Below are 277,267 nucleotides of genomic sequence, written 5' to 3'. Positions count from 1 at the left end.
AAATGTGTATAGTATAGTTTTGTGGAATTAATACAAAGAAGATTTTGACTTAGAAACTTCCCTTACAAATTTACATCATGATAAACGAATTGTTGAAAGCTCCAGTCAACGCCATGTTTTCTTTACAGAAACTATCAGAACACCAACTTGAACTTCATGCAGGATATCGAAAGGTATTTATATTGTATATTACCATTTATTTTGTTCTTGATCTGATAGCTATTTTTAAGTTTTGTTTTGCAGATCGTCATCATTTGAAAACTCCATTGCAGATGTGGTGAAAATCTTTTCCGGTAATCTACAGCTTTGGCAGCCATATTGAACAAAAACATAATAGCAATCTGGCGCTGCTATTAATTGTATTTTAAAAATAGCAGATAAACCTTACAATGTAACAATGTATGAATCTGCAACCTAATCTTTTTGCGGAAAAAAGTAAAGAATTCATATGTGAATTATATTGTGTTTATTTTAAGTCTTTTAATCGATGAAAAATAAAATTAAAACAAAACAGTAAACCTTACAACAATCAATAAATTGTTTGTTTTAAACAATGGATCAATTTAAAACAAACTAAATATTGGCAACTTCAAACTAATATTTCTAATTTAAAACCATTTTCTTGTTTGTTTCAAATAAATTTTGGTTGAATCTAGCTGAAAAGTTGAGGAAAAAACAACCAAGATTTTTGTTTGTTTCAACCACCGTATGAGGTTGCATCAAACCAAGATTTTGTTTGTGTAAAACTCAAACCAAACTTTAGTTTGAAAATAACTAAAATTTGGTTGTGTTTACCATTTATTTTTCTCCGTGCACTAGTTAAAGCTCAATAACCGAAGTAAAGTCAGTAGGATATCAGATGTGTTGCAACGAATCATGATCATTGAATCCAAACCAGTGCTGCACAAATGATGAATTTGAAAGTTTTTTTTCTTTTTTTTTTTCGTGAGGTGCTGGTAATGGTATGTCCAATCTATTGAAATATCGCGAGTGAATTCTACCATATGGGTTGATTGGTTACACCGATGGTTGCAGCAAATTTGGGGAGATTTTTCCATTTCATATTTGTTTTATGTCTATGATTTCATATATAACTGGGTTGGGAGGGACCGCCAGGGCACCCGAATGAAGCGATTTGGACAAGGAGATTGGGACTGCCTCCTCCTTGTTATTAACATTTCGCGGATTGAGGGCGGGCTCTTCGACCCCATCTATTGGGTTTATTCTGTTAATCGAGGGCTTGATTTTATTGTTGATCGTGAAAACTTTCTTCTGGAAGGAGATTCTTTTCCCCTGTCGCGGGTTTCGTGCAAGTGTCTCTGCTTGCGGGTCCGCATATCCATTTTGGCCCTTCACACAGGAGACTGATTGTTCTCGAACAACTATACAATCTTGATCAAATCGCTTCTCAGATTATTCCAGTGATATAGGCAGCTGCCTTGCTACAATAGATGGTAGAACTTAATCATCATCATCATCATCATTAACCGAAGTAAAGTCAGTAATTTTTTCTAATTTGAATAAAGTGGATTTTCAAACTTCTATATTTAGAAATTTAAACATTATTTTCACCAAACAAAAATAAAAACAAGCTCGATGGAATTATTTTTCCAAGATTCAGTAGAGTTTTTAGAATATTCTTTACACAAAACTATTGATTTTGCGGAAAATTAGGTGGATCACTGATGATCCATTGGGAATAAAACGACATTCTCGTCAATTCCATTCTAACCTATCTTTTTGAAAACAAAACTATCATCATGTCTCGGAAAATGGTTTTAACAAAGACAAATTAAAGACCACCATGTCCCTTGCAGTTACCCAAAATTTTATGGCTCATAAGGTAATCTAGAATGCCGTTCAAAGTGTACTGCGATCCGTCAAACTTGGGTACCTTTTGCACTACCGAGGGACCAAATGCAGTACTAGAAGTGGTACCCAATCTGAGCCCGAGTGAGACGCACCTGGTTTTAAGTTGGAAAGAAATTTATAAGACACTGAGAACGATCAACAAACCAACATACTCAGCAGCAGCTATGAGCACGGTATGACGGAGAGGCTTATTGAATACCGTTCTGTGCAAAGATCAATGATCATTCAGTTCATTTAAATGCAGTGTGATGTTTGCTTGTGTATCAAAAAATACAAAAACTTCTTCCCAGCTTTTTATTTTCCTTCAGTATTGACGAGAGGTGTGCAGAACACACTATTCAAATAAAATGTATGAGTAAAAACAATGAAATGGAAAAATATTGATGTCTCTTTCTTACCCTAGTTGCAGTCATCTTCCCAATGGATCACAAATACAAAATTATTTTTTTCAGTTCTGTTCATATTTTCGAGGAAAACTTTACATCTTTTGTTCTGGTGATATATCCAGATATCACATGTTCTATTTTTAAACTACGAAAAACCTCGTGGTTAACAATAAAGAGTTATACAAAATGCACCTAATTTGTAATCCTTTTACTCTGATTTTGCTCGATGATCATCACATACATCCCTGAATGGCGAAACAGTTGTTTGTACACAAACCACCCACTAATAAATCACATTCATCCTACCCACATCTAACGGCATCGAACATCTGATTTCGACAGGCCAATGAACACCTTGTTTTGTGTGAAATGGTGTTCATTATTATCGGCGCATGTGCACAAGTCCGGTGCTAGTTTGCTGGCAAGAGAAATAGGGACAGCTATGATTTCAACAGCACATGGTTTCCTTTCATCACTTGAGAGTGAACAAGACGCGACAACGTAAACAAAAGCTGCCCTCACCCTGCTTTCGTCAGGCCACCATTAATGATCACGGAGCCGGCCGAACGGGTTTGCTTTCTGCGAGTTGCTAGCTGGGTGAACCCCCTAAGTTAAGTCTCTTTCGAGATTTTTTTTATTTCCCGTTCTTCTTCCGTATGTTCATTGGGACTGGTTTTGGTATTTTTCTTCCATCTTGATCAAAGGTATAATATTTGTAAAATTTGGAATGTTTGTGTTTTGTTATGATTGAAGGCAGGAAAAAGAACAATTTTCACTGATTTATATTGGAAATTTATTACTGGTTATTGGTGGCGATTATAAATGATTTCATATTACGTGCCTGCCCCATTTAAAAGTCTTATCTTTTATTTACGAATTGTGAAGTTTGCTCACAATCATGATGTACACAATTGATTATTGATTTTTGCACATTTGATATACTATAGATAAAAATGTAGCTCCTGTACATACCTTACAGATTGAAATGTAAAAAATAACCAAAGGTTATCCAATGTGAAATCTTCAGTTAATCGATAATTTTGTTTTTGACGATGCAGAAGTACGAACTTCTGCAAACCTTTGTTTGATAAGGGCCCACAATCAAAACTAAATCGGTCATCCACTGCGCTTCAAATACAACTTGAATCGTATTTCACTGCACTTGTTAACAACTTATTTCGATTTTTACTTCACTATTCTTCAATTTTGATGTAATTATTGGTCATTTATTCGCCAAAATTTGCACCTTCCCCGAGAACCGAACCGAATCTACCGATCTGACGTTTTCTTTTGAAGTGAAAAAGGTGAATGCGTAGCAACCAAAATACAAAAAACCTGACTTAATCCACCGATGGTGAGACTGAACCCTTCTTACATTTCCATACAGGTATGAGATAATTATTATTCATCATTCATTTGGAACCTTTTACCAGTACAGTGGGGATTCGCTCATTGGGGTTCCGCTACATGGAATGATTCGATGGTTGGATGTTCGCTGGTTGGAAAATATTCCAACTAAAAGCACTCAAATGTCAACAGAAAATGTCAAACTGACTTTGACGTCTGAGTATCGTCGCTTTGAAGTCTCCATGTATAGAACAAATGCGTATGTATATGTGCGTTTTGTGGCGATTTGCTGTCCAGATGCGTTCGTGTGGAGCATTTTCACCAGCTGTCAGTCTTTCCTACTAACGGGTCGGATTCGCTAGATGGAAGGCAGTCGTGTTCCAACCAGCGAATCCCCGGTGTATAACTAAACTTTAGGATGTTGTGACTATGTTCTATCTGCCCTAATAGTTTAATGGTTTGCGAAAAAGTCCAGAAAACTGCACGTCAAAAGGCGGATATCGAACTTTATTAGTTTTCATACGCTTATTATCATAGTTTAAGAGGGTATATAAACCCATGTTGCCATCCTGTAAAATAATATCGAAAAATGAAAAATTGATGTCCTAAAATGATTTTGCCAGCGATTTTTTAAAGATTTATGTGCAGGTTTAAATTAAAAAACCTGACTTAATCCACCGATGGTGAGACTGAACCCTTCTTACATTTCCATACAGGTATGAGATAATTATTATTCATCATTCATTTGGAACCTTGTACCAGTACAGTGGGGATTCGCTCGTTGGGGTTCCGCTACATGGAATGATTCGATGGTTGGATGTTCGCTGGTTGGAAAATATTCCAACTAAAAGCACTCAAATGTCAACAGAAAATGTCAAACTGACTTTGACGTCTGAGTATCGTCGCTTTGAAGTCTCCATATATAGAACAAATGCGTATGTATATGTGCGTTTTGTGGCGATTTGCTGTCCAGATGCGTTCGTGTGGAGCATTTTCACCAGCTGTCAGTCTTTCCTACTAACGGGTCGGATTCGCTAGATGGAAGGCAGTCGTGTTCCAACCAGCGAATCCCCGGTGTATAACTAAACTTTAGGATGTTGTGACTATGTTCTATCTGCCCTAATAGTTTAATGGTTTGCGAAAAAGTCCAGGAAACTGCACGTCAAAAGGCGGATATCGAACTTTATTAGTTTTCATACGCTTATTATCATAGTTTAAGAGGGTCTATAAACCCATGTTGCCATCCTGTAAAATAATATCGAAAAATGAAAAATTGATGTCCTAAAATGATTTTGCCAGCGATTTTTTTTAAGATTTATGTGCAGGTTTAAATTAAAAAAAGGGGAATTTTAGAGATTTTTAAAAATAATGATTTTTATCTCTGTAATTTATAATTCGATTGCAATATGGTTGTGAATGATATTCGAGCTTTCAATCGACGAAAAAAGAGCTTAAATTGGATTTAAAATAGCTGAGAAATTGATCAAAATGTAAAAAAATGAATATTTCAGAGAAATTTTTTTTCCAGTACTTTAAAAAATTCTTCCAATGATATCTCTGAAACTAGTAATCCGATTTCAATGAAAATTTGAAGGCTTATGATTGAATGTCAGAGCTTTCATTAGCCGATAAAAGAACTTAAATTGGTTTAAAAATGGCTGAGATATCGATCAAAATGCAGACAGTTGAGAATATTAGAATATGCTTTTTCTAGTACTTCACGATACTGTTTGAATCATAACTCTGTAACGAAATGTCCGATCGCAATGAAATTCAATAGCGTTCTATGGGAATGTTGTAGCTTTCTTTTAGAGCTAAAAGTGTTTAAATCGGTTGACAAACGGCTGAGATAATTGAGTGACATTTTTTGTAACACACACACACACATACACACACATACACACACACATACACACACACACGGGTTGCAAAATGGTGAGTCGACAACCAGGAAGGAGCGTCCAACATAGCTCTGGTCCTCACAAGCCCCTACCTCACGCTTCCACGGGTCTAACGATGACAAAGACCGCCAGCTAAGGGTTGCGTACTTAGCTGGTAGTGCAACCTGGGCACTGTTGTCCTTCTGACATCAGCTAGAGTGAGGAGGTGCCAGGTGGGAGCTTGGGATTTTTACCCTTTCCAAGCGAAACTCATACATACAGCCGTATGGAATACCACCTTTGGTACTTCCTTCGGGAGGTGGCCGAGCGTCTGGTCCATCTGACCAGGGGCTCAAGCATGGTCTACCTAGGATGTGGCGGGGGTTCATCAGTGGGCTCTGGTGAATCTCTACAAAAAACCACAGATCTGCAAGTAGCCCTGAACAAGCGACCTGGTACCGCTTTCAAAGTATCTTAGCCCTTTGGAGTGCCAACCGGCACATCAGGATGGATGCCAGTAAAATCCTGATTATGGTATACTGGTCACGGCGCAGAACAACGGACAGGACACGGATTACGGATTACACACCACATTGCGACACAGAGCTGACAGTCGTGTTATTCTATTCCCCGAGTAAGGATGGGTGATACCAACTTGAAACGGCGAGTAGGCTAATGGTGCGATTGCCCCCGTCCCGGTAAAACCTTGGCAGGCCTCTGGATACGTTCGGATCCCGTCCATCTTAAGTGATGAGTACTAGGCTCGGATGACTAAACCCCGATCTACGCCGATCCGGCTCTGAACACGATTCTCATAAGGGATCGTGTCAACCCTTGCATGGCCTCCCTGCTTGCAAAGATAACCATGGGATCATGAAAGGCGACTACGTACGGCGGGAAATGATAGCGGCCCAAAGGGGGGACCCTGAAGAATGGAAGAGAGTATAATTGAGATCGAAGAAGGCGCGGCGAACCCTTTCGCTAAAGGTGGCTTAGTACGGTCACCACCATCGCAGCTAGGGCAACAGCAGCGCAATCAGGAGGAGCAGCAGGTACAGCGACAGCTTCAACAGCAGCAGCAGCAGCAGCCTCGAGAGCAGCAGCAACAGCTTCAGCAGCAGCAACAGGCTCAGGTCAGTGCATGGTCGAAGGTGCCAAAGCTACCGAGAGTTGTAGCAGCCAAGAAACTGGTGGACGAATTGCACGAGTTCGTCGATAAAAGAAGTAATGTGCACAAAGACATCAAGACTTTGGTGTTGAAGATCCAAGGAACCCTTGGACTAGCTGTCAAGGAATGGGCGGCCGTTGCACAGAAAGTGGAATCGACTGAGAAGGAGTTGTCGGCGGCTAAGACTGCCTTAGAAATAAGGCAAGTGCCGATTCAACAAACGGCGATGCCAATTACTTTTGCGAGGGAAACCAACGCAAAGAAGGACAAATCCCAGAGGACGGAGAGCGTGCCCTTCACACCGAAGAGGCCAAGAGCATCACCAGGAGATGCAAGACCGGGTGGTTCCAAGAAACACAAGGACACCCGCGTCAACGAGTCAGGCCCAGCGAACGCAGCAACCACCAAGGAAGGCAACGATACCCCATGGAAAATCGTCAAGGCAAAAAATCGGAAGACGAAAACCAAGAGCAGGTCCGAAAAACAAAGCCTCTTCAAGGGCCGGAAGAGAGGTGAGGCGCTTATAGTCAAGGCAAGCGATGACTCGTACGAGAAGGTTCTCCGTGCAATGCGGACAAACCCGGAGCTCGAACAGCTGGGTGCAGACGTGCGGAAAGTCAGGCGCACCCGCACCGGAGATATGATCCTGGAGCTAAAACGAGACCCGATGGCCAGCAGCTCTTCCTACAAAGAGCTCGCCGAGAAAGCCATGGGTAATACGGTAGAAGTGAGAGCCGTGTGTCCGGAGGCAGTCCTTGAATGCAAGAACTTGGACGCAATCTCTACGGACGACGATGTAAGGGTTGCCATGAAAGAGCAGTGCATGCTAGGAGAAGTGCAGATGCAGATCCGCATAAGGAAGGGGCCATCCGGAATGCTAATAGCATCAATTAGGCTTCCGATTGAAGCGGCCGTCAAGGCACTTAAAACGGAGAAGATTAAAGTAGGCTGGTCGGTATGTCCACTGAGCGTCTCTCAGAAACCGGAAGCATGCTATAGATGCCACGAGTACGGCCATCTGGCTAGATTCTGCAAGGGGCCGGACAGAGGTAATTTATGCAGAAGGTGCGGAGAAGAAGGCCACAAGGCGCAAGCCTGCCGGAAGCCTCCAAAGTGCATGATCTGCGCTAACGGAGATAATAACAACCACGTTACAGGAGGCCTGCGATGCCCGGCCTTCATGAAGGCGACTGCTACCAAACCACAGTGGAGGTAATTCAAATTAACCTCAACCACTGTGACACAGCACAACACTTGCTGAGGCAATCTGTGGCGGAGTACAAGTGCGATGTGGCTATCATCTCGGAGCCATACCGTGTCCCGGCCGGCGATGGGAACTGGATAGCAGACAACGCAAAATCAGTGGCGATATGGACGGTGGGAAGATATCCTTTCCAGGAAGTGGTACATCGTGCAGATGAAGGCTTCGTTATAGCCAAAATTAACGGAGTCTTCTTCTGTAGCTGCTACGCACCCCCGCGATGGTCTATTGACCAGTTCAACGAGATGCTCGACAAGCTGACTGAAGAGCTCACAGACCGCAGACCAGTCGTCATAGCCGGCGATTTCAACGCGTGGGCCATAGAATGGGGTAGTCGCTTCACCAACTCAAGAGGGAGCAGTCTACTGGAGGCCTTGGCAAGGCTAAACGTCGATGTTGCCAACGATGGTACCACCAGCACATACCGTCGGGATGGTCGAGAGTCAATTATTGACGTAACTTTCTGTAGCCCTGGGCTGTCAGGAAGTTTGAACTGGCGAGTGAGTGAGGAGTATACGCACAGTGACCACCAAGCGCTTCGGTACAATATTGGTAGCGGACGGCAGTTGGAAGCACGTGCGATCCCTTCGAAAGAGCGGAGGTGGAAAACGTCGCAGTTTGACAAGGAGGTGTTTGTGGAGGCGTTGAGATTGGAGCGCAATGCTCAACACGCTACTGCGAATGAGTTGACAGCGGCATTAGCACGAGCGTGCGATGCAACCATGCAGAGGGAAGGTAAACCGCGACATGGTCGCCGCCCAGCTTACTGGTGGAACTCGACGATTGCCGACCTGCGTACAAGCTGCTTTCGGGCTAGGAGAATGATGCAGAGAGCCCGCAACGACGCTGAAAGAGCAGATCGAAGACCAGCGTACAAGGCGGCGAAAACCGCTCTCAACAAGGAAATTCGGCTCAGCAAGAAAGCCTGTCTGGAGGAGCTCTGTCGCAACGCCAATTCAAACCCGTGGGGTGACGCCTACAGAGTTGCAATGGCGAAGTTGAAGGGCCCAGCTGTACCACCCGATAGGTGTCCGGAGAAGATGAAGACCATCATTGAAGCGCTATTCCCCCGGCACGAACCGACGAGCTGGCCGTCCACACCTTACGGAGCTCAGGATAACGACGAAGAAGAAGCCCAGGTAACGAACGATGAGCTGATCGCGGTGGCGAAAGCCTTAAAAACCAGGAAGGCTCCGGGACCAGACGGTATCCCCAACGTAGCTCTGCAAGCAGCAATCCAAGAAAACCCAGATATGTTCAGGATCGTACTGCAAAAATGTATCGAGGAGGGTAACTTCCCCGACATTTGGAAGCGACAAAAGCTGGTGCTGCTGCCTAAACCAGGCAAGCCTCCTGGAGATCCTTCAGCATATAGACCGATATGTCTGCTGGACACAGTTGGCAAAGTGCTGGAGCGAGTAATCCTAAACAGGCTTACGAAATACACGGAGGGAGAAAACGGCCTGTGTGACATGCAGTTCGGCTTTCGGAAAGGTAGATCCACCGTTGATGCCATCCGAACGGTCGTGGAAGCTATGGATACGGCGCGGAAGCAAAAGAGGAGAGGAAACCGGTACTGCGGTGTGGTCACTCTAGACGTAAAAAATGCCTTCAACAGTGCCAGTTGGGCTGCGATCGCCGAATCGCTGCACAGATTGGAGGTCCCCGAGTATCTTTGTAAGATTTTGAGGAGCTACTTTCAAAATCGTACACTGATCTACGAAACAGACGCTGGGAAAAGGTGCACGACAGTCACAGCGGGCGTCCCACAGGGTTCTATTCTTGGCCCGACTCTCTGGAACGCTATGTATGATGGAGTGTTGAAGCTGAGCTTCCCCCGGGGTGTGAAGATCGTCGGCTTCGCGGATGACGTGGTGCTCGTAGTCATCGGCGAATCACTAGAGGAAGTAGAGATACTTGCTACCGAAGCAGTAGACGCCGTGGAAGAATGGATGCGAGGGAAGAAGCTTGTGTTAGCCCATCACAAAACCGAAGTTGTGATGATAAGCAACCGAAAGGCAGTGCAGAAGGCGAGAATCTCGGTTGGACAGTGTACCATCGACTCAAAGCGGGAAGTCAGACACCTGGGAGTGATGATCGATGATCGGCTGAGCTTCAACAGCCATGTCGATTATGCATGTGAGAGGGCCGTGAAGGTGATATCAGCTCTATCCCGGATCATGCCCAACAACTCAGCGATCAGCAGCAGCAAGAAGCGACTACTGGCGAGCGTGTCGACGTCGGTACTCAGATACGCTGGCCCCGTGTGGGTGACAGCACTGCAGACGAAGAGGAACCGCTCCCGGCTGAACAGTACGTTCAGACTGATGGCCATGCGTGTGGCGAGCGCGTATCGTACGATATCATCGGAGGCAGTCTGTGTGATTGCAGGATTGATCCCTATAAGCCTTCAACTCGAAGAGGACAGCGAGTGCTACAGGGACCGACGCACGCGGGGAATTCGGAAAAGAGCCCGGGATGAAACCATGAGGAAATGGCAACAGCAATGGGATAGCGCTGAGAACGGTAGATGGACCCACCGTCTAATTCCGTGCCTGTCGACGTGGGTAAACAGAAAACACGGAGAAGTGAATTTCCACTTGACGCAGTTTTTGTCTGGCCATGGCTGTTTCAAGAAATACCTTAATAGGTTTGGACACGCAAGATCGCCGTTATGCACCGGGTGCGGCGATGTTGACGAAACCCCTGAGCACGTGGTCTTCGAATGTCCGCGCTTCGAGCATGAGCGAGCCGAGATGACATCCGTCGTCGGCAATGACGTTAATGTGCACAATATCGTCCAACGAATGTGTGCCGACGAAGAGAAATGGGACGCGGTAAACAGAACTATCGTTCAGATGATGTCTCTTTTACAACGAAGATGGCGAGAGGAGCAGCGGCACTCTACACAGCGGACAGCACATGGCTCTGAATCGTTGGGGCAGCCGGAATCGTCGGACCGACCTTGGCGCTTGACAAGTCAGCCTGTTGAAGAGAGCATATGAAGGAGACCAACGGGCGCGACCGGAGTAGGCTAGATCCTCCGCCGGGGACTAGACCGAGTAGAGCGGGCGTAGCGTAATATCGGTAATAAGTCGTCAAGGCGCCTGCAAACCGGAAGTCATCCTCCAACCGGAATTGCAGGACCGACCTCGGCACTTACCGACCAACATCGCGTCGGAGTAGGCTATGTCCTTCCGCCGGGGACTAGCCGAGTAGATCGCGAAACAGCTCCGGCAAATGGTCGTCGGGGCGCCTGTGAACCGGAAGTTTCCCACCACCGGAATCGCAGGACCGACCTCGGCATCAGCCCGGTCAGCTTCGGAGTAGGTTAAGTTCACCGTCGGGGACTAACTGAGTAGAACGCGTAGTTGCACCGGCAAATGGTCGTCGGGGCGCCTGTGAACCGGAAGTTTCCCTCCACCGGAATCGCAGAACCGACCTCGGCATCAGCCCGGAAAGCATCGGTTCGGGAGATCTTCCGCCGTCGGGGAAATCTTCGTCGGAGTAGGATAGATCCACCGTCGGGGACTATTCTGAGTAGTCCGTAGCGAGTCACCGGCTTAAGTCGTCGGGGCACCAGTGAACCGGAAGCCATCCTCCAACCGGAATCGCTGGATCGACCTCGGCACTTCACCGGTCAGCAGCAGTGATGCGGGAACAAACGCGTAACGTTATCGGTTTCGGGAGACATTCCTACGTCGGGAACTCTCCGCTGGAGTAGGCTAGCTCCACCGTCGGGGACTATGCCGAGTAGCGATCGTGACAACCACCAGTTTTGGGTCGTCGGGGCGCCAGTGAACCGGAAGCTACCCTCCAACCGGAATCGCTGGACCGACCTCGGCATCCAACTGGTCCAACCTGGAGAACTCGAGAATCAGCGGATTAACAGCAGGCGCAACAGTTGCGCAGGGCTCTGGCGAGATGTCAGCCCCAAACACGTCGCAGCAGAGCAACGAAGCGTAGCAATGACAGAAGCGGTAGTAGAAACATGGCCCTAGCGCGATGCCAGCAGTACGAAGAGAGCAAGGGAAGTACAGGAGCGTAAGAAGCAAGGAGCAATGCAGTGCTTAGCACAATAGCCTCCCCCATGAAGTAATGCCAAGAGGCAGTTCCGGGGGGAATGGCTCGTGGGCGAAGGTGGACTTTAGTCGGTATAAAGGAGTCCGACACTCTGGCGCACGATGGACGAATTCGATATGACTAGCCTCCATATCGAACGTGAAACGCTGGGTTAGTTCGTAAATGTAATTTACCACCTTCTAAAACTAAAAAAAAAAAAAAAAAAAAAAAAAAAAAAAAAAAAAAAAAAAAAAAAAAAAAAAAAACACACATACACACACACATACGCACACACATACACACACACATACACACACATACACACACACATACACACACACGGACATGTGCTCAGTTCGTCGAGCTCTATCGATTGGTATATGAGACTTGGCCCTCCGGGCCTCGGATCAAAAGTCGGTTTTTCAAGCGATCTTTATACCCTTCTTATGGTTGTAAGAAGGGTAAAAAGGGGAATTTTAGAGATTTTTAAAAATAATGATTTTTATCTCTGTAATTTATAATTCGATTGCAATATGGTTGTGAATGATATTCGAGCTTTCAATCGACGAAAAAAGAGCTTAAATTGGATTTAAAATAGCTGAGAAATTGATCAAAATGTAAAAAAATGAATATTTCAGAGAAATTTTTTTTCCAGTACTTTAAAAAATTCTTCCAATGATATCTCTGAAACTAGTAATCCGATTTTAATGAAAATTTGAAGGCTTATGATTGAATGTCAGAGCTTTCATTAGCCGATAAAAGAACTTAAATTGGTTTAAAAATGGCTGAGATATCGATCAAAATGCAGACAGTTGAAAATATTAGAATATGCTTTTTCTAGTACTTCACGATACTGTTTGAATCATAACTCTGTAACGAAATGTCCGATCGCAATGAAATTCAATAGCGTTCTATGGGAATGTTGTAGCTTTCTTTTAGAGCTAAAAGTGTTTAAATCGGTTGACAAACGGCTGAGATAATTGAGTGACATTTTTTGTAACACACACACACACATACACACACACATACACACACACATACGCACAGGGTTGCAAAATGGTGAGTCGACAACCAGGAAGGAGCGTCCAACATAGCTCTGGTCCTCACAAGCCCCTACCTCACGCTTCCACGGGTCTAACGATGACAAAGACCGCCAGCTAAGGGTTGCGTACTTAGCTGGTAGTGCAACCTGGGCACTGTTGTCCTTCTGACATCAGCTAGAGTGAGGAGGTGCCAGGTGGGAGCTTGGGATTTTTACCCTTCCCAAGCGAAACTTGTACATACAGCCGTATGGAATACCACCTTTAGTACTTCCTTCGGGAGGTAGCCGAGCGTCTGGTCCATCTGACCAGGGGCTCAAGCACGGTCTACCTAGGATGTGGCGGGGGTTCATCAGTGGGCTCTGGTGAATCTCTACAAAAAACCACATATCTGCAAGTAACCCTGAACAAGCGACCTGGTACCGCTTTCAAAGTACCTTAGCCCAACCCTTGGAGTGCCAACCGGCACATTAGGATCGATGCCAGTAAGATCCTAATTACGGCATACTGGCTGCAAGGACAAGGACAAGGTCAAGGACTGTATCAACACGACGCTATAGAGCTGACAATCGCTCTATTCCACTTCCTTAGTAAGAATGGGTGACACTATTCTGAAACGGCAGGTGGGCTAATGGAACGGTTGCCCCCGTCCCGTTAAAACCGTGGCAGGCCTCCTTGTACGTTCAAAGCTCGCCACCTTAGCTGGTGGAAGTAGGCTCAGATGGATATTCCTGACTAGCGTCGATCTGGCTCTGAACCCGGTACCCCATGAAGGACCGTGTCAGCCCTCGCGTGGACCTCACTGCAAGCAAAGATACCCACGGGATCACAAGGACGACTACTTACGACGGGTGGAGATAGCGGCTTGGAGGGGGGACCCTTAAGCATGGAAGTGAATAACATCAACGTAGGTGAAGCAGCGAATCCGTTCGCAAAAAGTGGCTTGCCGAGGTCGCCACCGAAGCAAGGCCAACAGCAGGAGCTGGAACACCAGCAGGGCGAAGATGAGCTGCACGAGCAGCAAACACGTGAACAGGAGCGGCGGGATAAGTCGCAGGAGCAGCGTGAGAGACAGCAGCAACATCAGCTGCAAAGTGCGTGGAAGTTACCCCCGAGCCAATCGAAGGTGGAAGCGGCGAAAACCGTCGTAGATGAGCTTCGGGAATTCGTCGATAAGAGGCACAACGTTCACAAAGACATTAAGGACCTCGTGGCAAGGATTCAAGGAACCCTCGGATCCGCCGTCAAGGACTGGAGGAAAGTGATGCAGAGGATTGATGCTGTTGAAACCGAGTTAGCGGCGACCAAAAAGGCCCTGGCAGCTGCGGTAGTGCAGCCGGCAAAAACCGGCATAGCCCCTCGGAAAGATAGCAAGGGGAAAGAAAGGTCAGCGGGAATAGGAACTACGCCAAGTTTCACCCCTAAAAGACATAGGTCGTCACCAGGAGACGAAAGACAGGCTGTACCCAAGAAGCCGAAAAATGCAAATCCAAAACCGGTGGACGAAGTGCTCAGTGGGGGACCCGGCGATATCCCATGGCAAGAGGTCCGGAACAAGAAGAAGAGAGGCAAACAGGAGAGTACCAGAAAGCAAAGGCCAATCAGGAAGAAGGCAAAATGCGAAGCTGTTGTCGTCAAAACTAGCGAGGACACTTATGCTGAAGTCTTGCGGGCCATGAGGACGGACCCTCAACTAAAGGAGTTTGGTGCCGACGTTCAGAAGATCAGACGCACCCAGACGGGAGACATGCTCATCGAGCTAAAAAAAGACTCGGTGAACAAAAGCTCGACATACAAAGAGCTAACCGAGAGAGTCATGGGCGAAAAGGTGCAGGTGAAAGCCATGTGCCCTGAAGTGACACTCCAATTGCGGGATCTGGATTGGATCACCACCGAAGAGGAAGTGAGGACCGCCATAAAGGAACAGTGCGATCTGGAAACGGTGCAGATGACAGTACGGCTAAGAAGAGCACCGCTTGGAACACAGGCGGCGTCCATAAAGCTCCCAGTAGACGCAGCCAACAAAGCGCTGGAAGTCGGGAAAATTCGGGTCGGTTGTTCAGTATGTCCACTGAAGATCTCCCAGAGACCGGAGGGATGCTACAGGTGCCTGGAATACGGCCACCTGGCACGAAACTGCGAAGGACCAGACAGAAGTAAGCTCTGTAGATGGTGTGGCGACGAAGGTCACAAGGCGCAGGATTGCAACAATAAGCAAAGGTGCCTGATCTGCAAGGACAAAAGTCGCAACAGACACGCGACGGGAGGCCCTAAGTGTCCGGCCTTCAAGCAAGCAAGAAATTCTAAACCGCAGTGGAGGTAACTCAGCTAAACCTCAACCACTGTGACACAGCGCAACAGCTGCTGTGGAAGTCCGTATCGGAATCGAAGTGCGACGTAGCTATCCTTGCCGAGCCGTATCGAGTACCAGCTGGAAACGGTAACTGGATCGCTGATAAGGCGAAGACAGCGGCAATCTGGACGATGGGGAGGTATCCTATCCAGGAAATAGTGTTCCAGGCGGACGAAGGCTTCGTTATTGCAAAGGTTAACGAGGTGTACGTGTGCAGCTGCTACGCACCCCCCCGCTGGACATTGGACCAGTTCAACGAGATGCTGGACGAGCTAACCGATAAGCTAGCCGACCGGAGACCAGTCGTCATCGCTGGCGACTTCAATGCTTGGGCAGTTGAGTGGGGCAGCCGTCTCACCAACCCAAGAGGGCGTAGTCTACTAGAAGCGCTGGCAAGGCTGGACGTAGACTTGGGTAACGAAGGAACAACCAGCACCTACCGTAGAGATGGCCGGGAATCAATAATCGACATCACTTTCTGTAGTCCTGTGTTGACGGGAAGCCTGAACTGGAGAGTCTGCGATGGGTACACTCATAGCGATCATCAGGAGGTCCGGTATAGAATTGGCGGAAGAACACAATGCTCACAGAGAGCGAGTACACCTCATGAGCAGATGTGGAAAACGAAACGTTTTAACGAAGAGCTTTTCGTGGAAGCCCTCAGAAGAGAAGAGCAGGTTCTGAACTTGAGATCGGAGGAGTTAACGGCTGCGATGGTACGAGCATGCGACATTGCCATGCCACGGAAGGTCGAGCCGAAATACAGACGTCGTCCGGTATACTGGTGGAATGAGACACTTGGCAACCTCCGCAAAAGATGTCTCCAAGCCAGGAGACGGATGCAAAGAGCCAAAACCGATGGTGAGAGGGAAGAGCGAAGAGTAACATTGAGGGCGGCGAAAGCCGATCTGAAAAGAGAAATTTCGCTGAGCAAGAGAAAGTGCTTCAAGGAGTTGTGTCGCGATGCCAATGCAAATCCGTGGGGAGATGCATACAGGGTGGCGATGGCCAAGATCAGTGGTCCAGCCGTACCCGCTGAAACATGCCCAGAGAAGTTGCAGATTATCGTCGACGGGTTGTTCCCACAACACGCGCCAACGGTCTGGCCACCGACACCGTATGGCCAGGAAGGTGAAGAAAGAGCAATCATTACCAATGAGGAGCTCATAGAGGCGGCCAAGAAAATGAAGCCGAAGAAAGCGCCTGGCCCTGATGGTATCCCCGACGTAGCGTTGAAAGCTGCTATCACGGCCAACCCAGATATGTTCCGGACATCACTCCAGATCTGCTTAGATGAGGGACATTTCCCAGCACAGTGGAAAAGGCAAAAACTGGTTCTGCTACCGAAACCGGGTAAGCCCCCCGGTGAACCAGGCTCGTTTCGGCCGATATGTTTGCTTGACACACTCGGAAAGCTGTTGGAGAGGATCATCCTCAATAGACTGATGGCGTTCACTGAGGGAGAGCGTGGACTGTCGGAGTGGCAGTTTGGATTCCGGAAAGGAAGGTCAACGGTAGATGCCATCAAAACAGTGATTGACACTGCCGACAAAGCAAGAACAAAAAAACGAAGAGGTAACCGTTACTCTGCTGTCGTGACGATAGATGTGAGAAACGCCTTTAACAGTGCAAGCTGGGAAGCCATTGCTGTGGCGTTACATAAAATGAAGGTTCCGGATTATCTGTGCAAGATACTAGGAAGCTACTTCGAAAACCGGGTCTTGAGCTACAGCACTAGCGAAGGACAGAAGTCGAGGTCGGTAAATGCGGGAGTTCCACAGGGGTCTATCCTGGGTCCAACGTTGTGGAATGCTATGTACGACGGAGTGCTGACGCTTAGGCTGCCAACAGGCGTCAAAATCGTTGGATTTGCAGACGACATCACGCTTGTGGTCATTGGTGACTCACTGGAAAGTGTGGAGGTTCTCGCTACAGAAGCAGTGGACGCAGTCGAAAACTGGATGTACGAGAAGAAACTGGTGATAGCCCACCAAAAAACGGAGCTGTTGCTTATCAGCAACCGAAAAGTGGTGCAGAAGGCTGAGATTACAGTGGGAGAACACACCATAGCCTCAAAGCGGGAGCTAAAACACCTCGGCGTAATGATCGACGATCGGCTGAACTTCAACTGCCATGTCGATTACGCGTGCGAGAAAGCAGCGAGGGCAGCCACGGCGCTGTCCAGGATCATGCCGAATAACTCGGCGATTTGCAGCAGTAAGCGGAGGCTATTATCTAGCGTGGCTACGTCGATCCTGAGGTACGCTAGCCCGGCGTGGGGAACCGCAATGAAGACGAAGAGAAACCGAGTCAAGCTTAGCAGCACGTATAGGCTGATGGCCATGCGGGTAGCGAGTGCCTACCGAACCATATCTTCGGAGGCAGTATGCGTGATTGCCGGAATGACCCCTATCGGCTACGTTTTGGAAGAGGATAAGGAGTGCTACGAAGCTAGTAGTACCAGAGGAGCCCGGAAGATTGCCCGAGCCGACACGATGGTGAAATGGCAACGCGAGTGGGATACCGCTGAGAAGGGAAGGTGGACTTATCGCCTTATTCCAAATCTGGCGAAATGGGTGAGCAGATCCCATGGAGAAGTCAACTTCCACTTGACGCAGTTCTTGTCAGGTCACGGCTGCTTCAAGAAATATCTGCACAGGTTCGGCCACGCAGAGTCGCCGCTCTGCGCTGAGTGCCCAGTCGTAGAAGAGTCGCCGGAACACGTCATTTTCGAGTGTCCACGTTTTGCTGCGGAACGTAGCGAGATGACAGCGGTCTGCGGTGCTGACGTAACCGTAGACAACGTAGTGGATAGAATGTGTAGCGATGAGGTGATGTGGAACGCGGTGAACATGGCGGTGACGAAAATAATGTCATTGCTTCAGCGGAAGTGGAGGGAGGAACAAGCCGGTGAACCGGAAGTAGAGTGTCCATTTCCCGACCATTTTGCTCGTCCCGGGATTCGGGACAAAAATCTATGCATGTCCCGGGAAATCCCGGGATCCCGGGATTTATAAAATTTTCAATAAAACTAGCATTTCAACAACAACACATTTTTTTCCTTAGCCGAGTGGTTAGAGTCCGCGGCTACAAAGCAAAGCCATGCTGCCATGCGTGTCAGTCTCGCATCGTATAACACAAAAATGAATCGTTATTTGCTCATTTATTTTTTTTTTTTTTTGGAAAAGTAACGGAGTGAAAAGCAAATTATAAAAGTCTCATTGAGATCTAAACATGTTCCAATGTCCTGTAATTTTTTAAATATTTGTATGAAAAATGGGATTAAACATTTCTCAGTCAATTTTATATCAATGCCTACTTTTTACAGATGGTACTGACTTGCAATTTGCGGCAGTTTAGGTGTTCTTTCGAATTTGTTATCTCAGCATAGGATTATAAAAACGGCTAATGTTTAAAAGAAAAGCAATAAAACTTTGCAACTAGACAAATAAAAATATGTGTTTCTTACTGGTAAATTGATCTTTTAATTATTCGTTTATTCTCTTTTACATTATGCTTTTCTGCTATAACAAATAAGATTGATAGTGAGGAAATATGACATTGTTTTTCATTGAAATTTAGTGGTTTTCATCAAATTCTACGTATATTTCGGGAATACCGGGATTCCCGGGATGTCAGAAATAAAATCCCGGGAAACGGGAAATCCCGAAATTTGTCAAATCCCGGGATTTTTTGTCCCGGGATGTCCCGGGATGGACACTCTAACCGGAAGTCAGTCTCCAACCGGAATCGCCGAACCGACCTCGGCACCCAACCGGTAGGTAAGCTTGATCCACCGTCGGGGACAAGACCGAGTAGATCGCGGAAAAGCCCCGGAAATTGTAGGCTTCGTGGCCGTGCGGTTAGCGGCGTCAGTCGTTTAGGCATATTGTGCCATGAAGTGTGGGTTCGATTCCCACTCCAGTCGGTGGAAACTTTTCGTCAAACGAAAAATTCATCATTGGGCTACTGGGTGTTTCGTGTTGTCCGTTGCCTAATGTTTGTGATTGTTCAGTCTGTGCAGCCTTGAGCTGAAGACGGTGTAAATTGTCTTGCCAAATTGGTCGTCAGGGCACCTGTGAACCGGAAGTCATCCACCAACCGGAATCGCAGGATCGACCTTGGCACCTATCCGGGCAGCATCGGTACCGGAAGAACTTCCACCTCCGGGGAAGTCTTCGTCGGGGTAGGGTAAATTCACCGCTGGGGACTATCCGAATAGTGCGCGAGAACCTGGAGTGCTAAATGGCATGCGTCCAGCACCGAGAGAACTTCCTTCGTCAGGGAGTTTCTGGCACCCATGGTATCGTGAGCCGAATGGCTGAATATGGCATGTTTAGATCACAAACTAGGAATACTAACAAATTATTAATGGGAGCCGAAGGGCTCAGCATGGCATGGATTAGGAACTAACAAATTAATGATGGAGCTGAAGGGCTTAATGAAGGGTGCGCGTAGCATGTGTCGCCTCTTCTTCGAAGTAATACCGCAAGGTGGTGCCGGAGAAGAATTCTTTACGGTGACGGTGTACCTAGGAGACTGTTTTTTAGTGGGTAGGCGCCCCATTGCGAATCCCACACAGTGCCAAACCATACACTGTGGCATGAGCATGAACAAATACAGGCCAGTCTTGAGAAGATTTTTTAACTCCTAGAGATGCATGAAAAAAAAAAAAAAAAAAAAAAAAAAAACACACATACGCACACACATACACACACACATACACACACACGGACATGTGCTCAGTTCGTCGAGCTCTATCGATTGGTATATGAGACTTGGCCCTCCGGGCCTCGGATCAAAAGTCGGTTTTTCAAGCGATCTTTATACCCTTCTTATGGTTGTAAGAAGGGTAAAAAGGGGAATTTTAGAGATTTTTAAAAATAATGATTTTTATCTCTGTAATTTATAATTCGATTGCAATATGGTTGTGAATGATATTCGAGCTTTCAATCGACGAAAAAAGAGCTTAAATTGGATTTAAAATAGCTGAGAAATTGATCAAAATGTAAAAAAATGAATATTTCAGAGAAATTTTTTTTCCAGTACTTTAAAAAATTCTTCCAATGATATCTCTGAAACTAGTAATCCGATTTTAATGAAAATTTGAAGGCTTATGATTGAATGTCAGAGCTTTCATTAGCCGATAAAAGAACTTAAATTGGTTTAAAAATGGCTGAGATATCGATCAAAATGCAGACAGTTGAAAATATTAGAATATGCTTTTTCTAGTACTTCACGATACTGTTTGAATCATAACTCTGTAACGAAATGTCCGATCGCAATGAAATTCAATAGCGTTCTATGGGAATGTTGTAGCTTTCTTTTAGAGCTAAAAGTGTTTAAATCGGTTGACAAACGGCTGAGATAATTGAGTGACATTTTTTGTAACACACACACACACATACACACACACATACACACACACATACGCACACACATACACACACACATACACACACACGGACATGTGCTCAGTTCGTCGAGCTCTATCGATTGGTATATGAGACTTGGCCCTCCGGGCCTCGGATCAAAAGTCGGTTTTTCAAGCGATCTTTATACCCTTCTTATGGTTGTAAGAAGGGTAAAAAGGGGAATATTAGAGATTTTTGAAAATAATGATTTTTATCTCTGTAATTTATAATTCGATTGCAATATGGTTGTGAATGATATTCGAGCTTTCAATCGACGAAAAAAGAGCTTAAATTGGATTTAAAATAGCTGAGAAATTGATCAAAATGTAAAAAAATGAATATTTCAGAGAAATTTTTTTTTCCAGTACTTTAAAAAATTCTTCCAATGATATTTCTGAAACTAGTAATCCGATTTCAATGAAAATTTGAAGGCTTATGATTGAATGTCAGAGCTTTCATTAGCCGATAAAAGAACTTAAATTGGTTTAAAAATGGCTGAGATATCGATCAAAATGCAGACAGTTGAAAATATTAGAATATGCTTTTTCTAGTACTTCACGATACTGTTTGAATCATAACTCTGTAACGAAATGTCCGATCGCAATGAAATTCAATAGCGTTCTATGGGAATGTTGTAGCTTTCTTTTAGAGCTAAAAGTGTTTAAATCGGTTGACAAACGGCTGAGATAATTGAGTGACATTTTTTGTAACACACACACACATACACACACACATACACACACATATACGCACACACATACACACACACACATACACACACACATACACACACACGGACATGTGCTCAGTTCGTCGAGCTCTATCGATTGGTATATGAGACTTGGCCCTCCGGGCCTCGGATCAAAAGTCGGTTTTTCAAGCGATCTTTATACCCTTCTTATGGTTGTAAGAAGGGTAAAAAGGGGAATTTTAGAGATTTTTGAAAATAATGATTTTTATCTCTGTAATTTATAATTCTATTGCAATATGGTTGTGAATGATATCCGAGCTTTCAATCGACGAAAGAAGAGCTTAAATTGGATTCAAAATAGGTGAGAAATTGATCAAAATGTAAAAATATGAATATATCAGAGAAATTTTTTTTTCCAGTACTTTAGAAAATTCTTCCAATGATATCTCTGAAACTAGTAATCCGATTTCAATGAAAATTTGAAGGCTTATGATTGAATGTCAGAGCTTTCATTAGCCGATAAAAGAACTTAAATCGGTTCAAAAATGGCTGAGATATCGATCAAAATGCAGACAGTTGAAAATATTAGAATATGCTTTTTCTATTACTTCACGATACTGTTTGAATCATAACTCTGTAACGAAATGTCCGATCGTAATGAAATTCAATAGCGTTCTATGGGAATGTTGTAGCTTTCTTTTAGAGCTAAAAGTGTTCAAATCGGTTGACAAACGGCTGAGATAATTGAGTGACATTTTTTGTAACACACACACACACATACACACACACATACACACACACATAGGGTTGCAAAATGGTGAGTCGACAACCAGGAAGGAGCGTCCAACATAGCTCTGGTCCTCACAAGCCCCTACCTCACGCTTCCACGGGTCTAACGATGACAAAGACCGCCAGCTAAGGGTTGCGTACTTAGCTGGTAGTGCAACCTGGGCACTGTTGTCCTTCTGACATCAGCTAGAGTGAGGAGGTGCCAGGTGGAAGCTTGGGATTTTTACCCTTTCCAAGCGGCTTGGAGGGGGGACCCTTAAGCATGGAAGTTAACAACATCAACGTAGGTGAAACAGCGAATCCGTTCGCAAAAAGTGGCTTGCCGAGGTCGCCACCGAAGCAATGCCAACAGCAGGAGCTGGAACAGCAGCAGCTGGAACACCAGCAGAGCGAAGATGAGCTGCACGAGCAGCGAACACGTGAACAGGAGCGGCGGGATAAGTCGCAAAGTGAGCAGGAGCAGCGTGAGAGACAGCAGCAACATCAGCTGCAAAGTGCGTGGAAGTTACCCCCGAGGCAATCGAAGGTGGAAGCGGCGAAAACCGTCGTAGATGAGCTTCGGGAATTCGTCGATAAGAGGCACAACGTGCACAAAGACATTAAGGACCTCGTGGCAAGGATTCAAGGAACCCTCGGATCCGCCGTCAAGGACTGGAGGAAAGTGATGCAGAGGATTGAAGCTGTTGAAACCGAGTTAGCGGCGACCAAAAAGGCCCTGGCAGCTGCGGTAGTGCAGCCGGAAAAAACCGGCATAGCCCCTCGGAAAGACAGCAAGGGGAAAGAAAGGTCAGCGGGAATAGGAACTACGCCAAGTTTCACCCCCAAAAGACATAGGTCGTCACCAGGAGACGAAAGACAGGCTGTATCCAAGAAGCCGAAAAACGTAAATCCAAAACCGGCGGATGAAGTGCTCAGAGGGGGACCTGGCGATATCCCATGGCAAGAGGTCCGGAACAAGAAGAAGAGAGGCAAACAGGAGAGTGCCAGAAAGCAAAGGCCAATCAGGAAGAAGGCAAAATGCGAAGCTGTTGTCGTCAAAACTAGCGAGGACACTTATGCTGAAGTCTTGCGGGCCATGAGGACGGACCCTCAACTAAAGGAGTTTAGTGCCGACGTTCAGAAGATCAGACGCACCCAGACGGGAGACATGCTCATCGAGCTTAAAAAAGACTCGGTGAACAAAAGCTCGACATACAAAGAGCTAACCGAGAGAGTCATGGGCGAAAAGGTGCAGGTGAAAGCCATGTGCCCTGAAGTGACACTCCAATTGCGGGATCTGGATTGGATCACCACCGAAGAGGAAGTGAGGACCGCCATAAAGGAGCAGTGCGATCTGGAAACGGTGCAGATGACAGTACGGCTAAGAAGAGCACCGCTTGGTACACAGGCGGCGTCCATAAAGCTCCCAGTAGACGCAGCCAACAAAGCGCTGGAAGTCGGGAAAATTCGAGTCGGTTGTTCAGTATGTCCACTGAAGATCTCCCAGAGACCGGAGGGATGCTACAGGTGCCTGGAATACGGCCACCTGGCACGGAACTGCGAAGGACCAGACAGAAGTAAGCTCTGTAGATGGTGTGGCGACGAAGGTCACAAGGCGCAAGATTGCAACAATAAGCAAAGGTGCCTGATCTGCAAGGACAAAAGTCGCAACAGACACGCGACGGGAGGCCCTAAGTGTCCGGCCTTCAAGCAAGCGAGAAATTCTAAACCGCAGTGGAGGTAACTCAGCTAAACCTCAACCACTGTGACACAGCGCAACAGCTGCTGTGGAAGTCCGTATCGGAATCGAAGTGCGACGTAGCTATCCTTGCCGAGCCGTATCGAGTACCAGCTGGAAACGGTAACTGGATCGCTGATAAGGCGAAGACAGCGGCAATCTGGACGATGGGGAGGTATCCTATCCAGGAAATAGTGTTCCAGGCGGACGAAGGCTTCGTTATTGCAAAGCTTAACGATGTGTACGTGTGTAGCTGCTACGCACCCCCCCGCTGGACATTGGACCAGTTCAACGAGATGCTGGACGAGCTAACCGATAAGCTAGCCGACCGGAGACCAGTCGTCATCGCTGGCGACTTCAATGCTTGGGCAGTTGAGTGGGGCAGCCGTCTCACCAACCCAAGAGGGCGTAGTCTACTAGAAGCGCTGGCAAGGCTGGACGTAGACTTGGGTAACGAAGGAACAACCAGCACCTACCGTAGAGATGGCCGGGAATCAATAATCGACATCACTTTCTGTAGTCCTGTGTTGACGGGAGGCCTGAACTGGAGAGTCTGCGATGGGTACACTCATAGCGATCATCAGGAGGTCCGGTATAGAATTGGTGGAAGAACACAATGCTCACAGAGAGCGAGTACACCTCACGAGCAGATGTGGAAAACGCAACGTTTCAACGAAGAGCTTTTCGTGGAAGCCCTCAGAAGAGAAGAGCAGGTTCTGAAATTGAGATCGGAGGAGTTAACGGCTGCGCTGGTACGAGCATGCGACATTACCATGCCACGGAAGGTCGAGCCGAAATACAGACGTCGTCCGGTATACTGGTGGAATGAGAGACTTGGCAACCTCCGCAAAAGATGCCTCCACGCCAGGAGACGGATGCAAAGAGCCAAAACCGATGGTGAGAGGGAAGAGCGTAGAGTAACACTGAGGGCGGCGAAAGCCGATCTGAAAAGAGAAATTTCGCAGAGCAAGAGAACGTGCTTCAAGGAGTTGTGTCGCGATGCCAATGCAAATCCGTGGGGAGATGCATACAGGGTAGCGATGGCCAAGATCAGTGGTCCAGCCGTACCCGCTGAAACATGTCCAGAGAAGTTGCAGATTATCGTCGACCGGTTGTTCCCACAACACGCGCCAACGGTCTGGCCACCGACACCGTATGGCCAGGAAGGTGAAGAAAGAGCAATCATTACCAATGAGGAGCTCATAGAGGCGGCCAAGAAAATGAAGCCGAAGAAAGCGCCTGGCCCTGATGGTATCCCCAACGTAGCGTTGAAAGCAGCTATCACGGCCAACCCAGATATGTTCCGGACATCACTCCAGATCTGCTTAGATGAGGGACATTTTCCAGCACAGTGGAAAAGGCAAAAACTGGTTCTGCTACCGAAACCGGGTAAGCCCCCCGGTGAACCAGGCTCGTTTCGGCCGATATGTTTGCTTGACACACTCGGAAAGCTGTTGGAGAGGATCATCCTCAATAGACTGATGGCGTTCACTGAGGGAGAGCGTGGACTGTCGGAGTGGCAGTATGGATTCCGGAAAGGAAAGTCAACGGTAGATGCCATCAAAACAGTGATTGACACAGCCGACAAAGCAAGGACAAAAAAACGTAGAGGTAACCGTTACTGTGCTGTCGTGACGATAGATGTGAGAAACGCCTTTAACAGTGCAAGCTGGGAAGCCATTGCTGTGGCGTTACATAAAATGAAGGTTCCGGATTATCTGTGCAAGATACTAGGAAGCTACTTTGAAAACCGGGTCTTAAACTACAGCACTAGCGAAGGACAGAAGACGAGGTCGGTAAATGCGGGAGTTCCACAGGGCTCTATCCTGGGTCCAACGTTGTGGAATGCTATGTACGACGGAGTGCTGACGCTTAGGCTGCCAACAGGCGTCAAAATCGTTGGATTTGCAGACGACATCACGCTTGTGGTCATTGGTGACTCACTGGAAAGGGTGGAGGTTCTCGCTACAGAAGCAGTGGACGCAGTCGAAAACTGGATGTACGAGAAGAAACTGGTGATAGCCCACCAAAAAACGGAGCTGTTGCTTATCAGCAATCGAAAAGTGGTGCAGAAGGCTGAGATTACAGTGGGAGAACACACCATAGCCTCAAAGCGGGAGCTAAAACACCTCGGCGTAATGATCGACGATCGGCAGAACTTCAACTGCCATGTCGATTACGCGTGCGAGAAAGCAGCAAGGGCAGTCACGGCGCTGTCCAGGATCATGCCGAATAACTCGGCGATTTGCAGCAGTAAGCGGAGGCTATTGTCTAGCGTGGCTACGTCGATCCTGAGGTACGCTAGCCCGGCGTGGGGAACCGCAATGAAGACGAAGAGGAACCGAGTCAAGCTTAGCAGCACGTATAGGCTGATGGCCATGCGGGTAGCGAGTGCCTACCGAACCATATCTTCGGAGGCAGTATGCGTGATTGCCGGAATGGTCCCTATCGGCTACGTTTTGGAAGAGGATAAGGAGTGCTACGAAGCTAGTAGTACTAGAGGAGCCCGGAAGATTGCCCGAGCCGACACGATGGTGAAATGGCAACGCGAGTGGGATACCGCTGAGAAGGGAAGGTGGACTTATTGCCTTATTCCAAATCTGGCGAAATGGGTGAGCAGATCCCATGGAGAAGTCAACTTCCACTTGACGCAGTTCTTGTCAGGTCACGGCTGCTTCAAGAAATATCTGCACAGGTTCGGCCACGCAGAGTCGCCGCTCTGCGCTGAGTGCCCAGTCGTAGAGGAGTCGCCGGAACACGTCATTTTCGAGTGTCCACGTTTTGCTGCGGAACGTAGCGAGATGACAGCGGTCTGCGGTGCTGACGTAACCGTAGACAACGTAGTGGATAGAATGTGTAGCGATGAGGTGATGTGGAACGCGGTGAACATGGCGGTGACGAAAATAATGTCATTGCTTCAGCGGAAGTGGAGGGAGGAACAAGCCGGTGAACCGGAAGTCAGTCTCCAACCGGAATCGCCGAACCGACCTCGGCACCCAACCGGTAGGTAAGCTTGATCCACCGTCGGGGACAAGACCGAGTAGATCGTGGAAAAGCCCCGGAAATTGTAGGCTTCGTGGCCGTGCGGTTAGCGGCGTCAGTCGTTTAGGCATATTGTGCCATGAAGTGTGGGTTCGATTCCCACTCCAGTCGGTGGAAACTTTTCGTCAAACGAAAAATTCATCATTGGGCTACTGGGTGTTTCGTGTTGTCCGTTGCCTAATGTTTGTGATTGTTCAGTCTGTGCAGCCTTGAGCTGAAGACGGTGTAAATTGTCTTGCCAAATTGGTCGTCAGGGCACCTGTGAACTGGAAGTCATCCACCAACCGGAATCGCAGGATCGACCTTGGCACCTATCCGGGCAGCATCGGTACCGGAAGAACTTCCACCTCCGGGGAAGTCTTCGTCGGGGTAGGGTAGATTCACCGCCGGGGACTATCCGAATAGTGCGCGAGAACCTGGAGTGCTAAATGGCATGCGTCCAGCACCGAGAGAACTTCCTTCGTCAGGGAGTTTCTGGCACCCATGGTATCGTGAGCCGAATGGCTGAATATGGCATGTTTAGATCACAAACTAGGAATACTAACAAATTATTAATGGGAGCCGAAGGGCTCAGCATGGCATGGATTAGGAACTAACAAATTAATGATGGAGCCGAAGGGCTTAATGAAGGGTGCGCGTAGCATGTGTCGCCTCTTCTTCGAAGTAATACCGCAAGGTGGTGCCGGAGAAGAATTCTTTACGGTGACGGTGTACCTAGGAGACTGTTTTTTAGTGGGTAGGCGCCCCATTGCGAATCCCACACAGTGCCAAACCATACACTGTGGCATGAGCATGAACAAATACAGGCCAGTCTTGAGAAGATTTTTTAACTCCTAGAGATGCATGAAAAAAAAAAAAAAAAAAAAAAAAAAAAAAAAGAAAAAAAAAAAAAAACATACACACACATACACACACACATACACACACACATACACACACACATACACACACACATACACACAGGGTTGCAAAATGGTGAGTCGACAACTAGGAAGGAGCGACCAACATAGCTCTGGTCCTCACAAGCCCCTACCTCACGCTTCCACGGGTCTAACGATGACAAAGACCGCCAGCTAAGGGTTGCGTACTTAGCTGGTAGTGCAACCTGGGCACTGTTGTCCTTCTGACATCAGCTAGAGTGAGGGGGTGCCAGGTGGGAGCTTGGGATTCTTACCTTTTCCAAGCGAAACTAGTACATACAGCCGTATGGAATACCACCTTTAGTACTTCCCTTGGGAAGTGGCCGAGCGTCTGGTCCTTCTGACTAGGGGCTCAAGCATGGTCTACCTAGGATGTGGCGGGGGTTCATCAGTGGGCTCTGGTGAATCTCTACAAAAAACCACAGATCTGCAAGTAGCCCTGAACAAGCGACCTGGTACCGCTTTCAAAGTGCCTTAGCCCATCATCTGGAGTGCCAACCGGCACATTAGGATCGACGCCAGTAAGATCTTAATTACGGCATACTGGCGGCATGGACTGAGGAACTGGAACAAGGAACACGACATATCTACGCTACAGAGCTGACAGCCGCACTATTCTACTCCCTTAGTAAGGATGGGTGACACTTCCCTGAAACGGCGGGTGGGCCAATAGTGCGGTTGCCCCCGTCCCGTTAAAACCGTGGCAGGCCTTCAAGTACGTTCGACGTCTGTTCATCAAGCGTGATGAGTACATAGGTTCGGATGTAGCATCCCCGATCTACGCCGATCTGGCACTGTACCCGGCCCCCATAAGGGTCCGTGTCAACCCACGCATGGCCTCACTGCCTACAACGCTCATAGGTATGAGATAACCATGGGATCGCAAAGGCGACTATGTACGACGGATGAAGATAGCGGCTCGGAGGGGGGACCCACTAAAATGGAGAGTATTGATGACACCAAGGCAGTTGGAGAAGACGCGAACGCGTTCGCAAGAAGTGGTAGGGTTGCGAGATCACCAGTTACACCACTGGACACCGTAGCGAGTACTAGCCAAGTACATAGTGAGCCACAAGCAACACAGCAGGAGAGGACGTTGCTAAACCGCGTGTTCACACCCAATTCGAGTAGCAGCACTACCCACAACGAGTCGCGACTGGAGAAGTCGAGTTTGGCAGACATTAGGAGGAAGGTTAACGAGCTCTACGAGTTCGTGAAGGAGAGAAATAATGTGCACTTGAAAATTAAGCACATGGTGACGAGCATTAGGTCCGCCGTATCAGCAGCTGAGCGTGAGCAGAATGCGCTCAGAATGCGAGCGGAAACGGCTGAGAAAGCTCTTAAGGAAGCAGCGGAACGACCTACGACGGATGTTCAGGAGACGCCGAGAAGTCACCAAAATACCCGCTCGGAGAAAAGGTTCAGGGAATCACCTGGAGAACAAGAGGATGCAAAGAAGCACAAAAACGAGAAGAAAGGCGTCAACAACCAGAGAGATGCTGGAAGTGAAGGTGAATGGCGTATCGTCGGAAGTCAGCAGAAGAAGAAGAAAAACCGGAAAGTGAAGGAAGGAAAGAAGCCGGAACAGAAGAAGAAAGAAACACGTCAACCTCCTAGGCTGAGGTACAAGGGTGATGCTCTGGTCGTGGAAGCGAACGACAAAACAACGTACGCTGCGCTCCTCAAAAGAGTGAAGGAAGATCCGGAGCTAAAGGAACTGGGCGAAAACGTTGTCAAAACGCGGCGCACGCAGAAGGGCGACATGATCTTCGTTCTGAAGAAAGACCCCTCTGTCAAGAGCACGGCGTACAAGGAGCTCATCGCCAAATCCTTGGGCGACGAGGCCAACGTAAGAGCTCTTTCGCAGGAGGCAGTGGTCGAGTGCAGAGATCTTGATGAGATCACGACGGAAGAAGACCTGAAGTGGGCACTGGCCGAGCAGTGTAACCTAGAAGGACAGATGTCTATGCGGTTAAGGAAGTCGTATGGAGGCACACAGACGGCGGCAATCCGGTTGCCAGTGGATGCTGCCAACAAACTGGTGGCGCTAGGCACGATCAAAGTTGGTTGGTCGGTGTGCCCGCTGAGATTGGTACCTAGAGTCGCCAAGCAAATGGAGAGATGCTTCAAATGCAGAGGATTCGGCCATCAGTCAAGAAACTGTAAGGGCCCGGACAGGTCCGACCTATGCTGGAATTGCGGCGGAAATGGTCACGTTGCTCGGGACTGTACAAAGCGGACTAGGTGCCTGCTATGCATGCCGGAGGACGGAAACGATCATCCGACGGGAGGCTTCAAATGCCCGGCGTATAAAAAAGCGAAGGCGTGCCAATAAGGATGGAGATCACGCAAGTGAATCTCAATCATTGCGACACTGCACAGCAACTGTTGTGGCAGTTCACGACAGAAACCAAGTGCGATGTAGCAATAATTGCGGAGCCATATCGGGTTCCCCTCGAAAACGGTAATTGGGTGGCTGATAGAGCAGGTATGGTGGCAATACAGGTGATGGGCAGGTTCCCCATTCAAGAAGTAGTCGATAGCTCACACGACGGATTTGTTATTGCCAAAGTCAACGGAGTCTTCGTATGCAGCTGTTATGCGCCTCCGAGATGGACAGACGAAGAGTACAATAGTATGTTGGATTTGCTCACAGATACGCTGGTGGGAAGAACGCCGGTAGTCATAGGAGGAGATTTCAACGCCTGGGCCGTAGAGTGGGGCAGCAGATTGACCAACGCCAGGGGGTACAGCTTACTCGAAGCTCTGGCGAAGCTAGATGTGAGGCTGTGCAACGAAGGGGCTGTCAGTACATTCCGTAAAGACGGTCGGGAGTCCATCATCGATGTTACGTTCTGTAGCCCATTGTTGTTGGATGACATGAATTGGAGGGTGAGTGAGGAATATTCCCACAGTGATCATCAGGCGATTCTCTACAGCATCGGCCGGCGAATCTCCCCAGCGCCGATGAGAATGAGGACATACGAGCGGAAGTGGAAGACAAAGGACTTCGACAAGGAGGTGTTTATTGAGGCGCTTCGAACATACAGCAGGGCGAACCTTGACGCAGAAGAGTTGACAGAAGTGGTAGCAACGGCTTGTGATGCATCGATGCCGAGAAAGTTGGAGCCTAGGAACCGAAGGCGCCCAGCGTACTGGTGGAATGAGACGCTTAGTACCCTCCGTGCTGCATGCTTCCGAGCCAGAAGACGCGTCCAGAGAGCAAGAACCGAAGTAGAGAGAGAGGAACGGAGAATCGCTTTCCGTGAAGCTAGAGCTGCTTTCAAACAAGAGATTAAGCGGAGCAAGTCCAGCTGTTACAAGGAGCTATGTCGAGAAGCCGAAGAAAACCCTTGGGGCAACGCCTACCGTATTGTGATGGCGAAGTTTAAGGGTCCGGTGACACCAGTCGAAACATGTCCAGACAAGTTGAGGATTATCGTGGAAGGTCTGTTTCCGCATCATGACCCAACAGTGTGGCCGCCTACGCCATACGAAGACGAGGAAGAAGAACCCGGAGGTGTGCGAATCTCTAATGAAGAGCTACTAGCAGTGGCGAAGGGTCTGAAGGTGAAGAAAGCTCCTGGTCCTGATGGGATCCCCAATGTAGCACTAAAAACCGCGATATTGGCGTTCCCGGATTTGTTCAGGACGACGCTGCAGAAACTCTTGGATGAAGGCTGTTTCCCAGACAGTTGGAAGGTTCAGAAGCTGGTGTTGGTGCCAAAACCAGGGAAGCCACCAGGGGACCCAGCATCGTATAGACCTATATGTTTGCTGGACACACTTGGTAAGCTCCTGGAAAGGATCATCCTTAACAGGCTGACACAATGCACAGAGAGCGAGAGTGGCTTATCGAAGAGACAATTCGGATTCCGGAAAGGGGTCTCGACGGTGGATGCAATCCGGACAGTTGTACAGAATGCGGAGAAGGCATCCAAACAGAGGAGGAGAGGCAATCGGTTCTGCGCCGTAGTGACGATTGACGTCAAAAATGCTTTCAACAGCGCCAGCTGGGAGGCTATAGCCTTAGCACTGCATAGAATGCGAGTTCCTGGCTACTTGTGCAGTATGCTAAAAAGCTATTTCCAAAACAGAGTCCTGGTATATGAAACGGAGTTGGGTCAAAAGTCGATCAGGATCACGGCAGGAGTGCCACAAGGCTCAATCCTTGGTCCAACGCTTTGGAACGCGATGTACGATGGAGTATTAATGCTGGTGCTACCTAACGGAGTGGAAATTGTTGGATTCGCAGATGATGTCGTTCTAACGGTGACTGGCGAGACGTTGGAAGAGGTCAAAATGCTGACGACGGAAGCGATTGACACGATTGAAGCGTGGATGACTGGAGCAAAACTGCAGCTGGCTCATCATAAGACGGAGCTAGTGCTGGTTAGCAACCTCAAAGCTGTTCAGAGGGTTGAAATCAACATCGGTAGGCAAGATATTTCATCAAAACGTGCTTTGAAGCATCTGGGGGTGATGGTAGATGACCGTCTAAACTTCAACGCTCACGTGGACTACGCCTGCGAAAAGGCGTCGAAGGCGGTCAACACGATAGCGAGGATCATGCCGAACGTCGGAGGACCGAGAAGTAGTAAGAGGCGTCTCCTAGCGAGTGTAGCGGTCTCTATTCTCAGGTATGGAGTCCCAGTCTGGGCCGCAGCGGTAAAGACCAAGCGTAATCGGAGGATGTTGAACAGCACATTCCGTCTCATGGCCATACGAGTAGCGAGCGCCTATAGGACGATTTCATCGAAGGCAGTATGCGTTATCGCTGGCATGATGCCCATCTGCATCACCCTGGCCGAGGACGTGGAGTGTTATGAGCGAAGAGGCACCAGAAATGTGAGAAGGATCGTTAGAACGGACTCGTTGGCTAAGTGGCAGCAAGAGTGGAACAACGCGGAGAAGGGAAGGTGGACTTACCGTCTAATTCCAAATGTGTCACTGTGGGTTAATAGGAAGCATGGAGAAGTGAACTTCCATCTGACGCAGTTTCTGTCCGGACACGGCTGTTTCCGGAAGTATCTGCATCGGTTCGGACATGCTTCTTCACCTTGTTGCCCGGATTGCGAGAATGTGGAGGAAACACCGGAGCACGTAGTCTTCGAATGTCCTAGGTTCGAAGAAGTGAGGAGGGACATGCGAGGAGTCACTGTCGATAACGTTGTCGAAGAGATGTGCCGAGAAGAAAGCATTTGGAACGCTGTCGATAGCACGGTATCGAGAATAATGTCCGAGCTTCAGAGGAAGTGGCGTAGCGACCAACGATCTGCTAGCTAGAGTGAACGCACGAAAGGGAAGAATGGCTGCTCGGTTCCGGGAGATATTCCTTTGCCGGGGAACTCTCCGCCGGAGTAGGCTAGATCCACCGTCGGGGACTAGCTGAGTAGACGCGACGTAGCACCGGTCCCGGGTCGTTGGAGCACCAGTGAACCGGAAGTTAGCCTTCACCGGAATCGCTGGACTGACTCCGGCACCCTACCGGTCGGCCCGTAAAAAAATTGAAGAGCAGCAGTAGCAGCAGCAGAAGAAGAATCGGTCTCGGAAGAACTTCCATCGCCGGGGAATTCTTCGTCGGTGTAGGCTAGGTCCACCGCCGGGGACTAGTTGAGTAGACGTGTCATAGCGCCGGTTTTAGGGTCGTCGGGGCACCAGTGAACCGGAAGCTAGGCTCCACCGGAATCGCTGGACTGACTTCGGCACCCTTCCGGTCGGCTCGAAACGTAGAAAAAGAAGAATCGGTCTCGGGAGAATTTTCACCGCCGGGGAATTCTTCGTCGGTGTAGACTAGGTCCACCGTCGGGGACTAGTCGAGTAGAGTGCGTCGGGACGCTGGTAATGGGTAGTCGAGGCGCCTACGAACCGGAAGTTATGCTCAACCGGAATCGTTGGACCGACCCCGGCATCCTACCAGCTGAACAAAGAAAAGGAGAAGGTCGTCGTAATTGTGTGAGTACGCGCTCTGAATGAGTGCAGAGTAGTGTACAAACTGGAGCCGAAGGGCTCAGAATGTTGCATGTAGGTACTAACAAATTGACGGGTCGCCAATGGGCGAAAATAGGTACTAACAAATTACTAACGGGAGGAGCCGAAGGGCTCAGCATGAGGCACAACGTTGAACGGTTTTAAAACTGCTAACAGGAGCCGAAGGGCTCAGGAGCCAAAGGGCTCAGGAGCCGAAGGGCTCAGGAGCCGAAGGGCTCAGCATGTAGAATAACAAATTGAAGAGGTGCGCTCAGCACGTTAGCCTCCCCTCCGAAGTAATACCGGAAGGTGGTTCCGGAGGGTTATGGTACTAAACCTAGGAGAGTGTTTTTAGTGGGGAAAGCACTTTGTGGATCCCACACCGCGCCAAAAATTACACTGGCATGAGCATGAACATATACAGGCCAGTCTATGAAGATTTTTAAACTCCTAGTTGCATGAAAAAAAAAAAAAAAAAAAAAAAAAAAAAAAAAAAAAAAAAAAAAAAAAAAACACATACACACACACATACACACACATGGGCAGCAGGGACAGGAGTCCAGGGGCTTGACGAACCCCCCCTCTGCGAGTCGGGTGGGAGCTTAGGAAGCATTTCTTAAGCGAAAAAAACTCCATGCATCCGTATGGATTACCACCTTTTGGCACTTCTCTCGAGAAGTGACCGAGCTCCTCCCAGTTAGCTCAAGCAGAGGATGCCTAGGATGTGGTGGGGGTTCAACAGTGGGCTCTGTTGGATCTCTGCAAAAAGCCACATATCCGCAAGCAACTCCGTACAAGCGGCCTGGCACCGCTTTCAAAGTGCCTTAGCCCAACCATTGGAGTGCCAACCGGCACATCAGGATCGATGCCAGTAACATCCTGATTATGGTATACTGGTGAAGGCGTTCAACAACGGACAAGCTACGGATCACGGATTGGATGGCGTTATTGGGCTGACAGTCGGGCCATTCTGCTCCCTGATTAAGGAAGGGTGACACCGACCTGAAACGGCGAGTGGGCTCATGGTTCGATTGCCTCCGTCCCGTTAAAACTTTGGCAGGCCTCCGGATACGTTCGAAATCTGTCCATCAGTTCTGATGAGTACGTAGGTTCGGATGGAACATTCCCGATCTACGCCGATCTGGCACTGTACCCGGCCCCCATAAGGGTCCGTGTCAACCCTCGCATGGCCTCAATGCTTGCAGGTATAGTTGCTTGCAGGTACAGATAACCATGGGATCGTGAAGGCGACTACGTACGGCGGATGGAGATAGCGGCTCGGAGGGGGGACCCTGAAGAATGGAAGTAAGCGTAATTGAAGTTGAGGAAGAAGTGACAAATCCGTTTGTCAAGAGTGGATTGGTGAGGACACCGCCGCCGCAAACCCAGCAGGTGCAAAAGCAGCCCACGAACGAGCAGCAGGCTCAGCAGCAGGGTCAGCAGCAGTATAGCGTGTGGACGAAACCACCACAGCCACCGAGGGTAGAGACAGCGAAAAAGTTGGTGGACGAGCTGCACGAGTATGTGGATAAGAGAAGTAACGTGCACAAAGACATCAAGGCGTTGGTGATTAAGCTCCAAGGCGCTCTTGGTTCAGCTGTAAAGGAGTGGAAAAACGTAGTGCAGAGAGCAGAAGCAGGGGAGAAGGAGTTGTTAGCGGTTAAAACTGCCTTAGAGGCATGTCGCGCAGCGGAAATGCGAAGGGCAGAAGCCGACACAGCTACGAGGAAGGTCAACGCGGCGAAAAGTATCCCCCCAGGGGTGCAGTCCACGCCCTTCTTTACACCGAAGAGGCCAAGGGCATCGCCTGGAGATGTCAGACCAGGTGGTCCCAAGAGACACAAGGATGTCCGTGTCACTGGAGCTAAACCACCACCAGAAGCAACCGACGTGGTAAACAGCCACACTGAATGGCAGGTCGTTGGCAAAAAGAATAGAAAGAAGGAGAAAGCGAGCAAGAAAAAACCGCCCGAAAAACGTAAGGTCGTCAGGACGAGGAATAAGAGCGAGGCTCTCATCGTCAAAGCGAGTGACGACTCGTACGCCGAAGTTCTACGCGCTATGCGGATGAACCCGGATCTTAAGGAGCTAGGGGAAGACGTGCAAAAGGTCAGGCGCACTCGTAATGGAGAGATGCTCTTTGAGCTGAAAAGAGATCCCAAGGCAGGCAGCATCTCGTACAAGGAGCTTACCGAGAAAGCTCTCGGAAACAAGGTGGAAGTAAGAGCCTTGTGCCCGGAAGCGACTCTCCTGTGTAAAGATCTGGACGAGATTACCACGGAGGAGGAAGTAAAATTAGCCCTGAAGGAGCAATGCGAGCTAGGAGAGGTCCAGATGACCATCCGTATCAGGAATGGGCCTGATGGCACGAAGGTAGCATCAATTAAGCTGCCAGTAGATGCAGCTAATAAAGCGTTGAGAGTGGAGAAAGTATGTGTGGGCTGGTCTGTGTGCCCGCTGAGCGTTTCCCAGCAACCGGACGTGTGCTTCAAGTGTCTGGGCTTTGGTCACTTCGCACGGAATTGCCAAGGGCCGGATAGGAGCAAACTATGCAGAAGGTGTGGCGAGGAAGGTCACAAGGCAAAGGATTGCTCGAAGCCTCCGAAATGCCTAATCTGCGCTGCTACGGGGGATAACGAACACCCTACAGGCGGTAGCAGATGCCCAGCCTCCAAACGAGCGAGAGCAACGAAGTCCCAGTGGAGGTAGTGCAAATCAACCTCAACCACTGTGATACGGCACAACATCTTCTGCGGCAATCTGTTGCGGAACATAGATGCGATGTTGCGATAATTTCGGAGCCATACCAAATTCCACCCGGAGATGGAAACTGGATATCAGACGGAACCAAAACTGCAGCGATATGGACAGTGGGAAAATACCCCATTCAAGAAGTGGTGCACTGCGCAGATGAAGGATTCGTTATAGCCAAAATCAACGGTGTCTTCATCTGTAGTTGTTATGCACCTCCACGATGGACGATCGAACAGTTCAACCGGATGTTGGACAAACTGACGGAAGAGCTAACCGACCGAAGACCAGTGGTAGTAGCTGGAGACTTCAATGCTTGGGCGGTCGAATGGGGCAGCCGCCTCACGAACCCAAGGGGGAGCAGCCTTCTGGAGGCCCTAGCTAAGTTGAACGTCGATCTCGCCAATGACGGTACCACCACCACCTACCGTAAGGATGGTCGAGAGTCTATCATCGATGTCACTTTCTGCAGCCCAGGAATGATACGTGATATGAACTGGAGAGTATGCGAGGATTACACCCACAGCGACCACCAAGCGATTCGGTACCGCTTTGGGCGCTGTTTGCAGATGGAATCGAGTGGAGCCCAGATATACGAGCGGAGGTGGAAAACAGAGATTTTTCACAAGGACGTGTTCGTGGAAGCGATGAGGCGTGAGAATAACTTAGTAAACCTAAGCGCAGAGGAGTTGACTGCAGCCCTATCGCGGGCGTGCGATGCAACTATGCCGAGGATGGGGAAACCTAGAAACTGTCGACGACCAGCCTACTGGTGGAATTCGACGATCGGTGACCTACGCGCACATTGCTTCCAAGCTAGGAGGAGGATGCAGAGGGCTAGCAACAACGTCGAAAGAGAAGAAAGAAGATTGCCCTATAGGGCGGCAAGGGCCGCACTCAACAAGGCAATCAAGCTCAGCAAGAAAGCGTGCCTGGAAGAGCTCTACCGCAATGCCAACGAAAACCCGTGGGGGAATGCCTACAAAGTGGCCATGGCAAAGATGAAAGGTCCAGCAATACCACCCGACAGATGTCCGGAGAAAATGAAGGTTATTATCGAAACTCTTTTTCCGACGCACGAGCCTACGGTCTGGCCACCTACACCGTACGATGAACAGGATGTACACGACGAAGAGACCCGTGTAACGAACGAGGAACTGGTCGTGGTATCGAAAGCCTTACCAGTGAAGAAGGCACCGGGTCCGGACGGGATTCCAAACTTGGCCCTTAAAACGGCAATCCAGGAGAATCCAGACATGTTCAGGACTACACTGCAAAAATGTATGGAGGACGGAAACTTTCCCGACATTTGGAAGCGACAAAAGCTGGTGCTGCTACCAAAGCCAGGTAAGCCGCCCGGCGATCCTTCTGCATATAGGCCGATATGCTTGTTGGATACTGTCGGAAAACTGTTGGAGAGAGTGATTCTTAACAGGCTTACGAAGTATACGGAGAACGAGAACGGTCTATCGAACATGCAGTATGGATTCCGGAAAGGTAGATCTACGATAGATGCCATCCGAATGGTAGTGGAAACCATGGAGACGGCACAGAAGCAGCAGAGGAGAGGGAACCGATATTGTGCGGTTGTCACTCTTGACGTTAAAAACGCTTTCAACAGCGCCAGCTGGGTAGCAATTGCCGACTCGTTGCACAGGTTGAGGGTGCCTAAGTATCTATGTCAGATTCTGAAAAGCTATTTTCAGAACCGGACACTGATATATGAAACAGATGCCGGGATCAGAAATCTGTTGGTTACGGCGGGCGTTCCACAGGGATCCATCTTGGGTCCCACCCTTTGGAATGTCATGTACGATGAAGTGCTGAAGCTGAACCTGCCCAGAGGAGCCAAGATTGTCGGTTTTGCGGACGATGTAGTGCTTGTAGTGATCGGCGAATCACGGGAAGAGGTGGAGGTACTGGCAACGGAGGCGATAGATGCCGTGGAAAATTGGATGCGAGAGAAGAAGCTAGCGTTGGCCCATCAAAAGACTGAATTGGTTATGATCAGTAACCGGAAGGCAGTACAAAATGTGAGCATCATGGTCGGTGAGTGCATCATAAACTCGAAGCGAGAAGTGAAACACCTGGGCGTGATGTTGGACGACCGTTTGAATTTCAACAGTCACGTCGACTACGTCTGCAATAAGGCGACAAAGGTGATATCGGCCTTATCCCGAATTATGCCTAACAATTCTGCGATTACCAGTAGCAAGAGGAGGCTACTGGCGAGCGTGTCAACGTCGATCATCCGGTATGCAGCTCCAGCGTGGTCGGCGGCACTGAAGACAGGACGAAATCGTGCCCAGTTGAACCGTACGTTTAGGCTGATGGCAATGCGTGTAGCGAGTGCGTATCGAACGATATCATCGCACGCCGTGCACGTAATAGCCGGAATGATTCCTATCTGCCTTCTACTGGAGGAGGATAGCGAGTGCTACAGGGATCGAGCCACAGGGAGAGGCCGGAACAGAGCGAGAGCCAACACGCTTAGTAAATGGCAGCAGCAATGGAACAACGCAGAGAAGGGCAGGTGGACTTACCGACTGATTCCAAACGTGTCGATATGGACCACTAGAGCGCACGGCGAGATTAATTTTCAACTGACGCAATTCCTGTCTGGTCATGGCTGCTTTAAGCAGTACTTGCACAGGTTCGGCCACGCAAGGTCACCGTTGTGCCCTGAATGCCGAGACATAGAAGAAACACCAGAGCACGTAGTCTTTACTTGCCCACGGTTTGCACAGCAGCGAAGCGAAATGACTGCCATCGTCGGAGATGACGTGAACGTGGAAAATATCGTCCTAAAGATGTGTAGTAATGAAGATAAGTGGAACGCGGTGAACCGATCTGTTGTTCAGATTATGTCAACACTACAGCGGGCATGGCGAGAGGAGCAGCGTCAGATGACGTAGGCAGCCCTGCCGAACGAAGAAGGGCGCCGGACTGTTTTCGACACTCTAAAAGAGCGGACGAAGGGAAAGTGATACTGCTCGGTTCCGGGAGATATTCCTTTGCCGGGGAACTCTCCGCCGGAGTAGGCTAGATCCACCGCCGGGGACTAGCTGAGTAGACGCGACGTAGCACCGGTCCCGGGTCGTAGGAGCACCAGTGAACCGGAAGTTAGCCTCCACCGGAATCGCTGGACTGACTCCGGCACCCTACCGGTCGGCCCGTAAAAAAATTGAAGAACAGCAGTAGCAGCAGCAGAAGAAGAATCGGTATCGGAAGAACTTCCATCGCCGGGGAATTCTTCGTCGGTGTAGGCTAGGTTCACCGCCGGGGACTAGTTGAGTAGACGTGTCATAGCGACGGTTGAGGGTCGTCGGGGCACCAGTGAACCGGAAGCTAGGCTCCACCGGAATCGCTGGACTGACTTCGGCACCCCTCCGGTCGGCTCGTATCGTAGAAGTAGAAGAATCGGTGTCGGGAGAAATTCCACCGCCGGGGAACTCTCCGTCGGTGTAGATTAGGTCCACCGTCGGGGACTGGTCGAGTAGAATACGTCGGAACGCTGGTATTGAATAGTCGGGGCGCCTACGAACCGGAAGTTATGCTCAACCGGAATCGTTGGACCGACCTCGGCATCTTACCAGCTGAACTATGGAAAGGAGATGGTCGCCGTAACCGTACGAGTGCGGGCTTTGTATGAGCTCAGAGTGGTGCACAAACTGGAGCCGAAGGGCTCAGAATGTTGCATGTAGGTACTAACAAATTGACAGGTCGCCAAAGGGCGAAAATAGGTATTAACAAATTACTAACGAGTGGAGCCGAAGGGCTCAGCATGAGGCACGTCGTTTAACGGTTTTAAAACTGCTAACAGGAGTCGAAGGGCTCAGGAGCCAAAGGGCTCAGGAGCCAAAGGGCTCAGGAGCCGAAGGGCTCAGGAGCCGAAGGGCTCAGCATGTAGAATAACAAATTGAAGTGGTGCGCTCAGCACGTTGTCCTCCCCTTCGAAGTAATACCGGAAGGTAGTTCCGGAGGGTGATGGTGATGGTACTAAACCTAGGAGAGTGTTTTTAGTGGGGAAGGCACTAAGTGGATCCCACACCGCGCCAAAAATTACACTGGCATGAGCATGAACATATACAGGCCAGTCTATGAAGATTTTTAAACTCCTAGTTGCATGAAAAAAAAAAAAAAAAAAAAAAAAAAAAAAACACATACACACACACACATACACACACATGGTGTGGCGACGAAGGTCACAAGGCGCAAGATTGCAACAATAAGCAAAGGTGCCTGATCTGCAAGGACAAAAGTCGCAACAGACACGCGACGGGAGGCCCTAAGTGTCCGGCCTTCAAGCAAGCGAGAAATTCTAAACCGCAGTGGAGGTAACTCAGCTAAACCTCAACCACTGTGACACAGCGCAACAGCTGCTGTGGAAGTCCGTATCGGAATCGAAGTGCGACGTAGCTATCCTTGCCGAGCCGTATCGAGTACCAGCTGGAAACGGTAACTGGATCGCTGATAAGGCGAAGACAGCGGCAATCTGGACGATGGGGAGGTATCCTATCCAGGAAATAGTGTTCCAGGCGGACGAAGGCTTCGTTATTGCAAAGCTTAACGATGTGTACGTGTGTAGCTGCTACGCACCCCCCCGCTGGACATTGGACCAGTTCAACGAGATGCTGGACGAGCTAACCGATAAGCTAGCCGACCGGAGACCAGTCGTCATCGCTGGCGACTTCAATGCTTGGGCAGTTGAGTGGGGCAGCCGTCTCACCAACCCAAGAGGGCGTAGTCTACTAGAAGCGCTGGCAAGGCTGGACGTAGACTTGGGTAACGAAGGAACAACCAGCACCTACCGTAGAGATGGCCGGGAATCAATAATCGACATCACTTTCTGTAGTCCTGTGTTGACGGGAGGCCTGAACTGGAGAGTCTGCGATGGGTACACTCATAGCGATCATCAGGAGGTCCGGTATAGAATTGGTGGAAGAACACAATGCTCACAGAGAGCGAGTACACCTCATGAGCAGATGTGGAAAACGAAACGTTTTAACGAAGAGCTTTTCGTGGAAGCCCTCAGAAGAGAAGAGCAGGTTCTGAACTTGAGATCGGAGGAGTTAACGGCTGCGATGGTACGAGCATGCGACATTGCCATGCCACGGAAGGTCGAGCCGAAATACAGACGTCGTCCGGTATACTGGTGGAATGAGACACTTGGCAACCTCCGCAAAAGATGTCTCCAAGCCAGGAGACGGATGCAAAGAGCCAAAACCGATGGTGAGAGGGAAGAGCGAAGAGTAACATTGAGGGCGGCGAAAGCCGATCTGAAAAGAGAAATTTCGCTGAGCAAGAGAACGTGCTTCAAGGAGTTGTGTCGCGATGCCAATGCAAATCCGTGGGGAGATGCATACAGGGTGGCGATGGCCAAGATCAGTGGTCCAGCCGTACCCGCTGAAACATGCCCAGAGAAGTTGCAGATTATCGTCGACGGGTTGTTCCCACAACACGCGCCAACGGTCTGGCCACCGACACCGTATGGCCAGGAAGGTGAAGAAAGAGCAATCATTACCAATGAGGAGCTCATAGAGGCGGCCAAGAAAATGAAGCCGAAGAAAGCGCCTGGCCCAGATGGTATTCCCAACGTAGCGTTGAAAGCAGCTATCACGGCCAACCCAGATATGTTTCGGACATCACTCCAGATCTGCTTAGATGAGGGACATTTCCCAGCACAGTGGAAAAGGCAAAAACTGGTTCTGCTACCGAAACCGGGTAAGCCCCCCGGTGAACCAGGCTCGTTTCGGCCGATATGTTTGCTTGACACACTCGGAAAGCTGTTGGAGAGGATCATCCTCAATAGACTGATGGCGTTCACTGAGGGAGAGCGTGGACTGTCGGAGTGGCAGTATGGATTCCGGAAAGGAAAGTCAACGGTAGATGCCATCAAAACAGTGATTGACACAGCCGACAAAGCAAGGACAAAAAAACGTAGAGGTAACCGTTACTGTGCTGTCGTGACGATAGATGTGAGAAACGCCTTTAACAGTGCAAGCTGGGAAGCCATTGCTGTGGCGTTACATAAAATGAAGGTTCCGGATTATCTGTGCAAGATACTAGGAAGCTACTTTGAAAACCGGGTCTTGAGCTACAGCACTAGCGAAGGACAGAAGACGAGGTCGGTAAATGCGGGAGTTCCACAGGGCTCTATCCTGGGTCCAACGTTGTGGAATGCTATGTACGACGGAGTGCTGACGCTTAGGCTGCCAACAGGCGTCAAAATCGTTGGATTTGCAGACGACATCACGCTTGTGGTCATTGGTGACTCACTGGAAAGGGTGGAGGTTCTCGCTACAGAAGCAGTGGACGCAGTCGAAAACTGGATGTACGAGAAGAAACTGGTGATAGCCCACCAAAAAACTGAGCTGTTGCTTATCAGCAATCGAAAAGTGGTGCAGAAGGCTGAGATTACAGTGGGAGAACACACCATAGCCTCAAAGCGGGAGCTAAAACACCTCGGCGTAATGATCGACGATCGGCTGAACTTCAACTGCCATGTCGATTACGCGTGCGAGAAAGCAGCAAGGGCAGTCACGGCGCTGTCCAGGATCATGCCGAATAACTCGGCGATTTGCAGCAGTAAGCGGAGGCTATTGTCTAGCGTGGCTACGTCGATCCTGAGGTACGCTAGCCCGGCGTGGGGAACCGCAATGAAGACGAAGCGGAACCGAGTCAAGCTTAGCAGCACGTATAGGCTGATGGCCATGCGGGTAGCGAGTGCCTACCGAACCATATCTTCGGAGGCAGTATGCGTGATTGCCGGAATGGTCCCTATCGGCTACGTTTTGGAAGAGGATAAGGAGTGCTACGAAGCTAGTAGTACTAGAGGAGCCCGGAAGATTGCCCGAGCCGACACGATGGTGAAATGGCAACGCGAGTGGGATACCGCTGAGAAGGGAAGGTGGACTTATCGCCTTATTCCAAATCTGGCGAAATGGGTGAGCAGATCCCATGGAGAAGTCAACTTCCACTTGACGCAGTTCTTGTCAGGTCACGGCTGCTTCAAGAAATATCTGCACAGGTTCGGCCACGCAGAGTCGCCGCTCTGCGCTGAGTGCCCAGTCGTAGAGGAGTCGCCGGAACACGTCATTTTCGAGTGTCCACGTTTTGCTGCGGAACGTAGCGAGATGACAGCGGTCTGCGGTGCTGACGTAACCGTAGACAACGTAGTGGATAGAATGTGTAGCGATGAGGTGATGTGGAACGCGGTGAACATGGCGGTGACGAAAATAATGTCATTGCTTCAGCGGAAGTGGAGGGAGGAACAAGCCGGTGAACCGGAAGTCAGTCTCTAACCGGAATCGCCGAACCGACCTCGGCACCCAACCGGTAGGTAAGCTTGATCCACCGTCGGGGACCGGACCGAGTAGATCGTGGAAAAGCACCGGAAGTTGTAGGCTTCGTGGCCGTGCGGTTAGCGGCGTCAGTCGTTTAGGCATATTGTGCCATGAAGTGTGGGTTCGATTCCCACTCCAGTCGGTAGAAACTTTTCGTCAAACGAAAAATTCATCATTGGGCTACTGGGTGTTTCGTGTTGTCCGTTGTCTAATGTTTGTGATTGTTCAGTCTGTGCAGCCTTGAGCTGAAGACGGTGTGAATTGTCTTGCCAAATTGGTCGTCAGGGCACCTGTGAACCGGAATTCATCCACCAACCGGAATCGCAGGATCGACCTTGGCACCTATCCGGGCAGCATCGGTACCGGAAGAACTTCCACCTCCGGGGAACTCTTCGTCGGGGTAGGGTAGATTCACCGCCGGGGACTATCCGAATAGTGCGCGAGAACCTGGAGTGCTAAATGGCACGCGTCCAGCACCGAGAGAACTTCCTTCGCCTGGGAGTTTCTGGCACCCATGGTATCGTGAGCCGAATGGCTGAATATGGCATGTTTAGATCACTAACTAGGAATACTAACAAATTATTAATGGGAGCCGAAGGGCTCAGCTTGGCATGGCATTCGCTGAAAGCGAAACAAATTAATAATGGAACTAACAAATTAATGATGGAGCCGAAGGGCTTAATGAAGGGTGCGCGTAGCATGTGTCGCCTCTTCTTCGAAGTAATACCGCAAGGTGGTGCCGGAGAAGAATTCTTTACGGTGACGGTGTACCTAGGAGACTGTTTTTTAGTGGGTAGGCGCCCCATTGCGAATCCCACACAGTGCCAAACCATACACTGTGGCATGAGCATGAACAAATACAGGCCAGTCTTAAGAAGATTTTTTTAACTCCTAGAGATGCATGAAAAAAAAAAAAAAAAAAAAAAAAAAAAACACATACACACACACGGACATGTGCTCAGTTCGTCGAGCTCTATCGATTGGTATATGAGACTTGGCCCTCCGGGCCTCGGATCAAAAGTCGGTTTTTCAAGCGATCTTTATACCCTTCTTATGGTTGTAAGAAGGGTAAAAAGGGGAATTTTAGAGATTTTTGAAAATAATGATTTTTATCTCTGTAATTTATAACTCTATTGAAATATGGTTGTGAATGATATCCGAGCTTTCAATCGACGAAAGAAGAGCTTAAATTGGATTAAAAATAGGTGAGAAATTGATCAAAATGTAAAAATATGAATATATCAGAGAAATTTTTTTTTCCAGTACTTTAGAAAATTCTTCCTATGATATCTCTGAAACTAGTAATCCGATTTCAATGAAAATTTGAAGGCTTATGATTGAATGTCAGAGCTTTCATTAGCCGATAAAAGAACTTAAATCGGTTCAAAAATGGCTGAGATATCGATCAAAATGCAGACAGTTGAAAATATTAGAATATGCTTTTTCTATTACTTCACGATACTGTTTGAATCATAACTCTGTAACGAAATGTCCGATCGTAATGAAATTCAATAGCGTTCTATGGGAATGTTGTAGCTTTCTTTTAGAGCTAAAAGTGTTTAAATCGGTTGACAAACGGCTGAGATAATTGAGTGACATTTTTTGTAACACACACACACATACACACACACATACACACACACATACACACACACGGACATGTGCTCAGTTCGTCGAGCTCTATCGATTGGTATATGAGACTTGGCCCTCCGGGCCTCGGATCAAAAGTCGGTTTTTCAAGCGATCTTTATACCCTTCTTATGGTTGTAAGAAGGGTAAAAAACTGATCAATCCAAAAAGTGGGACAAGATACCTTTCTATGTAGTACTAGTACTTGAAGTTGTGATGATGTTGATATAGGGAAAAACTTTTCTGACCTCGCTCAAAATGTAGACGAGATCAGTAAGTGTATAGATTTTTTTGCCTATGTCTAACTGTATATCTAACAAATCTAAAGGGGCATTTTAAACCTTAGTTACCCAAGTTTCACATATCCATTGTTGTTCCAATATTTGTTATGTTCTTAAACATCTTAAAATTCTATTTTATGTTGACGATATAAAACTTTGTAGGTATGGATAGCTGTTGAAATATTTAATACATATATTTGATAAATCGTGTAATGTAAGCTTACTTCAATTAAATGTCAAAATGAAATCTCATTTCATACAGCAGAAAAAAAAAACTTACACTACAGAAATTGTTGAAAAATGCGATAAAAATAGAGATTTAGGATGGAAACTTACTTTTACTTACCATTTTAATGCCATGAATTCATAAATCAATCAATACATTTAGCTTAATAAGACGTTTTCCAATTGAATATTTTACTTTGTTCATACATGAGTCGAAATAGAGAAAAATCTAATAGAGCACATATAAATACTCATATTTGTATTAACTTTGCATACCATTTTTAAGTGATTATAAATCTTTCCAATGCATTATTGCACACGAGTAAAGTAAACCTTAATGAATGAATTTCTTCTCCACTGTGTTCATTCCATTTCAACCCCTGATGCTGAAACTGTTGTGCAGTAAGGTAAATGATCCGTTTGTCGACGTCTATGTTGCGAGACGTCCCAGAACAGCTGATCGATCGTTTTATGATAGAATATTTTTATGAGGTACAGTACTGGACAGAATAAAGTACGCATTGGCAGTTTTTCATACAAAATGATCATGTTTGAAAGCCTGAATCTCTGATTCTAGTATTTCGTTGACTTAAAACTTTCACTGCAGCTTGTTAATATCTTGAAAATTGTTTAGTTGAAAGTTATAACATTTCATAAGCAAAGTTTTGAGTTATGACAAAACTCCAATTTTGACAAAAATGACAATGTTTTCAAAAAGCAATGTTTTCTGCGAATTTGATCAGTTTGGTAAGACAAGAATGAAGAACATTTTCCAGCAAAAATGGTAAATTTGTGAAAAAACTCTAAGTATATAACATGGGTACAGCTTTCGCGGGAAGCTCACAAGCCTAATAAGAGCAGAATAGATTTTTCAGTTTTGACATTTGCTCTATTTTTAGTTCAGCCTGGCAAGTCAGAAAATAAGGCTCTCCTTCATCATTGTTGAGGAATTTCTTCAAAGAAATCCTCCACAGCTAATTCCTCTAGCATATTGTTTTAAAACATGATTGTCAGGCATGGATGTTTTGCTGTGGATGTTTTTTTTCAACCAGATATCAATTCAATTGAAAGTCCTCATAGGTTATGAAAAATTATTCTTGAGAACTTATCAGGAGTTCAACCAGAATTTCGTATAATAATACCTTCACAGATTGCTCCATGAATCCCTCAAAATATATCAACATTTATTTATCCACGGAATTCTCCAACGATGTTTCATATTTTTTTAAATGTCGAGGTATTCTTCCAAGATAATATGAATGTATTCGGTTTGTAATGCTTAGCCGAATACAAAAGGATAAATTTAATTAACAATTCAATAAATAAAATTTCTATAAGAATACCTCTTTACGAGTTCCTTCACATTTTTTTATGATTCGTTGCGTTATACTGACAAAATTTATTTAAATATTATTCCAAGCCAATCATCGAGAAACTTTTTGTTCTTCGTCCAGGAATTTCTTCAAATGTCTTTAAAGAGAGATTCCTCTAGAAATTTTCATACTGATTTTCCAAACATTTACACCTCTTTCTTTAGCAATTTCCAGGAATTCTAGCAAATATAATATTTTTTCTTGGTTTTCTTCAGACTTTTTAGCAAATTTCTCAATCGGTTTTGCAATAAGTAGTCCATGTACTTCTCTATGAAGTCTTCTTGCAATATTAAAAATTTCATCAACAGTTTTCAAACAGTTACCCTAGAACTACATTGAGCATTATTTTTTTTTCTATCTTTATTAATGATATTTTTTAGGCTTGGGGTAGTTCATCTCGGGACCAACGGTTGTACTTCCATTCCGAAGGAAGTCACCACTGATATTTTAAGTGTCTATCTCGGGTCCTTGGCGTCCTTGGCGTGAGAGGCGTGTGTTCTGACCACTACAGCAGGTCAGTCACCCCTGTACAAACTATCTCCACTAATCACTTAAGAGATTCCTACCTGAATTTTCTGCCATAGATTCTACCAAGCTAGAGATTTCTTCGATGGTTCCTGATGAAAAGTATTGAAAAATTTTCAAAGATAATATATGAAATATCTATAAACATTGTTTTATTTATTTTTTAATTTTTAAGCAACTCTTAATGCCTAACAAAATAACCCAACTCTTTCTTGTTATATTTAACTTCCTGAATCACTCTAGAAATTTCCGCAAGTTTTTTTAAAGTATCAATACTTCTTTGTTGTGTTTTTTGTCTTATTTTTTTATTCTCTTAAGTTAAATTCCTGCTAGCTGTTTTGTATTCACATGAATGACTTATCGATATTTTAGTCTAAAATCTTCCAAAAAATCTTCTACGGGTTTTCAAAATTAGTTTAATGGCAATTAGAACAAGGATTTCAAATAAATTTTATTTTTTTACTTTTCAGGGATTTGTTTTCATTGAAAAACATGATCCAATAGTTAAAGGTTCTCAAAGAATTTCACCAGAAATTTTGCTACGGGAAAATTAAAGAGTTCCTCCTAGATTTTTTGAGGTAACTAATAAAAGGGCTCTTCATGGAAAGCTTCAAGACAAATGCAGAGAAGTTTTTGCCTCCGCAAAAAAAAAAAATTCTGAAAATGGTTTTAGTAGAAATCTCCTGAGCAACCCATGAAGATCTGTTTTCAATGCTAGTGGAATTTTTTAATAAGTTTCTGTTTCCATAATTCATCTGTTCCAGATGAATTATGGTAAATTTTATCATAGCGGCTATTTGTCATATTTGCTCATTAATGCTTCTGGAAAAAATGATCAGTAATATTTGGTTAAAATCTGGGTGGTATTTTTTAGAAAACTCCAAAAATTTCTGGAATAATTTGTTAGAAATTTGATGAGGTATAGTAAGTGGTATCTCTGGACGGATTTGTGAACGAATACTTGTCTGTATATCACTGGAAATTTTCGCAGTGCAAGTCAAATTTTAATACGGTATAATTTTTTTTCTGAAGAGTCATTGACAGTTATCTTAAACATTCCATAGAGGAACTGTGGATGATATTCCAGGACGGAATGCCAAAAGATTTTTTTCAAGAATCTCTAGAGAAAGGAGCATAAGTCGCATAAGATCTCAAGTTAGTTCGGTAGAAAATTTATACACTCGCATTGTATGCTATTATTCATCACATAATATATGCACGTATATCGCCTCAACTTTTGTACGTAGAAGGTCTTTTCGCAACATATTATAAGTTAAATTTCAATCATATTATAACTTTAATTCGCCTGGCATAAGTGCCATAATACAGCTAGAATATCATATATCAGCCCTATAAGTCCAAAAAGGCGAATAAGCGGACTAGTGGTTACTTTTGAATGCAAAGTCAGCGTCGTTAATGCACAGCTCTAATTCGGGCTCAACTCAGTCCTTTTTCAGTCAAAGTTTCTCGGTTGACCCACCACCTCCACTTATGCCAGTGTCATCGAAAATATTATAAACTTCATTTTCAAATTTTCTATAACGCTTCTCCACATCTCGATATCAAAGGGACCATCGAGATAGGGAGAGATCAAGCCAAAGAACAAATTTTTAATGGGTGCTAGATTAAAAATCACTCCGTTACTAGGAAAATAACAAACAATCATTCCGTGTTCAAAATTTGTTTTTAAGTCAAAAAATAATAATAAATAAATGGTCTAGTAACCTTTGATATTCATCATATCGACATACGGAGAGAAAATTGAGAAAGAAAAATAAACAGGGACATATTGAGGTATGTAGCTATCGAGATAAGGAGGATATCGGGATATGGAGAGAGAAGTTGTATGCAGCATAAAGGGACCTAAAAAAGTATCGACATAGGGATAGATATCGAGATATAGAACATCGATATGCCATCGAGAGTTGACTGTCTAAAAGCATTAAAAAGTCATGAGATAAAGTAGGTGACAATACAAGCTGATCAACTTGCACCAAATGTGTTATATTATCAATATATTATATTATCAGGTCACGCCGAGTTTTTCATTTGTTCCAGGATTTTTCACGAAGATTATTTTAAAAACTCATGTACTCTTAGGAATTACTCCAAAAATTCCTGTTCACGGATACGAGAACGTTTTTTTTCTGTGTAATTATTTCAGTTATTGTTCCGATCATTCACACATACATTTCTTCAGGGATTCTATTCGAATTTTTTCAAGGAATTTCTTCAAAAAGTCTTGTGGGACGTTATTCAGAGATTCGAATATTTTTAGATAACTTAGTAAATAATTAAGAAAATCCAAGAATAAGAAGAATAAAAATTCAAGAGTTCTTTCAGGGATCATTGAAGGAATTATACTCAGATATCCACATATTTCATCGAAGATTGCTCTTGAGTTTTCTTTAAAAATTTCTCGCGATTTTTTTTTCTAATTTTTTTTGACATACTTTTTTTGAGACATCTTTTGATGAATGATAGAAAATATTCTTTCTCCTTAGGATTTTTTTAAAACATTTTGGAGGAATTCCTAAAAGAGTTTTGAATTGCTAAAGATACCCTAAATGGGAATGTTGCTGAAAGCCATAGGAACATCAGTGGAAAAATCAATATATAAATGTGGGGCAAAAGGGTTATCCCCCTACCTCAAAATAAAGAAAAACTTTTTACTGTGTTTTCATTACTTCCGTTATGATTAGTTTTTAGTTTGAAGAGATCGTTCGCGCCGTGCGTCATTTTTTACGCTGCAAAAAGTTAACAAATAAATCGATTTGAAGAGATTTCGGGCTTTATTTTACTTACTCCGACCAAGACTTTTTACATAAATTTCTGGAGAATGGTCTCTAAGGGGGTTATTTCCAGCCCTGATTTCCCCGAGATACCATCTATGAAAATACAAATCGACCTTTAGATAATATTTTTGGGTACGTCGTTGTTTTCTAAAAATCTGAATCCCATTTTAAGGGAATATCTTATTTTTTCTTAAATTCGAAAGAGCAGGAGTTTTCAGCTTTTTTGGATCGCGGAGCACTTTTTGAAATTCAATTGTTTCGCGGAGCACCTGTTTTTCATTACCACTTCGTTTGAAATCCTGTTTTTTTTAGTTGACCCTATGATTTCTATGAAAACATTGAAGTTAGGTTTATATTGGTCAATCTCTAAAAATATCTAATTTTATTCTAACTTTTTTACTCTAGTCTAAAAAGATTTGTTTCAGTTTATTAAGCAAACTATTTTATTACAGACTTAAACTGTGACAATTAGGCATCTAAATGAAATTATATTCAAGATTTCGTCAAAAACTTCAAAGTTCATGACATGAAAATGTCAGATTTTTGTTTTGATTAGGACTGCGACACTGTTTCTTATCCGAACAGCTGAGTAATTTTCTGCAGCAAAATATTTCTTTCTAAAGCCTTCATTAATGTGTTTCAATGGGATAACCACAAGCGCAATGCTCACGAAAATATTCGTAATATTGATAAAACTCGTAAAATGTTCCTAATGTTGTATCATGTCAAAATTTCACCTTAACGCTTGAAAATAGGCAATTTTATTGGGAAATACGGCATTATTTGTAGTAATTTGTTAGTTTTGTCAAATTCAACATGCCTATAAAAAATATGACAACTGAATCGTCTTCAGCGATGCCGGTTTGAGTAAAACAGCATTTTACTCGCTCAAATTATTTGCAGAACTCATATGAAGTATGAATTTTGGAATTTTGAATGTATCAATAATTAAAGAAAACATTGTTTCGAAAAACAGAAAAAATATGCATGAAGAAAACTCATTATTTTTGTAAAATCTTTTAACTTTTCTAAGCTCATTAATATAGAAAAAGAAGCATACATTGAAAAGAGTTGTGTTTGATCTATCGACCTTGACGCTTGCTCCTGCGGGGGCGGGTGATGAGGGCAGGATCAAACATAAGTAGATGAAAAAACCGAATTTAGTACTATACCCAAAGGTATATGGAAGTTCGATAATGTCGACATTTTGGCACTGTATAAATTGTATTTTGTCATCCACCATAAGGTAATATACTTCATAAGATGAAGTTTAATTAAAACTACCTCCAAGTTTTCAGGAGTAAAAATCTAGTGAACAAAACAGTGGTCTTAAGTGTAAATCAAATCGTTTGTTCGCAACCAACAAGTTACTCAACGATAAAATTAACAATAAAATCGATTGTTCTGATCTCGAAATTTGTACTCATGAAAATTTTTACTATGGCTTGGTTTGATATAAATAAAAGTATTTTTCAAATAAAAAGTTGAGATATTTTAAGGCATTGGTACAACTTTTTGAAACGGTCGTGGAGCACTTGCCAAGCCTTCGCGGAGCACCAAGTGCTCGGGAAAAAATTTTTTTTTTTCCAAAAAATTCGGGATTTTGCCACTAGGCGGCGCTAGTGTGCATGAAACCTTTGTTTCGTTAATATCTCAGGAACCTGATCACTTAGAAAGATGGCGTCTTCGGCAAAGTTGTTCGGTAACTCAAGGACTATCATTATTCGAGCTAGTTGATTCAAAATTTTACCACCAGGCGGCGAAAGTGAGCATAAAACCTTTGTTTCGTTAATATCTCAGGAACCTGATCACTTAGAAAGATGGCGTCTTGGGCAGAGTTGTTCAGTAGTTCAAATTCTTTCTTTGTTTAATTCAAGGAGATTTTGTAAAATAATGATAGTCCCTGAGCTTCTAAACAACTTCGCCGAAGGTGCCTCTCTAAAAAGTCAAGATCATGCAGTATCCGCAATACAAAAATTTCATGCTCACTGGATGGCAAAATATCCTATTTCTTGGTTCAAATAATGATAGCCCTTGAGCTACTGAACTACTTTGCCGAAGACACTATATTTCTAAGTGGTCAGGCTGCTGAGATATCGGCAAACAAAAGTTTCATACTTAGTGACAACATTTTCTAAATGGTTAGAATCCTGAAATATCTGGAAAACAAAAGTAAAACTTCCATGCCCTCTAGGGCCACCTAGCGATCAAATTCCGAATTGAATGAGGTGCCATCAGATAGCGCTTCACCTTCAGAACAACTTTACTGAAGACCCCAAGTTTCTATATTGTCTGGATTTTGAGATATACCGATTTCAAATTGTGGTTTACTCGAACCGTATATAGTGCGTTCATTATTGCGCGACTTTCATGTACATTTGTTAATTATACTGCATTATAAAGGGGCCATTCTGTACATAAAAACTGTTCAGTGTTGTTCTTAAGAAGATTCTTGAGAAATAAATTTTGGTTTGGTGTCGAAAGATATCGTTGGTGCAAAATGATAGCATATTAATCACAACTGTTGTACAAAGTACAACAGCGCGGCAGCCCGAAAGTCAAATCTGTTAGGATTTAATGCATCTCTAATAAAACCGTCATAAATATCATCTAAGATAAGAAATAATTGAAATTACCATCACCATGAAACAAACCATCTTCTTCTGCTTCTTGGCATTACGTCTTTACTGGGAAATAGCCTGCTTCTCAGCTTAGGGATGGTACACAACTTAATGCGAAGTTTCTGGTAGCAACAATGTTCTACAAAATTGTGTAAACAGTCAAAATGAATCATTCTCTAGAAGACACTAGGTTTCTAAAGATCAAGGAATAGCAGTTACAATCATTTAAGTGCAAAAATCAGTCATTTTTGGGGTCCGTGTATTTATTCGGGGGATTCATAATACATCATTAGTAGTTGTAAATGTCGATAGTGTCATTAGTATCCATGAGTATCCCTTTTACTTAGAGGAAGTTTCATCAATGGCTCTTATTACCCTGTAGTACTTAGTTATATGATGGGTAGAGGGCTATGTGGCTCCATACTTATTCTTTTTCTTCTTTTTGACACATTCTTCATAATTACGCACAACCAATAGGTTCCAAATACATTTTTGAAGTTGCGAACTAACATTTACCGTCAATATATGCGCTATAATTTTAGAAAATTTTCGTCCGGAGACACCATTCCGAAAAAATCACGTTTGCGCTGGGTGGGTGATGTTCCCTTTTGGATCTAATTTCTCATGTAGAAGTTTATTGAATCTATTTTAATTTTTACCACAAGTTGGCATTTAATTTACTCACAGATTCATGCTAGTATAATACCCTTGAATGATCGTTATTCATGTTAAATAAATTGGCGTGAAAGTATCACAATTGTGTGAATCATTTTTAATGTGATTGTTTTCATATTATTGTCCAGTTGCAACTGGTGGTGGACTGGGCGGTAAGCAAGAAGTTGAAACCACGTGCTTTTACGAACTGTCACTGTACTGTAGCAATTTGCTCCCTAGGTGACACCACGGTAGAATTTACACAGGAATTTTGAATAAATTTGTTCCTGCTTAAACGTCTGTCTGTGGTCCCACCATTACCATATCTAACGATATTTTACTCCCACCAACGGGTCCAACAAAAAATCGAAGTCACGGGTCTTGAGGGTTGGTATACAAATTATGGAACAACCCACTCCCCTTTCTTGACACATTTTTTTATTGGTACTCCGGGGAATCTATAAGGCTGCCAATGGCAGCCTGCCATGCTTTCCAAAACCACCCCCCCTCTTTGGAATATGACATAATTTGTGCATGGCCCCTAAAAGGATCGAAAAGATATCAAAAAGTATGAAAAGTATCACTGAAGAGTACTGTTTTGGTCACACCGTGAAGTACTAGTTGATTGCTTTAGGTAGAGTACCACTAATGCACGGCTGTTAAGCCCCAGTTTTTATCAAAAAAAATGCCAGTCATCAGTATGAAATAAAAACCCAGGGAATGAAACGTTTATCAACGGCAGCTATATTCTTCGTTTAAACTGAACTTACTTTTAATTGTTTTTTGATTATGAAGGAAACAAAATGTATGAAATAATGTAATGATGCTTGCATGACTTAGCCAGAACGTACAAATCACATACAATCTAGGAATAAAGGAAAACCTTACACAGCAGAGAGAACACGTTTCTGCCACTTAAGCACTCTTTCACTGTCAGAACAAATAATAATAACTTAACGATCGCTGCCATCCTGAGGAGCTCCTCAAGACTTCATATTTACACGGTTCCAAATACGGATGGAGGATTTGGTTTTTGCTGGCCTTACCAGCTGACGACTGTTGGTAACGCAAACAGGATTGATGCGTGAAATATCGAGAAAGGAGTAAAAACGGGAAGAGTGAGAGTCTAAATGAAGTGGTTGGGAGTTGCTGTCTATTTCCGGTTGTCGCTCGTCTATTGAGTTTATTTGTTTCGATTTGATCGTTTAGTAAAAGTTACGATACGGCCCTAACTAGTTCGCGCGCGGTACGATTGATGGTTGTTTTCTTCTCCTAAGCGATTTCCATGTGTTGCAGGACGACTTAATATTAACGTTTTGCATCTTTCGTTTTACATCAGTACAGTATGTCTACTAAAAATGCATGGTTTCAATTTTTACAAGTTTCTGTTTTTGTGGCGTCTTATTATCATTTTTAAATTTTTTTTTGTTTAACTATCTACATTGTGAGAGTTTCTACTACAGTTATTCTGTTCCAGCTATTAACAAAAAGTGAGTTTTCAGTGCTCTCGATTGAACGATTCTTGTTTGGACGATTGAGTGCATAAAACATGTGATTTTTACTAATGAAATTGATTTGCCAAACTGTTAAAAATATTTAAGAAATATTTTATTTTCTGTTTTATACAAATTATACAATAACAAATTACTCAAAATTTATCTTGCGACTAAACTAGCCTATGAATTAAAAAAATGTCTTGCGACAGTTCCATCTGTCAAAGAGCTGTTTGTGGAGTTTAAAAATAACAAAAGAAGGTTTAAGTTGCACTGCTCTAGTTCTGTTTCGGATGCTGAACCGGTGGAGGTGGCGTTGGTTTGAAGCACTGCAACAGGAATGCAGTGTAGACGATGAATCCCAGCGCAGTGGCGATGCATCCGTACATTAGAATGTTGAGCTCCGGTTGGCGGAAGCGATTCTTCCGCAGCCACTCCAGAACGTCCTGCTCATTGTACAGGTCACCACGGTAAATGCTAGGGAACCGCTTGCGGAAGTAGACGATGGCTGGCAGTTTGGTGACTCCCCACTTGCGGGCGTATCGTGGATCTCCCATTTTGACCATGGGAATGTCCAAGTTGTCCGTTTCACTATCGATCAGCTCGAGCTTTTCGAGGACGGCGTTGCTCTCGGCGTGGTCTTCTTCGACTGCAGGATTAAGGAGAGCATTAGTGCTGCTACGGTATTCAAGTGGATGCATAGATACTTACAGAAGTAGACGGCCAGAAACTCGTTCTCGTCCAACAGTTTGTTCAACATCTTCCTGTTAACCTCCTCAATTTCGTTCTTGATTTCGAAAACATCCTGGGATGTCAGCCAGTTCATGACGCGCTGATGGTCGTGCATATCTCCGTCGTACAGCATTGGGATTTGTTTCCTAAAAATCAAACAATTTTCAAGGTTCTGTTCCGATTTTTTCTACCGGTTTGTCTTACCTGTAGTAAACCAGGGATGGGATGTTGGTTATTCCGTATTTGTGAGCAGCGTTCAAACTGGCAATCTTGACAAAGTCGATACCGTACAAGTCGACTTCACTGTCGATCATCTCTAGCTCTTCCAGAATGTCTTCACACTCTTGACAGTCCTCGTCATCTATATCCCAAAAACAAAGAATTATTCACGAGTTTCCCAGTAATCAAGAAAATCAACTCACAGTAGAATACGCAAAGCAGCGGAGATTGCTCCATCAATCTATCCAACATGCGTTCGTTAACTTCTTCGATTTCGTCAGCCAGTTCACGGTTATCGTCGTCGATAAGCCATTCCAGTACCGACTGTTCACTTTGAAGATCTCCTTCGTAGAGCAACGGGTTTCCGTTTCTGCAGGAAAAAAGAAATAAAATTAATTCATCCGTCCAAAATCCATCAATTAAAAGTTGTCAAACCCACCTGAAGTAGACCAACGCAGGGAAGGTCTTGATGGAGTAGCGTTTCGCCAGTTGTGGATCCTGAATCTTGACCATGTGGATACCGAACACGTCCAGCTCGTCATCGATGACTTCCAGCCCCTCGAGGATCTGATCGCAAATGTTGCAGTTGATCTTGTCTGAAAGTGGGTTTGGCGAAACGAGTTAGGGATGAATAGTGCGTTATTGAATACATATTGCTGAGATGAAAGCATGTGAAACTGCAGGTATGGCCATAACGATTATGCAACAGTGCCATCAATCGAACAACATTGTGGCTGATGCCGCAGCATGCAGAGATGCAATAAACAGGTGCCATTCTAGCGATGGATGACCGGAAACTTCGACGATGTGCAATGAATGGAAGCAAACGTGCGCTTTGTGTGCAATGCATTTAATTTGGATTTGAAGACTTAAGCATAAGTAGAAATTCATATGCTTAGTGTAATAAACTGTTATAATACTGCTATAAAGATCTCTGAAGGATGTCCTGGAGGAATGGCTAGATAGATTATGGAAAAGCTTATTGGAAACTATCCAAAATGTACATTACATCTTTCCAAACAACGTGACAAAGCAAAGAATATTTTTTGTAGGCCTTACGTCTCCACTGGGACAGAGCCTCTTTCTTAGCTTAATGTTTTTAGAGCACTTAGACAGTTATTAACCCTTAAAATCCCGAGACGAACCATAAATTTAAAAGGCCACAATTCGGATAACTCATTCCTTGTTGAGCTACCGTGCGAGACAGTCGATAGTTCTCGTGTGTCCGGGTTCACCCCCGTTTTTCCAAATCTTTGGTATTTCGACGCCTATTGCAAAGTGTTTTTAGTGCAGTGAAGAGCCTCAGTTCGGCTTGGAAGCGGAACACTTTTGGCGAAGCCATTGTGTTGCCGTTTAATCGAGTTTTGCGCAAAAGTATTGAACGTTTTCGCCATTGCGTGGTTATTTTCCGATCACGTGTATCGTAGAAGACAGCTTGCACCTCGTCCCGTGTGCTACCTGAGTGATCATCGTTTGTGGTGTGCATATAGCGTGCACAGCGGTGCGCTCTCCACGCCGACAGTGGTCACCATCGTGTTGGTTGGTGGCAGGCAGTGAGAGACCAACCACACATACACCGTACCAGCGAACCAGGAACCAGACCGTCCTTTTTTGATCACGTGTATCATCGAAGGCAGCTCGCACCCCGTCCCGTGTGCTACCTGTGTGCAGTGCAGAGTTCATCAGTGCGATCATCGTCTGTGGTGTGCGTATAGCGTGGACAGCGGAGATCAACCACACATCTACGCGTCCCAGCGAATGGTCGTACGTTACTTGCTACCTCTCCCCAAGCGTAGACGCCCATCGGTTACAGCATCGACGACGCCAGCGTGGATAGAGTAAAAGATAAGTACCTCTCGTTGTTCTTCTCCTCTTCACGTCTTTTTTGATTAGTTTTTACTGCGTGTGAAAGTTTTCCCTCTTCCCTTTCCCCATTGTATGTGTTTTTTTTTTTTTCAGTTTGATTCAATTTCCATTTCTTCGAATAGTGTTAGTTTGAGTTATTCGTGCGCCCTTTGCGGTGTTAAGCTACCGCAATGGGTGTAGATGATGATGGCGGGGGAACGTCGTATCCCCTCACTGAGTCTTCGAATGTGTTGAACCAACAAAACACAAACACCTCTATGCCCAATCCATGTGTGTCCCCTCAATCTGATGTGTCTCAAATGGTCACCAATATTCTACCATCTCCGACGTCCCCTCGCCTCAAGGCCTACCCGCCCGACTCTGGTGGGCCTTTTGTTGTTTTCTTTCGATCCAAAGGCAAACGGTTGAACACTATTCAGATCAGTAAGGATCTGACTAAGCGATTCTCTTCCGTTGTCGCCATTGACACAGTGGGTTCTGGTAAGCTGCGCGTCACCGTCAGTGACCGTAAACAGGCCAATGAGATTGTGGCCTGTGAGCTCTTTACTCGGGAGTATCAAACTTATCTGCCAAGCCATCGGGTTGAGATTGCGGGAGTGGTCACCGAAGGCAGTATGACCTGCGAAGAATTGATGCAGGGTTGTGGTCGCTTCAAAAACCCTTCTCTCCCATCTGTCCCCATACTGGAATGCAAGCAATTGCATTCCGTATCCCTGGTTGGAGAAAAGAAGATCTATTCACATTCTGAATCCTTCTGTGTGACCTTTTCCGGATCTGCTTTGCCGAATTTTCTTGTAATCGGCAAACTTCGTTTACCTGTGCGGCTGTACGTACCGAAGGTAATGAATTGCACAAATTGCAAGCAGCTGGGCCATACTGCCCAGTATTGCTGCAACAAACCTCGATGTGCTTCTTGCGGGGAGAGACATGTGGATGGTGCATGTAGTATACCGCCAAAATGCGTTTATTGCAACGAAAGTCCACCACATGCCCTCGAAAACTGCCCGACGTACGTACGCCGGCAGCAACATCAGCGACGATCATTAGAGCAGCGCTCTCGGCGTAGTTTTGCCGAGATGTTGAAAAAGGCTGCTCCGTCTGCTGAATCCCAAAATATCTACTCTTCTCTGTCTCTTGATGATCAGGGCTCCGACTCTGAGGTTGGTGAAGGAATTTCCTTCGTTTTCAAGGGTTCATCGAGGAAGCGTGTGAGACTCCAGAGACCCACAAAAAAGCCTCGGAATCTGTCTAGCAGTGATGACCCACCAGCCATGAAAAATACTAAGCCTGTCGCGAAAGTCTCAAAGCTTTCACCTCCTGGATTCAAACTCCAAGAGGAAAGAGACTTTCCGCCACTACCGGGAAAATCTAAAATCCCAAATATTCCAAAATTTCAAACTGCTCAGCCAAAAGAAAGTTCGCATTCGGAGCCCCTAGGGCAACCTCAGGGCGTTCCAATGTTTACGCTTTCTGGCATTGTAGATATCATCCTTAATTTCTTCAATGCTTCTGACCCAGTGAAGAACATTGTCAAAGGATTGCTTCCATGTGTGACTCCTCTTTTGAAGCAACTGGCTTCTAGAATGCCCCTCCTTGCAACGATCATATCTTTTGATGGATAATTTATCCACAGAGGTCGAAGATATGATTTCTGTTCTACACTGGAACTGTCGTAGTATTATGCCTAAATTAGATAGTTTTAAATTTTTAGTTAGTAATTTACAGTGCGATGTTTTTGCGTTATCAGAAACATGGCTAACACCTGATGTGACCCTTCCTTTCCATGATTTTAATATTATTCGCCTGGATCGATCCGACTCATATGGAGGAGTGCTTTTGGGGATCAAAAAGCATCACTCGTTCTACAGAGTCGATCTGCCGCCGATGTCAGGCATTGAAGTCGTTGCATGTCAGGTGACTATCCGAGGCAAAAGCCTCAGTGTCGCCTCCATATATCTTCCTCCGAGATCGGCGATTTCTCGCAGAGATCTCTCTCACATCTGCTCTGTTATGCCTGAACCACGGTTGTTCATTGGGGATTTCAACTCCCACGGAACAGGCTGGGGGGAACTGTATGACGACCACCGATCAACGTTGATATATGACCTCTGCGACGACTTCAATATGACAATTCTCAACACTGGGGAAGTTACACGAGTGGCACCTCCAGCTCAAGATGGAAGTCCTAGGGATAGCCGTTTAGACCTCTCAATATGTTCAAGCTCGTTATCGCTGGATTGTTCATGGAGGGTAATCCAGGATCCCCATGGTAGCGATCACTTGCCGATTGTAGTTTCAATTTCCAATGGAACACAACAGTCTTCATCCATCGATCTCGCCTACGACCTCACAAAGCACATAGACTGGGGAAAGTACGCGGAAACGATCATTGATGGAGAACAAGCGATAGAAGTACTTCCTCCGTTGGAAGAGTATCGCTTTTTATCCGAGTTGATTCTCAACAGCGCTCTTCAAGCCCAACGCCGTCCTGTGCCTGGTCCGTCGGTTCGCAAGAAGCCTCCCAATCCGTGGTGGGATGAAGAGTGTAAGGCACTCTATCGCGAGAAATCCGCCGCGTTTAAAGACTTCCGGAAACGTGGTTCAATTGACAACTATGAGCGCTATTCTTCCCTTGAACGCAAGTTTAAAAGCTTGGTCAAAGCGAAGAAAAGCGGTTATTGGCGTCATTTTGTGGAAGGATTATCACGTGAGACCTCGTTGAGAACGCTTTGGACCGTCGGAAGAAGAATGCGTAATACATCGTCGGTTAATGAAGATCGAGAGAGCTCTCCTCGGTGGATTATCGATTTCGCTAAGAAAGTTTGTCCGGATTCCGTTCCTGTTGATCGCGTGCGACGAGATATTCCGGTGGATAGGGACGCCATGGATAGACCTTTTTCGATGGTTGAATTCTCACTTGCTCTCCTTTCATGTAACAATTCCGCTCCAGGAATGGATCGAATCAAGTTCAATTTGCTTAAGGGCCTACCTGACGTCGCAAAGAGGCGCCTATTGAACTTGTTTAATCACTTTCTGGAGTGTAACATTGTTCCGGATGACTGGAGGCAGGTGAGAGTAATAGCCATCCAAAAACCCGGGAAACCCGCGTCGAACTATAATTCGTACCGCCCAATTGCGATGCTGTCGTGTATTCGCAAGTTGTTAGAGAAGATGATTCTCTTTCGGCTGGATAAATGGGTTGAATCGAATGGCATGCTGTCAGATACACAGTTTGGTTTTCGCAGAGCCAAAGGAACGAACGACTGTCTTGCGCTGCTTTCTTCAGAAATTCAACTTGCCTTTGCCCAAAAGGAACAGATGGGTTCAGTGTTTTTGGATATTAAGGGTGCTTTTGACTCAGTTTGTGTTGATGTCCTTTCAGACAAACTCCACGCAAGTGGCCTTTCATCAGTTTTGAACAATTTTTTGTACAATTTGTTGTCCGAGAAGCATATGAGTTTTACTCATGGCAACTTGTCAGTTTCACGAATTAGCTACATGGGTCTCCCCCAGGGATCATGTCTGAGTCCCCTTCTTTATAATTTTTATGTGAGAGACATTGATGACTGTCTCATGGAAAATTGCTCGTTAAGACAGCTTGCAGACGACTGTGTTGTTTCTGTCACAGGACCAACAGCAGCCGAACTACAAGGACCCTTACAAGATACTCTGGACAATTTGTCTACTTGGGCCTTAAAGCTGGGTATCGAATTCTCTGCGGAGAAAACTGAGATGGTTGTCTTTTCAAAGAAACACAAACCTGCCAAGTTTCCGCTTACACTCATGGGTAAGACAATCACTCATAGCTTGTCTTCTAAATATCTCGGGGTCTGGTTCGACGCCAAATGCACCTGGGGGAAACACATTGTGTATCTGACACAGAAATGCCAAAAACGAATCAACTTCATGCGAACTATAACCGGAACATGGTGGGGAGCCCATCCGGAAGATCTGATCAAGCTGTACCAAACAACCATCTTGTCGGTCTTAGAGTACGGTAGCTTTTGCTTTCAATCCGCGGCGAAAACACATATGCTGAAGATACAGCGGATTCAGTACCGCTGTCTTCGCATCGCGCTAGGTTGCATGAACTCGACTCACACAATGAGTTTAGAGGTACTTGCAGGAGTACAGCCCCTGACAGATCGTTTCGCGGAGTTAACACTCAGGTTCCTCATCCGTTGTGAGGTTCTCAATCCATTGGTTATTGAAAACTACGAAAAGCTACTTGAACATAACCCTCAAACTCGTTTCATGAGTGTGTACTACTGGTACATGACGCTGGAGGTTAGCCCATCTTCGGTTAACACCAATCGTGATAACTTCCTAGAACTCGACTGTTCCTCTGTAGTATTTGATTTGTCCATGAAGCAAGATATCCATGGTATACCAGATCACTTTCGTTCAAAGTTTATCCCTCCCATGTTTGCAAGTAAATTCGGGCATGTCAGCGAGAGCCGACAGTTCTTCACTGATGGGTCAAAAATGGATGATATCACTGGTTTCGGTGTTTACAACGTTTCTCATAGCGCCTCCTTCATGCTTCAAAAACCATGTTCTGTATATGTTGCTGAACTAGCAGCTATACATTACACCTTAGAGTACATCAGTTCTCTCCCACCCGAGCACTTCTTCATTTTTTCCGACAGTTTAAGTTCTCTGGAGGCTGTTCGGTCAATGAAGCCGGTGAAGCACTCAGCGTACTTCCTGAATAGAATACGCCAGGCATTGAGTGCTTTGTCAATTCGCTCTTACACTATTACCCTAGCTTGGGTCCCTTCGCATTGCTCCATTCCTGGCAATGAGAAAGCGGACTCTCTGGCTAAGGTAGGCGCTAAAGAAGGCGATGTTTACGAGCGTCAAATCGCCTTCGAAGAATTTTTTGCATTGGCCCGTCGGGAGACCTTGATCAGCTGGCAACAGAAATGGAGAGACGGAGAAATGGGTAGATGGCTGCATTCCATATTTCCACAGGTGTCGAAAAAGCCATGGTTTAAGGGGTTGGACATGAGCCGTGATTTCATTCGTGTCATGTGTCGGCTTATGTCCAATCACTATTCGTTAAGCGCGCATACCCACCGTATTGGGCTCTCAGAAAGCAATCTCTGTGTTTGCGGCGTGGCTTACCAGGATATCGAACATGTTGTGTGGGGATGCGTTGAGCATCGTGGCGTCAGATCTGAGCTGACTGAAACTCTCCGGATCCGAGGAAAACAGCAGAAACCTGTCAGGGAAGTGTTGGCGGGCCTTGATTTAGAATATATGAATTTAATCCATTTGTTTTTGAAGCGTATCAATATCCGGGTTTGATTGTGTTCGTTCCCTGTCTTTCTTTTTCCCATTCAAATTGTCCTCTTCTCGTCGTGTCTCCCACAAACCGTTTCTGTTTAGTTTCATTACAGATCTGGACATCCTGTCCCTTCAAGCTTCATCAGCTTAGTAGTCTAAGTAGCTTAAGTAATTCCAAAAAATCCTTTCCTTCCCTATTTCAAATGTATCCACTAACCTTAAAACTTCCGCAAACTAACATAGTTTTTAAAATAAGTTCAAATTTCAAAATGTAAATAATGTAAAAAAAGAAAAGATTTCGGCTCTGTTATGCCCTACGGCGCCTGAGCCTGCCAAATAAAAAAAAAAAAAAAAAAAAAAAAAAATTCGGATAACAGTAGATCAATTAATTTAACATAAATTTTGAAGTAAATGTGATTAGTTGGTCTCGCATTCATTGGGTGATACATCCCCCTGACTTCTCCCCCTTTTCTAGGAAAAACGTGGACACGAGAGTTCCAAAATTGGCCTCAAACGGATATCTCTACATCCAAATGAGCTAGAAGGTTGGTATCTTCGGCAATCCTGTTCAGCACGGCTATTTAATGATAAGGAACCTGATTGAGATTTTTTTCCGCTAGGTGGTGCTAGTAAAAAATTTTCTTCAATCTTCTGTATCTCGACATCCTGGAAAAAATGAAGGTTCGTGTCTAACGGTGGAACCTAATTGAGAAATAATTTGATAGACGGCGCTACAGTCATCTCTCCATAACTTAATATTCATAATCTTTATACAGTCGCCTCTCCACATCTCGATATCGAAAGAACCATCGAGATAGGGAGAGATCGAGACAAAGAACATTATTTTAATGAACACTAGATTTAAAATCACTCCGTTACTAGGAAAATAATGAACAAACAAACTTCATTTCGAGTTTCCAAATTGTTCTGAACCATTTGAATCTGGTCTAGTAACCTTTAATAATGTTCATATCAACATATAGAGAGAAAATTGGGAATGAAAAATCAACAGGAACATATCGAGATATGGAGATATGGAGAGCGAAGTCGTATGCAGAATGAAGGGACCAAAGCAAACATCGACATAGAGGGCCGTATGAATAAAATGTAGTAAAATTGAGTTTACTACATTCTCGGTAGTAAACGCTATATGTGGAACACGAGTGGACCATGTTTGTGTCTTTTTCCTTTCTACACCTTTCGAACATACTACAAACAACGCATTGCTATGAATAAAGGTAGCATTTACTACAAAGCTACTGGTAGTTAGCTTCAGAGGTTGCTACACATGCTTTGAGTTTGCGGAATTGAATGGAATAATTTACTTTTGAGTAAAAATCATGGGAAAACGATATGAGTTTTGATATATCGGAAGGTATTTTGAGTTTTGCAAAGGAATTCTGAGGTTACGAAAACTTTCGCTCCGCCAATTCTGAGATTCCGGTAAGATTACCGGCAGTAGCAATTTGTAATATCCGTGTGAATTCTGGCATTACGATAATTATGTCATTTTCTAGGAATTTTAGGATGTCGGTAGGAATTCAGATATTGATAAAGTAATTCTGAATTTTACGTGTAATATCTGACATCTCAGATTTCCTTTTGAATTCCGGAATTTCTGTAGGAACTTTGAGATTCCGATAGGGATGTCGGATTTTTTATGATAATTCTGAAAATTTAAATACCATTCTAGGAATATTGCGGAAATATTAGGAATCTGGTAAAAACTCGAGAATTGGGGTGGGAATGGGATTCCGAATATTAATCTCTTGGAATTCTGTGGGTATCTTTGAGACGGTATTTCTATAAGAATCTATGAGATTGCGGTGGGATTCCTGCGAATTATTGTGTGAATATTTGTAATTCCGAAAATCAATCTTTGTAATTATTGTAAAAACCTTTAAGATTCCGTTGATCTCCAGTTCCGTTGGAATTTCAAAGTAAAGCTTTAATATAAACGTTTTGAATGTCGGTAAATATTTTATAGATTTCAATGGGATTTTTTGTGGAATCGTTAAGAATTTTAATAATTTCAAAGGGAACCCTGGTGCTTTAGGGGAGATCCTCATTGAATTCTAACGACTACCAATGGAATCACTACAATTCTCATAAAAATCTCTACATTCTAAGTTCTAGACATTCCAAGGATACTATCAGAAACCCCACCAAAATAACAAGAATATCACAGAAACACTTAGAAGAAAACACTGTTAAGAAAACACACGGGGAGCATCAAAATTCTACCGCAATTTTACCAGAATCTCAGTACTGGTGCTAGAAAATATGTGGTTCCTAATTTGATAGCTGTAATCTCAAGATCTCTTCATAAATGTTAAGCTAGTATTTAAAAAATCATCGGCGTTGGCGAAGGCCGAAAACCACCCAGAAAATTCTTTGATGTACCATCATCATAAAATCATAGACATAGAGAGAACACCAGACTAATCGCAAAATTACACTACAAATCTTGTTAAATAACAGCACCTTCATGATTTGTTCAAATTGTCGCGTAATCGATTAGATTCCATGCATTTTCTTCATATGCATGATTGTATTAATTTTATGCGTCACTCTGAATAGATTATTCTTTACGTGCAGAATCACTCTGCACTCTGAATGAAAATTTCTTAACGTGCAGCTTCAGTCACTGCTCATGTTCGAAAGTAGTAAGTACTACATGTTCGAAAAGTTTTTTATTCATTCCAAAAGTGTAGTAAACTTTGTGGATTTTGTTTTTGAGTAGATGCTACATGTAGTAAAGTTCAAAGTTTTTTATTCATATCACCCAGAGAGTTGAGTTCAAATAATTTTCATTCTTTTACCGAGATCCGCACAGCCGAGCGGTCAGAAAATGAATTTTACTTATATGTCAGAAAGAAAAAATCATTTATTTTCAAACAGCACCTTTGAGTGCCGCTGACATCAAGCTTCCCTTTTACTGAGATGCCAGCACACGACCTTTGACCAAGATTAGCACAGCTGAGATCGGCATTCTGAATTGAGTGTGTATATGATTATAGCGTATAACTGTACCTTTTCATGGTTAGAATACATAGACTTTCTTCGTCTTCTGTCTGGAATAAGTATAGACTATTCGGAAATTTTGCCAGATTTTGTTATTATTGTTATTCATTTACGTGTTAACCAACGTCGCCTTGCTATTAGGTTTTCATTGAATAACTTTTTTCACATGGGGATTTTTTTTTATTTCGTACGGGTTTGGGCCGAAAGGTCTCAGATTTTCATGAAACTTTTTCCACAGGCAGGGCTTATCAATATATGAATAAAAAAAAATTGAGAAAAATTCAGGGTCGCCTATTTTTCCGAAAAACTCAGTTGGAAATTTTTGCTTTCCCCTGACACTACTTACTTTGAAAAATCATAACTCAAGAACGAAGCATCATAGAAACAAAGTTTTTTTTATGAAAATGAAAGCAAATTTTCTCAGGAATAAAAAAAATCTTCTTCTTCTTCTTTCTGGCGTTACGTCCCCACTGGGACAGAGCCTGCTTTTCAGCTTAGTGTTCTTATGAGCACTTCCACAGTTATTAACTGAGAGCTTACTATGCCGATGACCATTTTTGCATGCGTATATCGTGTGGCAGGTACGAAGATACTCTATGCCCTGGGAAGTCGAGAAAATTTCCAACCCGAAAAGATCCTCGACCGGTGGGATTCGAACCCACGACTCTCAGCTTGGTCTTGCTGAATAGCTGCGCGTTTACCGCTACGGCTATTTGGGCCCCAATATAATAAAAAAAATATGAACTGGAAAAAGTTTTCCACCGTTGAGAAAATTCGTAAAGAAAAACCGGAAAACTATGCTCCAACTCGTGGAAAATTTTCAAAAAACTATTTTTGAGAAGATAATTTTATAAGCTTTAATCGCTGAAATTTTTAAATTGGTATTTTGTTTTCTGTTTCTACGATGCTTCGTTCTTGAGTTATGATTTTTCAAAGTAATTAGTGTCAGAGGAAAACAAAAAAATTCCAACAGAGTTTTCCGGGAAAATAAGCGACCCTGAATTTTTCTCATTTTTTTTTCATTCATATATTCATGCGTACAATATCGCGGTACCGGTATACCGGTCCCGTTTCTTATATTATTAACCATAAACGATACGTTTGTTGCTTTTCGACGAATTCCTTCAAAATAACAAAACCTTACTTTCTGTGATATCCGCTCATAGAAATATAGAAGTATCTACAATTATCCTATCTGGCCGTACAACCTATCCCATGCAATTCAATTTAATCGATTAAATATGCCACAAAGAATTAGTCAGCATTCGCCTGTTGAAGAATGCATGAATCTTTAAAAAGAGCCAGATATAAGTCCCAAATGTCTGTCTAAGATAACGAACTAGAAGGTGGGCTTTGATACTTCAGCAAATGATTTTCCTACCCCCTACTCTTTAGATTCCTCTTACTATGACCGATCCAATATCAACACATGTATATTCAATTTTAAATGAGTTTACATACAGTTATTTCGTTTGTTCCAGCAAATATATCTTTTTTTCTCTTTTTCTACCATATCAATTTCGGTTTATAGTGAATATATTTTTAAGTGTTGATTTTTTAATGAATACTTTTTATGAAACACTTTCAGAACGTTTAATTTTGCACATTTTTGCTGAAAGTACCAACTTAATTTAAATCTCAATTATTTTTAAAGTTATGGACGATTTTCGTTTAAAAACATATTAATTTCAAAATTTTGTCAATCTTTTCAAACAAAAACTGTCCTCACAGTTTTTCCGCCATAAATAGAGAAAAATATTATTTTCCTAACGGCGAAAAAATATTGAGAATCCATTTGCGCCTTTCAGAGATATCGACATTTGAAAACAACATTTTTTTGGAAGAAAATCTCTGAGCTCTGTAACCATGAGAGATAGAACAGTAGTTTCTTCGGCAAATAAGTAGTTTTTTCTTTGCGCAATAAAAAGTTCTAAAAGTGCTCGGAATAAAGTTTTTGCGAGAAATTATCGTAAAAATTATCGGCGTACAAAATTCTGTCACGCATCCTGTTTAACAGACTGAGACCGCTCGAGGAGTCTTTCGTCGGCGAATACCAAGCTGGTTTTCGTGAGGGCCGTTCGACAACGGACCAGATGTTTAGCTTGCGAATGATCCTAGACAAATTCCGGGAGTATGACTTGCAGACTCACCATCTGTTTATTGATTTCAAGGCGGCGTACGACTCAGTGAAAAGAAATGAGCTTTGGCAGATAATGTCTGAAAATGGTTTTCCGGCGAAACTAATTAGGCTGATACGTGCTACGCTGGATGGTTCGAAATCAAGTGTTCGGATCGCAGACGAGGTGTCAACCTCGTTCGTGACATTAGACGGATTGAAGCAGGGAGACGCACTTTCGAATTTACTGTTCAACTTTGCACTTGAGGGTGCTATTAGGCGATCTGGCGTGCAAAGAAATGGCACTATTATCACAAGGTCGCACATGCTCCTTGGTTTTGCGGATGATATAGACCTGATTGGAATCGATCGCAGGTCAGTGGAAGAGGCCTTCGTGCCTCTGAAGAGGGAGACAGCGAGGATAGGCCTGACCATCAATTCTACCAAGACGAAGTACATGGTTGCAGGTAGAGATAGAGTCAGGCATGGTGGTGTAAGTGCTGAGGTAGTGTGTTATGGGGATGTGTTTGAAGTTGTTGAAGAATTTGTTTACCTTGGAACACTTGTGACATGTGACAACGACGTTTCCCGCGAAGTGAAAAGACGTGTTGCGGTTGTGAATAGGGCCTTTTACGGACTACGTAACCAGCTTAGGTCTCGCAGCTTGCAAACCGAAACAAAATTCGCCCTGTATAAAACATTGATTCTTCCGGTGGCTCTCTACGGGCACGAAGCGTGGACGTTGAAAGAGTCAGACCGGAAAGCTCTCGGTGTTTTCGAGCGTAAAGTGCTGCGGACAATACTCGGTGGGAAACTCGAAAATGGTGTGTGGCGCAGACGCATGAATCACGAGTTGTATCAAGTGTACAAAGATGCGAATATTATCAATCGTGTGAAATACGGCAGACTTCAGTGGGCTGGTCACTTAGTGCGAATGTCGGAAGAAAGAATTGCGAAAATAATATTCAGCAGGGAACCAGGTAGAGGTCGGCGGCTTCGGGGAAGACCACGAATACGCTGGCTGTACGCAGTGGAAGAGGACCTGGCGACCCTAAACGTTCGGGGCTACTGGAGAAGTTTCGCCCAAGACCGACGAAGATGGAGCTCTACAATACGCCCGGCAATTGCGTGATGCTACGCTATAGCCATCAAGGTATCAAGGTAGGTATCGTATAAAAAGTTACCAAGAACAAACTGATTTTCAGTACCTCCCTAACTTTATAGTTCAATAAAATCATAACTCGCGAATAATAAGAGATATAAATTTGGGTTCTTGGGCAAAGTTGCTCCAAATCAGTTGTTCTAAAACATTGTTGAACATTGTATAGGCTTAAATGCGTCAGTAAAAAAAGTTTATATGCTGATCTCGTAGAATATGTGGGCCACCTTAATTTCACATCACTGAAAAAAAATGTCTGGAAAATATGGAGAAACTTTGCCGAAGACACCATGTATCTAAAATTGACGGCTTATTCGCAATCATTTTTGTCTTCCTAGATTTGGCTTTGGGACCAATGTGCAGTGTGATTTCTGGGATTTCAGAATTGATCCTGGAATTCCAGTGCAGCTCCTAGCATTCCAGTGCAGATCCAGGGATTCCAGTGTAGATTCTGGTATTTCATTGTGGATCGTGTACTTCTAGTGTGGATCCTGAGATTGTAGTGTGGATCGTAGAATTTCAGTATGGATCCTGGGATTGTTGTGTGGATCACAGAATTTCAGTGTCGATCCTAGGATTTCAGTGTAGACTTTGAGATTCCAGTGTGGATCCTACGTCTCCAATCTGGATCTCGTTATTTCAGTGTCTATCCTTTGACTCCAATTTGAATCCTAGGATTGTAATATAAATCGTAGCATTTTAGTGTGGATCCTGGTATTTTGGTGCGGATATTGGGATTGTAGCACAGAACAGATAGAAAAGATGACAGCAAAAACAGCTGCCAAAATAAACGCGAACACTAGCGCACCTGGTGGCGGCGGGCAAGCTTTTTACACTGTCAATTTTCCTTAAATTGTACAGAATTAGACAAGAAAACTCGTCTAAATCTTTTTTGAGATTTCTACTCCAAGGTTGTTGCGAAACAAAGGTAATCTTCAGAGTGAGTGGAATATTTTCATTTAACTTAAAGGTAACGAAAAATGGTTTTGCACTTCCTCCCTGTTCTAGTAATCATATTATTTTTTATTTCCTCTACCGTTTTGATTCATATTACGGACACTTAAGGCCTCAGTGAAGTATAACCCAGCTTGGACCATACAAAATAAATCATTCTGTATGATTTTTTAGCGTTATCGAGCGTCGGAAGCCCTTAACTTGCGGATGGTGGGTAATGAATACGCGTCCGCCACTTGAATAATTTTAAATAAATCAAAACGTGTGGCCTTTTCATGATTCTTATTCCGGACGCTCCCTCACTTTTGCCTCATATTCCGGACGCTTTGATTCGAATTACGGACAGCTCATGATAATCATTAATGGAATAGTCAAATCATCAATTGAAATCGTTCAACCACTTAAGAGACGTCTAAGGTAGTTGTGCATTATAAATTTGCAATGATATTTATGGAAAAAACCTAATAAAACGAGCCTCGAAAATGAGAACTTTTGGACGGCGAAAATTGAAACATTTCGTGTGAAATGTTTCCCATACAAACGAGAGTGTCCGGAATTTGAAGCTGTCCGTAATATGAATCAAAACGGTATGTTGAACCCACGCGTTTTGTGTTCAAAGTTATTCGAAATCATCTATCCTTTATTTCTAGTGACTTCAACGACCGGAGTGTAACTAATGATAGCTAATGACCGGAAATTGCATGTACAGTACTGGGCAGAATTAAGTACGCATTTGCCGTTTTTCGCTGGCTGCAGTGAAACCTCGTAATTTATTCTGTGCAGTACTGTATGTAAGATAATAATAACATGCAAATATCGTACAATTTTCCAGACATGGAATTTATTTTTCTTAAACACAAATATTATTTTTTTTTTTTAATTAAGTAGTTGATGAATTTTGATGGACTCAACTTATGTAGTAATTTAAAAGGGGCAGCCCTTACTCTACAGATTTATGAATCAATAAATAAATAAATAATTTGCCATTTACGATCCTAAAAAAAAAGTGTAAAGAGTGATTCATTTCCTAAATCATTACGGATTTTCTTTTTTTGTGATAAAGAGACGAAGAACAGGATAAACAAGAGTAAAGAAAAATTTCTTAAAACTTACATTTTTAGTATTACAGTAGAATATCCACATCTCGATATATCTCCCTATGTCGATGATTTTTTCGGTCCCTTCATTCTGCATACATTTTCACTCTCCATATCTCGATATTTCCCTATGTTTATGAGATTTTCATTCCCGATTTTCTATCCGTATGTGAATATACCAATAATCGTAGGTTAATAAACTTCAATTATATGTCATGTAATCCAGCAGGATTCTGTGTACTTACATGTCATATAGCACATTTTTACATGATTTGAGACTTAAATTTACATGACGATATGTTTACAACGCATAAATGAAGTTTACATGACGTGTAAGCCTCATTATTTTTAACTGTGTAGTATTCATTAAAAAATTGTTCCACATCTCGATCTCTCCCTATCTCGATGGTCCCTTCGATATCAAATGTGGAGATTAGGCTGTAAAAATAAATGGTTGGTGGCCTAAGTAATCTCTCGAGGTGTTTGTAATTCAAAAGTTTTATAGATGCTTTTTCTGAGATTTAGAGAGAAATTTTCAACAAAAAGCTTCTGTATTAATCTTCTTTTTCTTTCTGGCGTTACGTCCCCACTGGGACAGAGCCTGCTTCTCAGCTTAGTGTTCTTATGAGCACTTCCACAGTTATTAACTGAGAGCTTACTATGCCAATGACCATTTTTGCATGTGTATATCGTGTGGCAAGTACGAAGATACTCTATGCCCTGGGAAGTCGAGAAAATTTCCAATCCGAAAAGATCCTCGACCAGTGGGATTCGAACCCACGACCCTCAGCTTGGTCATGCTGAATAGCTGCGCTACGCCTACGGCTATATGGGCCCCTTCTGTATTAATCTTTTAATTTATTATTCGTTTTTTTTTTTAACATAAACAGCTATTATACGAATAATATAGTGCATGGTAGATTTATATTAGTAATATATTCACATGCAGGGCGTATAAAAGTGCTGTTTGATTACTTGTGATATTACTCTCTTCGAAAGTTATTTTGCTTCGGACATATTTTGACGTTACATCGGCCTGCTGATTTTTTGAACTCGGTTCATGCTAACCCATAATGATTTCAATTACTTTAGGTGAACAATTATAGTATAAGCGTATAAGGTTGAAAAATTATGATACCATACAAACAATAATTATTCTATAAATAATGAAAAAAAAAAATCAAGGGGAGCTTTTTGAAGTTTGCGACTATAACAATCACAGATCATATTTCAGTAAAAACCTTAATTAATATATTCATTTGTCTCATTTATGTCATCTTCAAAGCTGAAAATTTCGATTTGGCATTTTTCAATTCATTAAGCAATTTAAATTTGATTGAACAATAATTCAGAATTTTTTAAGCTTATTTATTTTAGAAGTCTGGGATAACGTCGGATCAGTTTGGTGTCCACACCGCTCTTATTCGTCGTCTCACGCTCAATAAGTGCGGTTAGAACACTTAATCAATCTGATTTCATCCAGAACTTTTATTCATCATCCCGTACTTCGATCCACACTATTTAAGAAATGCGTGGAGATAAATGACCAAATATTAGTATAAATTTCATTGGATAATCAAACAAAAACAACTTAGAAATTCACTCAGTTTCTTTTCTGATTTTGTAGATCGTGATTCTGGTTTAATATCGGAATTCGGTAATCGTTTCTCCTCCCTGGTTATGAACCAAACGTCAGCCATTTACTCTGGATAGCGAATCTGATGCGCCATATCAGGCGCTAATTTTTAGGATTTGAAGAAAAATCATTTTCATGCATTCCAAACAAGTGGTGCCGTAGCAAAGTAGAATTGTATTGATTTATTTCATCGAAATAAACTAACATAACACCACGACAAATTGATCAACCTTGCACTCGTCTAAAAGTTTGCACATCAGACTGACAGCTGTTTTTTTTCTGTTTTTCTCACATCATAGCAAACCTTTGGTGGAAGATAATAAACAAAACATGACATTGGAATCGAACATTGAATAATTTTAATCGCATTCTTCACGAGAATGTTAGTACGATCGTGTTGCAACAGCGTTTGCGTACACGAGTTTGTGTTTGAAAAAATCAAACTCTTTAAGCGGAAACAGTGTTTGCGACACACCGTACATGTACGAAAACTTTTTCTCGACATCTATTCCTCTATATTTTTCATGCAATTTTGAAAACAATTCCATTCACCGTGCAGCAAGAGGGCGGGGGAACTTGGTAGTTGTTGGTTCAAGTCGAAAACTTCAGTCACATATAAAGGATGTTATCAGTTACCACACCATTTCAATTCACATCTACAAAGAAAATTTAAACCCAAAAGGATGTCAAAAGCCAAAAAACCAGCGGAAAATCGTTCATGTTTGCAATTCAGAGCTTAACGGATTTTTATTGACATATGTTTTGGTTTAATTAGGGAAGATGAACCGGTATTCGCCATAGTACCAGTATTCGCAACCCCGAATTATATACCGTTTTACGAAACATATGGGCAAAAATCGTTAAATTTTAGTCAAATTGCTTTAAAATTATACAGAAACATTCTTAGAAATCTCAAAATTTTATCCGAAAATGATAGAAAAGAAAATCCTCTAAATGTTTGCTCTTTTGTACCTTATTTCGCCATGGTGTTCCCGAATTCACCACCTTCAATAAGAAATCAACGTATCTGGTTCTGTTCGGGAAGAACCACTGCGACCAGTTTTCTTTGATCTTTTGTGGTATACCCGTGTTCTTTGTTTAGTGCATGTCGTTCTACTCCATTACTATTGAGAAATAATGAAGTAGTCGTTTTTTATACACATATTATTCTTTACCATTTTGCATAGAGCCTCTTTAGAAAAAGATAACGCTATTTATACCTTTTGGAGAAAACAGTTTGTCACCATTAAACTCTCAAAAGCGCGCCCCTTAATCAGGTTCGGCCACTAAGCTGGTTGAATGATACTGATTTTGACCATGCAACGGTACTCTAGCGTATCAAATTATTGATTCTACTTATAAGGTTCAAAGTCGTTTTTTGAAACTGTGAACAGGTTTCATCGCATGAAACATTTAGATTCCTTGAAACAAAAAGTTTATTTTAAAAGTTAAGAGGTCTGCTACTCCACTGATTCGGAATCGTTTCCCTCCTAGATATCGAAAGAAAAACTCTTGAACTCGGAAAGAAATTGTCTCATGAGTTGAAACCAACCTCAGATGCTGATTGAGCCATTTTTTCACTTCGACCTCCTCATCATCAAGGACAAATAGGTGGGTCTTAGTGGCTTGTTACTCTTTTATACTCTTCCGACCGTAACTTATAAGTATTCACAAGAACAGATACAGCAAGAGTACAATTTGGTACCCCGTAACGCACCTCGAAAAGATGATCTACCCGCGTTACGGATGAAATCAACGTATAGGTAGTGGATTCAGAAACCGAAATTAAAAACATGGCATAATACTGCTGTAATTGGTTCAGTATTCGCCACCTCAATTTTCAATACAAAAACAAAGTTCTCAACGCAGTAGAACGAAAATCAAAGGTCTTTTGATTTATTTAAACACATATTTTTCCTTAGGGTGGTGAATACTGGTTCACCTACCCTACATACTTGACTGGAAGGCTTACTGTGCTGGCGAATCAACGGCGTTGACATAACGTCAAACAACTTATACGAGTGAAGGAGATCTTTTTAGACGAGACTAACGTCAATATCCTGTACTGTAAATTCCAATGAGGCAAACAACGTTTTATTCGCCTACTCTTTGACACATTTTCTCGTATTCTAGTTGAAAATTATTTATTGTTCTAGGATAGCTATCTGTTCTGTGATTGTAATGTAGATCGTAGGATTTCAGTGTGGCTTCTGCGGCTGTTATGTGAATCGCAGAATTTCAGTAAAAAACTTGCGATTCCAATGTGGATTCTAGGATTCTAGTGTGGATCCTGGAAGTCCAGTGTAGATCCTGTAACTCCAGTGTGAATTCTGGTATTTAAGTATGGAGGATTACAGTGTGTATCCTGGGATTGTAGTATGGGTCGTAGAATTTCAATGAAGTTTCTGGGATTGTCATGTGGATCCCAGAAAATTAGCGTGAATTCTGCTATTTCAGTGTGGATCCTTTTATTCCAGTGTGAATCTTGAAATTGTTGTGTAGATTGTAGGATTTCAGAGAAGATCCGGGGACTGTGATGTGGATCATATAGGGTGTCAGTGTGGATCTTGGTATTCTAGTGTGGATATCGGAATTCCATTGGCGATCCTGGTATTCCAGTGTAGATCTTGGGATCCCCGTGTAGATCCTGGGGTTTCTGTGTGGATCTCGAGATGGCAACGTGGATTCTAAGATTCTAGCATTGATTCTGGTATTTCAGTGTGGATCCTTTGGTAACAGTGTAAACATAAGGATTAAAGTGTTAATCTTGGGATTTCAGTGTGGATCTTACGATTTCAAGTTAGATTCTGCTATTTTAGTAAGGGTGCTTTGATTACAGTGTAAATCTTGGGATTAAAACATGGGTCTTTAGATATCAGTATGGATTCTGGGATTCCAGTCTTGATCCTAGGATTCCAATGTGGGGCCTGGATTTCCAGTGTAAATCCAGAGATTCCTATGTAGATCCAAGGATTGTAGCGTGGATCGTAGGATTTCGATGTCCTGAGATTCCTGTGTATACACAGGGAAGGGGTGGTAAAATAAACACCTTAAGGATATCATCTTGTTTCTTAAAGAAAAACAACGAATTTGTGTAATTCTATCGCACAACATTAAAAATAGGGATGTTATCTATAGTAGCGACACGAATTCAGACTGGAATAGCTATTTTTTTATATATTTTTATCGCTAGCAAAAAACTATGCAAACGTTCATTTTATCTGCACTATGTGGGTAAAATGAAAAGCTGTTGGTGGTAAACATCGAGCAAAAAACGTGAGTAAAACAAATATTAAAAAAAAATCATTGCATTCCCGAAAATATATCCATCAATCATTGCAACCCATTCAAAAAGAACTCTAAATGTATCAGATTTGACATCATATCATAATGATATTCACCTCACTGAAAAACTTCAAGACTTCCGAGCTGAAAGTTACGACAGTTCTAATTTTCAAACGTAGGTTTCTAAAGTTTTAGTTTTCGTTGATATTTTCACTTCAATTGACCTCCGTATCAACCCGAACACTCCGATTTATGCTCTAAATCGTCCGTGCGTTTTAAAAGTTCAATAAAAATTGTTTTTCTCGATAAAAGGCACGGTGTTCATTTTGCCACCACGTCACCTATGGATCCTGGAATTGTAATGGGAATATCAGGATACTAGTTGATTTCGGCAGGGATTCTAGGTTTCCAGTGTGGCCCTTTAGATTTCCGTGTATATCCTGGTGGTCCAGTGTTTCGTGGTACACCCGATTCTGTTTTTGCACGGGGGATGCGTACCGTGCAAAAAAAGTTTTCAGTTCAAAATTTCAAAAACCGTGCAAAAAAAGTAACACTATTTCTCGACGTTTCATGCAAAAATAAGGTTTTGGTGGAAAAAAATGTATGGAAACTTTTTTTGCACGGCCGTGTAAAAAAATCCGTGCAAAAACAGAATCGGGTGTATTCCATTGCGAATCCTGGAATTTCAGTATCCTGGTATTCCAGTGTGGATGCTGGGATTCCAGTTTAGAACCGTTGATTCCAGTGTGGGTACTGATATTCGAGTGCGGATCTTAGGATTTCAGTATGGATCCTGGGAATCCAGTGTGGATTCTGGGATTCAAGTGTAGATGCTGGGTTTCCAGTGTGAATATTGGGGTTCCAGTTTGGATCCTGGTGTTTGGTGTTATGGGTTCTGGTATTCCAATGCGAATTTCAACACTATAGCGTAGACCATGGGATTTCAGTGTGAATCCTGGGAATCAACTGTGGATCTTGGAACTTCAATGTAAATCCCGGAACTCTAGTGTGTATCCTGCAACTTCAGCGTGGATTCTGAGACTCCAGAGTGGATCATGGAATTCTAATGTGGATGCTGGAATTCCTATATGGATCTTGGAATTTCAGTGTGGGTCCTGATATTACAGTGTGGATTTCAGTTTATTGTGAATCCTGGGTTTTCAGTGTGGATATTGGGATTCCAGTGAAGATCATGAGATTGCAATGTTGATTCTGGGATTTCAGTGCAGATACTGGGGTTCTAGTGTGGATCCTGAGATTCCAGTGTGGATTCTGCGATTCCAGTGTGGATCTTTGGTTTCCAGTATGGGTCTTGAGGTTTCAATGTGGATCCTGGAATTTAAGTAAGGATGGATTGTGGGAATCCAGTATTGAGTCTGGGATTTCAGTATGGAGTCTAGAATTCCAGTATGAATGTTGAGTGGATCGGAGTACACGGTGGTTTGCGAATACCCTTTAATGGGTGAAAATTTACCCATTTCCGCTAGAAGTGCCTCTCCACATTTAATGAGTAAACACGGTTTACTCATTAAAGAGTAAATCCAGTTTATGTCATAGGATGGGTAAATTTTTACCCTTTATGCAAAACGCTCCCGCATTGGAAAATGGGTGAAAAATTACCCATTTTGAGAATGATGAGAGGACAATTATAGATTTGAAGATTAGTCACGTTTTCATTAAGTAAAACAATTAAGAAATCATAGTTGTGGTTTATTTTATTATACGGAACACACGGGAAATATATCTAAGCACTTTTTATTGATGTCTTATTGATGTAACATTGAGCCGGAATGAACGGCGATGCCAAACCGGTGCAACCCTCCAAGTAATCTCAAATTCCCTAAAAAATATTAACAATTTCAGTTACTTGAATAAATTTTCGAAACGAGCATCACTCACCGCCTTTATGGAATACCACGGTACTCAATGAAACAGATAATATGAGAAATTTACTAAGAATCAAGAAGCACGATACTTTTTTTCCGAAATTTGATGCACACTTTTTATAACTATTTTTCACCCATTTATGAGATCGATAGTGGTTTTAACAAATGGGTATTTTTTTACTCTTTTCGAGTTTTCAAATTCACCCATGTTTTGACAGATCGGTATGCTATTCGATAATGGGTATTTTTTCACCCATTAAAGGGTAATCGCAAACCACCGTGTATGTCACTGTGGATGTTGGGATTCCAGTGTAAATTCTGGTATTCCAGTTCCGTGAATTCTGGGATTGTAACGTGGGTCGTCGAATTCCGGTATAGTAGCTGAAAATTCAGTGTGGATCTTGAGATTCTAGTATGGACCTTGACATTTGAATATGGATCCTAGGATTTCTGTTAGAATTCATAGAATCCGATGTAGATTTCTATGTAGGATTCCTGTATGGGTAATGGATTTCCGGTGTGGATCCTAAGATTTCAGTGTGGATATTGGGACATCAGTGGAGATTTAGAGTTTTCAGTGTGATTCCTTGAATTACAGTATGGATCTTGGATTTCTAGTTTGAATTTTTTAAATCCGGTGTGCATCAAGCACGATGTAGGTAGTGCAACCTGGGTTAGATAGCCCACTGAAGATTTTTCACCAACCTTATTTATTATAGGCAAAAGTAGAGCAAACGGATTGATTTTACGGCTACAGATCCGGAAACGAATTAAGGACAACGATTGGAAAGTTGGATCTTGGGACGCAAGGACTTTGGATGATCTCGCGCGTATTGGGTTCCTGGCTCATGAACCGTGGAATGTCGGCTATCCAGGAAATACGCTGGCCCAAAACCGGAGAACGTGAATTCCGAGCGGTGGATCCCATCGCCAACACTTCATTCAAGTACCACATCTACTACAGCGGCGGCGACAGAGCAGAACGTGGAGTTGGCTTCATAGTGGTTGTGAAGAATATGTAGCGCGTTATTCGGTGGAAATCGGTGAGAGACCGAATATGTGTGTTGAGAATGAAGAGCATGTTCTTCAACTACAGTCTGATTAGCAAATATGCGCCAACGAACGATTAGCCCAATAACATGGAGGATGAGTTCTGTGAGATCAATGATAATGACCAGCTGCATGTAACCTTTGCTTCTGCTAGAGGGGCGGCAATAAGCAGTACCTACTTCGCTCGCAAGAATATCCGCAAACACACCTGGCGACACTCGACCACGTGCTGGTTGATGGATGACATTTCCCAGATGTCATGAATGTCAGGACCTTTCGAAATCCTAATATCGACTCGGGTCATTATCTCGTTGTAGCCAAAAATTCGGGCGCGATTATTTAGCGTCACGAGTTGGGGAACTAACATAACGCTGCGCTTGAATATCCAACGCTTGTCGACTGATGGAGTAGCTGCGCATTACCGTCAGCAGCTAGACGAGCTGTTGGGAAGAATCAATGTTTCTGGAAATGTCAATAGTCTGTAGGACCGTATCCACGAAGCTGCGACCACAACGGATCGAGAAGTGATTGGTACTGGTCAATGATGAAGACAAAAGGTCTGGTTCGATGGACAGTGCCAGCTAGGGACAGATGTGAAGAATGTCGCTAGAAGTCGTATGCTTGTCACCGGCACCCGGCCGAACATAGAGCGGCGCAGGGTGGTACAGAACCGAAGAAAAGGGAATCCACCGCAGAAAGAAAAACCAGCACGAATGAAGTGTAGTAGTTTAACCGGAACGATATGCAGAGATTTTATGCAACGGTCAATGGATCGTAGCATAGTACCGTACCAGTTGCCGCAATACCAAGCTGGTTCTTGCGAGGGCCGCTCGATAACGGACCATATGTTTATCTTGCGAATGATCTTAGATTAATTCCAGCAGTATAATTTCCAGACTCACCATCTGTTTATTGATTTCAAGACAGCGTATGACTCAGTGAAAATAAATGAGTTGTGGCAGATAATGTATGAACATGGTTTTCCGGCGAAACTAATTAGACTGATACGTGCAACATTGGATGGTTCGAAATCAAGTGTTCGGATTGCAGACGAGGTGTCAGCCTCGTTTGTGACGTTAGACGGATTGAAGCAGTGAGACGCACTTTCGAAGGTGCTATTAGGAGATCTGTTGTGCAGAAAAACGGCACTATCATCACAAGGTCGCACATGCTCCTTTGCTTTGCAAAGGATATCGACCTTATTGGAATCGATCGCAGGTCAGAGGAGGAGGCCTTCGTGCCTTTGAAGAAGGAGACACCGAGGATAGGCCCGACCATTACATAGTATTCCATGATTGCAAGTAGAGATAGAGGTAGGCGGTGTTGGTGTTGAGGTAGTGTTTGACATGGATTTGTTTGATAGTCAGTTTTCAAAGGCGGTGGAATCTTGTCCCATAGCCAAGGCTTTTTCGTATCAGTCACGTAAAAGTACAGTAATCAAAACAAGTTCAATGATAGTATTGGTGCTTTGAAAATATGATGTCATGCATTCATGCAAAGTTCAGTGAAACAATAGAAGCAGTAAATATGAACAAAACTATCACCATGTTGGTTAAATTGTGTTACACAGAAGACAAAGAAGATCAGAGGGAGCTAGAGAAAGAACTGCCGAAGACTTTCATTCAGGTGGTTAAAATTAAAGGAAAAAATGGCTCTATATGTGGCTAGAAATGTAACTATTCATGGAGGTTTTCGTTTTCTTGGGTCATCCACATTCAGGTTCAGGCATATTCGGTTTTGGATTTTGGCAAGCAGCAAGACAACGGATACAGAGCATAAAGTAAAAAAAATCGTAACATAAATAAATTGGTTATCCACTTTCGGTTGTTACACAGATGGAACAAGACATTTGTTACGGTTACTTCTAGAGATTCGGGGCAAACCGTAGGATGACGGAAGTTTGGTAGCCCATTTCATAGCTTGCAAGCACATTGATCAATGGAACTCAGGCATGTCAGACAAAAGTAGAGAGGCACATTTAAAAGTTTGGCTTAGCAGACATGTAACATTCAGCTTTCAAAGGTGGGTTGGAGTTTGAATTGGCATTTGAGACTTGGTTGACTCTGAAGATACCTGATGCGCCCGCCCGAGTCATTTCCTTTCGCTTTCGCATGTTTTCAGCTGAACAAAAACTTCGGCAGTAAGAGGGTGGTTGGTATTTGTCTTGTTGTTTGAACCGGTTGAACCAAAACGAGCGGTACACGGATATACAGAATTTCAGTTGTTTGATTTATACATTATTTTTGGTGGTGGTTTTGTGTGTTGTTGGGGAAGGGATTTTTGGAAAATAGAGAGATAAGAAATTAACGCGTGATACAAAGTGGAAATACATAAGGAGCGGTGCTGGTGTGCTGTAAAAATTTATACGTATATGGGGCATGCACTCGAGGCTACTTCGCCAAGGAACTTACAGAAGTAGACGGCCAGATATTGAGTTTCCTCAACCATATCCTCCAGCATTACTCGGGTAATGAGTTCGATGCGATCTTCAGTTTTCTGAGTGATAAGCCATTGAAGAACTTCTTCTTCCTCATCAAGAGATCCTGTAAAAAGGAAGAAGTGATTTTAATTAACCTTCAAAACTGTCTTGCATCACTTGACGTACCTTCGAATACGTTGGGGATATTGTCCTCGAAGTAGACCAGAACAGGATAATCGGTAATTCCGTAATGCTCCGCAATCGTCAAGTCATCGGTCTTGACAAACATGATTCCGTGGCGGTCGCAATCGTCATCGATGTTTTCCAGCGACTCAAGAACACTCGAACACTGTTCGCAGTTGTCAGCATCTACAAGGGGTGGAAACGATTACATAAGCTAGAGAATGTAATAAACCAGAAAATAAGGTCACACCGTTTCAAAAAACCATAACAAAAGGGTTAGAATATCAAATCATATTAAGTAAATGCGCAAATGAGTTGTTTGACGGGGTTCGACAGGTTGACATCGATGATGAGAGGTGGATGGGATAAGACAAGCCAGAGTTTTGGTACACAGGTCGAGGAATGTCAAACGGATCCTTTCAATACCCTCAGATGACGCTCCATTCGTTGAGTCTGCTTCCTCGGCTTCCTCTAGCACTTCGGCCGATGTTTCCGTGCGGAGCAATCCTCGTCGTTCTTTGGTACGTTCTTTTGCCTTGCGGAGCTTGCGAGCGAGCTTAGAATTGCAGATATCGCAAGTCGTCTTGTTCCCTACAGTACGTGTTAGTTATTGTAGTGCGGCAGATGTAAGTTTTGTGCAATTGCAAAAAAATATTGTTGTGTTTGGGTGCATTGTATAGTGCATCGGTTTAGTTACTTAAGAATCAACCGAAACAGTTTGCAGTTCGTTTGAAAAAGTCGTATCATAAATCGATACACGAGTCTACTTACAGAAGTACACAGCTAACGCGCTGGAGTCTTCGATGAGGGCCAGTAGCTTGGATCCATCCAGGTCTTCGATGACGTCACCACCGGGGTTCTTCTGCGTCATCAACCAGTTGAGGATTTCGTCTTCGTTGTTCAGATCACCGGCGTAGATCACCGGGTCCTTAGAGCTCAGCTTGAAGAATACAATGCCCGGCAGAGCGTAGACGCCCAACTCCTTGGCCATCTGTTTGTCGTCAATTTTTACGAAGTTGATTCCAGCACCATCGGCTTCGTCGTCGATGTGTTCGATTTCGGCTAGCACACGAGGGCACTGCTTGCAGTCTTCGCTGTCTAAAAGGGGGATGAATGACATTGTTAATTTCCAATGAGTATTACGAATTACGAATGCATTAATTGTGATTAATATTCTATGTTATATGTTTGCGTAAGTTGAAACATTTCAGATTCCGAAGATGTCCGTCACAGAAGACAACTTGTGCCTTTACTAACAATTTTCGAGTCATTTATATGAATTCTTACTGGCAAAAAAGTATGTGAAGTGATTTCTTTAATTTTTTAAGGAATTCCTGAAGATAGAAAGAAAAGCTAAGGGAAATTCTGTGAATCTGCCTAAAACATAAATCTAGAATAATTTGTTGATACATTTCTTTCAGAAATTTTGCAGTACTTGTAGTAATACTTGTTTTCTTGTTGATTCCGAGTGAAATATCTGAAGGTATTTTTGAGCTGTCTCAAGGAGACCAATCTCAAGGATAGATGCTTGTTGTAACTCTCTGTGAAATAGCTGAACATGAGTTTCTCTTGAATTCCGAATATGACTCATATTTCGAACATTAACGATTTCAATGGTTAGGAACAATACACTGAAACCTAACTTTAGTACATTGGAATCAGATAGGGGGTGGATCCTATTCTTGGAATTTTTGATTCACTTTGGCAGTTTTTTAACCTAATGAAAGCTTACTTCCGATTATATTACTTGTATGAAGCTACAATACCTGTTCGAAGATTGGAATCGCTTCATCGGTTATTGCAACATAAATTCCCGATGTTGAACATTTCCGAAAGTCCAGAATCAACGGAGATCATAAGTGGTGGTTAAAATTTGTATAGGGTAGGTGTACCAGTATTCACCACCCGAACTAAAAAATATTTTTATAAATCAGTCGAAAGATTTCTGAAACATATAAGAATTGGTCACAAAATTTGTATTGAAAATTGGAGTGACGAATGCTAGATAACCTGCACCAGTTTTCGCAATGTTTAAAATTTTAGAAAATTTAGGAACTCCATCAGTGGCGTAGTTAGAGTTTTCGTGGCCCGGTGCGGAGGTAGCTTCGAGGCATCATAAAGTAGATTTGTGTAAAGCAGGACTTATTAAAAAGAAATCTATGATTATCGAGCTTTCAATTCTTTCAATAAAACGTTTGGCAGTTCTTGAAAGACTCGTCGGAACAGTTTCTCAAAAAATATTTAGTAAAGCCCATTCAGCTCATCAAAGCTCTAGATTTTTCAAGCCCTACAAAGCAGGATATATGAAACTAATTATAGTATCTATTGATTGAACAACATTAGTTTAAATGAAAACAACTTACAAAACTATTTTTGTGAATGACCATAAAATGTGAAAGCTTGGCCACGGACCGCCGGGACCCTCGGCTTACTTTAAATGAGGCCCTGAATGATAAAAAATTAGCAATAATCAAGGGGCCCCTGTACATCGCTGATCTAGGTCTTCTCCAGAAACATATTCTTGCCAAGTTCATTTTTATTCAGGGGCCTTACAAATTGTCAATGAAACTTTTGTTACTATGGAAAATTCTTACCGCAATTTTGGGGCCCTAGGATCTTCTTCTTTCTGGCGTTACGTCTCCACTGGGACAGAGCCTGCCTCTTAGCTTAGTGTTCTTATGAGCACTTCCACAGTTATTAACTGAGAGCTTACTATGGCAATGACCATTTTTGCATGTGTATATCGTGTGGCAGGTACGATGATACTCTATGCCCTAGGAAGTCGAGAAAATTTCCAACCCGAAAAGATCCTCGACCGGTGGGATTCAAACCCACGACCCTAAGCTTGGTCTTGCTGAATAGCTACGCGTTTACCGTTACGGCTATGTGGGCCTCAGGGCCCAGTGCGGATCGCATCCATCGCACTCCTCTAGCTACGCTACTGAACTCCATTGCAAAATGCGGTATGAAATTTTTTTCTGCAAATTTTGATTTTTTTTTTTAGAATGTCGCAATTTTATTTTGAAGTGATACCTATAATGAACAATAAACGATTAATGTCTACTAGTGTGAAAAAGCATATCAGTTGGTGTGGCAAATGCTGAGATTCTACCCCAGGATTGATGTTCATTTTTATATTTTGGGTAGATGCGTCTATCCAAAGTTATTAAGCAAAAGGCACTTCCTAGTTTTTTGAAAAACGCATTTTTTCCCTAATTCGGCAATAAAACAAAGTTTTCCGACAACACTCAAAAAAAAAACACACACACACAGGAAATGTAATTCCTGAGCTTATCTTTCAGTAAATCAAAATTGAAGGCTATGACATGTAGTTTTTTCGGCATGAATGAAATGGTTGAAATTAGGTGAAAAATTATTTCAACCTAGAAAACAACACAAAACACTTGTTTCCCGATTTTGTTTGTTTCTAAATAAAAACTCAAAGCTATGAAATGTAGTTTTGGCATGAATTGTAGTCAAATATTTACTTTTGTTCTCAAACATGCCCACTTAACTTCTACAAGTAAATCAGTGTCGAAAAAACTACATATCCTAGATTTGCATTGCAAACGGATCCAATAAAATGGGCGTTTCATAAGATGAATTTTGAGTGTAATCAAAAATTTCTATTTCTGCTCTAACATATTCACTTGAATTGTACAATCAATTTTACGTTGAAATAACTATATGACATAGCTTCGAATTGTGATGTACAGGCAAACAGGCTCAATAGAGTTTTTCATAGTCATTTGTTAAACATAAATTTTGAGTGTAATCAAAATATCTCTTTCTTCGCAAGCATGTTTACATAACTGCTCGAAGCAAAATAATGCCGATAAAACTACATGTCCTTATAAGTATAGTAAACGGAAATTTATTTATTCCTCAAACATGTTCCTTTGGCTTTGATTATAAATTTTGTCATCGCATTGAATTTAGAGTAACAGATAAACAAGTCCAGGAAATACGTTAGTTTTTAGGCAAAATAAATTTTGAATGTATCAAAAAAATATTTTTGTACATAAACATAATAACTTTACTTCTACAAGCAAATCAATATCGAGAAAAAAACATGTCCTAGCCTTTAATTGTAATTTACTTGTAAACGTATCCATGTTTTTTATTCAAAAAGACACGGACACCGTCTTTAGTCATTTAGCTGCACAGACTGTAACTTAACACAAGACAACGGACAAGCATGCTCCAGTGGCATATAGCCGAGAAACATTCCTGACGAAAAGTTTCAATGGCTGCAGCTGGAATCGAACCCACACCTCATAACACGATGCGATCAACTGCCTGACGACACTAACCGCACGGCCACGAAGCCCCACTATTTCTATAGTTGTTTTGGTAAAACAAATTTTTAGTGTAGTCAACAATTTATACAACCTTCCAAACATGTTGTCTTAAGTCAGAAAATAGGCTCTTCGTAGTATTTTTGGCAATTGAAATTTTCTATTTCTGTTTTTACTCAAATATGTACAATAGGGCGGTTCAAAATTTAAAAATGTTTGAGAATCCAATCTCTCATATGTTTCTTACCATCCTTACCACAAACATAGTGTTCTGTGAAATTTTCAGCTTTATAGGTGGTTATTTAAAGGTGGCCCAAAGACAATGAAGGTTTATATGGAAATTACTATGGAGAAATTTTGGGAAATGTTCCAAATACGCTAGTACTGTAATGTAAGTACAAACTTTTTATCTCATAGTATAAACTCATTCTTCAAACCATAATAAAAAAATTGCTGAAGAGAGAAATCCAATTCGACGGATAGCAGAAGAGATATTCATGCGTTTGTTTGCTATTATTTAGCTTAATATGGGGATATACAGCCGTGAATCACAAGTCAGTCCCATCTGTAAAAAGTAGGCATTGAGAAAATGGGCTGTGAAGTTCTCAAACTCGTTTTCCATACGAATATTCAAAAAATTCCACAGGATTGTAATATGTTCCAATCTGAATGAAACTTTCACAACTTGCTTTTCACTACGGTATATTTCTGAGAAAAATACCTATAAAGATGATAAAAACAAGTTACATTTTTGTGTTTCACGGTGCGAAAGACTGTAGTGGGACTGATATGCGGTTACTTTTCATTATGGGACAATTTGACTTGCAATTTTTTCTTATTTTTTTGAACAAATCACATTATTCCATTAGTGCAGTTGAAAGAGCAAGAGATGTTGAAAACTGAACTCAACTCAATTTTGACGAATATGCAGATGGGTCTGACCTGCGATTCACGGCAGTATAGCCCTGCAAACATGTACAAAAATCCCAAACAAAATTAGCTCAATAGAGATTTGTTTCTTCAGTACCATTTTCCTTTAAGGTTTGAAGAATGAGTTTTCAATATGGGATGATAAGTTTCTACTTACATTACTGTACTAGCGTGTTTGGAACATATCTCAAAATTTCTTCATAGTAATTTCCATATAAACCTACATTGTCTTTGGGCCACCTTTAAATCACCACCTAGGAATCTGAAAATTTCACATAACACTATTTTATGGTAAGGATGGTAAGGAAGATATCAGAGATTGGATTTTCAATCATGTGCCAATATGCTGGAATTTGTATGGAAAACTAGTTTGAACCTGGGAGGGAGGCACCGATACTACACACGAAATATAGAACAACGTTTGTTTGAACTGCAAGATAACTCCAGCTTCCCAACAACAATCAAGGCAGGCTTGGGGAAAATCGCTAGTTTTCGTTTGTTGTGTACTTTCGATCTTTCCTGACAAACATGGAAAAAGGGCCACAGTTTTCTATGCACTAAATATCCATTTTCATTGGAAAAAGTAAAACGATGCGTTTTTCAATGCTTTATATTCAATCAGATTGAAAGGTGCTCACGTGACATTACTTGCATTGTGTGCATGAATTGATTTTAATTCGATTTTTGTCACTTTTGATGAAATGCGAAAATGTGTTTTAATCAGTTACGCGCTTTTTCCATGTTAGTCCAATGTTTGAGATCTGGGCTCACAGTGACAGTTCGTGACAGCGGAATCTCGGCTCACTATGACGTACAGAAATTTTGTATTGGTTTCTCCCTCCCAGGTTTGAACACTTCACAGCCTATTTTCTCAATGCCTACTTTCTCAGATGGGACTGAAATGCGATTCACAAGGGAGTGTTAGAAAAAAAATCTATTTCTGATTAAATATATTACTTGACTTTTACAAGTAAATTCATGCCGAAAAAACATCACACCATAGTCATCAATTTTTAATTACAGACAAAAAGGTTCAATAAATTCGTTTTCTGTGTGTTTCTGGGTAAAATAAATTTTGAGTGTAATTGGAAATTTAGTTTTTTTCAACATGCTCACAATCTTTCACAATGCTCTCACAATCAATATTACGTAGAATAAATTATGCTTCATCTCTTTGAATTTGGAGTTACCGTACACGGCTTCAAAATATATGGTGTTTCTTAGTATTTTAAGTCATAACAATTTTGATTGTAGTCAAAAATTTATACTTCTGCTCGCACATATCCAATTGACTTCTACAAGTAAATTTATGTCGAAGAAATTACATTTGCCTTTAATTTTGGTTTACAGACGAAAAAGCCCAGGAAATTCGTTTTCTGTGTGTTTTCTGGGTAAAATAAATTTTTGAATGAAATTGGAATTTTATTTGTTTACTCAAACGTTTTTATTTGATTTTCATAATCAATTTAATGTCGAAAAAACTATATATCATCGCATTGAATTATAAGTTACAGGAAAAATGTTTTTTTTCATAGTAATAGAAATTTTGAGTGTAAGCAGAAGTTCAAATTTCTTCTCAAACATGTTTCTTGACTTCCACAAGTATATTCAGACCGAAAAAACTATATGTCATAGCCTTGAGTTTTTATTTATAGTTGAACAAACGCGGGATATATATTTTTTTGGATTGTTCAAGGTAAATACAATTTTGAGTGTAGTCAAGAATTTCTTTTTATACTCTACAATATTCACTTGACATCTAGAAATAAATTCATGCCGAAAAGCTACATGTCAATTTTTATTAGTTTTGCATTCTGACAATCAATGATATGATTCTTAGCTACCGCATGCACTGCCACACTAGAATCGTTGAGAATGAACGAGTAAACGATTCTAGTGTGGCAATGCATACGGTAGCTGAGAATCATATCATTGATTGGCAGAATGCAAAACTAATAAGAAATGTTAGAAAATCATCACATCTGAAAGCATGGGAATCAATGTATATCGCCACTGCTGATTCTCTCCTGATGAATGAAGATGAAGGTCCAATAGTTGCCTCTCTCTTCTGTTTGACGGAATCATGAACACACTGAAGTTTTTCATCCTGTTTACGACAAGTACTGTGTAAAGTACGAATAAGTATGAGTGAATCATCGTAGTTATTTGGACATCGTCCCGTAGTTGGGCTAGATCGAGCCCAAAACCGGTCGAGTAAAAGGGTAAATTTGAACCCTTTTTTAATCGTTTGTAAGAACAATAGGGGTATTCACTTAAAGTTGCGTATAACGTAATCTGCGTATTCACTGAAATGAAACATTTCATGTGAAATATTCGCTTAGGACACAGAGAAATGTCACTAGAGTTTTTTTTTTCTCGTGGATGCATTCCAATTTGTTTTTTTGTTGTTGTTCTTTTTATTATAATGCTAGAGCAAATGTATTGCAAATAAATTGCTTGTGTTAAATTTATGCTATGCTGTACCTAAGATTCTACAGAGAAAAGGATTAGATTCAACGGGATAGGAGCTGGTAAATCCTTAGCCAAATTGAAAATGGAGTTCGAGTAATGTGTGATTGCTGTTGCTCATTGCTAATAACCGTAGCACGGTTACCGGTTGGTGAATGATTGCTGATTGATCTTATTCCCATTAATGATTCCTTAACGTGTTTGTTTTGTAAAATAAGAAATCTGAATGTACATAAACGATGGATGACTGTGTCCCTTTTGTTGAGAACCATTTTTACTTCGCACGCTAGTGGAGCGGCGAGGACTTCCAAAAAACCATATATACAGTTCTTCTTAACGAATTTGCCCAGAAACCTCACTAATGCTGCCTCGAATTGAAAAAACCTCTAATATATGTTTTGATTCACACCCCCAATGTCCGGTTCTCCGAAGTAATACCGTGATGGTGGGTCCGGGGAGAAAAGAGCACGAGGGCAAGGGTAGTATCTATGCATTCTGTACACCACTTGAGCAATTCACCGAAAATTGCTGGCATACAGTGCATGGGCTGATTTGAGTGGGTCGTTGATGGTGAGGTATCCCTACACCTTCTCAAGGGTCTGGTTACAGTGTTCCCCCTAGTAAAAAAAACATCAGTGTACAGTATCTGAGAATAACGCAGATACTGGACACTGATTCTTTATAAAGGAAAATCTGCAACTTCGGCTTCCACTAAGTCTTTCCGAATCAATTACCAGCATTTCATCAAGGGACTCAAGCTTGTGTCTTTCTGGGAATCTTGGATTACCCTCCAGCATCTTCCCACTGTAATGATAATAAGAAGTTACGTACTTTAATTGTAAACAATTGAATTTCTAAATTTCATAGTCTTTATAAGGTAAAAATTTCGGGAGACAAATTCATAATTGTTTTGTTGATATTTGTTATCATCTCCAAGGCGTTCTTGGATGTTATTTTCCAACTATTTGAAATGTTCCATTCGCGGCTTATGCGATGTCATGAAATATTTAAGATTACTAACTTTACACGATTTACCGGGGGAATTACGCAGTTAAGTGAATACCCCTAATATGTGTTATGTCCGGTCTCGTGTCGCGTTCTGTGAGTGTACAATTATTTTAATTTGGATAAATCATTAAAATCTGATATTCAAAACTATAATTTAATAGTTTTGCACTGTTTAGTATGTACCGGATGTGGCCAACCGGACTAAATGCCCTGAACACCTGGATTTGTTGGATACTAACCGTTTCAATTCTCTAAAAGTAGAGATCAAACATAATAGTTTACTAAAATGCGTTCTCATAAGCTTGACATAGATGTTAAGATGAGAATTGGCCACTATATCATAAATTTGAGGCGTCTCTGGATCCGAAAACGGTCATTTGTAGGATTAGTTAAATGTAGGACACATGGTTATTCAATTTAGTCGTTTCTCAAAAGGTTTACGCTGATACGTTTTTCTTAAAACTATTTTATATAGTGGTCACATTATAGCCGATTACGGAAATTACCTGTGCCTTGTAATTTGCCTACCTTCAGGGGCACAGAACCCTTGTCATCCGACCTGACCCACGCACCGGAATAACTCCGACTACAGGAACATTCCCGAGATCCTTTGATCACTTTTAGGAACTAGAAATGTGTACGAGTATACTGACAAAAAATAATTGAAATCCGTTAAGTATTCGCTAAGCTGTGATAGTTTTAGTTTTTTTTCTTTCACTTGGGCCTACACGGGTTAAAAAAGCAACGCGTCTTCCTTGTATTATTTCCCTGTTATTCATTTCGTGTACTAAAATCATGGTAAATATTTAAAAAAAATACTTGTCTTAGGCAAACATTATTTCAATTTCGAGGTCTAAAAATTTAGTACATTAAAGTTTTAAAATGTCAAAGAAAGTTAAAATAAATTTGTTTTTTTTTTTTAAAGTGTGACATATGACCGTTATGCCTAATGTTTATTATGCTAAGTCACCTTTATGCCAAATTGATTACAGCCAAATATAGGTGCTACGGCGAATAAATCTACCCTATTTTATTTTTTTTTGGGAATTGTTGCAATATTTAGAACCGGTCTTGCAATTTTTGATGAAGAGATTCCATACTTTAGACTGGTAGTGTGTCATCTATATGCTAATTTGATCTACAAGCGTAACAAAGGATCTATTACAGGATTACAAAGAAAAATTATATCCATATAGCTTAACCCCTCTACTAGCAGTATCATTTTTTACATCATAAAAATATACACATCGCGATAATTTGTTTGTTTTTCAATATTTTTGCACTAATCTGTTTTCTTTTTTAAAATCTGTGTTGAGTTTAATCATTGATCTTCTGGGTCTGGATATATTCTGAAATTCCTTGGGAACCAACGCGTATACGTATACGATTATGACTGCAGTCATAATCCACTTCAATATCTTAGGCTACAGATTTTCCTTGTGATTATTCCCTTTCCGAAACAATACTTTGATGACAGTCTGTTGTGAAAAAATGAAGTGATTTGGAGCAATTGTTTTTGAGATATGCGCGTTTATGTTTATAGTACCACTCTCTCCGTAGGAGGATCTTGAAAACTTAAAAAAAAAAAACAATATTATTGTAATTTCAAGATTTCATGGAAACAACCCAACTGATTTGTATGATTTTTTCAAAGGTATTCCACTAAACAGATCGAAGATTTATTCTCATTGCGGAAAAGGTAATATCCAGGAGTATTTCGATCAAATCTCAATGCGTCCGCTCCGCTCGCATTCAATTTTCAATTGGTTCAAGTTTAAAAAAAAAGTTTATATCAATACAACTTTACACCACACAAAAAAAAACAAGCGACAGAAGAACCGTGATTTAGATATGAACTCGGAAAACTCGGTACATTTAAGGTATGTATGGCCAATGCAAATTATTAAAACACAATCAAATTTGTCGTCGAGTGCTTCCGGATACATATAGTTTGATTCTTTTTTGTAAGTGGTTGAATTCAGGCAAAATTTTGCCTGTCTCAATCATTTTATCTATCCCTATAAAACAGTCTTAGAAAACTACCCAAGCAACCAAAACATCGGATTTTACTTAAGCCGTGAATTAAAAAGTTCACTTCTAGTAGATCTTGAGTTCCAATCAAATTTTATCGCTGATTAATTGAACACAACGGTTACTAACAGAAGTTGATTCTAGAAAAAGTAGCTCATATATTTATTAACTAGAAGAAAGTTCGAGTCGAACTTTTCCCCTACTTCATGGTAAATATCATTCTTTTTGAGCAACTTAAATAAACTTTTTGTGAACTAAAAGTCGGTTAATTGTTTAAAAAGGGATCTGATTCAGCCAAAACATGCCCATTTATCTGAACTTTTGGTTGCTTGGGTAGTGTGAACCCGAGTAACACACATGTTATAATTAAGGAATATCAACTACTATATGACCAGATCTAGTCATATAATAGTTATTCTGCCTCAATTATAACATGAAACAGATAATGTTCCACATGTGATGTTAAACTCAAGAAACAAAATTATATGAAAAAGATTGTACACAGACTAATAAAACTTAAAAATCTAGCACTTTTTTTGAAATTGGTGGTGAGAAATACATAGTGGGACATATATACGTAGTTATGGGTAGAAAAAAAAGAATAGCCGATAACTAACAGAAGGACAAATCTCTTGTTGGAAATTGTAATACTGAAGAGATGTAATACAGACAAATAATGCAGGGGCTTATTTTCGAGGTTTCTCATCTGAAGTCACTGTCAACTTTGAATTTCTCTCAAGACAATTTTGTCAGTCGATTTTTTTGTACCGCTATCGCTCAAACTTTAACTCAAACGGTACAACTCGAAAGAACAGTCTATAACTCAAAGAAGAGAAAATCATTGATTATAACTTTTACACTGCCATTATACAACCTCGAATGAACAGCCGATGATTAAAGAATAAAAAATCACTAATAAGAATAGTAGTAGTTATTGAGCCGAAAACTTTTAGGCTCAAATTCGCGAGCTTCGTAGAAGAACTTCTTGAAGTGCATCACTAATTTTCGAGGAAGTGTCGTATTCGGAGAACTGGTTTTCAGGAGTAATGGTTTTCAGGGTAATGTGTCATTCGGGGTAACGTTGCATTCGGGGTCATGGTTCTCGGGGTACTGGTTTTCGGAGAGATGGTTTTCGGGGTAATGGTATTCGGGGAAGTGTTATAGGACCAAATTCAACAGTGAGGTAAATTGACTTGGTATGCTTTTCATAGAGTCTTCGAACAAAGTATATTTTAAAAAAATGTTTTCTAATAATATAGGTTAAAATAGACTATTTGCACTGATAACAGACGTTGAAGTCCGATTGTAAAACTGTGTAAGACAATTAATGGCCATTTCGAATGCCAACACAAGTAGCAACATCGTGGTGGCGCTGTCATTGCTAAGTTTCCATGACGATGTCAGTGGTGAATATAAAATATTTCAAGATACTGATATTCACCACTGATTGACGCAATTCGCTGTGTGGCAGCGCTAGTGATTGCAAGGAGTTTCATTTTGAATATTTACACAGGTTTTCAAAAAAAAAAAAAAATGTTCCAGCATAAACAACTGTTATCTGTGCTGTTTGGCTTCAAAAGCTCAAAAATGACAAAAAGTAACATGGGAAAATTATGCGTATAATGGTAGCGTGGCAATGACGTCAAAGTGTTGGCGTCCCGCAAAGTGAAAAGACGTGTCGTGGCTGTGAAATCGACCTTTTACACACTACATAGTAACCCACGTGGGCCCTGTACCTCGCAAACGGAAACAAAATTCGTCATATATTGCTGTGTGCGTTTGAAATGCAAATATCAACTGCGGGAACACCAAACGCGATAAGATTTTCCACAAGAAATGCGATGTGATAGAAAGATTTTTCTTGCTAGGGTAGCGGTGATTAATACAATCGTTGCTAGGTGTTCTTTGATTGTTTTGTGTTTGCATTTGCAGGACGTTTAGTAGAGATTTGCATCTCAAATGCAAACAGCAATATCATCATTTAGTTGCATGCAGTAGAGTAGGAACTCGAGACCCTAAATGTTCGGAACATCTCGTGAAGTATCTCAAAATAACGACGGAGATTGAGATTTACAATTCGGCCGGTAAAGGCGTGAAACTAGAGCACTCAGGAATGTTTCGAATGATGCCAAGCTCAATCTTGAGATATGTTATTTGTCGAATCACTCACTCTCGAGTCACGGTCATGTCGTCAAAAAATTTTGGTCATAGAAAAATTCGAATACTAATCAGAAGTTTGCATTTGACACACTTCTGATTATTCTAGAGATGACGGTTTATAAAGTAAGAATTTTTGCATTGGTTCTACTCACAGAAAAACACCGCCAAGTAGTCGGACGCCTGCCGGATCTTGTGGAACATCTTGCGGTTGACCTTCTCGATGTGGTCCGTCATCTCCATGTTGTGCGGGTTGGTCAGCCAGTCGAGTAGTTCCTCCTCGTCGTCGATGTCGCCATCGTAGTTGATGGCCTTACCCTTGCGGAAGTACGTCACCCCGGGTGGATTACGGAAACCGTACTTCTTGGCCATTAGCTTGTCGGAGCACTTGACGAGCAGGATACCGTACTCGGCGGCTTCGTCATCGATCAACTCGATATGTCGCAGCACCTTGGGGCTGTTTTCGTCATCTTCCAAGTCTGTTAAAGGAAGTTGTTGAAAGGATAAGTTTGCGAGTAATGCATGGAGGGGGAGCATGGTGAACACTTACAGAAGACCACAGCCAGGAAGTCTTTGGTGTCGATCAGCTCAAAGAGCTCGTCGCGATCAACTTCTTCGATGCTTTCGTCGGTGGTTTGATCAGTGATCCAGTCCATCACGTCGTATTCGTTCATGAGGTCACCTGTAGGAGTATTTCAGAAGCATAATTCGGTAGTTCTTTATTTGTTGAAGCGAGCAAATTGGATAATTTATGTGTGCGATACTCACATCTTGCAGTGGGCTAATTCGATACTCTCATAGTTCCTAGCGGTATGATGTTGGTGAAAACAGAAATTTACAAAGGACAGAAGAGTGAACCAACTGACAGCCAATGTTCGGATTAGGAATGCGAAGATAATGAAAATAGCAACAGAAACCGGGTTTCGTTTGAAATGAATCAAAACTTTATTAGAGTTTAGAGTTTCAAAAATAATAGAAAAAAGAGTAAGGCGATAACAGTAGAAATAGAACTGTTTAAATTAATTCCGTCTCCTTCTTGAATGTTGAACTCAAAAGTTCGTTCCGTTTGTTTAGTTTGTTCTTTCTCTCTCTCTTGCTCAACGAAACTTATTCTCTAGTAATCATTGTTCAGAACGGCTCGCTTCCGAGTAAGAAATATTTCAAGTCTGTTTTTACTTGTTGTAGCGGATTTTTGAAAGTTTGATTGATTGATGTCTACTCAGCGGTTTTGCCAGTTGTATGACAGAAAATTTTCGATTTTGACTTCAAGAACTGCTTTTGAATACTATTGTTCATGTTACGGATATTTTTCTTGTCTCCTTCTCTTACTGTTTGATTTAAGAGTTTTATATGCCTTATTTCGTTGTGAGTTTTGTGAATGAGTTTCTATTGTTGTGTGTCGTTTCAATTCCTTCATTTTGCATATTTTCCCGATCCCTTGCGCTTAGTATGAATGTTTAAAACAGTGGGAAAATGTTCAAAAAATATTTTTTCTGTTCTCAAACGTTCTGGTAGTTGGGAGAAATACGAAATTAAGGAATGAATCGGTTCAATTCGGTTTTTCTAGCAAACTCAGTAGGCTAAAGTTTGGCCTACTGTGTTTGCAGTTTCGCAATGGTACAAATTTATGAAACATGTTCGGAGAACTTAGCTACCATGTGACGGACGATGAAGCTTACGTATTAAACTTAGCACGTTCTTCCGGGTGATTATAAATCTAATCAACAAGATGGCTAACGAATCATTATAATAAATACTAACTTTTTACTCCCGAAAATCGGACAAATGTCTCTATTTACACACAAGCGTCATTCTACGAGCGCTAACGGCCACTTCAATATGAGTAAAATTATCATTCTATTACGCATTTGCGGCGGCAGTTAGCGCTTGAAGAGGCGTCAAGACCATGGGCAGTGTGAGTATTTTAAAAGAAGTCTAGCCCGATCACAACTACTCTTACATGATGCCAACATGTATGTGTGTGCGAGTTGGCATTGCATTCAAAAGAGATCCGTGTTCATTTTTTACATAGCGTCAAAGTTCGAAGAGGTCTTGCCAGCTACTGCTTTAATAGATAAGGCTATCGTGTGCGTGTGTGCGTAGGGCGCGTGCATCGTAGTGTTAGTGCAAGCGATAAATAGATTCTAAAAGTTGCAGTTATAAATATTGCTCAACAAAAAATTGCTTAACTTGCCAGTCATTTAGATTCCTATCCGTTATAAGTTAGTGTAAAGATCTACTTGCGTTGTGCTACTCGTTTACAAAAAATAGAAAACGACTCAAAAAAAAGATAAGTTAGTGCATTTTGTTTCTCTTCTAGCTTTACTTAGTGTACTTTGTTTTCGTTCCTTTTTTCTATATAAATATACTCTTTGTAAATAACAAACTTGCAGTCTATTCAAGAGATTGAACAAAAAACAGTAGTAAACTATCGAAAAATAGTTATTATCTCTGCCGAAAATGTGCGAGGTTTGAATATGCATCGATTGCGATTCACATTGCGTCTTTTTGTGCGTGCGTGTGTGCGTGTGAGCTAGTAGAATATATGTGCAGGTAGCTTACTGATCTATTTTTTGTTCGTGGCGTGTGTGCGTGAGTGATTTGGTTTATTGCTTCATCTATTGACTTTCGTTGCGAAATGGTTGCTGTTTTCTTACAAATTAGTTAATGCTAAAGCTATGTAGTGAAATATCTCGACCTTCTTCTTTGACAGTTTTTTTTTCGTTCCTCTCTATGATTTGTTCTATTTTTTCTACTCTAACTAGAATCATTCTCATTTGCGCTCAGTTTAAGAAATATTTCTCTGTCTCTCTCTCTGTTTGTGATTGTTGGGATGTCATTTTTGTCAACGCCTGCCTACCAACACTTTCTCTCTCTCTCTCTTTACTTAGGCGCATCTGAGGAAGGGAAAATAAAGAGAATGATGCTTTTAGAACGTTGATGAGGGGTAGCGATTTCGCTGGGACGATTGTTGTTGGTCTGCGCACACACAGGGTTTGAGAGTAGCGTTCGGAGAAAGGTCTTGTTTTGTCCAAACATTTGATTTTGCGTTTGAAAGATCTTTTCAAGCCGAAAAGGTTTGGTTTTGAGGTTTTTTGGCTCTCAAAGACGTGTTTGCATTGCACGTCATACACTTGACAGCCCTGGTTGGTATGTTGGTTTTGGTCATGCTTAACTAGGTTCACACACACATACGAGTCATGGTTCTTGAGGTGGGGATCCTTTGGGAAAGGTACTCTGTGCGTGTGCGTGTGTTCTAGAAATGGCGATATTAATGGACACGAGAAATGGGGTCTTGATGCTTTCAGTTTACCACCAGCCTAGTTTGCCGAACAGTCCTTCGTTGTCGTCGTCATCATCGTCATCCTTTTTACCTTTTCCCTTGGAGGCTTTGGGCTTTCCTTTCACCTTGACGTCGATCTTGCTCTTGTCTTGGGCGGCTTTTTTCTCCTTGCCGGCAGCGGCTGTTGCGTCGGCCACGTCCGACAGCTTCTTCTGCTTGAAGGCGAACTGGCTCTCGGCTTCCTCGCTGTCGCGGCGGCTGATCTTCTGGGCGGCCATCTGCGTTACGCGGGTGTTCTTCTCGACCTTGGATGGGCAGCATCGGAAGGAATTATCATCCTTGGAGCTCTTTTTGGTTTTCTTGGTAACACGACCGGCGTGACCCAATCCAACGTAGAAACATTCGTCATCTGTGTGTATACAAAAAACATTTTGTCAGATTTAGTTTTAGGAACGGTTTTGTTTTGGATAGTACGAAAATTGGCAACAAGTTAGGGTAGTGAAAAAAAAGATAAATACATTCAAAACTTTGCAATTTGCGGTTCTTAGATGGACACATAGTAGAGACTTCTATCGTTTCGTTGTTTTGTTATGCAAGGTTAGTACAACTTCTTCTTCATTAATGTGTCATTCTCGCTTTAGTTTGCTCCTTTGTTTTATACAACTATTAGAAGTGAAACTCCATTATGCAAACGGTATAATTAGTTGGAGTCAGCTTTAGAGCTTTCGTGACGAATATATTAGAGAAAATTGTTGATTTCTTCATTCATTAACTGTTCCGCGATTGCCGGTATCTAGAGGTTAAGCGTTGAGAGCTCTGCAAACAACATATCACGGGCAAATAGTTTCTTACAAGCAGCTAATTTATGAATTAACTGACAAAATGTTTTTTGTAAACCAAACCGAATATATAGTGGTGCATTCTTCAGTATTCTATTGTTACGCTTTTTGTTGGTACAGTGCTGTGCAAAAATGATTATTGGGCGTTCGATCAAGAGAGAGAAAGAGAGTCGTCGAGAAAGCAAATTTCAAAGAGATTGAGAGAGAGACAAGAAACGGCATGACTGGTAAATAGCGAGAGAGATATCAGTTCATTTAAAGCGTTTACACGACAAAGGTTTTTTTCTCAGCTCTATTTACTTCTACAATATATTTTGTGCTGCATTGACACCGTGTGGGACCGTTTTCCGGATTTATTCTCCTTTCTTGCCAAATGTTCTCTACAGTTCGTCCCACTGGCGGCCACAATGCATTGCAAAATATTTCCTGATGTCACAAATACAAGGTTTTCCTAAAAATACAACTGGATTAGATTCTAATTGGATTTCCATTTGGATGATGAAGTTTACTGCGATCGCCATACTGTTCATTGCCTTTGAATTTGAGTTTTGTTCCAACTTTGATCATTATCTGTTCAGTTTAATCAAAACATTGTGTCAGCTTGAATCATAAATCGTAAATTCAACCTCGGAGAGATCCGTTGCGTAACAGTTTTCGAATAAGACAGTTTTAAAACTACACGTATGTCTAGGTAAAACGTGGCCGTTTTTATACAGCGGGATCAGGCATAGTGGAGTATAGCAATCAGTGGCGAAGGGTTTACAGGGGAAGGTGCTCATGCAACACTTACGAAAACACAGATGTAATCACAGATGTACGAGAACTAGCGGGAATGTTGGTACTGCTTGGGGGTTCTTGTTTTTATGAGCAAAAATCAAAAATTTGATTTTCTATGAATTGATGGATGATCGTTTCGAAGTGGAATCTTATGGCGACCGTAAACACACACTTTTACCGAAAGGAAATTACAGACTATGTGGAATGAACGTTTATTCACAGGAAGAAACTCATTTTATTTTTTATGGCTACGATAGGTACTTGTGTAATGCAGCTTTTGCTTTAAATCACAATGAATTCATATCCTTATAGAATATTTATCTTACTTTTCAATTAGTTGCAACGGTCGCCATATTATGCTAAGTGTCTATCTGATTTTTTGTAACTCTACGCAACTGTGGTAGACACACTTTGACTATTTGGGCTCGATTGATTTTGGTTAGCTGATTTTTTTTTGGTTTAAATTTTTTCATTTTATTTTAATGTGCTCCAATATTAGTGCAATTTTCGGCTATCAATTTCGAATTCGATAAAATCAGAAGATTCAATTGTTTATGGCTCCTGTGACTTCTTCTTATTCCTCCAAGGAATTTTTCAATAAATTTATAAAGAATATTTCTCGCGAAATTTTCTAGATATTTCTCAGAATGCTTTGCAACTTCTCAGTAGTTTTTGAAAAGTACTTTGAATGAGTTTTTTCAATGGTATTTTTATTGAAACACAATTGTAATTTTTGCGAGAAGAACTGACCGTACCCCAAGCGAACGGTATTTTTGAAGTGCATTTTTCTAAACATTTCATCGTGAGTTGAATTAGAAAGTGGTCCTTCAACATTATTTTGATCAAATTGACCAGACTTTCCCGAGCAGGGTTTGAATTGGGTCCTAAATTTTTTAATGAATTCTTATTTTTATTTAATAACACGAAAGAGCATGTTCTTGCAACTACTTTAGCAATTTTTCCAGCTCAAATAACGATCCAAATCCAGAAAAAAATCCTAGCTACGCTAATGCATCCAAACAAGCTCCAATCCTGCAGACGAAATAAAGACCTCCAATCCAAAGACGAAATAAAGACCTCCATTTTCCTTGCACACAATTTTATGGCACATAAGGTGGTAGGTGAAAAGTGTACTGCATTCTGCCAAACTTGGGTACCTTTTGCGGTAACAAGAGACCAGATGCAGTACTAGAAGTGGTACCCATTCTGAAACCGACTACTACGTCTCCATTCGTCTCTGGTATCAATATGAGCCTCTGTACGTGTCATAAATTCTTTTGTTCTTTTAATTTTACTGTCCACCGCACACTGGGGCAGATCGGTGTTTTCGACGGCCAAAACTACTGGTACTCTGGATCCTAGAGGTTTGGGTCTTCGACAAAGTATTTTTGGATAACTTGCACTACATTTAGACTCCTTCGCAGAGCTGTTAAATGTCATGAATTTCACGTGACTTTGACATTTGAATATTGCTAGTATCATCGATCCCCGTGAAAAAAGTCATCGGAAAACATTTTTCCGGTGACGTTTTCCAGACTACTATCGGTTGGCATTATGTGCTGATGTGATATTTCGCATAGGAGGGTGCTATGAGCATTCTATTTTTTTTTTCCAAAATTTTGACATTTAACAGCACTGCTCCTTCGGATTGATCCTGATCTAAATCAGTATTGTCTATTGACAGGAGCATCCTAGCAAAAAAACTTGTTTTTTGTTCATTGAGGCGTTTTTGACATTTCATCTGAAGACATCCACCCTCTATCACTGACGTGGATGGCGTTGTATGAAACTTTAGTAAAAGTTGATAATTTTTTTGTACAAAAAATAGTTAAAAATATTTTGTCATCAAGTTTTCAAAGTTTAACTATCACAAAGTAAATTCACATCATTTACTAGCAATATTTTCAGATTTAATGATACAGTACTGGTCAGAATAAAGTACGCATTGGGCGTTTTTCCATACAAAATGGCCAAGTTTGGAGATCTGAATCTCAGCTTTTAGTGGTCCGATTGATCTGAAATTTTCACCACAGCCTAGATATAACATAGATTTCACTCAATTAAAATATCACTGCATTTGAAATACAATCTTATAAATTATTGGAAATCTCTCAATTTGCAAAAAATTGCAAAATTTAATTTTGAAAATATTTTGAAAACAATCAGTTTTACCGAAAAATGATGTTCTGCAAACTAGTGTGTCTCATCAAATTGTACATTTTTGCAGAAGGATGTATTGCTCTAAATGTTTTCATTTAAATTATTTTTACTTTAAAATTTTGTCATTTTTATCGAAATTTGAGATTTGTGATAACTTAAAAGTTCGTTAATGAAAAACTATGAATTTCTAGCCTAGCAAATTTGAGGTTACTTTCAAGCTGCGGTAAAAATTTCAGGTCAATCGGACAACTAGAAACCGAGATATAAGACTCCAAACCAAAGAGACAGTGTTTGCAAATCCTGTCTACGACTAGTTCAGAACATTGGTTTCATTGTCGCGAAGATAGAAAATGCGTGGGGCTTTTTTGCTAAAACAATTTTAGGATCGAAAAAAAAAATTCAAAAGGAAAGTTTATCATTAATTCTGTTGTCAGATCTAGAGTAAAATCAGATTAAAAAAAAACTATAACGTTCTTAAAATTCAGACGTTTTTTATTTATTTGTATTGTATAACACGATTTTTATTGAACACAACACTATTCTCTTAATAAAAATCGAAGAGTATAGATACACATATGGAACATATTATCGTGAATTTCGCATAAATGTTTATTAAAACACAAGTTTAGTGAAAACATCTCGATAACACTTCAACATTCAAAATGTTTTTTTTGTACATTTTTATTGTATTCATGTTTAAAATCTAATCGAATACAAGCATTTTAAAATGTTTTCATCAAAACTTTAAATCGTCACAATAAAAAAGCCCCATGCGGCCCCAATTTTCTTTCTTCGCGACAATGAAACTAGTGTTCTTGAGTGGTCGTAGACAAAAAATTAGCTGCCACCATCTGCCGCTTCATGAGCTATCCAGGATTTTGTCAAACACTGTTTTTGAACTGTTTTTACTAAAAGTATAATTAAATCTGAAAATTTTGCTAGTAAATGTGTATGTATAGTAGATGTGAATTTTCTTCGTTTTTGTTAAACTTCGAAAACTTGATGATAAAATATTATTCAACAATTTTTTTGTATAAAAAAATGGTCAAAACTGTTTTTCAGTCTGTCTTTTGCTAAAGTTTAATACATCCACGTCAGTGATAGAGGGCGAATATCTTCAGAAGAAACGTCAATAATGCCTCAATGATCAACTTTGCAGAAGAAAGCCCCTGTCATAAGATATAACTGATATAGATCAGTTATAACTTATATAGATCACAGCCGAAAGAGTTAAAATGTAGTACAAATTATTTCAAAATACTTTGTCGAAGACACCAAACCTCTAGGATGCATATCTAGAGTACTAGAAGTTTTGGCCGTCGAAAACAGCGAACTGCCCCAGTGTGCGCCGTGTGTTGATGATGTATCGCTCTTTTTCATGGGTAACTTGAAAATGAGGTACACAAAAGTGAGTTTAATCCACTCAATTCGAGGGGTTTGTGCGTTAACCTAATTTTGCGTTCATGGGGTTGGGTAACGGTCGTATTTTGAACCCCCTAAGGAAGTGATTTTACTATTTTGTCCTAATTAGTTAATTGCACAGCGGACCCAGTCAAAAAACATGCCAAAAACTTCCTCTCTAGGATTAAAATGCCCATATGGTCATGTAGGATCCAAAAACCGTTGAAAATAATTGAGTTGTGAAGCACTGTTTTTGATTATTTTGGACACATCAATACATTTTGGACCCTCGAAGTTTATATTCTGGCCCTGGCATTTTTTATCGTTTGGCGACCATATCCACGACGCTTGTTGTATAATATGCTTCCCATAGTCTATCCAATCAATTGAAAATGGAAAACCGAAGAAATTCTACTCTTTTAGTTCAGAAATTTGAAAAAAAAATGTTATTGCTTCAATTTCTGAGTGGAAAATGTTGTAACGGTTGCATGGATGAACCGATTGAATTAATTTAATTTCAGATAAAATAAACACATCTTCTATGTACAAACGGTTGCTGCAAGTGCGGATAGTCCTATCTTTCCAAATGGCATGCGAACTGAGTTGGTCTTTCCATTTAAAGTGGGAAATTTGCAGGAAAATGGCCCAGGGGGTCCAACATATATTGGTTACCCTAGGTTGTAACTCAACTTCCAGTACTATGCCACTCACACAAATTTGCGGTAACGCATTAAGGTTCGGTATTTGGGTTGTTTTGCTCTTCGCTCTCTGACAACAACAGAAGGAGTGAATTAAATAGGGAGCGAAAAATAACTTAAAAATAATCTAAAAAATACTCAAATATGTTTTTTGTTTTCTCCGTGTAGGGAATGGATCATTGAAGGTAGTTTTTGTCAGTGCTCACCGCACCAAAACAAAGGCGCCACTGTACATGGGATTTATACTGCTTCACGACTAAAAATGGGCGAACAAATGTGCGAAGTTCGATTTTTGACCAACTTCGCCGTGTCGCGAGTCACTTCGCAATAGTGTGCATCTATGCCCTACGCCGTGTGCATTATGCGCACTATTGAGAATCGAGTTGCGACACGTCGAAGTTGGTCAAAAATCAAACTTCGCACGTTGGTTAACCCATTTTTCAACGCGAAGCAGTATAACATTGTGACAGTATTGCTGTTCTGTCAAACACACAAGGCTACGGTGGCGCTATCTATGTTTTCCATAGCGGCCGTTTTGGTTATTTTAATGATCCATTGTTTATCATGTCAGTAGAATAAAAGACCAATGGTGAATAAGCGAGAAAAACGGGCAGTGGCGTAGCTAGGGTTTTCGGGGCCCGATGCGGAGTCAAATTCTGGGGCCTTTCAACATAGGAGTATGTGCCAATTGGCTAGGTAATTAATCGAAACAATAATTCCATCAACATTAATATTTGGGATTGGAAATACTGGATCTTGTGTTCATCTAATGTTGAGGTAGTTTTTATTTTTTTTAGTACCCAATCAAACCGTCAATTAATGAACAGTAATATACCGATACAACAACTTCAGGGCTGAAAATAAGGAACTGAAGAGAACCCATGCCTGAAAAATGATACTGAACAGGGAACACATTACGATAAGGATTCCAGTAATCCGACCAGACAACTCTCAAAGCGTCTACCTAAAAGTTTCTGTGAGATCTTATGGTTTTCTTCAGAAATTTCATAAGAATGTAATTCAGATAGTTGCTTGAAGTTTGCTATCAATTTGAAGATTTCTCTTCAGGAGTACGTTGAACGATTCCTTTACAGACCTCACAGGGCATTCTACCAAAATTTCAATTCCAGAAATCTTGAAAAACTGAACCAGCACTTTTTCCAATGATGTCCAAAGATTGTTCTCCAATGATTCCATTAGAAAATTTCCCAAAAAAAATCTCAAGGAATTTGCAAGAAGAATGCAAGATTTATTTTCAGATTATATTAGAGGGAATTTCTATAAAAAAGAAAACTAGATATATTTCTAAACGAAATTGTAAAGGTATCAATGGTAAAATGCACAATACAATCCTTCAAGAGAGAAGTCTTTTGAAGATCTTCGGATCTCTTCTGGACTCTTGAGAGAATTTTTGAGTCTTCAGAGAAACTAATAAAGAAATAATTGAAAAATTACGCAACAAAAAATTGCTAGAGGAAACCCCTGGGAAATCTTGAAGTGGAACTGTTTGAGGAGCTACAAGAATAATTGTTGCAGCATTTTGTGGTTTTTAACGCTGAATATTTTTTTGAATAGATCCAAGAATTCAATAAATCTTTTAAAGGAATCCTTACTTATTGAGAAATTTGTGAGAAATCTTTGGTTGATATTTTTATGAAATTCTTGAAAAAATTCTCTACAGATTTTGTGGGATAATCTCTGGAAGAATTTATGGAGCAATTCATAGGATTATAAGTGCGGTAATTCTTGGAAGCTTGGTGCTGAAAACGACTGGAAGTATTTCGGAATGAATGCCATGAGATATTTTCGAGAAATTCTTGTATTACACGAATTACACCAATAGTAGAATAGAACATTGTTTTCCTGAAAAAAATGTCAAAATGTAATACCTGGAGAATCTCTGAGAGAATTTTCGATGTTGAACCGCTGAAGGAGTTTCAGAGGCAAATTTTGAACGAATTCTTTTTAGCTTATCTTAAGAAACCATTTGAAAAATGTCAAGACAAATTATTGGGAGAATTGCTGGAGAAAACTCTATAAAAATCTTGGGGGATCCCTGGAGAACTCCTTGCACGTATCCATAAAGAAAGCTCGGAATGACTCTCTAGAACACTGTTTCTCAACCTTGGCAATGGCGAAAAAACGGCTCGCTGTGAGGTGTTCGTTTCAACGTCCGCGGACCCCCTGTTGAGAAACGTGGCTCTAGAAGAATTCCTGAAGATTAAAATCTATGAACCAAGATTCATTGCAATGCGGAAAAAATGAAAAAGAAACTTTAAGTAGATTAGATGTTTTGCGTTAAATTCACTTTTGTTCGCGTTATCGAAGTATGCTTTAGTACTTTTCAAGAATGTATGAAATATTATGTACAAATATTCATTCCAGCTTGGTTCAAAATATAACTCATAATTAAATGTTTCCGAACCAGTTCCTGGCTTTCTCAAGCTCAAGCTATAGAGGGACACATGACATTCGATGATTAACAGAACAATATATTTTTGAAACCAATTAATAATGTTCTTCTTAAACGTACCTACTGTTCTATAGCGTTAAAATTAACGCTTCCTTCATAAATATAGACGAATTCCATGTCAAATTGGTCAGTCACAGAACTCAACCATCTTCGATTTGCAGATAATTGTGCACATATTTTTGTTATGGTAGAATAAGTGGCCTTTAAAATTTTACATGCAATATATTCGAAAAATTCTAACTGTAACTGTTGATTTTAGATAAAAATATTGTATGAAGAAGTTCTAGCAAATCATTTGGACTTCAAGAATAAAATATACACTGAAGAACTATTTTTTTTCATAAACAAAATAAAAAAAAAACATATATTAAAAAAAATCTAAACACAGCTTTGAAAACAGTGGACCAAAATTCATTTAATCCGGTCAATCGACTCATTCCGGATGGAATTCGTATATACAAGATGAAATAGGGGCCCCTACTCTTTACCAATTCAGGGCCCTCCAAAACCTGATTTTCTTAACCCCAAAACATTTCAGTTCGTCAAAAACTCAATTTCTAATGCTATGATAATTTCTCACCATGATTTCCGGGCCCCTAAGAACCCTTGGCCCGGTGCGGACCGTACCTACCGCACCCCCTTAGCTACGCTACATTGCGCTTGCGAAACATTGCCGATCACGGACCGATACAGATGGGATGATTTTCTGCGCTTGCTTTGATCATGCTTCGAAATCAATTGAGAGCGAATTCTGTGATGCCTGTTCCCGAACAGATATTGAAATTTAATATTAGCATACTAGACTATGCTTTTAATAAGATGATTAGGGGCCTTCCTTAGCCTAATATTAAAATATTCGATATATTCTGAACACAGATTTGAAATCAGCGGACTAAAATTATTCGAATCCAGTTAAAGAAAACAGTCAGAGTGCATGCTTAAAGTTGGAATTTCCGTTCGACTAGTAAAATCAAACAATAAGCTTGCTCTTCTGATATAATACAAGGACAATTGTATCCTTCTCCAGTCAATGTGTGAATAATGAGCTCAAAAAGCATTCCATTTCGAAACGATCATCAGTATCAGTGTTTTGTATTATGCGCGGAATATTGTAGATTTTTGATAGTCGAAATGGAGATTGAGGAAACGAAGATTGAGATACATTTAGGTACATATTTACATAATCTACTAAAACAAATTGCCAGGACCAGAAGCTTCTAGCTATAACTTTTTTTTGAGAATTTTACTCTTCTAGCTTCTATTTCGACGAAAAATTTAAAAAATTGAGAGCTTGTAATTTTTGTCCGAAATTTACTATGAAAAAATAACAAGATCCATAGTCAGGACAAAAGTTTGTTGGATCGTGTCGTAAAAATCTGGCCTGGAGCTAGTTTAAAAGTAAAAAGTAGTAGATAACGAAGGAAGTGTAAAATGAAGAAAAAAGAGCGAGAGAGGAAGAGTGTGCGAAATAGATGCAGATGAACGACTCCCTGACTGTCAGGGCTAGACTATTCACTCTAAATTACATTTGCTCGAGATTTAGTGAAGATACTTCTATAGAGGTTCATATATGTACACGGAAAGGTTCAGTTCAGTGGTGTTGCAGAGTAAGGATAGGTTTTGCGAGTAAAGTACCTTCATCTTCGGACTTCCTGAGGTCCGCTTTGGGTTTGGCCTGGTCGGCTTTCTGGATCTCGGGTTTTTTCAAGGGCTTGAACGACGGTGGTTGGGGCTTTTGGGCTTTGCTTTCTTTGGTCTTTTTGGGCGGTTCAGGCTTAGCAGTTTTAGATGGTTTGGTGGTAGTGGTGGTGGTGGTGGTTTTGATGGGTTGTAGCTTGGGAATTGGTTTGAGTTTGCTTTGCTTGGGTCTGCTCTTATCGATTCTATCGTCTCGATCGATGTATTCGGGAACTTCTTTTTGCTTTGCTCTCTTTGGTTTCGGTAATTTGTTATCTGCAAAATGTCGGTAATGAAAGTGTGATTTTCGGAGAAGAGCAAAGAACATCTAACAGAAAGGACTTTGGGCTAGGCTACTGCATCGAATATTGTAGAAAATGCAGACAAGTACCGCCGAACAACGAGGACGACCAATCAAGCCGAAGTTTGGGAAAGCATTCGTGCAATGTGGCTTGGTGTTTTGCGAGATCTATTCTAGAACAGTGGTTAGAAAGCCTACAGTCTACTGAAACACGTGCAGACACGTGATCTGAGTTCAATTTGAACGACACCAATTACGTCTACGAGTCGAATGTCGCTCCTCTTCTGGGAGGGACGATTCCTTGATGCAAGTGCGTGCACGTGAGCCTACATTTAGGGGAAGGGACGCTGGACCACTGACGGGTGCGCTCTATGGATAGATCTATTGGGTTGAATGTGAACAGATTACAGTTTGAGAGACTCTACAAAAGGCACTTCCAACTATGGCGTTATAGCTGCTCTAAAGAGAAACAGAAAGTGCGACAGAGAAAGAGCTACAACGTCCTATGAGGTTACCTAATGATATGGGATTGTATTGTAGACTGGTGGTCATGGGGGTTCCTGGCGGTGGTTTAAGGATGGATTTTTCCGGCACCCCTGATCGGGCTCGGGCTTCCGCCTGCAGGCGCGCTAATCGTGCCTCTTCTTCCGGATCAGAGAAAACGACCTTCTTGCGTTCTTTCTTCTGACCGCCACTGTATTTCATTTTGATATCATACTTTCCTGGGGATTTGTATGGAATTGTTTGTCATAGGTTTTGGAGGATTAGCCAGAGACAGCGAGAGATAGTGACAGTTTGGTGTCGGGTTGATGGGAAAAGTGTATGAAAGAATAAGAAAAGAAGCGGTTGAAGCTGAAATCTTTGAAAAATGAGTGGGTTTGTATAAAAAAATCAAATGGAATGTATATGAAATACGAAACTTCGTATCTCATTTCTGGGAACTGAATTTAACAAAAACCAAAGCAGAGGGATTTATAGCCGTATGGTGGGGGAAACGTTTTGAAAACTCGAACGAAATGGTACGCCACTTGATTGGTTTCGAAATCGGGATCTGCAACACGATGGTCTCAAAACGTAACATAATCATGGTTCAGAACGATGCAAAATAATGACAAAATATAGGTCAACTTAGAGAGGATAAAAGGACTAAACCTACTTATACCGAGAGAGCTTACTTTTGTGATCGACTAGCCACTGCAAGATGCGTTTTTCGTTTTTGAGATTACCTAAATTCGTGGAGAAAAAGGAAAGAAAGAATATACCCACAATTGAGAATTAATGGGATAATAGACACAGACATTGAATCCGTGCAAGTTTCATCTCGTGAGATTCACCAAAAAATGCTAAACATACCATCATACATGATCGGGACACCAGTTTCATAATAGACCAAAGCCGGGAACGAGAAGATTCCGATCTCGTGCGCTAGCTTCTCGTCATTGGCCTTAACGAACTGAATGTGGTGCTTATCCGTATCGTCGTCGATGGTTTCCAGTTTTTCCAGGATCTTAGGGCAAGTCTCGCAATCATCATCATCTGAAATCAAGGCAGTTTGTTCGAATAATCCTCCCCACTAACAACTACAGTAATCACTCACAGAACAGCACCGCAAGATGTTCGATCTCGTTGACCAGGACCTGCAGAGTTTTACGATCGACCGATTCAATCACCTCGGGTTTCGACTCGTACTGCTGCAGAACCCACTCGAGAATCTCATCCTCGTTCATTAGATCACCGCTGTAGATGGTACGGAACTTGTGGCGGTAGAACACCAAGGCCGGAAGCTGCTCCAGATCGTACTCCTTGTCGATATCGTCGTCCGAAGTTTTGACAAAATTGATATCCTTCTCCTCGCACTCATCGTCGATGTTCTCCAGCTCGTTGATAATCTTCAGCGACTTCTTGTCCTCGTCGTGATCTGAAACGAAGAGTTAAAAACAATACTTTTCATCTCTACACGAGAATCACTTGTTACTCACAGAAGAACACAACGATATGCTCGTTCTCAGCCAGAATTTTCTCCAGCATTTTGATGTTGACTTCTTCGATCTTTCCGGGAATCTCCAGGGTTTCCTCGTCTGTTAACCAAGCCAGCACCTCATCCTCGTCGTTCAAATCGCCGGTGTAAATCAGTGGATCCTTGTTGCGGAAGAACACCAACGCTGGCACCGTCTTGATGTTGTATTTCTTGGCGGTGGACATGTCCTCGGTGGTGACGAAGATGATACCGGCTTCGTCCAGCTCATCATCAATGTTTTCCAGGTCGTCCAAAATCTTGTCGCACTTCTCACCCTCTTCGCACTCGCCGCTAAAATACACGCAAACGTACTCGTGCTCTTCTATCAGATCCTGGAGAATCTCGTCGGTGACCTCCTCGATGGTTGCGGAGTACTTCTGCAGCTTGAGCCACTCCAACACTTCTTCTTCATTCATCAGGTCACCTTCGTACACCGCTGGGATTTGGTTCTCGAAGTATACCAAGGCTGGCAGGTGGTCCAAGCCGTACTCGCGGGCTTCCTCTGCGTTGTCCAGACGAGCAATGACGATCTCTTCCTTCTCCAGCTCATCGTCGATGTTTTCCAGTTCGTTCAGCACGCGGATGTCTTGCTTGTCGTCTTTGTCGTCTGTCGAGGAGGGGAATACAAGCAGATGGTTAGATAATCTTATGATATGTGTATAAGCGGGAAGTACACAAAAAATGCAATGCTTCAGGCATGTTCAGGATTCAATTCCTGAGAAAATTGAGAGAATCTCTCACGTATCGCTCTCTGTAACTATCATAACATGCTGCACATTATGAGAGACTGTTTATCGTATACTGCTACAACTTTGATCAGAGGGGGGATAGTAGTGCATGATAAAACCCCTCTTAACATGCTCAAGCCTGGGGGACACTATTGCTATTGGAAGTTCGTGGATTGTTTATAGTGCCAGTAAAGAAACGGTAAACAAGTAAGAAAAATGGATTTTATCATCGCTCTCTATTTGGAGCTCTCGCTCGCTGCTTGCATTTATCAGACTTGTTACAACTTGCGATACATTGACGATCGTGGACCGCAACAGATGGGATGTTTTTCTTCGCTTGCTTTCGTGCTTCATTCTCAAATGAGAGCGAATTTTGCAATGCCTGGGCATGTTCGTTGAGCAACTAATCAAAGCAACTTGCCAAGGTTCTTGGATTCAAGTAAGGAAGAAAAGGATGTCGCTAATCTTCTTCTTCTTGACATTACATCCTCACCGAGACAGAGCCTGCTTCTCTGCTTAGTGTTCTTATGAGCACTCCCACAGTTATTAACTGAGTGCTTTCTTTGTCAAATTTGCCATTTTCGCATTCGTATATCGTGTGGCAGGTATACGATGATACTCTATGCCCAGGGAATTCAAGGAAATTACCATTACGAAAAGATCCTGGACTGACCGAGAATCGAACCCAGACACTTTCAGCATGGATTTGTTTGGAAGCCTCGGCTCCTAGACACTCGGCTAAGGAAGACTCCTGCCGCTAATCGTGGCCTGTATTTCTGACTGGATTTAAGAGGAAAATCTTTTTCTTAGCAAGATATAATAAGATAACAAGATTGACGCATCCTCCAACAATCGCGAGCTGTTCTGGGGATTGGAAAGGAGTGATTCATTGAACACCTACTTAAGAAAGATGCTGTGAACTCTACGACCTTTCAGAGGTGTTACAGAATATTTTGGAATGATGTTGGAAGGATCTGAAGCGGAAGCAAAAAGGAAAAAATACTTTCACATTTGCGACCATTTTCCGGCTTTTCGCCAGAAAAAAATCTCGAAAAACCTCTCTTCCCTAGCGTGTATTTGCCTCTTTGTGAGAGAGAGTGAAAAAATACTAAGCAGAGAGGCAACGAAAATTGAGCGAGGAAGATGCGACACAAAACACAACGGATGAAAATTCTATCAAAAAAGAGTGCCATTACAACTCTGCGAGGGCTGTTTTGTTCGAACACGCTAAGCCTGCTCAACGCAGCGCATGTGTTAAAACTATACATCAGAAGGCCGGCTCCAAAGGCACGTTCCCCACCAGTTGGGAGATTTGTGCCATTACTGGCTGAGTGAAAATTCTCTTTAAGTCGCACTCATGCTATGTGTAACCGATGTGTTGGCCATTGGCTGTGCGCGGATCGATGGAAGTGGAACTGTCGGTCATCTTCCGCACGGCAGCAAACAGTTGGCCACTGGTATGAAGAGGGGTTTTTTGAGATTTTTTCTGGCGATAAGCCGGAAAATGGTCGCAAATGTGAAAGTATTTTTTCCCATTTACTTCCGCTTCGGCTATTCCAATGAAAAAATCTCTGAAAAACTTCAAAATTTAAATGTTTTTCATGTTTTCAGAAACAAAACAAAAATGGAAGCAAAATGCCGCATTCCAAGCGTTCCTGCTCTGTGCGTATTTCACTCATTCGGTTTGTTTACCACCGTTTGCACAAAACTGTGTACAGCCCCCTTTGCACAGAATCTGTGCTGCATGAAGAGAGGCTGATTTTGTGTACTCGGCACTCATTTTTGAGCGTAGCAAGTTTAGCGTGAATGAATTATCCAAGAGTTCTTTTAAAGAGTGAATAGGGGAGCGAGAGAAGCAAGAAAAAAAGTATCGGAATAAAAATTCTCGCATTTCGATGCACTCTCGCTTGAATCGTTTAAGGCCCAAGTAAAAATCGAGCAAATGTGTAAACTGAAAAAGCATTTTGCTTCTTTCAAATCAACAAATCGAAGAAAATAGAAACATAGGGGAGATCCCCCAGTACCGGACAGCACCAAACAACGAAAAATATCGAAAAATTGAGAAATCATGGTCCAATCAAGAAGGTGTATTAGAAGAAAAGGAAACTATTATGAATCAAATAAAAAAAAATAATATTTTTTAATTTATGAATTTAGTGGCTTAAGTGTCCGGTACTGGGGGATCTTCCCCTACAGCTCTTTTATTTCTCAAATAAAACAGCTGTGTGTTTTTGTTTTCTTCAATTTAACACTTTGAATGGAGAAAACTGCGTTTTAAATTCTGACATTTGCTTGATTTTTACTTGGGCCTTAAGGGTTCGTGTTGCGAGTTTTTAGTTTAATTTTTACTCTTCAGAAAAACTTCGAAATTGCCTCATTTTTGCATCGCAGAGGACTCATTACGCGTGGTAAAGATGAATAAAGTATGAGTGAAATTATGAAAAAAAAACGCAGATGGGTTTCGAACACACGACTCTTGTACGCTAGATGACTGCTTTACCAACTAATATGTCATACATATCATTCCTGGAGGAACAATGGTGGAAATTTGAAGGAGTTATCGGTGGAGCTCCAAAGGAATGCCCGGAGGAACTCCAAAGAAAAACCATGTGGTACCATGAAGGAATTCTTGGCGGACTTACAAAAAAATCCTGGGGGAACACCGAAGGATTTGCTGGATGAATTGCTGAATTTTTTTTTTGAGAAGCTCTGGAGAACATTTCGGAGAAACTCTGCAGAATTTTCTGGAGCATATTCTGGAGGAACTCCGTAACATTTCTGCCGGATCTATGGAGGAAAGCTGAATAAATTACCGATGGGGCTCCGAAGGAACTCCCGGCAAAAGTTTTGAAAGAATTCCTGGAGGATTCCCTCCAGGAATTTCTCTGGGGGTTTCCTCCACGAATTCCTCTAGCGATTTCGTCCAGAAATTTTTTCGGGGTTATATTCCTTCGGTGTTCCTCTAAAAGACCTCCAGGAAGTCTGGAAGAATTGCCGGGGGAACTCTGAAAATATTCTTGGAAGAATGCTCGAGACAACTCTGAAGAAGTCTCTGTAGAAACTCTTAAAAAACCCGAGGAATTGCTGGAGGAACTCTGAAAGATTTCCTGGAGAATCCTGAACAATCCATCCCCTGGCTGTTTCAGGCAGAAAAATCCGAACTGGTAAACAAACGTGTGTCAAACCAGATTTGGAAATGCCTAAATCTTGGTCCAAATCTGACCACAAATGGACTAGGCAGTTAACCTCTTCCAAAAATAGACCAGAAAACTGATAATAAATAAAATTGGAACATCATTTTCAACACCGGTGTAAGGGCAACTTAACCGGTGGTCCATTTTTTGGTCAAAATTTATACAAAAAATTGACCTGTCAGAATTGAACAGAGCAGTGAAAATAGACCAAAACGCACGCGCATGCACCGGTTGTTGTATTTTTTTTTTCGATCCATTTCGAATGTGATCAACAAAAACAAACAAATAGTTGAACAGCACAATTGATTAAACCTGAATTTTTTTGAAGGAACCATGAAGGAGTACACAGATGAACTGCAAAGGAATTCCCGGATGAATCTCGGTAGAATTCACGGCGGAGCTTCGAAAGAATTTTCGCCAGAACTCCGAAGGTATTCTCGGTGGAGCTCCGGAGACTTTACTGGAAGAACTGTTTAGAAATTTCCGGTGGAGCTCCAGATGAACTTCGGAGGAATTACTAAAGGGACTTCATAAAAAACTGTGGAGGATTTCCGGAGGAAGTCTGGGAGTGTTTCCCGGAGGAAGACTGGGAGTATTTCCCAGAGGAAGTCTGAAAAAAATATTCAGAGGAATTCCTGGAGAAACCCCGGAAGAATTTTCTGGAGGAACAACGAAGAAATTACTGAAGGAATTATAAAGAAAAGAGCTCCCAAGGATATCCCGGAGGAACTATTTAGCAATTTCTGGAGCATATCTAAACAAAATTCTAGAGCAACTTAATAAAGGAAACCCGAAGGAACTTCGGAGGAAGTTATAAAAGAACTTTGCAGCAATTTCATTCGGAGGAACTTTCAAGGAATTGCTGCTGGAACTCCGAAGAAATTTTTGGAAGTAAGGAATTTCTGGATAATTTTAGGGTACTCTGAAGATATTCTAGGAGAAACTCGTGAGAAATTCCCGGAGGATTTCTTGGAGAAACACTGGAGGATTTTCCGGAGCAAATCTAGGGGAATTATCCGAGTAAGAAGGAATTCCTTGTGGAACTTCGGAGGATTTCCAAGGAATTTTAGGAGGAATCCGGGAGAAACTCCGACTAAACTCCTGGAGGAACTATGGCAAAAATCCGAAGGAATTCCTGGTGGAGCTCCAAAGAATTTCCGGAGGAGCTTCCAGTGGGGCTCGAAAAGAATTCCCGGTGGAGCCGTCCAGAAATTCATGGGAAGATTTTATCCAAGAATTCCCCCGGAAATTTCCCCCAAGAACTCCTCTAGGATTTTTTCCAGGAATTTCTCATGGGATTTCTAACAGCAATTCCTCTAGAGATTTCGTTCAGGATTTTATCTGGGGATTTCGCCCAGAAATTTAGGGGTCTATTTTGTAAATCGAGCAGATTCATGCGACTCATCTGTAGTCACTGCCGATCAAAGTAAGCATGCTTATTTCAGATGTCACCCATCGACTCCCTTAGTAATCCAGTCACATAAAGTGACAACTATCGAAAAGTTCGAGTGACAGAGTTGAGTCGAGCGATTATTTTGGTCGATAGTGACTCCAGTCGAGTCATTTTGATCGACTCAACTTAAGGGCCCTATTTTGTAAATCGAGCAGATTCATGTGACTCGTCTATATTCATTGTCGATCAAAGCAAGCATGCATATTTCAGATGTCACCCGTCGACTCCCATAGTAATCCAGTCACATAGAGTGACAACTGTCGAAAAACTCGAGTGACAGAGCTGAGTCGAGCAAATTTTTCGGTCGACAGTGACTCCAGTCGAGTCATTTTGATCGACTCGACTTATAAAATAGACCCCTTATTAAAAAAACCCTCTGAGGAATTTCTTTAGAAATTCTTACGGGGATTTTTTCAGAGATTTTTTTTGGAGATTTCCTCCAGGAATTTCTCTTGGGATTTAAACCAGGAATTTTATCCTAGAGTTCTTTTGGGAATTTCGTCCAGGAATTTTTCCTCCAAAAATTCCTCTGGCGATTTGCTCCAGGTATTTCTCTAGAAGTTTATCCGGAGATTTTTTCCAAGAATTCTTCCGGGGATTTCCCCCAAGAGCTACTCCGGTATTTCCTCCAGAAATTTTAAAGGGAATTTCCAACAGCAATTCCTTCGGAATTTCGTCCAGGAATTCCTCAGTGAATTTCATCCAGAAATTCTTCCGGGAATTTACTCTAGAAACATCTTCAAAGATGTCATAAATAAATCACGGATAAATTAAGAAATTCCTCCGAGAATTTTCTCCATAAATGTTTTAGTGGAATTTCAGAAATTTAAAACCGGAATTTTTCCGGGAAGCTCTTTGGAGATTGCACCAGGAATTTCTCGGAAGATTTCCTCTAGGGAGTCCTCTGGGCATTTCAAGGATCCTCCAAGGATATCCCCCAACATTTACTCCGAGGATTTTCTCTAGGAATTTCTTTCAGGCGGGGATTTGCTGCAGGAATACCTCCGGGAGTTTGGTTCAGGAATTTCTCCGGGTATTCGCTCCAGGAATTCCTTCAGGTATGTATTACCTTTAAAAATTTATCCGTGGATTTAGTCCAGAAATTCCTCCAGGAATTTCCGCCGGAGATTTTTCCAAGAGTTGCTCCGGGGATTTCGTCTAGAAATTCATTAAGAAGTTCCTTCAAGGACTTTCTCCAGAAATTCCTTCAGAGAATTTTTAGAGAATTTATCCGACGATTTCTTCCAGGAATATCTCTGCGGATTTGCACCAGGAATTTTTCCAGAGATTTCCTGCAGGAATTTTTCAGGGGATTTCCGATAGCAATTCCTCCGGGGATTTGGTCCCCGGATTTAAACCAGGAATTTCTCCGGGGATTTTTTGCAGGAATTTCTCCTTGAATTTCTCCGGGGATTTCAAGGATCTCTCCGGAGATATTCCTAGAAACTCCTCCGGGAATTTTCTCCAGAAATTTCTCAGGGGATTGTTAATAGCAGGGGATTGTTAATAGATTTTGTTCAGAAATTCCTCGGAGAATTTTGTCCAGAAATTCTTCCAGGGATTTCCGCAAGAAGCACCTCCGAGGATTTTCTCCCGCAACTCCTCCAGGAATTCTTCTGGAGATTTCTTCAATAAGTTCCTCCAGGGATTTCGTCCAGAAACTCCTCTGGCGATTTTCTCAAGGTATGTCGCCGGAGATTTTCACCAGAAATTTTTCCGGAGAAGTTTTCCAAGAATTATTTCGGGGATTCCCCAGAAGAACTCCTCCGGGATGTTCTCCATGAATTATTCCTTAGTTCCTCCAGCATTTTCTTTTGGAGATTAACTAGGATTTTGTCCAGAATTCCTCAGTCCAGCAATTCTTCAGGATTACCTCCTGGAGCTTTGAAAAAATTTCAGAGGATATGCTGGATAAAATCTAAAAGAATTGCTGAAAGAACTCCGGAGGAATTTCTAGAGCAACTCAGGAGGAGAAAATCTAAAGGAATTCCTGTAGGACTCTAGACAAAATCCTAGATAATCTCCAAAGGAATTCCCGGAGGAACTTCGAATCAATTCCTGGAGTAACTCAGGAGGCGTTGCTGGAGAAACTTTAGATGTGTTTCTGGACAAATTCCGGGGTAATCGCTTGACGAACTCCGGAGAAATTCCTGGAGAAACTAAGAAGAATATTCAAAGCAATTCCCTTCGTTGGGAAGGAACATTCCAGAAATTCACGAGGAATCGCTGTAGAAACTCCAGAGAAATTTATGGAAGAAATCTAGAAGAATTTCCGTTAAAAATCTGGAGGACGTTCAGAGAAATCGCTGGATGAAATCCAGAAGAATGGCCGGAGGAAATCCTGAAGAATTTCTTAGAGGAAATAAAAAATTTAGAAGAATTCTGGATGAAGTATAGATAAATTCCCAGAGAAACTTTTGAGAAATTTCCTGAGGAACTCTGAACAAACTCCCGGAGGGAATTCAGTGAATTTTTCGAAGCAACTTCAGAGGAACACCGGAACATTTCCGAGGAATTACAATGAAACCCCCATGAGTCAATGTTCCATTATTCGATATCGCCACATGGAACCATACAAAAACGAACATTCCATGGTTACTACGATAATCCACTCAAACAACTTTCCAAAGCATTTCTGTTCCATGACTCTATATTTCTACACTGAGGTTAAAATACTTAGGTTTTCCATAATTCATGACTTATGAACCAGCCAAATTATGGTTTCATTGAACCATTTTGAAAATGGGATCATAAGTTTCATAAGGGAGATTATTTAAGAAAAAACATTTTCGTAGCAATCACAAGAAGAATTGCTCCCCTTTTGATGTTGGGTATCGCGTCTCCAGTTGAAAGCCGGAATCATCGACACGCGAAAACTGATTTTTCTCTAAATCTCTGCGTTGAACCTAACGTCGGGCATAGTACCCTGGACAGCGGATCTGCTGTGCTCCGACGCATGGTTTTGGAAAAAATCAGTTGGTCGCGTGTCGAAAATTCTGGTTTTCAATTGTGCGAATAACACAAGTTAACCGAAAGCAGATCATTTGTTATCAAAACGTGTCATTTTTGAGTACGCCTTAAATAAAAGACAAAAAATATAAACGATTGTGATATCAATCAATCAATTATCATAGCGTTTATTATTTGATTGAGTTTAGAAATTTTTTAATGAAATCCTTCTTCGAAATCATAAGTAAATCTTAAAAATTTCAACAATAATCGTTGTGACGCCAAATCATAATTATTCCTTAAGGAACTAAGTTTTTTAGCCTCAGTGTATGGTTCGATGGTCGACTCATGGAGGTTTGACTGTACTTGAGGAACTCTGGAGAACTCCTGGAGAATTTTCGAAAAAAAAATCCTGAACGAACTATGGAATACGTGAAGAGGAGTTCTTGGGAGTTCCCTGTAGAAAGTCTTTGAAAAAATCTCCGGGCGAATTTCTAGAGAAAATCCCCAGAGGAATTCCTGTAACAGAAAATCTCCGGAAAAATTTCTGGAGGTATTCCTGAAAGAAATCCCCTCAGGAATTGCTATGGGAATCCCCTGCGGAATTCATGGAGAAAATCCGCGAAGTAAATATTAGGGAATGCCTCCGGAGAAATCCTTGAGATCCCCGGATGAATTCCTGTAGCAAATCTCCAAAGAAATTCCTGGTGCAAATCTACAAAGAACTTCCTAGACGAAATATCCGGAAAAAATCTCTGAAAAAAATTCTGGAGAAAATTCCTGGAGGAATTTATTAATAAACTTCTGGACGAAACACCCAGATGAAATCCTTTGGAACAAATGAGGGTTCTAACTTAAGCATAGGGGTGTAAGTGACAAAAATCTAGTTTTGAGAAAATCATCTTTGAAGTTTTTCGAGCAATTTTTCTTACCATACAAATTGTATGGGAGCCCACAAAATAAATAAAAATTCTAGGAATTATGTTATTTTCTCTATTGGACGAAACAATCACCCAAAATTACCGTTGAATAGCTTGAAACAGTAGAATACTCTAGTACACTTAACTCAAAACCGACCAAAATGTTACTTACACCCCTTTGCATTTGGGCCCCTCAAATGTCAAATAAATAATTTTAAACAAAAATCGTTGCAATCTTCTTTTGCCACGATTTATGCGTTATATATTTAGGTTGAGTTGGATTAAGTAAATTGAAGACTTTTTTTTCTCTCTTATAATTAGGTGAAATTCATTCACCTGTAAAAATTCTGAATTGCTAAGGCAAATGAAATACAAATATACAAAAAAGTTTATTTTTGTTGTTATTATCGTAGTAGTAATGTTTAAAATGATATCAAAAATGTAATCAAAAAATTACAAAAAAAAAGCTGTTGGGGGGAATGTTACGAACATAATTGTTATGGGATTGTGATTTGATAATTGTTTCGGACCCACAACCCTCTGCTGGGTTTTGCTGAATAGCTGCGCGTTCCAAGTTTAACAATTCCAAATTACAACAACTTGAAGGAAGCTTTTGAAATAAGCTTACACTTAAGGTTATCAAACTTGAATCACGAGAAACTTACAGAAGATGATCGCCACGTGATCGTAGGTGCGCATCAGCTTGTCCTTCATTTCGTCGGTGATTTCCGGAATTTCCGAGTGTCTCTTCTGGTGCACCAACCAGCCCAACAGCTCCTCCTCCCGCATCAGATCTCCTTCGTAGATGTGTGGAATGCCGCGTTCAAACAGGATCTATGTTAAAAAAAAACACATTTATTCTCAATTTCAACACCATCTCTACCAACCATACCATAGTGGGCAGCTCTTCAATGCCCCACTCCTTGGCCTCGTTGTCATCGTCGATCTTGACGAAGGCAATATCGTTCTGGTCGCACTCGTCGTCAATGTTCTCCAGCTCGGCCAGCACCTTCTGGGACGTCTTGGAGTCCTTGTCGTAGAACAGAACGGCAACGTGCGGCATCTTTTCGATGATCATGTCCAACATCTCGTCGGTAACATCCTCGATCTCGTCCGAGTTGGTCTGGCGCTCGAGCCAATCCAAGACTTCCTCCTCATTCTCCAAGTCGCCTTCAAACACCGTTGGGATTCCCTGCTCGAAGTAAACCAGCGTTGGGAAACTGGTCACTCCGTAGTCCTTGGCCTCTTCGGTGTCGTCCATCTTCACGAAGTTGATACCGAGCTGGTCGCACTCGTCGTCGATGGATTCCAGCTCATCCAGGATCTTGTCGGACTGCTTGTCATTGTTGTCGTCTACGCAAAACAAATTCAAATTGTAGCAACGTGAACATACAAATAAAACCGTGAATAACTTACAGAACATAACGGCGACCGATTTGCCTTCCTTGATCAGTTTGTCCAACATCTCGTCCGTGACATCCTCGATTTCGTCCTTCTCCAGCTGCGACAGAAGCCATTGTAGGATTTCCTCCTCGTCGCTCAGGTCGTCGTCGTAGACGTTGGGAATCTCCTTCTCGAAATAGACGATGGCTGGGATCTAGAACGAAACGAGAATTGGTAGCGACTTCCTTATTGCATCGGTTCGGTGAGCTTTATAATTAGCGCCGTGCAGTGTGGCACGCGTTCAGAAGTCTGGTTTGTCACATTCAATTGTTTTAATCTGGCGACGGCGCATCCTTAATTATGAACGGTTTCAGTAAGATCGGAATGTAGCGAAAGCACAAGAAAAACATGAGCCAAGATGCATGTGTGCTCGCTCAGCTGAAGGAAACCATTCGGTACGAAAATAGATTCCTCAAAACGCAACAAGTGCGGAGGTGAAACAAGGTCTAATTTTAGCGGACATTGACGACGATGACGATGGCAATGTTTCGAAAATGAATGTGATGCAAGCCTGAAGAAGAGATGCGTTGTGCAAGAAAATCCTGATAGTGAATTCTGATATTTCTGAAGAAGCGTTACACAAATTGTTCAAGTACTACCTTGCAAGTTAGCCTTTCAGAGATAGCTAGAGAACCAGTTTTAGAAACGTAACAAGTTATTTATAACAATGTCGAAGGTTGTATAGAAAATTTTGGACATCGGAGACCAATGGGAAAAGTTGAGAATTGGAAAAAAACTTTTTTTCCGGTGAAACTTATGATAATGCGGAGAGTGCTGGTATGATTCACATGCAAATCAATGGTTTGGTTACTTATTGGGATTCTGAAGAGGCCACGGTAAACAATAACTAGAGAGATATTTCAAGTGTTTGCACTTTGCGCCTCGAACCGGACAGATAAAAATCGGATCGTCTTGCGAGAGACCGAAGTGCATCGCGATCTGAACCACATAACAAGATTATAACCCATTCCTATCCAAACTGTGCCGTTTTCAAGATACGCGGAAGTTCTTCAGAAGCTCGACGCATCCCGCAACAGCGTCGTGCCGCGAGCCGAGATGCGCAGGAATAAGGATGGGAGCAACTTGGCGGACGAACGTGAGGTGATCGAAAAATTGGAAGCAGCACTTCGACGAACATCAGAATGGCGCTGATAGCGCAGGCAATGGAGGTCAAGACTACGGAGAAAAAGCATTCGTCAGTACTGCGGTATGGAAATCAACCAACACCCACTTTGAGAGAGGTTAAGGAATCCATTCACCAGCTCAAGAACAATAAAGCTGTTGGTAAGGATGGTATCGGAGCTGATTTCATAAGGATGGGCTATGAAAAGCTGGCTATTTGTCCGCACCGGCTGATAGGCACGATCTGGCAAACAGAACAGGTACCGAAGGAGTAGAAAGAAGGGGTAACAATGGCGACAAGTTAGATTGTGAGAACATTCGAGCGATCACCATCCTTAATGCTCCCTACAACGTGCTATCCCAGATCATTTACTGGTATCAGTCTCCGGTAGTAGACGAGTTCATGGAAAGTTAGCAAGCCGGCTTCGTTGACGGTCAATCAACAACGGACCAGATCTTTACTGTACGGCAAATCGTGAGTACCAGGTCCCAACGCATCACTTTTTATCAGCTTCAAGGCGGCATACTATTTTTTTTTACTTTAACGTTTATTTAATAGGCTTCAGCGCCGTCAGGTAGGTATAACGGAGCCGAACTCATTTGGATTTGTTTTACAAATTCGTATTGCTTCTTAACATACTATGTTAGTTTTGGGGAACCGTAAGACTCGCGGTTTGTTCGAGGTTAGGGAATACAATTTTGTGTGGATAAGGATGGGATGCGAGGGTTTGATTGATGATATTCAGCAGCGCTGTAGCGGTATGATGCTGCTTGTCGATCAAAGAGTGGACTTGAACGACCTGTAACGATACAACAAAAACTAGAGGGGGAAATGAGGTGGATAAGGAATGAAAGACAGGAAGGATCAAACGAAAACATCAATTTTCTTCAGACACTTGAAGATGAGGAATATGTAATCGAAGTCCAACCTAGCCAACACATCTTCTTCTTCTTTCTGGCATTAACGTCCCCACTGGGACAGAGCCTGCTTCTCAGCTTAGTGTTCTTATGAGCACTTCCACAGTTATTAACTGAGAGCTTACTGTGCCAATTACCATTTTTGCATGCGTATATCGTGTGGCAGGTACGAAGATACTCTATGCCCTGGGAAGTCGAGAAAATTTCCAACCCGAAAAGATCCTCGACCGGTGGGATTCGACCCCACGACCCTCAGCTTGGTCTTGCTGAATAGCTGCGCGTTTACCGCTACGGCTATCTGGGCCAACACATCTCTAATGTATTTCTTATCTGGGTTTCCTTGGGCCCTGAGCGATTCACATAAATCGGTTCTGGCAACATCGTGTTCGGGACAATACCAGACGACATGGTTTATGCCATGGTAACCTTCGTCACAACCACATAGATTGCTATCTACGAGACCTATTCTAAATATATGCGAGCCTCGGGAGTAGTGATTGGACATCAGGCGACACATTACCTTGACAAAATCTCGACTCATGTCCAACCCCTTGAACCATGGACTATTCGATACCAGTGGGAGAACAGAATGACACCACCTGCCCAAATTCCCTTCATCCCATTTTTGTTGCCAACTAATCGTGACTTGCTGGCGAGCAATTGTAAACAATTCATTGAAGGTGATACGCCATTCTTAAATATCACCTTCCATAGCGCCCACCTTAGCGAGCGAGTCCGCCTTCTCATTGCCCGGAATTGAGCAATGAGAAGGGACCCAAACTAAGGTGATATTATGATTCGATAGAGCACTCAATGTGGATCGTATTTCTCGTAAGAAATACGACGAGTGCTTTACCGGCCTCATTGAATGAATAGCCTCTAAGAGGCTATCCGTGAAAATGAAGTATTGATCAGAGGGAAGAGAGGCAATTCGCTCTAATGCGTAGTGTATTGCCGCTTATTCTGCGACATATACGGAACAAGGACTCTGAAGTTTGAATGCGGCGCTATGAAATTTATTAAATACACCAAAACCAGTGGAATCATTTGTTTTTGATCCGTCGGTGTAAAACGTTCTGTCACTGCAGACTTGGCCGAATATGTTTGAAAAATTAGTGGTATACACTCCGAACGGAGTGGATCTGGGATTCCATGTATTTCTTGCTTCATGGTCAGATCAAAACATACAGTAGAACTGCAGAAGACTGGGAAGCAACTACCGTGGGATGTGTTCGAGGAAGGATTAACCTCCAGAGCCATTTACCAACAGTACAGTGTCATGAATTTTGTTTGAGGATTTCGTTCGATTAGCTTTTCAAAGTTTTCAATTACCAATGGATTTAACACTTTACAGCGGATGAGGAACCGGAGCGACAATTTCGCAAAGCGATCTGATAAAGAAAATACTCCTGCTCATACCTTTAAACTCATTGTATGAGTATTGTATGAGCTCATGTATCCTAGAGCTATCCGAAGACAGCGATACTGAATACGTTGGAGCTTCAAAATGTGAGTTTTCGCGGCAGATAGAAAACAAAAGCTACCGTATTCGAGTACCGAGAGAATTGTTGTACGATATAACTTTATCAGATTGATAAATAAATCAAATGAAATGAAATTAAATGTTCCGGTGAGTGTACGCATAAAGTTTATTCAAGCTCATACGATTCTCAGACAACAAGTTATGCTAGTAGTTATTTGAAATTGGGGAAAGACCACACTCGTGGAGTTTGTCTGAAAGGAAATCTATACATACTGCATCGAAGGCCCCTTTAATATCCAAGAAAACCAAAGCCATTTGTTTTTTTCGAGCATCGGTCAGTTGGATTTCTGTAGAAAGTAACGCAAGACAGTCGCTCATTCCCTTGCCTCTGCGGAAACCAAATTGTGTATCTGATAGAAGAGAAGACCATTCGTTTCAACCAGGGATGGGACGTTTCGCATAAGACGTTTCGCATAAGGACGTTTCGCATAATTTTATGAGTGGACGTTTGGCATAAAGAGTATTATATGCCTTCTTTAAAATGCTACCTGTTCTTATATGGAACTACTTTATGCGAAATGGGTCACCCCCGTTTCAACCCATTTATCAAGCCGAGAGAGAATAATTTCCTCTAATAACTTTCGAATGCATGATAACATCGCGATAGGACTAGGTATACGAATTATAATCCAACGCGGGTTTACTATGTTTTGGGATGGCTATCACCCTCATCTGTGTCCATTCATCCGGAACAATATTGCTCTCCAAGAATTGATTGAATACATTCAACAAGCGCCTCTTAGCGACGTCTGGGAGGTTTTTTAGCATGTTGAATTTAATTCTATCCATTCCTGGGGCAGAGTTGTTACATGAAAGAAGAGCAAGTGAAAATTCTACTATCGTAAATGGTGTATCCATATCGTTCCTATTTGTTTGAACGTCGCGAATGGTTCGTTGCGTTGGTACGGAATCCGGATAGACCTTCTTGGCGAAATCGAAGATCTACCGAGGAGAGCTTTCGCGATCTTTATTAATCGTTGAATCGTTTCGAAAATTTTCCCGGCGGTCCAAAGTGTCCTCATCGTTGTATCCCGTGATAGTACGTTAACTAAATTACGCCAATATCCACGTTTTTTTTTCGCTTGTACGAGATTCTTAAATTTACGCTCGAGGTCGATATATCGCTCGTATTTTACTCGAGAGCCGCGCTTCTGATATTTTTTGAACGCGGCGGATTTATCACGAAAAACCTTGGTCGTCGTCTCACCAAAGAGTAGGAGAACGCCTTCGTACCGTAGACCCTGGTACATGGCGGCGCTGTGCTTGACGAGCACTGTTGATAATTAACCCGGAGAGTAAGTTACATTTTTCCAACGGATGAAGCACATCAACTAACCGTTTGCTGTTAGAGATCATCTCAGCGTATTGCCATGTTGCTGTGCTTGGTGAGATCAAACGCGAGGTTCATCTGACGAACTAGACACGAGTTATTGGTAAGGTACAGTGAGGTAAGTGGATCATTCGTCAATATTAAGCATAAATACTTGAATATGTTGAATGTTTTCGCACCATTGCTTCGTTTTAGGCTATATTCTTACGCCCACACTGATACTATTGCAAAACTGGTACTACACGTACACATTGTATCTCTGTCTAAATCGAATACTATTATTTTTTTCAACACATGGTGAGCATTTCAGTTCTAATTTAATGAATTGCAATGAAAAAATATGATTTTTATAAATAAATACAGATACTGTATAAATATATATATTGTACATGGTACATTTACCCGTACTTTTAAGTAGGGTGGGGTAAGAGAATCAAATATTATTATCATTTATTGGCAGACTGCTTACGAGAATTTTAATAAGTTTTAATATCCGAAAATGTTGTTTCCTTCATTTTTTTCCATTCCCAGCTTAAATTTGGCAAATTGACCAAAAAAAATTTGAATTATTCCCCCTAAAAGTTTTTTAAACCTTTCTGGTATATAAAAAATATTAATTTCAAAATTCACACGAAATTTTTCGTGGTTTATCTAAGCTTTGTTGCAAAAGAGCAAAATATACTAATTTTGCAATTGAAAGCATAGTATCGTACCTTATTTGGTCGAGTGTTTTTCGAAAACATTGTTAGGAATAATCCTACAATAATTCTGTATAACTCTTGGGTATACATGGATGAATTTTATCCAAATTATTCTAGTTACAATGTTTTTTTTTTGTTCGAATTAGTGCGAACTAATGAATACATCATTTTCATTATATTTTGATTAAGTAAATATACTTTTTTAATTTTTAAGTATTAAAACGTAACATTAATAGCACCAATAACAAGAACGAGAGTAATATTATTCTTACTATACATAATTACACCACATTTGTTTGGAGAACAGATTTTTTTTACAGCAATCGAAAGCTTTTGATCCAAACTGTGTAGGAAAAATGTAAAAGTTTTGTAAAAATACGATTTTGATGAGTATTTTTCCTCGCCGTGATGCTAGTGCTACTATAGGAACAGGAATTAGAAATAGTGCTACTATAGGCACATGTATTCCTATAGTGGCACACGCGATAACAAATACAAACATTTGAGTTTTCGTAGTTTTCATATTTTTTCCACAAAACCAAGATAAAAAGCTTTCAGATGATGTAAAAATAATGACGCTAGCGTTATTTTTCGATTTTCTATGATTTTTTGTTCTTAGCTATGCGACTATTGGTACATCGACCCTACCTCATTTGTTATCCACAGAAAAAAAAAATGTGAAGTCTACGAACTATCAAAAAACATACAACAAATGTGCTATGTCGATAAAGAAGAACACGAATCGTAAACTCTATAGAGTATGAATAGAACAGACTGTTCCAGATTATGAAGAGCTACAGATAAGTTTCCCATTAGACGCTGCCACCCACTTGACGCCCACTGCAATTTCTCAGCTATCGCTTAATCGATTCGAGGAATATTATGACTCAGTTACAATTCATCCAATTGAAAACTGCTTTGAAATTTCGGCGGTAAGAAAGTGGGTTGCATCATATTATGGGAAACTTGACTGTATTTCTAAAGCAGAGTTATGATGTACGAGATGGGTGAAGGTAGAAATCTACACAGTTCGAACGAAACGTGTAAATTTCTGAGACATATAATGCACATAATAGGAGCGTAGAATATCATGAATATTTACATGATATGTCATGTACACTTCTATAATATGTCATGTAATCCAGCAGGATCCTGAGTGTCGATTTTTCTTTGCAAAAGCAAGTTTTTTCATACTAAATCCCATACAAACTTTGAACGGCTGGCTCGTAAATATAGTTTCACCGATCGTGATGAAATTTTGCACAGTTGCTATGGGACTTAAATACAATCCAAAAAGCGGACTGTAGCGAGAATCCAACCCAAGCAGCACAGTTTGTTTCAACTCAAGAATAAAATAATCTCTTGAAACTAATCCAAGTTGTCAATGGTTGAAAATATGACTTTCAATTGCACTGAATAGCAACGCAAAAAGCGCAAGAGGTGGAGTCTGTTTGCAACATATTTAAGTTATATCGAAATTGCTTATTTGTGGCAAAATACTTGAGAGAAAAAAAAAGAAAACAAAAATATGAAAGAGAACCAAACTTCCGACCTCGAGATCATCAAACTTCTCCTCTACTCACTAGTCCACCAGCTCTTCGAACAATTGCTTCGCCAATGCACTATAAAAGCGACCACATGGCCCATTAATCAAAGCTTGTTGCTTATAACTTTACTGCACCCTTCGGAATACAAGTTCATTACTGTCGAAATTAGACCACGCCTGCAACAATCTAAACTTTTTGCAATCACTTCCGCGCAACATATGAGAAACACCATTCAAACAAACAAACTGTTGCTAGACCATGTTTTCGTTGTTAGATGATACGTAAGGTGCAACTCAACCATATTGCAACTCGATTCAAACAAACTTCTAGCTGTCATACACGTAGTTTAGTGCAACTTGGTCGCAACTGGGATGAATCTTCTTGAGTTGTGGGTATGGAAACGAAAATTGAATGCAAGTTGCGGATGCTTTAAATGAAAGTAATTTGAAACATAACATTAAAACCGGCATTTTGGGAGAAGTTTCAAAAGTTTGATTGAAAAGTTGCTGGAAACATCTTGACAAACTTGACTAGAAATAGCAATAAATTTGCAAAGGACATTTGCAGCAAATCTTGTCGTTTCAAAAATGTTGAACGTCAAACAAGAAGAGAAATGCATGTTAATTGGAACGGAAATGAAACTTTATGAGCCTTGATATTGATATGCAACCGAACTAGAACCATGGAAGTTACAGATGCTTTTATTGATACGCGATTGAAACCATTTTTGAAAAGCATCTCTTTGGAAGATGTTTCGTGTGCTACTTGGGAAATTTTATCCCACACTAGTAGCCATGCTGCTCAGATTGCTCGAATGGCGAGGAAGGACTGCAACATGCAATATTTGATTGTTTGTAGTTGGGTGAGGCGAAGGACTGATATTTGGTCGGGATTCTGCTAAACCGCACCAAGTACCAAAACCATTATTTTGAGATATTTTACTTTAAAGTTCGCTGACCTGCAAGTAGATCGCGAACGACTCTTTTCAAAATTTTATCGCTCACAAATGACTAACAGGGTCCAATAAGTAAGTCAAGATAGAATATTTCAGAAAATCATCATATATTTGCCATGTAATTAGAATTAATTTCAAATTAAAAGGCACTTAGTTCACTCTGGCTGAACAAAAATAGAAGAAAATGGGTTTCAGTTCGGTATGGCAGAATGTGTTTCATGATTTCCAAACAAATGTTTCGTATCATCTCCATGCATGTTACAAATGTTTATACCCTACGAATGAGAAGGATTTGTAATTTCCCATAGAACTGGTCCACAATGTAATGTTGGGTACCTATTTGAACAATAAATTGGTACAAGGCATCCTAAACGTATTTTATCTGTCTTTATCTTGGTGGATAACCTATTTTAATAGAAATTATGTTAAATCAAGGTCCACACGCGTTCAAAGATTTGAAAGAGACAACAATGATGTAGCTAAAAATGTGATCATCGAAGAAAACCATGAATTTGTTCTGCCAGAGCGCACCAAGTTATTTGCATTATGAGAACCTTGGTTGAACCTAAGACAAGACGTGACAGGTCACAGTACAAAAATGAAACCAATTGCCTGTCAAAAAAGACCACTCCTGATTGGTCGTTTTGGCAAAGGCCTACTTTCACATCGTTGAGTTGGATTTCAACAGGGCACTTTGTTGCTAGCCCGGCCGTGTTGCTAGATCATAAATTAAAGTTTCATAAAAAGATTGAAAATTTTTCATGAAGTCTATTTGTTTCGAATCCATTTATATTCCATGTTAACTTTTCCGCATGTGCTCCTACAATACTAAAATCAATCAAATATACTTAATTGAGAGCAATATAATGGAAATTGTGTCAATTTTCTCTACAAGTATTGCCGGTTTCTAATATAAACTTGAATTATTTAAAATAAAGCATCCTCTATTGCACTATATGAATGAAGCGTGCAAGAAACAACCAAATTATGGGCATTGATATTTGAATTTGTTCACAAGATTTGCTTAAAATGAATACTGGTAGCACTGGCTTTTGTATCGTCAAGGATATCGGCCGAAAAACAACTGGGCAGTCTTAGTTGAGCTGTCACGTCCTGTCCTAGGGTTGAACAAGTTCACGATTCTTTACGTGAAATGGATACCAGGAATTGCACAAAATCCATCATTCACCACGAATGGCATGAAATTCTCATTGCTTATAAAACTGCTTCTGATCTATAGTTCAAAAATAGTCACATAAGCTGAAAGTTGATTGATTTTTATGAAAATCCGTACGGGCAACGTAAAACAAAAATAGTCGGGATTCGAACTTGTGTCTTTCGAGTGCTGATTAGGTGTGCTACCTCTCGGTCATTTCGAACTGTTGAATTGAGAGTTAAAAACTAGAAAAAACTTATGCGTGCTCTGATCAATTAGGCTTGATGGAGAAAACGTCATTTTCGGAACAGCTAAAGCGCACCATGTGCTACCAAGTTATTCAAACAACATCAAATTTAAATGTCTTGTTATTTCATTACGGCTCCTGCATGCATTCATCAAAATATTATATAAAAAGCAAAAGTTAGCGTTTAGCGCATGTTGATACCTTTTCTTCATACAAAAACACGATTTTCATATAAATGGTGCTTAGTGCGGTGTGGCTGAACAAAATCTCAATGAAAATACATCAGCATCACCGAAACAATAGTTTATTTTACATAACCGTACGCTTACATTACATGCTAAAATTCCTTGGTGTTGGTCCTGTCTTGTTTGCAATGTTTAGGAAGAATTTAAAAAAAAATCGTTTTGAATAAGAATACTAAATTACCTCCAATGACAAGCTATAAACCTAAGCTTATAGGTTGGCTACAATTTCAGTTCATGGACAGAATATGTACTGCCAGAGTAAAAATTTGAATTTACACAACGATTGACGATTTAGATCAGGGTTTCTCAACCGGTGGTCCGCGGACCCCCAGGGGGCCGTGACGACTTCTTACACACTTAGAATAATCTGCCGAGTCTCGGCTTTCAGAAACCGAGATCCGCACAGCCGAGCGCTCGGCAGTCAGCTCGGTTAAATAGTTTTAACTGATTAACTCGGTTTCTGGCAGAGGTTTTAGCTACCGAGTTTAACCGAAAATCTCGGCAACACACGAACCGAAATCTCAGCAAAAATGAAGAACAATCATAATTGAGCCACTTTTAGACGCCGAGGATATTTTTAATTTGTTTAGTTTTCATTGGTATTTTTAAGTAATGGTAACTATGGAGCTGCGAATAAATCACACATGGATATGTTTATTAACGTATCTTTAAAATTCGTCTATTTGTGCCTTAATTACTTCCCGGCACAAAAGCACGTAATGCCCGCCAATAAGCACTAAAAATTACTCAAAACACATTGACCGTAGGTACTTACTGGAGATTTTGGACAATCTAAACTCCTCTCGCTTCATCATTTCTAGCACTATGTTTATTGTAAATACTTTTCCTCGATACTTTCGCTACTTTTCCACGTAAACACAAAACCGATGCACTTCCGAATGTGAATGAAAACAAGATGGCAGATGGTCAAACAAAATGCTGAGAATCTCGGTAACTTTAGTAGGCAAACCGAAATATCAGCATTCAAGAGAACTGAATTCGGTGAAAACATTGTTAACGTTGGTGCTCGGCTCACAGTGTTGCCGAGATACGGATAAAAATTAGAATTAACCGAGATTTCAGTTTCGGAGGATGCCGATTCTCGGTTACAATTATTTTTTAGCTGAGTTTTCAGCTAAATGCACAGAAGCCGAGTTAACTCAGCAATTTCAAATGCCGAGCTCGCGAACAATTTTTAAGTGTGTAGGGGGTCCGCGAAGCCATTGTGTCATTTTTCATGATTATTAAACAAATCCGAAAAATCCCTCCATCGTTCTTTTGCATAGAGCATTAGTAGCGTGGTTCAGAATTTTTATATTTCAAATATTGTTAAATTTTTATGTACACAATTACTGATCCATACTTGCAATGTTTTCTGCCAATAAGAGATTACAATACCAATTTTTCCTCACTGATTTTGCATGATTTTTTTTCAAGTCTGCCAAAGAACCTAATCTTGTTCCTACAAGGTATCCATAGGAAATTCGTGACATAATTTTGGCCTAATCATTGGCAGGTTTTCCCAGATTCTAGGCGAGACCTTCGAAAAAGTTCTTGAAAGTTCCTTAGCAAACTATTGAGGGAGTTGGAGAAATTTGAAATTGTTCTCTATTTCTAAATAATCAAACTAATCTTCTCAAAGTCTTTAGCATAAGTTGAGTAAGATTTCTGACGTATATCTGCATCACTAAAGCAAAAAAAAAAAAAACTGCTAAGATTCTCGTTCTGACAAGACTTTTGAAGAATTCCTGGCGCAATTTTAACGAACTCCTGCAACGACCTTCAGTTGGTTTAGGCTTTGGCTTCAAAATTCATTGCAAGTTTATGACATTATTCCAAGCAGCTTGCATGGAGGACAACTAACCTTTCTTTGGGAAATTTTATAGTGAAGATTTCGAAAATTATTATGGAAAGCTTAAGAATACCCAAACAGAACTTTGCTGTACTATTGTAACAAGCCAGCAAACACTTTTATAGGAAGTATCTCATCTACTTGATTTTCTGTTGATTTGGGCAAGTTAATTCTCAGAAGTTTACTCTCGAACTTTTAGAAAGATGTCTGAAAAAAGGTTGAGAACCACTGATTTAAATTATTCGATATCTTGTAAGGAAAGGGTCGGCGCCGGACTCTAATATGATCAGCTGTAAAGACACATTTAATTCATCCACGGCAACGACCGTATCCATTGCAATCAGATACGGGCGCATATTCCAAATTAATTCAAATCAAATAAGCCACGCGGTAGATCGCGTAGAAAGTACACCACACAGGTCCGTGCATAAGACGATCATATTACTGGCCAGCTGACGGACCGTCCGCGGGCAACGTTCTTGGTTGCAAATATTACACAAGCGACTCATCGCATAGGACAGTATGTCAGTTGTGCTAGGATCAGCAGTTAATTCGGGTTCGAAAATTGACCCATTCAAGCTCAGTAGTAGATACCGTAGCATTACGAATAGTTTGAATATAAAGTCCCGGTTATGAAAGGGGCACTAAAGAAACTCACCCTTTGTATTCCCGTGTATCAGTGAGCAAAGTGAAGGATGCTATATATTTTGGCATTGGAAATCAAAGGGTGATCGATATGCTTGTTAATCAATTTTATGCTATTTAAGGAAAAACTGATTGTAAATATAGTTAGTATTTGTTCATCAGTCGTCGAGTCCTCATTAATCCGAAAAGGTTATCCTCACCGATGAAGTTTCAGCGTTGTTAAAATCCGCCTCGTGCTCTTCTGCAAAGTTTCTTTGATTTACTTGTACTGCAGGTGGATCACAGAGAGCTTTTGAGCTTTGGACTTAGAATTGGCTTGTACTGCAGGACGATTCTAACCAAAGCGAACTCCCCTTGCAAGAAGTTTACTGAATTGAAGTCCTCGTAACTCGGGAGTTTCAAAGAATAAACTTCTGGTTTAATCTTTGGTGGTCTGTACTGCAGAACGTCAAAGAAAATCCGGCAAGCCAAACCAACGTGACGTCGTAAGATCGTGGACGAGTTGCGTCAACGATAGAAAGGTTATGATAATCTGAATCCTCTTGTGTAAATAACTCATTTTTTGAAAAAATTGGCGCTTGGTGCGGTTTGGCAGAACCCCGACCAATTTTACCTTCGAGATTGTACAGAAACTTTGTCATCTTGAAAGCCCACGGGACGCAATGAACAGAGCGACAACGCAGATTATATTTTCGTTGCATCGGAAATGGCGGGAAAACTAGTGGATGTCGGGCCGCAATCGGCGTTGGCCAATTTCACCGTCGAGGACTAGGTCGAGTAGTGCGAGACATTTGCGAACCGGATGTCTTCCAATCGGAATTATATAGGAATGTTTTCGGCACCTGTCCGATCAAATATAAGTTGGAAGTTTCGGGAGAACTTCCGTCGTTAGATAGTGGGAAGTGTTCCGTTAGGGCAGGCTAGGGCGCCTGTGAACTGAAAGTCATTCTCCACCGGAGTTTACTGCGAATAGTACATAGCGTATTACCGGCTTGAGCCTTCGGGCGCCAGGCACCATTCTCAACTCGGAAGCGCTGGACTGACTCCGGTATTCTACAGACCAGTAGCAGGCTAAGAGCAACGCGAACCGGAAGACATTCCCCGGAATCGCAGAAACGACCTCGACATTAAAAAGGTCCGTCCAAAGAGCGCGATAGGCTTCGCAGTTACAATAATAGGTTTAAGAGCTACACTACACAACTGAAATAGCCAACAAGCACTGAAAAACGCACCAGTAGAAGTTGTGCAGGGGTCAGGTACGAAATCGGCCTCATGGCCTACTGCATTGCTGGTCGCAGCCGAAGCGGAAAGAGCGAGAGACGATGAGAAAGCGTAGTAACACTTGGTCATCAACGCAAGGGTACATTGAGTAAAAATGATGCCAGTCATCGAAGTGGTTAAAATATTAAAAGAATATATATTCGCAAGTATACTTACATCATCGATGCCGTACTCCTTGGACACCTTGGGATCGTCGATCTTGACGAACTGAATGCCATGCTTGGCACAGTCATCATCGATATTCTCCAGCTCATGCAGAACGTTTTCTGACTCTTCGTCTCCATCGTCATCTGCACAAAAATACAAAAGAAACAAAAGCCCTATTGTAATTATCCACCACATCGGGGTTTGAAACAGTTTTTAAACTTACAGAACAAAACGACTAGATTGTCGATGTTGGCAATCAGAGTCTTGAGCGTCTTGGCGTTGACCTCTTCGATCACGTCATCCTCGTCGCCGGTAGCCTTGTTTTCCACGAGCCATTCCAGTACGTCTTCCTCGCGCTGAAGTTCATCTGCGGTGAAGGAAATACACTTGCCATATAGATGGGCTCCACAATTCACACGGATGTTGAGGTGACTTACGCTCGTAGACGATCGGAGTCTGGTGCCGGTAGTACACCAGCTTCGGCAGTGGTCCCAGGTTGTACTCTTCGGCTAGGGCATCGTCGTGAATCTTGACGAAACCAATGTCCAATTCGTCGGCTTCGTCGTCAATGTTCTCCAGCTCCTGAAGGGCCTTGATGCACTTTTTGCATTCGGGCTGATCTGTGGTGGAATCGGGTTGGTCAACGGGTGTTAGTTACGTTTGTTGTAGAAGTACCGGGGGTACCGAACGAGACTTCGGTTGATTCACTCGAAGCGGGGTTTTGAGTAAGGGTGGAATATGGTGATTCTAATCAAAAGGTGCTTTCAGTGCTAGAGACAGGGGTTATGTGGTGGGTTTAGATATAGGGATAAGAAAGACGCACACAGTGGAAGGTAGAATCGTCGAAGCAAGGGTTTTGTGATTCTAAGTTCTTTCCAGACGGCCGTCCTTGCCTGTCTATGCTGAAGGATAAGCCACTTTGGCAATTGAGCCGTTGGGTTTCGAAATTGAGCTTTGACCTAATTCAAGTATCAAATCTAATATCCGAAGAACTCCTTCAGCTCAAAGCTTCAAGTTTGAAGCCCAACGGCTCAATTGCAACTCGCTCGGCTGCATGTCAAAACTGCATTGTGGTTGTCGTTGGCGAGTGGTCAATTGAAATACATGAAAAACACACGGGATGGTTGTGAAAAACACGATCACAAACGGAACAGTGGATCGTGAAAATCGGCAAATGCGGTGCACTTGGTTAGGGACGAAACGTATTTCGAGCGTTTGAGTGTGATGCGATGCGATCAACGTGGGCATTATCCTAAAAATAGCTTTGGCTTCACACAGCAGTGTAATGTGATGTAATTTATGCTATGTGCAAATTGCGGTGCTCGTCGAATATTCGAATTAGTAGTGGTAAGCGCGGTTGTACCAACATGTGTGACGAATGCGTGACAGAAATTCACTGCGAACAGGTTGTTTTGCATCAACGAGCGTGAAAACAGGGTGAAAATAATTTCATTAATTTTTCGGTGAAAGTTGAGTGTACGCGTTTCTTTTCTCGAAGATTTTCTAATCTTTTTTTGAAAACCCCAACAGAAACCGATCTGCCTATAAGCAACATGAGCTCAAATTGTCCGACTACCACAAACTCAGTGAGCAATAATGGACTCGAAATAATGGACCACTGAGTGGAATATCTGTTATTCGGAAAGGAAAAATGACCGCCCAGCAGTGGCGTGTAAAAATAGACATCATCCCATTAAAAAATGAACTGACTTTCTTGCGGCCACTGAAGCTGCCTCGCCGTTCGAATATATGACCGTTGCTAATGGTTTCGGCTTACATGCGTTCCCGTTTTGCTCAGCTAAGTCGAGTCGAGTAGAAAGAGGCGCGGGTATTACAATTCGCTGTTGGCGGTCGTGAAAATTTTCATCGCAATCTACTGTTTTATTGATTTTGGAAATAACAAACAAATGGGATTCTTGATTGTTTTCCGTTTCGGGTTGATTTGCAAAGCATCTTATTGTAAACGATGTATATTGCTTGTAATACGCGAAAGGAAGTATTTCCTCCTTTTTAATTTTTAGAGCAAATGGTTCGATGGTTTTATTCCTTTGGTTTTATGTAACAAATAGCCGACATCAAGTGGGTCATACCAGGAAACATTTAGGGTTTCATGAACAATCTACCAACAATCTAGGGATGATGAAATCATTCAATCGAATAAGTCATTCATAGAATCCAGTACCTAAATATTTCAGAAGAATATGCCAACTACTTTCCGAAAGAATCATAAGGAGTCTGGGGATAAGACTTCGTCAGCAATTCGTCAATTACATGCTATGAACTCACGAAAAATTAACAGGAACCTGTGGAAGACTGTAGCAGAAATTCAACAAGGATTTCCTTAAGAGCTTGATATGAGTCCTCCAAATATCCAGATACATAGTCATCAGGGTTCTGAATTTTCGTATCAATGATGCGAAATCTACGATTTTTCGCACGTAAGGAGAAGGCTCTTATCGCTCCTTTCTCACGTGAACATTCTTTTTTCGCTAACACTAATTTTCCCTAGAGTAACGCTGGAGGATAACCGAAAATCATTCCACTCCTCTTTTTCACTCCATCATATTTTCGCTCACCAACTGCTCCCGAGAATTATCACTATGTGGATAAACAAAAACTGGTGCCAGCGACGGGATTCGAACATTGCTAAAAATCTACCGCCATGCGTGCACACTAACCATGCTACCACATCAACTTGACGAAATAATTAATTAATTTGGTGCATAAGAGCAACTGCAAACTCGTGGCGATGGATACAGGAAAAGTTCTTGGGCAAATTAGGGGTATGCGATATTAGACGCGAAAAAATCCAATAAGTAACGTCAATTTCGTATCAATCTCCGAAAATATGCCAACGATCGATAGAACTGTTACATACGCCGAACAATATAGTTAACAGGTCGAGGAGACAAATTTTTGCCTGTCTAGTGTTAGTAGCGACCAACACTACAACATCTAGCTGTTCAAGACCAGGACGTTAGGCAACGATTTGTCATTTTCGATTGTGTTGTTCACACATATGGGTCTCTGTTAAAACAAATTTTCAACTTCTATTAATTTCTCTCGTCGCTCGCTTGCGATTCTATCCATCTTGTCATCTCATTACTTTCGTTACTCCCTTCCGCTCTGAGTATAGGTATTGTTATTCACCGAAAAAAGCCAATACATTTTCATAATAATAAATTGAATGAGTTAAGTAACTTGCAAAAAGTAGAAAAGTTAATCCCTTAACACCCCACTTATTTTCCAAAAGAGACTTTTTCCATAAAAATGAATAAAAGTCGAAATGTAGATAACATTTTCGAAAGTTTTTGTCTGCGTTACGATCTCAATTAAATATACTTATCTTCTAAGTTACTCACATATTATTTGTTTTGACACATTTTCAATATCTAGACTCTACAATACTTTATTTTAATAGACATCCCCTATCATATAATGCAGCTCGCAATCCTCCGGACGATTCAAGCATTTCAGATGACTGATATATCGGCTTTCGACCTTTTTGGGACTTGTAAAACTTGATGACGAAGTTCAATCCCTGAACCAGCCAAGGGCTGAAAATCTCCCTAATAAAGATAAATAATAATAACAGTTGCATAATGAGAAAGCGTTGCGTAATGGATCATTACACCACTGGTTTCAGTTGCGTAATGACTATTCCCGCACTGCATACTTCAGTGCAGGAAAGTAGGCCGTTTCATGACAGATTGGCGTGATGAAAAACAGCCTATAAGCCATTTTACGAGACGTTTCGGAACAGCTGATCGCCGAAACGGCGTCAATTGACAGGAGACCTGGGATTAAATCCAGCGTGATTTTTAACAACGCCTCATCTTACCAAACGAGGACATGAAGAAAATGACAAAAAAGAGATCCAAAAATGTTTGTTACTGCAACTTTACACCTAGTTATTGTATCAGCTACCTCTTTTTCACCTATATTTCACATAAAAAGGCATTTTTGTGATCAGAAATATTTTAATATTTTTTCTCCATTTAAGTTTTCGCCTGTGTGAAAAGCTACGCTTGAAATGCGCACAGTCATCAACCATCATCATCGCCATAACTGACGACGATGATTGAAAAATCCCAGGTCTCCTGTCATTTGACCTGCTTCGTAAAATGGCTTATTACGATGAGAAATTGCAAAAACATGTTTCTGTGACGCATGAACAGACTTTAGTCATCGTTTTACAGCACTGACCTCGACATGCTCTTACTGCATTACCCTCGCAATATTTTTTTGCTAGATATACCATTTTTACTGAATTTTGCAAGCTGTGCTATTCAGCATTTTTGCTGAAATTTTGGTTCAGTTTGTTAAATGTTTCATCAAATACTGCTGATCATCATGATAGCGTTTTGTGTGTAGGCTTACATACAGATTAACCTGTAATCAAAATAGTAATTCGAGAGCGGCAGTTTGAATCTAACTTGAGCTTAAGAACAAATAGTTTGCTCAGTTGATTAACACAAACAAACTTTCTTCTATCTTCTGCTGTCACATTTTGTAAGACCTTTTGAAAGACATTTCTTCCATGTACATCTGATAAAGTTATTCAGAAGAATAAATTGAATAAATTGAAATGTCAAAAATCTAATACATTTTAAATTTACATGATCATGTAAAATCTTTAGCTACAAATTAAACGTGATGATGTAATAATAGATGGATTTGATTTATTTTTACTATATTCTTCAGTTTACACTAAATTGAATTTTAAATATTTTTTTTCTTTGCATGATTTACGCAAGGCTTAGTTAGAAGTGTCAACAAGTTTTTTTTGTAGTTTACTAGCTGTAAAAAATATGTTCAAAAGTTTGCTTTAAAAAAGTATGTTCCACCAGCGATTGTATTAGAAAGTTTTCCAGGAATATAATGGGCAATTTCTTAGACAGCACATCAGTAATTCATTCAGAGATTTCATCAGGAATTCTTCCACATGTTCTTCAAGGTATTCCACCAAGGATTCCTTCAGACATTCCTATAGATGAGCATCCAGTAAATGCTCCGAATCTGTTGTTGCTCGTGTGTTCATTTAAAGATTACTCCAGCAAATTTGCTCAATTATGTTTCTTTATCATACAGTCAAACCTCCTTGAGTCGATATTGAAGGGACCATCGACTCAAGGAAATATTGAGTCATGGAACATATTTCTTTGGAAAGCTGTTTGAAGGGACCATCATAGTAACCATGATTTTATATTTTTAGTATGGTTCCATGAGTCGATATCGAGTAATGGAACATCGACTCATGGAGGTTTTACTGTATATCAATTTGTATTGTAATCTTAACATTTCAAACTTTGAACTATGGTACCGTAATCTGTGGTCGAATTGATCAATCCGGAAACAATTCGTGATTATTTTCTTGGATTCTGGGCGTTTTGAATACAACGCAGTCATTCAATGTTTTCTAGTTCGTGGTCTGAAATATGATTAATTTTAGGGGCCTATTTTGCAAATCGAGCACATTCATGTGACTCGTCTAAATTCATTACCGATCAAAGCAAGCATGCATATTTCAGACGTCACCCGTCGACTCCCATGGACCAATGCACGAGTTCACTAATTTGACGTTTGAGCGGTGCCGAATTCACTAGTTGCCATGGTCACGTAAGTAACACGGCACCGCTCAAACGTCAGATAGTGAACTCGTGCATCGGTCCATAGTAATCCAGTCACATAGAGTGATAACTGTCGAAAAACTCGAGTGACAGAGCTGAGTCGATCGAATTTTTCGGTCGACAGTGATTCCAGTCGAGTCATTTTGATCGACTCGACTTATAAAATAGACCCCTTAATCTATTTCACTTTTCAAAAATCTTTGTCTCATTAAACTTTTCATAGTTCAGGACGGTGTAACCAACATGGTTGAAAATGTTGGTGCTAAACAATCCACTACGACAGAGCCTAACAATAAGGTACCCCAGGGAAAGTGATAAATGTGTTGTTTTTACTAGTATGTGTACTGTATAGCAGTTTCAATTTCAACTTGCATGGAAAATCGCGGCATATTTGTCGTCTTGTGATGTCGAAATGAAGTAATTGGTTCAAAATTAGATTATCACCAGGAAGCACAAGTTTGAGTATTAATGAAAGTTGCTTACGTCATATAGACATTACGATTTCATTCCATATGCAAATTTAGTTGGTCCTAATTACCCCCGAATTTATTTATGCCATATCAGGCATTTCTTCACACCATTAATATATTGTATTTTTTTTTCAAAATGCGATTTAAAAAATTTAGCAGAAACGTTGTTGAAATTTTGGGTTAATTACAAGGATTAACTTCCTATTAAATCTAACTTGTATTTCAATTTTCTCTTTTATCAGTAGTAGCGAAGTATAATTTCACTCTTGAAGCCATTTTCTGCCAAAAAAATTGCAACTCCAGGAAATTTCAACAATTTTTACAGTCATTGAAAGTATTTAAATGTACTTCTTATTTAGCAACCTGAACAAATTAAATTTTGACTATATCTTATAGTTCTCTAAACGCTTTTCAAAAAGAATTTAAAGTTTGATGTGACACTATATCTAACGAACATTTTCTTCTAAAAGTGTTTCGTACTTCATGGTTGATACCATAATTACATCATTTATGTTTCCTACATAACACACTATGATTGATCGTTTGTTTAATAGCAATGATCAATATTTTGAGGTGGATTATTAATTTGGGTCCCGCTTGCTCTGCAGAACGGGGTAACGGCGACCCATAGTTCATATTTTAGATGTTATATTAAATTTTTAGACATTTCGTAATAATTCCTTCTCATTCGTGCAAACATCACCAAATATGCTGCCGTAGTTGACTGAGCCGTTAGATTTGGGAAATATTTGTATTTGGAAATAATATTGAACAATATGTCTGAACTGCCATTTTTTGGTCATACGTGCCCCGGGGTACCTTATTTAAGAATTTGAAATGGCTAAATGGTGAGTTAGCTTGAGAATTAACTACTCAACACTTTTTTTTAAACAGCATTGGATGCTTTGTTTATTTTATGAAAAATATAGCATTCTCGTTAAACAACTACCTGAGCTTGTACCTCAAAGCAAATTGGCTACATTAGTTCTATATTCGCACTTTTTAAATTCAGGGGAACCGAATTTTGTGAATAGCATTGTTGTTGTTTACTTTTACATTTGTTATTACATGGTGATCGATATTACCCCAATATGAATATTATTGTTTTAAAGTTTTTATTTTTTAAATAAATGTTTACCCTGGTTTATGGTAGGAAGTTAACATGGAAATATCTTTGAGTAACTATGAAATTGTGATTTTAGTATTACTTAATGAGTTAATTTTGAACAGAATATGTACCCGTAGGGACATTAAGGTGAAGATGAATAGAAGCCAAACCTCAAATTTTCAAGAACACAAATCTGGATTGGTCACTAGCTGGTGGTGACCAATCGAATAAATTTTCAGCTCCAACGGGTGTTTGGTTTTCCAAATTTGTGCTCTTGAAAATTTGAAGTTTGGCTTCGACTCTTCTCCACCTTAAGTTAGAAAGAAGAAGAAGAAGAAGTGCAAATTGAATACGTAGGTCAATCTCTACGGCCTTCTTCGACCTCGTGGTAAGGTCCGTGGCTACAAAGCAAAGACATGCTGGAAGTGTCTTGACTCGATTCCCTGCTCTAGTGAAAACACACATCCACAGATAACAAGTTGCTAATATGTATATAAATATTTTAATAAGAGAAATATCGCTGTTAATTATACAATCATAATACTGTTTTCAACTCTGACACGATGAGCACTTGAATAACGACTATAAAATTCAACTACAAGGTATTCAGAGACACTTAAAAATGATGAAAATATTTGAACAAACCCTTCGGTAACAAACATTTGGTATAAACTTGGCCTTCAATGAAAACAGACACCCAACGTCTAAAATAAAATTTTACATGCAAACATCAACAAAGTTGTTGGTTATACCGTAAGTCGTAAATTTCTACGCAACGTCACGACTTATCCACCTACACTTGTTGCTTTTGGTGTGCGCACGAGTTCATTTGGCTGATCGGACTAACTGGAAGATTATTACGTCTATTAAGATCGTGAAACAGAAGCACGGTGAGCAACACTTTTCATCATCCATTTGCTACGACGATGATCAGAATCGACCGGTGGTGGGTGGGTGAAAATTTATTCATATTTACTGTTTTTTTGTGAGCGTATTCGTCGCCATCTCCGTGTGCGCTGTCGCCCCGGATTTAGGCGTGCATCACGGCCAAGTTGCGATATTTCGCCAAGGTTGTTCTCCAACCGGGTCAGACTTTCCCATGACCATGGAAGTCGGTCGACTTTCAAAGTGGGATGATCGTGTGGGTGTTGGAGAAAGGGGAGTTTTCTCCATTAGGCGCTTGTTTGTGATCTATTTACGCTCCGAATGTTTATCCTTCAGCAGTCACTGTGGGTTAATAGTCTGTGCTTTTTGGAGAATCGGGTAGTGAAATTTTTGAGATGAAGATATCGCCGCATGAGTACATTGACGTTGTCAGGTTTTCGGACGGAGAGGGGTTTGATCGATAATTTAACATATTGGAAATTCCTCTAGACAGTTCTCAGGGATTAATTTTCAAAATTATCAAATTTTTAATGAAATATCTGTTTTTTTTATTCAAAGCATTTCTTTATAAAATATTTCGATACATTTTATAAATTTCTTCCGGTATTTTTTTTTTCAGAAGCATTTAGACATAATTTTAGAAGCATTTAGACTCATGTTAAGGTGAAGATACATCGAAGACCAACCTCTTCTTTGTGCTCTTTCAAGAGCACAAATCTAGGGAATCTGACAACCGTTCGCGCTAAAAATTTGATTGATTGATCACCACCAGCGAGTGACCAGTGAGTTGCATTTTCAGCTCAAACGGTTGTCTGGATCTTTAAATTTTTGATTTTGAAAACCTTTATACTATTTTTCTTGAATTTATTCAGCTTTGCTTTTAAATAGATATATGAGATATTTCTTTAAAAAAAATGTTCCTACATTAGGCGGTTAATGTATTTCAAAATTTCACCAAAACGAGGCTGGTGGTCTAATGGCTACCGCTTCTGGTTCATAAGCAGAAGGTCATGGGTTCAATTCCAGGCCCGTCCCTTTCCTCGTACTTCGTAGTTATATCTTTCACTTGCTTTCTATCTTCCTCTTTTAATATATAACAGTTGATCTATCACAGTTGATCTATCACAGTTCATAGCATTTGCTAGAACCCGAGACGGACATAAAAACATTCTTCCATCATTGGAACACTCCTTTCCTGCTATATAGGCACTCCGATAAACAAAAAGCAAGCCTCTTTGTCATAAATATACCACCCCTACACCTGCCCGCTAGAACTGGCGTAGATGCGGGGGAATATCCGGTTTGCTGTGGGAGCCATTTCTAAATGTATCATCAATTCCTCCCCCTTCTCCTCATTGGCCTGCATTTTGACGCGGCAAGTGCCATTGTTGCCTAAAAATAGAAGATCACCAGCACTTATACACTGAGGGTATCTGGTTGATTCCTTGTGTAAGTGCAGCTGATCTGGCGATACTGGAGTAGCAACCACGGGTGGCCAATCATGCTCCAAGCTCAAGCTATGCGATTAATTTATTTTAAAATTCCACCAAATATTTAATTCTTGATGAATTTATCAGGGGATTCACAATGGTTTCAAGGGATGTTACTAATAATCGTCCTTTAATACCACAGACTACCTCTAACAAATCCAATGGTGTTTTTAGGAAAATTTCTGTGGATGTTCTTAGACAGATTGCTGGATGTATTCATAGAAAAGCTCCTGGGGGTACTTCCAGCAATAAATCTGGAAACATCCTTAGAGTAATTTCAAAACAAATTTCTTCGTAAACTACTGAAATAATGTTTGGAGTCATTGAAGACAGTGTTGCATTTGAACGCGTTCAGTTTGCGTTCCAGTTCAAATTTTTGAACGAGGGATCAAGTAGGCTTGAACATTGAGCAGTTCAAAAAGTTGAACCCATGGGAGCTGAAAAGTGAACGCGGATTGAAAATTGTTTCTAAGGCACCAGCCCAACACATTTCTATGCGAAAGTCGTACAAAAGATCCTAAGCAACATTGATGGTCCCATCTAATTTGGAATGATATGAATTCAACATAGTTTGATGTATTTATTTCGTGTTTGTAGCTGCAGTGAGCATTTTGATGTGAACGGGGCGTTCATGTGCATTGTCAGAACTTTGCACGAAAGTTCAATGTTTGCTGCGTTCTCGTTCAAAAAGAGAACGCGTTCAGTTCATTTTCGGCTCGCGTTCAGTTCAAAATGCATCACTGATTGAAGAGAAACCCGCATCAAATGTGGGACTAGTTTCCATTGGACCTAATTATGGCATTTATTAGGAGTTTTTGATGAAATCTTTCAAATAATTCCCGCACAGAAACTTTATACGACTTCTGGTTGTATACTGAGAGAAGTTCTATTTTCCTGCCATAGAATTATCTGGAGTAATCCGTGCAGAAACTATTGTCAATGTGATTAGAGTAAACGCTACGTGAAATTTGGGAGCTAATTTATTTATTAAAGTCAGGCACAGTACAGGGCTTCAAAGAAAATAAACCTCTATCCTATCTATCAACGCGCACAGGAGATATTGTTACTAATGGCTTTTCGTTCTTATGCTGCGTACACCAGAGCAGCGAGCTCGATTTTGCGCACGAGGGTCATTTACATTCAGGGCCGTTGGGGGACCACTTCCCGTCCACGTACGGACTTCAAATTTTTACCTGATTTTTTCTTAGCAAAACGAGCACTTTACAATAACATTTCGCATTTTCGAAAAATAAGGGACGGCCTATTATGCATGCGAGAAGACGGCGAAGACGAGCAATGCGCTCACGAGAATTATGCCCAACATAGGTGGGGGTGGTCCTAGAAAGAGTAAGAGGCTTCTTTTGGCTGGCGTGTCAACCCAGTGAACCACGTATCGTATAAGAATGTGCATTAGAGTGAAGCAAATTTCGAAATTTTTGCTCCCCTATGCTTTAACGACTCATATTATGGTAAATAGCATCCTCCCAAAGATTGAAATGAATCGGAAGAAATTTGACTGTGCACAGGCCATTTGAAGTTTATATGGTGATTACTATGGAAAACGCCATCCTTTTGTGTTCAGCCCTCTATCTCTTCGTCATGATGTTTTATGGAAAAGTGAACACAATCTTCTCATGGTAAATCATTTCAGCTACAACTTTGCCGAAGACCACATTTTGATTGGACGTCAGGATAAATTGCTATTCATAATCATAAACTGGGAATGCATTTTGCATGCTGAACCAACAGCCCGGCAGGCAACAATGGTGCTCCTGGTGGGAAGAATAGATCAAAGTAATCCAGGCTACTATGTTCTACAGCAAAAAAGCAGTGTTGCTCTGAAAGTAATTGAATGATCATCTCAGCATGGTTTAGACTTTGTTTTCAATAATAACAAATTATTCTAACGTCCCATCAAAATGTGGTCTTCAGCAAAGTTGTAGTTGGGAAGATTTCACATGAGTAGAGTTTGTTCACTTTTCTATAGATTATTACTTCGAGCAGTTAGAGGACTGAACACAAAAGCTTTGTCTTTTTCATAGTAATTTTCATATAAACTTCAAATGGCGTGTGCACAACCAAATTTCTTCCAAATCACTTCAAATTTTGGGAAAATGATTTTTATCATAATTAACACCGTTTAAGCATAGGGGAACAAAAATTTCAAAATTCGCATCAGTTTAATGTACACCCAAAATCACATATTCGTACGTCAAAAATCAGAATCGCACAATAAGTCAAATTAAGCGCTATCAATGTCAACACAAGTTGTACATAAATCCCCAATACGATTCATAAACGACAATCTGTGTTGACAACAAAACATGTTGTAAATAATGCAACATAAAATTGCGTTAAGTTATATAAACTGGAAGATCATATATCAATACAGAAAGCATCGTATGAAATCGCAATAACTTAGCAAAAATATGTCACCCAAACTTGGTATCTGCTGACGATGGGCCTCAAAGAAGAAAGTATGTGTCGCTGTACATGAAACATGTATTAATATTGGCAAATAATCACTAATTTGTTATGTATCCCTTGATGGTACAGTTGTAAGGTGTCAGATTCCTGAATCGAAGGTCCCGCGATCGAGGCTCGCTGTATTTTTTTTTAATTTTCATCCAAATTTTGTGGCATCGTATATTAGATCGCCAAAAGTCTGAAAAAGTCGTGCCAAGTACGCATATAGCCCCCACTTTGGTATGTATGTAGCCTTTCCATGCATTCTATACGATTGAATTGATTCATATAGAATGATGTATAACAAAAGTTATACCAATCAAAATGTTGACTGGGAACATCGGTACTAAGATACTGTGCACCAGCCTGGGGCGTGGCGCTACGGACCAAGCGGAATCGGGAGAGCGACTATATCGTAGGAGACGGCATGCATAATCGCTGAGATGATCCCTATTTGCATCATCCTGTCCGAAGACATCGACTGCTATCAGTGCAGAGAAACCAGGCAGACGAGGAAGTTGGCAAGAATTCGTTCGCTGGCTGAGTGGCAGCAAGCATTGGATACCTCCGAGAAAGAAAGGTGGACCCACAAACTCATCTAGAATCTATCCGTCTGGGTGAACGAAGGGGAAGGGAGCACAAAGAATTGAACTTCCACCTAACACAGTTCTTGTCTAGTCACGGCTGCTTCAAGCAGTATCTGTATCGATTCGCGGTCATGCGTTTTCACCATTCTGTCCTGAGTGTATGGAGATTGAAGAAACGCCATGTTATCTTCGACTGCCCAAAGTTCAACATAATACGAAGCACGGTGGCGGCTGCTTTTGGTGAGTACTTCAGCGTAGAAAGAGTGATACACGGAATGATAAGCGATCCCGATCTTTGGAATATGATGACGAACATGGTGGTGCAAAAAAAAAAGTCTGGCTTACAGCGCAACTGTAGCGCGGAGCAGCGAACAATACGCAGAGAGTAGTGCTAGACGTTGGGTCGTCGGGACGCCGATGAACCGAAAGCCAACCTCTCACCGGAATCGTCTTACCGACCTCGGCACTCGACAAGTGAGCCTGTTTAAGCGAGAACACAAAGGAGATCTGCAAACCTACTGCAAGCGTCTGTTAGGAGCGGCGCATAACAACGTCTGTTCCCCATGTCAGGGACAGCTGGTCATCGTCCGTGTGCCAGAGAAGGACTCTAAGCTAAACTGTGCACTATGGCCCCCCGAAAATTTAGGGGTAATAGTCCTCCGGCAATCTAGGGGGTGGTGTCAGGCCCTGCAAGCCAACCGTAAAAAATAAGAAGCACAGGAACGTCAACAGAATAATACGGACCGAAACATTCGGCATAGACTAATGGGGTCTTCCTTAGCCGAGCGGTTAGAGTCCACGGCTACAAAGGAAAGCCATGCTGAAGGTGTCTGGGTTGGATTCCTGGTCGGCTGAAGATATTTTCGTAATGGAATTTTCCTTGACTTATCTGGGCATAGAGTATCATCGTACCTGCCACATGACATACGAATGCGTTGGCAAAGAAAGCTTTCAGTTAATAACTGTGGAAGTGATCATTGAACACTAAGTTGAGAAGCAGGCTCTGTGCCAGTGATGACGTAATGCCAAGAATAAGAATAAGAATAAGAAGAAGAAGAAGGAGAAGAAGTAATGCGACGAAAAACGACCAAAGATTGGAAACTCGGTTAGTGGAACTGTAAATCCCTCAACTTAATCGGAAGCACCCGAATACTCTCCGATGCATTAAATGACCGCAAGTTCGACATCGTAGCGCTGGAGGAGGTTTGTTGGATTGGATCAATGGTGCGAACGTTTAGAGGTAATCTATCAGCGCTGCGGCAACACGCACGAGCTGCATATCAGCTTTTATAGTGATGGATGGTGGCCGATTAATGAGAGAATATGCATGTTGAGGATCAAAAGCCGTTTCTTCAACTTCAGCATATAAACGTTCACAGCCCTTACTCCAGCACTGATGATGATAGAGACGGTTTTTACGCGCAACTCTAACGCGAGTACGACAGCTGCCTTAGCCACGACGTCAAAATCATCTTAGGAGATCTAAATGCTCAGGATGGCCAGGAGGAGGAGTTCAGACCGACTATTGGAAAGTTCAGCGCCCATCGGCTGACGAAGAAACATGGCTTATGGCAAATTGATTTTGCCGCCTTCAAGAGTACGGCCATTCGTAGTACCTACTTCTAGCACAGCCTTCCCTCTTGAGGACTGCTGGAAGCCATGAACAATGTAGCTGAGAGCAACGTCGGGTACGTAGGACGAAGTTGACAGAATGCAGCAAGGGATTCGACAGAACGTGGAACGTTATAGACGGAAACGGCAATAGTAGACCCGCTTCTTTCGGCAGAAAAAAATGCCGCCTGGAGGAGACGGAGTGCGAGGAGATGGAACAGCTGTGCCGGTCTCAAGAAACGCGTAAGTTCTATCAGAAGCTCAACGCATCCCGCAACGGCTTCGTGCCGCGAGCCGAGATGTGCAGGGATAATTATGGGAGCATTTTGACGGACGAGCGTGAGGTGATCGAAAGGTGGAAGCAGCACTTCGACGAACACCTGAATGGCGGTGAAATCATAGGCTGTGAAGGTCGGGACAACGGAGGAAATGCCTTCGCCAGTACTGTGGACTATTGAAACCACCCCCAATTCGAGGGAAGTGAAAGATGCCATTCACCAGCTAAAGAACAATAAAGTTGCTGGTAAGGATGGTATCGAAGCTGAACTCATAATGATGGGCCCGGAGAAGCTGGGCATTTGTCTGCACTTGCAGATAGGCACAATCTGGGAAACAGAACAGCTACCAGAGGAGTGGAAGGAAGTAGCTATATGCCCCATCTACAATAAAGGCAACAAGTTAGATTGTGAGAACTTTCAATCACCATTTTAAATGCGGTTTACAAAATATTATCGCAGGTCATCTTCCATCGTCTGCCACTTGTAGTAAACGAGTTCGTAGGAAGTTATCAAGTAATCAATGACGGCCGATCGACCACGGATCAATTAAAAATCCAAAACTGTCGTAAATATACCAGGTCCCAACGCATCAAATTTTTATCGATTTTAAGGCAGCATACGATAGTATCGACCGCGTAGAGCTACGAAAAATCCTGGACGAAAACTGCTTCACTGATAAGAGCGACGATGGAAGGTGTGCAAAATTGTGTGAAGATTTCAGGCGAATATTCCAGTTTGGTTGGATTCCGCCGGGGACTACGACAAGATGATGGACTTTCGTGCTTGAAGGTGTTATGCGGAGAGCCGGAGTTAACAACCGGGGTACGGTTTTTACGAGATCCAGTCAATTTCTTTGCTTCGTGGATGATATGGACGTTGTCGGCCGAACAGGTGACATACCCGTACATCCGCCTGGAACGCGAGGCAGCAAAAGTTGGACTAGTGGTGAATGCGTCTAAGACAAAGTACATGCTAGCTGGTGGAGCCGTTCGCGACCGGGCTCGCCTAGAAAGCAGTGTCACGATAGACGTAGATACGTTTGAGGTGGACGACGAGTTCGTCTACCTATGATCCTTGCTGACGGCTGACAATAGCGTTATCCGTGAAATACGAAGGCGCATCATCAGTGGAAGTCGGGCCTACTATGGCCTCCACAAGAAGCTGCGTTCAAAACTGATTCACACCCGCACCAAATGTACCACGTTAAAAACGCTCATAAGGCCGGTAGTCCTCTACGGGCATGAAACGTGGACGGTGCTCGAGAAGGCCCTACAAGCACTTGGAGTCTTCAAACGTCGGGTTTTTAAGATGATCGCTGGCGATATGTAGGAAAACGGTGTATGGCGGCGAAGGATGAACCACGAGCTCTTCTAACTGTACGGCGAACCCAGTATTCAGGAGACGGCCAAAGCTGGCAGGATACGATGGGCGAGGCATGTTACAAGAATGCCAGTATCCGACAGTCCGAACATCATCGTGCCTGCTACACGATATACAAATGCGAAAATGTCAATTTTGACACAAAAATAACTCTCAGTTATTAAGCAGTTGGGACGTCATGTCACGTAGAAGAAGAAAAAAAAAAGTTGTAGTAGAAGAAGAATATTGTTGACCGAAACCTTTTGAGTTGGGTAATAGACTTTTTTCAGATTCATCGTCACATCCGTTGCGGATTATTAATAAAACTTTTAATGAGTTCCTGGTGAGATTATTTTTAGAAGGCTGATTGTTAGCCTGATCATGAGGCAATTAAAAAAATCACTCAAGATACATTCACATAGCGAGATCTGATCCGGACCTTCCAAAGCTCAAATCTGGTACTGCTTGGAAAACCTAAGAAAATATTTTTGGTGAAATACGCCGGGGTAATTCTTTTATGGGTATTTGGTGAAACCCCTTAATGATTTCGTTTTGAAGATAATCTTAGAGGAATACATGGTCGAATCCTTTGAAAAAAAATCCTACAATAATTAAAAAAAAAATCATCGAGGAAGAAATACAATTTAAAAAAACTATAGGCTTGAAGCTAGTTACTAGCCCTATATAAGTGGATTTTCTCCCTAGATTCACCAGTAATAAATACTTTTAAATAATCTAGAGGTCACCAAAGTGAATGAATGGGGCAAGTTTTTGTAGGAGTTCATAAATAATTTATAAAAATGATTCCTGAAAAGTCCTTGACAGTGTTACTGAAGTAAACCCTGGAAGAATTACAAGTAATAGTGTTCAGAAAATAGAATAGAGAATACCACTAAGCTCTTTTTGACGAATCTCTGAGGGAATTCCTTGGAATATCAATGAGAAAATGTATGGTTAAGGTGAAGATGAATCGAAGCCAAACTTCAAATTTTCAAGAGCACGGATCTGGAGAACCAAACATCCGTTTGAGCTGAAAACGTAATCGATTGGTCACCACCAGCTAGTGACCAATCGATTAGGTTTTCAGCTCAAACGGTTGTTTGGTTCTCCAGATCCGTGCTCTTGAAAATTTGATGTTTGGCTTCGATTCATCTTCACCTTAATACTCGGTTAACATCGTCGAAATGTCATCATAATACTTCCCAATACAATTTCTCTGGAGAAAAACCAGGAAGTGGTACTCTTAGAGAGTTTATTTTATGATAGGTTCTGCTGGCAAGAACCTGGGGAGGTTTATCACCGATTTATTTTTTATTATTCTCAATAAGGCTGATACAAATATTAAAATTCTTCTATGTCCGAGACCACTTGGAAGGTACGAGGGGGGGAGGGGGATAAAAATAAATAAGGAACAAAAAAAAAAAGAAATGAAAAAAAGTTATTTTTTCGAAATTTTTATTTTTAATGATAGTTGTTAAACTTTTTTTAATCGTCCTCTGGATCATTATTTTACTTGTTATTTACTTTAAAAATTGAATAAAATCTAAATGATGTCAAAAAATTATGAATCTTTTTTTTTCTCCACATCAAAATTTTCGGATTTTCGAAGGGGGGGGGGTGACATAAAAGAAAATTAATATTTGTATCAGCCTAAGATAAAAGGAATAAAAAAAATCTATGGGGGATCTTTGCAAAATGTTTAGAGATTTAACATAAGTCCCATAGTGTTAGAGTTGATTGGATTTGTTTCCTCAGCCACGTGGGAAGGGGCAATATCCCTGCCCCTCATTGGCAACCCCCATGCATGAGTGAGAACCGTCTGTTTATCGATCGCAACTGAAAGATGAGTAATGCAGCGTATGGCTCTGTTGGATCGTATATTACTGGTAGGCGATGAATGGAAAGCACGAATAGCTTTTCTAGATCTAACATCAGGCGGAGAAAAGGTGCGCTTTGGGGGATGTTTATGGTGAAAAGCGATACACATAACGTAAAGATGTCTGGATGTTATAAAGTGAAGCGAAAAAATGTGCTTCGGTTACTACAAACGGAACTACAAGCGCAAAGCTACACCGACAAACGAGTATGACACGACAGAACGATTAACGCAAATCATGTTTTATCTTTTGCCGGGTTGAGTTTTCACGGATTGTTCGGGCCGGATTCGGAACGTAACATTTGATTTTGTTGGACAACATAAAGAAAAAAAGGGATCTCGCGGAAGTTTTTCTTTAGAAACGGATTGGAATGGACACGAAATTAAAGAACGGAAATTGAAGATTAATTGGAGACAACTTATTGAAAAGTCTGATGTTCATTCGGAAGAATTAGTTTTGCTACAAACCATACGTAGCAATTTTTCTAGTTCACTATAAAAGGTTCATAATACCTGAATCACCAGTTTTTTTTCAATATGTGGTCCTTGTTAAAACGTAACGGAAAAACGGACAGATCGAATTTGGTGCAGGGGCTTTAGGAACTGAGGATCAACGCTTTCAAAGAGATTTTAAGTGGGGAGATTGGTGCAAAACGCTTTACACTTACTGTTGTTTCCGGGTGGACAGTTTTCGTGATCTGTGCCTACGAGATTGGTTTAAGGTGGTTTTTTGATATTTTGGCAAACGTGTGATGAACATTTAATTTTTTGGTTGTATTTTATAACACACAGTGTATATCGTGTGGCAAGCGAAAAATGCAAATAAGTTAGAGAAAAAGAGAAAAGAAAATATAAGATAAAAATAATCCAATACTGTGATATAAACAGTGCATATACGAACTTAACCATACTTTGAGTTTGTACAGATTAATCACAAATCGGTGAAAAGGTGAAATTTGTTGTTAGATGTTCTATGCTACTAATTCGTGAATCGGTGATTTGTAAAGAAAAAAGAAAGATCAAATATTCTGCACTTCAATATACATCAAAGAGAGAAAGTGAGAAAGTGTGAAAGATGATTTCCAGTTTGGAATTCACAGCTCTTGGCTAGCATGTGTCGAAAGACATGTATGTTTTGGCAGCTACAGGTAGCTGTCGATGGCAAACTTACAGAAGAGGACTGCAACGTAGTCCGAATCTTCGATGATTTTCGAAAGGATCTTGGAGTTGACTTCCTCGATCCGATCTGGTAGGTCCATTGCTTCGAGGGACGTGAGGAAATCCAGCACGCCAGCCTCGTCCATCAGGTCACCTTCGTAGATGATTGGTTCTTTTTCTCTATTTGGGAGCACGTTATAGTTTGAAAATATCTGTCATCTTGGTTTACTAATTGGGGATTAGTGACTTACCTGAAATAGGTGAGGGCGGGGAATTTCGTAATGCCATACTGTTTCGCTAGTCGTTTGTCGTTGATTTTGACGAAATCGACACCGAACGAGTCGGTGTCATCGTCGATGTGCTCGAGTTCGGCTAATACTGTATCGCATGTCGTACAACTTCGGGCGTCTGTTGTTGAGAATGGCGATGGGGAAGAAATGGTTTCAATTAATTTCGTTCTTGGGCATCATCAATGGCATTCACCGTTTCATTATAGAGAGCTGTTTAGGGTCACTTCACTTGCACTTTTATATACTTTAGTTTTATAGGTTTTGCAGAGTGAGACGTATCATTATTTGCATATATTTTAGCCAACCAACTGTATTTTAGATATTTTTAGAAATAAACTATATATTTGAGTATATTTTTATTGCTATAAAAACATCTTCTGTGTTCGCAAATGTGTTGTAATAAGAGATGGGTTTTCATTGATAGTAATGAACGTTTCTTGCAATTGTATCGTAGACGAAAACCAACAAGTTTCATGTATTCACATTTAAAAATTGCAGTTCTGGTTCTATTATGGGCCTCCATGACAAAAATGGTTACCCATTTGATATTTATATTATGGACCCTTCATTTGGTTTCCCCGTTATTTTCCTCGCGGCCAACATTGCCTATTATATACTCTGACATAAAATTATAAATTATGAATCGTCTTGTTTGTTGTCATTTCAAAACTGTTTAAATAACTGTATTTCTGCAGTACAGGCTAAATATTCTAACTGTCGCCTAGGTATGAAAATGAAGTAATTTGTTTTAGAATTAAAGCTGTATGAATGTAAATTTTATGTCTTTTTGTAGAGGGCCTATAATAAGCAAAGTGTCCACATGTTCACAAGATAATCACAAGTCCATTTAGTGCATTTCAGCTAGTGTTTCTTTATAAATTGGATCTAAAACGGATTTCCGATAGAGGTCTCGAACGGTACACTGATAGAAATCTGATTATTAAACCATTAATTGCAAACAACCCGAGCAGGAAGATATTACTCGCAATAACATATGAATACCATATTTTGGTATCACACCACAATTAAATATTGTTCAGTATTCAATACTTCAATTTGGTTTTATAATGGTATTGAAAACAAATGTTTGAACAATTAAAAATACTTTAATTGTTGGAGGTATTCGCCAGCTATTGAGGACTGATGGAGGTATTGAACTACATTATATTTTTTATGGCTATATCGATCATGTGACTCAAAACAAAATGGACTCCCTTTAACGTCTCCCTTACGTCTAAGACAAAATATCTGCTGGGTGGAGGAACCGAGCGCGATAGAGCTCGCATTGGCAGACGCGTGATGATCGACGGAGATGAGTTCGAGGTAGTTGACGAATGTATCTACCTCGGATCATTGGTAGCGTCATATAACAACTGCAGCAGAGAAATTCGAAGACGTATCATTGCCGGAAGTCGTGCTATGGACTCCACAAGACCTTGCGGTCTGGTAAACATCACCTGCGTAATAAAAGTAGCATGTACAAGATGCTGATAAGACCGGTAGTCCTCTACGGGCATGAGAATCGAATCCAGCCAAAACAAGACGAAGAGTAGCGCAACGAGCTTGGTGGTTTAACCAAGTGGAGCAAGATCTTGGAAGTTTGGGGCGATCGTGAAACTGGAGGCTAGCAGCTATGGACCGAGTTTGTTGGTGTAACATTGTGGCGCAGGTCATGTCTTGAAAGACATAGCGCAATCAAAAGAAAGAAAGAAGAAGGAAGTCAATTTTATTTTGTCTGCTTTATTTTATTTTTCAAGTGTGTAAGAACAAATTAGTATTAGTGGTTTAAATACAAAGGTATCGACCGTGATAATTACACTGCGGAACACGTTTTTGTCTCAAGCACCAAAATACCGCTATTTACTTGATTAAGGGTTGCTGACAACATAGCCGTTTTCAGAAATATCATAGCACGTCTAGATTTTGAGATATTGGATGTTGAAAATACTAAATTTGACTATTTCAGCCAACTTGCATGCAAGTTTGCCAGCTTGTAAGGTAATTTATTTGCTTAATTTGCCTCAGAACTCATACTTCATGTGTATAACAATACTTATCAACAAAGTTTATAATATTTTTAAATCTCAAAAGTCATTTTTTGATGATTTATAAAAGTATTGTATTTTGCCATATAAAAGAAACGAAGAGTTTTGTATGGAGACTGTTTGTATGTTGAAAAAATTGATTTAATCGAAATTTAACCGTGCGATTTCAATCAAATTATATCTTAAATGAAAATTAAAGGCCTATTTTGCATGCTTGATGGGTTAGATCATGAAAAAATTGGATAAATCATACTTTAAATTTCATGTAAACATCAATAAAACCAGTGTTTTATACAACTTTGGCGACCTGTAGCTAAAAATCCTGACGTGCTGGAACATTTCTGAGAACGGCTTTAGATTCAGCAACCCCAAATCTACTAGAGACACATAATTTGATCCTTGAGACACGCAAATATATCATTTTTGTTGCGCTGTGTTATATTTTGAATTTGTTTATCGGCATATCGGTCTATTTTGCTCGAAGTAAGAGCACAGATAACAGACATGGAGGCTCGAACAAAATTCCGTCAAATTCATGTGTAAAGGTTAGAGTCAATCACCAGCGCCGCCAACGCAGACAACGCGACATAGAAACTCGTTTCGACCACACGATGGCGCTAGTAAACGTCAACATACATTGGCACACAAAGCAATGCTAGCGAGAAGTGACAATTTTTGATGGTGACACTAGCGCCAAAGTGTAAAAAGCGGCGAAATTGAAGCTCTTATATTCTGATGACAGCGTCGCGTATCAGGAGCATAACGACATACTTTAAAAGGTCCCGTTCAAAGCTTTACACACGCCGACGATTAAAGATGAACGTCTGTTCTCTGTGGCAAGAGGGAGCATGGAGAAGAAAGCAATGAATACTAGATGGATAGGTACCGTAAGGGAACGGCGAGAGAAATTGGATTAGTTGTTGAAGAGGGCATACCATATGAAACAGTATTACTTGAAACGTCCTTCCTTGTGGCTTAAAATTATATTGTTTTTTAGAATATATTTTGGCGTGTTCAAATTCCATGCTAAATAGTTTGAACTGTTGGCAGAATAATATATCACTTGCCTCACCATACAGCCTTAATTGCATATGTTTTTTTTTGTCAAAATATTCGAATGAACAGCTGTACATTTTTATTGCACTGCACTACTCTTTCTATATTTTCTTAACACTTCACGAACACATTATTTCGCCACAACACACAATTTTCAGTTAGTCTACTTTATGGCATTCTGCTACATTGAAAAGTTTAATCACCTTTTTAACAACACAGAACAGTTAGCTTTTAGATTGGGTAATCACAATATCACAAGAAAACTATCGACAAAGTTGCCAAGGAACTTGTCAACTTCAATCGTTTACCGCCCGGTAGCTTACAACTAGTCTCATGTTGTTCAATGTATGGTAAGTAATCCACTTCGGTACAGCTGGACCTTTAGGTTGCCAGATCATTTTGTGGTATTATCAATGAAGCATGAATGAAAGCGCGAATTATGCATACTAACTCAATCAAAGTTTAGAGAGATTTTTCCTATGATAATCAATATTGCATCGTATTTTATTACTTCCACAAAAATGACGGAATGACATAACAAAACGAGTTAAACTTGCTAACATAACTGTCTTTTGGCACCACTGGCAATCAGCTGGCACATGTGAACAATTGTATTAAAAATCTGCTCAGCATGTACATGACTTCTGCTCTTCAAAAGTTTTTATGACTCTTCCAAATAATATATAGAGAAGATTACAATGCTTCCATGCATTATGAGAATATTCCGAATTTTGTACATGCAGGAGTTGAATTATTGTTACCAACACATATGCATTCATCACAGGCTTCACTGATACATACAAAGTGATTAGCAAAGGTTATTAGCACCTTAAGGCGGCACATTTCTACCCAAACCAAACGAAAGATGTAAAACTATAGACTGTACCGTTCAGTTGGGCAAAGCCCATAGCTTTACATCTTTCGTTTGATTATCTTTTTCTTTCGTTTGCCTGTAATGCATTTGGGTGGGGCAAATTTGTCGGTGTATGCTGAGAGCGCTAAGAGCAAGGCGCAGCAGAAAACTGTGCTTGCATGTATGGCATGGCGCGTAAAGCAAAGCACATGTCAAGCGTTATAAAAAAGCCGAGATTCGAACGAAAGAGAACAGGATATAAAAATCTTGATTCCGAGAAATCAGCTACGAAAACATAACGCGTATGTTGCGTTACGGTAATTAATAAAATCAATCATTTGGTTCTGACTCGTTTCGATTCAGGCACCATGAAATTGTTTGTCATGTTACCAAAATCGAACGGACACTTTATTATGATTTAAACTATACAAGTATAAATCAAAATTTTGGACATTTGATTTCTACCCGTGTTATGTCATATATACCAGTAGATTCTGCTCGACAAATTGAAGTGATGTCTTTATGTAATTGAATACTTACATAAAGACATCACTTCAATTTGTCGAGCAGAATTTCAACAATTGAGAAAACTATAAATACATCGATTTAAAGCGAGGAGTAATTTCTTCCTTGAATGTCAATATCTATATGATAAACTAGATTTTAATACAGCTCCAGGCATTGATCCTTTTTAACTTGTGACCACTAAAAAATACTGGTGAGGCCAATGAGACGAGGATTTTTTTTATTGAATCGGGAGTTGAGGGATGTGACTATTTTTTATCATTTTTTGTTAAGGTTTTTTTGTATAATTCAAAATGATGATGCAACAAGAAAATTAAAATGTACATAAGTTTTAAAAAGTGAGATAAGGTGAAAACCTGAGTACATAGGCATATAATTTGATAAGACTATGACCAAATGTGATTATATGATATTGATTCTGCCTCAAGGATATACACTTAACTTATCAAACACATTTTCTTCCCGGAATTCTTCAAAATTAGATAGAAATTTTAATAGTAAAACAACATTAAAATTACTCTCGTGAGAGCTCCGTCATTGCGACGCGACGAAGTGCGCACATGAAATATAGCTTCATCTAGTGACAATGAGAAGACTCGTTTCGTCAATGTCGCAAGTCGGTCATGATACTTAACAGCCCTGCTTCCCAAATAAAATCTCTTGGGTTACTATTTTGTTTTCAGTCAATTCTTGCAATGTCAAATGATGAGGAGCTTCTCTGGAAAAAAAATCATACGAACCGCTTGAGGAGTCCAAGTCCAAGAAATATAAAAATTACATTATAATGTTCGTGAAGCTTTCAAGATCTTTGTCGGCCGGAATGGTACCAAAATCATAAATGCTCATTGCTCAAACACGGCTGCACCAATTTGTTTCACTTTTCACGACAGACTCTCATCAAAGTATTGCTTCGAAATTCGAATAGTCGAACCTGAACACAATTCTGTAGCCCGAGATATTTATTTGAGTTATGGCTACGCATCGGTTACCCAAGGAATTTCGGAATATATCCGGATGAACAATGATCAAAATCGACACAAACTCTAATAGCAGGAGAGTTTTTTGAGAACTTGAGAAAAAAAAAATGGTGCGAAGCAAAAAAAAGTTACTGCGATTTGATTTTTTTTGTTTAGGAAACATGATGCTGCTAATAGAGGGGTTAAATGTATAGTGGTATTTTGATGTATGAGACAAACTAATGTTCTGCAGTGCAATTATTAGTCTTACCTTTCACGCTTTTCAAAGATTGCTAGATTTTCGTGCTCTGTTCAGCTGTCTTTGGACTGAGTAAACTCATTGGCGTAAATACGGGGGAGCTAGGGGGGGGGGGGGGGGGGCTTGTATTTTTTAAAAAGACACTGACACGTTAATGGTTCCAGTGGGCATTTATGCCCTTTGAAGGAAGCACCACACTAGACAACGGACTAGCATGCAACGCCCAGTGGCACAGTCGGAAAACAGTCCTCACGAAAAGTTTACCGGCCTGAGGCGGGAATCGAACCCACACTCCCTAGCACGATGCGGCTAAATGCCTGGTGACACTAACCGCACGACTACGAAGCCCACAATATATCTGTTCTATTATTGTATGTATCGAGAGAAGCTAAAATAAATTTAGTCAATATTGGCTAGTATACATTAATTGTTGATGGATGGAAAAACTTACATATTGATACTTTTGATTATGTAGCCCAAGTAACAATTTTAGTTTTACGAATTACTTCCTGGATGTTATAAATAAACGCCCATAAAACCATGGTCAAGGCACTGTTGCCTTCAACGCATCCCCCAAAACCTCTTGTAGATTAGAACGTGACTTTTTGGCCCACTCTGAAAGAGGCTATGAATTGTATAATAATGTCGCACGAATGATACAAAATAGCATTTATGGTAGCTATTTTGAGGTCACCTGTTCTGGATGAATGTCGCTTCATCTTGAAAATGATTTTATCATAAGTCGATCTTGCCGGATTTATTCCAACGTAAACAAAACAAAATAAAAATAAAAACACGTCTGTAATAGTTTGTTTTGTAGTGCTTGAAGTGAATTATTTTGATATAGAGCTTAAATCTTTGATGCCAAGTGATATTTACTGTGAAATGCAATGAAAAACAAGTTAAATAGCGTGTCCCCCTCTGAAAGTGGTATATTTCAAGTTATTTAGAAATTGCTAAAAGAAACCGCCAGGAGAAGAATAAATCATATTCAACATTTCTTGGCTTGTTTGGGCAGTAATTGTCCTTCAAATTATATCAGGTCAGTTTAATCATCATACCATAGCATCTTATGAGTGAACTCATGGAGAAAATTTGATTTGAAAATAGTGAAATTGTGGCAATCGGAGTGAAATTAATATGGTAGAACCATAATTGATAGATTGTCATGGACAAATGCTGTTTTGTTATCATAAATTGTGACCGCTCACTTTTAGGTCACAATAAAATATTTGTTGGAAAGGCCAGTTAGAAGTTTAGCTCAAAGATTTTGTTATTTATGTAATGTGCCGTATTAAAAAGTAAATGTCTAAATTTGAAATAAATGTCTGTCTCCATCATTTATTGATGTTTGAGTGACGTTTATTTCATATTTAGTAGCTCCTTGGTTGATGTCTTCTAAGAATAATTTTAATTTGTTTATTTTGCTCACTCCGATAGTAATTTATTTATTTATTTATTTATTTATTTATTTATTTATTTATTTATTTATTTATTTATTTATTTATTTATTCATTTAGCTATTTATTTGTTTATAAAGTAATTATTTATCTATTTATTTAATTATTCACTTTTCGTTATTTTTTTATTTATTCCTATATACACACATTTATTTATTTATTTAACATATTTAATTTTCATATACATTTACCTATTTAGATTGTTTATTTTATTTTATTTTTCATATTAACATATTTATTCACAAAATATTAAAATATGCGGAAACAAGTGTTAGGGATTTTGAATTCTGTTAAGGCTAAGCATGCAGCCAGTTTTGTCGGAGTGAGAGTGTAATTTAGTATAAGATATCAACCAAGCCCCTTTAGAGTGTAAGTCTCCGTCGGTCATCATTCGTCGTTCTTCGTGTCTCCGTCATCATCATGATCATCGTCTGGACTTTGACCGTGAAATATGCGAATTCGTGATGGGCTATAAATAGACTCCACCAACTAGGGTCAAGTCTCTTTTTTATTATCGAAGTCCGGAGGAGCGACGTTAGTGACGACCCGCGAGTTAGAACGCTAATTTAACCGCGATAAGTTCCAAGTGCGTATTATTGCGCGAAGTTAAAAACCTAATTACTATAATTTAAACGGTGTAAAATCAACAAGTTAAAACTTATATAACTAAACACCTAAACACGTTAAAAAGTTTGTGCGGGTAATTAAAGGACACACCACGAACGATTAGACGAAAGCACCAAATTTAAAAGTTAGTTCTAGTCGCGCTAGTCCTTGGTTAACAAAACCGTACGCTGTGGTCAAGCGAGCCGTGGTGGACTTTGAACGCTGCAGTGTGAACATTATAGTGGTCGAACGGACAATATGAGTGACGAACAATGAGAAGTGATTCTGTCCGTTCAAACAGGTGCATGCTCGCTTGACGAAGACCACTAGAAGACATTAGTGCACTTTTCGGTACCGCTCCCCGGACTGTGGAACAGTGGCCTTACGTTACACTGGCCTGGTCGTCTCGGTTCGTTCGATCCCTTGTTAAGTGTGGGATTCGCGATGTGAATCGAATTGTTAAGCCCGAAGAAGAGAAGAAGAACACTAAAAGAAGATTGAGAAGAAGAAAAGGAAGAAGCCCAGAAGGAATGCCCACAAGGAGATCCAGAGAACCAGCATGTCGACCAACCCAACGATCGGCCGCAACGGTGAGCGCTCAAAAGTTTGTGAAATAAATGGTTAACCAAAGTCTTTTGCATTGATTAGTTAAATTAATAAATAATTATGTAAGGCCTGCTAAACTCTGACTGTGTATTCGTTAATTTATTGCGTAAAGAAAATCTTGTTTCCGCCATTTTGTTTTGTATTTGTCCGCCTTGCCGCCAAATATTCACGGTAAGATTGTCCGGGAGCACCATCTGAAACGACCCTGAAAAGGTGTGTTGTTAACCCCTGTCCTATAGGTTTTCCCATAACAGGGGTTCCCACCACGCTTTCTATAAGTATCAATTGGCGCCCAACGTAAAAGTTTTTAAATAAAAAAAAAAGTGTTTCACTTCAAGGCCTGAAGGAAAACCCTTTTTTTAATCGGTCTCCCGGAGAATTTCAATTAATAAAATTAATTTCAATAGTCGCGTGGCCGTCTCGTGGAATCAGTGGACTCAAATATATTCTTGTGAAAATTGTGGAAAAAGTTAATTGCGGATTGTTGCGAGTGATGATAACCCACTACATAAATGCCATTCGTTTCAAGTGTTGAGTTGAGTTACAAACCTGAAATTTGATCTACTTTATTGCTTTAGTGCTCAATCTGGAACTTCGTTAAATTCAACTAAAGCAATGTTTCATGTATTCTATTACCAAAAAGTGCTTATTTTTCGTTGTTTTGTGGTTGATGATGGAAAATTATTTAGTTTAAATTAAATTATTTAAGGAAACTGTGATATTTATTTACTTAAGTGTTTCCTGTGATATATTTATTTCGATGAAATTTATTTATTTATCCATCTATTTATTTATTTATTTATTTATTCATTCATTATAGTGTGTTTGTTAAATTATTTATTATCTATTTATAGATTTATTTATACATTTTTCTATATTTTAGATATTTATTTATTTATTTACATAGTTTTTCATATTTTTTTCCGTTTACTTATTTACTAAATATCTGTTGAGAAATTTATTTTTCATATTTTATAATTCAAAAATAAGCCCAAAATGGCTTCAAATCGCCCAACATTCGATCAAGCTAGTGAGCTTATTATTAAGTGGTATTACACCATGAGGGTAGATTTCCTCGAAGTTGATGAACTTGATTGGGAACTTGAATCTCGATCGATAACGATTGACAAAAATTTGAGTTTATCTCAAAAAAGAAAATGGCTGCGAGACAGTTTGAAAACTGAGAAACAGAGTGCGGTTTCTAACCTAGCGGGGATTTTGAAAGGCGATGTCAAACAAGAAATCCAAACATGCATGCTAAAGTTTTCTAACTTGAAAGCAAAATGGGAGTCAATGAACAACGGAGATGACAGAAACATTCACAGTGCTCGCTTGGTACATTTAGGAGCTCGGATCGTGGTGATTTTAACATCTGCCAAAAATTCACCAAATCTACATAGCAACTTACAAAACATGCTCGTTGAATTGGTGGAAATGCTTGAAACGGAGTTGAATAAATCACCACTAAACGAAACGACTACTGGCCCCGCGATCACGGATGTGAATGATCACCTAGATCTTCAAGCAAATGAAAATTTACCTGGTCAGTTTGATTTAACTGTAACCCCTCCGCCTCGAATGACAGTATTGAGTCAAGAAGATCTTGACTGGATTCACTCTTTACAAAACAGGATAGTGGATCTAGAATTTGAACTGCAACGTAGAAAAGGAAAGGACGTAGGCACCCAAACATCGTTTGAGGATATTCCACCTCAAAATCCTGAAAGAATGAATTATTACAACCCAAACCAAAACTTCAGTTCATTTCCACCCTATTCCCATCCTCAAAATATTTTTCCAACCGTAGATATTTTCAAGCAGTCCCGAGGTACAGATTCTTTTGGTCCACGGTTGAGTAATACCCATAGTAATCCTCCGATAAATACCACTTTTCCTATTTCCTCTCACAATCCAAATACCAGCAGACCAGTGATAGATTCCCTCCATCAACAGCCATTATTAGCTACTCCACCCATTCAGCATCAGATCCCAAATCAACCACACTACCATTCATTTACAAATCCATACCCTCAAAACCAGTATACAGTACCATATCAAACTCGCCATACTCTGCCAGTTTCTAAGTGGAGTATTGCCAAGTATAGCGGGGACGATCAAGGCCTGAAATTGAATGAGTTCCTTGAGCACGTTCAGGCTCTCTCTCAGGCAGAACGTGTCTCCGAGCGAGAGTTATTTGAGTCAGCAGTACACTTATTCACTGGGTCTGCATTAAAATGGTACATGTCTCAACGTTCGACGGGTAGACTTATGAACTGGCAGCATCTTGTCTTTGAACTTCGTAGAACCTACATGCATCCTGACCTGGACGCCCTGATAAAGATGAAAATCTATCAGAGGCGCCAACAAAAATACGAATCTTTTCACGAGTTCTTCTTTGAAATGGAGAAACTATTTCGGACGATGAGTTCCCAGATTCCCGACTTTGAGAAAATGCAAATTCTCCAACAGAATATGCGGGTGGATTACAAACGCCAAATGACGTTTCCCCCTATCGCTGATCTGGAAACACTGGTAGCGGCAGGCCAAAAGTTAGACGCTTTAAATTTTTCAGCCTATAACAAGGTTTTTGGAACCGATAAAACTGTTCAAGTGGTTAACCAGGAACCAGGTGGTAAAAAGAAAGCCAAGAACAATAATACCCAGCCGGCTACCCGTGAATCTGGCCAGTCAGCGAGTGTGAGTCAGTCGACTCAGTTCAATCCGAGCCGGAATAACCGTAGTCAACAGACTCCTTCACAAAATCAAAGTCCTAAACCAAATTCTTTGAACGATCAACGTTCGGAGACATCAAATTCTCAAGCTCGGAATCCTTCCAAAGATTCATCGTCCGGTTCTCCCATTGCTGGGCCGTCTGGTACCCAATCACGACCAGCACTCACATTAGAGGAAGTAGTAAACAACCATAGTCTTCCGCCGAATAATACCTGCTACAATTGTGGCAGATTTGGTCACCACACCGTAATGTGTAGGCAACCTCGTGGAACGTTTTGTAGTGCGTGTGGTCTACGAGGATTCCCGACTGATTTCTGCCCGTTCTGCATAAAAAACGGCCGAACTGCGAACGAAAATCGCCGTCCGCAAGGTCCTCAGGCGTAAATTTAACAAAACTTTGCCGAGAACGAACCCCTCCACCCTTTTGGGAGTCCGTTCCCAATAACCTATACGTAGACACGGCCGAAGTTTGTCAGATCACGTACCCCTACGAGAACGACAATCGTCCATATGTGGCGGTTAAAATATATGGTTTTCATCTTCACGCCCTTTTAGACAGCGGAAGTAACTACACCATAATCAGCGAGAAAATCTTCTCTAAGCTAAAGCTCAAACGTCTACACAAGCCCCCTTCAAACACTACGCTTAGATCTGCCAGTGGAGACCGATTGCAGGTTCTCGGTGAAGCCCATCTTCCCTTTTCTGTTCACGAAAAAGTGCGGATCGTCCCAACTATGGTAGTAGCCAACCTTTCCATAGACTGCATTTGTGGCATGGACTTTTGGAGAAAATTTAAAATCCAACCCACTATGCTATCTAACAGGCGAGATACCATTCAGGCTGCCGTAGAAGAATCCGTGAACGATTCCGTGTTTTCAGAGAAGGAGAAGTTAGTGATTGAAGAGGTGAAGAAAAAATTCATTCCGGCCCGTAATGGTAGTCTAACACTGACACCATTGGCCGAACATAAGATTATTCTCAAAGAGGAGTGGAAGGATCAACCTCCAGTCCGTCAGTTTCCATACTGCATGTCACCAAAAACCCAAGAGTTGGTCGCTGTTGAGTTGCAAAGGCTGTTGGATATCGGAATAATTGAGAGAAGCAGCTCGGATTGGTCCCTAAACTGTGTTCCGGTTATTAAACCAAATAAGGTAAGGTTGTGCTTGGACGCGCGCAGAATCAATGAGCGAACTGTGCGTGATGCATACCCTTTGCCTCACCCTGGACGCATTTTGGGTCAACTTCCTAAGGCGAAATTCCTCTCAACGATAGACCTATCCGAGGCCTTTCTACAGGTCCCTCTCGACCCGCAATCTAGGAAGTATACCGCGTTCAGTGTGCAGGGCAAAGGGTTGTTCCAGTACACCAGGATGCCATTTGGCCTTATTAATAGTCCAGCCACCTTGGCTCGGTTGATGGATTCGGTTCTTGGTCATGGTGTACTGGAACCGTACGTTTTTGTGTACCTCGACGATATCGTCGTGGTCACAGAAACGTTCGAGCATCACGTACAGCTCCTCACTGAAATTGCGCGTCGTCTGAGCGAAGCCAACCTTAGCATTAATTTGGAAAAGTCACGCTTCGTTGTTTCAGAGGTTCCATTCCTAGGATATCTTTTGAGCACCAACGGTCTACGGACCAACCCAGACAAAATACGGCCGATCGTTGAATACGAGAGGCCGACAACTATCACTAAGCTTCGAAGGTTCCTAGGAATGGTGAACTACTACCGAAGGTTCATTGAAGACTTCAGCGGAGTTACCGCTCCCTTAAGCGATCTTCTAAAAACCAAGTCGAAGGTGATTCAGTGGACCGACTCGGCAGAAGAAGCCTTCTGTAAAATTAAGGAACTTCTAATTTCCTCTCCCATACTGGGAAGCCCGGATTTTGCAAAAGAATTTGAGATTCAGACTGACGCCAGTGACGTCGCGGTGGCAGGAATACTGACGCAACAGCAGGAGGGAGGCGAGAGAGTAATTGCCTACTTCTCGCATAAACTCACTACGCCACAAAAGAACTACCACGCTGCTGAGAAAGAAGCCTTGGCCGCAATCCTTGCTATAGATGCTTTCCGAGGCTATATAGAAGGATATCACTTCACATTGATCACGGATTCGTCTGCGTTGACTCACATTTTGAAAACCAAGTGGAAGGTGGGATCTAGATGTAGTCGATGGTCATTAGACTTGCAGCAGTTTGATATGACCGTGATTCACCGGAAGGGGAAGGACAATGTGGTTGCAGACGCACTGTCGCGAAGTCTAATAACCGCCATCGACTCATCCGATTCACCCTGGTACTCCACAATGGTGGACAAAGTGTCGAGTCAGCCAGACGAATACGTGGATTTCAAGGTTGAAGAAGGCCGCCTTTTCAAATTCATTTCGCCCAAGGATAACCCTTGCGATTCCCGCTTCGAGTGGAAAATGGTTCCTCAAAGCAGTGAAATCCCTGGAATAATCCATGATTGCCACGATTCATCCCTTCACCCAGGTTATGAAAGGACGCTGGCTCGTATACGGCAACGGTACTATTGGCCGAAGATGGCCGGAGAAATCCGGTCATATGTCCAACAGTGTGCCACTTGCAAAGAGGTCAAACCTGCCACAAGACCCGTGGCACCAGAAATGGGCAATATGCGAATCGCTGACCGTCCGTGGCAAATCATTTCCGCTGATTATATCGGTCCACTTCCTCGTAGTCGCCGGGGTAATCAACATATACTGGTTGTGACGGACTACTTTTCAAAATGGACTTTGATCCAACCAGTAAGAAGCGTGAAAAGTGGAAGCCTATGCTCCATTCTCAAGGAACAGTGGATACTACGAAACTCCGCACCTGAGGTTATCATAACCGACAATGGGAGTTGTTTCGTGTCCAGAGAGTTCAAACAACTATTGACTCAGTTCAATATCAAACACTGGCTCAATTCTCGGTACCATTCTCAGGCGAACCCTGTAGAAAGGGTTAACAGAACCATAAATGCTGCGATTCGAACTTATGTAAAAGAGGATCAATGCTTGTGGGATACCCGTACCGCAGAAATCGAAATGGTTCTCAACACCAGTGTGCACGCTTCAACTGGATTTACCCCGTATTTTATCACACACGGCCACGAGCTTTCAGAACATGGATCCGATCACAAGTTGGCAAGAAACGACGAAAATCTTTCTCACGATGAGCAAATCGAACGAAGGAGGCAAATGTTTACCCGCATTTATGACCTAGTGAGCAAAAATTTGGAAAAAGCACATCAAACCTCTCGTAACCACTATAATCTTCGTCATCGGCAATTTTCCAAATCGTTTGTCGATGGACAGCTCGTTTACAGACGAAATATGAAGCTCTCCAATGCCGCAGAGAAATACAATGCCAAATATGGCCCACAATTCCTTCCATGCCGCGTGAAACGTAAAATCGGTTCGTCATCATACGAACTAGAGGACTTGCATGGTAAAAATCTTGGAATTTGGCCAGCAATCCATCTAAAACCAGGATAAACATTGCAAAACCAATCAGACTGCACTTCGATTTGGAAATTGTCGTTGTTCAACGTGTAAACAAACTCCGTCATCACTTTGGAAACATTTTATTCATTTTCCCATTATCAACAAATCATCGTCATCACTGTTGTTGTTGTCTCGATCATCCTCCCACGCATGTTTGCCTAGAAAGCCTAAAAATATACAAAAATAATCTAAAATTAGTATCATACTTACCGCAACTCAACTTTCGTCATCAGTTTTGTTTTGTTTTGTCATCGTTTTAGTCGTTGAGTTCATTGACAGATGTTAAATGTCATCTACTGCATATTAGGGGTGTGCAAGAGACGCGCACGCAGCTGCATCCGTGTCGGAGTTCCGATAGGATACACGGAAAATTGAACAGTGCCACTCAGCGAAATTTCATTCCTTTTTTCACTTGCAAAGCAAGCGAGTAAACAGAAATCTCGAGTCGAGTGTGCAAAATTCAATTAATGTTAACTAAAAGTCATAGTCACTCTGTCCTAGGAGAGTGATAATATGACAAACTTAGTTAAAGGGTACCCTAACATAGTTTTAGTCAAGCTCATAAATCTAGCATCGAAAGGCAGATTTGTATGTATAATTAAGTGTGTGAATGACAGTATGTTTGTTAGCGCGAATGATAAGGGGGTTTATGTATGAGTGCGTGTGAATGAATCGGTTTGAATGTGGTAGTATAATAAGTGTTTTGTGGTCCAAGGTGAATCTTGTGACAGTTGATGTTGAAAGAGACGTTGAAGAAAGTTTGGTCTCTATAGCACTAATTTAAAATCAACCCAAAGAGTTGAGGTGAGAATTTCTGACCTGTAACTGAACTCAACAACTGAAATGATGGCCTATACATGTAGTTTATTCTGACGCACCATGAACAATCTCGACAAACGCAATTTTCACAATCCTAGCAAGAAACAATTAGAGGATTTACTATTCCACAGGCTTTGACAGTCCCCTGGTAGCTGCTCGTGACTAAAGGTGGACAGGCTCACTCCACTAGATTCTCACAATTCGTTGGAAAGAGCTCCTCTGGTTACTATGAAAAATCATTCAACGAATTGTAACTGGATCTGGCGGAGCAGTAGTCGCATCTGATGGACAGGCTCACTCCATTAGATCCTTACAATTCGTTGGAAAGAGCTCCTCTGGTCTCCATGAAAAATCATTCAACGAATTGTAACTGGAACTGATGGAGCAGTAGTCGCATCGAAGGTCGGCAGCCCAGAAAAAAAAAAAACCTCTTGGTTTTTTTTTACCCCGACTCCGGGAAGATTGTGACCGCTCACTTTTAGGTCACAATAAAATATTTGTTGGAAAGGCCAGTTAGAAGTTTAGCTCAAAGATTTTGTTATTTATGTAATGTGCCGTATTAAAAAGTAAATGTCTAAATTTGAAATAAATGTCTGTCTCCATCATTTATTGATGTTTGAGTGACGTTTATTTCATATTTAGTAGCTCCTTGGTTGATGTCTTCTAAGAATAATTTTAATTTGTTTATTTTGCTCACTCCGATAGTAATTTATTTATTTATTTATTTATTTATTTATTTATTTATTTATTTATTTATTTATTTATTTATTTATTTATTTATTTATTTATTTATTTATTCATTTAGCTATTTATTTGTTTATAAAGTAATTATTTATCTATTTATTTAATTATTCACTTTTCGTTATTTTTTTATTTATTCCTATATACACACATTTATTTATTTATTTAACATATTTAATTTTCATATACATTTACCTATTTAGATTGTTTATTTTATTTTATTTTTCATATTAACATATTTATTCACAAAATATTAAAATATGCGGAAACAAGTGTTAGGGATTTTGAATTCTGTTAAGGCTAAGCATGCAGCCAGTTTTGTCGGAGTGAGAGTGTAATTTAGTATAAGATATCAACCAAGCCCCTTTAGAGTGTAAGTCTCCGTCGGTCATCATTCGTCGTTCTTCGTGTCTCCGTCATCATCATGATCATCGTCTGGACTTTGACCGTGAAATATGCGAATTCGTGATGGGCTATAAATAGACTCCACCAACTAGGGTCAAGTCTCTTTTTTATTATCGAAGTCCGGAGGAGCGACGTTAGTGACGACCCGCGAGTTAGAACGCTAATTTAACCGCGATAAGTTCCAAGTGCGTATTATTGCGCGAAGTTAAAAACCTAATTACTATAATTTAAACGGTGTAAAATCAACAAGTTAAAACTTATATAACTAAACACCTAAACACGTTAAAAAGTTTGTGCGGGTAATTAAAGGACACACCACGAACGATTAGACGAAAGCACCAAATTTAAAAGTTAGTTCTAGTCGCGCTAGTCCTTGGTTAACAAAACCGTACGCTGTGGTCAAGCGAGCCGTGGTGGACTTTGAACGCTGCAGTGTGAACATTATAGTGGTCGAACGGACAATATGAGTGACGAACAATGAGAAGTGATTCTGTCCGTTCAAACAGGTGCATGCTCGCTTGACGAAGACCACTAGAAGACATTAGTGCACTTTTCGGTACCGCTCCCCGGACTGTGGAACAGTGGCCTTACGTTACACTGGCCTGGTCGTCTCGGTTCGTTCGATCCCTTGTTAAGTGTGGGATTCGCGATGTGAATCGAATTGTTAAGCCCGAAGAAGAGAAGAAGAACACTAAAAGAAGATTGAGAAGAAGAAAAGGAAGAAGCCCAGAAGGAATGCCCACAAGGAGATCCAGAGAACCAGCATGTCGACCAACCCAACGATCGGCCGCAACGGTGAGCGCTCAAAAGTTTGTGAAATAAATGGTTAACCAAAGTCTTTTGCATTGATTAGTTAAATTAATAAATAATTATGTAAGGCCTGCTAAACTCTGACTGTGTATTCGTTAATTTATTGCGTAAAGAAAATCTTGTTTCCGCCATTTTGTTTTGTATTTGTCCGCCTTGCCGCCAAATATTCACGGTAAGATTGTCCGGGAGCACCATCTGAAACGACCCTGAAAAGGTGTGTTGTTAACCCCTGTCCTATAGGTTTTCCCATAACAGGGGTTCCCACCACGCTTTCTATAAGTATCAAAATACATAAAAAGGGCACACTGTTATGATTCGGCATTTGTGGATGTAAAATTGCCGTAATAAGCTGATTGAAGATGATTCAGCTTTTTTCGATTTTTATGGTAACTAAGCAACATTCAACAAATTTTGACATTTCGAGCGTGCTGTTTTGAAGAATACACGCAAACAAATGAAAAAGGATATCAGCTTTGCGTTTTCATATCATGAATAAGTGGTCCTTAGTGATAACGCAATATAAGTGACGTTATATTGTAGTGACAAGAATTAAATTTACAATGCTAATGATGTTTTCGCATCTTATGAGCTCAAATACTAATTTGGGGGAGTATAAATAACTTTAGAAAACTATAGTTTAAAAGCAGATTTTATGATAACAAAGTGTATTATATGAGTCTTTTATCGAAGCCGTAACAAGTAAGAGTCGTTCAGCCACGGCAAGCAGTTGAAATAAGGTGTTGTATGCTGCAATAAAACAGGTTTTGTAGCCACAAAATTTTGACTTTATGTTTTGGCTCCAAACGGTTTTGAAAACAGCCAAGAGCCGAATTATAAAATATCATCATTTGGCAACGTTAAATGCCGCTTCTAAGTATTGTAGCAATCACGTAACTGTCATAAAACATTAATAAATCTACACGAAAGCCAAGTTGCTGCTGAATTGCTACTTAGGAGGTTTGTTGTGAATAGATGCATGAAAAAATAAGAGTGTGTTAACTCACAACGGGATATTTTTCCCTTGTTGGTTTTGAAAATGTACATGAATGAATAAGAGTGTATTCGTTGACGTTTATTCATTTGCGCTAAACAGAAAGTATCTGTTGTGCAAACGGCTTACAGGTCAAATTCATTTCTAAAAGTTTTCGAGTTGAGATTGTTCTGACTTCTGATTTTGTCTGGGACAGGTAACTTGTCTTATTGCATGGGAAATTTACTGAATAACATATATCAATGTATCTGTTTTTATAGAGTATAGATATGAAGAAGGTCGCAAAGGATATCCGTCAGTTTTTTAAGTTGGTTTGGAGCATTCGGATGATCATATTCCCTCCTGCTCAGAATCGACGCAGCTGGCCACAAGTTCATCCTTTCAGGACAATCATGCAGACTCGAGTAAGACTATTGCGCCACATTCAAACATTGTGGAATCCACAGCTAAGGACATAGATTCAGGAACACTGCAAACTGGTGCAAGTCAGCCGAAACTGGAAGTCTATCCGAAAACGACCAAGTCGAAGATATGAATAATAAATAAAACTCACGAAGGAAGGCAGCTTCACGGATTTTCATCGAAATATTTCTCCTCGCATCAGTGGTTGGAATACAGTGTAAGTAGAGACGCTGTATTTTGTTACCCATGCAGAATGTTTTCTGTTGACTGTGACGTTCGCGAACAACTAGAGAAATTTATCACGTCCGTTTTTAACAATTGGAAGAAGCTTAGTGAAGCACTCTCATCCCATGAATCTAGTTTGCGCAGAAAATGTTTTGAGAAATACGTGGCCTTTAAGGCTAAGTAGTCCGTCATTCGTTTTGGCAACAATGATGACTTCTCAGCTTGCTTTTCAAAGTGATAAAACTCAGTCTAGATAGTTTATATGGACTTAAAAAAGTATCACTGTACGCGCTAACATGCATAAAGTATGCTGATACTTTTTCAGCAATGCCAGTGCAAAACCAACTGATTTTCTTTGATTCGAAATCGTGAGATGAATTAGCAACAATCATCAACGACGCGAACAATTTCAATGACGGCCTACTTCGCCTTAAAATCAAATCAAGCTCTGTGGCTTATCAAGTATTTGTGCAACAACAGCTCCAAGAAGAAGGTACAATGGCATACCTCACGAAATTGTTTAACAATCATACGATGGCGCCTCTGTAATGCAAGGAAAGCACAATGGGGTCCAAATGAAAATTAAAGAATATTTTTCGAAGGCTGTTGATTCTTGCAAAATTATCCCGAAGGCGCATTCATTTTTTAATGTTATTGAATCTATTTACATCCATTTTAACAAGCCAAGCAGCCATGCAAAGTATGTTCAAGTTCAGAAATTATTGGGTGTTAAACAAAAGGAAGTTGGAAGTCTGAGTACCACTAGATGGAACTGCAGATATAAAAATTGCCGATGTTTGAAACTCTTTCGGAAGAAATAGCATGGCAAAGATAAAGTTGCTAGAACAGTTATCGGCATACTTGCATCTATTTCAAAACCTGAGCTCGTGGTTTGCTTGTTCGTCATGGAATTCATTTTATCTCTGATGAATGTTCTGTCGACTTATTTTCAAAAGCAAGACACTACGGTCGTAACTGCAACAGAAATTGGACACGTTGAAGGAAAAGAGATTTGAGTTCAACAATGTTTGGGTTGCTATGCAGCGTTTTGCTGATGAACATGATCTATCACTGGAAGCATCAAGGACATCGAAAAAGCGTAAAACGATCCGGAATTCAGCACTGAAGGATTTCATCTTGGATAGAACAGTAAGACCAGGTATAGAAGTCACAGATGAAGGAATAACTGACAAAGATTATTGGCGTTAGAATATCAACGAAACTTCTTTCGATACAGTAGTAAATGCGATGAGAAAAGATTCAACAATTTGGTCCTAGCTAAGAGCATTGATTGCTTCCAGCAGCTCGATATGGATGGAGGCAGGCTGTTTATCAATGCATACAAAAAAGAAGCTGGGATTGACATGAACGAGTTGAATGCAGAGGTACAAGTTTTCCAAAATTTCCTGAGAAAAATCAAAACCGAAGTTGAATGGGACGCAGAATTTATTCGCAGTAATTTAAATGAGAATCTTATGCCCAATTTGTCTAAAGGGTTGAAACATGGCTAAGATCTACCATGGAACAAATTTACTAGAATTCACCAATTATACTTTGAATGCTATGGACAATGGTAACTATGTAGAGGCTCTGTATACTGATTTCAGCAAAGCATTTGACCGCATTGACATCTCTATGTTACTCTTCAAGTTAGAAAAAATAGGATTTGATAAACCATCTTTAAACTGGATACAATCATATTTAACAAATCGACAACAAATAGTAAGATATAATGGTAAAAAATCGAATCCTATCCATGTTACATCAGGAGTTCCTCAAGGCTCACATCTAGGACCTCTTCTTTTCATATTATATGTAAATGATATTTCCTACATTCTTAAGCATATATATATATTCTTATCTACAGTGTGTTCGCAAATTATCCGAACAGCAAAATGTTGGAGCGATGATCTCGCATTGAAAACAATGAAAGATCAATGTCCATGTACCTTTCATAATACATCTATATGTTAACACAAAATACAACATTAAAAAATTTCGAAATGATTGCTCGTTACTGAGATTGGCGAATTTAAATTTTACGGAGACGTTTTTCCCGAGGGCCGCTAGTTATACTGGAGATGTGTTATCCCTAAAACCTAAAAGAGATGAATCCAAATGTCCTATTGTTATTTGAAGTAATCTACAAGTAAGTGACTTCAAGTTAGACTGGAAATAGAAAATTGTATGGTTCAAATCCAGTGAGTTCTATGGACATTTCGCTTCCGTCATAAAGCTCGAAAAACAGCTCCCTTTAAGACACCTCAATACATTTGGTTTGTTTTTGCAATTATTTGAAATCGGAAATGTGTCAAACTAATTTCTTAAGAATAGAATAAGCCAGTGTTTAAAACCATGCAAGAATATTTAATTTATTATGCTTGATTGTATAGAGCCATGTCTTCAAAGTTTGTACGGATAATTTGCGAACACCCTGTATGCCGATGATTTGAAGTTATTCATGGAAATCAAGTATGCTAACGACATTGACATCTATTTGAGTGAAATATCTATTTTTGATGAATGGTGTAGTAAAAGCCTACTTCAGTTAAATGTTAAAAAATGTAATTTAATTACTTTTAGCAGAAAGCGAAACACAGCAGAAACAACTGTAGTTTTAGGAAATCAAATCGTTGAAAAATGCGATAGGGTCAGAGATTTAGGCGTAATTTTAGACTCAAAACTCACTTTTGTCGATCATTACAACACCATTATACATAAAGCAACAAATATGCTCGGTTTTATCAAACGCTTTGGTTTAAACTTTAATGATCCATACACTATCAAAACTTTGTACGTCGCTTACGTGAGGTCTATATTAGAGTATTGTAGTATTGTATGGTCTCCTTTTATGAAGACGCATGAAGAACGTCTTGAATCAGTTCAAAAGCAATTTCTGTTATATGCTCTTCGTAAATTGGGCTGGACATCCTTCCCTCTTCCATCTTATGAATCAAGATGCATGCTCATTGATATTCAGACATTGAAAAAGCGCCGCGATTTCGCTATGGTTTCATTCGTGAACGATATTGTTTCGCATCGTATTGATTCTCCTAACCCAGGCCTGCCCAACGTACGGCTCGCGGGCCGCATCCGCGACCTCATTTTGTGCGGCCCGCGGAAGGTTCGAAGATTCTTCTCATATTTCGCCCGTTGGCTATTCTACCATCCCGAAGTTAAATAGAGCATAGTTTCAAGCTAACATTTTAGCTCGGTAATTGTTTATTTTGTGAATGATTTGAGTTCTCAATTCTAGTATCTGGGCATTTTACAGCTAGATTTAGGCACTGTGGATTGCAGTTTTTATAAGGATTAAAATTGTTTTACTCATAAATCTGACTTGAGGTAATGATTTGAGGTTCACTATGAGAAAAAACAAAAATATCAGATTAATATTATTGGGATTATATCAAAAAATGTTTCTACCGTGCCTTCTTTCAACATTCAATAACTCATTGTCAAAAGGATAAATTTTCAAACAAAATTTCACCAAATCAAGGCTCAAATTTTTACAGATCTTTGGAAATAAATTTTACCAACAGCTGGGCGTGATTCAAAATGTAATTTTCTAAAATCCTGGGAAAGGTTACCATGTAACACCATGTAGGATTTTGGCAGAATCTTAAGCGAAAAAATGATAGTGTATTCAGTAGGTTTGTTTTTATATACTGGTAAGCATTCACAACGTTTTTAAGAAAGGATTCCGGAATGATTAGTGGGTGAGATTCTGAAGGAATCCTAGACACGATTCTTGTAAAATCCTAAAAATTCCAACCAAGATTTCCGTAAAAGCTTGTTCAGGGGTTTAAGACATTCTGGGCCATTCTGATAATACTAGGTCGGGTTCTGGAAGAATTCAGAGTATGATTTTATAAAATCCTGGGCATTATTCTTACAGGTTTTTAAATTTCTGGTGTACTCAGATCTACCAAAATATGCTGGAATTTATTTCATAATTTAGAAAGAGGTTTTCACGATATCTAGCAGAATGTTTCATTTGTTTTTCGGTTTTTCCAAGTGCAATTTGCTTCGTTCACCAATTTTTATCATATTTCTTGAACTTCGTTTACTAACTTTTGTCACACTTACTGTGTTTATTTTATGAGTGATCATTATGAGTCTCATTACGAATGATAAAAAATTTTGGAACATCGAAGCTAAACCTCGTATTTTCAACAGCACAAATATAGGGAACTAAACAACAATTCGAGCTGAAAATTTGGTCGAATTGTTATCTGCTGGTGATGACCAGTCGATCAAATTTACAGCGAATGATTGCCTAGTTTTCTAGAATTGTGCTTTTGAAAATCTGAGGTTTGGTATTGTCAGACTTCATACATATATATATGAGCGTCCAAAGGGGCGATCCATTAATTACGTAAGACATTTTTCTGGGCTGTTTAACCCCCCTCCCCCTATGGTAAGATTTTTTCTATGAAAATTAAAAATAAATTGTATGGCGCGTAAGAAATCTCAAACCCCCCCTCCCCCCATAAACCCTTACATAATAAATGGACCGCCCCAAAAATGTGGCCCGCCACACCATTTTTTTTTGCGATTTGGCCCGCGATTCAAAAAGGTTGGGCAGGCCTGTCCTAACCTATTAAACAGTTTAAATTTTTATACTCCTTCCCGGCAATTGAGGAATCGTAACTTGTTTTTTATTAATCACCGTCTTACTAATTATGCAAAATTTTCTCCTCTAAACCGAATGATGAGATTATATAATCAACATTGCGAAACAATAGACTTAACAATGTCGCATAGTAACCTAATAATATATTTTAACTCTGTAAGATATAGCAGTAGGGGGAGATCCCCCAGTACCGGACACTTAAGCCACTAAATTCATAATTCGAAAAATATTGATTTTATGGGCTCGTGTTACCCTTTTATGATAAATATTATCATTTTTATAGTGTACAAAAATAAATTTGAAAATATAAATACGAATCATGACAATGCATTTTGATGATGTATTTTAGTATCAAATTGATCGATCTTGAAAGGTGGCACCCAATACCGGACAAGATCTGGAAATGCCCCGAATTCTGCAAATATGAACATCATTGAATGTGTACACTATAGGAATAGTTTATAATTATCAGTTCAATGCATTTGCGACATTTACAAGAATAATTTGCGTTTTTCTTAGTTTGAAAGATGCCTATCAAATACCTCTTCCATATATGATGAAAAATAGCACATTTTACGATGTTGTTCTGAATGTTCATTCTTCTTGATTTTATTGCATGTTTGATACCTTGATCGACGGAACCCATGAAAAATGAAAGTATTTTGAGACACTGGTGCAATAATTACAAAGATATCATATAACAAATCAAGCTGTCCGAAACTGAGGGACAGGAGGTGCTAAACCAAAATTGAAATTTGTCCATATTTGGTTCAATTATGGTACAAAATACATTCATGCTATCAAATAAGGATTATGTTCGATCATGCTTGCGTGATCCAACGTATTTTTTCATATTCAAAATAACTACTAAATAGGCTCAAAATTAAGAGAATACGTCAATTTTTTAAAGATTTTCAAACTTTTCTACTTTTTTAAAAAGGCATGCATATTTCAAGGATGTGTTATTCTACGCAAACATTAGTCTACATAATAGCTTTCTTTTCTACTAATACACCATCTTGATTGGACCGTGATTTCTCAATGTTTCGACTTTGTCCGGTATTGGGTGCTGTCCGGCACTGGGGGATCTCCCCCTATATAGATTTAAGTGTAAACATGTAGTCTACTTTGATTGACGATAATAAATAAATAAATAAATAGGTACAATTCTCATTGCTTTTGCTTTCACTTATCGAAGCAGACTTGTTGAAGCAGATTGAAAAAGAAAAAGTCATTGAACAGTTAAAATCGCAAGTTAACTTTTTGAAAGCAAGTATTCATAATCGAAGATATTTGAAAAAATCATTTAATTTGCTTTTGTTATACCTTTTCATTTGATGTAAATGCGACATAAGACTGACAACAAAAAAAGAAGAAATAAACATGAAAAAAAAGCTTTCTTTCTTTTTATTACATTAACTTTAAATACAAGAGAAGATAAAGGCACATCGCAGATGTATTTTGACAAATTCTTGATAACAAACTTCACTAATAAGTAGACACCCCATCAATCAGATTCTTCTCTTTGTTAATGGTAAAAGTTTACGAAATTTAATCGATTAGCAAAACTTGTTCTGCCCTTTTCTCATGATAACAAAACATGTTTTAAAAATGGTTTTCAGCCATGTCTTGAACTTTGAGTCCAAGTTCAAACGTTAGTTCAAAATGTTCAGAAAATTTATGACTAACAACGCAGCAACAACATGATCACCAGTATAAGTGCTTCAGCCGGTCAAAAACCGGGTAGACACTGAATCTGTCTGTACTGTGTGGATCACTATAGAAATCATTATTTCCGTCCTAAAAATAAACCCTAGCGAGCAATTACTCCACGTCAGACCATGCGTCAGCTTATTGGATTGCAAAAACTTGTACACCGATATACACAGATCGTGGAAAGCTAATCTTCCGTTTTCCATCGCCACCCAAGTGCGTATGGAAATTGAATACTTCAAACATGCCGTCGAAAATAATGCGTTTGATGCTAAGGGCTGTCAGATGGTTCGTTCATTAGTCGATTTTGGAGGGGCGTATCAATTGCTGGAAATACGAAACACTTGATTTTATAGATTTCAACGGATGTGTAGTCTTTGACGAGACTGATTAGTGTTACGAGGTCAAGTAATATTTCCCAAAATAGTTAACTCGTTTCTTTTTGCGTATTTCAAGCAAAGGCAGGATTTTTTTGAAAGTAGGGAACAAATCTGCAATAGGGTAAGTGTACCAGCATTCGACAAGCTAGGGAAACAATTTTTTATAAAACCAATCATAAAACTTTGGAATACTGTCCATAAATAATTTAACGATTGCTTGTAAATCAAGTTTTGCATGACATAATATAACTTATTTTCTCTGCAAGTTTCAAGGTTCACAAAAATGTTGTTACATCATTTTTAGTGATATAGTGAATACTAAATGGTTCATGTCTATTTTCACCGTGAAACGGTATATAATCTAGTGTGGCAAATACCGGTACATCTACCCTAGGCGATTCTTTCTTTATCACTCCGTAGGAGTGTTTGCTAGAAATTAGAACAAACTGCTATGCTTCACAAAGTCAAAGGCACTTTTCCTCACAATCACGGATAATTTCGGTGTGAGCCGTAGAAACCAACCGGCTGCGAGATCACAGTTTACTTGAGACAAGTAATTTTTCCTTTGTTATTTTTAATTTTCTGTGTTGATGGAGCCGTGGTACAATGACCGACCGTATGGGTGGAAAATTTAGCAGACGCTTTGAGCAATGGCGTAAGCATCCGATAGCTAGTGAAAACCGAGACGAACTTTGACGGATTGGTGACGAGTTTTTTTTGTCACACTCTGTTTGGCGCCGTTCGTGTAATGGCTTTGTTGTGTGACGAATTGTCTATAATTGTTAGTGGAAACAAAGTGCTTGGCTGAAGTATGTAAGAGCAGTGATAATTACAGATATAAAATAATATAATATCGAATATTAATAATCATTATTTGCGAAATCTTTTGAGGAGAAAGTTTCGATTTTCTGTTCATACAACATTTTATATATTTGTCACAATTGGCTTGAATGCCCTTAATTTTGATTTTTGAAAGCTACATTTTTGCATAGCATGAGCCCTAGATACATAACTTCATCTGACGATTTTATTGGAATCCCTCTCATCGTAACAACATGTCTACTTGAAGATTTCAAATAAAGAGCATTTGGTTATGTGGGAATATTATTAGTTGAGTTTTGGGAGCATTAGAAGAAATCTTTCATTGTTGCAAGTATGAAGAAAAAATAATAAACCTTTTTTGCAATCGACTACAGATGACACGCAGGCTTCGTCTTCTGGCGGAGAGGCCTGTGTCATCGGCAAACAAGAATTTTTGACATAACTCGGGTAAGTCTGATGTGAAAATATTGTATAATATTGGCCCAAAATGCTGCCTTGAGGAACACAAGCTCTTACAGGAAGTCCTTCAGACTTGGAGTTCTGATAATTAACCTGAAATGTACGATTTGACATATAACTTTGCATTTTTCTAACAACGCATGTTGGAAAATTAAAGTGTTTTAATTTTACGATCAAACCTTCATGCCAAACACTGTCGAATGCTTTTTCTATGTCTAGAAGAGCAAGATCAGTAGAATAGCCTTCAGATTTGTTGGAACGGGTCAAATTTGTTAAACGTAAAAGTTGATGAGTGCTCGAATGTCTTGGTCCGAACTGTTCATTGGCAAACATTGAATTTCCGTTGATGTGGACCATCATTTTGTTCAAAATGACCTTTTCAAAAAGTTTACTGATGGAGGAAAGCAAGCTGATTGGACGATAGCTAGAAGCTTCTGCAGTGTTTTTGTGTTGTTTTTAAATTGGAACAACCTTGGCATTTTTCCATTTGACAGGAAAATATGTCAACTGCACACATTTGTTAAATATGTCAACCAAAAATGATTAGCTACTCTCTGTGAGTTTCTTGATGAGGATGTAGAAAATTTTACCATCGCCAGGAGCTTTCACATTTTTAATTTTTTTTTAATAATAGTTCTCACTGCTTCCAAATTAGTCTCCCAGGCATTTTCGAAAACGTTCTCTTGATTGAGAATGTTTTCGAAGTCCTGAGTACCTTGATTTTCTATTGGACTAGTAAGTCCTAAATTAAAATTGTGCACGCTTTTAAACTGCATAGCAAATTTCTGAGCTTTTTCGCAATTAGTTAGTAATAATTTGTTTTCCACTTTGAATGCCGGTTTAGGCTTCTGAGTTTTTTTTTTTTTTCAAAATTTTAGATAATTTCCTGGCTTAGAGCCAGGTTCCAATTGAGAAATTTTATTTTCAAATTTTTTGTTTGTTAATTGTGAAAATCGTTTTTCAATTTCTTTTTGCAGATATTTCCATAGAATTTTCATAGCAGGATCGCGAGCGCGTTGAAATTGCCTTCTCCTCACGTTTTAAGACGGATCAAGCGTTGAGAATCGTCGTCTATAATCACGGACTCAAATTTTACTTCACATTTTGGTATTGCAATGCTCCTGGCTTCAACAATGGATTTAGTTAAAGTTTCGAGAACATTATCAAGTTTGCTTTTGTAGAGAAATGTTAACACCAAGATTACTATCGATATATGTTTTATATATATTCCAGTTGGCTCGAAAACAATTGAAAGTGTAGCTGATAGGATTGATAATCGCTTCATGGGATATCTGAATTTTAACAGGGATATAATCAGAATCAAAATCAGCGTGAATAATTAGTTGACTACAAGGGTGACTAGAGTCGGTTAAAACCAAATCAATCGTAGATGGGTTTTTAGAAGAGGAAAAACATGTTAGGCTATCAGGGTATTGCACTGAGGAATATCCTGAAGAGTACTCATCAAATAAAATTCTGCCGTTGGAGTTACTTTGCGAATTATTCCATGACCGATGTTTGGCATTAAAGTCACCAATGACAAAAACTTTTGACTTATTGCAAGTCAATTTTTGCAAGTCAGTTTGGAGCAAATTAACTTGCTGTCCAGAGCATTGAAAAGGCAAATAGGCAGCTATGAAAGTACATTTACTAAGCTATGTTTCAACAGAAACACCTAAAGTTTCAAAAACTTTAGATTCAAATGACGAAAACAGTTGATGTTTTATACGCCTATGAATGATGATTGCAACAATAGAAATAAAAGTATTCGAACGCTAGTGGCGCTGTTATCACAAAATAGAATTATTTTATTAATACTTACTATTGAAGTTCTTGATGGCTTGTTTAGTGCCATGTTGTATATAATGTGTTATTGTGGTTGAAAAATTTGATTTGACACTTATAGACCCGGTACTCAGACTGACAGAGCGTGGCAAACTAGATGTTAGTCACACGAACAGTCGCGACATTAGCCTTCTACGGCTAATGCTTCTACTATTGCAACTCCACCACATGCCCTATCAAGTCGATCATTACGAGAAACAAAAAAGTTAGAATCTCTTTTGAGTTTAGATCCAGGTTTCAAATATGTTTCATTTATAACTGTTATATGCACGTTATAAGCTGTAAGAAAATTAAACAGCTCGTCTTCTTTACCATTCAAGAAACGAGCATTCCAATTTAAAATATTTAAATTATTATTTATTGGATCCATTAGAAAAACGTAATCCAATAACGCAATTAGATCATATGAACTTGGTGGTATCTTCCTTCAATGGACAGATGTCCTTGGCGTGAGAAGAACCTCCGCAAATCATGCATTTAGCATCCATGCGGCAATATTTTGTACCATGATCCCACTTTTGGCACTGACGGCACTGAGTGGGGTTCTGGAAATTTCCTCCAGGTTTCTGGAATTGTTCCCATGTGACACGGATATCGAACATAAGTCTTGCTTGTTCTAAAAATTTAATATTAATTAGATCACTTTTGATAAAGTGAAATAAATAATATTCTTAAGAAAGCTCTTTCCGAAGAATGCCATATTGGGCTCTCTTTTTAATAAAGGATGGGGAAAATGCTAGTTAATCATTTATTCCGTTTTTGATCTCTTCAAGTGGTTTATAGTTACAGGAGAGACCTTTCAAAGTGACCTTGAACAAACGTTCAGTTTTGTCGTCATAAGTAGAAGAATTGTGCTTCTTCTCTTCAAGATGTTTGAGAAGAAGTTCGCGATCTCTAAGAATTTCCGGCAGAACGGGACAGTCTCCTTTCTTTGCGATTTAGAAGGAAACCTTGATTCCCCTAATGGAGTTTAAGATCTCCTGCCTATAGATCCCTGTCTATAAATCCCCCAAAATCGAAATAACTGACCACGATAGGCGGCACTCTTTGCTTCCCACTTGAATCAAAGAACCTGGGCTAGAGACTGCTTTGAAAATTTGTCTAGAGCATCGAACTGATTGTCCATTTCGATGCACTTACCAACATTATCCATTTCACCCTTGGAAGAAAGCGTGCACTCCGGCGAAACGTCCTTTCTTCCACTCTTACCGCGTTTTGTGACAGTTTAAAAACCCACTGTTTTGGAAGCAAATTGTGAATTCAGAGATTCACCCTTCCTTTTGTTCGTAACCATGTTCAGTGAATTAACGAAAGAAGAAGTAATTTTCTAAAAGGTTTTTTTTACGATGTAGAGCTGTCAAGCGATTCAATAAATTGATTGTGCTTCAAAAATTTGTGAAGATCTCATGCAGACTTGTTAAAGCATTTCACATCTATGCCATTACCTACCAATTCGCGCCCTAAACTGGAAAGCATTACCCGTTGCCAGCACACGTGGTATCTAATCGTCGTCAGTTGCACCACTCCACGATGACACAAATGGTTCAAGGCCGAGTCATCATCTCCACTACATTGCACAGTTCTCACACGCCAAACTAAAAATATAAACCGCTCCTGTCACAGAGTAACGTGTTTCTCACGGTTTTGACTAAATCACTTACACAAGCTCAAGTCGTAGTTTAGTGCATCAGTTTTTAGCTCCCAAGCTGTGCCTTTTGACCTGAATTTTCCGACTGTTCACAAATGCAGACGCTTCTACAAACAGTCAGATCGCCCCAGGCGTTGTCCTGTAAAGCGTGTGTAAACTGCATTGGCTCCCCCCGGAGGCATAATGTAGCACCTACATCCCTAGACTGGTTGGGCGACCGCCCTTGGTTAATTTGTTTGTATTGTGCGGTGATGTGGTTGGACCTGAAGACTCGTGAGAAACTTCGTGTCACGGCACGACTACTCACACACCCATCCGCCTTCGTGGGATATTTCAAAATAACTCTCGGGCGGAATGCTGAATTGAAAGGAAGACAACGGTCAGTCGCAGACCCTTGATCGTTTCATCTCTGACTTTGGCTGGTGTTTATTTTTAAATTGCCTACATTCCAACAGCTTTATTGTCTTCACGGCGAGAGTTTCTCTGCTCGGGAGTTTGTTTTGAGAGGAACATTTTAGGTGACTTAGGCTGTGGCAAAAGGATTGCAATTTTTATATTTTATCGTCGTAGAGGTAAGAAAACTGGTACAAAGTACCAAACCGAGGCTATTTGATGCGCCTAGAAACAAAGCGTCCATTCATGTTTGAGTCCCTCGCCACATTTTTTGTTTCGTGGCGCTTTTTGGCTGCCAATGATCCCGAAAAATTGGGGTTTATTATTTGGCACCGTTCTATGCTTGTTTATTCACAATGCTTGTTTGGTTATTAGTTTGGTGGCCGCCTGAACAGTTAGTCATCTTGGTGACAAATGCAATATCTGCATTTCATTCGTTCAACGACTTTTAAATTAAAAGTTTTGGGTCCCAAACAGCCGTAGCGGTAAACGCGATACTATTCAGCATGCTGAGGGTCGAGGGTTCGAATCCCGTCGGACGAGAATCTTTGCAGGTTGGAAATTTTATCGACTTACCAGGGAATATAGCAGGCCACACTCGTTATGCGAATGCAAAAATGGTCTATTTGCATAAACGCCAGTTAATAATTGTGAAAGTGCTTATGAAAATATAAACTGAGAAGCTATCTCTACCTCAGTTGGGACGTAACGCCATAAAGTGAAGAATAAGTTGTTTTTTATTAAAAGGTAGTGAAGAGCAATGAGTTATTGCAGACTAAATCTGTATATGGATTTTTGGCGAAACTAATTGGACTTATACGTTCAACGATAGATGGTTTGATATTAAGATGCACTTTCGAATTAACTGTTCAATACTGTACTCGAGAGTGCGATTAGGTGATCTTGTGTGCAAAGAAGCCACACACACGTTCATCACACGGATGTCTGCGGAAGATTTTTTTAAATTTCTTTATTAGTATCATTCCAAACATTACATTCATTTTTTATATACTAAACATTTCTATTATTGAAGATATTCAAGTAATCACATATGGCGAAATAGGGAACCACTATGTCCATAACTGGTACACTTACCATATACTTAACCTAACTTAACCTAAACATATAACGCATTAATCGTGGCAATAGAAGATTGTAACGATATTTGCCTGAAATTATTAATGATTTTATTTGACATTTGTTCCAATGTTTCAACATTGGATATTCTATGTAACTCATTGGTACTATACCAGGGAGGAAGCTTCAGAATCATTTTCTAAATTTTATTTTGAATTCTCTGCAGAGCTTTCTTCATGGTATTACAACAGCTAGTCCATATTGGTACAGCATACAACATGGCTGGCCTGAAAATTTGTTTGAATATCAAAAGCTAGTTCTTAAGACAAAGTTTTGATTTTCTATTAATAAGTGGATAGAGACATTTTACATATTTATTACATTTGGCTTGAATGACCTCAATGTGATTTTAGGAAGTTAAATTTATATCTAGCATGAGCCCTAGATACTTAACTTCATCTGACCATTTTATTGGAACCCATGTGACAACATGTCAACTTGAAGGATTTAAATAAAGAGCATTTGGTTAATGTGGGAATATTATTAGTTGAGTTTTGGAAGCATTAGGAGAAATCTTCTATTTTTCAAGTATGAAGAATAAATATCCAAACTTTTTTGCAATCGACTACAGATGACACGCAGACTTCGTCCTCTGGCGGAGAGGCCTTTGTCGTCGATTTTTGACATCCCTGAAGTAATTCAGGTAAGTCAGATGTGAAAATATTGTATAATATTGGTCATAAAATGCTGCACTGAGGAACATCAGCTTTTACAGCTTTTTAGAACTGGAGTTCTGATAATTATCCTGAAGTGTACGATTTGAGAGTTCTGTCTGATCTTTCGACCTTGACGCTTGCTCCTACGGGGGCCAGCGACGAGGGCAGGATCAAACATGTCGCGCGTCGGTCTAGTAAGTGAAAAAGTGGCGTGATCGGTTAGTTCTTTTTGATCCTTTGACCTTGACGCTTGCTGCTGGGCAGTGCGTCAAGAAAGCCAAGTTTTTTTTCCTTTTCGGGTCGCGCGCCTTTTTTTTCTGAGTGCTTTTATATAGCCGAGCAAACGAGTAAGGCTGAGATTGGATTGTGGCTGCACAGTGAAGGATAAAGGATCAATTGGTGAGCTTGTTTCATGCTACTATTTCTAATCTATAAAATATGTATGACTGCACATTTAATCGTTACAATTGTGGGACGTAAATATGAATTTTCAACAAACTATGAATTGTTCGTCACTGTGAGTGTCGACACAAACTCTGATTCATAAATTATTTATGTTTCACATTTTTTTTTATTTTCAGAACACCCCTTTTTACCTTTATTTTTGTAATTAAAAAAAAAAAACTTTGAATGGTTCGACACTACAAGTGTAGACTTGCGAAAAGTTCACTTTATTCAACAAACATTGGATGGTTCGCCACTGTAAGTGTCGGCATAAGAATAAGAGTGTTCTATAATGTTCCAACCAATCAAATTTTTTGTTTCTTTTCAAATAAGTAAAATATAATACCACATGCTTTCGTCCTGACAGCTGTGTTACATTTAGGTATTTGTTCAACAAACTTTGAATGGTTCGTCACCTCAAGTGTCGGCATAATTTTCCACTACATAGAAATTGTTCATATCAAATGAAAATATTATATTTACAAATAAGCATGTATATATCTCACAAATCATTATTTATCATGGTCTAATCGCTTATCAAAGTGAATCCTGTGACCCAACGATCCTTCTCATTAACAAACATCCCTCCCAGTAACCTTTGTGGAGATGCAGAGGCAAACACGGTCTCCAAATAGCAAAGGTTACACACTAACATTCCTTCCCCCAATCCCACCTGACTGCAAGGACGTGGCCGGCGCCGTTATTGACCCTGTATAAATAGAGGCACTGAATTATGCACATTGAAGAAGATTATGGCCAATCCCAGCCAAACTTCTAGTTGATTCTTTGTGCATTTTCACTGACTTCGGTCAATCACGGAATAGCAACCATTGATATGTGTAGTCAGTCTAAGCTAAGCTAAGCTTATCCTGAAGTGTACGATTTGACAGATAACTTTGAATTATTCTAACAATGTATGTTGGAAAATTAAAGTTTTTTAATTTTACGACCAAACCTTTATGCCAAGCACTGTCGAATGCTTTTTCTATGTCTAGAAGAGCAAGACCAGTAGATTAACCTTCAGATTTGTTGGAACGGATCAAATTTGTTGGAACGGATCAAATTTGTTACACGTAAAAGTTGATGAGCAGTCGAATGTCCATGGCGGAATCCGAACTGTTCATTGGCAAAAATTGAATTTTCGTTGATGTGGGCCATCATTCTGTTCAAAATGACCTTTTCAAAAAGTTTACTGATGGAAGAAAGCAAACTGATTGGACGATAGCTAGAAGCTTCTGCAGGATTTTTGTCTGGTTTTAAAATTGGTTCAACCTTAGCATTTTCCATTTGTCAGGAAAATATGCTAATTGAAAACATTTGTTAAATATATCAACTAAGAATGATAAGCTACTTTCTGGAAGTTTCTTGATGAGGATGTAGAAAATTCCAACATCTTCAGGAGCTTTCATATTTTTGATTTATTTAATAATAGTTCTCACTTCTTCCAAATCAGTCTCACAGGCATTTTCGAAAACGTTCACTTGATTGAGAATATTTTCGAAATCCTGAGTAACTTGATTTTCAATTGGACTTGCAAGTCCTAAATTGTGCGCGCTTTCAAACTGCATAGCAAGTTTTTGAGCTTTTTCGCAATTAGTTAGTAGATAATAATTTGTTTTCCTCTTTCAATGCCGGTATTGGCTTCTGAGGTTTTTTCTAGATTTTAGATAATTTCCAAAAGGGCTTAGAGCCAGGGTCCAATTGTGGCCCTGAGGGAAGTTGGAGCGATCAGTTAATGGGAATAAACAATAAAATAATATTCAAACCTAGAAGATAGCCCAACAAACAGATGATCGTATAATAAAGGTGAAGATAAATCGTAGCCACACTTCAAATAGAGTACATAAATCTGGAGAGAATAAGATAGCCATACTCAACAACTCAATTGATCGATAGTTCATCACCAGCGAGTGACCGATTTATCAAGACTGAAGAGTTCATCTAGAACGTTCTGTATTTCTACTTTACTGCCCATAACTGCATATTTGTAACATTCGACAAAAGTAGGCATTGAGTAAATGGAACACCAAGTGTGCATTTTATGGCAGTATGGGAGGAAACTAAGATTTCTAAAAATTACCAGGAACTCAAAAGTGCTTATTTGAGGCTGATATTTTCTACAACTCATATTGCATACTGGGTGAATTGTCAGAAAATAATTCTGATAGATTTCATTGCTATCACATTACGAGGCCCATTTATAATCTCAATGTGACTGTTATGCGGTTATAATTACCAATGTGACAAAACAACTTGATATTTTTTTTTCGAATTTTCTAGAACAATCTCATAGCTTTCATTTAGTTGATCGAAAGTATTTATCATTTGATGACTCTCCATGGTATAAACTCCATTTTGTCAAAAATGTCGAATGTGACTGTTATGCAGTTATGGGTAGTTTAGTGCTCCTCAAAAAATAAATGTGCTGTGTGCATTGGTATGCTACTCCCATTAGGCATTTCACGGCGAAATTCTTTCTCTTAAGCTCTTCAACAAAACTTGTAAACAATGGTGCCAGTAACCTGTGCAACTCAAAGGTACTGGCACCGTTGTTTTCGGATTTCCCGAAGGAGGGAGAGAGATTTTCTGATGACGTCACCGTGCAATTGCCCATCAAAGTTGACAGGTACTGGCACCATTGCACATTGGTCCCAAAGCCATATCTAGGAAGACAAAAATGATTGCGCCTAAATCGTCAATTTTAGATATATGGTGTCTTCGGCAAAGTTTCTCCATATTTTTCAGACATTTTTTTCAGTGATGTGAAATTAGGGTGGCCCACATGGTTTACGAGATCAGCTCATAAACTTTTTTGCTGATTCATTTAGACCTACACAATGTTCTACAATGTTTTACAACAACCGATTTGGAGCAACTTTGCCGAAGAACCCAAATTTCTATCTCTTATGGTTCGATTATGATTTTTTTAACAAAAAAGTTAGGGTGGTACTGAAAAATCAGTTTTTTCTTGATAACTTTTTATACGATAATTTCTCGCAAAAACTTTGTTCCGATGTGCATTGTTTTCATGTTGTGTTGAAGAGCGAAAGAGAGAGAGTTTTGCCAGCAATGCACGATTTCACGAATTGGACGTTTGAGCAGTGCCGAATTCACTGGTTTCCATGGTCACATAAATAACACGGCACCGCTAAAACGTCAAATAGTGAACTAGTGCATTGATCCATTGGATAGCTACAGCACTCTTCTCAATTATTAGACAGCATCAAGCATACCAAGTATTTTCAGATTGAAGGCTCCCCCAAATCAACGCGACAAAAATCGCCGTGATTTTGTTGTTGTGTCACTGCAAGCACTCCAATATAGAACAATCAGACCAAGGGACTGTCAGATTGTGATGCTTCCGTAGCCAGCATCAAAACTACACGGAAAAAACAGTTTACCTAAGTTTTGAGTTGACTTTACCCAAAATTAAGTATATCGATTATTCTCTCAACCCAAAATCTCTCGGTATTCTCTCTCTTCCGCACCAATGTTGTCAAAAATAGAGAGAGCTGCACTTACCTAATGGGGGTAGTTTGGCCCAATAAGCCAAATTTGGGTAAATGTATTATTCTCAAGCATGGGTTGAATGAACTCAATTTTGCGTTGAATCAAACCAAATTTAAGTAAATTTTTCTAATGGCTTTAAAGGCAAAGTACCTAATGGAGGCCTTGAAAGTTTAGCCAAATTTGGGTTATTGGACTCAACTACGGTTTTGCGTTGAAACAACTCAGGTTGTTCAATTTATCCGGACGTCCAATCAAAAAGTGGTCTTCGGCAAATTTGTAGCTGGGAAGTTTTCACATGAGATGAGTGTGTTCACTTTTTCATAAAATATTATGACGAAGAGATAGAGTGCTGAACACTAAAGTTTGCCTTTTTCTATAGTAATCTCCATATAAACTTCAAATGGCGTGTGCACAATCAAATTTCTTCCGAATTACTTCAAACTTTGGGAGGATGCTATTTACCATAATTCAAATCGTTTAAGCATAGGGGTGCTGATATTTCAAAATTTTCATCACTCTAATATCCATAGTAGCCTCGACTACAAATTATTGTATTTCAATCTGTGACACGCACCGTGCAACACAGTATGGTGAAAAGTATAATGCCAAACTTGTCAAATCTAGAATGTTTCTAGTCATAAATACTACGACTCTGGTAAAATAAACAGAATATATTTTCTTGTTGACTATGTTATGGTAGTGTTAATAGATTGATGTAGTCGATTGAAAATCGTTGGTGCAGTTCTTAATTTTACCATGGATTCAGTAGTTTCCACAATAAAATTCATTTCAGTGTAGTGCTTCCCTTCTCCCGATCGATTCCATGAAAATATTGTCTGATTTTATTGTTCCACGCCAATATCAGAGCCACAGAGATTTTATGTTTTGTGAGTGTTTTGGTTATCTACTGCGCGTGGGATCCGTAACCATATCGATCAAGTTTTCAACCCGAGCCAATTTAGTGCGCCAAATTACCCCATGGTGGCCATTAATCTTACCCGACCGTAGGCTGTCAGAGCGCCGGTTTTCCGCTCGTGTTTGTGAACGAGGTTGGCTATAGCCCCCCTCATCATCATGTGCGTGTCTGCTCCTCGAACGCCCACTTCACGCAAAAAAGCCCGCGAAACAAACCACCCGTGTAGGTGTCGCATCTGGTTTTCCCAAGAAAAAGTTAAGAATTTTACCCGCTGGTTTTCGTCTCGTCCTTGTCTTTTCCTCTACGTACGTAGGTTTGTGTATATAGGTGGTACGGTGTGTCTGAAACCATTATTAACGAAAAAAAGTGATCATCAATTCTGCTCGTACCATTTGAAAGATATAGTATCTAGCATTCTTCTGCTTGTCGTTACATCCCAACTGGGACAGAGCCTGCTTCTCAGTTTATTGTTCTTATGAACACTTCCACAGTTAATAACCGAGAGCTTTCTTTGCCATTGGCCATTTTTGTATGTGTATATCGTGAATCTATGACATTTGGTCGAAAGACATTTGGTCGAATGACATTTAGTCGAATGACATTTGGTCGAAAGTACATTTGGTCGAACGGACATTTCGTCGAATGGACATTTGGTCGAAAAGGTTTAGTTGCAACAGAAAGCATTTGATATTGAGCCGAACAGACATTTCGTGGAAAGCATAGTGGTCGAATCCAAATAGTATTGAAATAAAGTTGTACGTTTAGTCTGACTATTGTCGAGAGTAACATTTTGTCGCTAATACAAGAGTGATTGAAAAAATTGTGAGCCATTTTACCAACAATCTCTAAACAAAATTTTGTTATTAAATTTGATGAACGCTCTCCCAAAATATTGATCAACCTCTTGCGTTTTTGACATTTCATGCTGCTTATTCGTTCAGGCATGTTCTGCGATTCGAGATAAGCTGATCTGGAAGCAAGCCAAGTTTTGTCACCTCAGTCAACTCGTCTTCCCTTACTCGACAAATAAAATTAGCACAATTTTCATTTTCAGTAATTCTAAGCTTCTGCTGCACACTTTGTTTTCATCCGAGGTCATCAACACTGTCAGCAGAGCCATATATTTGCCTGGGGAATGTTCTTAAGCTAGAATCCACAACAAGCTAATTTGCCATAAGCAGAATTACAAACACCAAACATTCACTTCGCCATTAAGGTTTACCACAAAGCAAATTTTTCCGCCCGTTTTAATTCTGATTTTCGAATTCAAAAATCTTACCCACGTCCGTAAGCTGCAAGACCCTGAATTCAAGGAAAAATCCCGAGCACACTTTCCGAATGCTTACATCAGATGAAGATCAGCAGTTCATTACGAAGAACGATGACATTTCAAAAGAATAATAAATAATGAAATCATTATGCTCACATCGTTCAGTAATGAAATAAAAACTTGTTGAGCAGTTTTTCAAAGAATGATGATATTTTCAAAGAATAATAGATTCACTAGAGCTTGATATTTCAGTAATTCTACAAACAAAACTACTTCTTAAAAGTTCATTTGAATAATTTAAAAACAAAACTACTTAAAATGTCCCAACAACAGTAAATGATTCAGATCATTCAAAAGAATACGTTATCTTACCAACTTTGCAACAATTGGAAAACAATATTCAATTTTACCAAATTATCTTTCAATCTCCGTTCAACTAAACGTCATTCGACCAAAATAAATGTTCCAAAGCAATTCGACCAAATGTCCATTCGACCAAATGTCCTTTCGACTAAATGTACTTTCGACCAAATGTCATTCGACCAAACGTCATTCGACCAAATGTCATTCGACGAAATGTCCTAAAGCCGTATATCGTGTGGCAGGTACGACCATTCTCTATGCCCTGAGAGTCGAGAAAATATCCTTTACGAAAATACCCTCGACTGAAACTCGACGAAAAGATCCTCCGATGGGATTTGAACCCATGATCCTCAACTTGGTTTTGGTGAATAGCTGCGCGTTTACCGCTGCAGCTTTTTGGACTCTAGCATCCTCTCTGTGAATTTGAAAATGTTTCATCAAGGGTACGGAAATAGTTGTGATTTGAATATTGGATTTTTGGATATTATTTTTGATAAAATTCCTCCGCCATTCACAAGCAAACAAATAACTATCAGATTCATTTTCGACATTTGCAAGATGAATCTTTTCTGTAAATTTCAAGACATTTCGTTGATGGAATTACAAGTTACAGTAGATTTTGTCTTTCACATAATACGCATGTAGTATAATCTAGGATTCTAGCAAAACCTCAATAATTTAAAGATTTAGCTCATCTTAAAAAAAATTACCTAAAATTCGAAATCAGTGTTCAGATTGATATATTTTAATCTGTTGGATTCAGCTGTTTCAATGATAACTACTTTCCTCGTTTGTGACATATATTCAAAAATGTTTTGATTTTATTAAATTTCCACCGATCCGCACGCTTAAAAAACAGTTCTACGTGAACTATCAAAAATGTACCGTGACCTATTCATGATTTAGTTCATGGTGAATTTTTGATAGTTTCCGAGCTCATGACAACTGTTCGCAGATTTGAGAACTTTTTGTTGCCGTGCGACGACCGATTTATTGAAGAAAATGAAATAAAATCAATGCATTTTAAAGAGAAACCAATATCTAAAAATATGGCACTCTTACTAACTAAAATTTCATTCTTTTTATATTTTCTCAGTGAATTCGAAATCATCTCATAGAGAAATCAGGAAGTTTGAAACGAAAGATTTTAATTCACAGGCTTTTGTATTTATTTGAATATGCATTTATTGCAACAAATCATTGATCTTTGGAAATTTAAAAATGTCACAATCGAATTCAAAACGAGGAAGATATAGTAAGGTACCCCGGGGCAAGTGAGAATCCGGGGTAAGTGGGACATTCCGTTATAGCTCGTTTAGGAAAAGTTTTTCAAGAGGGTATTCTTCTAGGAAGTTGAAGATACAATGATAAGGAAAGTATTTAGTACAAAAATTATTGTTATTTTGAATACCATGTGCTCCATGTAACAGTTGTCAGCTCAGCACCATTTTCAACTTGCATGATTAATTGTGACACGTTTCACGTTCTGCATTGGTTCGCAAAAATAATTGTGCTATAAATCGAATTACCATCGGTAAGCTACAACTTTAAGTATTGCTACAAGCTGCTTACGAAAAACAGGTTTTTTGTTTTCATTTCATATGAAAATTACTATCGTCTAACTTACCCCAAAATATCTGTATACCCGGGGTAAGTGGGACCTATATCGAAACCAGCACCAGAATCAAAACTTTTTCTGCACGTTTCAAACATTTTCCTAGAGAGTAGCACTAAAACATGCAAACGAATGATTTTTAACAAAACAAAAATCAATCTTACATTACGTAATGGTTGGAACTGGAGAAAAAATTACTAATTTTACTATTTCTTTTATTTTTTTTTTATTTTTGAAATATGAATTTTAAATTGAACGAATCTATATAAATAAAAATGGAATGGTGTTTGTATGTCACGAAATGGCTCAAGAACGGGCCAACGGATTTTCATGAATCTTTCACAATTGAATTCCTTAAGGACTCCGACGTGTTCGTGTGAAGGAAACTCTGAGGAAAGTCTTTGGAGTAGTCGGAAAAATGGGAGAAAACTAATCTGTAATTTTGCATGGGGGATGGACACGGCGTTTAACAACAGCCTACTTGATGGCAAGACGAAGTTTGCCGGGACCACTAGTATATAGATAAAATTTAAAATACACCATGAGAACGATTACTATACTATTTTTATTGAACTTTTTTTTGATATTTCTATCAAATTCAGTAGTTGCGGAAAACAGTTTCATCCCATAAAGACAATGCATAACAGTAATAACGAATAATAATAAAATATTTAAAAATTCGTCAATTATTGAAAGTTTACATGCTGCATTTCGATTGATAACTTATGAATGATATATTTTGAACATGTTGTATATCTTTTTACGCTGTTAGTGAGGAATTTTCAGTTAAAATTAAATGCGATATGACATAACCTTATATTTACGTTTTCTTCCTAAAACGTTACGTATGTTATGATTGATCCTTTATGTACATCAAATATATACTCAAAATTGTAAATCTATGATTTATCAATCCTATTATTGCAATGGTTGACTTACTGATGTGGTTTGACGCATGAAACTGGATGTGTCCCACTTGCCCCGTTTAGCGAGGTAACTGCGTCCAATGGCTCATTATCCATCTTTCTTCTAAGGTTTTCACAATTTCGAAATTATTCGATCAAATTTATGCACACACCAGTAAATATGTTGCCATAATGTGACCGTGTCGTTGGATTTGCAAAATATTGACATTTTCAAATTATATTGAACAATCTGTTTGAACTATCGATTTTTTATGTCCCACTTGCCCCGGGGTACCTTATCGTGGTATTGCATCTTATTTGTAAATTCAAAAATATTTCCATTGTAAAATATGGATAGTGTCAGTACGTTACCTCCACACAATAATTTTACTATTCCGAACAATGGAGGCTGTATTATTAGTAAGTTCCAATACAACACAAAAGTAAGGTCTGTGCTGGCTAGTTAAGAATTGATTTTCTCAAATATTAAATTTCAATGTAAATGGATATTTTATTGAATAAAATTTTTACAAGCAGCATTTAAAATGCCTCCAAGAAATATACAGAAATATTAAAAATTTTGTTTATCTGAAAAATATTATGATTCTCGGTCGTGCCCATACTTTCTGGGACACCAAATAAAGGGCTTTACTCGAGAAAAATGCAACACTTGCTTTTGTATATTATTTTTTTATTGCATGTGTAAAAGTTGTTGGAATTTTGGTTTACATCAGTTTAGAGTGTAATGTTTACATGTGCAAAATTTCGTAACAGTCTGTCAAGTTGTTATTGAGATGAATGCCTCCAGACGCCACTGCTGCCCTTCCTCCGATCCCAAGAAAGGAGGCAAATCCAAAAAACTGACCAGAACCGCACAATGGAAACAGGAAAGGTCTTTATAAACGACGAATGTTTGAAGAAAGAGTGGATGAAAGAGTGTAAACATATGACGCAAGTGTTGCATAGAATTTATTGAGTAATGTGCATTTAGCCTAGCAGAGAAGATAGAATAAACTAACCTTGCAAAAAAAAAAATAGCTAATACGCAGAGTTTGGATTTTGATCTAAATATGCCGATCGAATCATATTCAGAGAGTGTAACAGTTCATGAATCAAAACAGTTCGTAACACATCGCATTCGGAGCACCCTACGAATGTTTATATTCACTCTCTCGCATAGTACGTGAAGAAAGAGAGATCATTCAAGAGCATCGACTATCATAGACGTCAACGATATTGAGCCATTCGTGAGATTGAAGTTTTGCTTAAAATACCCAATTCTTTGTTTTCTGGTAATGCAGCTCTGAGCAACTTAATTATGATCTATTGGTTCATTTAACACCCCTTTGATCGCAAACATTGTGTAGAAAATTGAACATTTTCGCTTATGTTTCGTGATCAGAATGAGAGAGTGTCAGCGAATGTAAAACGTGGTGACACACAGTGATCGGCACCAGACAGAGGATGGCATGTGTATTTTTAATTCTCTATCGTTACCTATCTCAGTCTTAATCAACGAACGTTTTAATTTATTTTGCCCGACGTTTCGGCCATTTGTTGTGGACTTTTTCAGAGGAAATTTGATTGGTTTGATTGACCATTTTTCCCTTGAAAAAGGCCACAACAAATGGCCGAAACGTCGGGCAAAATAAATTAAAATGTTCGCTGATTAAGACTCAGATAGCCGACAACCAATCGAGTTTTTTTGCTTTTCATATGACTAAAATATGATAACACATACTTTCATTCTGAAATCTGAAGGAATGTTGCGTTTAGCTATTTGTTCAACAAACTTTGAATGGTTCGTTACTACAAGTGGCGACATTTTTTTTTATTCTATTTGGTTTTTTTCATAGCAATTGAAACTATTATATTTGAAGGCATGTTCATACCTCACAAATAATTGTTTATCATGGTCTAATTGCTTTTCATAGTGAATGCGATCCAACGAACCTTTTTATTAACAAATATCCCTCCCAGTAACCTTTGTGGAAATGCAGAGGCAAACACGGTCTCCAAATAGCGAAGGTTACACACTAACATTCCGTCCCCCAATCCCACCTGACTGCAAGGACGTGGCCGGCGCCGTTATTGACCCTGTAAAAATAGAGCCACTGAATTATGCACACTGAAGAAGATAATGGCATTTATACATTTTCACTGACTTCGGTCAATCACGGAATAGCAACCATTGATGAGTGTAGTCAGTCTAGGCTAAGCTAAGCTAAGTTTCGTAGGTATTTTGACAAAAATATTTTTTTTTAATTTGTAGTGCTCTCCGAATGCCATTTCCCCGAACGCCAGTTCCTCGAAAGACCCTTTGCCCCGAATCACCCGTTTCTCCAAAAAGTGATGCAGTTTAAAAAAGTGCAAGAATTGTCTGCACTGACAGGGTGATGAACTAGAAAACAATCAAAAGAAGGAAATATTTGGTCATATATTGCACAAGATGCCGAGGACGGCTAAACTCGAATGAACCGTCAATCAATTTAGGGAGACTGCATATCAGATGATCGGCTGATTTACAAGCCTGAAATGTATGTAGTTTTGACAGTTATGATTGCCAAGAATTTTTTGGGGTAATGGGGTATGTGAGGAACTGACATTCGGGGAAACGACATTCGTGGAAAGTAGCACAACCTTCGAAATCAATATTACTTTCGTTTCCCCCGATGCAAAAAAAAACACAGAGGTTTTGCTAGAAAATCATATGTTTGTAGGTGCAGAATTTATGGTCATATTTTTTTTTCGTTAATAACGGTTTCAGACACACCGTGAATGTGGAATGGATGGCAAGTTTGAATGTGTGCTGGTAACGACTTGGACGACGGCTGCCCGAAGAACGATCGAGACCACCACCGGTCGGTCGGTCGGATGTCGAATCGTGGTCACTTCGCCGCCTACCGTAGTCAGCTCTCTCAGGTCAGCATGGCCGTTGTCGTGAGATGTGCGTGTGTGTCGTTCGAAATTATTTCAGCATCCTGAATTTTAAGGTGGTTTATTTTTGAACACTTTGTTCTAGTATTGTAGTAGGTAGAAAACCCGTTGACGAGCGAGGTTTAAATGATCGGAGGATAGACGGAAAATGTAGACGGGAAGCAAGAAAATCCAAATGCAGGATATCTTCACTGATCTTGGGAAAGTGATCCACCCCTTGAGACTTAACCCAGTTTTCTAGAATTTATTCAAAATTTTGCAATTTACTTGGAAACACTACTGCAGTTGGTGGGCCATTGAATGCATGCTGACAAGGTCCATGTCGATCAACGCGAACACGTTGAAGTCGGAGGTAATCAACACTTATGGATGTTCAGCAGTGGTTTTCCACTTTGCCAGCTGTCAATATGCTTGTTCTTCTTTCCAATCACCATATTCATTCACTTTCCGCACTTTCTGTTTCATTCTCTCGGCTAGTCTTCTCTTTTCTGCACCATTCGGGTTTTCACGATTATTTTTAAAAATAATTTAGCTCTCTATAATTCCGGTTGCGCAATGCCTTTTCTTCTTGGGGTATTCTCGTTTTGGGGGAAACTGATTGCTACGGCCGTTTCCATTGTATGTTTTTCCTCACACAGGATGTCACTTTTCACTTCCTAGTTTGGAACTGTCGTTAGGTGTTCTATTTTTCCTTTTTATGGCACTTTTTCACGACCGTATGCAAAACAGTCCACCGAATCGAATCCACCGTTTTCAAGGTTTCCAGGAACCTCTACGGGACACTTACACCAATACACCGCGACGTAATCCTTATCCTCTAGTAACCGTTCCAACTGTTTGGCCGAAACTTCCTCGATCGTGGCGTCGGAGACGGCCGGGGCAGCCTTTTTTGCACAGTCTACATTGCTCACTAATACACTACTCACAACCAACAGACAGCACAGTAAGGCACTGGGTGCCCGCACTAAGTTCCTGATCCGCGAGAAGATCATCTCTGTTCTGGGCTGTTGGGCGGGACTTTCTTCAAGTTCCGCTCCCGTCAGAGGTCCGCTCGTAACTGAGCGCGGTCCGCGATCGAAAAGGTTGAAAATTTTCGCTTAAAATACACCCGGCCCGAGGCAGGACCCCCAGAGCCGACGACCTGTCACGGTTTCGCGCTGAGTTTTCCCGACTTTTCCCGAGAAGGTGGGTGGAAAAATGTTTGGCGATTTTCTCTTTCCCACCCGTGGCTGTGTTCGGACAGATTGAGGCGCTTCATGTGGTTTGGCAGATGCGCGCACGTCTCTCGTTTGCGTTTATTTATAGGCAAGTGGATGTTTATTGTCGAAAAGTCATGTTTCGGGAGCTGGATCTATGCCAAACCCCGGGCTACGGTGGCGGTATCTCGGTGATGGGCAGAACATCTTTTCGAAGTCGACGTGAGATATTACACATTTAGAAATTATTATCCATATTATACTTCGAACAAAATTTTGTTGAAGAATTTAAAATCAAATCCAAAAGCTATCAACAGATTTTGTGTTAATAAAAACAATTGTATCATGATGAACTTTTTGCCAATCTTAACCATTTTGAGCACATGCTTCATTGTTGGCAAACTGGCACAGTTTAGAAGCTATAATTTTGTAAAGAAATGATATGGCAATCTGAGGTTTCCTGACTTCCCCTAGCTTTTAGAAACAAACACATTCGTGTAAAAAAAAATTTCTCTAACCTATAGGATCGGTGCTGCAATAAAAGTGACACACTAGGCGTTAAGGGTCGAAAATTATCAATACATTACAATTAAATTATACATGGCATACAATACAATGAAACGCTCTGAAAAATCATGCATAGAACTGATTTCAATTCTGTTTTCGTTAAATTGGTTAAATTGAAATGGCAAATAAAGCTCTCAGCTAGTAACTGTGGAACTGCTCATAAGAACACCAGCAGTTGAGTAGCAGACTCTGCCTAGAAGGACTACTAGAGTTCTTGAAGATATTATGTGAGGCTTCTTTTAGGTATTCCTCTTGTGATCCTCCCAGAATTTTTGCGGGATTTTTTTCCAGAAATGTACCATCTTTGCGAATTTCTTAATGCTAATACTAATGCTTATTCTAACAAGATATTTCTACGGTTTTGACTAAAGTATGCGAACAACAAAATCTAGCCAAAGCAACACTCAGAGATAAAAAATGTTTGAATTTATTTCATTACCCAATTGATTTCAAGATGAACAACAGTGAATTGACGAAACGTTCACACAAAAAAATATCATTATTCTGCCTTGTTATATTCAAATTCTATGCATAAGGTTTTGCACAGTTTGGAATTATTTCGCCTCTTTTTATTTGCAAAAATTTTCTCATTGTTTGTCTCTTCTTTTTATTTTACGTGATTTTGCTTCATCTTTCAATGTCCTGAACGACATGATGGCCTGGTGCGGCGATAATGGAGTGCGGGTCATAAGTAATAAGTGCAGAGTCATGCCGTTCATCCATTCCAGGAATGCCGTTGTAAATGAGTGCACTTTAAACTCGAATCCAGAAGGGTCCAGACTCTCTTCGACCTGGGGATTATGGACATAGAGTGCGCTGCTGTCAACTCTACTTCCTCCATCGATTCGCCGTTGACCACTAGTGTGATATCATCAGCGAAGCTTACCAGTCGGAAGGGGCAGCCTCCAGTACGTCATCGTACATCGCATTCCATAACATTGATAATTCGAACGCTTTTCTGTCCCTCCTCTGTGTCATACTTTAGAATCCTACCATCAAAATAGCTTTCTAGAAGCTTACGCAACTGCACCGGTAACTTGAGACGATGAAGTGCGTGTACTATTGCTTCCCAGCTTGCGCTGTTGAACGCATTCTTCACATCCAGCGTGACAACCGCGCAGTAACGGATGCCACTCCTTTTATGCTCGATTGCCACCTCAGCTGTCTGAATGACTGACTGGATAGCGTCCAAAGTGGTTTTACCTTTCCTTAATCCAAATTGGTTGTTGGACAGGCCGTCCGTACCTTCTGTATACGGTACTAGCCTGTCGAGGATCAGCTTCTCCAACCATTTGACCATCGTATCTAGTAGACAGATAGGTCTATACGCCGACGGGTCACCTAGTGGTTTCTCCGCTTTTGATAGTAGCATCAATTTCTGTCGCTTCCATACATTCTGGAAAATTCCTTGATCTATGCAGCGTTGCATCGTGGTTCTGGACATGTCCGGATCCGCATTCACTGCTGCTCTTTTAGGGCAACACTCGGGATATCATCGGCTTCCGGTGCCTTATTTGACGCGAATGATTACAGTGCGTATCGTACCTTCATGCTGTGCGTACACGAATTCTCTCTGCTCTTGGAAGTTTTTACTTCCTAAAGCAATAAAACAATACTTTTCAGAGCTAAAATTTAAAACGGTACTATTCAGTGCTACTAAAACAATACTTTTCAGTATTATTTTTTCTACTATTGATCGCTTTACGATCCATGTTTGGACCCGTGCCTTCGATTTTTTGTTGAACCCGTTGGTGAAAGCTAGCGGTGGTAATCCTTCTTGGACACCGTCTTGGGAAAAAAGCTCTTAGGAGGTCTCGTCTTTTTTCGTTTATTCGTTTCGGTTGCAACTACAAACAAAAGGAAGGGTGAATCTCTGAATTCACAAAACGCAACGTCACTAAACTTGGCAAGAATGGAAGAAACGTTTCTCCGGAATGCGAACTTTCTTCCAAGGGTGAAAAGAATAATGTTGATAATTGTATCAAAAAAGCAATCAGTTCGATGCTCTAGACAAATCGAAGCAGCTTATATTATAATCATGCTCATTCACAAACTAATTTTAATCCGTCGGGTAGCCGTTCGAAATTTCAAATGTATCTACTCACGGAAAATCCTTTGCCGATATCGTAGCAGGTAATTTGAACTCCTCCCATATTCGTACTATGAGTGCCCATTCTACTTGTTTTAAATCAAATTGAAAAACCCTGCCGCCACAGGTAACATCTACACCGACCCGAAAATTCTAACGGAAAATCATCAAATGTACCCACTTCAAGTGATATGTCTGCCTCTGATTTTAATTTTCTAACTGAACAATTGAATCTAATGATTGATGCAATGTTCAAAGCCACCACTATGACTGAAGCAGTCCAAGTTGGTGTAAAATTTACTAATAAAATTACGTTTTTCTAATGGATCCAATAAATAATAATTTAAATATTTTAAATTGGAATGCTCGTTCTTTGAATGGTAAAGAGGACGAGCTGTTTAATTTTCTTACAGTCAATAACGTGCATATAACAGTTATTACTGAAACATGTTTAAAACCTGGATCCAAACTAAAAAAAAAAACAACTTTTTTGTTTATCGTAATAAGCGACTTGATGGGGCATGTGGGGGAGTTGTAATCATCATTCATAGGCGTATAAAACATCAACTGTTTTCGTCATTTGAAACTAAAGTTTTTGAAGCTTTTGGTGTTTCAGTTGAAACACAGCTTGGTAAATATACTTTCATAGCTGTTTATTTGCTTTTTCAATGCTCTGGACAGCAAGTTAATTTGCTCCAACCTGACTTGCGAAAATTGACTCGCAATAAGACATTTTTTTAATATTGGTTGCTTTAATGTCAAACATCGGTCATGGAATAATTCTCAAAGTAATTCCAACGGCAGAATTTTATTTGATGAATGCTCTTCAGGATACTTCTCAATTCAATACCCTGATAGCCCTACGTGTTTTTCCTCTTCTAGAAATCCAGCTACGATTGACTTGGTCTTAACCGACTCTAGTCATCTTTGTGGCCAAATAATTACTCATGCTGATTTTGATTCTAATCATATCCCTGTTACATTTTAAATATACCATGAAGCGATTGTCAATCCTATTAGCTCCACTTTGAATTATGTTCGAGCCGACTGGAATATATATGAAACATATATTGACTCTTATCTTGATGTTAACATTTCTTTATAAACAAAACTTGATATTGACAATGCTCTTGAAACTTTAACAAATTCCATTTGAATCCGTGATTATAGACGATGATTTTAAACTCTTGGTCCGTCTCAAAAACGTGAGGAGAAGGCAATTTCAACGCACTCGCGATCCTGCTATGAAAATTATATGGCAGGATTTGCAGAAAGAAATCAAGAAACGTTTTTCACAATTAAGAAACAAAAATTTTGAAAATAAAATTTCTCAATTGGACCCTGGCTCTAAGCCCTTTTGGAAATTATCTAAAATTTTGAAAAAAAAAACCTCAGAAGCCAATACCGGCATTGAAAGAGGAAAACAAATTATTGGTTAGTAATAATTGTGAAAAAGATCAAAAACATGCTATGCAGTTTGAAAGCGCACACAATTTTAATTTAGGACTCACTAGTCCAATTGAAAATCAAGTTACTCAGGACTCAATCAAGAAAAAAATCCTGGGAGACTGATTTGGAAGAAGTGAGAACTATTATTAAAAAAATTCAATAATATGAAAGCTCCTGACGATGATGGAAGTTTCCAATGTTGAAACATTGGAACAAATGTCAAATAAAATAATTAATTGTTTTCTGGCAAAAATCGTTACAATCTTCTATTGCCACGATTAATGCGTTATATGTTTAGGTTAAGTTAGGTTAAGTAAATTGAAAACTTTTTTTTTCTCTTATAAGCAGGTAAAATCAACTCACCTGTAAAAAATCTGAACCGCTACGGCAAATGAAATGTAATATGTAGTTATCAAAATGTTAATAAAATCTTGAATTGGTTTTTTGCAATTTCTCATCGTAATAGGCTGTTTTTCATCACGCCAATCTGTCATGAAACGGCCTACTTTCCTGCACTGAAGTATGTATGTGTACCCGATTGCTGCGATTGATTTGGCAACGCTTCAAAGTCGAGCTTTAGAAGAGAGGAGTTGGCGTGCTCAATGCGCGCGGCAGAGCTTTTTTAGAAGTATTGCTGTGTGCTTTTGAAATGCAAATATCAAATACGGGAACACCAAACGCGGTAAGATTTTCCACAAGAAATGCGGTGTCAGGAATGGATTTTTCTTGCTAGTGTGGCGGTGACTTATATAATCGTTGCTAGATGTCCTTTGAATATTTTGTGTTACCGCAAATGCAAACAGCAATATATCGGCGTCCGTCGCGATTGGTTGCAAAATTGGAAATTCTTTTTTTCAATTTATTAATGTTTTAATTCCGTGAGAGAAAAGAGCAAATATACGTTGAGCAAACAGAAAGTGCTTGCTATTTTTAGTGCTACGGAATTCCTCCGAAATTCCCATTAAGTCCCCGTCGTGGCAATGCGTTACAGTCCGCTAATCGTACAGCCAGAAAGAAGAAGAATAACTCAAAAATAACATTGCTTTTGATTCTGCAAACCTGGAGCGTCTGTAGTCCATGTTAGGAGTGGTTCACAACAGCGTCTGTTTCCCATGTCAGGGGCGGCTGATCATCGTCCAAGTGCCAGAGGAGGACTCTTAGCTAAACTGTGCACTTATGGTCCTCCGAACATCCATGGCCTGCCCAACCATTTTAAACCGCGGGCCACATTTCAGAAATAATATTGCGAAAAATTTTGGATAATATTTGGAAAAAAATGAGATAACTGTTTTTGAGCATCATACTAAGGATTCAGTAACAATTCCACTCATTATTCAATAAAGATCTTGTGAAGGAGTTATGTTTCAAGATTATGTCAGTATTTGGTTCAAGAATCGCCTTGTTGCCTTTTTTTTGTCGACGAAGTGAACGTCAAACATGATCAAAGGTGTCAAGGTTCAAGTGTGGACCCATTTTTAAAATTTAAGTTTAAATGTGATGTAGCTGTTATTTGAGCGGGAAAAATTGTCAAAGTAGTAGCAAGAACACTCTATCGTATTTAAAAGCTCTGTTCCAATTTTGATGCCAAACGTTTAAGTTTAGGCCAAAAACACATGTTTACTCAATTTTTTAATGTTTTTCGTTTGTTTAAGTCATTTTTTTTATACAGATCGGACTTGATTATCATGAGTATCTATTTTTTTTCACTCCGGATAATCGAATCACTAAGAAAAAAATTGAAATCTTCGATAAAAGCACTTGAATATTATCTGTTTTTTTGTTGTTGTTTGATTTATATGATGCGGTGGCGTAGCCAGAATTTTTTTCTAGGCTCTTTACAAGAAAAAAAAATTTCGGCCAGCATACACAAAAAACACTTTTTCAAATCCTCCTTTTCTTAAATGCGTTCAAAATTGCAAAACCATTCGTATTGTATATTGCAATACCAAATTATCTCAGATTAATGCATAAAAATTGAAAAACAAGAACATCAAAAAACAAATTCCGGATAATCGAGTCTAAAATTCCGGATAATCGAATCCCGAATAATCGAGTCCCCGGATAATCGAGTCTCCGGATAATCGAGTCCGACCTGTATATATTTTTTTATTTTGTCACAACTCTTGGCTTAAGCTCAAATTTTGGGTGTATTTTGTTTTCCGTGTCCCTTCCGAAACGTCATATACGAAACGTCCAGGAAAAATAAGAGAAAAATTTCTTTGAATATTAATTTTTGTTATATTTTTGCGGTAGTGTTAAGATTTATAAGGTGTGCGTCCTATTATTGCGGTATTTCTTTATTATCTGTTATAAGAATAAATTTTATGGAATAAATATATTTCTCCTATGAACTATACATAAAATGAAACATGTTAGAGGCTTTAGTCTGAAAAAATAACCTTTAGATTACTCTATACAATATTTTGAAAATGCCTATTGCCCGTCCGCTAATAATAGGCAAATAAACCTAGTCTTATTCAACGCAAAACGCATTTAGCTAATTCTGATTGCCCATAATGTTCGTGATGCTTCGATGGTTCAATTTTCTGGAATCATATCAAACCTGTGTTTATTTGTTGCATAAAAAAACCGGAACTGATAAGCCTTGAGGGCGATTATTCTTTGGCTACCGAAAAGAAGCCACATACGCGCACTTTATGCCGCAATCATCTTATGACCTATGACAACGACTAACTTTTCTATGCTCGCTTGATATTTGTGATTTGTTCAATGTATGGACGAATGCGTAAATGATTGGAAATATATTGCTGTGTGCATTTGAAACGCAAATACCAAATGCGAGAACACCAAACGCGGTAAGATTTTTCACAAGGAATGCGAAGTCAAAATTTGATTTTCTTTGCTAGGTTGGCGGTGATATGGATCATGGTTGCTAAGTATCCTTTGATTGCTTTGTGTTACCGAATTAGAAGCCCAGTTAGCCAAGGTTTGCACGTCAAACGCATACAGCAATACCCAATATTATTTTGGAATACGCATCTACAAAATCCTAATATTTTTCAATCTTTGAAACTGCTTTCATCCAGCTTACATATCGTCAAAACTACCATCATTGGAATGCAATAAATAATAATCCAACTGCTTCACTGACTGGAGGCATGGCACCTCTTTATCACATCGGACTAAGAGACATCTCGAAAACAGATCCATCATCAAGCACCAAACAACGGACGTTTCTACGTAGCAGATAAGAGGTAACGAACGTGCCAAATCTCTGCTCGCTATCAACCAGCTTTGACTTTCCCAACATGGACCAGCCTAGCACTCACCGGTCGACTGTTGCTTTGCTCGCTGTGAAGTGCTGTGGACGGTTGCTTTGAGTTCCATGCGGCAGCGCACAGTGTACTATTTTAGGGTGGGAAACGGACACAATTCTATCGGTTTTGGACAGCTTTGGAAAAATACGTAAAGCTCAAATAAGTCATTACGCACTTACTGGGACAGAGCCTGCTTCACAGCTTGATGTTCTTATGAGCACTACCACAGTTATTAACTGAGAGCTTTCTTTAACAAAGTTGCTATTTTCGTATTCTACTTTTTATTAACACCCAACAAATGCCCTAAATAATACAAACAACTTTGTAAAGCCTGTTTCCGTCTAATGTTTTAGTCTAAAAAAAACCTTTCTTCTAAAGCTGTTTTAAAACAAATGCTATATTTAACATTTTTCCGTCTTTAACATTTCTCAAACAATGCATGCACTCAGTTTTCGTTAAAACATTATTTATTTTTACTTTTACACAAAAACTTGATGACTAGATGATAAACCGTTTTATTCAATTACTTGCGACTTTTTTGGGCCAGTGTATGATCGATACAAGTTTTGATTCGGGCTTACGTTCGGTGAATTTATAATTTCGGTTTGTTTTCCTCTTAGAGATAAATCTTTTTGAATATTTTCTCGATCATGAAAGTCAGTAATATTTTTTTTATCTGTTTTTAGAAATTATTATCCAAAATATTTTTTTCACAAAATTAGAGTAAATTGGGCAACACAATAAACGATATTTCACATGGAAAGGGTGGTGAATTCTCGCAATTATTTGCTTAGGATTTGTCCATTGTTTCCCTCAAAATAGAACACTGTGACAGCGTGTAGAACAGAAGAAAATGTATTTCTACCTATATCGGTTAGATTTTGTCGTCATTCTTCCAGTAGTGTCAGTAATGTGTGATCTATAATAACATGGTCAAGTCCTGCCCCAGGAACGACAGTCCGGTTTCGAACGTCAACGGGGAAACAGCTCTTCTCCTTTCTCCAAAACGCGCGGCTTGTAACCGAGTGAAAAATTGTGCTGCTTCAGTTCAAGTGCCCCATATCTTCTGATCTAAGTGTTTCGCAGACGGTTTCCCTGGAAGAAAGGATTGGAGATGACTGCCCAGTACAAACAAACGAATACCAATGGATTAACGGCCCGGAATTTGAACGTGGCTGTTGTTGGGGGTGGACTGGTGAGATGTTGTTTCATTGAATTGTGTCCGGGGAAATGCGATTGCTCAGAGTGATAGATGGTGATAAGTGGTTTGATTGGTAATTGATTGCTGTAGTGATTAATTAGCTGCACATGTTCGGTGGCTGATTTTATGGCATTTCACTTCAATTAGCATGGAGTTTTTTAATAAAATTTTACGAATGCATGCTTTTGAAACCGTCAATCATGGTAAAGTTTACCTTTTCATATAAAAAAGTCTAACTTGTTACTAACATTTTTCGTAGTCATGATACCATTCAAGTTGATATTCCATGCTTCATATGCATTCAGAATGAATTAAAAACAAAACCTTTCGGTTAATGGCTGAACGTGATCATTCAATAACATTGATTAGTATTCATTCAGTGATAGTGGTAACGTAAAATAATTACGTTTAAATTTGTTTGAAAACATTTGATTGCTACAGATATTTGACAAGATCTTAATCAATTTTATACAACCGATCGGTGGATGATTATATTGGTATGTCGTTATGTCTGTTAACCCGTAGAGTCCCGAGTAAAAGAAAAATTACTTTTTTTCAATTTATTTATTAGTATCATTCCAAACATTACATTTATTTCTTATATCTAGGTGTTCTGTGTTACTAGAAAACACTATCATCCTAATTTGGTAAAACAAATTTATTAACATATTGTTAACAACATGTTACATTTCATTTGCCGTAACAGTTCAGATTTTTTACAGGTGAGTTGATCTCACCTGCTTATAAGAGAAAAAGACACGTTTTCAATTTACTTATCCTAACTTAACCTAAATACACCACGCATTAATTGTGGCAATAGAAGATTGTAACGATTTTTGCCTGAAATTATTAATTATTTTATTTTTTTGGTACTGGTATAGTACCAAGGTATAGGAAGCATCAGAATCATTTTCAAAATTTTATTATGAATTCTCTGCAGAGCTTTCTTCCTGGTATTACAACAGCTAGTCCATATTGGTACAGCATACAACCTGGGTGGCCTGAAAATTTGTTTAAATATCAAAAGCTTGTTCTTAAGACAAAGTTTTGATTTTCCATTAATGAGGAAATAGAGACATTTTACATATTTGTTACATTTGGCTTGAATGCCCTCAATGCGATTTTTGAAAGTTAAATTCTTATCTAGCATAAGCCCTAGATACTTAACTTCATCTGACCAATTTATTGGAACCCCTCTCATCGTGACAACATGTCTACTTGAAGGTTTCATATAAAGAGCTTTTGGTTTATGTGGGAATATTATTAGTTGAGTTTTGGAAGCATTAGGAGAAATCTTCCATATCTGCAAGTAGGAAGAAAAAATATCCAAACTTTTTTGCAATCGACTACAGAAGATACGCAGACAAGGAATTTTGACATCCCTGAGGTAACTCAGGTAAGTCAGATGTAAACATATTGTATAATATTGATCCCAAAATGCTGCCTCAGGGAACACTAGCTCTTTCAGATCTGGAGTTCTGATATTTAAATTGAAGTGTACGATTTGACAGATAACTTTGAATTATTCTAACAATGCATGTTGGAATATAAAAGCTCTTTAATTTTACAATCAAGCCTTCATGCCAAACACTGTCGAATGCTTTTTCTATGTCTAGAAGAGCAAGACCAGTAGAGTAGCCTTCAGATTTGTTGGAACGGATCAAATTTGTTACACGTAAAAGTTGATGAGTGGTCGAATTCCATGGCGGAATCCGAACTGTTCATTGGCAAAAATTGAATTTTCGTTGATGTGGGCCATCATTCTGTTCAAAATAACCTTTTCAAAAAGTTTACTTATGGAGGAAAGCAAACTGATTGGACGATAGCTAGAAGCTTCGGCTTTCATATTTTTGATTTTTTTAATAATAGTTCTCATTTCTTCCAAATCAGTCTCCCAGGCATTTTCGAAAACGTTCTCTTGATTGAGAATATTTTCGAACTCCTGAGTAACTTCATTTTCAATTGGACTAGTAAGTCCTAAATTAAAATTGTGCGCACTTTCAAACTGCATAGCAAGTTTTTGAGCTTTTTCGCAATTAGTTAGTAATAATTTGTTTTCCTCTTTCAATGCCGGTATTGGCTTCTGAGGTTTTTTCAAGATTTTAGATAATTTCCAAAAGGGCTTAGAGCCGGGATCCAATTGGGAAATTTTATTTTCAAAATTTTTGTTTCTTAAATCTGCAAAACGTTTCTTGATTTCTTTCTGCAAATCTTGCCATATAATTTTCATAGCAGGATCACGAGTGCGTTGAAATTGCCTTCTCCTCACGTTTTTAAGACGGATCAAGAGTTTAAGATCATCGTCTATAATCACGGATTCAAATTTTACTTCACATTTTGGAATTGCAATGTTCCTGGCTTCAACAATGGAATTTGTTAAAGTTTCAAGAGCATTGTCAATATCAATTTTAGTTTCTATGGAATTTGTTAACATCAAGATTAGAGTCAACATACGTTTCATCTATATATTCCAGTCGGCTCGTAAATAATTGAAAGTGGAGCTGATAGGATTGAGAATCGCTTCATGCGATATTTGAAATGTAACAGGGACATGATCAGAATCAAAATCAGCATGAGTAACTAATTGGCTACAAAGATGACTAGAGTCGGTTAAGACCAAGTCAATCGTAGATGGATTTCTAGAAGAGGAAAAACATGTAGGGCTATCAGGGTATTGAATTGAGAAATGTTAGTCACCAATGACAAAAAAATTGAATTATTGCGAGTCATATTTCGCAAGTCGGTTTTGTCGTGACCAAGAGGGCAACCCTGAATTGCGACATGCTTTTTCCTTTAACTAAAGAAATAAATTTGAAATAGTTCTTCATCTTTTATATTTCCTTCTATCTCCTATCAATATCGTCACAAAACTGACTAATTTTTTTTACCTCAGCCAATGCCTACTTGCTTAGTCTTAATTTTGTCTATCAAAATGTATTTTTATGTAACAGTACCAAACTTCTTAAATATCCAGATAATCCATTCTTCTCATTCTCTACAGGTTTGGAGCAAATTAACTTGCTGCCCAGAGCATTGAAAAGGCAAATAGGCAGCTATGAAAGTATATTTACCCAGCTGTGTTTCAGCAGAAACACTTAAAGTTTCAAAAACTTTAGTTTCAAATGACGAAAACAGTTGATGTTTTATACGCCTATGAATGATGATTGCAACACATGCCCCATCAAGTCGATCGTTACGATAAACAAAAAAGTTAGGATCTCTTTTGAGTTTAGATCCAGGTTTTAAATACGTTTCGGTAATAACTGCTATATGCACGATATTAACTGTTAGAAAATTAAACAGCTCGTCCTCTTTACCATTCAAAGAACGAGCATTCCAATTTAAAATATTTAAATTAATATTTATTGGATCAAATAGAAAAACGTAATCCAATAACAATTTTATTAGTAAATTTTACACCTACTTGAACTGCTTCAGTCATAGTGGGGGCTTTGAACATTGCATCAATCATTAGATTCAATTGTTCAGTTAGAAAATTAAAATCAGAGGCAGACATATCACTTGAAGTGGGTACATTTGATGATTTTCCGTTAGAATTTTCGGTAGACGAAGAGGCGTAGTAGATGTTACCTGTGGCGGTAGGTTTTTTTTTCCATGTTTAGTGAAGAGACGTTCTAAGAGTTTTTGTTTTCCAAGACTGTGTTCAAGAAGGATTACCACCGCTAGCTTTCGTCAACGGGTCCAACGAAAAATCTAAGGCACGGGCCTTAACAAGGATCGTAAAGGGTTCAATAGTGGAAAAATAGTACTGAGAAATACACTGAAAAGTACTGTTTCTGTAGCATTGAGAAGTACTGTAGCTTTAGGTAGTTTTTAAAAACTTTCAAAAGCAAAGAGAATTCGTGTACACACAGCACGAAGGTACGATGCGCACTGACATTCGTTGTAGGACTCGATTTTTACAGCACTTGTCGTAATTATCCAACGCAGTGATCCTCGTTGCAACTTATTTGTAAACTACTACATATTACAAAATAATTTTATTTGACGAACAAATTTAAAATTTGAGTAGTACGGGGAATCTGTAAAAAATATTCTAGTATACACAGATTGAGTTATTTCATAAGTCAATACATATTTGTCCAAATTTTATTTCAAGTCGTATAAAATCATGGGTAGGACGAATGTCTTACTCAGCATTTTTTGTGCGTAGGACATATCCTATTTGTCCTACCCACTTCTCGCGTCACTGGTAACGACATTGAAAATCTAATATTGTTCTAACATTCTACTTTCAAGGTTGGCTCTCTATTTGCACTCCACCTCGGCAAAAAAGGACACACTGTGGACCTGTATGAGTACAGAGAAGGTACTTGAACATTCTTTCCGAAAAACACTTCCGCCAATTTGTCGCGTTCGTCATTCAACCATTCATTGCGTTCACTAATCCCTCATGCTTCCTACATTTCGCAGACATTCGCACGGCCGAACTGGTCATTGGTCGTAGTATCAACTTGGCGCTGTCTGCCCGAGGCCGCAAAGCACTGGCCGAGGTGGGCCTGGAGGACGCCCTCCTGCAGCATGGCATTCCAATGAAGGGCCGCATGTTACACGATCTGAAGGGAAACCGTAAGATTGTGCCGTACGATGCCAACACCAACCAGTGCATCTACTCGGTGGGGCGAAAACATCTGAACGAGGTGCTGCTCGACGGTGAGTAAGGCGTGTGGTTTCTGGAGAAATTCGATCGGTATCGGTTACAAAGTAGCGCTGTTCTGGTGAACGGATTATGCTACTGAAGCCTACACGTGTGATGTGTATTTGTGCGTTTTGTTCTGAATGGGCATGACGGACATTTGGCGGGCTTCACTCACTACATTTCATTGCGTAGCAAGTTTACCTTGGGCGAACGGGAAACATGAGAAATTTTTATTCTATGTTATGTAAAATGCTAACTGATAATGTTGTTTATTTTAGCGGCCGAGAAGTACCCGAACATTCATCTTTATTTCAACAAAAAACTCCAATCAGCCAATCTGGATGAGGGAGAGATGAGTTTCATTGAGTGAGTACACTTAATTGGCTTCCTTGTGACAAGCGTTATCACCTTTCCACCGAATTTCAGTCCAACGACGAAGGAATCGACTCACGCCAAGGCCGATCTGATCGTGGGCTGCGATGGAGCTTACAGTGCTGTTCGCAAAGAAATCGTCAAACGGCCGGGTTATGACTACAGTCAGACGTACATCGAGCATGGCTATCTGGAGCTGTGTATTCCTCCGACCAAGGATGGGGATTTCGCGATGCCTCACAACTATTTGCACATTTGGCCCCGGGGAAAGTTTATGATGATCGCCCTGCCCAATCAGGATCGCACTTGGACGGTGACGCTGTTCATGCCGTTCACCAACTTCAACAGTATTAAGTGCGATGGCGATTTGTTGAAGTTCTTCCGGACTTATTTCCCCGATGCGATTGATCTGATTGGTCGTGAGCGGTTGGTTAAGGATTTCTTCAAGACCAGGCCTCAATCGTTGGTTATGATCAAGTGTAAGCCATATAATGTGGGCGGCAAGGCGGTGATCATTGGTGATGCAGCACATGCCATGGTTCCCTTCTACGGGCAGGGAATGAATGCCGGATTCGAAGATTGTACCGTGTTGACCGAGTTGTTCAACGAACATGGCAGTGACGTCGATAGGATACTGGCTGAATTTAGTAACACGCGTTGGGAGGATGCACACTCCATCTGCGATTTGGCCATGTATAATTATGTTGAGGTTAGTATATGGTCTTTTATTTATATCGTACCATTTGTTTGCGGTCGTTTTGTATACACAGAATGAAATTGACATTTCAAGAACCAGAACTTCGATTTATCTTTCGTTCTCCAAGAAGTTCCACCGCTTCTTCGGAATCCCTTGAATCCCAACATTGACCGCATTTCGTGTGATTCCAGTAATTTCACTGGTAGCGTAATGCGGGAGAAAATTGATCACTGAGGTGAATTTGATCAGGTTGGTACCATATAGCATTTCCTTCCAAGAATTTTTAATGTTTCATTGGATTCTCAGACATTCCATGTTTCCTAGTTCATATATGTCTTTTGATGGTTTTCAAATAGGGTAATTTACGGTTTTGGCACCATTCGACTATTATCGGATATCAAAATTAAAACCCCAAATTCAAAGTATTTTTCAATCAAAACACACCAATGAAAACATTCAGATGATTCTTTGATCTGTCAGCTTGCCCCTGACGTGATTTCCGAGACCGAACAAACAATTTCGCCAGAGAACTCATTGAAATAAAAACGTTTCAAAATGCGGCTGATGTGTTTATTTTGTTTGTTTTGTTTAGCCGTGCACGGCGAAATTCTCTTTCTTTCGCTCTTCAACAAAACTTGAAAACAATGGTGCCAGTACCTGTCAACTTTGACAGGTACTGGCACCGTTGTTTTCAGATTTCCCAAAGGAGGGAAAGAGAGCAATTTTCTGATGACGTCACCGTGCAATGTGCAATAGTCACACTGATGTAGATGGTCGTTGTAGAGAAGTTTTCAAAAAACTTTTAACAAATCTGTCGGTGTGAATTGATAGAGTATCGAGCAGCGAAAATACGCATAGCGGAAAGTAATTTTTTTAATTCGGTTTTATTCAGGTCAGTTTTGCATAGAAATATTCACAATTGTTGAAGGTGTGAACAATTCTGGTGAAAATATTGGCAATTCCCCAGCAAAGATTGATAAAAATATGATAAAAACTCTTGCTACCGGGTTATCATTATTTGATAATTGATTTTGTTATCATCTTGGCTGATTTAACAATCAACATAACAAAAATGAGAACTCAAATTTGTTCGTCGAATAACAAAGCAACAGTAAATTCTGTTATCACTGAGTTCAAGTTGATAACTAAATGTGTATCATCATATATTTTTTCTACATTATGGTCGCAAATCACGGACAATTTTTGATAAATGAATGTTCCGGCTGAAACTTACGGTCCAAATAATTTCGTGAGATTGTGTATGATGCAAAAAAAAACTTTGTTTACTAACACATACTTTATAGAATTGTTATGGACAATATATCACACATATTTTGTTATCAACTTGTTATTATTGATAACAGAATATCATAATTAATAACAGCGATGATGAAAGTTGCTATCAATTTTATATTATCCAGTAATCTTACTTTGCTCGGGTCAACAATCCGCAGAGTTGCTAAGCTAAGGTACTGTGCCTACACGAAACTTTTACTTCGATAGCTAAGGTGAAGATGAATCGAATACAAAGTTCAAATTTTCATGAGCACGGAACTTGAGAACCAAACATCCGTTTGAGCTGAAAACTTAATTGATTGATCACTAGCTTTTTATCTTGGCTTTGTGGAAAAAAAATGAAAACTACGAACCCATATTTTTGTTTTTTATAATCGCTTGTGCCACTATAAGAACACATGTGCCTATAGTAGCACTATTTAATCAAAAGCTGGTCCATAAGCTTTCGTTTGATGTAAAAAAAGTTCCTAATTCATGAATTATTTTGTTGAATAAAAAATAGTTTCTTTTAGTGGTACTATTATTAATAGGAACAATAGGTTTACTATAGGTGCAAGGGGGCTTAAATTTTAAACAAAACTTTTTATTTCGATCATTTTTTGAACAAATTCGAGCTGTGTATCAATGGTACATAGATAAATAGCTGCCGACTTTCATGTCAAAAAATATTTTGCAACAATTTATAGTCTAACGGCCGTAAAAAGCCACTAGTGCGACTATAGGGGACTGTCTACTAAGGGAACACCGACCCTAGATAGGGATATTCTTATTCTTATTGCTTTGTCATATAGTGATCAATTTCGCCCCAGCGCACAGTGGTTCCATTTGTTCTACGAAGCGGTCATAAATCATTTTACTCAATATTCGATGATAAATACCATCAGAAATTACCCAAATAATTATTTTTGAGTGGTAAAACTTCAAACACAAACACAGTGGTAAAACACAAACTTCAAACATTCTAATTAGGATGCGGAGATCATATTGCGAATGATCTGTTATATGAATAATTATATGTGCAACAAACAGACTTGGAATGATCTCTCTTTCCGTGTCCAAGATTAACAATAGTATATAATATTTTATTGATAAGTACCATTAAATCTATAGATTGTAAGCAATATAGTAGGATTATTAATGTCCAACTTGAGAAGATTCCCCTCACAGAATTGCTTCACATGCTCAGAAGCCTACTCTTTGGTATGTGGATGTAAAAGCTAATGAACACTTTTCTTAGTGCCGAAGATGTACACACCAAATAAATACTTGAAATACTTATTAATTGATAATGCCAATTTAACATCAAATCTCTATCAAAACCAAATAACGAACATGTCGCTTAATGTAATTACACTTAAGTTTGAAATATTTACAACTAAGATATAACTAATGAATTATTTGGTAATATTTTTTTCATTTCTTAATAATTTTTATTTTCACAATTTTATTTCTTTAGCGCTGTATATATAGATGCTGGAATGTCGTTGAATATCTTGTTTTGATGTTCAAAATACAAGAACAATTTCATGTCATTCCTCCCACACTTTGGGAAGTCATGTCATACATATTAGAATGGCTGTTGTACCAATACTAATTTAATAGGATTTTATTGTCTCAGCGCCCTGACTAAAACTGCTTGTTAAATCAATATACAATGTTGCATGTGCATTCATATCGAATTGAAGTATGAGTAGTGAAAATTTCATTATTTTGTATATTCATTCCAGTTAGCTACAAATATTACAAATATACTGGTATGTAATCAATTCTATGAATATTTTTACCATTGTCTTTATTGGTAAAAACTCACAACTTTGAAGGCACGCTGCTAACTTATTTGCAAATATTTGCAGCTAGAACCTTCACAGGTTCATTTTCCTACTCAAACATGATCATTTGGTGGCAGAAGTTTGATTAAATGTGATTAGAAACATATTTAACAATGTACTTCAAATGAAGTGATGTAGTTACGAAGTGAGTATATTTCTATCCTCATTACTCACATCAATACTGACTCCTAGATGTCAAATAACACTCTTAAACGTATCGGACGTGATAGATGTACATATGTACTAATGTTTTATAATCTTAACCGATTGAAAAATCATTTGATTCTGATTTGCGAAGACAATAAACAATGTGCTGAAATCGCTTAATTTGTAACGTATTTTTCACATATGAAAAATACACTCAATCATTCATATCCTTACTATGCATATCATACAGGAACGTCTATAATGTTTCTGTTTTTACATTCTTGGGATCATAATTGTTCCATGAAAAGGAATGACAACCAAGACATTTTGTTTTTCGATTTATGACCTATGGGCGGTACCACTGTGCAGCGTGTCATTTTCAATTTTGGATATTAAAACTAATTTTATGAAATGAAATGTTATTTCATAAAAATAAAGTACTGATTTTGCCAAAGTTCATTTGACAATATATGAATACCGAAGGATAGCATAACAAAAAGTTGTAAGTAGGAACCAAATTGCCTCCGTCTTACGGTACCCAAGCAAATTCTGCTATCGCAAGGTGGAAAGTTATAGCAATGCATTGTACAGTGTAAAAAAAGTGGTAGCAAACCGACGAAGAATTCTGTATCTTGTGAACGCAAATTCCGCATATTATCAAGTTATTCATATAATTCATCAAACTATATGCAGGAAAGCCGTTTATTAACTATTGACGTAACGTTTTCTAAGCGATAATAGTCTAATAAACTGACTGTACGGATCGGTATAAAACTCATTTTATTTATTTTTTTTTATATTTTATTAATTTTATTAATATATTATTAGGTTTTCTATAGGGTTTCTCATATTTATATTCATTTTCTGAGTATGTGAGTACATGAATTGAAACTGAATGCACGGAACGTTATCATGCCCATTTTACCTTAATTCCCCATTTTTATCAGTTTTTTCATATGAATCGTTTATTATCTATTGACATAACGTTTTCTAAGCTATAATAGCCTAGAGAAGGGAGTGCATGAATTGGAACTGACTGCACGGATCCGTGTCAAGCTCATTGTATCCGAATTACCCAATTCATCAAGTTGTTGATACAATTTCTCATATTATATGCAGGGAAACTGTTCATGAACTATTGAAATAACAAACATTTTCGAAGCCATAACAGTCTGAGTAAGTGAGTGCGGGAGTCAAAACTGATCGTGCGGATCGTTATCATTCCCATTCTACCCAAATTTCCCATTTATTTAAAATGTTATTTCAATAGCTCATAAATAGTTTCCCTGTATATAATCTGAGAAATCCTATAAGAAAAACCTGATAAATTGGGCAATTCGGAAATAATTAGCCGTTTTCCGATCGGTTTTAATTTTTGCACTCCCTTCCCTAGACTAAAATCGCAAATAAACGGTCTCTGCGTATAATATGATAAATCATATGAATAACATGGTAAAAATATTAAATTTGGGTGATATGGGCAAGATAACTGTCCGTGCGGTCAGGTTCAACTCCTGCAGTCACATCTATACTGCCGATAACTGCATAACAGTCACGTTCGACATTTTTGACAAATTGGAGTTAATACCATGGAGAGTCTTCAAATGATAAATACTTTCGATCAACTTAATGAAATCTATGAGATTGTTCTAGAAAATTTCTATCAAAATTATTTTCTGACTATTCACCTAGTATGCGATATGAGTTGTACAAAATTTCAGCCTCAAATAAGCACTTTTGAGTTCCTGGTAAATTTTTGAAATTTTAGTTTCCTCCCATACTGCCATAAAGTGCACACTTGGTATTCCATTTACTCAATGCCTACTTTTGTCGAATGTTACAAATATGCAGTCATGGGCAGTATATATTCCTATCGTCTAAAAACGTTATTTCGATAGCTCATACACAGTTTTCCTGCACATAATAGAACTGGGGAATCAGGATAAAATAGGCATGATAACAATCCGTGTAGCTATCAGAACCACTTTCATTCAATTCCTTGGACAATTTTACATAAGATACAAGTTTTTTCTCATGAATTACACGTTGCTTTCACATGATACAGAATTCATCATCGGTTTGCTACCCTTTTTCCCACTGTGCAATACATGAATTCTAGTGGTGGTGGGGATAAAGTGGACTCCTCAAGATTAACTGTCAGTTGGTGCTTTTTTGCGAGAGCAGTCATCTACAAAAGAGTTATACATAAGGATCGTTCAAATATTACATAATTGCATTATGCCATAAATCGTAACAAAAAGTTTATCTTAAATAAATTAATTAATTAATAAATAAATTTTCAAAGTACCTGTGACAATTTTGTTTGTTGAAATAACTTTTCGCTTTGGAATTTTTGATTTTTGAAAATCAATTCTTATCTAGCCCCCACAGACCCTACTTTCGGGTTTTGTTGAAACTTAACTAGTTTTATCAAAATCCTTCGATATGGTTAGTTCAAGTACATTGTATCTAAGATGTTCCACAATAATTTTGTTTAAAATTCTATTTGGCGTTGCTGGAAAACATTTGACACAATGGTAAAATTCTAAAATGTAACCATATAAGACAACTTAACGAAATCATAGTTTTACATGCATTTTCAATACAAATAAAAATGATTCATTCCAAATAAAGTTATGTCAAATATCTATACTTTCGGATAGGCAACACAAATTTTAGATTTTAACATGTTCTAACGTAATTACAAGGACACTTTTAAAAATCGACCAAAGTTGAAATCTGATTTTAAGTTTCTATATAAAAAAAGACACTGACACCTTAATGCTTCCTGTGGGCATTTATGCCCTTTGAAGGAAGCACCAAACTAGACAACGGACTAGCATGCAACGCCCAGTGGCACAGTCGGAAAACAGTCCTCACGAAAAGTTTACCGGCCGGAGGCGGGAATCGAACCCACACTCCCTAGCACGATGCGGCTAAATGCCTGATGACACTAACCGTACGGCTACGGAGCCCACGATAGTATTAATAAGTAAGTAATTTCATTACATAAGTTTATAATTTCCAATAAAATTAGTATTGATCTGATCATTTATTGTAGCGGCAATGATTAATATTTTTTCCAGTTTTTTATTGTACACGCTCAAAAAAGCGTTCTGGTCGTGCCCACACTTTCTAAGACACCTTATAAAACATAGTAACTGAAAACTTTTAAAAAGCTTTTGATAATAATTTCAAAGTGTTTTCTTGGATGTTCAGTCCACCACCCCTTTTTGCTAATTCGATGAAAAATTCTTATTCCATTCGTACAACAGGTACTTACCATGTTTAAAAAAAATAGACTTTATAGACCATATGCCTGAAAAAAGAGATTTAATGATACTTAAGAGGAACAAAAATGAGACAAATTAGACAAAAAGAGATCTTACAGACTAGAATATTACTTGAGCAATTTTGAAAGTTTTTAAGATTTCTCAGATTATAGGGAGCCGGATCCTATTCTTGGTACTTTTGATTCAGTTCGCCAGTAGGGTTACACAATATGCGTCCTATTGAAGTGCTTCTTTTTACAAAGTTTCAGACAATTCGGCCGAGAAAAACTCCCATGCCAAAGTGAATCATGGAAGTGCCCAAGTAGCTCTGCACCCTATAACCAGATATTTCTAAAAGATCACTTGAAGGTTTTTTTTGAGACATTATTCCAGGTGCTCTAGGTATTTAGTCATGATTTTCTTCAGGAAATTAATCAGGAATTGTTTAGAGTATTTCACTGACATTTCTTAAAGTTATAACTACGAACCTTGAAAATCTAATTTCTTTAAGATACCTCCAGAAATGACTCCAGCAATTGCTCCAAATATTATTCCTAAAATTTATTAGGGAAGTCCTTGGTTCTTCAAGAATGTCACTAATACACCGACTGAGAATTATTTTAAGAATACCTCCACAACAGGGCTGCACAACGTACGCCCGCGAGCCGCATTCATCCCGCGGCTCCATTTTGTACGGAACGCCATGAGTTTGGAGAATTTTCCAATTTCTGATCCGTTGACTATTCTGCCAAATTAAAATTAGAATATCCATGCCCAATAGACCTGTTCATATTTAAAAAAATGTCTGGAAATCTACCGGTCAAGCAGTATTCGGAATTCTTATGCTAAGAACAATGTCTGGTCAAATTTTCAGCTCATTTGATAAAGATTTCAGTATGCTTCAAGTTGAAAATGTGTTTTTGGGCTTATTTCAAGGTTTGAAAAATCATAACTAGCATGTGGAAAATCAAAACCACTTGCTATTACCACTATTTGAAAGCTAATTCTATTCTGTTAAAGTTTGTCGAACACGCTAACAAGATTAAATTGAGTTTTAACATTGTTTGATTCAAATTTGTACTCCGCTGTACCCAGAAATTACAGTTTTCTCAATATACATGGTATATAAAACATGCATTGGTATTATTTTTTCAGGCCCTAGTCAACGGGAATCAAACATAATACATTTATGAATTCATTGACCATCAACAGATTACATGTTGCTAAAGGCAATAAATTACAATAAATGCCCAAAGATCGAGCACCGCATCGCAACCTGATGATAGTTAAATCATGCATGACACATGTACCGGAAACGAATCAATTGAACAAGTTAGCATTGCTTTTTCTTTCCGAGTGATGATTGTTTTGATCGCATTTCACTGATCATTTAGAACGATTTGAAAACAATCATCATCATCGACTGAGAAAAGGCAGTGCTAACGTGTTCATTTTTTGTATTCATTGAAGCTCACGGTGGTGCTCTTGGCTCACCCACAGTGGATTTACAAATGTGCTTCACAATTACCTATTTTTTACAATTTATTTTCGTAAGAAAAAAGGTTACTTTGAACGGGATTGACTTGTAGATATGCATTGTCATCATGTCTGGAAATTAAAAATCCGAAATTTTCATGCAGTCATGCTGTTCAGTGAAAACACTTCCCGAAAAGTCAGATTTTCAAGAACCTCGAGATACAATCCTCAACCAAACTATGTTAAAACTTGCTCTAATCATAAAATTGTGTTCACCAAAAATTCGTAGAATTGGATAAACTACTATGTAGAAGTATTTCCGGTAAATTTTGATGTTTCGTTCGGTAGTTATGATTTTTTAAAGCTTGAAAATAGCCCAAAAACACATAATTGATTTGAAGCGCAACTAAATTTACTCTAAATTGAGTGAAATGTTGGCCAGAAGTTTATTTCGCAATGAAAAATCAAAGTATTGGTTGACTGGGGAGTTTCCAGACATTTTTGAAAATATGAATAGGTCTAATGCCCAATTGTTTGATCCTGTGATTCAATTTTATGCTAATATTTCAGTTTGGTTGTTCTTTTCGCTGATTGGTTTATTTCTACTTGATTTTGTTTGGTTCCCATACAATTTGTGTGGAACGAATACTACAAATTCGATTTTATTAAAACTAGGTGTTAGTCACTTACACCTTTTTGGAAGCAAAACTTCTGTTTGAAAGACAATACTGAATTTTTATTATGATTGAATAAAAGTATTTAGGGGAAAAGCACTAATTTTCGACCTACAAAAATTCTGTGCCAATTTTCGGATTTCCATACAAAGTAGGCCAAAATTGTATGAATGGGTCGAAAATTAGTGCTGGGTCGAAAATTGATGCTTTTCCCCTATGAAAATCAAAAATTTTGGAAACACAGTCTCACTGGATACTTCACAGAATAAGGCGGCATCCACAAATTACGTAAAGCTCTAGGGGGAAGGGGGAAGGCTCAAGCGTTACGACTTACACAAAAAGCGTTACGGTGGGGGAGGGGTCAAAAATTTCCAATTTTAGCTACTTGGTAAGCCTTTTGGAATCTAGATTTTCGGAATATTTAGGTCTCTCAAAATTATCATCAAATTTGAAACATGAATAATCACAAACTCTTGGGCAAAATTTTCACATAAGTGGATTTTAAATACAATTCTTATAAGGATTATTTTAAACTCTTGGGCAACATTTCATAGATTACAGTACATGATTTAAAAAGAGATTTTGGTAGAGATTCTGTCAGGATTCTGAGCACAAATATCAAGGGGGGTAGGGCGGCATCGATTTTAAAAGGGAGATGGGGCAAAGTTCTTACGTACTTGATTTGCATTTTGACATAATTCTTTGCGGATTTCTGACAGAACTCTGACTATAATTCTTACATCAAATCCTGAACTTCATTCTCGAAGAGTCCAGGGTTGAATATTCAAAATAATTTTAGGCTGCTAGATTATGGATTCTGGAAAAAATATACAAACAGTCTTTTCTCCGAATAATGAACGAACTTACATTATCGATTCACCGTACTCCGCAGACAAAATTTTACTAATTTCACGCTGAACCTACTCGGGTATCACTTTTGGAACGTTTAATTTCCGGATTTACAAAACGACTTATGTCAGAATTTCAACTTTCACTACTTAATCACTACTTGTACCGCTCTGTAATATGGAGAGGCAAAGTAACTTAACCACGAACCAAAAAAAAAAAAAAACACTGCTTGAGTCTGGTTTGCAATAACGTAGTAAGTAATTGCATAAAATGGTGTATATTTTCATCAATTTTTTGTGGGAAATAATAGAAGCTCCCTAGTTTTTAAGTTCGAGCAGCAAAATTCAAGCGAAGTACACGGTGAAAAAATGTTCAAAAAGTGATTCATTTTAAATTAGTTTTAGAAGACAGGTTGTGATTTTGCTTAACCAATTTTCTCAAAATCGTACGAATGTTACTTACGTCGATTTGAAAAAGTATTCGAGATTTTCAGATTTCAGTTAATCCCAGGCAAGGCTATCAATGTTTTTTTTTATCAGACTAACTCCTGCTCGATTCTATAAAAATTTTAAAATTTTACGCGACAATACAAAAAAATGGTTCACCGCCTTGTTTCTGACATTAGGCCAGCGATTAAAAAAGGTTGGGCAAGCCTGCTTCACAAATTAGGGGAAAAGCACTAATTTTCGACCTACAAGAATTCTGTGCCAATTTTCGGATTTTCATACAAAGTAGGCCAAAATCGTATGAATGGGTTGAAAATTTGTACAGGGTCGAAAATTGGTGCTTTTCCCCTACTTCAAAAATTCTGAATTCTTTTCAACTTCTCTGGGTTAACCTCCTCAGAATTCCATCATGAATTTTCTGGGATCTTCTTGATGTAAATCCAAATGTTATGCAGGATTTTTTTAAAAGAATTAAACCATTATTTTTTCTTAGTAAATCTGTAGAAATTGTTCCAGAGATTCCTTCAGATGTTATAAAGAGTTTCCACAAAGATTATTTGTGATATTTTCCAGAGTTTCTTCCTAAAAATTTTCTATGCATTCATTCAGTGTATCTTCCACGGTTTTTATGTCTCGTCCAACATTTTTGCTTAGTTTATCTTAAACACTTTTAACTGAACGTTATATACGCATACCCCTCGGAGAAATTCCAGAGATTCCTTCATTGCTTCCTTCAAAGGTTTATCAAGAATTTCTTACGAGATTCTTCTATAAATTTTACAAGGAAGTCTTTAAAAAAATGTAAAAGAATTCTTCAAGATTTGTCATACAATTTTGAAGGAAATTGTCTCACAAAATAGGTTATTGTCCGAAATTTGTTCTAGAAATCTCTTAAAAATAAAAGACGTTGTACAGTTCTGGACAGTGATGCATTTTAAACTGAACGCAAGCCAAAAGTGAATTGAACGCGTTCTAATTTTGCACGAGAACGTAGTAAACATTGAACTGTCGTGCAGGATTCTGCACCTTCTCATAAACGGCGAATAAAGTTAAAAACCTGAAAAAAAACTACATCAGATCATTTTGAATTCATATCATTACATCTTTACGAAACATCCGCATTGGAATATGTCGTGTATCTGCCAGTTTCATATTACGTTCAATTTTCAGCTCGCACGGGTTCAAATTTTTGAACTGCTCAATGGTCAAGCCTACTTGATCTCTCGTTCAACGGTTTGAACTGGAACGCGAAGTAGTCCGTCATTGAAATTTGTACCCGTCGTTCATGATTGTTGCTACTTCATCTAACGATTTCGAATCAAAGAAAATCAGTTGGTTTTGCACTGACACAGCTGAAAAAGTATCAGCATACTTTATGTATGTTAGCGCGTACAGTGATACTTTATCAAGTCAATATAAACTATCAAGACTGAGTTTCATCACTTTGAAAAGCAAGCTGAAAAGTCATCATTGTTGCCAAAACTAATGACGGGCTACTTGTTGTTGGTGGACTAGAAAGGTGTCAACGATTATGGTCCTGAATTTTATAAAATGGTTTTATGGTTGTTTTGACTGCATATCAGAAATTAATAACATCAACAAAATAAATAAAATGAAAGTAACTTGCCCGACATCGCCCAATATCGTTTTTATTCAACAGGATATTGCCATAGACGAATTCCATCCAGAATGAGTCGAAAAAAATAATAATCGTGCTCGATAATTTTCGATTTGGATTAAATTTTGCACATGGTTTTGGTATGATAAGATAAGTGTTTTCCATAGAAAAATCGATCATTTTGACTCAAGAATAACTTTTGAAAATGGCCTATATATTTTTGCATGCAATTTATTTGAACAATATTAACTCCGAAACTGTTGATTTCAGAGAAAAATGTTCTATGAAGAAGTTGTAGTGGAACGTTCGGACTATGAGAAGAAAATATACACTGAAATATTATTTTATTTTTTTCTATGAGAAATTTAAGAACAAAACTTAAATTTCAAGTTACTCAAAAACCACATTTTTATTTTTTTTTCAATTTTAGAGAAATTAAAAAAAAAGTTTTTCTAAGAAAAACTTGGTCAATACTCACAATTTTGTTGTTTTTTGTCAGAATAAATACGTTCTGATGATACAATAAGAATCTTGAAATTATTCTTAACCATAATAATAATCTTGATCAAAAAAAAACTACAAATGAACTTTAACACTTCACTTTTTGCAAAAAAAATAAAATACTAAAATCACTAAGGTGAGCAAATACCTTTAAACTCTAATATGTGTTGCTTATCTTGACAGATAGGCCTATTTCGTTTGCGACTTACAGACTTCTTCAGTGTCGAGTGCTCGACACTGAAGAAGTCTGTAAGTCGCAGACGAAATAGGCCTATCTGTCAAGATAAGCAACACATATTAGAGTTTAAAGGTATTTGCTCACCTTAGTGGTTTTAGTATTTTATTTTTTTTTGCAAAAAGTGAAGTGTTAAAGTTCATTTGTAGTTTTAAACATACTCTAATAATCCCTCCCAAAGTTTAATATAAAAAAGTGTAATCTTGATCACTTCTCTCCATTTTCAAATCATGTCAAGTGTAATGCAAAAAATCATTATTTTAAACTAGGTCATTTTCATTAGTTTTTCGCGATTCTCCATAAAGAAAAATATGCTAGTTTTTTTTCTTGATGGGGAATCGCGAGCAACTAATGAAAATGGCATATTCTATTATTTAAATTAAATTTTTTGCATTAAACTTGGTATAGTTCGAAAATGGCTACTTCTAGAAAAGTTATCCGTGTAATTTACAATTATTCCAAGCTGCTTATTGTATCATCAGGACGTATTTATTTTGACACAAAACCAAAATTATGAAGATTGTCCAAAATTGTTCTTAGAAAAACCTTTTTATAAAAAAATTCTCCATCACGAAACATTTTTCTATGAAATCAACAATTTCGGAGTTTGGATTTTTAAAATAAATTGCATGCAAAAATTTATAGGCCATTTTCAAAATGATCTATTTTTCTATGGAAAACACTCTACCATACCAAAATCATTGTAAAATTTACTGCAAATCGAAGATGGTCGTGTTCTGTGACTGACCGATTTGACATAGAATTTGTCCATACCCTATTCCTGCCAAAAAGTGTAAATACTGATTGTTCATGTAAAATGCAACCTTTTTCGCACGGATATCTTCTAGCGACAAAAACCTTAAATGAACTCGTCTGACATTATTTTCATTTCTTATAATATTTCTTTATATTAAAAACACAAGACCCTGTAAGCGGCTATTGGAAAAAATAGGAAAAATAACAAAAATCAAAATAATGCATATTTTAGCATGTTCGTCATGACATCTGTTAATCAGTGGGAATAGTATTTCTTAAATGCAGTAACATATTCTAATTACATAATTTTCTATGAAGGTATTTCAAATTCACTTTAATTTAGCGGTACATTGTGATATAAGAAATTAGTATGAATCAAATCCATAATTATTTTTTAATTAATATTTAACACATTACTTTTTTGAGAGTATGGTATTTAAATAGTTATCAGATTTTAATCAATGATCAATGTTCAAAACGATGTCTAGAATTTGATCCTTGATTGCGTTGGCTGCTTTTACGTGGGTGAGCAATAAAATTAAGATCAAACTTATTCGGCGTGCAATTCGTGTACTTCGCGATGATCGAGTAATATTGTGTACCCGATGAAGCGTGAATGTATCATTGATCGCAACTGTTAAGATGTAGAGAATTCTTTTGCCTTTGATTGTATAACAAACTTTCCTTCTTTTCCTCGATACCTTAAGTGTCAATTTGCACTTATTGATAATATTTTGTTAATCCCAAGACCAAACCTCCTGGTCAATCACGGTTTAGTAACTATGATCTGCGCGAAGATGAGGTTCATGTTCATAGTTAAAACTCTGATTTATAGTAGAAATGGTCGGGTCTCAGGTTTGGTATTAAATTATTGTCTCAGGTTCGGGTCGGGTCTGGGTTCTGGTTTGCAAAATTATTGCTAATTTATAGTTATAAAAGCATAGAGCGAATACAAAACAAAACCGAATCATATATTTTCTTCCAGATGAGAGACCTTGTCACAAAGCGTTCATACCTGTTTCGAAAGAAGTTGGACGAACTGTTATACTGGATGCTGCCCAACACCTGGGTCCCACTGTACAACTCGGTATCGTTCTCCCACATGCGTTACAGCAAATGCATAGCGAACCGTAAATGGCAAGACAAGGTACTGTTCGTAGACATTTTAAATGGTTTGAAATTCACAATTATTTTTTTATTTACTTTTTCTTTTCAATTCAGATTCTAACCCGCGTCTTATACTGCTGTTCCATCACCGCCGTTGCAGCGGCTGGTTACTTCGGCTACAAATACGGAAATATGGATCTCGTGCAACACTACTCTTCCTCTGTTCTGCAACTTCTTAAGCTAAAATGAAAAACTCATTTCTGCATTTACAACAGTATCTTTACCTAATAATTCCTTCATTTACTACAATAACAATCGGTGATGATGCAAACTCTACAAATATTCTTTGTATTACACTACTGCAATAACCTGTATGATTCTAGTGATGACTATAAATAAACGTGCAAGTGGAGCATATCTGTGTCGAACCTCTTTGGACTTTGAATTATAACTAAGTAACAAACTATCACCACTCCTCGCTACTCTAAAATGAGCTTGACATTTTCATAATTTTCAACATATTTGCTCTTATGTTGCTCGAAAAGTGCATCCAACGCTTTGCAGAATCGCTCGTGTAGACATTGGACGTCCTCCTTGGATGGATTGGTAATCTTTGGAACTTCAACCGGTTCTCCGACTGTAGAGAAAAAAGAACGTTATTTCAGATATCATAATGAAATGCCATTCACTGAAATACTCACTGACTGTATTGATGGGCTTTCGGCGTGGGATCAGTCCGAAGGAATACTGGAAGAATCCACGTCCCACAAACGCAGCCGGAGCAATTCCCGTAGTAGCCTTAACCCACTCCTGGAAGCGTCGCAATCTCGATCCCGGTGGATTGGGCGGTTGGTCGAACAGATCCAGCTCTCCAAAGTTGATGACGGGGACGAGTGCCGTTCCGGTATTCAACGCAATCCGGCAGAATCCCTTGCGATTTTTCAGCACCAGTTGAAAGTTGTTGGGTCGGCAGTTGAGGGATTCGGCGGCTCCACCTACGAGCAGAACCACCGCATTCGATGTGTATCCGTCGCTGTTGGATGGGTGCTTTGGGTCGTTGGAACTGGTCAAAAGATGGGTCATTCCTTCCGAGGAGCAGGATGCCACACCCCAGCTGAAACACAACTCGCGAAACACCGGAACCAGCAGGTGGAAGTCGAGTGTAACAACGCGAGACCGTATGCCGGGGAAGAGCTTGTAGAATCCGGTCGTGTCGGTGGCGAAGCTAAGGAAGCAGCCGGTACTGAAAGGGAAACGATTTGCAAATTATTATTCTTTCTGTGAAGTAAAGTTCGCTTAGAGGCATGCCCATTAAAATAGTCCCAAATACCGTAAATTCAGGTGAAATTGATCAGTAGAAATACATTGATCACTGTGTCACGCGATTTTATTTCTTCCTAATTTATAAAACTATAAAATGACCAGACGTCGCAATTTTCAACATGATATTACTGCGTCAAATCTAATTGTTTGACTAAACTGAGCAATTAGAACATGATTTAGACCTAAAATGTTTGTAGAATACACATCCAAAAAGAATAATGTTCAAAAGGGAACGAGATCTGACAGGGTGTCCCGCGCTTCGCGGGACATATAACTTCTTCTTTCTGGCGTCACGTCCCCACTGGGACAAAGCCTGCTTCTCAGATTAGTGTTCTTATGAGCACTTCCACAGTTATTAACTGAGGGCTTTCTTTGCCGATTGACCATATTTTTGCATGTGTATATCGTATGACGGGACATATATGGTCGCTTTATATAAATATCAATGTAACCTGCAGTGAATGAACGTTGTTTCTCGTAACTATTGTCGAACTGTGTGTTGTGAAGTTTTTTTTTGCGTTAAAGAATGTTTATTTCTATGAAAATAATGTAAAATGACAAAATAATGTACGGTGCAGTATTGAGAAACATCCATAAACTTCTAGTTCTAAACAAAGATTTGAACATAGTGTAAACCTAAACCTAAGGATGTTTAAAATATATCCTAAATCCAGATTTCATAGCCTAAACTTGCGTAAATTTGCACATTAGGTTGAAATAACTGAATTTCTGTTAGATTTCATGAAATTCCTTTGGAAATTGCATACATTTAGGCGTTTTCCGCGTAATACTTGAAATTGAACTATTCATTATTTCTATAAATATTGTATTGTTTAGAATTTAGCAAGAATATTCGGATTCAGGGAGCTCAAATTTATGATGTAGAGTTGTTTTGAAAACTAACAATAATGGCATTGACAAGTGACCAATTTCACCCCGAAATAAGATCCTCCGATTTTTTATTTTAGAGATATTTTTTAGTACTAAAACGACATTTGTTAGAAAATTTCGGTACATGAACGAATGAGACTCACCTTCGTACTTGTAATCCTGCATTCAGTTGTTTGGCATTGTCAACATTATAGAAAACAGCCAGGAAAAACCGTGAAACATGATCAATTTCACTCGAAATTACGGTACGTGAAATTTCATGCTTTACACATGTAAAAATAGCTTGTGTATCCAAAATAACTCTTTAAAAATTTCAACTTGTAGTTTACATGACGTGAGACCACAAGAGTCTTAGTTTCTGGAGGAATATCTGCAAAATAGAAATCTTTTCTGGGATGTGTAAATTCTGGGCTTCGTAGCCGTGCGGTAAGTTTCACCAGGCATTTAGTCGCATCGTGCTAAGGAGTATGGGTTCGATTCCCGCTTCAGACCGGGAAACTTTTTTTTGTCAGTGTGGTGCTCCTTCAATGGGAAAAACGCCCACTGGAAGCATTAACATGTCCGCATCCTTTTAAACACGTGTATTGACAACCAGGAACTAACTAACTTATCTTTCTCAATCCAAAATGGGTTTTACTAGTATGGGTCTGTATTTCAAAGAGCTGTAGTTAGAAGTTTGTTTACATTTTGAGTGTTGCACTGTGTAAAAGAAAGACAAACTTGTGGTTCCTGTTAAGTTTTGAAAGTTTCGGCTTGACGAACTTCGTCCTAATGTCCCATTCGGCTCTCATGACCTGACACCATTCCATACCAAGCGTCCACAGTACGTGTTGACTATCTCCGATTTCAACCAAATTTTGGTCAAATGTCCATTATTACAAGTTAATGCAAAAAATCAATCGGACTACCACTCGACTCATGGGACCACCTCTATTGTGAAAAAATCTGGCGGCCATCTTGTATTTTGACGTCATTTTGATTTTAAGTAGTACAATGAGTTTTTTACCTTGTTAGCACTTGTTGAACTCTAATGCTACAGTGTCCATCACTCTTCTTGTTCTTTTTTTTTCTGGCGTTACATCCTTACTGGAACAGAGCCAGCTTCTCAGCTGTATTCATCATAAAAAAAGATGATTAAATGAGAATTTTATAATGCATATATGGTACCAGAATGATTCATCGGTTTATCTTCAAGTCAAGGAATAGTATTCTTCTTTTATTTTTTTGGTTCAAAACCATTGATTTAAATGAACAATCAATTGAACAGCTAATATAAGATAAGAATGAAAGAATCTGATTGTTTTTTTTTTTCAATGGATGCCTCATCATTCAACATGATGAGCGCTAAGTTGGTAAAAAAATCATTCAACTGTTTAAAACCAAAACGGCTTCGAATTCCAAGATGGCTGCAGATTTTTGAATCTCAAAATGATACTCCTGAGTATTGGCATTAAGTCCACATTAGAACAAAGCCTGTCTCTCAGCTGTTCTATTTCGCTATTTTTTCACATGAATATTGGGCGGCAGCTTAACCGATACTTATGGTACAGAAAATTAAGGAAGTTTAAAGTTGGAGAACTTAAGATTTTCTCAATAAATAAATGTACTTTTGGTAATGTTTTATATTAAAACTACAGATATCACTTATGTTACTTATGTTACAACGCGCAATCTAGAAATTTCATTCAATGAACAACAATGCATAGCAGACTCGGTTCCAGTAGCGTCGTAGAAGAATAAGAGAACACACTCGACTCGAAGAAAACACCAACGTTTGAAAACTGTTTTTTTGTTGTTGTACTGATGTTTTCATTGATTGCACTTGCCATATACGTCAAAATCGTAGAACAAGATTTAGAAAACCGTTCATTTCATAGGGTACATACCCTTGCTCACCTACTTTTTATAGCCTATCTATGCAGTTTTTTCTGAGCTTAATGATTGTCAGAATTCTGAACGAGCAATGCGCTAATGGTGAAAAAATGGTTTTTCTAACGAAATTCAAGATGGGAGCCAAATTAAAAATGTCTTAGTCTCAGCTAAGATATATCCTTCCTCTATATAAAGACACTATTCCAATTGAAATATGAGACATATTACGCGAAGAAATACGTAAGATTTATCAAAAATGGGCTTTTTCGCAACCTGTTTAGCTAGCTGGCGTACGAGGGGTCCACCAATTTAAGAAAATTGAAAGGACCACTCTTATGTTTTATCGAAAACTAGCGATCAGTGACATAAAATTGGTATTCTAACAATGGGTGCCGATGACGGCATGGTTTCAGCGAGAATTGCTCTGCTATGTTTGCAACCATAATGTTCAATGATCCAATAGATTATAATTAGGTTGTTAAAGGCCACATTATCAGAAAATATGAAAGTTTTTACCTGATTTATGCAAAACATAAGTCACCCGAATACTATTCACGCTAAGCCTGCTCCACGCAGTACATGTGTTAAAACTACACAGAATGAGGCAACCAATGCAGAACTGGCTGACTGAGTGAAAATTTTGTGTAGGTCGCACTCATTCTGTGAGTACCCGGGTAGATGTGAATAACAAAATAATATCAAAATAAGAACAAATTTTGCAATCATGTCTAGTTTAACCATTATTATGTTATTAATATATGACATTAAATATCTCATCAATAGCAAAACATACTAGCATAGCAAAATTTGTCATTGATATGTTATACTTAAAATTCATGTAATAACTAATCAATAACAAAATATACTATCATGGTAAAATTTGTCAAACATTACAATTTTAAAGTTTTTCAGAGATGTTTTCATTGGAATATTCGAAGCGGAAGCAAATGGGAAAAAAGCTTTCACATTTGTGACCATTTTTCAACTTTACACTTGAAAAAAAACCGGAAAACTTCTCATCCTACCAATCAATGGCCAACTGTTTGCTGCCGCGCGGGAGATGACTGACACTTCCGTTTCCATCGATCCGCGCACAGCCAATGGCCAACACATCGGCTACACACAGCATGAGTGCGACTTACACAGAGTTTTCAATCAGCCAGATGCTTAAAATCGTTTTGGTGTCTTCTGCGCGATTATTCCTGATTGCCCAAGGCATGATCGCGCAGAAGACACCAAAACGATTTGAAGTACCTGCGGCGATCTACAAGCGTTTTTTTAAGATAGTCGGCGCGAGAATTTTTCGCGCCACGCATAATATGGTTCGATTGGCTTGTTCGGAACAAAATCCAAACACTGCAACAGAGCTTAAAGCAGTTCATCGTAGTGATTGGAAACTTTGTCAACACATTCTGGGTCATTTCTGGAGCAGATGGATCCGTGAGTATCTGCCAATTATTACGCGACGGACTAAATGGTTCGTGGAACAAAACCGATAGAATTAGGTGATATCGTCTTCATCGTGGACGGACATTTTAGGAATCGCAAGATCCGCGGTAGGGTAACAGAAGTGTTTCCAGGAAAAGTTGGCCGTATTAGGCAGGCAGCAGTTCGGACATGTACCTGAACTTTTCGTAGATCTGTTTCAAAGCTAGCGATTATAGATATTCTTTCGGAAAGGCAGCTTTACGAGGTTAGGAATGTTAGCAGGGGCGTAGCGCACATTGTTAAACCTGCCATCGACTGTCGGCCACAGAAACGGTCACTCGGTATCGATAAGGTTGCCGAATTGCCCATTGCACGGTGATGTCATCAGAAAATCGCTCTCTCTCCCTCCTTCGGGAAATCTGAAAATAACGGTGCCAGTACCTGTCAAAGTTGACAGGTACTGGCACCATTGATTTCAAGTTTTGTTGATGAGCGAAAGAGAGAGAATTTCGCCGTGAAATGCCTAATTGAAAGATTACGTGAATGTGAAGAACGATACCGTAAATTAGGGGGAAAATGATCACCGTGTCATACGATTTTATTTCTTACTAATAGAGCAAAAAATTAATTCAAGCAATAGGGGAAGTGGTGGTAAAATGAACAGCGGTGATAAAATGAACACCTGGACTTTTATCGAGAAAAAAACAAATGTTGATGAATTTTTATCACGCCCGGGCAATTTATAGCATAAATCAGAGTGTTCGAGTTGATACGTAGGTCAATTGAAGTGAAAATATTAACGAAAACTAAGATTTTAGAAAATCACGTTTGAAAATTAGAACTGACGTAACTTTTAGCTTGGAAGACTTGAGGGTTTTCAGTGAGGTGAATATCGTTACGATATGAGGTCAAATTTGATAACTTTAGAATTATTTTTGAATGGGTTACAACCATTAATGGATATATTTTCGGTAAGGCAATACAAGTTTTCAGAAATATTTGTTTCACTCACGTTTTTTGCATGATGTTCATTTTACCACCAACAGCTGTTCATTTTACCCACATAGTGCAGCTAAAATGAACATTTACATCGTTTTTTGCTAGCGACAAAAATATGTGAAAATTCAGCAAATTTAGTCTAAATTCGTGTCGCTGCTATAGATAACATCCCTGTTTTTGATGTTGTGGGATAGAACTATACAAATTCCTCGTTTTTCTATCAGAAAAATGATGATTTCCTTAAGGTGTTCATTTTACCACCCCTTCCCCTAGTAAATCAACGTCGTTTGTCTTAACTATTGTCGAATTGTATGTTTTGAAGTTTTTTGTGTTAAATGATGCTTAACAAGGATTTGGACATGATGTCAACCTGAAAGTTTGTAAGGATGCTTAAAATATATCCCCAAAACAGATTTTATTATCGAAATTCGTACGAATTTGCCAATTTTGTTAAATTAATGGAATTTCTGATAGATATAGGAAAATTCCTTCGGAAATTGCCTACGTTTCTGTGGTACCGTAATCCGGGGGCAAATTGATCACTATCTTACAACTTTTTGTTGTGTAATCCTTCGGAATTGAAATATTGTCAAATAAATTTCGGCAAAATCAGTACTGTATTGATCTTTATCAGTTTATGTTACCGATTTTTCATGAAATAATATTTAACATATCATAAAAATAGTTTTAATATCAAAAATTGAGAACGACACACTGGGGCGAAATTGATCACCATATCACAAAGCAGATTCAATAATACAAAATATCCCTATCTATTAAATTTGGGTCTCCTGAATCTGAAAATGATGTCGAAATTCTTATAACTCGAGTATTTGATCATTTTATTGCATAATTAAACCTTGAAAATCTGCCGAATACGCCTAAATGTAGGCAATATCCGTAGAAATAAGCACATTATTTGAGAATAAGCGGTTTTTTGAGCAAAACACAATACTTGCTATGCTGAATGATAACAAATATGAGTTCAGTAGTTCATGCTTAAGCTTACAACCAATTTTGAAGACTTAAAGTTGCAATTTAGGCATAGCACCAGTGGATTGTTTAGCACCGACATTTCCAACTGTTTTGCTTTCACCTTCAACAAGTGTGAATATTTCTAAGCAAAACTGATCCTAATAAAAATGAAATACTTCAAAATCATCATTAGACATCTATAAACGAGAACACATTAAATGTCTGTGGTGTCTACAAAACCTTCAACAACTTTGGGAGGAAATGTGTTTTGGTATCGACCTGATCAAATTCACCCCAGTGATCAATTTGCCCCCGGATTACGGTATTCTTGAAATATAAATCTCGCATACTCTGAGATAACGCCCTAAAAGCCATTGGTAGCCACGTGTATAGCTCGTTGTTTCTGAGCAAAAGAAAGAATAAGCATCCAAACCAACATCACGGGCAGGTAGATAATGATTAAATAGCATGAAAATCCATTCAAATGCTCCGAAACAACGAGCTACACACATGGTTACCAATGGCTTTTAGGGCGAGATCAGAAGTTATGCGAGAAATGCTCATTATTTCCATAAATCTTGAATTGTTGAGAATTTAGCAAGCATATTTGTCAATCCTTAGCAGCTGTCAAATAAACATTTTTATCATAAGTTAAGTCACAGGTTATGTTGGTAGAAAATGTATACACTCGCATTGTGTGCTATTATTCATCACATAATATATGCACGTATATCGCCTCACTTTTGTACGTAGAGGGCCTTTTCGTGACATCTTATAAGTGAAATTTTGCACATGCAAAGCCTCCAGATGATTTCGTTATACGTACATTTTATTTGTTTGGGAAGTGATCAATTTCACTCCGAAATGGAATCTTTTGATTTTTTATTTTAGCGAAGATTCTCAGCACTAAAATCACATTTTTATGAAAATTTCGGTATATGAGCCAATAAGGCGCACCGTTGTACTTGTTTTCTTGCATTCAGTTGTTTGCCATTGGCAGCATTAAAGAAATTAGTCATGGAAAGCAGTAAAATATGTTCAATTTCACCCGAAATTACGGTAACTGTCAGAGGGAGATGAGTCGACAGAAAGTCATGCTAGAAGCCATGTATGTAGGATTTATCTAGAACGTTGTTAAAAACTTCCATTGAATTACACAAGAAGTTTGGAAAAACTTGTCTGATTGATTTTGGAATAGCTATACTCGGAGTAGTTAAGACTGAAAGGGTTACCAGAATTATAAGATGTTGGGATGAATATTGATTGTGTGGAAATTTGTTAACCTATTATACATTTTAGATTTAAAGTATTGTCAATAAACTACATTGAACAGCTAAAAGGGTCTGCGAATCCCTGTTTCTACATTCGAGGTGGCTACAATTCGATGATAGGAAAATTTGTCTAAAGCATCGAACTGATGGGATCGTTCAAATATTACGTAACGCAACAGGGGGAGGGAGGGGGTCCCAAGTAGTGTTACGGTCCATACAAAAATTTTGAATTTTTCTTCCTAAATCTGTTACGTGGAGGAGGGAGGGGGTCTAAAATTGTCGAAATTTGCGTTTCGTAATATTTGAATCATCCCCTCATTTCGATGCAATTATCAACATTAACCGTTTCGACCGCAGAAAGCGCGCATTCTGGAGCAACATTCTCTCTTTCATTTTTGTCACGTTAAGTGATGGTTTTCTATTCTATGTTCATTCTTTCAATTCCAGGTCTATTATAAAATCTCAAAAAAGAAAAATGGCAAAAAATTTCTGGGAATGTGATATTCAATCGTTAAACCAATGGATTATTCAATTCATTTATTGAACTTTAAAGCTTCTCAACCATTCTAATTTTGTTTCCCATGGCACCGTTGTTTATGCAACACATTTGTTTGCGACTAGTAGAGCACTCTTACTTTGGAATATTTAATGTCGTAGGTAGGCAATTCGTTATCCTAACCATATCACTCCAGAACCACCTGGACGTTCTTGTAGTCCTTGATGAACTTGGGCTTGTTCTTCTCGAACAAGTCAGCCAAGGATTTGCAGAACTTTTCGTGCAAATCATCGATCTCTGCCTGGGATGGCTTGTCGTTCTTCTGAGTATGCAACGGTGCTCCAACTGAAAATTATATCGATTAGTTATGATTCAGCGTATTCGCCTGATTAGATTGAAGCATGTTGATACTTACTGACTGTGTTGATCGGTCGTCGCCTTGGGATCACACCGTACGTGTACTGGAAGAATCCTCGACCGCGGAATGCTGCCGGAGCGATTCCGGTCGTATTCTTGACCCACTCCTGGAAATTGCGTAATGGGGAGCCCAGAGGATTCGGCGGTTGATCGAACAGGTCCACCTCACCAAAGTTGATAACTGGCACCACGGAGGCACCGGCCTGAATAGCGATCTTGCAGAAGCCTTTCCGATTTTTGAGCACCAATCGGTAGTTGTTTGGCCGGCAATGCAGCGATTCAGCGGCGCCACCAACCACCAGGACAACGGCATTGGCAGTTCGACCGTCTTTGTTGGCCGGATGGTGTGGATTGTTGGAAGCCGTCAACATGGACATGACGCTTTTGGAGGCACACGAAGCGAGACCCCAGCTCAGGAGAATCTCCCGGAAGAACGGAATGATGAAGTGGAAGTTCAGCGTGCATGGTCGCGACCGGATGCCTGGATACAGTTTGTAGAATCCCGTGGTGTCGGTGGCAAAGTTCAGGAACGTTCCGGTGCTGAAAATGTTAGAAGGCGGTTTAACGGAATCTGGAGCTTACTTGGGATGGCTTGAGGGGGTTAGCACAGACAAGCGAACGAAACACTGACGAAATTTCCATCGACCACGCTTCAAACTATCATTTCAAATTTCTTAGATCTCGCTACCACGCAGGCACGCGCATCGTTTTTCTTCAGTTTTGACATTTTTTACTAGCACCACCTGCAGGCCTTTTGGCACACAATAGTATTTCGTGCTACATGGCCACCAGATGACGATTTTGTGAACTGAGCGATGGCTTTTAAAGGGTTTTCGTTTCAAGTGGTACATCTGTTTGTCTGTGGGGTTAGTGTCATGTGAGTGTTACCATACACCATATGATAGAGATGAGTACGATTTTGAATTGAATTGAAAAGTAGTAAAAAATCAGATACTTACAATTATGAAAACTCGGATGCCGGACGTGTTGAACATGAGCACAATAATCACTGTATCGTATGGTCATGACATTCACATGCACTTTTTGAACTATGTATGTATGAGTGAACAGGCAGAGGATTGATGGTTTGTGACAAAACATAACCTCAAAGACGTTTAATTTTCATAACACTTGTTTTATGATCCACCATGTCCTTTGTGATAATCTATCATTGTTGTTTACCAAGATGCTCAACAAATAATTTGGCGTACGTGTGGCACTCTTATCAGTTGACGAGCTCTGGTCGATGACCGAAAACAATGATTGGTTTGTTCAATCGATTTATATGATTTTAAAGCATTTGTCGTGCTACTTCAAAATTTTGTTTGACTTTTAAGTCTATAGGGTTATAACATAACCATACTCGAATTGTAAAATTAACCTTTCCCATCGCATGTGAAATGCAAAGAAAATGGAATGGAAATTACCAGTCGTTTAGATGATGATCATTGAATAGCATGTCGTAGACCAATTTTCCAACAGTCAAGCACCGTGTACAAATTCGTCATGCACGTGAATATGAGTACGTGCTAGGAGGGTCTTTGCTGAACTTACCTGAGTACACCATGTGGGAAGGCAGCGAAGATGTAGTTGCGATCCGCGGGCAGGTCAACCGTTTTATGCAGTTTGGCAGGGAAGTACGTCTGGAAGAGCTTCCAGCAGAACAGGTTGCGGAACCATTTGACGCTGAAATGATGTGAATACGTTGTCAACTAATTCGTTGATATATTTTGTTTAATTATAGACGTAAAAGTACCAAATGGAACGAACGAAAATGTTTCACACTGGCATAGTAAATATTTTACAATATAGTATGATGTTAGGATCATATGGTCGGCGTTAAGTCAGAGATCATTTCATTTCATGTCATCCAGTGACATTTTTAATATTTTGAGAAAAATGGACTTAAAGTCTAACACTTTCCCACTTCGGGTTGGTGGGAAGAAACACATGAATATGTATATGAAGCATTGCGTAATGTTTAGGATACCTGCGTTATTTTCTCAAAATATTTTCTGAATTGCCGATACATTTTCTTGATCCACGATGTTTTTCTATGAAACATAAAAAAAGAAAATCATTTAGCGACTCCTTTGAAAATTCTTCCATCAAGTCCTGTGAGAATTTTTGGGGATTTCTACAGGAACTATTCAAGATATTTCTTTTCCTTTTCATAACATACGCTAGCAGCTACTTCAGTATATCTGCCATCCTTTTCTGGAACAATCTGAACCATTCCAATAATAATTTGTTCAGCAAATCCTCAAGGAATTATTGTAGGCGGTTTGAGTAGCAATGAAACGATATTTTCTCAAGGATAATGTTCCTATTCGTCAAGTGGTTTTCAAGAAATTTCTCCAAGGGCTCTATTGATTCGGTTATAGAATGGGATTCCGGTATTGGCATGCCCCAATTTTGACACCCCCGATTTTGGCAACAAAATGGATCCGTTTTTTAAAATTTGTAAATTTTTGTAAATATTTTCGTGTCTGTTGCTTTATTTATCTGATCAGTAGGTCAACTATGCACCGATTACATTCCAGAGCTCAATTTTCGTCGATATACCCCCAAATCTCAATAACTACTAAGGGCTCCCGTACGCGCTCATTTACTTCACGATGGCCATTGGTCATGCATTCGCAACGTTTCATGAAGCCATTATTCTCCACCACAACTCAACCATCTCTTTGGCATTCATACTGAGTGACCAGCCCACTTTAGTCTGCCAGTAGGTGATACACTGAAGAAACACTTCTCTTCAGATGTGGCACAGCTTGTTTAAAAAAATCACAAGCACATTAGGGCAACTAAAACTCTATGACTCACACAGAGTTAAAAAATAAATTTTGCCTCACCTGTTCAACTTACTGTTCTTATTATTTTGGAGTTACATACATTGCGTATGAAAAACACCGCAGTAATAGATACAAATACAGCAAAATGTCGTGCATCCTAACTTTCGAGAAATTTCATTAAATGAATTGCGTCATTCTAGTGAATAAGGTCCTAAAATGTTCAATGAATTTTTTTTTAATTTAAAAATTGGGTCCATAAATGAACCTTGACACAATAGATCATGTTGGACGTTCGCTTAGTCGACAAAACACCACATGGGTTTTCGTTTTAACATTGGGGTTGTTCCTATCTGACATTTGAGCGGTTCCACGCCGTTTCGCAAACTCGATTATTTTTGTATTTTTTGAATCGCCTGAAAATTTGCATACAGATTCTTTATGACCAACAATGCCATTATGCACTTTCAGACCACCATTTTGAACCTCGCCTTATTTTTGAGAAGGGCGTATCGGAAAATGCATGGCAAATCTTTAAAAAACTGTAACTCGAAAACGGTTTGTCCGATCGATTTGAGATCTTCTACAAAGTTGTAGGTATTGCTTAGAACTATATAGAGAAAAAATATGCACTGTAAAAAAAGTTACAGATTATTTTTTATTTCAAAAACAAAATTTTAAAATCGATTTTCTCCAGAAACGCAGTTTTGATTTATTTTTTATTTTTAGATATGTTTTAGGGGACAACTTATGTGATTTATTGCACAATGTTTCAAAATGGAAGAATTATGGACAAAAAAGTTATGTTTTTTTTTTAAATTACAGATTTTGAAAAAAAAAATCGAAATAGAGGAAAACAATAATTTTTTATATGATTATTTGAAAGTACAGAAAAATTGCAATCGAAAAGTACTTAAGTAAATTTTTTCTAGGTTGCATCAATTTCGAGATATACTCATATTTATATAAAAGTTTCAAATAAAAAAAGAAAAATAGGCCCTTTTCAAACATATTTCGTGTTTCTCCATTCCAGAAAAAAAATATTTTGATTGAGCGAATCGTAGCTAAATCGTTTATCGTTTGATCAAAACATTTATGCTTAAGTATTGAAAAAAGAGTGCACGGTAAAAAATATAAACGATATTTTCAAATGAAAATTTGAAGCTAATAGTTCTTAAAAACCGCAACATTGATGTTTTTAATTTTTGGATATATTTTGCGGGTGTTGTAGGTATTGTTTAGGACTATTTGGAAAAAAATATTCACGGTAAAAAATAATGACAAATTTTTTTAATAAAAAAAAATTAAAATCGATTTTCTATGAGAATGCATCTGTGATTTTTATTATTTTTGGACATGTTTTAGGGGACAACTTATGTGATTTATTGCACAATGTTTCATAATGGAAGAATTATGGACAAAAAAGTTATAATTTTAAAAAATATTACAAAATTTGAAAAAAATCGAAATAAAGGAAAACAATATTTTTTTATGTGTTTATTTGATAGTACAGAAAATGCATTGGAAGAGTACTTAAGTAAAATTTTTCTAGGTTGCATCAATTTCGAGATGTACTCATACTTATTTACTGATAGTTTATTATGTGAAACAAAAACAGTGAATTGCACCTTACGTTGTTGTGAAAAATGTTCAGATTCTACTACCTTTGAACGAAGCTTGTTATCAGAAATCGAAGAGAATGGCATTGACGAATTATAATTTGAACAGTGGGTCACAACCGACAGGTGTGATATTGAAACTTTTTTAAAGCAGCCTGATGAATTTGTATCATATTTTACTCGTAAATTGGAGAAACTAATACTTCATGATTTCATCTGAAAAGAGCAAGCTACATTTTTAAATAACACAAAAAACAATTTGATAGAAGGTGAATTTGTGGTAATTTGTGATTTTTCGGAAAACTACACATTTATTCTTCAAGATGAAGTTCAAAGCCATCATTGGAATGCTCAGCAAGCTACTTTGCATCCGTTTGTAATATATTATCGTCAAGATGGCAAAGTCAATCATTTAAGTTTTGTTGTAATTTCAGAAGATTTGCGTTACGATTCTGTATCTGTCAACTTATTCATATCTAAAATGATAGATTTTTTGCGATTGGATCACAAATTAACTGTCAACAAGATATATATTATGTCTGACGGAGCTGCATCACAGTATAAAAATAGGAAGAACTTTTCAACTCTTTGGCAATTTAAAATCAAATATGATATTGAAGTTGAATGGCATTTTTTTGCAACATCACATGGCAAAGGGCCATGCGATGCCATAGGAGGGACACTAAAACGTATGGCTACCAGAGCCAGTCTTGCCAAATAACGTGAACATCCGATAAAAAATGCTAAGGAACTATATGATTGGGCTCAAAATCAGAAAGAAGAGCAGCTTACACAAATCTTCTTTTGTTATTCAACTACTGAGGACTATGATATCATTGCACAAGAACTTAACCAACAATTTTCAAGTGCGAAAATTGCAGTATATATAAAAATTAAAAAAAAAAAACAAACTCCTTCTCCAAGGTTGTACGATCTTTCCGCGATGAGAGGGCTTTACCCATTAGCCGGGCTTAGCTCTGGGGACCAAAGGTACACCGTTGTGATAGAATCACATTTTTAATGCCACGTTTAGATTTACCGTGTATATATCGGAAGTGATGCATCTCAGCTAAATTTTACTTGAGTATTTTTCGATACAAATTTTTCATATTTAAAAATATATAGTTATTTTTCTGTACTCAAAAAAAAAAACGCATCAAAAATATCGTTTTACATAAATTCGTTTTATTTATTTTTTTAAATAATTTTTTTTTTATCCAAAAAATTTCCGTTTTGAGGCATTGTGCAAGAAATTACAAACAATATGCTGCAAAACATATCCAAAAATTAAAAACATCAATTTTGCGGTTTTTATGAACAATTAACTTCAAATTTTCATTTGAAAATTTCGTTTATATTTTTTTACCGTGCATACTTTTTTAAATACTTTGGTATATAGGTTTTGATCAAACAACAGTGAATCAATTGTCACCCAACACGCGGCAACAAAGACATTGTCATCTCCTATTCCTGTTGCAACAATTTTATTCCGCAACATCAGTTTATCATCACTTGAACAGAATATGACAAATATCGATTACCACGTGCGCTGCGATTTTGTGGGCTTCGCATTGCAATTTTCGAGAACTTTCTTCATGTTGGTAAACATTGGCACACTATCGAACAGCATCCATAAAAGATTTTTGGTTTTGTGTTTAAAATAACTGATTAATCGCGAGTTGAAAAGGTTGCAACAATGTTGCGCCCTGTGATTGTCATGACAATTTTGCTTTTGATTGTGTCCTTATCCGCAACAGTTGCAACAAACGGTTGTGAGCGAGCTTGCTTTGTTGTTTATTTTTCGTCTATTTTGATGACAATTTGATTCACTGTCAAACAATAAACATTTCAGCTACGATTCACTCAATCAAAATAAAATATTTCTGGAATGGAGAAACACGAAATATGTTTGAAAAGGGCCTATTTTACTTTTTTTATTTGAAAATTTTACATAAATATGAGTATATCTCGAAATTGATGCAACCTAGAAAAAATTTACTTGAGTACTTTTCGATTGCAATTTTTCTGTACTTTCAAATAATCACATAAAAAATATTGTTTTCCTCTATTTCGATTTTATTTCAAAATCTGTATTTAAAAAAAAAATCATAACTTTTTTGTCCATAATTCTTCCATTTTGAAACATTGTGCAATAAATCACATAAGTTGTCCCCTAAAGCATATCCAAAAATAAAAAAAATCGAAGCTGCGTTTCTGGAGAAAATCGATTTTAAAATTTTGTTTTTGAAATAAAAAATAATCTGTAACTTTTTTTTACCGTGCATATTTTTTCTCCATATAGTCCTAAGCAATACCTACAACTTTGCAGAAGATCTCAAATTGATCGGACAAACCGTTTTCGAGTTACAGTTTTTTAAAGATTTGCCATGCATTTTCCGATACGCCCTTCTCAAAAATAAGGCGAGGTTCAAAATGGCGGTCTGAAAGTGCATAATGGCATTTTTGGTCATTAAGAATCTGTATGCAAATTTTCAGGCGATTCAAAAAATACAAAAATTATCGGGTTTGCGAAACGGCGTGGAACCGCTCAATGGCTACTTCTAGAGAAATTATTTATATAATCATTATGGCTTAGAATAATTTCAAGATGCTTACTGTATCATCAGAACATATTCATTTTGACAAAAAATCAAAATTTTGAAGATCGACCAAAAGTTGTTCTTAGAAAAACTTTTTTATTAAATATTTCTCCATCATGAAACTTTGTCCCAAACATCTTTTTGCTATCAAGATTCTATGGTGAGAATTTAAAAAAATATCAAAAATGGGATTTTTGTGTAATTTAAAATTAATTTTTTTTGAAAATAAATAAAATATTTTCTCAGTGTATATATTTTTCTTATAGTCCAAACGGTTCACTACAACTTCTTCATAGAATATTTTTCTCTAAAATCAACAGTTTTGGAGTTAGAATTTTTCAACAAAGTTGCATGTAGAAATTTATAGGCCATTTTGAAAAGTTATACTTGGGTCAAAATTATCAATTTTTCTATGAAAAACACTTATTCTACCGTACCAAAAACATGTGCAAAATTTGATCCAAATCGAAGATGGTCGAGTTCTGTGACTGACCGATTTGACATGGAATCCGTCATATAAGCATCGTTCAAAAGGTGATTTCGTTATACGTATGTTTTGGTTGTCTGGGCAGGATTCGTCTAAGTTGAATGCTTAGGGATTTTTCCAAAGATTCATTAAGATTAATTTAAGAAATATTTTCAGAATTTCTTCTAATACTTACAACAGGTTTTACTATAATTGATCAATAAATACTTCGAAGAACATGAAAAAATCCTCTGTAGCTTTCATAGGGAATTTCTCAACATATTGCTTCTTGGGTTACACAAGTTTATGTAATTCCCTTAGAAAAAATTGGATGATTTATCGAAGCATTCTTGGGAAAATTTATGAAGAAATCTGTAGGATTTATTCATACTTAAATAGATTCCTTAAAAAGGGTCACTGCGATATTTAATGTTACTTATTAGACGAATTTCTAAAAAAATGCTTGGATAAATTCTCATAAAAATCTCTAAAGGAATTTTAATGATCTGTATGAAATCCTCAGATTATTGATTTAGCTGCTGGTGTTGATTTTAAAATAATCGTAGAAGACATTAATCTTTGTATTAAATACCAAGAAAATACAGTACAGTAAAACTTCAGTTATAAATAATACAGTTATATTTACAGTATTTTTAATCAATCCTTAGCAGATACCCAAGTGTTATAACTGAATAAATTTAAGAGAGAATACTCGAAGGCATCTGTTGATTGGCCTTCCTTAGCCGAGTGGTAAGGGTCCGTGGCTGCGAAGCAAAGCCATGCTGAAGGTGTCTGAGTTCGATTCCTGGTCGGTCCAGGATCTGGAAATTTCGATATAGGAATGCAAAAATAACAACTTAGGCAAAGAAAGCTCTCAGTAAATAACTGGGAAGAATTCATAAGAACTCTAAGCTGAGAAGCCGGCTCTGTCCCAGTGGAGGGCCGTTAATGCTTAGAAGAAGAAGAAGATCTGTTGAGAAATTGAATTGAATTTTTTGAAAAATACTAAGTGGAATCCAAGAAAAAAATAATGTAAAACATATCATGAAACTGTATTTTGCAAGTAATTGAAATGATAGAATGCACTGAGGAGTTTCTGAAAGAACTCCTTGGAAAATGCAAATTACCCGGAGGAGAAACAAAAAACAAATCCTGGAAAATCTGTACAAAAAACCCTAGACATTTTCCTGGGGGTTTTCTGACGGTTTCCTCGGAGGAATACTCGCTAGATCCCTTGGAAAATTTTGGGAGTTATTTCTGGAAAAAATACTGATGGAATTTACCTTAAGGAATTCTTGGAACTTGTTTCATCAATTGGCTAGGATGAAACTGTCGGTCATTAGGAGCTCTATCAATCGAACCTTTTGACTTTGTTCAATCTGGAATTTTCCAAGGTATTAAGCGCACTTGTTTATCAGCCAACAAATTGAACCGAGAGGCGTTTCAGATTCCACCTTGCCCACTGTGAAAAAAGGACTGTTGAGTGCAGAAGTTGATTATAGCGACCGTTTTACGTAAAATTCGTATGAGCTTTTGAGGTCGCTTGACTACTTCCCCCTTGGTGAAAATTCTGGAAACGCCAATGGTACTCAATTGCGTGTAACTTTTCCTTTTTGAGTGAAGTAAAACCTCAAAGAAAGTTACATAAACTTTGAAGAAAAGTCTCTTGCAAAATGCTAAGATTTTTTTATCGAAATTTTATCCAAGCAACTGAATGTACGTCTCGGGTGATCTCTGGAGGTTTCTTAAACTGCAAAACACTTTCGGCTTGGTTGTGATCAACTGGTTAATATCAATTGAATACCTAGCAAAATAAATTTAATTATTAATTTTTATTCAAAAAAAAAAAAAAACAACAAAAAAACTCTGGTTCGTATTGTCGGCATTTTGTTGCTAACCTTAAAATATGCACTTGATAAGATGTACTTTTCATCACATATCAATATTTGAGGATGATAAATTGATATTTCATGAAGGTTATGAAATAGCATGAGTAAAAAATGAATGAAGTAAGCATATAGGGTGCAGAGCTACTTGGGCACTTTCATGATTCACTTTGGCATGGGGGAATTTTCTCAGTCTAATCGTCTGAAACTTTGCAATAAAGAGCACTTCAATACGACGCATATTGTAGCCAAATATGAGCTCAGTGGCATTCAAAAAACCCCACTGCCGAAGTGAATCAAAAGTGCCAAGAATTGGATCCGGCTCCCTATTGGATATTTTTTCATATCTCTTCCAAAGAGCATGACTTTCGAAATTCTATCTGGTGTTGTGGAATTCCAATAACCAAATCCTCAAATCAAAGGGAGTGTTACTTCACATTAATAATTGTAGGTACTCACCCCTGTCCTCGTCCACCGTTGACGCCAGCTTTCCGATCGTAGTAGATGAACGCTCCATAGATGAGACAGAACGTTTTCGCGAGCAGTCCACCGAATATCTGATTGGGGAAGAGAGCAATCACTTGAGCACTTACACCGACGATAGAACAATAGCAACAACTGGCTCACCAATAGGTATAAATAGGTGAACAGCATCCCGAGCTCACCGAACAGAAACAGACTCATCCATCCGAAGGCACAGAGCGTCTCCAGCCGGCGTCGCAAGGGCACATTCAGTGGTGCCCACTCAATTTCTCTCATCGTGAGTTATTTTTCGTCAAAACCATGCAACTCAATCTGTGGATCGAATGAGATCGGAAGGAATGAGAGATTAGCCTAAATTTACAACTTTTCAAAGATGAATTTTCTGTAAGGCATAACGAACAACGGTAACAATGCAACGAAACACATTCAAAGACTAAGACTTGCGCCGGTTCAAATAGGATCGATAAACGGAACAATCAATCAATTTTTGATAAAATTATCTCGCACACTTCATACGATTTATTTCTTCCCAGCAAATCTACAGTCTGAAGGTCGTTTCAACTACTTTTTTTCCGAATTGCGATCAACAAGCATTATCACATCACAAACGATTCGCACGTGAAACTCAAATGTACAATTAAACGTCGTAAAGCACGCACCGAATCCCTGCAAAGTTCACTCCACGAGGCGTACTGTTTTCTCGGGAAATAGCACACGGATACGATTTGTCGGGTGAGTCCCGAGCCGTGGTTGGTAACATACTGACTAACTGGGACTCTCGGGGAACCTTATCGTGTCAAAAGTCGAAAAAATAAACGAAAATCGGTAAGTTAATCTTATTGAATACTCTTGAGCAGTGGTCTTCAATTTATGGTATGCGATCCACAACAAACTTTTTTTTTAAATATTGTATGAGTTCTATGTTTGCTAACACTATCATACTATTTTGGAACAAATAATAAAACTTTTATTAGCATTTTGTTGACAGCATGTTACACTTTATTGACCGTAGCATTTCAGAATTGACACTGGTCAATTGAATTCATAAGCTTATGAAAAAAATGCTTCTTAATAAACTTAACCAAATACCAACATGATGCACTTAACTATAGTCCAGAAAGTAGATTTACGTAAAAAGCTGCATTTACTAATTTAGAATTAAACATTAGACGGAAACTGCACGCATTTTTTTATTCTAATAGTATCCTTTAAAACATTCCATTATTTTTCTAGAAGTTAGGGAAAAAACGCTTTCAATTTACATAACCTTACTTAACCTAAACTTATAACGCATTTATCGTGGCAATAGAAGATTGCAACGATTTTTGTCTAAAATTATTATTTTTTTTATTTGACATTTGTTTCAATGTTTCACCATTGGATATCCTATGTTAGTATTATATTTATATTATTAGGAAGCTTCAGAATCATTTTCATATTTTCATATTTTTGAGTTCTTTGCAGAGTTTTCTTCCTGGTATTACAACAGCTACTTCATATTGGTACAGCATACAACATGCTGGCCTGAACGTTTGTTTGAAGATCAAAAGCTTGTTCTTAAGACAAAGTTTTGATTTTCTATCAATAAGGGGATAAATACGTTTTACATATTTGTTACATTTGGCTCGAATGCTCTCAATGTGATTTTTGAAAGTTAAATTCTTATCTAGCATGAACCCTAGATACCCAACTTCCTCTGACAAAATTATTGGAACTCCTCTCGTCCTGACAACGTGTCTACTTGAAGGTTTCAAATAAGGTGCTTTTGGTTTATGTGGGAATATCATAAGTTGAGTTTTAGAAGCACAAGGAAAAATCTTCCTGTTTTGCATATATGAAAAAAAAAAGAAAATATCCAACTGTTTTTGAAATCTACTACAGATGACAACCTTTGCCAGAGGGACCTGTGTCATAAGCGAACACAGATTTTTGACATCCCATTCAACATTTTGAATATTGTTAATATTGATTCCAAAATGCTGCACAAAGAACACCAGCTCTTACAGGAAGTCTTTCAGACTTGGAGTTCTGATAATTAACCTATGGTGTACGAAAATTCAATTTTTGCCAATGAACAGTTCGGATTCCGCCATGGACATTCGACCACTCATCAACTTTTACGTGTAACAAATTTGATCCGTACCAACAAATCTGAAGGCTATTCTACTGGTCTTGCTCTTCTAGACATAGAAAAAGCATTCGACAGTGTTTGGCATGAAGGTTTGATCGTAAAATTGAAAAACTTTAATTTTCCAACATACATTGTTAGAATAATTCAAAGTTATTTGTCAAATCGTACACTTCAGGTTAATTATCAAAACTCCAGATCTGAAAGACTTCCTGAGCTGGTGTTCCTCAAGGCAGCATTTTGGGACCAATATTATACAATATTTTCACATCTGACTTACCTGAGTTACCTCAGGGATGTCAAAAATCTTTGTTTGCGGATGACACAGGCCTCTCCGCCAAAGGACGAAGCTTGCTTGTCATCTGTAGTCGATTGCAAAAAAGTTTGGATATTTTTTCTTCATACTTGCAAAAATGGAAGATTTCTCCTAATGCTTCCAAAACTCAACTAATAATATTCCCACATAAACCAAAAGCTCTTTATTTGAAACCTTCAAGTAGACATGTTGTCACGATGAGAGGGGTTCCAATAAATTGATCAGATGAAGTTAAGTATCTAGGGCTCATGCTAGATAAGAATTTAACTTTCAAAAATCACATTGAAGGCATTCAAGCCAAATGTAATAAATATGTAAAATGTCTTTATCCCCTAATTAATTGAAAATCAAAACTTTGTCTTAAGAACAAGCTTTTGATATTCAAACAAATTTTCAGGCCAGCCATGTTGTATGCTGTACCAATATGGACAAGCTGTTGTAATACCAGGAAGAAAGCTCTGCAGAGAATTCAAAATAAAATTTTGAAAATGATTCTGAGACTTCCTCCCTGGTAAAGTACCAATGAGTTACATAGAATATCCAATGTTGAAACATTGGAACAAATGTCAAATAAAATAATAAATAATTTCAGGCAAAAATCGTTACAATCTTTTATTGCCACGATTAATGTGTTATATGTTTAGGTTAAGTTAGGTTAAGTATATTCAAAGCGTTTTTTTTTATCTCTTATAAGCAGGTGAAATCAACTCACCTGTAAAAAATCTGAACTGCTACGGCAAATGAAATGTAATATGTTGTTAACAAAATGTTAATTAAATCTTAAATTTGTTTTACCAAATAAGGATGTTAGTGTTGACTAATAACACAGAACACCTAGATATAAGAAATGAATGTAATGTTTGGAATGATACTAATAAAGAAATTAAAAAAAAACCTATTGTGTACGATTTGACAGATAACTTTGGATTTTTCTAAAAATGTATGTTTGAAAATTGAAGTTTTTTTTAATTTTACAATCAAGCCTTCATGCCAAATACTGTCGAATGCTTTTTCTATGTGTAGATGAGCAAGACCAGTAGAACAGACTTCAGATTTGTTGGAACGGATCAAATTTGTTACACATAAAATTTGATGAGTGGTCGAATTTGCATGTCGGATTGCGAACTGTTTATTGGCAAAAATTGAATTTTCGTTAATGTGTACCAATATTCTGCTCAAAATGACTTATTTAAATAGCTTACTGTTGAAGCAAAGTAAGCTGATTGAACGTTAGCTGATAGCTCATGCAGGATTTTTGTCTGGTATTAAAATTAATACAGCTTTGGCATTTTTGCATTTGTCAGAAAAATATGTCAACTGAAAACATTTGTTAAATATATCAACTAAGAATGATAAGCTACTTTCTTGTACTTTCTTAATGAGGATGTAGAAAATTCCATGATCGCCAGGGGCTTTTATATTTATATTTTTTTTAATAGTTCTCACATTTTCCAAATCAGTCTCCCAGGAATTTTCGAAATCGTTCTCATGAGTGAGAATGCTTTCGAAATCCTGAGTAACTTGATTTTCAATTCGACTAGTGAGTTTTCAATTGAAATTGTGTGCGCTTTAAACTGCTTGGAAGTTTTTGAACTTTTTCACGATCAGTTAGAAAACCTGCTTCTGCTTCATTAGTAGAAGGTCATGAGTTCAATCCCAGGCCCGTTCCTTTCCACGTACTTTGTCGATGTATCTTTCACTTGCTTCTATCTGTCACTCTTAATATATCACAGTTTATCTATCACAGTTCATAGCATTTGCTAGAACTCGAGACGGACAGAAATAAAACCGTTTCCCTACGCTTCCATCCTTTTATCATTATAGCTCACCTTTCCTTACGCCTGATACATAGGCAGTCTGCTAACCAAACCAGCAAGCCTCTCTGCCATAAAAATTACCCCATCCCTTCTTCCTTCCCGCATGAACTGGCGTAGACGCAGTGGTATATACGGTCTACCGTGGGAGCCAGTTGATTGCATCATTAACTCCTTTCCCTTCCCCTCATTGGTCTGCATTCTGACGTGACAGACACCATTGTTGCCTTAAAATAGAAGATCACCAGCACTTATCAAGCTCAAGCTCACGATCAGTTAGAAAACATTTGTTTTTCTCTTTCAATTGGGTCCTAAAATGTTTAATGAATTCTCGTTTTTATTCAATAATACGAAAGAGCATGTTCTTGCAACTACTTTAGCAAGTTTTCCCGCTCAAATAACGGCTAAATCATTTTTTAACTTCAATTTCAAAAATGGTTCCAAATATCAACCTTGACACTTGTGATCTTGTTTGACATTCACTTTTTCGACAAAAATGCCACAGGGCATATAGTTTTAACACTGGGGTTGTTCCTATCTGACATTTCGGAAGGGACACGGAAAACAAAATATACCCAAAATTCGAGTTTAAACCAAGGGGTGTAACAAAATCTTAAAAATCATAAAAAAAATGTTTTTTGTACTTAAACCAATGAAAATCATTTAAAAATTGAGTAAACATGTGTTTCTGCCCTAAACTTAAGCGTTTGGTAATAAAATTGAGACAGGGCTTTAAGACCCTATTTCGGAATTGGCTTCTGAGATTTTTTTTCAAAATTTTAGATAATTTTCAAAAGGGCTTAGTTCTTCTTCTTCTTTCTGGCGTTACGTCCCCACTGGGACAGAGCCTGCTTCTCAGCTTAGTGCTCTTATGAGCACTTCCACAGTTATTAACTGAGAGCTTACTATGCCAATGACCATTTTTGCATGTGTATATCGTGTGGCAGGTACGAAGATACTCTATGCCCTGGGAAGTCGAGAAAATTTCCAACCCGAAAAGATCCTCGACCGGTGGGATTCGAACCCATGGCCCTCAGTTTGGTCTTGCTGAATAGCTGCGCGTTTACCGCTACGGCTATGTGAGCCCCATAAAAGCTAAGCCCTTTGCCAAGGTCCAATTGAAAATTTTATTCTCAAAATTTGTGTTTTCCTACTGTGTGAACATTTTTTCATTTCTTTTTACAAATTCTGTCATATAGTTCTCACAGCAGGATCGCGAGTGCGTTGAAATTTTCTTCTTCTCACGCTACAAGATGGATTAAGGGTTTAAGATATCATCGTCGACTGTACCCCGTTTGGCGTAAAGCCATCTGGCATAATGTTGTTTAGCTTAACGCCATTTAGCATAATGGCTTTTCGACATAATTTAAAAAAAATATTTAAATATTCTTTGAAATTTTTCAACGTTGAGACATAGAAATTTTAGGCTTAGAAATTGAAAAAGTATTTGCATGGAACTAGTAAAGTCAAGATAAGAAGAGCAAATATTACAGCTGTCTTTTCATGATGGACGTTAATTGGTATCGCGTAGATGGAGACCCGTAGTATATGGAGTAATAAATTTCGATACAACATCATAAGTAAGTTTTCCTGTATAAGTGTGGGGAGACACAAAACCGTACTGGATAGATGAGCACAATTCCATAAGCATCGCGTGTATATATGTGTGCTGTTGAACTGTGTAACAAAATGGGAATCTGTTAAGACTAAATTGTATCTATAGAAGAAGTTAATAGCGCAGAAGTAAAGATTCACCAATTTATCAGGAATCGAAACTCGTCGCGAAATTCATAATTTTGATGTACAGTAATTAATTCATATTATCAAATTTCACATTCTTTCTAACACGAGCTTTTCTTGTATGTTTTTAGTATAGCGAATCATTACTTTTTTCCGATGTGAATGAACATCGATAATGGCATGTCTAAGATTTGTTATGTTGCACAGTTAGTTTTTTTTTCACGAGCTCGGCTGTGGGAATCTTGATTTTTCAATTTTATTCGAGAATCAGATACCGTTTTGTCTCAAATTCCAAACAGACTCATATTCCGAACACTCCGTTTTTGTATGGCTACTAGGTTGAAATATTTCACTGAAATATGTCATAAAATTACCAGGAGATGACAGTCAATTGCCATTCAACTTTAACGTCTTGCAATATATTTTATACCTCGGCAGTAGTTATGATTCTCTAGGTCGAAACCACTAGAACTAGCTCAGATAAATTTGTTTGCAAAATTATTCATTTGAATACGATTTATTCGTGCTGTTCGGAATTTGAATCAAGGTTTCGGAATATAAGACATTTGAATCGGTATTTAAATCAAAAAGTTTGTTGCATACTTTTATGTAAAAACAATACTAAACAAGTAAGAATAACAATTTTTAGCGACACACCCAACAGTTAACGGTTAGGGTTTGTGAAGAAATTAAATTTTTCACAAATATCTGCTAATTTATGCCTATCAGATGCATTTGAAGTCACTGTTGACCTTAAGTGTTCGATATATGAGTCAAAACGGTAACTAATTATGAGGTAGCTTAGCAACGAAGCACGATCTACTGATACTCGGCTTTTATTTTCTGAGATCTCACGATCGACCGAATACTTGGTAAAAATTAACCGAGATTCGGCATTCGAAATTAAGTGTGTAATCTAGATTAAGTTTGGTTTTCTAAATTAAGTGTGTAAACAAAAAAAAAACAGCTCGTTTTCCAAAGAAAGTGAAATTTCCAATACAGTATTATTATCCGTATATCAATTGTTTTTTTGTGACATGATTGGAAAATTGAATTTAAAGCTTATGCGCAAACACGCTTCTTTAGTTTGAAGAACTCTTATTGGATGCTTCCTTCGCGAGATTTGTGCCTTTGAAGTTTTAGTGCAATAAAAGAAGTTGATTCCAAGCTGTTTCACCTTAAGGTTTGCGGCAGTTTGGGTGTACTTTCAAATTTGTTATCTCAGCATAGGCGTAAAAAACGGCTAATGTTGAAGAGTAAAGCATTAAAATTTTGCAACTAGACAAATAAACATTTGTGTTTCTTACTTGCTAAATTGATCTTTTCATGAAAATAATTACTCATTCATTCTCTTTTTCATTATGTTATTCTACTTTATCAAATAAGGTTGATAGTGTGGAAAAATGTCATTGTTTTTCATTGGAATTTAGTGGTTTTCATCAAACTCTACGTACATTTCGGGAATCCCGGGATGTCAGAAATAAAATCCCGGGAAACGGGAAATCCCGAAATTTGTCAAATCCCGGGATTTTTTGTCCCGGGATGTCCCGGGATAGACACTCTAGTGGGCACCTTCGCAGTTCACGGGTTCATTCACAAATTTCATAACGCCAAAAATTGCCATTTTTGACACCTACACATCCTCCGCACCATTTTTGTATGGAAATTCTACATATTGTGTATGGGCTGTACCATTTTGAGGATAACCACCCACAACATTTTTTGCCTCTTGAGCGTTACAAAATTTGTGATTAGGCTTTTAATAAAATAAGCCTTTTATTGACTGAGAGCTTTCCTTGTTAATTTACCATTCTTGTACATGTGCCTCTATGCCCTGGGACGTCAAGGATATGTTCATTTTGTTATTTTCATACTTCAAATATTTTCTTTTCTTATGAATATTGGTTGTGCCATACCACCACGTTTTTGCAGTGATCATTCACGCCATAGCTGCGCACATGTCACCAAAAATTTGCCCTTCTTTCCTAAATAGGCTGTTCTTTCAAGTTTTCATTGGTAAAGATAGTCACTAAGATTTCCATATAGAACAGCTGTTTTAAAAGAATATATCCTGAAGGCATTCACCGAAGTGAATCCTGCTATAACTCTCATCAAAAATTTCTCTTTCGTTCATCTTTTTGTATTAAAACAGACAGATTTCTTATGGATTTGCCTACCACTTTTCTGCCATCATCATTTCTTCATTATCTTGAATAAAAAAAATATTATTTATATGGTTATCTCATCGAAATTCAAATTAATGATCCCACAAACCAACGAAAGTTTTTTACTGTAGCTGCAATCAGAGGCCACCGTTTTTTCAACGTGTATTAACCAACAAGCAGAGCACTCTCCTACCTGCTCGGTGTGAGAGCAAAAGAGCAGAAGAGAGTGAAAGCAGATGTAAATATAGATTAGTTAAAAATAGAACTGTATCGGTAAAGAAGATATAGATAAACTGATTCCGGCACAGTAGTGGCCACGAGCACGGAGTGCCTTAAAAGAAAAAAAAAAAATGGTTGTGAAAGTCAAGTAAACATGTTTGAATAAAAAAAATTCTGATAACACTTAAAAAAATTTATTTAAAAAAAAAAAATAAAAAAAAAAGCATCGAGTCTCGGAATATCAAGTTGAAGATGTATCGAACTAGGTGTCAACTTAAGGGTCAAAGTACGCTATATTGAAGGGACTGCGCATTCTATCGAGATAAGGAAAAAGCACCAAATATCGAGTAAGGGAAAGCGGACTGTGTTGTTTTTTGCATTCGTAAACGTTTGCAGAATACGATCAATTTATTTTGGATACAGATTGGTTGTGGTGTTGATGGAGATACTTTACAAGTAAATGATTGATTAATTCCTCTATGTTTGAGGGTCTACCGTATTTTTTACATTTTTTCGAAGCCTTTTTCCTGATCGCCACAGAAATAAAGCCTCCATCGATCAATTTTGAAACTTATTCTACCAAGTCGATGAGACTTTCACGTTGTTGAAGCTCTTGGAATAGGCTGCGTGCTCGTTAAACATCAAGAGATCTGTATTGAACATAACAAAAGGTCCAGATTGGACCAACTCACATTTTGTTATTTTCAAACTAGTTCAGAACAAACAATGCATAGGAACATCAAAACCATATGATCTGCTGAAGGCTTAGTCTGAGGGGATTTGATTATAAAATAACACATAAAGATTTTAGAATTAATGTCGCTCACAGAAACTTGGAAATAGTTCTAACCGACAATACAGTACATCACTTCAAAACAACAACCCAATATTAAACAGAAACAGAAAAACTGAATGATGTCAAATTTGTTGTGTTAGATCGAAACCAGACGGTGGGTAAAAAAGCGGTACACACGATCTTCACAGTAGCGCCAGAAATACTTGGTGGTTCGAATTAGAACAGGGTCCGAACTGAACCAGGTTCCTCTACCATTTTTCGTAGGAATGGAGTATTAAAACAATTAAAACAGTTTGTATTTGAAATACAGGTCGGACTCGATTATCCGGAGACTCGATTATCCGGGGACTCGATTATCCGGGATTCGATTATCCGGAATTTTAGATTCGATTATCCGGAATTCGTTTTTTGATGTTCTTGTTTTTCAATTTTTATGCTTAAATCTGAGATAATTTGGTATTGTAATATACAATATGAATGATTTTGCAGTTTAGAACGTATTTAAGAAAAAGGGGGTTTGGAAAAGTGTTTTTTGTGTAAACCTATCGAAAAAAAAAAAAATCTTGTAAAGACTCCTATTGTTCCTAGAAAAAATATGACCTAGAAAAAATATGACTACCCCACCGTATCATATAAATAAATAACGAAACAAGATAATATTTAGGTTCTTTTGTCAAAGATTTCAATTTTTTTCTTAGTGATTCGATTATCCGAAGGATTTGATTATCCGGAGTGAAAAAAAAATCGATTCTCCGGATAATCGAGTCTGACCTGTATAACTTATTTACTGGGTGAAATTCAAACTATTTCTGAGCTGCAGTGCAAAACTTAGGTCAATCGGTGCTCTAGAAGAAGATCTTGTCCTACAAACTTGACTATTTTCTGTGGAAAAACTACCAATGCGACTTTTTCTTCTGCCCAGTACTGTACCAAGTGCCAAGTAGAATTGTTGAATAATTTTTCTTCAACTTATTTGAATAAACTTTTTTTTTGAATGCATATATTTTTGGCGGTCCAAGAAATGTTTGAAGAACTTCAAGTAGGGTTGCAGTTTCAAAAAGGTTGGGAACCACTGCGATAGACATTGCAAAACAGAAAGTTGTCAGAGTGTGATTATCAGTTTACGAATGCTGGAAAAGATAAGAAAGCATTGTTTACACAATAATGCATCCTCTAGCTGCAGTTTTGCCGTGGAACTGTTTGTTGAAATGGATATTGATTGACCTAAAATGTCCTAAGGTAGTTACTATAGATAAGTGATTTATTGATTCGACTTTGCTTTGCATTGCTTTGCTCTGATTACCTAAATAATTTTGTTTGTTGCTGCACAAGTGACGCTATCGCTTTCAACTTTCAGCGTGTCATAAAGTCCCCCTTACCTTATCAAATAACTCTAAATTTAAGTTGGGCCCGATAACACAACAAAGGTAGCTTCGATGACTGATTGATTTATTGGCCAACGAAGTCCACCGACGACAATATCGGAATGACGTCGTCGCGACGTTTGTTCTTTATCATCATCGGCGTTCTTCCTCTCTCCTCACACACTAACCCAAACAGATTGTGATCGTATCACAGTGGTCGCGTCCCATGCACAAGTTGGCAAATCGTAGAAATCTTGCTCAAATCGTTAAAAACCATGGCTCATCTACAAAACATGATTTTTGAAAGTAATTTGATCAAAATTTTTGTTTTAACAAAAGTTTGTCATTTCTGATACACTTGGCAGATTAGGTTAAAAAAAAACATAATTCGTTCATTTAGTTCATAGATCAATATCAACATCAAATTTAACTGAAATATTTTTTTGTGCCCCATTTTAAAGGTGCACATCTTCTGGTGGTTGTGGATTTGTATTTGTATTAAAACGAATAATTATAGAAATGTGTTGATAAAATTAAGTCAGATTGTTTAGTGGTCTGATTCGCTCTGTAACAAACATTTGAATTTTCATATCATTGCGTAAAAATACGCAAGAAAAGCCATAGCACCTGAAAGTGGGTGAAAGATCGTTCTAATCTTCTAAAGTGAGTTGTTTAGTGAACTTTACATTTTTTTTAACTTTTGCCCACCTTCAGGCCACTGTGCGTCCCCTCGCTCAGCTGGACTTGCGCCGTGTAATAATCACGCTGTAAATGCCCTCCGGTTGATTGTTGACTTAACTAATGGTGATAATGATATGAAGGTGGTTAAAATTACTCGGATTAAGTAAGACCGAGACGTAGACTCAATCGGAGCGACCGACACACGGGGGAGAAATTAAAAAGGCGGTCGGCGAGGATTATTTCCGTTGCTTCACCGTGGGGGTCGCCGACTGCCGCTCAGTTAGTTGTTGATTATTGTTGTCGGAAGAGATAAGAGTGATACGAAAGAAATTAAAAACGGTCTACACTTGGGTTAGTGGAGCGCGTTGGCTTGTTGGTGGACGTCTTTACATCTCCTTCGATAGCTCAGTTGGTAGAGCGGTGGACTGTAGAGCGAATGTCGAGTGGCAGTTATCCATAGGTCGCTGGTTCAAATCCGGCTCGAAGGATCTTTTTTTATATTGTGAAAGATCTTTGTCCCATATTTTATATATATAATATGCACGTTTGATTTTGTTCTATTTTGTACATTTTATATAGCTACTGGATTCGGCACTGCAGTCTTGGGAGGAATCAAAACGATGTTTTTAGATTTTTCCCGACGTTTCGACTCAAAATCGAGTCTTCTTCTGGGGATAATTCTACTTAATCGTTCTTCGTGTATGTTAACATATAACTGTTGGTGTCAAGGTTTTGGAATTTGTACATGGGATATAGTATTAAGTGAAACGTAGCAACTTTTCTTTGAATTTCACTTAATATAGCCACTTTTACTGCACTACACATCTGAAGGCGGTAACGGTTGGTTCGTTTTGATTCCTCCCAAGACTGCAGTGCCGAATCCAGTAGCTATAAAATTCACATCAGTCGAACCTCTTTCTTCTTCTTTCAGTACATTTTATACTCAGAACGCATTTAAAAACGGCATTTCTAAAGTAAATAAAATGTGCATCTCTTTGACATCTCCTATAAAAAAAATTTCTTGATTTCGTTATTAAAAGGATATTTCAAAGAAAATTATGTTTACATCACCGTTAAGATTATATCTATAAAAGAGTTTCAGTAAAACCATGAATTCTTGGAAAATAATACACGTAAAGAAAATCTTCATAAAACCACATTATAGTACAGTATGGCCCATAAAAAAATGCGAAAATTGTTTGAACGTGAATTTAGCATCAACAAGCGTTATTTTCATTGTTTTTGATGGTGAATGTAACTTCTGATTATTGTAATTTATTCTGACACAACTTCGCTATCCAGGACAATTTTTGTCATATTTTTCTTTCTGTCCTAAATAATATAACAAAGCAAACAAGTTCTAAGGTTTTTTCCGCCCAAAGCTAGAAACAGCGTCTGATTGTCGTATACTCTGGTGATAAACTTTCCAACTTCAAAAATCACACTTTATTGTTGAAAACTTTAGTTTGTTTGGTATCAGAGGATGTAGGAGTTCTTAGAGAACGTGTTTTTCATGATCACAATAAGATATTTTGCCAGGGTCATAGTCTTGAGGGCATTTGTGTCTTATAGGTTTGATATGTCTTTATTTTTTGTTAAAATTGAATAAAAATTAAATACGGAGGCCTATAACAGATTTTTGAGGATGAAATTTGTTCCTTCGGTTAGAGACAACTTATATCAATATTAGCTCATAGGTTTTGAGCAAAACGGAGCCGTTTATCACACTTATATGAAGGTTCAATCAAAGCTCTCAATAATGAGCCGTTTTTTCGCAAATATGTTTAAGTCTCCAATTACCCAGGTATAAACCAATTTTATCATTTCATATGGGCGTATGCTGGAGACAAGGCCTGTGAAGAATCCCACGCCATCGTTGATGTTTTAGAAGCTTTCATCACACAGATATTGAACTCGATGTCCGCATGATCAAATTTGAAGGTATGCTTCCAATTCCTCTTTTGTAAGATAAAAGTAACAGATAAAAATCATGTCCAAAGCAAACAACTGAGTCTAAATAGATTAAAACTAAAAACTACTATAAAACATGATATGACGGTTTTCGCATTTTTTATGGGCCATACTGTAGTGGTAGTGCGGATTTTAGCATGCTGTAGAAAATTTGGATTTTTGTGCGATGTTTTTTTAGCCCTCATCAAAATAAACTGAACGTAATACAAAAACCCTGGAATTAAGTAAGAAAATAAAAGAAAGCAATTAAAAACCTTTGCTTTGTTTCTCCGTTGTAATAGTAATAGTGGTACGTTCCTATAATAACGAGTCGTATGGGAAATCAATGTAAACCACTATTAGAGTAAAGTGGGGCAAAAGTTCGATTGGGGCAAGAGTTTCTTTAGAAGATACCTATCTCAATTCAAAACAAAACTTATAAATGTCATGGCTTTTCGAATTCTATTCAAGTAAGATACTTTCACTAAAAATATCATAAAAATTGATTGAGATTTGGAAAAGTTATGACTATTTGTTGTTTTTCGACGTGAATATTGTAATTTTCGGTCAAACTTTCGTTGCATTGAACCAAATGTCGATAAAATCTTTTTCAATATTTTATGTAAGGGCTTTTCTAGGCCTATCAGAAGGATGCTTTGAGGTGTATTAGTTTTTGCATAAATGCTTGGAAACAATTTTTGGCCCATAGTGGGGCAAAAGTTCGAATCAGCGTGGCAGAAGGTTGACCCATGTATAAACTAACGGAAAAACTTGCAAATTGCCTAAATTCCACATATTATCTTCAAATTTAGCTAAATTTGCCTGATCGTGCGAAAAATGAAAGTTTTCGATGAAAATTTAGTGTGTATTTATCGGCAAACTTAAGTTTACGGCTGGTATAAAGTATGCCTGTCATAAAAGTATCGATATTTTGTGTTTTAACCAGCGAAATTTTGCCCCACACTAGATTCGAGCTCTTGCCCCACCGGTGGGGCAAAAGTTCGAAAAAGCCAATCATTTTGAAACTGTTATAACTTAAAATGGGTAAATATTTTGACACAAGTTTGTTCAGCAAAATTGTAGCCAATACGTTGAAGGTTCACTGTATGGTATTTGTTCTGTTTCAACTGGTATTGTTTTCCTGGAAACTTTGATCATACCATTAAGGTCGAACTTTTACCCCACCTTACTCTATTAAACAATTCTCGCAGAAACCAGGCCGACATCGGCACACATCGTTAGAATTACAATTTTACGTCACTGATAGTTAGTATAAAAATCTCGCAGCCTTCTTTTTCCAGCAACAAGATCATATGGAATTTTTCGTTTGTCGTTTTCATACCGAAACGGTTTCAGTATAAAAACAGTCCATTTACGCTCGGTTGCGGAAAGAAAAAGAGTGATTAAACGTCAGATTGCCTTGCTAAAACTAAAGAGTTGCCTTTTCGGTTTTATAAAATTGATGGACCCCTCGTACGCAAGCTACTAAACAGTTTGCAAAAAGCCCATTTATTCAATAAATTTGAATTCTGAGATCACCATTAGAGTGCTGCAAAATAACTGAGTAAGATCAGCTACAAAAACTAGGTGAGCAATTGTATTTACCATATGCAATAAACGATTAAGTGTTCTACGATTTTGACGTATTTTTAAATGACGTTATGCAATCGATGCAAACATCATTTTTGCGCAACAAAAAATTAAGTTTTTAATTGTTGGATTTATCCTCGAGTCGAGTGAAAAATAGGAATATTATTTTGAGTGAAAAAAATATAGCGGCTATTTTGGATGTTGACGCCATCTCGGTTTAAGTAGTAGAGTGAGTTTTGGAATTCTGTACACTTTGTATATCTTTTATTTTTCTTAAAAGACTTTTAGCTCAACGTTGAAACTTTTTTGGTTAAATTAGTGAAAATGCATCTATAAAGCAAGACCATGCAGATGTCAACTGGGTTCTACTTTCGATCCAGTTGAAGATCTTGTTTGGTTGTTCGGTATTACCGGTTAGTACATGGATAAAACTCTAACGGCTTCTACTGTCAGAAGTAATGAAAGCGGGATAATTATGTTACTTCAAACGTTTCGGCTCGTGGTTGGAGCCACGTTACGTGTGACCGGAAAAGCCATAAAAAGAGGATTTTTTTGTTGTGAATTTTTGCGACTATCCCGAGCATGAACTATCATTGTGTCAAGTATTCAAAAACAAAATAAGAGATGATTGCAAATCTTTCAAATTAAAACATTTAAAATAATTGAAATAATGAACTGAGGAGCATTATTTGTTTGGTTGGATGTGTTCTTCGAAGAACAAGAAAAATAGTTCATTTTCGATTCACATTTGATTAGTTTTTGCCTTAAAATACTTTTCTTTTGTAATGTTTCTATATTATTCTAGTGGTCAACTATAGTATGACCCATAAAAAATGCGTTTGAACGTGAAGCGTTATTTTCATTGTTTTTGTGATTGAATGTGTTTTCTGATTACTGTTGTATATTCTGGTATAAATTCGCTATCTAGAACAATTTTTGTCATGTTTTTCTTACTCAATAATGTAATATAGCAAAGAAGTTTGAAGGTTTTGTCCGCTCCAAGTTAGAAATAGCGTCTGATTGTCGTATACTCAGGGGAAAAACTTTTTACCTTCGAAAATCACAAGAAGATGGAGGAGTTCTTAGAGATCGTTTTTTTCATGGTCACAATAAAATATTTTGCAAGGCTCATAGTTTTGAGGGCATTTGCACCTTATAAGTTTGATATGCCTTTATTTTTTCTTAAAGTTCAGTAAAAAATAAATACAGAGGTCCATAACAGTTTTTTGAAAAAGCCGCTTATCACACTTATATGAACCAATTCTATCATTTGATATGGGCGAATGCTGGAGACAAGGTATGTGAAGAATCTCACGCCATCGTTGATGTTTAAGAAGCTTTCATTATAAAGATATCGAACTCGATGACCGCATGATAAAATTTGAAGGTATGCTTCCAATTCCTCTCTAGTAAGGTGAAAATTACAGATAAAAGTCATGTCCAAAGCGAAAAACTGAGTCTAAATAGATTGAAAAATATAAATAATGAATAACATTTATGTTTTGTTCACATTTTCTATAAAAAAACTACCATGAAACATGATATGACGATTTTCGCATTTTTTTTTATGGGTCATACTGTGCTTTCAACCAAAATATTAAAATTGAAAATTGAACCTCTATTTGGATTTTCGCATATTATAATCCGAAAAAGAAAACCAATTCAAGAATTATCTCTATTTTACCATTATTAAATTATAAAATCTGCAATCCGGATAGAAGATCTTGATGCGATGTGTGAGAAATCATATTGATTGATTGTGAAAATAAAATATTTTTCTGAAATATTTTAAAATGTTGAAATCTTCAATTCATAATTGATAGATGAATGCAATATCTAGAAAACAAACAAACAATATGAAACAATAAAATTTTTGTGAATTCTCGAATTTTTGTGAAAATGGCAACACTGTTGGGACTGAATATTGTAGCAGTATTTAATTGAATTATGAGCTGTGAAGAATCATGAAAAGTGCGATGATAGTTGGAAAAGTGAACTTCTTAATATTAGAAGGTACCATAATTTAAGTTGTGTAAAAAAAGCTGATGATTATAGAATTGATTATATGTGAAATAAATTTCCAGCATTGAAGCTGATCAAACAGAATCTGCTGTTAATAAGTTTCTGAGCGCTTTGGAGCTGACTACCCAACAAAGGGGCTAAATAAGTTTAGCAGATTTATTTAAGTTCACTTTAAGTTATCAGATTTTCCCAAGTTATAATAACGTTTCAAAATGTAGTTATAAAGTTCAATCTAGATAGAAATTTTTGTGAACAAGTGAAAAAGTTCTCAATATCAACTGAATTTACGCGATGTGCGGCCGTCAAAGCACAACTGTGGCAATCAGCAAAGATAAATAATTAGTTGTTTTTTGTATGTTGTCCAAATACTATACAATTAAAACCCCCTCAAATTATATATTACATATAAACAAGGGATGTGAAAGCTTTCTATCACTATTATTCCTGAGTCATTCAAATGATATGTTCTATGTTTTACTCACCTTTCTCAGGCTAAAGTATTCAATATGCAATCAATATTTCTAAACTTTGCTTATACTTTCTTACGGTTGTAACTCTGATAATGCTATATTATATATTTTCATGAATGAACTTCCACAGTATCAAAGATTTGTTACGTTCTTTTTGTCGTCAAACATATTTCATCTCGAACCTTTACGCATCACTTTGGGTGTAGTCGAACAGAGTTTTCTAGCATCGGTTGTTGTTCACTTCTACGGCGCACTCTCTTTCTCCTCCACTGATTATTGAACTGAATATTCCCGCGTCACACCAAAAACCACTCGGAGGCCAGGCCAGCATGAAAGTGGGCATTAATCTATTTAGAAACACTTTTGGTCAATTATTAATACTGCGGGAGACTGCACGTTCTACACAGTGAGATGAATCCGAACGAAACGATCCCGGCGACACGCGCTAGAATACTGACTTAGAAGTCACATGTCACAGAGTTAAACGGACAGACTGGGCGACTTGTGATGATGAGAGTTGTAGGATGCTCTTTTCCCTTTTCCTTGTTTATCTAGAAGGTACCGAAGAAAGCAATCTTTCCCGAGGCTGGCATGCAGCGGTCACGGAAACTACGTTACGTCAAACTGATTGACTATGAATGGAAAAAAACTTCTAAACTCGACACTTTTAATTCCCAGCATGTAATATGTTTTATAATGTTTTATTTTTTAGGTTCTACCTTTCGATTAAGATCAGCAGTTTATAATTAATAGCGATGACATTTTAATTAATCATAAATTAATAAAACAAATATATAAAAATGGTTTGGAAGTAAAATTTTTCGACGTATTCTTAACGGTTCTATACGAATAATATATACAACAAATAAATACTTTTACATCGTTGAGTAATAGAATTTTTTGTGCAGTGCTTTTAAAACAATGATGATATTTTGAAAGAATAATAAGTTTACTAAAGCTTAATATTATAGCTAATATGTACAAATAATTTTTAAGTTTTATTAAAGATATTTGAAGTTCTATACATTTCAATCATTCCAAAAACACATATAAGTGTATGTATGAAATTGAAATGTTTCCCATACAAAGTAGAGTGTCCAGAATTTGAAGCTGTCCGTAATATGAAGCGAAACGGTACATGGACCGATGATATTTCTGTGTTGTTTTTTTCATAAGGGCTTATCTGCATTCATCAATTTCACTTCATCATTGCTCTTTTTGCGTTATTGCAGAAAAGTGATTCTCTTTTCGTAACATATTTTTGTGCAGTAGGATGAAGAATCACTATATCTTGCTTCATTAACAAGAAATTTTACAGATTTATCTAATTTAGCGAAGAGAGGATCGATGAAGAGAAATCGCTCATATCAGTTACGCCCTATTGAAGTAACAGCACAGATTTGTTTATTTCAGCTTAAGAATGGAGCATACCATCCTTTACTCGGATATCTCTCAACAGATGGGGACAATTTTACGCATGCGCTGCCAATTACGCATGTACAGCACGAGATGACATTAGTGAAACGGGGAACGATGATTGTAAGTCAGCGTGAGCGCAATGGGTTTCCCATAAAGACGACGCATATACTTAGGGCTTATCAGTACAACCGATATCTATGATACCCTCAGCACCAATGGCGATTGTTTCAAACTCCAGAGTACGGAATGCTTGTTTGCAATTGACGGTGATTACTGTTCACACAATGGGAGCTTTTTATCTAATCAACATAGGCAAACGAGCTGATTGCGTAATCTCGAAATCCAATCAGTGTCTAATGCTTGTGATTTTATTTTGTTTGGTTGAGTAAAGAAAATAGATAATATATAAGTAGGAGGTTCGGTTAGAGAATGTCTATTCAATAAAACTATTGAAAAATTAAGCGGGAAAGGAAAAGAGTTCCTGGATGGTTATGAGGAAAAGTATTCTACATAAACAGAAAGAGATTTGTAAGCCAACTCTATCACCGTATTTGAAATAAAATTATCTAAATACAAATTTGCACTATACAATCTCAAGGGAGTTCACGTTATAAAATAATTGATATTTTAATTGGAACTTTGTCAACATCTTCTTGTTGGCATTACGTCCCCACTGGGACAGAGCCTGCTTCTCAGCTTAGTGTTCTGTTCTTACGAGCACTTCCACAGTTATTAACCCCTCTACCGGCAGCTTCATTTTTTACCGTAAGAAAAAAAAATCAATTCGCAATAACTTGTTTGTTTTTCTGTTTTTTGACGTAGAACTAGGGGAACTTACGTATTCTCGGCAGCTTAAGCCAATGCCGTGCTTCTTTTGTACTTTTCTCGGACATCAGCAGACAAATTCCGTGTTTGTCTATTTACATTTATGCGTTGTTCAATCCTCTATTGATTCAGACCGATAGACTTGTCAAAATGCTTTTGGAAACGTTTTTACAACGCTGCGAACATCCATTGTCAGTGTGACTATTGTCGGCAGCCTCACTCTCTTCGGCAACTTTCCCATAACAACTGCTGGTAAATCTCTTCGGCAGCTCCAAATCAGTCGCATTTTGAGGCGTGCTCATTTGAATTGATGTCACCTCCGGCGATATCGTTTGTTTAGTCTCGGAAATCTCGCCAGTGGGAAGCGGGCAGAACAAAGAATCATCTGAATGTTTCCACTGATGTGTTTTGATAGAATCATACTGTATATTTGGCGTTTGAAATTTGGTTGCCGATAATAGTCGAATGGTGCCGAAGCCGTTAGTCTCCCTACGTCTTTCTTTTCTATACAGGAGTGAAAATGGAATTTCAAAATCAAGATTGTTACGTTGGCATGAAATATTTGAAACGTTTATAACTTGTTGCTGGCTCAACGAAATTCCTTGATTAGTACCTCAATCGAAAGACAAGACATCAAAGGTTCATGTCGTTAACTTACTGAATCCCACATACTTGTCCAAATAGTTTTATAACTGTTTTAAAAGAGAATGTTGATTTCAAGCATATCTATAAATAGGGGTGCTAGAGAAAAAATGACGTCATTTGCTTTTCACTCTCCGCTTGGCTCGCATCTCAGTTAGAGTTGCTCGCTGTCACTATCAACGCTTCAAATTTGCTGATTTGTACAAGCCGACTGCGATACAATTCGGATCAATTTATATCACATCAACATCATGCTGTCTACTCCATCACAAGTGCATTGATGGCGATAGACTATGGATATCACTGATGGGTTGAGTTTAGCCTTAAATTAAGCAGTTAAAATGGCAATTTATCAGTACGATATTTTTGACAGTGTTGCAGATAGAATGAAACTATTTGTTGGTCACTGAAAACAGTAATAGCATGGATAATTACCACGTGATCATTCATTCCGCAGTGATTATGATCTAGAGTGCGATGTCGCATCACTGCTGTTAGTTGTAAAATCAAAGTGATATTGATAGCTCGCATGTGATAGTGATAGTTTTAGACCATCAGCCGTCAGCTGATATGATTGATATTAAGCAACTCTGATCTCAGCAGGCAACAGATCGGCTTGCTCTGACCGGGCGTACTCTCAGGCACAGACATCGATAACGAAGGACTGTCGAGCGAGCGAGAGAAGATGCCGTCCGAAGCCAAAGCCATCACCGCTGCCGCCGCCAAGAAGAAGAAGAGGAAGCGGTCCACAGGAGAATTTGCGGTTGAACTGTGAACGCGATCGGGTGAGTCATTCTTGCTTTGTGGTTCACCGCTTGTTTGCGTTTACCCAGCCATCGTCATCGCCGCCGCAAATTTATTCGGCCGAGGAGCTGTTGACCCGCGCTTCAAAATTGCGACTCGTGATACAATCAACATTGGTGGTCTAGAAGCAATGCCGTTAGGAACAAATACCGAGGAGCTGAAATCACTCAAAATTTCAAGATTAAGCTACGTTTCCAGATTTCAAATTAATCCCTGTGATCCGCAACTCTGTTGCTGTTGTGTACCCATGAAATATTCAGCTGGTTTGTCGTATAAAAAGAGAAGTTATTCACATATACACTTTCGTAGGTGTTTCCCTGTTTAACCATGGCAATAAACTGATAACATCGCGTAGTGCTGTTCATCAGTGACAGCATACAAGCTCAATCGACCCTCTTCAGGACCAACAAACGTTGTTAAAAGGATTTATTGAATAATATTTCCTGATCTATCTATCATGATCAAAACAAGCGATATTGTACAAAAGTTGATTTTGTTCACATAATTTATCCCACATAATCTCATGAAATTTGAGAATTTACTCGTCGACGCCGCTGCAGCGCCATCGAACCGCAATAACATCATAGTATTCAGCATTGTATGGCATTTCTAACAGCATAGTTGATTTATCATATAATGGGGGAACACTTCCTGAATTCTCGAGTACGGAAATTGGGAAATATATTAAAATTGCAACAGATTTTAAATACTGTTAACTAAACTGTTTCTTGACCAGTTGTAATAAGCATCTATTGATCTACATGTTAGTTTTAATAAAGAAATCAAATGTCATATTATATAAAGCAGAGCATTCATATTAACGCTTGTATTGGGTTTCGAATTCCGATTTTCATAACTTTTACGCAAATTGATCAGAAATATTTAAAATTTGCTCGAACATTCGTGTTTTTTCATTTATTGTACACTATTGAAATAATGTTTTATTATCCATCCGAATGCGTCCATAATTTTCAAAGATATGTAAATCCCTAACCAAGACATCAACTTTATATACCTTATGTCCCAGATTGGTCGATCAGAAGAAAGCGAAGAATACGAAAGGAAGGAACATCGTCTGCTATTCAAATTGAGTAAAACATACTACTTTCGACTGATTCGGTTCATTTCATTTTAACTTTCGAGCTAGTGAGAGCTCTTCGTGATAATCACATCATCGGTACAGTCAAGATACAATCCCGTTAGGCACCACTACAAGAAGCCTCATGATCGGATGATCCGAAAAGCTGCCAATCTTCGGGTATGTGAAATCGCTCAAGATTGCGCTCCGTTTCCAGATTTCGGCTTAATCCCTTTGGTTGTCATATAGCCTATTTTCCAGATCAGAAAGCGAAGAAATAGGCTAAATAGGAAATAAGCTATATGAAATTGATGTCTTGACAAGGGATGTACAAGATGAATATTATGCTGTTATTGCATCCCGACGGCACTGCAGCAGCGTTCTCGGAAACATCCTCAAATTATCGTATTGTCGATTTTTCTTAATAAATCAGATTCTGTATCGTCCTCTTAATGCTGCAAACCAAATTCTGACTAGTGTAGAATTCCTTGCACTGAGTGAGAGTTGGCTAGACGATCACTCCTCCGTCGACATTGCTGACTACAGCTGCAAAACCACTTTGAACTCAGGCGTGAGAGCTGGAGGTGTGGCGATTTACCAGAAGGATACGACCTTTAACGTAGCTGTTCCTCACACAATTCAAAAGATTAGTGAGGAATATGATGCAATGTTTGGCGTAGCAGATCAGGTTGGAGACATTTGTGCTGCATCGATTATGACTATGGGCATTGAAGTACTGCTAATAACAGTGTACATTTCTCCAGGTACTACTGTGCGAGATAGGAAAACTACTACTAGGACTCGTAATTGATTCAATTTATGTAAAGCAAGATACTCCTATTGTAGTCACCGGTGACTTCAATATTGACGTTTCCAAACAAGAAAATGTTAAATATGTCGATTTCATGAATAAACATTTTAATTTAAAGTTGGCAAATCGTCATAACGAAGCGACCACATTATGTGGTTCTTGTATTGATTTAACGTTAAGTGTAGAGAGCAGTCGTTATTATTCATACTTTTCTTACCATTGACCGATTCTATCGATTCTCACGATCGAAGCGAACATCTTATCTACCGGAGGATTTTGACGAACTACAGCTGGAGCCAGAACTGAAACCGAACACCCAATCAGCACAAGGAAGCAACTACCAAACAAACGAGCTCAATTATCTGGCTCATCAATGGATTATTCCTGGAACACCAAACACTAGTTTGCGGAACCACAGAACGACAAATGGTCCTTTTCAGGACTAGCAAAATGAGTCCAAAAATCGTTAATTTCTGAAAACTTCATATGATCAATAACAACACAAAACTAGTACACTTATAAATTCATACACATGACAAATTATTAATAATCTCTCACTACAATAAAACTTCACTGTCATTCAAACATCATAATCAAAGTTTTTTATTTTGAAATACGAAACTTCTAAAAAGCTTCCAAACCAAATGACAGATCTCCCTTAAAACCATAACGTAATTGAATACTCACAATCACAGCACCTATCATCATCAAACATCCTATCACCTGCAAAAAGCTACCGCACTGTTGTAAGAGTCTGACCCAGAATTGATCGAAGTTGCCCATAGTAGTTCTACGTCAACCCCGCGGTAATGTAACAGACATTATCCACCCAAATTTTTGCACCATTTTTTCACAAGTTCTCAAAAACTCTTCTAGTTTGAGAATCCGTGTCGATATTGATGATTGGTGATCTAATCTTAAAGATTTTCGAATGTTACTTGGGGGACCGACTTTTTCCATATAAAATTACTTAGGCGGCCATTTTGTTTCACGTCAACTTATCGAAAAAATAAGATGTGGGTTATAAAATGCCATGCCTGAAAAAAATCATACAAATTGGTTAAGTATTCTTAGAGATATCCGAAAATTACTTCATGAGGTTTTTTGAAGTTTTCAAGATTTTTATTTAGCCACCGTGGTACCAGCAACATAAATGCTCATTACTCAAAGACAGCTGCATTAGATTGCTTCATTTTTTCACAACATACTCTTATCAATGTATTGTTCCGAAGAGTGAATATCCGATCCGATTTTCACAAGCTCTCAAAAAACAAAATGGCCGCCAAAGACATTTTATATGGAGAATGTCAGTCCCCCAAGGAACATCGGAATATCTTCAAAACTAGATCACCAATGATTAATATCAACATGGATTCTCAAATAAGAAGAGATTTTTGAGGTCTTGTAAAAAAATGCCCTGGGATGTGAAGGAAATTTCCATTACGAAAAGTCCTGGATCGACCGGGAATCGAACCCAGACACATTCAGCATTGCTTTGCTTGGTAGTGTCATGTCTACCTTTCTCAAGTGATATTCATTATTTTATCTTATGACTCTGGTACCTTTGACTTGTTCGTACCTATGGAATTTCTGAGCTATAAATACTGGCTGCTACAGGCGCAGAGGAGAGACTTCTCGTACTGTGGACTGATTAACATATTATTATATTCTTTGTTTGCAGGATATAAAAGGTAGTTGGTAGTAACCACTAGGTTAGGGAAGGCCCCAACGGTATATCATCAGTACAGGAAGCATGCAATGTGAATTCGCATCGGAACAATCGGCATATTCCCAGGCATCGAATACCGACTATCGGTTCATGGAAATGTAAGTCGGATCATAGAACTGTAAGTCTCTCAATGTACCCGCATTCTTTCCGAATTTTTGAGGGTCCGCAAGTTCGACATCGTAACGCTGCAGGAGACAAACAGACGTAACACTTAGAATAAATTGCTTCAAAACCCATCGCCCAGTTTAAACACATCATCTGGTGAGCATGTTGCACGAAATACTGTTTCGTGCCACAAGACCTGCAGATGGTAGTGTAAAACGTCAAATGCAAAGAATAACGATACGCGTGCCTCTGGCTGTCAGATTTGTTACATAGCGAATTTGAATTGATTGTAAATGAGTGATCGATGGAAATTTCGTCAGTGTTACGTCTGTTTGTCTGTGCATGGTCCTGACCACCTAAAAGTTCCTGTTTTCAGCAAAGTTGTTCAGAAGCTTGAAAGCAATTTGATACAGCACTGTTTGATTAGTAATTTCATGGCTACGTGGTGCTAGTGTGCATGTGAATTGGTGATATTTTACCTGAAAATGTAGTGTTATCAGAAAAGTTGTTAAAAATCTTGAAAGCAATATTCGGAATATTCGTTCAAGCCTTCTCCAAAACTTCGAAAAGCTTGTCACGGTTAATCACATCTTTTGCGATCCAAAAATGACCAAAAGTGTTCAATTGTGCAACAACATGTGCAGCACGAAAATATGCTGTGATTTTGATGGCAGTGTGCTCGGGGTCGTTGAAAAATAAACTTCTTCCCCAAACCCATTCTACGCACCGACTACGAGGATCGCAGCAAGCCGTGCGCGTGGGCGGCTTCGTTTTGAATTGTTTGTTACGTTTACTTTGGTGCGTTTCGGACGGTGAAAAATATGTTCGGCTGATGGTGCTATGCCACCTTCAAAATTTGTCGTGCTCTCGTTGTACACGAATCCGCCGATATTAGCAGGTGGAACGTAATCCGGGTTGTGGTGCTTTGTACAACGCTAAAAAGCTGGAATAAACTGGCTGATGGTGCAGTGATTTAAGTGTAATTTTTTAATTGCGAAGCTTTTAAAGATGGCTTGTAGCGTGCTAGATTTTTGCATGAATCCGTTAGTGCTACACCACCCAGATAGTTTTTTTCGTTTGGAATAAGTGTGAGACTGGCAAATTAAGATAAAAAGGCATACGGTTGGATGGATGTCGATTCAAATTCCCAACAGAATGATATTGATGTTTTTGAGGAAACGTGGTTTTACTCGGCGTTTCGATAAATGGACGGATTTGGTGAGTTTGTTCTGATTTAACCGCTTTTATTAATTCTGGGCTCTTTCTGTAGCATGGGCTTCAGTCAATTTATCGTTCCAGAGAGCGAGTAATGGCGCTCAAACCAAAGCTTTTTAGCTAGGGCACAAGGTGGAAATACCTGTGTCTCATTGAAGTGGTTCAAAATTTAAAAATGTTTGAAAATCCAATCTCCCGTATGTTCCTTACCATCCTTACCATAAAAATAGTGTTCTGTAAAATTTCCAAAGACAATGTAGAAGAGATATTCATGAGCTTGTTTGCTAACATTCAGCTTCATATAGGATTATCGCCCTGCAAACAAGTACAAAGATCCCAAACAAAATTAACTCAAAAAGGATTTGTTTCTTTAGGAACATCTTCCATTAAGGTTTGAAGAATGAGTTTTCAGTATGGGATGATAAGTTTCTACTTACAGTTGTGTTCAGAATAATAGTAGTGAAAGCCGATTTCTATACAAAATGCTCAACTTTGTCAAGCTGTAACTTTGTTTCCATATGAGCAATTGGCATGAAATTTTGGCAGAGCACTACAAATATACTCAATTTTGTTATTACAAAATTTGGAAATTTTCACACCACCGATTAAAAAGTTAAGCCTGATGAAATCGCTCAAAATAAAAGTATAGGATGAGGGCATCTTGACGAACGGATGCGAGGTGATCGGAAGGTGGTAGCTGCACTTCGATGAACACCTGAATTGCGCAAAAAACACAGGCACAGAAGGTCAGGCTAACTCATCAAGATGGGACAGGTTGGCCGCTTGTCGGCATCGGCTGATAGCCAGAATCTGGAAAACGGAACAGCTATCGGAGGAAGGGAAGCTAGGCGTTATATGCCCTATCTACAAGAGGGGCGACAAACTGTAGCGTGAAAATTGTCTTGCAATCACTTTCCTAAACGCCGCCTACAAAGTGCTATCCCAGATTCTTTCCTGTCGTCTATCACCTGTAGCAAATGAGTTCGTGGGAAGCTATCAAGCAGGTTTCATCGACGGCTGCTCGACAACGGACCAGATCTTTTCCGTGTGGCAAATCCTTCAGAAATGCCGTGAGATCCCTACGCACCATTTGTTCATCGATTTAAAGGCGGCATACGACAGTATTGACCGTGTAGAGCTATGGAAGATCATGGACGAGAACAGCTTTCCCGGGAAGCTCACAAGATTGATTAGAGCAACGATGGACGGTGTGCAAAACTGCGTGAAGATCTCGGGCGAACACTCCAATTCGTTCGAATCTCGGCGGGGACTACGACAGGGCGATGGACTTTAGTGCCTGTTGTTCAGTATTTCGCTTGAAGATGTCATGCGGAGAGCTGGATTAACCAGTCGAGGCACGTTTTTCACGAGATCCGGATAATTTGTTTGCTACTATGGGCTCCAGAAGAAACGGTCAAGAAAGATTCACCTCCGCACCAAATGCTCGATGTACAAAACATTCATAAGACCGGTAGTCCTCTGAGGGCATGAGATGTGGACTATGCTCGAGGAGGACTTGCAAGCTCTTGGGGTTTTCGAACGCCGAGTGCTAAGGACGATCTTCGGTGGCGTGCAGAAGAACGGCTTGAGGAGGCGAAGGATGAACCACGAGCTCGCTCAACTCTACGGCGAACCCAGTATCGTGAAGGTAGCTAAAGCTGGAAGGATACGCTGGGCAGGGCATGTTGCAAGAATGCCGGACAACCTGACCCGATTTTATCAGCCCCCGATTTTGTCTGCCCCCGATTTTGTCAGCTTTTTGATTCGATTTTGTCAGCCTATCTTGAATATATCCAAAAATTGTTTTCGTCATGTAGTACCTGTTACATTAGTACTGATGATGATGTTCGATGTCATGCACGCATGGGCGTAGCCAGAGGGGGCAATGGCAATCCTCCTTCCCTCTGTACAAAAGAACAATTTTACTATGAGAATCTTGTGCTTGAATTCTTCAAAGATTGTCTCCAGCACTCGTATTTATACAGTAGTTACGTCATGGTAGATTATAAAACTTAAAAAGTCTACCAAACATCAGACTTTTTGAAAACATCTCACCAGAAATTGATCGAAGGTTTTATTAACAGTCCGCAATGGAGACATGCAAAGCTGAGTAGTCGACAAACGAATTACATACATTCTCGAGTATCAGTAAATCGTGCTTCGTTACTTGGCAACCTGGTAATTATTTGTTAAAAATGAAAAACCGGAAAACGCCGGTGCCGAGTTCACGAAAAAGAAATTTGGTATGTAGGTTCATTCATGAATTCCTCTAAGAATTTTTCTTAAGGATGCATCGAAGCCAAAACTCGAATTTTCAAGAGCACAAATCTAGAGAACCAGGCAACCGTTTGTACTGGAAATTTAACTCATTGGCCACATTTTGTTACATTCTTTCAGGTTTTTTTTAAAGTAAGGACTGTTCATTTTATAAAGTGGACACTTTGTTTTTGCTATATCTTTTTTATTTATTGATAAAATCGTAATCGGTTTTCTGTGCATCGTTCAACTATTATTCTACAATACTATTAAAATATAAGATCTTAGAAAATGCTTGTGGTTGAAGAGCCAAATAATTTTTCCAAAAACTCCTAAGAAAAGCTGTTCGTCAAAGTTTAACTTTATTTTTCGCAAAACAAAAATCCTAATTTTTATGAACATGTTGTATGTTTGTATCCTTTACTATTCTACAAAAGGTATAGCTTTAAAAAAAATCAACTATATTCCACCATTCTCTGACATTAGGTAACTTTAGTGATGCACCCATTTATGGCCAAATTTGCTGATACACCATCCTTTCACTCCCAGCAAAAGAGGAAAGTAAAAAGCGTGTTCAAAACTGGTCTGGTTTACTAAATAAACTATATTTGTGCAAACGAGA

At 39.3% G+C, this 277,267-nt stretch overlaps 3 protein-coding genes and 1 non-coding gene across 17 annotated transcripts; 2 read left to right on the top strand and 2 right to left on the bottom strand.

Moving 5' to 3' along the window:
• Positions 1–55,113: 55,113 nt before the first annotated feature.
• LOC5573987 lies at positions 55,114–200,356 on the bottom strand. Of its 12 annotated transcripts, XM_021842268.1 has the most exons (28): positions 200,061–200,356; positions 154,585–154,741; positions 154,347–154,513; positions 153,844–153,879; positions 135,853–136,035; positions 135,639–135,782; positions 135,425–135,558; positions 121,700–121,880; positions 121,176–121,636; positions 120,949–121,117; positions 111,002–111,646; positions 110,620–110,940; positions 110,376–110,558; positions 110,198–110,248; positions 109,538–109,744; positions 108,680–108,997; positions 95,964–96,095; positions 95,569–95,892; positions 83,292–83,618; positions 82,947–83,111; positions 82,524–82,706; positions 82,330–82,461; positions 81,992–82,081; positions 56,996–57,152; positions 56,760–56,926; positions 56,542–56,698; positions 56,317–56,483; positions 55,114–56,254 (listed from the first exon to the last, which is right to left on the bottom strand). In XM_021842268.1, the coding sequence occupies exons 1-28, from the start codon at positions 200,263–200,265 to the stop codon at positions 55,884–55,886; spliced, it is 5,934 nt and encodes a 1,977-aa protein (XP_021697960.1). In that variant the 5' UTR covers positions 200,266–200,356; the 3' UTR covers positions 55,114–55,883. The 12 variants fall into 12 exon arrangements, with proteins under 12 accessions (XP_021697960.1, XP_021697961.1, XP_021697962.1 ...); XM_021842269.1 differs by lacking the exon at positions 153,844–153,879; XM_021842270.1 differs by lacking the exon at positions 81,992–82,081 and having other exon boundaries at positions 200,061–200,355.
• An 8,391-nt stretch (positions 200,357–208,747) lies between these two features.
• LOC5571188 (kynurenine 3-monooxygenase) lies at positions 208,748–229,416 on the top strand. Its single transcript, XM_001653466.2, has 7 exons — positions 208,748–209,047; positions 213,314–213,383; positions 213,488–213,727; positions 213,992–214,079; positions 214,140–214,794; positions 228,867–229,028; positions 229,103–229,416. The coding sequence occupies exons 1-7, from the start codon at positions 208,967–208,969 to the stop codon at positions 229,235–229,237; spliced, it is 1,431 nt and encodes a 476-aa protein (XP_001653516.2). The 5' UTR covers positions 208,748–208,966; the 3' UTR covers positions 229,238–229,416.
• LOC5571189 (2-acylglycerol O-acyltransferase 2) lies at positions 229,062–265,920 on the bottom strand. 3 transcript variants are annotated; one of them, XM_001653465.2, is made up of 6 exons: positions 249,166–249,291; positions 248,651–248,818; positions 248,483–248,580; positions 240,215–240,346; positions 229,690–230,231; positions 229,062–229,625 (listed from the first exon to the last, which is right to left on the bottom strand). In XM_001653465.2, the coding sequence occupies exons 2-6, from the start codon at positions 248,780–248,782 to the stop codon at positions 229,468–229,470; spliced, it is 1,062 nt and encodes a 353-aa protein (XP_001653515.1). In that variant the 5' UTR covers positions 248,783–248,818; positions 249,166–249,291; the 3' UTR covers positions 229,062–229,467. The 3 variants fall into 3 exon arrangements, with proteins under 3 accessions (XP_001653515.1, XP_001653512.1, XP_011493471.1); XM_001653462.2 differs by lacking the exons at positions 229,062–229,625; positions 229,690–230,231; positions 249,166–249,291 and adding exons at positions 238,272–238,588; positions 238,659–239,200; positions 265,774–265,920; XM_011495169.2 differs by lacking the exons at positions 229,062–229,625; positions 229,690–230,231 and adding exons at positions 238,275–238,588; positions 238,659–239,200 and having other exon boundaries at positions 249,166–249,290.
• Trnay-gua lies at positions 260,124–260,217 on the top strand. The gene is made up of 2 exons: positions 260,124–260,160; positions 260,182–260,217. It is a non-coding gene; the product is annotated as a tRNA-Tyr (tRNA).
• Positions 265,921–277,267: the final 11,347 nt, after the last annotated feature.

Source organism: Aedes aegypti, chromosome 2, assembly GCF_002204515.2.
Source record: "Aedes aegypti strain LVP_AGWG chromosome 2, AaegL5.0 Primary Assembly, whole genome shotgun sequence".
Lineage (NCBI taxonomy): Eukaryota > Metazoa > Arthropoda > Insecta > Diptera > Culicidae > Aedes > Aedes aegypti.
This window is presented reverse-complemented; position numbering and strand designations above follow the sequence as displayed.

Excerpts from the sequence above, each read along its gene's own strand:
- LOC5571189 (XM_001653462.2), bottom strand. The coding sequence starts at position 248,782 with ATGAGAGAAATTGAGTGGGCACCACTGAATGTGCCCTTGCGACGCCGG. Across the intron at positions 240,347-248,482 it reads AACGGTGGACGAGGACAGGG|CGTCAAATGGTTCCGCAACC; the intron begins GTGAGTACCTAC and ends ACATCATTTCAG. Across the intron at positions 239,201-240,214 it reads TTCCCACATGGTGTACTCAG|CACCGGAACGTTCCTGAACT; the intron begins GTAAGTTCAGCA and ends TAACATTTTCAG.
- LOC5573987 (XM_021842268.1), bottom strand. The coding sequence starts at position 200,265 with ATGATCTTCTCGCGGATCAGGAACTTAGTGCGGGCACCCAGTGCCTTA. Across the intron at positions 108,998-109,537 it reads ATACAATCCCATATCATTAG|ATAACAAATTACCGAAACCA; the intron begins GTAACCTCATAG and ends GACATTTTGCAG. Across the intron at positions 96,096-108,679 it reads CAGGAAGTCCGAAGATGAAG|GTGACCTCATGAACGAATAC; the intron begins GTACTTTACTCG and ends ATACTCCTACAG.
- LOC5571188 (XM_001653466.2), top strand. The coding sequence starts at position 208,967 with ATGACTGCCCAGTACAAACAAACGAATACCAATGGATTAACGGCCCGG. Across the intron at positions 213,728-213,991 it reads GAACGAGGTGCTGCTCGACG|CGGCCGAGAAGTACCCGAAC; the intron begins GTGAGTAAGGCG and ends TGTTTATTTTAG. Across the intron at positions 229,029-229,102 it reads ACCGTAAATGGCAAGACAAG|ATTCTAACCCGCGTCTTATA; the intron begins GTACTGTTCGTA and ends TTTTCAATTCAG.